This window comes from Ambystoma mexicanum, chromosome 1q (genome assembly GCF_040938575.1).
Source record: "Ambystoma mexicanum isolate Mex_15411 chromosome 1q, UKY_AmexF1_1, whole genome shotgun sequence".
Lineage (NCBI taxonomy): Eukaryota > Metazoa > Chordata > Amphibia > Caudata > Ambystomatidae > Ambystoma > Ambystoma mexicanum.
This window is the reverse complement of record NC_090922.1, coordinates 550,630,964-550,919,321: the sequence shown is the minus strand read 5'-3', so window position 1 is coordinate 550,919,321 and position 288,358 is coordinate 550,630,964. Positions and strand designations below refer to the sequence as shown.

At 44.6% G+C, this 288,358-nt stretch overlaps 1 protein-coding gene across 1 annotated transcript; it reads left to right on the top strand.

The window, feature by feature from the left end:
- Window positions 1–85,081: 85,081 nt before the first annotated feature.
- LOC138521666 (carcinoembryonic antigen-related cell adhesion molecule 8-like) lies at window positions 85,082–264,952 on the top strand. The gene is made up of 7 exons (XM_069634663.1): window positions 85,082–85,423; window positions 135,086–135,343; window positions 135,436–135,524; window positions 196,326–196,358; window positions 211,770–211,802; window positions 221,307–221,350; window positions 263,878–264,952. The coding sequence occupies exons 1-7, from the start codon at window positions 85,102–85,104 to the stop codon at window positions 263,882–263,884; spliced, it is 786 nt and encodes a 261-aa protein (XP_069490764.1). The 5' UTR covers window positions 85,082–85,101; the 3' UTR covers window positions 263,885–264,952.
- The last annotated feature ends 23,406 nt before the right edge of the window (window positions 264,953–288,358 follow it).

Sequence of the window (288,358 nt, the reverse complement as noted above, 5' to 3'; positions counted from 1 at the left end):
TAATGTGCCCATTGTTACCTCCCTCCCCATTCCCATTGAGCCTTATGGGGGCTCAAATTGGAATGGGGAATGGTTCCTGCAAGGAGGACTTACCGGGTCCTCCTATGTCAGAATTACCCGGTAAGTCCCCATTGCAGGAACACGTAATGGAGCCCGGTATGGAGGCAGCCATGGAGCTAACCGCTCCATGGCTTTCTCCATACTCGTAATGAGGCCCTATGTTTTGTTTGTGAAGGGATTTCACAAGTTACATATTTTTGGATGAACTGCAAAACAGTGGCCTCACTGTCCTGACCAAATTTGGGAGCATCTTTAATCCATAATAGCATGTGGATGTGTGGTGCTCCTCTGGCTTGGTATTCTTTTCTCCAGAAGAAGAGTTGAACTTCTCCAAGGGAGGAACTGTCCTATTACAAATAAAGTGTAGCACAGCAATGAAGCAATGATGGAAATATCTTGATACATTTACAGGATCTAGAGATCAGAGTTGTCCTGGTGTTTTTATGTCTATGTTTGTTTTATTGTTTTTTTGCTGTACGTAGGAAATCATGTAAATCTTCTCATGCATTTTCTGCACAACTTAATGTAACAAACCCAGTGGGTAGGCCAAGGTTTCTTATCATACAGCGTACATCCCTGTGATGTCGGAACCAGTATACGTTTGCACCACGCATGTTCGCTAAAAGATTTGTAATTGTTGACTGTAAAACCTCATCTTTTTCTTGCACTTTTTGTAATAATTGCATAGCTCACATATTTTGAAAATGGGTCCCTGATTTTAATGTGTGTGCAACTCCGTAGCATAGAGTTGCTAGTTAACTTTCAAAGAGAAGGTGGAATATGTATTCCATGTTTTGTCTGACTTGGGGTTGTCAGAATACATTCATAGAGAGTGATATTCTGATGCTGTCATCTGTGTGGGTCTATCATTGTACCTTCCTCCTTTTCCTGTAGAAAAGAGCAGAGGAATGGCCGTGCCTCTATACTTTTTTCCCATATGCTGATTGACGATCCTTTGGCTTGTCACATTTGGTACGTTTACAATGCATCTATAATGTCTTTAGAGTTTAAAGGATGAATTGTATAATGGTCTAAAATATTGGATTCTGTAGCAATATTTAGAAGTTGAAATTGACCAGTTTCTGGTGACTCTTGAATTATTTCAATGGTATCTCTCAGGTTTTCTTCAATATTAATTTCTTTTTAGTATTCATTGTTGTTTTTTAGATATTGCAGGGATTGTTTAACTTTATGTAAGTCGAGGAGTTGTTGCTGAATTTTGTTGTCTTTTGTAGGTGCGCCATTTACTAAGACAATTAAAGATTGATCTACTGGCCGTTGCACTCCTAGAGTGTGTACATTTTCTTTGAGATCTAATTGTATATGAACTACTTTGCCACAAATGCCTTTCACTAATTCAGAGGGAGGTAATTTTGCTGTTTTTGGTTGGAGGTGTATTATTGCTTAAAATGGGTGCACTGTTTGAATTATGATGCTCTCATATAAATTTAGTTATTGCAGGTGTTTTGGTAGTGGGAATAATTCCAAGTTATTTGTGATAGCATGTGAAGGTGTTTGGTTATTGTCAAGTTTTGCAGTGCAGTAATTGCAAGTATTAAGGGGTCAGTAATGTCATATTTGCTTTCTGCTATAAGGTAGAGAGCTAATTAGAATCATTTGGAATCTTCATTGTCTTCTATTTTGTACGTTATGTCTACAGTTTTTGTGGTCATTTTATAAGAAGTCCTGCGGCAACACACACATACATGGCTTGATCCTTCAGCAGAGGTACTTTTAAACTTTAGTATTTCTTTTTTGTATGTGTTTAATAGAAGGTTGCTATTTGTACAGTAGTTGCTAGTTTGTTGTACATCTATTACATTTTGTAAGTGGCTTTCAATTCCAAAATATTTTCTCTGGATATGCTCTATTTCTTTGAGTAGTTGTTTGGCTGTACCATGTAGAAGATTGTTATTTAAACTGGCTAGTGCTAAAGCAGGACTTTTAGCATAGTAGAGATTTGGACCAGATTTCTCATAGTTGAATGCTGTGTTGATATCATTTTGATATGATGGAAGGTGCTTTTGCAAATAGGTCCTGAAATGCAGGCTAATGAATGTCCTTGTAGTCCTGTGTATTTGCGCATTTCGACAGGCATCCATTTTTTGTAGTAGTTTCATTTTGAATTTGTCTTTGCTTTTTACATACTGATTGAGGAACTGGCGTAAAGATTTGAAAGATTTTTGGGCAATGTTACACATTGATGTGCATGGCTATTTTTGTGAGCAGAGTTTCTTGTTCCATAATGGTGTTATTAAGTTTTTCATACCATCGTCCACTGCTATGTATGGTAATTGTGCTTGTTTGCTTTTGTTTATATGCTTCTTCATTAAAATATGGTTCTGTGGTCGTGGTGGGACTCCACTCACCTCCACATATGTTTAAGAAGGTATTTTTGTTGATATTCCATTTATTGAGAAGTCTTTTTTGTAGTTTAGTAGTTAGCTTTGTTAGTGGTTTCATCCTGTTTAAAACTAAAATAAATAACTTCCTTTTGAGAAGGATTGCACTGTCTATGAGAGCTTCTAGGATACATTTTCTGCGGTAGGTTTTAAGGGTTGTGCTTGATTTCTCCCCTGTTTTTAAAAGGTTCTGAAGGACTCTGTGGCAGAATTTCTTTGTAAAATATTTATTTTGGTATGCTTACTTGCCACTACATCAAGATTTATAGGTGCAGCGTTAGCAGTAGTGGAAGTCTTGTTAATCGCTTTCTATTTCGTTTTACATGTTGATAAAGGAGGGAAAGTTTCTGTACTGGAAGCTTGTTCTGATTCGCTTAATGACTATTCGCTGTTTTGATTGAACTTTTTGTACAAAATCTGCTAGAGGTGGATGCTTATTTTGGACACTTTTATTTTGATTTGCTCTACTTCTGTGTTGCTTTCCACAGAGTTGCTTTTTGGTAGGCATTCTGTGGGGTCTGTTGGAGAAAAAAAAGAAAGTGTGGGTTGGGCTGTTGTGCAGTGTATGCATGCTTTGTGCATGAGTGTCTGAGTATGATGGTAAGTATGATTGTGGAGGTGTGCAATGGGCAGCTACATCAAGTTGGGAAGGCTATTCTTGTATTTGTGTGTTACTATACTGGGCTTCAGATGACAATATAAAGTATGCAACTGGTAAGGGGAAGCACTAACACTACATCTAATGGTAAAGGGTTAATATACTTGTTTCTTCTACAATACTAACATGCTAGTGTGTTTGAGTAACAGAAGATTATGTTAGTTTTCTACTTACTTTTTTGTATGGAAGGAGTAGGTTTCTTCTTAGTCCTTGTTCATACTTAAGACGCTGCAGCTTTTCAGGAGAGTGGTCTTCACTGCAATTGTAAATCAAAGAAGTTAGTGAATATGTGTGTTTATAGCACTTTTGTTAATGTAGACAGTGTTTTTTTTTATTTTGGTTTTGTAGTAGTAGTGTTTTTTTACAAGTGAGCATAGTATGCACATTCACTTTCCTTTGTCTATGTGCATCCTGTATATTTTATTTAGAATCTGTTAGTTGAATATGTTTTTACAAATGAGTATAATAGTAAACGTATAGAGCACACTTGTTTTTTTAATGTTATGTTAATGCATGTTAAGAGATAGACGAAATAATCATGCATTGTTTCTATTGTTACATGGTAATTGGCAGAGATTGTACAGAAAAGCAGGCAATGTATGCCTTTGTGAAGGTGTGGGAAATAAAGCAGAAGGATTTCATATAGAGGCAGTGGTGTTTTTTGATCTGGGAGCCCTTCTAATGATATTGTCTGTGTGTGTGCTTGAATGAAGATGCATGTAGTCATCCTTGCTGCGTGTGATTTTATAACACAATGGACAGTCTATTTCATAATTATACTGTTATTTCTCCCATCTTATAATAAGAAACAATATTTTTTTAGATAGGTGTGTGTGTAAACAAACCTTTGGAGAGCTGAAAGGTTTGCAATTGACACTTCATCATAGCAGATGGAAGAAATTACAGTAAGTTCATTTTACAGTTTATACAGGGTATGTGGCAGTTGCTCTGTTCATATTTCTAGTTATTTAATTTCACATTTTGAAAGAGCTTACACAGCCCGCGGGCATCGAGGTGGTGTTACAGGAATTGTTTGTTTTTTAGTTGCGTAATTATTTTGTCTTAGTTGTGTATTTATAACGCGCTTAAACAACCAGAGGTTTCTAAGGCGGACCCGGGGATCCAACCTGTGTTTCTTCGTGTCGTTTTATTTCCAAGACGCGCACGTTACCGCTGAGCTATGCTCCCGGGATGTATTGTATTCCTAGAATAGGTGTACATGTACTGTGTAGAAAATATTCCTACCTGTAGTGTGTGTTTTCATGCATGTGGATTTGCATGAATCTGCAAGTAGAAATCTTGGGGAGTTTTATAGTAGTTGTTGCAGTAGGTCCTTTGCAGTCACCGCCAAATTGTAGTGAGAGTGATCAATAGTACATCTAAAGTGTTGATCTGTAATGACAGAGTTAGATGTAGAGTTCTTGGATGTGATTGGTGGATGATTGTGTGACTGCTTAACAGTAGCCAATGAGGAAATGGTGCAGAGAGTGCAGTGGAAAGGGTAGAAGGGCTACCCCAGTGTTACTTACGCACTCCGCGGACAGCGCTGTGGTTGCAGGCAGGACATGCCACATCCGGGGTTTCCGAGCATGAAGTGGGAGTGTATTTTGAGGATTAACCAATGAAGTGTTGAGGTTCTTCTTCATATTGAGAGAGGCTGTGTGTAGTGAAGATGGCGGAGGTGCAGAAAGTCAGGGTGTTGGTGGTTGGAGATATGTTTGTGAATGGTTTGGAGCGGTATGGTAAATCTAGGAATGTTGCTAACCATTTTGACACAAAAAGGAGTGGATGTGGTGCGGAGCAATGTGCCTGATTTGAATTTGCAGGCAATTCTAGTAGTTTGTCAGGATATGGCTAGGTTTCATAGTCCACATGTAGTTGTCCTACACTGTGTTGCTGTGCATTTGGGCTATGTCAGTGCCCCTACTTTATTGCAAGATCTGCAAAACTTGGTTCAGGCAATCATGAAAGTCCTTCAAAATGCCAAGGTTATTTTTGTCTGCTTTGTTACCTAGAGCAGTATGGGACAATAGTTCTGTGTTTTGTCCTCAGCAAAATATTGCTAGGTGTGCAATCAACAGAGGTATGTTTGTAATAATTGGAACATTGATTCTGGTAATGGTGTTTATTTTAAAGAAGATGGCATTTCTTTAACTTTTATGGGAAATTCCATGCTGTTTTGGAACATAAGGATTTCTTTGGAGAAGCTAATGTGAAGATTTCTGGAGAAAAAAAAGGACAAAATAAAAGGTATTTTTGTGAGCAGAGTTTCAAGTGAAGCATCTGCAAAAAAAACTAAAAAAGGCTCTTTTCAGAGCCAACCTCAAATGGGAAATGGGGCACACTATTTAAATTTTAATTCCCCACGCTCAGTTGTTCGCGGGCAGCACGTATTACATGCAGGAATTTTGGGGCTGAGAGTCATGCAAATGAGACTGAGCAGAGCAAGGGATTGGTAAAAAAGGTTTACTGGGTGTGTTGTGTAAGGAGAGAGTTTGTCAGTAGGTCTTTTTCCTGAGAGAAGAGCAGATAGCTATGGCTGTGTTTTTCAGAAAGCAGATTGTTTGGATTTTGGGAGATTCGTGGATAAATTGGTTGGAGGTGCATGCAGATCGCTGTGGAGTGGCTGCACATCTTGAATTCTCTCATGTGGAAGTGCAATGGCATGGAGTGCATGGAATGAAGTGGTTGGATTTGGTACCTCTCTGTGCTTCTTTGGTGACACAGCGTCATCCAGACATTATTATTATTCATTGTGGAGGGAACAGTTATGTGTCTGCAATCTCTTTGCAATTTGCAATGAAAGAAGGACGTGGGAAAGTTATGACCATGTGTCCAAACTCTAGAGTAATTTTTTCCCGTATTGCGCAGAGACAAATGTCGTTGCTTTCTTTTTCATTTGGTCCACAAATGGAGAAAGCAAGGCGCAATGTTAGCAAGGCTGTTTGTGCCTTTTTGAGAGATGTTGGAATGTCCTCTTTTCAGAATGAAAACATTATGTTTTGTAGCATACACATTTTTCGCAGAGATGGAGTACATCTTACTTATGCCGGCAAACAGATTTTTCCTGGAAATATACAAAATGCATTGCAACCTTTTTTGGAATTACAGCAATCCATTTTGCAGTAGGTGTTGACCATTTCAAGTTTTAGAAACACAAACAAACACCACAAAAAGGCTCTTTTCAGAGCCACCACTTCCTCCTATAGAAAAGTGTATTGGTTCTGATGGGGCAGCGCCCCAATATTTTAGATGTCCGCAGACTGTCCGCAGACTTCTAAAAAATACACAGGGCCCTGCACTATTTATTTGTCACTTCTATTTTTAAAGTGTGAAAAGCAGCTCTGAAAAGAACCTTTGTTATTTTTTGGTTTTTGTTATTTTATATATTTTTGTTTTTTAAACACTGCACTGTCCCACAGGAGTGTCTTTTGTAGTGACAGGAGCAGAAACTGAGGATGTTGCAGAGGAACTCAACCTACTAGGTTTATTGCAAGGTACAACCTTAAGAATAGCCCCACCGTGGAATGACTTTAGGTGTCGCTTAATTGATCTAGTACCAAAGCTATATGAACCAGGCTTTCCATGACTCAGCACCATGCGGCAATGAGTGCAGATCACCTTGTTCGCAAGAGCCTTTGACTTTCCATCATCAGTGGTAAATAACCGCCACACCCAAGACTCCCGATGAGTGCTAGTAGTAGGGACTCCCACTACCTCATCCGCTTCATCCTCTTCATCCGTCTCCTCTGCATTCTCACGCCTGTTCCCCTCTGCAGGTCCTTTGGGACATGGTGGTTTTGAAGGGGGTGGGGGTGCTGATGTGGAGGCAGTAGCTGCAGAAGCTATTTGGAATGCCATCTGGAAGGTTAATAACCAGGAACTAGGAACGAGGAACCAAGAACAGCAACCTGCTCAATTGTCCTGTTCTAACTCTTGGAAATCCAAAAGCATAATGAGGATCAGCTTAGGGGTGTGGCCTTTTATAGGGGTGCTGGGGCCCACTTTGCGGACACCCGTGCCGTCCCCGAACACTTCAAACACCAAGAAAGGACACAAAAATGTCCAAAAAGTATGTAGTTCGGCAGGGACATTGTCTGGGACATGTGCAATGGTGAACTTCTACTGTAAAATAGCTTGGATTGTTCAAAAAAGCACTTTTTAAATGTTCGGGGGCCCGGATACTGACCGCAAAAAGGACACATGCCCAGCGTGGGTGCAGTCATATGATGACGTTGCGGACTCATTCGCAAAAGAGACTGCTGTCTGCAGGACACCAAATGCACAAGGACGGTTGTGTGCATGCGCGCAGCTGTTCTATGGACAGTGTTTGGGTACTCGAACTAATTAAAAGTGTGACTCACGTGCGGCGGACAGTTGCGGAGAGACACGATGTTCGCAGGGCCCAAGTGTGTGATGCACATATGCGCGGGTGTTCTCCGAACAGTGTTGAAGTCCCAGAATAAAATAAATGTGAGTCAAACTTTGCAAATAGGCGGACGGGATATGTGTTCTACGGATATATTCATTCTGTTTGCGGAAAATACGAACAGCGGGGGTGTTCTTAGGAGGTGATTGGGGACAGGCGGACATCTTGTGTGTTATAAGGACACCTCCATTTTAATTAAGAAGAGTACGAACAGGTATATTGTCCTTAGGACACCCCCATTTGGGTTAATTGCGGACAAGCGGACATCTTGTGTGTTCTGAGGACATCGCCATTTCAATTATGGACAGTACAAAGAGGTATATTGTCCTTAGGACACCCCCATTTTGGTTACTTACGGACAGGCGGATATCTTGTGTGTTCTACAGACACCTCCATTTTAATTATGGACAGTACGGGCAGGTCAGGTGTCCTTAGGACACCCCCATTTTGGTTAACTGAGGACATCCCGGACAGTCGCGCTGTCCGCGGACACCCTAACTGCCTTTTTAAAAAAAAATAAGACACAGGCATGTACTAAGAACAAACTTAAAATGTTATTATTGTTTAACAGTATAAAAATTAGGAAAGAGAGAGGAAAGCAGAAACTGAAACAAATACAGGGGAATTAGGGGTTTGGACATGATGTAAGGGAGGGGAGGAAGGGATAGCAGTCTCATCATAACATTTTTCTTGCTGGGGAGGGTTTGGGGCTATTTGGCTGGGACATGGAGAGGGGGAACAGGTACATGTGGGACAGTGGTATTTAATGTTGTCTTTAATGTGGTCCACAACACAGACTTTTAGTTGATTGAAGTGTTGCATTAACACATCCATTTTTAGTTCCATTTGTTTCAGAGGATCTTCTATTATCCTTTTTGGTATATTATATTTATTGGCTGTCTGTTCTGTTAACAAAAAAATGTGTTAAGTACATATAAAGTAATGCTTATTAATTGGCTTATATAGGGAAATGTTGTGTCTACCATTATTATCACTGTCTTCACTCATTTCATCTTGTGGGAAATTTTCTTCCAGCCATTCCAAAGTACTGGACATGTCCGTGTTAAAAAAAAAAATTATATATATATATATATATTCATTTTAGTGTACCTAATACAGAAAACGTATAAGTATATGAAATAAATGTAGTGTACTTGCTATTTGTTTAGAAACTTTTGTTGTTACTGCTGTGTAAGTATGCTCTTGCTTCTGGCTCTGCAGTTTCTGTGAGGTAATTCAGTTGGAGACATATTTATTTTGTTTTGGTATATTCCATTATATTGCAAATGCTACTTCAATGGATGGTTGGTGTCTTACATATACAGTTTCCACTTCTTATTTATTATTAAATGTAATATATTTATGTAGTGCTTTTTGAACATGTTTGGTGTTTTTATTGTATGATACAATAATGTAAGATACTGTCATGTTGCCTACCCCCGGGCATCCGGACCAAGCCCATCAGCCCCAGGAGCAGGCATCCAGGTGCTTATTAAAAGCCAAGCAGCCCCGGCTTGGGGCTACCTGGGTACAGTCCTGGCGCCATAGGCACCAGGCTCATAGAAGAAATCAGTCCTGGCGCCTTAGGCGCCAGGCTCATATACATTACTTACCTCATGCAGACCATGCACCACTAGTTTACTTCAGGGACTATTTTTTACTTGGGTGTGGTTCTGGGGAACTTCTTACCTGGGACTACTTTGAAGGCTATTTAAATACACCTGAACAGCAGCACACGCTTTGCGTTATTCTGCATCCAGCAGCATAACGCTCACTGTGCCTGCAAGTCAGCATCCAGTCTTCTGTCACGCCCGCCTCGAATCCAGAGCTCCTAGAAAAAGAGGAAAGAAGAAGGAAAGGTTAGAACATGAACATTATTTTAATTCCTCACCTATTTCCGGATCCATCACGTCTTCGAACTTGGAAAGGACATTATTTCTATATGCGTCGCATCGCCAGATGCAGCGCCGCGCCATACTCACCAGTCCTCACAGCATCTTTTGTTTCGGCGCTGCCTCCATCATTTTCTTTGCCAAACTCCACATCTAGGGGACAAAAGAAATAACAAGGTGAGCTGAGAGAGCCAACAAATACAATCTCTTTTACCACCATAGACTTACCTGATTTACCACCAGAGGCATTATTCTTTAACACGCCACATCTTCTTACGCCGCACCTGTAAGGAGAGAGAAAACAACAAGTTAAAGACATGCATCTTTTACCGGACAGTGTTGGGTAATACAGATTCTTACCTGAACGCCATCAGCTGCCACAAGACAATCTTCTCTTGGACCCAGCTGCAACACAAGAAGGGAATGGGACAAGAGTGAACATCGGATATATTGAACTCTTTGAACTTTATACTTACGGGTCCTTGCCAAGAACCTCAGAGTCAATATTCCTCCAGACCTCTTCCAATGCCTTCAAACCAGTGAAGTAACTAGTATCTATGCGCTCCTGCATTCTACGCAGGATGGAGAGCTCATCATTCAAAAACATAAGGTGAGATTACTGAAAGGGAATATCGGAGGTGATTAGTGGGGAGAACAGTGGAGTGCCATCACTAGAATCCACGGGTGGCTAAATCCCTTTCTCCACTTGCAGGAGAATACTTCTACGGGTCAAGCAGACGAGATTAGGTGGGCCAGTCCAGTCTGTCATCTCTGCACTACGCGTCACGTTGGTGAAGACCGCAGCTGTCCGTGGCCGATCGACGCCCATGTGGGAGCCAGGTGAGAGTAACAGATACCCCCCTGAGTTTTTGGATAGTGCTGATGGTGACCACGTCTGCCCACGGACATGCGCACTGTCCGTGGACATGAAATCACTAGCAGGACAGGGGGTTTAGTATTTTCTATGTTATATAAATGTAAGGTAATGGAGTCTTAGTAAACATTTGTCACATTTCCATTTCAGTGAAAAAAAATCTTTGTTAAAGGGACTTTATGGTTAAGTTGTGCTACTAAAAACCTTGAAATTCAGTGAAAAAAATGTTGTTATCTGCTCCGCGGACACACTTCCCTGTTCGGTCTGCGGACAGGAATCAGATTGGCTTAGAGGGCAACGTGGTGTATGTGGACATCGGATGTGCCCACTGATTGGATGTTGAAAAGCGTGAAGTGCATCAGATTTTTGGAAACGGCCGCCATCTTGGATTTGTGGACAGCGGTTGGTGTCCGCGGACATCACGGTAAAATCATATTAAAAAACACAATATTGCACTTGTCAAACTTATCAAATAATCTCTGGGGAGGTGAGGGTTGATGAGGATGGGTTGGGATATGGCTGCAAGAAGCAAAAAAACGGGTGGCATAAAAATTTGGCACTACTCAATGAAACTGCATGACATTTTGAAATTGTATTCCCGACCTGATTCTGAATGTGTTTGCAATGTTTGGAGGGATTCTGTCAAGAGGGGGCAAAATTAGAGGGGGAGTCCCAAAATATTGTAAAGGCTTAGAAACGTGGTGCCATTTGACAAATCTACACAAAGTTTTGCAAAAAGATTATAGATCTAGATATAAATGTTTTCGTAAAGTCTGAATGGATTTTGTCAAGTGGGGGCTAGGTTATATGACGATTGTATGTGCATACATTTGAAACTTTAAAAAAAATAATACATGGGTGGATTTCCAGCAAACTTGTGTAAGGAGCATTGGCAAGGACCTGAAAACATAATTTTGCAAATGCGCCCATGTTTTATTTATTGACAAGTGTCATAATGTAGGTACAAAGAATTGTGATATATCTTTGGTGACTGAGGTGTAGCCTGTGACCATGGGCAGTGGCCAGATTGTCCGGGTCATGGAATAAGGTCATGATCCGGACAATCTGGCTACTGGCGAGGGACAACACATGGGGTTAAAGTGGCCATGTCCAACTGGGACTGGCTTTGTGGTAAAGTTATTTGAAATTGGGATAGATCTGAAAGGGAAAAAAAACAATTCTTGTGGTAATAAGGTAATAGGCTTCTCTTTTCGCCTTCTACAGGCTTCCATGGAAAGCAAAGAGGGGCCCTGTATGGAACCCTGCCTTCTATTTCCATGGTGGCCATCTTGGAAAAGGATTTTCCTTCATACACCGGGATGCCACAGGCCACAGGCGTCCCGGTGATGGAAAAAAATTCCTTAATTTAGCACCCTGGGTTCCCGCTTTGGGAACCTAGGGTGCTAATGGCCTTCATCCCCCATTAAAGGGGCTTCAATGGGGGAATAATGGTCCAGAGACCTCGGTATCCACCCTCGCTTCGCTTGGGCTGATAACTTGGGCTGCCGGGCCGGTATCCACCCTTCCAGTATGGAGGATAAACGCCACAATATTTCCATTAGCATAACACAAAATGCAAATGGAAATGTTGGAACATCTTGGAAATGGAAAGGATTTTTTTAGTTCTATTTTTTAACTGTGAAAGGTGGTTCCTAAAAGAACATTTCTTTTGTTGTTTTTGGATGTTTTTTTTTTCTTGGCAGGAGAGCTAAGAACGAAAGTTAGGGAGGAAATGAGGGAAGAGGCACCAAACACTAATATGGGTGGACAAGGGAAAATGTTGCGCCTGTGTTATTTCTAATGTAGGAGGCAGTGTTCCTCATGCTCCTTGATTACTGCAGTGGTGATGTCTCTTGAGGAGGAGGGATGGCATTAGCTGATGCCATTTTAAGATAAATAGCAGTTTTGCTAAAAGTATCTACTGTGTACTAGATTGTTAATGGATAATGAGTGGGAATAGGTGTTGGAGCTGTGCAAGGGAAATTTTGAAGTTGAAAGTTCCTAGATCAGTAGAAAATGCAGTACCGAACTGTCTGCGAAGCACGGATCTTATCGTGAAGTGCGGACGGGTTCTCGGACACGTCATCATGCCACGTGCCAGCGTATGGTCATGTGGCACTGTCTGGAAGGTCCACAATGAAGTCAGATGTTCATAGACGTCTACGGATGCAAAACTAGTTGAAATAGTTGTAAAAAGTATATAGAAGTGTTAAAAATGATTCTAGAATGTGGGAAATGGCAGGGTTTTAAGGTGACACTCTGTAAATTGGATACAAATATTGCTATATTGGGTAAGTATGATATTAGTAAGTTGTAGGAAAATAGCACACACTGTTAAAACCCATTAAATTCACTGTAAAAACTTTGTTAAAGGGACGTTATGGTTAAGTTGGATTAATAAAAACCTATGAAATTCAATGAAAAAACTTTGTTAAAGGACGTTATGGTTAAGATGCACTAATAAAAACCTATGAAATTCAATGAAAAAACTTTGTTAAGGGGACATTATGGTTAAGTTGCACTAATAAAGACCTATGAAATTCAATGAAACAACGTTGTTAAAGGGACGTTATGGTTACAAGTAAAACTGAAAAACCCCTAAAATTCACCAGTTATGGTAAGCTAAGCAACCATAACTTACGCCACCACTGTTCACTGCTAAGACTAACACCCAGGACATCAAAGATGACATCACAAATGTCATTAAATCACTGATGATGTCACACAATCAAACAATTTGAAAGGTTTTTACCAGGATACTCTTAGTTTGTATAGATGTACCTTACAGCATACCGAATGAATTACAGCATACCGATGGGCACAGTAACTCGCGGACTGTCCATCTGCTCACGAATATCGGGTAGCATTCAAACTGCTGAAGAAGTCAGAGGTTCTCTTACATGGTGGCACCATTCATCAAAGACAAGGAACATATACCAATAGCACCATGTATGTGCATTGGAAGGAAAAATGAAGTAGGGCTTCAAACTCTGTGCTTCTGAAAAAAACTGAGCAAAGGCATAGGGTATGCACCATGATGGACGGCACCAACAAGCGAAATAACATGTGCGTCCAACAATATTACTGCTCTGCTGCTTTACATAGGAACGAAGAAGGAAGTGGCAGTGTAAGGACTTCTAAGTATTCAGAGCACAATGTCTATGCAACGCTTTAAGTACACTAAAGTTTCTCCTATAATTGCACAGCTTGTGCAGTGTACAAGTGTACAATAGTAGAGAACCATGATGTTTTTTTTTTTTGTACGCAGCAATAGCAAGCACCGTAGAATGGCTGGAAGAAAATTTCCGTCATGACGAAATGACTAACGATAGTAACCCGATTGGTACACAGCACAGTCGGAAAAGTAAGACGAGTAATCTGTATTGCTTCATATACACCTAACAAAATTGTGTATCTTTAACAGGACATACTGGAAATAAAAGGAATGCACCACAAGCGGCACCTCTTCCACAACAGGATACGGCTACAGGAAATGAAGTGAACTGTAAATAACAAAGTAGACAGCCTGGAGGCCAAAATGGAACAATTGCTAAATAATGTTGCCTTCCTAAAAAATATTTTTTACTGTGTGTACAAGGACATATTATGGAAAAAATACTATAGCAGTACCCCACTTGCACGTGTACCCCTTCTCCATTTCCCAGTCCACCATCACCAAAAATTCCCTGTGATCAGAGACAGTACGATGTGACCTCAATCGTTGGCTCCCCTCATGACAAAATTGTAGAAATCCCCAATTCCCCTGTGTATTTTCCATTTCTGCTACCCCTTCCCTTTCCTAATAGTATGTATGTATTTTTGAAATGAAAGGTGTAGATGTAAAGTGTTGCTGAGTGTGTGAGTGGCTTTTCCTTTTATTTTAAAATTCCAGTATGAATCTGTGCACAGTACTGTCTGCGATGGCTGTAGTTAAGGAAAACGGAGGTTTCCTACGGACACCACACCTGCCCTGCATATGCGCAATCACAATGCAGTTATCCGTAGGACGCCAGCACTGACCACATCTCCGCATCTTGTGATGCACCTTTAATTAGTTGTAGGAGGGCACCTTCGTCCACTCCACAGCATGCATATGTCATCCTGTGTCCTGTTAACAGCGGCTCTATCCAGCATGGTAGGAAAAAGTTGTGACATCTTTTCAGTCCTTCCAGGCATCCACCCACGTCCTACGGACAGCTGTGCACATGATACACTTGTTGTAGCCGACAAACAACCAGCGTGTGCTTAAATAGTCACCGGATATGTGCCGAACATTTAATGAGTCCGGGGAGGCCAACCCTGTTTGTAAGACACGTATGCACATGGCCACAAAGTATTCCACCCAATACAGGTCCTGCGAACAGCCGTCCCACTGGAGAACATATGCAACGTCACAATGTGACTGCATCCACACTGCGCATGGACCCTTATTTGCCGGACACGATCGGGGCCCCTATAGATGAAAAAGGTACTGTTTGCTACAATATAAGGAATGTTATTGTGAAAGTACACCCTTACAAACATCTCCCACCATGCATTGTGCATGTAACTATTTATTTAAATGATTTAGGCCCGCATTCCGGTTCCAATTGCTCCAAGGCAGCCCTACAAAAAGGCACACGTGGCTGTGCAGAGCAGGGTAGGGGACCACATTGCTTTGTGCTGGAATTCCTTTCTCTTCAATTCTACTGTGCTATATTACCTTTGCAACTAATGGCAACCATGACTGCTGCTACTGCCTGAAAGTCAGCAGCGTCCAACCCTGACCTTCACCACCACCTCTTCCTTCCGAAATGCCTGGACAAGGGAACAGGTGTGGCAATGTACATGTAGATCAAGAGGAGAACAAGTATTAAGTAGAGCAAATCCCCAACACCTTCCGACAACGTGAGTGCTGGGTGTGGAAACTGTTTACCAGCGTAGGAGATGTGCCCAAAGGTTGTGCCACCCAGGTAAGATTCACTCACTCAGTCTCAGAAGACCTGCAGCACCTCAATGCGACAACATCTGAAAGCAAACCAGAAGGCAGCAGTGTGGACGGTAGTGTCCTTTGAACAAGGCAGTAGGTTACTTTCTTCTACATCATCCTGCGCATCTGCTCCTGCCACCACCAGGGACACTCCTTTGGGCAATGGATCCATAAATCAGCCTTACAGGCCATATCAACCGGAGCAGACGTTACCTTTCAAAGGTCATTGTATTTTGCATATAGTGTGACGCGCCACTCTGCAGGGGCAAACAACCTTGAAGTGCTTTTGAGGGGTTGGTTGGTGAGCATGAGAATGAGTGTCCCTTACCTAAGTGAGGGCCACCCAACATATTCCTCTCTCTGCACATGCCCTATCTTATCTCTGTGGTTGGTGCCCCGTCCCAACCTTCCGTTCCCTTCCTTTCCTTCTGTGTCATGTGTTACAAGACCATAAAATACACAAAACAATCCGGAAAAAAAAAAGAAAGGCTCTTTTCAGAGACACCTTTCAAACGTCAAAACTAGAATTGTCAATGAAAGGATGCAGGCTGATGCACAGCCGATATGCTCTGCAGATTGGGCGATGAATAATGGGAGTAGTAGCTCTGTGAAAAACAGTGCAGTCGTTTCCCGGGGCGTAACAACACTGACTGGCCCTGTGAGGGGTCGTCGTCCCCTGCAGACATTTGGGATACAACAACACCCAAAGTTGATGCACTCACCTGCGACAACACAGAGGAATCCATATCCGGTTCACCACCAGTGCCGCAGGTTTCATCAGAGGCGGACTCCTACTGAGTCAGGGCCTGGTTGCCTGGATGGACTGTAGCACCAGTGGATCATCATGGGCTGCCACAACACGTCCTCCACTGATGCTCGGTGATGGCTCAGTATCCTGTTACTCCTCCACCTCCTCCTCTGCATCCAGTGCCTCATCACTTGCAGATGGACAGAAAAATACATGAAGACCCATGTAAATAGCATAGCCCACACACATGGTATCACAATGTTGTCATGCAACACATTAATCTGCCATGTCAATCATGGCACAAACTCCCACATGTACACAGTGTCAATGGAAGGGAAGGGTAGCATGAAAGCAGCCATGGATGTGTGTGGAAGGGCTCGATACCACATGCAGTACATGGTGCATAGCACCTGCTTCACACACGAGCACCTGACTGGCATAGATGAGTCACCAACATCACTCTGATGCAAATACACAGATACCACCATGCCTGTACTGTCAAACAGCTTGAGATGGAACTTGATGACTACTGTCCTAGAGCCATGTACAATGGATGTGACATGCAATTCACAAACGCCAAACACACAAGTGTCACAAGGTGCAACGATGCAAGGGTGGTGGAATAGAGTTAAGCCAGACACACCCATACCATAAGGTCAGGTCACATTGACATCACACAAGTGAATAGGCACAGTGAAGGGGAGACCTGGGGTTGGAAGTGGGAGTGGTCAGTGCAGTACATGGGAACAGCACCCAATTAAAATACAACTACATAATCAGTAATGAAAATGTGGCGTGCTGGTGGCATTGGAAGTATAAGTGCAGCCATGAGGTGTCAATTGCTGGTAGCGGATTGTAGGGATACAGTAAACAGCACACCAAGTGCGGAGGATGCCAAGGAGGCAGTGCATGGGTTCAACTGGTGGCTCAGAGGCCCGCATCGGAGATCAGAGTGTGGCCAGGTGACTATTGCATTCTCTCAGTCATCCAGGACTCCAGCAGGGGATAGGATGAGAGAAAGCACAACACATAGGAAAGCATCAGAAGTGCCTCCAGACCCAGAGAAGGTTTGCCTCCAGTTCCATTGAGGCAGGGAGACAGAACCAGAGGGAGGTCCCAGCCGAAAAGATAGACATTAACCACTAACTCATTGCTATGAGAAGATACAGACCCTGAGGCAGTAGGAGAGGGGTGATTAAAGACCATGAGAAGGAAGCAAATTAGGAAGATAGAGTTGAAGGAAGTGCAGCCCCAGGACCCATAAGGCCTTGTGGACAATGAACAGGGTTGGAACTGACAGTCATAGGCACTGGGAGCCAGTTACATCATCACAGTCCTAGGGAGATATAATATCTGGCCCCAAAACAAAAAGAAAATTCCCACAGTCCAGTTCTGCATGTGTTGGAGAGGAAAAAGAGTAGAAGCACAGAGGTCTTAGTAGAGGCTGCTGCAGTAGCCCGAGCTGCTGGGGGAAGGAGAGGAAAGGAAGAATACGTCAGAGATGGTGCAGCTGGTAGGGTGACCTCTCAGAGACATCAGACATGTGAGGAGAAAAGGCAAGTGTGGATTGAAAGATTATCACAGGCTATCCACCATCACAGGTTGAAGCAGGAAGAGGGCCAAGAGTGGCTGGACATGAAAGGAGGGAGCAGGTGTGGTGATGAGGATTGTCACGGTATGCAGAACATCATGTGTATGCAGTCTGCAGGACAACAAGCATGTGTCAGCCCACCATGACATGTCTCACTCATAGCAATCATGTAAATGCAGGCAGAACTGCCAGACAATCATAACACTTCATCCAAGCAACATACACATGTCCTGGACGGACACACATCACCACTCGCCCGACATTTCCTCTTAATTTGGCAGGTCTCCCATGCCTTGGATCCACTCCACATCAATCATATCACTAATGAGTTCTTCATGTGGAGTGAGTTCATCTTCCTCACGTGGTGAACCACCTCCAGTCACCAGAGTAGAGGCGCAGGCATCAGCCAGCCTCTCTTTGGCTCAGCACCGGAGGTTATTTCAATGCTTCACTACCTCAGTAGCGGTGCACCTCTCATTGTCCAAGTTGTTGATTCTATCCGTGACGCGCTGTCAGTGGGCCATATACTGAACAGTGTGTGTGTGCTCCTTGCCTGCATGAGCATGTCACATTCGTGTTCCCTCATGTAGTCCACGAGGACCTTGAGTTCCTCATCATTGAAGCTCCTCTTCCTCGACGTGTGGGTCTCCTGTGCCGTGCCTTGGGTTTGAGCCTGTTCTGCTACTGCACGCCTCGCCTTATTGCAAGGTTGTGAATTCCCTGTGTGGCTGGGACCACTTGGGTCAGTAGGGGCTGGAGCATTGGTGGACTAGGCTATCACCCACTGATGCTGGGATAGTAGGTTGCCGTGTAGGTATCCGTACCTGGGTGCTGGTGCCAGGACCTTTCCACGCACGTCCCTTCCCCTTAAACACAACGGCATGTGCCCCTGTGTCACTGCGGACCAGAGCCTTGACCACTACAGGCCTGGCTGGGGGACCTTGAGCCTGGGTGGTGGGTACTGCACCTGCAATTCCCCTGCAGCTCCCGGACCATGGGGGCTGGGGATGTCAGCATCACCTGCAGCTCCCTGACCCTGTTGGGCGGGGTATATAGCACTCCCTGCACGTCCCCTGACCCTGGACACATCGGACACCTAACCCACCTCACCCAACAAGGCCACGTTAGCCGACCTTCCCTCTTATGCCCTTCCCACTCATGGAACTGATGGAGTTGTACAAAGTGAGGAATAGCAAGCAATTGTCCTGGGCAATTTCAGTGAGAGAGCCGGGTACGTGATGTTAAACGTACAACTATGCACCAGCAAGGCTCAATATCAACCCAGGTGGAAAAATTAATGGGACGCATAATGCACAGGCACCCACAAAATCAAAAATGCGACCCCTAGATAGCTCACAAAAAATGAGTACATGAAGCCCAGGTAAGCTACTCTGATGTTGAGAATGGGGTACGCGATACACAGGGGCACCCAGAGTATGAATAATGCGTACGCGACTCACCGTTAGTCTCTGAAGAAAAAAAGAAATACACATGTGTGTGCCTGGAGGCAACTCCCCTGCCAAAAGTATGCACTGTCACAGTAGTGAGCAATTAACGTGGCACCCCAAAATACTCTGAAGTCCACACATCCATCCGCTACAAATTGAACGTGCGTTGTAATGCTATCCTATGCAGACCTTTATCCCGATTCTGAATGCCAACGCCCGACGGCCAGCGCGTGCCACGTAAGTTACACGATTAGGCCCTTTCCTCTGATTTCACATGTATGTGCAAATTTTGCACACGCAAAGTACCCGTCACTCTGTTTCTGGCTGCCGACGCGAGTATCACGGAAGACCCACACTCCTGCTACCTGCCAATTTACCTGCCTCCAACTGTCCTGAGCTGCCTCATACGAGCCATCGGCTGCTGCCTGCCCACTGTGTGTGCCTTCGTTCCCACGTGCCCTGCAATATTGGTTCCTGCTGTACAGCCATTGCCAATGCTCCTGTCGATGGACCTGTGACCACCTCTGCTGATCCAGAAGACTCCCGACATGCCAGACCACTGCTCCACAGCCCAGCCCCAGGACCACCTTGCCCACCCACACCAGCCCCGGGGGTTTCCATGTCTGGACAAACATCATCTGTGGCAAGTGGCAACACTGTGGCAGCGAGGCAGAGAGCTGTCAGCTTCACTGCCAGAGAAGTTGACATCCTGGTGGAACAAGTCCTGGGGCATTATGATGCCCTCTTCCATGGACTGACGCAAGTTGGCAAGGAAGGACGGAGGCTGATCTGGGCCGAGATTGCGGGTGCCATAAACACGGAGGGGGTGGCACCCCGTGTCTACATCCATGTGCATAGGCGCTGAGAGGACTTCAAAGCCAGGACCCATACCAAGGCCCAGCGCTTCATCAAGGCTTGTGTCAACCTAGTGGGGCGCCAGGGCTGGTTGACAACCACCAACATACGGGTCCTTGTAACGCTCACCTGATTCCCGTAGAGGCGCCGGTCTTGACTGGGCGTATACCGTATCTTCAAAGGTGATGTGTAACACACGGCTGGCTCTTTGGGCTGGACCTCTGTGCACTGTATGTTTGACTCGAAGGGTAAGATGTCTGCAGATAGAAAATATGGGATTAATGAACTGGGTTATTGAATGTCTCTCTCTTCTTCCCTTTCTCTTCTCCTGTAGAACACCGAAGGTTAACGCTCTCACCTTAGGTAAGTGAACGCCATGCTCTCCATCTGCCTCGGGGCAGGGTGCTGTAACCAGTTTCTTCACTGGATAAGGGGAGCAGGCCTCTTGACTTCAGAGGACTGCTGTCCGTCGTTTACTGCACGAACGGTAAGTTTCGAGTAATTCTAATGTCTTTAAAGTCTTTAGTAATGATGTCTCTTGTTTTGCAGGGTTTCCGGCGATGGTGGATGACGGGCTGAAGTGAGTTGAAGATGGAGCCCGTGTGATGAATAGAAGCGCCTGGAAGCACGTAAGTAAGCGCTTGTTGCCTGCTTCACGATGCGCTCTAACTGTCTTTTTATTTTGCAGGTACAAGTTCGGAGCGGCTGCAGGTGCCGGAATACCCACTGGGTTAGATGTGGAAAGGAGTAATGGCACGTGAGTATTAAAGTTCCCCAATGTCTTTAAACGCACCTTGTTTTGTCTTTCAGATGCGGGATGCAGCGCCGAAGGCCTCCGGAGCGTGCGAAGAGTTGGTAAGATTTTGTCTTTCAGATGCCAGAATGCAGTGTGAAGACCTCCGGAGCGCACGAAGAGTAGGTAAGCCTTTGTCTTTCAGAATGCAGAGCGAGGCGTTGGTGACAGCCGATGGCCCAGGTAAGTGAAGAGCTGTCACTGAAGACCGTAATGCTAACCTGTTCTTTCTTGTCTTTATAGGTGTTGCTGAAGACTGGATTCAGGATGGTAAGCCTTTTTCCTTAGGCCCAGGATCAGATGCAGAAGACACGATGAGCGTTCTGCTGCTGAGGATGCAGAATAACGCAAAGCAAGATTCATCCATCGGGTGTGGTTTAAATAGCCTCCTGTAGTGCTTAGAGTTCTCCTTCCACAGCCACGCCTAGGTAAGAAAAGAGTTCCTGCTTTCCAGAAGAGTTCCAGTGTTCTGAACCTAGGGAGTGGCTCCTGCCCCACCCAACAGGAAAAGTAGTTCCAAACAGAAGAGGATCAGAGGCTCAACTGGCAGGCAAGTAAGCAGCATGGTCTGCTGCAGGTAAGTCCACCCAAGCATTATGAGCCCGGCGCTTACAGCGCTGGGACTGGGCATATTTATGAGCCTGGTGCCACTGGCACCAGGACTGGGTCCAAAAGGTCCCAATTGGGACTGGTTGGCACTCGGAACCTGGGTTATGAATCTGCTTCCAAGGGAGTTGGGAAAACCCTGACCTTTTGGAAGCAGAGATCATGACAGTACCCCCCCTCAAGGCCCCTCCCAAACCGGGCTTCTCCGGGGGTTTTGGCTTGTCAGGAAATGTTCGGTGAAATCTTTTGATTAGGCGAGGAGCGTGGACATATTCAGCAGGTTCCCAGGATCTCTCTTGGGGGCCGTAGCCTTTCCAGTCAATTAGGTAAAATAGTTTAGATTTGGAGATCTTGGAGTCCAGAATGCTTTTGACTTCAAACTCGAGTTCCCCATCAACTATGATAGGTTTTGGAGATTTAGTTAGTCGGGTTTGAGGTTGCACGGGTTTTAATAGAGAGACGTGGAAGACCGGATGTATCTTCATGTGCGGGGGCAAGTCCAACTTGACCGCTACTGGGTTTACTATGGTAGTGATGGAATAGGGACCAAGGTATCTTGGGTTGAATGTGCGTGGCCCTTTTAGAGGTAGATATTTGGTGGATAACCAGACTTGATCCCCTACTCGATATTGAGGGGCTTCCTTCCGATGTTGATCTGCTCCTTTCTTGTATTGTTGTTTAGCCCTTTGAAGGTGAGAAACAGCTTCCTTAAAGGCTTGGGTGATTGTAGAATGCAGGTAGTCTACTGCTGGTGTTTCGAGATCTTGGAGGGGATCCAACTCCGAGGTTCGAGGGTGACTGCCGTACAAAAGAAAAAACGGGGTTTTCCCAGTTCCCGAATGGACAGAGTTGTTGTAGGCATATTCGGCTATCCAAAGGATGTCTTTCCAAGTTTTTTCAGTTTGTTGCAGCATGCAGCGTAAATACTGTTCCAGAGTTTGATTGGTCCTCTCGGTTTGTCCGTCGGTCTGAGGGTGGTGACTGGTCGATAGTCTCACATCAATTTGAGCCGACCGACAGCAACTTCGCCAAAAATGAGAAATAAATTGACTACCTCGATCCAAAATTAGAACCGAAGGAAAACCGTGCAGTCGGACGATGTTTTCGAGAAATTCTCGGGCCAGAGTTGCTGCTGTTGGCAAGCCTTTGAGCGGAATGAAATGCGCCATCTTGGAGAATAAGTCCACGATTACTAGAATCGTATTGTATCCGGAGCATGGAGGTAGATCGGTGATGAAGTCCATAGAAAGCGTATGCCAAGGGCGAGGTGGGATGTCAATAGGGCGTAAGAGGCCTGCTGGTCTTTCCTTTTGACTCTTGTTTTGGGCGCATACTCCACAGGACATTATAAAGTCTCTGATATCTTTTTTCCCAGACGGCCACCAGAAGTAGCGCTTGATCTTTTCTGAGGTCTTGGCTATACCGGGATGTCCTTCCATTAAAGAATCGTGATAACAAGAGATTACTTCTTTCTGTAAATCTGTGCTGGGTAGGTATAATCGTTCTTGGAAATACAATAAGTTATCCTTTACTGCAAAGTCCTTTCCTTGCAGATGCCAATTCTGTATGTCTGCTGGAGTTACAAGTTGCCTGGCTTTATCCTTAACTTCCTCTATGGATTGTGTGGCGATTACACCCAGAATTCTTTGTTCGGGAATGATTGGTACAGGTTTAGGGTTGATCAAGTGTTCTTCCACTCCCACCCGAGAAAGGGCATCATCCTTACCGTTTTTTGTACCAGGTCGATAGGTAATTATGAAGTCAAACTCGGCAAAGAATAATGCCCAACGGAGTTGTCTAGAGGATTGGGCTTTTGCGGTTTTCAAATATTGCAGGTTTCGGTGATCCGTAATCACAGTAACGGTGTGTCGGGCCCCCAGCAGATAATGCCACCGAAGCCTTAAAGGCAGACTTGATAGCCAGAAGTTCCTTGTCAGTAATCGTGTAATTGATTTCAGGAGGCGAGAATTTGCGGGACCAAAATGCCACGGGATGCAACTGATTGGTGACCGGGTCCTTTTTTGATAGAACTGCCCCCATGGCAAGGCTTGAAGCATCAGTTTTCACGATGTAGGGGAGTTCGGGGCGAGGGTGTTTTAAGATTGGTGCAGAGATAAATTTAGTCTTCAAATCCTGGAAAGCTTGTTCCGCCTCGGTAGACCATTCAAAACGTTTGTTTTTCTTTAACAAGGCAGTGATGGGCTGGACTTTTCGAGAGAATTCGGGGATAAACCTGCGGTAAAAGTTAGCGAAGCCTAACATGCTTTGCACACCTTTTACGGAGGATGGTGATGGCCATTTGAGAACTGCATCGACCTTCTTTGAATCCATACGCACTCCGCCAGGTGATAATATGAATCCCAAGAATTCAACTTCAGTCACATTGAAAACACATTTTTCCAACTTAGCGAAAAGTTTGTGTTGACGCAATCTTTCGAGGACCATTTTCACGTGTTTCCGATGTTCAGATTCCGATGAAGTATGAACGAGGATGTCGTCAATGTAAACAACAACACACACATCTATGAGCTCTCTGAGGACATCGTTCATAAAATATTGAAAGGCGGCCGGGGCATTGCAAAGTCCGAAGGGCATGACCTGATATTCAAATAGCCCATACTTGGTGCGGAAGGCCGTCTTCCATTCATCGCCCTCTTTTACTCGTACCAAGTGGTAAGCTCCTCTAAGATCCAGCTTTGTATATATGCATGCTTTTCTGACTTGGTCCAGGAGTTCAGGGATCAAAGGTAACGGATATCTATTCTTAACGGTGATCTGGTTCAGGGAGCGATAATCTATACAAGTTCTAAGGTCTCCTTCCTTTTTTGGAACGAAGAACAAAGCTGAAGAAGCAGGGGACTTGGAAGGACGAATAAACCCATTTGCCAGGTATTGATCCAGGTATTGTTGAAGGTGAAGGTTCTTAGGCTCGGTGAGGGCATAAATTCTACTACAAGGAGGAGTAGATCCAGGTATCAAGTCTATCTGGCAGTCATAAGACCTATGAGGAGGTAGAGAGTTAGCCTGATCCTTCCGGAAAACATCTTGGTATTCTGGGTATTCGGGAGGTAACTGGGGAGTCTCTGAAGAAATTGCTGCCAGTGCAACACCAGGTGGAGGGTGACAAGTAGAGACACATTCTGGAAACTGGACCGTTCTTGCTCGCCAATCGATCAGAGGATTGTGTTTCTCTAACCAAGGTATTCCTAGAATAATCTGAAACTGAGGGGCCTTGATCACATCGAACACGATCTTCTCATGGTGTCCATCTTGACTTATTAGCGTCACTTCTTGAGTGGTATGCGTTACTGGCCCGGAGGCTATCTCCGTACCATCCACCGTAGTAATGACGTCCTTTACAGCCTTGGGACAAAGAGTTAGATTCATCCTCAAAACCATTTCATGATCCACATAATTGCCGATGGCACCACTGTCGACGTAAGCTTCAATTGCATGTAATCGATCCGGATTATCAGGGCTAATGAGGACCATAGGTATCACGAAATGCGAGGTCACGGAACTGGTTTTCACGCTCGGCAAGAGGACCTCTATTCTTGTCGGGCGAGGTCGTTTCCCTGCTCAGAGTTTGTAACTTTGGTAACTGCAGCTCCTACTGCCTTCTTAGCAGGTTTCACCGGACAGTCTCGAAGAAAGTGCCCTGAGTTTCCGCAATAGAGGCATAATTGCAACTGTTTTCTCCTTTCCCGCTCCTTTTGTGTTAGAGGACCTTTCAGACCCCCTATTTGCATGGGTTCCCCGGAGTCTACTCCTTTGGAAGGAGTTGGCGGTTTGGAAAATACTCGAGCATCAAACTTGGAACGATCGGCCTTCCTGTTCTGCAGTCTGTGATCTATTTGAACGACTAAGTCTATATAGTCCGAACAATCTTGTGGGGGATTCACTACTTGGGCTAACACATCTTTGAGCTCTCCACGTAGACCTCTATAAAACAGCGTAATCCTTTTGTCCTCAGGCCATTGAGTTTCCACTATCAGTCTGTTGAAAGACGCAATATAAGCCAAAAGGTCTTGATTACCTTGTCGCAACGAAAGAAGCTCATTGTCCAAGGCCTGCCCCTGTGAATGTCTTGCGAACAGTTTTTCCATACTGAGCTGAAAAGCTTGAAAATCATGGAGGACCGGATCATCTTGATTTACTAAAGGGATCGACCAGTCTTCCGCATTTCCACTAAGGTACGAAAGCACGAAAGCTACTTTAGCTTGATCAGTTGGAAAGGCTGCTGGCCGGCATAAGAAATGCAACCAGCACTGATTGATAAATACTGCAAACCTCTTTGGGTCACCAGAAAATCGTTCGGGCGGAGCCAGAGGTACATTCCCAGGTAGGTTGATCTGCACTGGATTCATAGAGGATGTAGAAGGAAGATTTCACCCAGATGCGGGTAACGGGGTCTGTCCGGCTTGTGACTGTAGCAATTGTCTAGCGAGATCATCTGTTCGCTCCTTGGAAATAATCAGTTCCCTTCTTAGAGCATTCGTTTCCTGACGGGCTGCATGCACTTCTGCCCTTAGTTCCCCAAGTAACTGGGCTAGTTGGTCGGTATCCGAGGTTTCCATAGCGCCTGGACGGGAGTTTTGTGGTAGGCTTTGCGTTCTGTAACGCTCACCTGATTCCCATAGAGGCGCCGGTCTTGACTGGGCGTATACCGTATCTTCAAAGGTGATGTGTAACACACGGCTGGCTCTTTGGGCTGGACCTCTGTGCACTGTATGTTTGACTCGAAGGGTAAGATGTCTGCAGATAGAAAATATGGTATTAATGAACTAGGTTATTGAATGTCTCTCTCTTCTTCCCTTTCTCTTCTCCTGTAGAACCCCGAAGGTTAACGCTCTCACCTTAGGTAAGTGAACGCCGTGCTCTCCATCTGCCTCGGGGCAGGGTGCTGTAACCAGTTTCTTCACTGGATAAGGGGAGCAGGCCTCTTGACTTCAGAGGACTGCTGTCCGTCGTTTACTGCACGAACGGTAAGTTTCGAGTAATTCTAATGTCTTTAAAGTCTTTAGTAATGATGTCTCTTGTTTTGCAGGGTTCCGGCGATGGTGGATGACGGGCTGCAGTGAGTTGAAGATGGAGCCCGTGTGATGAATAGAAGCGCCTGGAAGCACGTAAGTAAGCGCTTGTTGCCTGCTTCACGATGCGCTCTAACTGTCTTTTTATTTTGCAGGTACAAGTTCGGAGCGGCTGCAGGTGCCGGAATACCCACTGGGTTAGATGTGGAAAGGAGTAATGGCACGTGAGTATTAAAGTTCCCCAATGTCTTTAAACGCACCTTGTTTTGTCTTTCAGATGCGGGATGCAGCGCCGAAGGCCTCCGGAGCGTGCGAAGAGTTGGTAAGCTTTTGTCTTTCAGATGCCGGAATGCAGTGTGAAGACCTCCAGAGCGCACGAAGAGTAGGTAAGCCTTTGTCTTTCAGAATGCAGCGCGAGGCGTTGGTGACAGCCGATGGCCCAGGTAAGTGAAGAGCTGTCACTGAAGACCGTAATGCTAACCTGTTCTTTCTTGTCTTTATAGGTGTTGCTGAAGACTGGATTCAGGATTGTAAGCCTTTTTCCTTAGGCCCAGGATCAGATGCAGAAGACACGATGAGCATTCTGCTGCAGAGAATGCAGAATAACGCAAAGCAAGATTCATCCATCGGGTGTGGTTTAAATAGCCTCCTGTAGTGCTTAGGTGTCTCCTTCCACAGCCACGCCTAGGTAAGAAAAGAGTTCCTGCTTTCCAGAAGAGTTCCAGTGTTCTGAACCTAGGGAGTGGCTCCTGCCCCACCCAACAGGAAAAGTAGTTCCAAACAGAAGAGGATCAGAGGCTCAACTGGCAGGCAAGTAAGCAGCATGGTCTGCTGCAGGTAAGTCCACCCAAGCATCATGAGCCCGGCGCTTCCAGCGCTGGGACTGGGCATATTTATGAGCCTGGTGCCACTGGCGCCAGGACTGGGTCCAAAAGGTCCCAATTGGGACTGGTTGGCACTCGGAACCTGGGTTATGAATCTGCTTCCAAGGGAGTTGGGAAAACCCTGACCTTTTGGAAGCAGAGATCATGACAGTCCTGGAGCGGTTTTCCCAGCGCTGCATGCCCAGGTCATGGATTTGCAGCTCCGTCTGGAGTCGATTGGTAAGTGTCCATGTGTTGGTGCCATCAACAGTGCGTGTGCATGTTGATGTGTGGTTGGAGTGTGCACCTTTACCTTATGGCAGGTATGCCTCTTGTACAGATGTCTGTGTGCATGTCCCAGACAGTACTGCATGTGTGTTCATTCAAGCATGTGTAATATCAACGGTGTTACTGTTGCAATATGTGATGTGCTGCAGCATGTAACGATTTGCACGTGGTTGCTTAAATGTGTCTGAGATGTGGCCCTGTGAGAGATGTGACACATGGGTGCTGTCATCAACATCATGGACATGCATGGTGTACATGTGCATGTCTCTGAGATGTGAGAGTGTGACTGGCCAACAATCCTGCATTGATGTAAGTGGAGCATTTGAATGTGTGCTCTACTCCTGCTGCCCCATTGACATTGAGGGGACTCTGCTCCGTGCACTGCTTCAGGACTGTCAGGTGATGTGTGTGAATGACATGTGTATATCCCATGATGCATGTTAGGAGCATGAAAAATGTGTAGGTGCTGACAGTGCCTTGTGCAAGGATGTGATTGTTGTGTAGGATAGACATGTATGTGCATGTGTGTACATTGCACATACCTGTGTGTTGTGGAGAGATGATGATGGTTGTGACCTTTGCCAGTGTACTTCATGTGCATATGTTTTGTGCCAAACACACATAGTTTCAGTACCCTGATGTTTGTGTTCTATGTCTCCTTATCCACAGCAATGTTGAAAGAAGAGGGCAGAGAAGGTGCTGTGGACAAAGGCAGCAGAGATGCCTCCACCAGGCAAAGACGCAAGGACCAGTCATGCCCCCAGGTAATTTCATCTTCGGGGAGTGAGGAGATTGGTGCAGCGTCAGAGACAACGGCTGCAGCTGCTGAGGGGAGGTCCAAGAGGCCAAAGGTGGTTTTGGACTCCTCGGCAGCAGGAGGGACAGGTGAGCTCGCGCAAGGGCAATCCACTGCGGAAGAGAGTGGGGAAGCATCCAGGTTGGTGGAGGAGGAGGAGGAGGCCACATCAGCCCAGTACATGGGGCCCGGTGGGGGTGATGAGTTGAGTGTGACTGGTGCAGTCCAGACTCAGGGGCAGGAGGCAGTGCAGGTCGCCATGGAGGTGCCTGTGGCTAATCCTGCCCATGGGCCTGCGACTGCACCAGTATGCACCTGCGGGCATGCCCCAGGCCGGACCCATCCGCAGGTGGCAGATGTTTCCACACAAACGGATACACCAATACCTGCGGATGTCGCCATTCGAGACAGGGTGGAACTGTTGCTAGGCGGTATCGCGAGGCATACAGACACCATTCATGATGATGTGCAGGTTTCCAATCGGGCCTTGCACATCATCACAATGAGATGTGGCATCTCCTGAACTGGCTAGCTCATTTCCTGGTCTTGAGTTGGGTGCATGGGCTGACCACTTATGCACCGCTCTCGTTGTCTTCCTCCTCTTTGCGCCAGTCGTCCTCCCTGCCGCCTTCCGGCCCAGGTGACACCAGTGCCCCCTGTGCACCTGTCCCACCCCCAGCGGCCTGCCTGGTGGAGATCTCATCCCTGCTAGAGTCGGGAGTCGACATTGGATCATCCAAGGTGGTCACCACGCTGATCCAGCCGACAACAGGAGCTGTGGCAATGGAGGGAGAGCAAGCACCAAGGAGCAGGGCACGTGCACGACAGCCCCGAGTGATGTCATCATCACAGAGGCTGTCCTTAAGGAGCAGGCACCGGGCAATTTGGCAGCAGCAGGCTCGGAGTAGGAGCCTATGGGACTCGGGGCATGCCATCTCAGGGAAGCAGGTATTGGGCATCAGGCAGGATGCAAAAGTGGACCTTCGCCAAAGGATGTCTTCCGTGTTGGAGAGTTTGGGGTGGCAAATCGGGGCAGAGCAGCAGAGGGCACGTGAGGCAAGACTCACCATGGCCAGGGCAGAGATATCGCTGCGTCAGGCGGAGAGGCGGGCTGAGGTCCATGAGGAGACTTGCAAGGAGTGGGAGGGAGATGGAGAGGACCATGTTGAAATCCCTGCAAGCCCTCAAGGTGAGAGCGGAGGCCCGCCTAGGGGAAGTGGACGCAAGGTTCTATGATGCCCTGGCTGAGACATTGAGGGAGCATGGTGAGGAGAAGGACTAGCCCGCTGCCTTTGTAAACAGTACTTTAGTCATAAGTTTCCTTTTTATTTATTTTTTATTTGGGGTCGTCGGACTTTACTTAATTTGTTGTACATAGTTGTTGTAGTTTGAATTAAGTTCAATTTGTATTCTTGATTTGGAGTGCATTTGGGACTTTATTCCATGTTTATTTTTACATAGTTTACTTTTTTTTTTTAAGTTTGTGCTCACCATGCGGGAATGGATTCTTTTTTTTCTCATTTTCATTATCTTTGAAGAAGACTTTTATGGACATGGACTTTTTTTCTTTCTTTTTAATTTTCCATGTACATATTGTCAAGTTTATTTTGGACATTTTAACTTCAATTCTATTTCTGTCTTGTGTTGAGAGTCGTGAAGATATAGGAAACCTCCGTCCCCAAGTGCCGCACAGGGAGAACCACTAGCTCACTCCCTGTGCAACCCTTGAGGCCACAGGTGGAGATAATCCGAAGCCGGAACCGAAGTACTAGGAACCCCAAGGCAGCTGTGAAAAAAGGCAATGGTTAGATACCAAGCAGACAGGATACTACATACAATAATCAGAAGACAATCAGAGTCTTACCGGGGATTTGATGAAAGGGATGGTGAACCTGAACGGGGGGATGGTTCGGGGACTCACGTAGGCAAAGGACCCACCCTGCGGGATAGATCAAGATGTTCTTCGCCAGTCTCCACCTGGAGAGTGTATTTGTAGATGGGCCCCAGGTAATCAGATGGCAGCCACCAACTGGAGAGTGAGATTACCCGTGCAGAGGTGCAATCAGGGAGGCCCAGGAGAGGTCCGTTACAGAAAAAGGTCTGAAGCCAGGAAGAGCCGTCCGAACCAAAGGGAAAAACAAGAACGTGATCCAGAGGAAGTCCGTAGTTCAGTCCTGGGTCAGGAGTCGTGATGAGCAGAAGAGCCGATGCAACCAAATCCAAGCGTGATCCACAAGAAGTCCAGAAAACGAAAGCCAGGTCCAAGGAAGCCAGGTAAGCAACAAAGGTAAGGAAGCCAAACAGAGTTTTCCAAGTAAACCAGCTGTGAAGCGTAGTATACCGGCACTGCACTGCTTAAATATCGTCTACTTCCTGGTCACATGATGCTAAACGGAGTCACGTGACCGTGAAACCGGGGCACGTGACCGTTTCCTCGGGTCACGTGATCGGGCCACAACAGTACGAGCGAGTGTGTTACTGATCGTGCGGTGGCCTAATCTCCATGGCAACTGCCAATGGAGAAACGGCCGCAATCGTGACTGTAGGGTGTATGGCGTTTGTTTGGCTAGCGCGCGAGCCAAACTGGGTTGCCTGCGTGAGCCCCGGGAGACAGGTGAATGGGAGGGACAGGTCACTAGACTGGGTGTCGGGACATGGCCGGAGGAATTACCCGAAGACATGACAGAGCCCCCCCCCAAAGGCCCACGACCCCGTGGGCAGGAAGGATGCTCCCGATGAAACCGAGAAACCAATCGAGGGGCATGGACATCCGAGGGGGAGACCCAGGTGCGCTCCTCCGGACCAAAACCCAACCAATCGACCAGATACTGCAGGCGACCCCGAAGGAAACGGGACCCCAGTATGCCTGAGACCTCGAAAACATCAGGCGCGTCCAGGGACACGGGGGCAGGAGAAGGGCGAAGACGTGTCGAGGATGGGCAGGGCTTGAGGAGGGAGGTGTGAAACACAGGATGCACCCGCCAAGAGGAGGGGAGAACCAGGCGATAGGCCGCCGGGTTGATGACACGGGAAACAACATAAGGACCCACAAAACGGGGCATAAGTTTGCGGCAGCCCTTCAAGTGGAGATGACGGGAGGACAGCCAAACCCGGGACCCAACGGGATACAACGGGGCCATGGTACGCCTAGCGTCTGCGGAGGCCTTCATGGATGCTTGTGCCTCCTGCAGATGAACGAGGACCTGGGTATGGAGGGCTGACATATTCCGAACGCAGGCTGCTGTGGCAGGGTTCTCGGTGGGGGAAATGTCGGGGATAGGGAGGACCCTGGGATGTTGGCCATACATGGCGTAAAAAGGAGAAAGACCCGTGGAGGAGTGAGTAGCGTTGTTGTAGGCGAACTCAGCGTAATGTATGTTCTGTAACCAGGTCGATTGTTGTTGTAGCATCAAACAACGCAGATACTGTTCCATGGACTGATTTGTTCTTTCGGTCTGGCCATCGGTTTCCGGGTGATAAGCGGAGGAGAACCGTGCATCGATACCTAGCAGAGCGGTCAATGCATGCCAGAAACGGGATGTGAACTGAGAGCCTCGATCGGACACCAGGACAGAGGGAAGGCCGTAGAGACAGAAAACGGTGTCAAAGAAAATCTTGGCCAAGGCAGGGGCAGACGGGATACCATGACAAGGGATGAAATGAGCCATCTTGGTGAAGACATCGACCACTACCCATACGGTGTCGTAACCCTGGATCTTGGGTAAATCGGTTACGAAATCCATGCTCAGGGTGTGCCAGGGTTTTGGTGGCACAGGTAAGGGTCGCAGTAGCCCCAATGGACGACCCCTACGATGTTTGCCCTGAGCACAGACTGAGCATGAGTTTACGTAACAGCCCACGTCGTGTCTCATGGACGGCCACCAACACCAGCGTTTCAAGAGGTCCAAGGTGCGGGCCTGGCCCGGGTGACCATTGATCGGGGCATCACGGGACCACTCCAGGGCTAGGTTTCTGGTGTCAGTAGAAGGGAGTACTAGGCGATCCTGTACATATGGCAGACCGTTGTGATAAGTGGGATCCCATTCTGACAGCTGATCGGGGTGCTTTTGAACCCAAGAACGTATCTCTTCTAGTAGTGCTAGAGGGGGTGTACATGTGCAGACAACATGTCCCCGGGGTAAGAGCGTGTCAGGAAACACTGGTAACGAAACCCCCCGAGGGGAGCGAGACAAAGCGTCAGCCTTGCTATGCCCTGTACCAGAGCGATGTTTAATCTGGAAGTCGAAAGCGGCGAAGAATAGATGCCACCTGACCTGTCTACTGTTTACGCATTTCAGGGCTGCCAGGTCTTGCAGGTTCCTGTGATCTGTGTATACCTTAACCTTATGTTTGGCCCCCAACAGGTGATGACGCCAAGTTCGGAAGGCGTCCATCACCGCCAGTAGCTCTTTTTCGGTTACGGTATAGTGGGATACCGCGGGGCTGAACTTACGTGAATGGAAGGCCACAGGATGCAACCGCCCTGTAGCGGGACAGACCTGTGACAGGATCGCCCCCAACACGAAAGAAGAGGCATCGGCCTCAATGATATATGGTTGGTCGGGGTCGGGGTGTTGGAGCACAGGGGCAGTGGTAAAGGCGTTCTTCAACGCCTCGAAGGCCTGCTGGTGTATCTCCTGCCATTCAAAAGGAACAAGAGGACTGGTAAGGGACGTGAGAGGCGACACGAGAGAAGAGAACCCAGAGATAAAGCGCTGATAGAAATTAGCGAAACCCAAGAAAGATTGCAAGGTCTTTAGGGTCTTTGGTGTTGGCCATTCGAGGATCGCTCGAACTTTGGCATGATTCATGGCCAGACCACCAGGTGTGATGTTAAACCCTAGGAACTCCACGTTAGACACATGGAACAAACATTTTTCGGGTTTGATAAACAACGAGTGTTCTTGCAGTCGGGACAATACTTCTCGTACGTGTTGTATGTGTTCTTCCAGAGTGTGAGAGAAGACGAGTATATCATCGAGATATACCACCACAAACGTGTCTAATATGTCCGAGAAGATGTCGTTCATGAAATGCTGAAAGGTGGCAGGGGCGTTGCACAGGCCGAAGGGCATGACCGTATACTCAAAAAGGCCATACCGCGTACAGAAGGCGGTCTTCCATTCGTCACCCTTTCGGATGCGGACGAGGTTATAGGCCCCCTGCAAATCCAACTTGGTATAAATGGAGGCGTGGGTTAATCGGTCCAAGAGGGGAAAGATGAGTGGAATCGGATAGCGGTTCTTCACCGTGACGGCATTAAGCCAACGATAATCCACACAGGGATGGAGGTCGCCCTCTTTTTTGGGCACGAAGAATATGGGACTGGCTGCAGCCGACTTAGATGGACGAATGTGACCCAGACGCAGCGCCTTATCGATGTACTCCTTAAGAGTCAGGTCTTCCGATAGGGACAAAGAATATATGCGGCCTGAAGGTACCAAGGCCCCGGGCACAAGGTCAATCGGACAGTCATAGGAGCGGTGAGGAGGGAGCACTTCAGAGGAGCACTGATCGAATAGCAATGTATAATCCTGATAGGCCACAGGGATGTGAGCGGTGACTAAACCCACTATATGTGAGGCAGGGGGAATGTTGTTGCCCAGTATCGTGAGTTGGGCAACAGCACCAAGTGCTAATGCTGGGGTGTCTGTTTCTCTGTCCACGGGGAGGCAGTAGTTCTGACAGAGCTCAGATTCGAAATGGACGTGGCCCGTTCCCCAATCTATATGCGGGTTGTGTTCTCGTAACCAAGGTATTCCTACTATGACGCCGAACTGAGGCGTGGATATCAGATCAAAGTGGAGGGTTTCCCTATGGACTGATAGGATAGTTAGGACGAGGGGGGTGGTCTGTTGCTTAATGGGACCAGAAGCGAGTTCCGTCCCATCGACTGCTTGAACCGGTTCGGGTCGGGGTTTATTGATCAGGGGTAGATTCAGTGTCTGAGCTAGAGCGATATCAATATAGTTCCCGGAGGCCCCGGAATCGATGATGATCCGCACGGGGTGGATAATCCCAGGGGCAGGCTGTATGGTGGCTTCTACCTGGATGGGCCTGATCTGACCAAACGATGGAATGATTTTCGGGGAAGGGCATGGAGAACTCGATCCTACCCCCGTATCTAGGATCGAGCTGGATGAAAAACCTGTTTCTTGGGTCGGGGTCTCCGAGGACACTCCTTCACAAAATGCCCCCCTAAGCCGCAATAAAAGCAGGCGTTCTCAGCCCTTCTGCGCTTCCTCTCTCGAGAGGTGATGGGACTCCTAAAACCCCCTATTTGCATAGGCTCACCGGTGGATTCAGAGGAAGACGACGGGATAGCAGAGCTGGCCGTTTGGGAAAACCCGGCCTCAGCCCTGCGTTCAGAGCGTCGTGCGTCCACTTGGAGAGCCAGGTCCACCAGGGCCGGGAACTGGACTGGTAGAGACGGTACCATAGCCAAGGCGTCTTTCATAGGGCTGCTTAGCCCTCTATAGAATACAACCGATCTCTTACTTTCAGGCCAGGAGGTCTCTGCTGCCAGTTGGTTAAATCTTGTAATGTACTCAATAAGAGAGCCCTTCCCCTGGGACAGGTCCAGCAGTTCTAGATCATGGGATTGTGCTTTATACCTGGTGTCGAACACTCGGGACATTTCTAATACTAGCTGATCGAAATCATAGAGGGCAGGATGGTCGGTTTCTAACAGCGGGTTTGCCCAAGCAGCAGCCGTGCCAGCTAGGTGAGAGAGAGTGAATGCCGCCTTGGTGGTAGGATCCAGAAAAACAAGAGGTCGACACAAGAAGTGCAACTTACACTGGTTAAGGAAAGTCCTAAACCTTCTCGGGTCCCCATGGAACTTTTCTGGGGCAGCCAAAGGAAAGGGAGAAGGCAGAACCATCGGAACGGGAGCCGAGGGAATCAGGATTGGGTGTGCAAGGGATATCGGTGCTGGAGGGGCGTCTCCGAGCTCCGGATCCATGGGTAAGGGATGTTGGGCGCTCTGTAACAGGTCAAGACGCTGATGGACCGTGGTATTAGCAGCCACCATGTCGGCCCGTAGTACCGTGATTGCTTGGATGACAGCGGCCAGGGGGTCTTCAGCGGCACCCTCCATATCTTGCACGACTAGGCTTCACAGTCTGTCTTGTGTTGAGAGTCGTGAAGATATAGGAGACCTCCGTCCCCAAGTGCCGCACAGGGAGAACCACTAGCTCACTCCCTGTGCAACCCTTGAGGCCACAGGTGGAGATAATCCGAAGCCGGAACCGAAGTACTAGGAACCCCAAGGCAGCTGTGAAAAAAGGCAATGGTTAGATACCAAGCAGACAGGATACTACATACAATAATCAGAAGACAATCAGAGTCTTACCGGGGATTTGATGAAAGGAATGGTGAACCTGAACGGGGGGATGGTTCCGGGACTCACGTAGGCAAAGGACCCACCCTGCGGGATAGATCAAGATGTTCTTCGCCAGTCTCCACCTGGAGAGTGTATTTGTAGATGGGCCCCAGGTAATCAGATGGCAGCCACCAACTGGAGAGTGAGATTACCCGTGCAGAGGTGCAATCAGGGAGGCCCAGGAGAGGTCTGTTACAGAAAAAGGTCTGAAGCCAGGAAGAGCCGTCCGAACCAAAGGGAAAAACAAGAACGTGATCCAGAGGAAGTCCGTAGTTCAGTCCTGGGTCAGGAGTCGTGATGAGCAGAAGAGCCAATGCAACCAAATCCAAGCGTGATCCACAAGAAGTCCAGAAAACGAAAGCCAGGTCCAAGGAAGCCAGGTAAGCAACAACGGTAAGGAAGCCAAACAGAGTTTTCCAAGTAAACCAGCTGTGAAGCGTAGTATACCGGCACTGCACTGCTTAAATATCGTCTACTTCCTGGTCACATGATGCTAAACGGAGTCACGTGACCGTGAAACCGGGGCACGTGACCGTTTCCTCGGGTCACGTGATCGGGCCACAACAGTACGAGCGAGTGTGTTACTGATCGTGCGGTGGCCTAATCTCCATGGCAACTGCCAATGGAGAAACGGCCGCAATCGTGACTGTAGGGTGTATGGCGTTTGTTTGGCTAGCGCGCGAGCCAAACTGGGGTGCCTGTGTGAGCCCCGGGAGACAGGTGAATGGGAGGGACAGGTCACTAGACTGGGTGTCGGGACATGGCCGGAGGAATTACCCGAAGACATGACAATTTCTTATTGCACATATTTTGCTTTCGTATTTACCATGTGTATGTACATAACACAACTGAAGAATATATTTTATTTTGTCTACTCACAGTAATTGTTTCTCTGACTTTTAATTCATACAGTTAGCAGCTTTGTTACTCGGTTTGGTGTCCATTGTAATGACCATTGTTGTTCTTGTATGTGCTTACTTGCATGCATGTGTCATGTTTGCTAGTCATTTGCGTGGGGAATATGCACATGTGGTTGACCAGTGGATGTGTATGAACAGTGACTTTGGCTGTGCATGGTCAGGTGTCATTGGCTTTCACATGTGCAGCATCACTGTGTATTTGTCCTCACTGTGTTTGCGAGGGTGGTGGGTGGGGTGACAGATGAGAGTTTAAAATGGTCACATTTTTTCTGCAGGATTTGCTTGATGCAGTGTAACGCACATGTTGTGCATTTGCCATTCACCAGCATGGGTTTGTGCTGTTTTCATTGTCTCTGATGTTGTTGGGCATCTTGCACTGGCAGTCTATTTTGATATTTATCTGTTTGTACACATTGGCAGACCAATGCAGCAGTCTTGGTGGCTAGCGAATGCCTTGTCTGTACTCTCTCTCTCTCCTAGCCACTCTCTTACTGTTGCTACCCTTTACCGACCCCCTGGTCAAATCACCACTTTCACTCTGAGTAGGCAGACCTCTCCTCCACCCTCCTGGCCTCTACCACTCAACTCCTCCTCCTTGGTACCTCAACATTCATCTTGATTCTGCCTGTTCCTCATCTGTGAAATTTCGTTACCTCTGCGATTCATTCTCCTTTTCTATCCTCCCCTCTGGCCCGACTCACTCTGCTGGTCACACACTTGATGTTTTGATCTCCTCTGGCCTCCCCCTTTCTACTCTCCTCACCACTCCTCTCTCCGCCTCTCCTCTCATTTTTCAATCTCCTCCCCTCAAGCCAAGCCTACCCCAAGATTGCCACCCACCTTCTCGGACATCCGGCCCATGAAGCGTGTGTCAGTCGAGGCTTTCACTGCCACCTTCTCAACCCCGCCTTCATCACAGGCTGACTCACACCCTGACACAGCCCTGTCTTTGCTCTACTCCTCTATTTCTGCTACTCTTGATGCTCTTGCCCCTGTCATGAGGATCCGTTTGAAGTCCAAAGTCTAGTGCAATTCTTGGTATGACTCTGACCGAGCTACAATTAAACGTAAGTGCAGAGCGGCTGAGAGGAAATGGAGGGCTTCTTGCTCATCCTCTGACAAACTAGCCTGCCGCCTGCTCCAACGGCAGTACTGACTGTCTGTACGCACCAAGAAGCGAGTCCACATTCAAGCACGTGTCTCTGCGGCATCTAACAACTCAGCCGAACTCTGTAAAATCTGCAAGGAGCTGGACAACCTTGCTGCAGTATCCACCCCTCCTCTCGCCTCCAAGGCTCTTTGCAATGCCCTTCCCTCACACTTTATCTCTAAAACTCAGGACATCTTGTCCACACTCTCCTCCACTCCTGCTCCTCTCTCCTTCTCTGCCTGCTGACCCACCTTCAGCTACCCCGTCTCCCTCTTTCTCTTCCGTTCCCCTTTTCTCCCCTGATGAGGTCGCTGGACAAGTCGATCTATGAATGCCTCATCAAAACAGGTCCATCCCTGTTCCTCTAAAACCATTAAGGACCACATCGAAACCCTCGCCCCGGCCCTTGCCAATTTCTGCAACCTCTCCTTTGCCTCTGGATCTTTCCCCTCCCCTCTGAAGCACTCCCTTGTGCACCCTCTAGAAACCCACAGCTGATCCTTCTTGTCCGGCTAACTGTCACCCAAATTCCATTGCTCTCTTTTTGGGTAAGCTCCTGGAAAAGGTTTCCATCTCTCAGCTTAACCTTCATTCTGACTATGCTGGCTCTCTCCATGACCACCAATCTGGCTTCAGGGCTGCCAGAAGCATGGAAACTGCTCTCCTGAACATCCGTGAAGACCTGCTCTCCAACCTTGACTCTAACATTCCCTCTGTCCTCATCCTACTTGATCTTTCCTCTGCTTTTGACACGGTCATACATACCACCCTGCTCAATCGTCTCTGTGAAAACCTGGGTATCACCGATGAGGCTCTGGCCTGGCTGACCTCTTTCCCTCTGATCGACCCTGTTAGGTGTCGAACGGAAAATCATATTGTGCCTATACTGTATGAAAATATGTATATTGGCCTACGCCAAGCTACTAATAAGTTGCTCTATGGGGAAAAACCGTGTTACAAAGTTCTGGCTTAGAATTGACTTCCAAGCGCCATCTTTGAAAGTACCCTCCAACTTGTTTTCAGCTGATGCTCACTCTCCAGTAATGATTAAACCTTGTTTTCAGCTGCAAAGTAGAAACTACCTTTGAGCCTCTGTCAATACCAGGGCTGGCAGAGCAGACTGTTTGTCCTGTGTAAACAAGACCTTGCAAGCAGAGCAGCTCCCATTCAAAAGTGTAATCTGTGTCTACTGACTTCGTCTTCCCACAACAGTGTAATACATTGAAGGCAAACTAAGGCTGGGGTTTCTGAAGGGATTCTGTGTATATTTGTAAGCCAATCACACACACACAGCTGGTTTGTCAGTATGAGCAAAGAGACCTTGTCCCATGCCTGACTTGTGGTCTTGGGATTAACTGCACCAATAAGTATGATCCACGAACATGCATTAAAACAATGTTACTCAAATGTCGAACAAGGACACTGGCTGAACTGCATTGTGGAGGGAATGTGCAAAGGCTTACTGTTAAGTCCAAGAACACACTGTTGCCATTGAAACTTGTTTGTATGCAAACCAGAGATAATCCATGTGCATATTTTAGTAAAAGCCATAAGTGAACTGGGTACAAACCCAAATCTGTAACTTATTAGTATGAAGATGGGCTGAGCTATGACGTGGATTGTGTAGAAATACTGACTGTTTTGTGATGTTCAGCACTCACTCTCCGCGCAGTGTTTTGGTGCACACAGTGAGGCATCGTGATCCAGATAGCTATCTGATCTTGGTATTTGACTCTGCGCAGAATAAACCTTTGAAACCTTTGTGACTGGCGGATGCAATTTTTGGTGGTACCAAGCCATGATTTTACATAGGAAGAATTCTCCAAAATGGCTATTTTCCCTTACCTACTGAGTCCCTCAGCAGCTTTGCTGGATTTCTAATATTTTATTTTTTTCACCTGGTAAGAATGTGAGCCTTTTGTCCCACTTTTACATGTGTTTTGCTGTGTATGTTTAACATTGTTTGTGTTAATTGACTGTGGAGCCTCACCTACTCCATAGGCCTCATCTTTTTACTGTGTGTTACCCAGCACCTTCAGTGCAGTGACACAGGGTTGTCTTTTTCAGACTTCGCAACTCCGACTCCATTTTCTGGGACTGAATACTGTCTCCCAGAAACATGTAAAGTTGTCATTGACTTTATTAGTCTTTTTTGCATCGAACATATACTAGGTAAACAGTGAATACAGCAACAAAGGAACAGCAGAATTCCTAAAATGATCAGCAAGACCGAAAGCACCTTTCAACCCCAAGATTGCAAGAAGTCCCAGAACCAAGCGCCAGGATCCCAGTTTCCCTCAGGAACATGAACTTCTGAACTGAGATAGGGTATGCAGATGCTCAAAGGGAGTAGAAACAGTGGGTACATTTTCAGATGGTAGCAAGGTTTCCAATGGATGTACTTCCTCGAGATGCCAAAAAACCTAAGACAATGACTATTAAAAACCCAACTAACATTATAAAGAGGCAGCAATATGTTTTCGGGGCACAGACAATTTCTCCATTTTCCTCGCTGGTCACTCGATCATTTAACAGTCCTGTACGAGCGGTAGTGGTTGCAGGTATTGCAGTCTTCAAATGGAAATCCCCAGTGTTTTTTTGGTGGCGGCCTCCCGGCCGAGCGACTTCTTAGTCCTTCCACAACCCTAGCCAACAGAATCCCCTTTTTCAAACAATTATTTGGGCAAAAAGCAAGCCCCTGATGATTCTTCTTTTCTTCTTCGAATGCAAAGCCGAACAGTGCCGTAAGTCTATTTCCTTGGACGCAAATTGTACCTTGCAATCCCAGGTACTGAATGAATGTACGTGTTATCACTTTCCACTGGAAGTGGCGAATGATCAAAAGCAAGATCAGAGATAGAACCCCGGACAATTTCTGGAAACAAAACTGTTGGAGAGTGTGGAGACGAAATAGCTGTTTCCCCAGGCTTCACGGGCACAGGTAGAATCTCCAATGCACTCTGGATGCAAATTGCTGCTTCGTGATTGTTGGTTGCAGCATCAGTGAGGGGTTCTGTATCTTCTGTATCGTGTGGCACTGGGTGTGGAATCCTGGCAGGACAGCCACCCTGCTGTGTTATTGACAGCCAGGCTGTGTGAATGGGAGAAAACTGCATAAAAAGCAGATCTCTGGGGCTGGAAAGGCAGAGTCAGCACTGGATCAAGAGAACCAATGAGAAGCTGACAGAAGAGGACTTCTACCACAACTGAAACTCCCGATGAAGCCCTGCTGCGGATCCGAATCTTCAAACTTCAATGACAGGGAAGATCTGCAAGGAATCTTCTCCCCTTGAGCTGGTGGGAACAACCAGTTCACCAAACTGCAAGCCAGGCCTCCTTCCTGTGGTCGAATTTGCTGTACAGAGGTACAGTGAACCGGATAGCCAGGAAGAACGGACCCTGCTTGGGTTTTAAGGAGCGCACCTTTTATTTGTCGCTTTGCTCCGCTGCTGGTTACTTCCCTGGGCAGTGCAGGACCCTCCAGTCTTCCTCCTTCTTGTCAGTCCAACAGTTGCTTCAGGAACAGTGATCCTGCAGGATCTGCCAGGAACATCTGCCTCAGCTACAGCATTCTTCTGCTCTAAAGGTACTGTGCTAACCGGTTGTTCGTTTCGTCTGACCGCGGTGAAAGTGCAGTGCCATTTTGCTCACACTTCATTTTGAGCTTAACTTGTCCCGAATCTATTGGGTGTGGTGTAATGTATTAGAATCGTGATTTTTCAACTGCTTGATAATAGTGAAATGTTTAATAACTGATGTGTAAAGAAATGTATATTTTTTACTCAGAAACGTTGAGTCAGAGTTTGTTTGAATCATAGTAATTGCTGTCCTTTGTGTAACTATTGATACTGCTCACTTTACTCTTGAGATAAGTCTGGCTGCTCAGACATCGCTACCACTTTACTGTGTAGTACAGGCTTGTACCAAAGGTGAATTTGTACTGTCACTTGTAGTCCTAATTGTGTGTGGTGTTCCCACCGGGTACTGCATATAATTCTGCCTAACACTGGTGTACAGCAGTGAGAATCAAGTATAGTGATTATACTTAGAGTGCTGCTATTACCTTGGATCAACCAACTACAAGGCTAAACATCACTAAAAAGCAATATTAATCATGTCTGATATGGAAAGCTACAGACATGAGACCATCCTTAGTTACACTGTGGATTATCTGAAAAATCTGTGTAGCGAAGGAAATCTCTCTGTTAAAGGCAAAACGTCTGAATTGATTGAAAGGTTGTTAGAGAAACAAAGTCCGGAGGGTGGGTCTGAAATACCTAACCCCTCAGCAAATGTGGAAAATGAAGAGGATGATAATGTGTCTATTATTGATGAGTCAGATGAAACAGATGTCTCCAACAATGTAGGCCTCACTGCTCCTTTACCTGCTCAGCAACCTCAACTTTTGTCCACTGGGACCCCTACAGGTCCTACACTCAGTCCCGAATGCATTGATCTAGAAAAGATGAGGCTTGAATTGGAATTTAAATGTTTACATGCTCAAACTGAACAAAAGCATCAAGAACTTAAGCTCAGAGAAATGGAGATGAACCATGCCTTAGAAATGAAAAAGTTGCCTATTGAAAATGATTCTATCCCAGAGTCTTCTAGGTCTTCCAGTCCTAAGAGACCCTGTATGACTAAAGCCATTGTGGGTATGTATGAGGCTAAGCTTGATATTTTGGATTGGTTGGCAATGTTTGAATATAACCATGGGATTCAAGACATTACAGGCAATCGGTTGCTTCCGTGGCTCTTCTCTAGGCTACCCACTGTTGCATCTGACGTTGTGATGGAGTTGGGGGAGGTGGATAGGATGGATTATGAGTGTGTAAAGCTAGCTTAATTGCTAGATTTGGGAAGACCCCTTCCCAGTACCTTAGGAGGTTTAGGACCCTCAAAATGCATGATGGTAGCCCTTGGGTTACCTGGGTTTGTGAATGCTTCAAGAACATAGACGGTTGGATTAAAGGTTACAGAATGAACACTTATGAAGGAATGATAAATCTTGTTATATTCGAGTCGATTTATGATGCCTGCTCTCCTGAGCTCAGACAGCACTTGTCTGATTCTAAGGAGATAGATCCAAAGAAGTTAGCTAAGGCTGCTGACTTGTGGGTTACCAATAGGGCTACTCACAAGGATTCTGGTGCAACTCAGAAGAAGGATGAGGGAAAGCAGCCAAGGAGAGATAACAAGGAGAATTCTAATACCTCCAATCCAAAAGAGGGCCACAAACAGCAACATAAGGGTAAACCACAAGGGAAACCGAATCAGGCTAGTGTACCATCTGGACCCAAACCAGATGGCGGTCAGAACAAGCCCCATTCATCAAAACATTTAGGAAATGTTATATTTGTGGGTCAACTGACCATCTGAAAGGGGATTCCAGATGTAAGGGTAAACATTCAGGGGTCCACACTGTCTCCTTAGCCTTCTCCACAGAGGAAGAAGTACCTATGGCAAATGGAAGCTTTCACCTACTGGCTGATGAACCCATGAGAGTCTCAGCTAGTGTTTCTTTAGTGTCCCTGGGTTTGTGGGAACAACAGAATTTAGATGTCTATAATTCCATCTGAGATAATACTAAAGAGTATTATAAAGATAGTGTTCTTGGGAATGGCCAGGAGACCCCTGCCATGGAGCCAGCATAACTGTGGTAGATTAATCATTTTCCAAGGTGGAGGATGTTGCTAAAACACCCAAACGCCTCACCATGTTAGTTGGAGGCCCTGTGCAAATGCTTCTCCAGTTACCGCTCTCATCCAGTGTAATGATATGACTGTCAAAATACCTGTTAGTGTGCAGAGTGAAGTGCCTGGGAGAGTCCGGTTGGGTAATAACCTGAAAAGTCTTGGAGTTGGGTCTAGTACCCCCAGGCCTCAAAGTAAAAGGAAACAGGAGCTCACTAGGCCTGCAAGGGAGAGGAACATGAGAGGCTCTCCAGAGGAGTTGATAGAGGACACTATCACCCCTACTCCACAGGAGTTGCTCACTGCTATTTCTGGAAAGAAAGAGGCAAAGGGGAAACCGAAGACCTCCAATAAAAAGACAGATGGCACCTCTGTGCTACCAACACGGACATCCCAAAGATTGTCCAAGGTCACACCTGTGACTCCTCCAACCGGGTCTATCCCTGGGGACTGCAAAGGAATTGTAGTGTCCCTAGCAAACAGACTCCAGTTCCTACAGTTGGCCCATGAGATACCTTTGGCTGGTCATTTGAGTTTCAAAAATACCAAGGAAAGGCTCTCCTTATACTTCTACTGGCCTAAGATGGGTTCAGAAGTTGACAAATTCTGTAGGAGCTGTCACACTTGCCAAACTTCTGGCAAGAGTGGAGCCAAGATTGTGGCACCCCTGATGCCTCTCCCAGTGGTGGGTGTTCCTTTTGAGGGGGTGTGCATCAACATTGTTGGTCCCCTTGACCCTCCCACATCTTCAGGAAACAGGTTTATCCTGGTTGTACTATACCTAGCTACTAGGTATACTGAAGCAATACCTATGAGGACTGTTTTGGCCCAGGCTGTGGTTAAGGCTCTACTTGGTATTTTTACCAGAGTAGGGTTTCCTAAGGAAGTGATATCCGACAGGGGATCCAATTTTATGTCCCACTACATGCAAGCCATATGGAAAAACTGTGGTGTCACTTACAAATTCTCTATAGCCTACCATCCACAGACAAATGGACTGGTAGAGAGTTTTAATCGTACTATGAAGAGTATGATAGGTGCTTTAAAGGAACCCCTTAAAAGAAAGTGGGACCTTCTACTGCCATGCCTTCTCTTTGCTTATAGAGAAGTCCCTCAGGAGGGAGTTGGTTACAGTCCCTTTGAACTTCTCTGTGCTCATCCAGTCAGAGGCACCTTGGCCCTGATTAAGGAGGGGTTGGAGAGTGGTCCTTCCCACAAGCCAGTCAGAGTGACTGACTATGTGATAGGTCTCCTGAGGAGAATGTCACACATGATGGCAGACACTAGTGATAACATAAATGCAGGTCAGGCTCTGGTCAAACATTGGCATGACCAGAAGACCAGCATGGTTGAGTTTACTCAAGACCAGCTTGTATTAGTTATGGTGCCAACAAGGCAGAGGGCCTTGCAGGACAAATTAATAGGACCCATCAATGTTGTGGGCACACTTGGAGAGGTGACCTATTTGGTGGACTTAGGCAGGCCTAAGGAGGCTCCTGGAGTCTTTCACACCAACCGTTTGAAGGCATATGTCTCAAGACCAGAAGTGGGAGCTTTGCTTCTAGCTTCAGCTCAAGAGGAGGAGGAGAGCGAACCTCTACCTGACCTGCTCAGAGGCCAACCTTTAGATGCAAACATAGAATGAGTCAATCTCTCTTCTCAACTGACATCTGAACAACAGGAGGAGTGCAAAATTCTGTTAAATCAGTTTGCCTCCCTGTTTTCACTTTCACCAGGTCTGACCCCTTGGGGCTAGCATGATATTCTCAGAGGTGACTGTTTACCTGTGAAAGGCAGAGGTTACAGAATGTCACAATGTGTGAGATTCCACATCAAAGGAGAGGTCAACAAGATGCTTGATCTCAGGCTCATAGTGCCATCTACAAGTCTATGGCCTAGTCCAGTTGTTCTAGTAGCAAAGGCAGGATCCATGGAGTTGAGATTCTGTGTGGTCTATAGAGCTCTAAATGCAGTCACTAAGACTGATGCCTATCCTTTGCCAAGGACAGATGAACTGGTGGATCGACTTGGTGCAGCCAATTACCTCAGTACATTTGATCTGACTTCAGACTATTGGCAAATAGCCCTGACAGACCATGCCAAGGAGAAAACTACATTCTCAACCCCAGCAGGCCTCTACCAGTTTAAGGTTATGCCATTTGGATTAAAGACTGCACCTGCTACATTCCAAAGAATGGTCAATCAAGTTCTGAATGGGATGGAGGACTTCTGCATGGCATACTTGGATGGCATTGCAATGTTCAGCACTACTTGGAAAGAACATGTTTATCACTTAGGATATGTTTTGCAGGCTCTTGAGCAGGCCCATCTTACCATAAAGGCAAGTAAATGTCTAATTGGTCAGAGCAAAGTGGTCTACCTTGGTCATGAGGTAAAAGGAGGTGAAATAAGGCCATTGCCTAGCAAAGTACAAGCTGTACAAAACTGGGCCACCCCTACTACTCAAACCCAAGTGAGAGCCTTCCTCGGACTCACCGGGTGCTACAGGAATTTCATAGAGACCCGTGGGAACAAAGCTTCTCCTTTGAATGTGATCTCCTCTCCAAAATTCCCTAAAAAGGTTAGATGCAATGAGGAGTGCACTCAAGCCTTTGAAAACCTGAAGAAAGCCCTTTGACAAGCTCCAGTCGTAAGAGCTCCTGATCATCACCAACCCTTCATTGTGCAGACAGATGTATCCAATACAAGTGTTTATTCAGTCCTTAGTCAACTGGATGAGAAAGGTAGGGGGCACCCCATTTGCTTCATCAGTAGGAAACTGAAGGAACCAGAAACAAGGTGGACAACCATAGAGCGTAAATGTTTTGCCATTGTGTGGTCTTTGAAGAAGTTTAGAGCATTTTTGTATGGATCTACTTTTGTGATTCAAACTGAGCACCAACCCTTGAGATGGTTAATGCAAATGAAAGGGGAGAACCCAAAACTTCTAAGATGGTCAATCTCCCTGCAAGAGTTTGATTTCACCATTGAGCACAGAGCAGGATGCCACCACCAAAAAGCTGATGGTCTCTCTAGGATGTTTTTAACCGACTAGAGTGAAGAGATCCATCCAGGAATGGATTAAATCTTCCTGTTCCTTAGTCTGGTGGGGGCGAGCGTTAGAGAGAATTCTCCAAAATTGCTGATTTCCCTTACCTACTGAGTCCCTCAGCAGCTTTGCTGGATTTCTAGGATTTTTTTTTCTCCACCTTGTAAGAGTGTGAGCCTTTGTCCCACTTTACATGTGTTTTGCTGTGTGTGTTTAACATTTTTTGTGTTCATTGACTGTGGAGCCTCACCTACTCCATAGGCATCATCTTTTTACTGTGTATTACCCAGCACCTTCAGTGCAGTGACACAGGGTTGTCTTTTTCAGACTTCCCAACTCTGACTCCATTTTCTGGGATTGACTACTGTCTCCCAGAAACATGTAAAGTTGCCATTGACTTTATTAGTCTTTTTAAATCACAGACCCTGTACAAACTATCTTACATAGAGTTCTGGAAAGGGTTAATAGCTATCCCTTTTTGTCTGTTTCTCATGGACCATTGTTTCGTTCCCTTTTCATTGAGATTTGGCTGGTGGCAGTGGTAACTACGCTATTTTTCCTACCGTGGTTATTCTAAATAGCCTTGGTATTATTTTAGGCTATCTTGGTAGCCTCGAACTTAATCCTGCTGGACCATATACATTTTTATACGGTTACTGCTGGGTTTATTCGCCATTTCTTTTTGTAAAAGTCTTTCTCGTGTTTTTCTCTGCGCGCCAAACCAGGTTTGATTCCTTTGTTCGCCGACATTTGGCTGCCTTCTGCACAGAAGCCCTCCTTAGGCGCCTGAATGTCTGAGGGGGACAGGATGTGGGGGAGTGGTTTGAGACTCCCTGCACAGGGTCTCCTTGGAGACCCATGTCACACTCTGGTATGATTGGCTGTGGTGACTGCCCTGGCTGGACAGCCACCCTGCTGTGTGATTGACAGCCAGGCTGTGTGAATGGGGGAAAACTGCATAAAAAGCAGGTCTCTGAGGCTGGAAAGGCAGAGCCGCCACTGGATCGAGAAAACCGACAAGAAGACAACAGAAGAGGACCTCTACCACGACTGAACCTCCCGGTGAAGCCCTGCTGCAGATCCAATTCGTCAAACTTCAACGACAGGGAAGATATGCAAGGAATCTTCTCCCCTTGAGCTGGTGGGAACAACCAGTTCACCAAACTGCAAGCCAGGCCTCGCTCCTCTGGTCGAATTTGCTGTACAGAGCTACGGTGAACCCGATAGCTAGGAGGAACGGACCCTGATTGGGTTTTAAGCAGCACACCTTTTATTCATCGCTTTCCTCCGCTGCTAGTTTTTTCCCTGGGCAGTGCAGGACCCTCCAGTCTTCCTCCTTCTTGTCAGTCCGACAGCGGCTTCAGGAACCGTGAGCCTGCAGGATCTGCCAGGAACGTCTGCCTCAGCTACAGCATTCTTCTGCTCTGAAGGTACTGTGCCAACCTGGTTGTTCGTTTCGTCCGACCGCGGTGAAAGTGTGTGAAATCTTTCGCCAATCCGAGGGCTAGTCCTTCTCTATTCCTTAAAGTAACTTTTCGTTCGACCAACTTCATTCTGAACTCTTGGCAAAGACCTAACCGCAAACTACTCTGAACTGTGTGATCCTCTGCAAAGACTTTGGTCCATTGACTTTGGCTAAGGCCTCTTGATTTGATTTCCTCAATGTGGTTCCTTTTTCTAGATTGCCCTGCTTACTTACTTGTTGGTGCTGCTCAACCTTTGTCTAACTTTGTCTTTCCATCCCTTTTTAAATTACTGGAGTGCCATTTTGCTCACACTTCATTTTGAGCTTAAATTGTCCAGAAACTATTAGGTGTACTGTAGTGTATTCAAGTCATGATTTTTTCAACTGCTTGATAATAGTGAAATGTTTAATACCTGATGTGTAAATAAAGGTATATTCTTTTACTTAGAAACCTTGAGTCAGTGTTTGTTTGAATCATAGTAATTTATGTTCTTTGTGTAACTATTGATACTGCTCACTTTACTCTTGAGATAAGTCTGGCTGCTCAGCCATCTCTATCACTTTACTGTGTAGTATAGGCTTGTACCAAAGGTGAACTTGTACTGTCACTTTTAGTCCTAATTGTGTGTGGTGTTCCCAAAGGGACCTTCATATAATTCTGCCTAACAGACCCTCCCAGGTACAGCTTGGGTCCTTCCTATCTTCTATCTCCTTCTCTACCTGTGGTGTTCCCCAGGGGTCTAACCTCTTGCCCTGGCTTTTCAACCAATACCTGGCAACTCTTGCCCACTGCATTTCCATTTTCTGCTCACATTTCCAGTGCTATGCTGATGACACCCAACTCATTTTCAGGCTTCCTTCAGCCACCTCCTCTCCTTCCATCATCTCTGACTGCCTAATCGCCATTCAAAATTGGTGTGCTGCCAATGATCTTTGTTTAAATGCCAACAAGACTGAGATCCTCCTCATTGGTACACCTTCCCCATCCTTTCCCCTCACTCTCTGGTCGGCCTCCCTTGGCCCTCCTCCTGCCCCCACCTGCGAGGCTAAGAACCTCGGGGTCATATTCGACTCCACCCTTTCCTTCTCCGCACACATCTCTGAGGTCTCCAAAAAGTCAAACTTCTTACTGCACCTCCTTAGAGGTACTCTTCCCTTCCTTTACTTCCCTCAGAAGCTTACTGTCTCCCAAGCTCTGATTCTCTTTAGGTTGGACTACTGTCAAGACCTTCCTCTTCGCCTCTGCCTTTGCCCCTCTTCTCCCCTGCTGATCTGCTTTCTCTCTTGGCACCTGGCCACCCTCTGTCCTTCGGGCCCAGGTACCTGCTCACCCTGCCACCCTGCTGCACTGCCTCCTGGCCACCCCTTGCACTGGGGCCTGTATCTGTACCCATACAGTCCCCCACCCACTCCTCTTCTGCACTTATCAGATACACCCTATCTGACTAACCTAGCACTTTGCCACTTACCGGCTGCACTACCACTGTTTAACACCTTTATTTATTTATTTGACTTATTATTTATTCTGCTCCCTCCTATGCTCCGCACTTTCCAATGTCTCCCCTCTTCCATGCACTTTCCCCCCTTTTCCCTTCCCATGCACTTGCACGTTCTCAATGTCACTGGGCCTAGTAAGATTGTCGTTTTTGTTTCTCCCTTGTTCCCCTCCCTAGCCTGCTCACTCTCTGAAATACCTGTGTACGAGCGCAATATAAATAAAATATCATATCATATCATATTATAGCTTAATGTCTGATTTCCATGTATTAATTCAGGACTTGAGACTTTCCTCTTTGCTTGTGCTTTTGGTACTACTATGCCCTGATGAAGTGTCTGAATCTGCATTGGTCACCTGACTAACCTCTGGACTTGGGCAACGGTCCCCTTGCATGCCACTTGCACACTCGCACTGCCTCCCTGGCATCCCCCAAAATTGGACTGTTTTTATGTATGCCAACAGCCACCTACCTGCACTTCACACCTGCTGTCTGCCCTTAGGCTTGGACTTGACACCAGCTGGGAACAGTTGTATTTTATTTTCATGAATTTTCATTTTGTTTTATGATGTCCTTCACATGTACTGCACTGCACCCTCCTCAAACTTCCTTTTCTGCCTGCCCACCTCCCATGCACTGGCCCCATCTCTATGTCACCTGCCCTAGCAAGTTCAGTATTTCTGGCGTCACTGTCTTCGACCTCCCCGGACTCTTAGTGGCTTCTTACACTTGTGTATATGCGCATTATGGGTGAAATGAAATCTGATAGGATGTCATGTCATGTCATGTCCTTCACACATGAGAGGAACAGTGATGTGTTTAATGGGTTCTCTGCTCTGATAATGTCAGCTTATTGAGTCTCACGCCGTGACACGCCTGGGCAGTGTCTGTTCATGTGGCACACATTGAGGGTGCTTTGGGATCTATCACTGTGTGACTATTTCTACATGGAAATTATTGGCATGACTTTGTCAAAGGGACTGCAGGGCCTCACTTTACCATTCACTTGTGTGATGTGTATGTTGGGAGATGGTTGCATACACCTATTGTGTTTGAGCAGCTACCACACTCAAGGATGTGTGCCAGGTGTATGAATTTGTTTCTGTTTGCAGGATATTTTTTTGACAGGAGGTTCTGGATGGTGTCACTACATGGCAGTCAAGGAGCTCGACACGCCATCGATGGAGTGTGCATGTGTCATGATGTCAGCATCCAGCACGCAGTTGATGTTCAGTTTGGAGGGGGCTGCCTGCAGGGTGGTGTCACAGGTGATGGGCGCTGGGGGACCCATGTGGTGTGGGCTGCTTGCAGGGTGGCATCACAGGTGATGGGGCAGGGGGGTCCCATGTGGTATGGGCTGCCTGCAGGATGGCGTCACAGGCGGTGGGGGTTCAGGGGGGCCCATGTGGTGTGGGCTGCCTGCTGGGTGGCATCACAGGTGATGGGGCTGAGGGGTCCCATATGGTGTGGGCTGCCTGCAGGGTGGCGTCACAGGTGATGGTGGCTGGGGGTCCCATGTGTTGTGGGCTGCCTGCAGGGTGGCATCACAGGTGATAGGGGCGGAGGGTCCCATGTGGTGTTGGCTGCCGCAGGGTGGCGTCACAGGTGATGGGGGCTGGGGGGTCCCATGTGGTGTGAGCTGCCTGCAGGGTGGTATCACAGGTGATGGGGGCTGGGGTGGTCCCATGTGGTGTCACAGGTGATGGGGCTGGGGGGTCCCATGTGGTGTGGGCTGCCTGAAGTGTGGCGCCACAGGTGTTGGAGGCTGGGGGGTCCCATGTGGTGCGGGCTGCCTGCAGACTGGGGTGATGGGGGCTAGAGTGTCCCATGTGGTGTGGGCTGCCTGCAGGGTGGCATCACAGGTGATGGGGGTGGGGGGGTCCCATGTGTTGTGGGCTGCCTGCAGGGTGTTGTCACAGGTGATGGGGGCTGGGGGTCCCATGTCGTGTGGGCTGCCTGCAGGGTGGTGTCACAGGTGATGGGGTCATGGGGGTCCCATGTGGTGTGGGATGCCTGCAGGGTGGCATCACAGGTGATGGGGGCTGGGGGTCCCATGTCGTGTGGGCTGCCTGCAGGGTGTTGTCACAGGTGATGGGGGCTGGGGGTCCCATGTGGTTTGGGCTGCCTGCCTGGTGGCATCACAGGTGATGGGGGCTGAGGGTCCCTTGTAGAGGGGCATGCATGCAGGCTAGGGTCATGGGGGCTGGGGTGTGGGTGTCTCATCAGGAGGGGTCTGATTCCAGTGGAATAGTGCGGGTATTGTGGTTTGTTTTGGAGCGATTAGGGTGTGACAGGGGTACACGCTGAGTTTTCACGCAAATTGGCCGGGGTGCGGCTGTAGTACGCACAGGGTTTTCACGTGATTTGGCTGGGGTATGGATGGGGTCCGCACAGGGTTTTCACATGATTTGGCTGTGGTGCGACAGGGGTATGCCTGGAGTTTTCCCGCGATTTGGCAGGGGTGCGGCCGGGGTACGTGCTGAATTTTCACACAATTGGGCTGGGGTGCGGCCGGGGTATGCACAGGGTTTTCACGTGATTTGGCTGGGGTGCGTATGGGGTACGAAGGAGTGAGTTTTCACATAATTTGGCTGGGGTGCGGACGGGGTACACGCTGAGTTTTCACACGATTTTGCTGGGGTGTGGCTGGGGTACGTGTGGGGTTTTCACATGATTTGGCTGGTGTGCGGACAAATTGGCCAGTGGCGCTGCTGCAGGAAAAAAATAATATATTTTCCTCATCTACTGCCTCTCCCGCATCATACTTCATTCTCCTTTGGTCTTCCACCACTTGGACCGCAGCCACTCTGGGGGTCTTTCTCCCCTTCGACTCACTCCCCACCGATGTCCCAGCCATGCTGACTGGTGTTGGGGCGAGGCACACCGGTGCAAAGTGATCAACCTTCCCGCACCTCCCACAGATGTGTCCTTTCGCAGGGCAGTCCCGCGGGTGTGGAAGATCCCACCCGCACTGATGGCATATTGTGCCACTGGGGTCTCTCTTTGGCCAGTCTCCCCTCCTCAACGGATTTCCTCCTTGCCACTTGCCGACAGCTGACACCTCTTCCAGCTTGACCCGCTGAGGTGTTGTCTGGATGAATCCATGACTGAGACCTGCTCCTCTGCCAGTTCCTGGGCACAGCCAAGGTCTAGAATCCGGTCGAGGGTCAGCGCTGGGTCCATCAGGACTTGCTTACGCAGCTTGGAAGAACCGCAGCCGTAGATGATCTGCGCCCTGATCCCATGCTCGTCGCCAAGCAGTGGGTGGAGGGCAGGGATCACCCTGTCCTGTCCGAATCACCGGACTCAGCGATCCCAGATGGGGGCACGCAGCACGGACCATCCTTGGCGGGGGGCACCCAGGCCAAGGCACACAACATAGGGCACGATCACATGGCAAGGCCCACCATAAATAATGGGACAGAGACACAAGTTGCCGCTTCGTGGGGCTCTGCTGCACTGCCTTGTGCATACCGGCAGAGCCCCTTTTATTAGAGAGGCATCATGACGATGTATTGACACTCTCTCGCATTCAAACAACTAGACACAAACATAACACTTAACTTCTCTCTTCGTTACTCCCTTGAAAATTGGCATCAGATCCTTTCTGCACTTAGGTTTGAAATTCACAGTAATAATATAATTTCAAAATAGCTCACCCACCTCCTAGGTGCACCCACCCCGAACCCAGTACTCTCCTACTTTAAAGCCTTTAAATAAATAGCTTTAAAGACCAGAAGCCAAGCTGTACAGGCCACAAATGGTGAGGGGCATGCTGTCACTGCACCTCCCACATAACACGGGAAACCACGAGAACAATTGACGTGCACCATAGATGTCCAGAACACCGTTCCTGCAAAGGCAAAGGGTCAGTGCACCCCAGGACAAAAAGGAATTGAAAGCAGCACGTGGATAAAGAGGAGAGGAAGCAAACACCCAGGAGTCGGGGCAAACACAGACCTGTCCATGGGGAAGAAAGAAAAGCGTACAGGAGAATGGTAAGCGGCATAGTTGCACAGTGTTGCGGCGTGAAACAAAACAATCCATCCCCCATGTAGTGCTGTCTCCTGTGCAGTCATTGTCCGAAGTGGGCAAAATGACCCTGGCCCCTCGGCTGAAAGGCCCAGGAACATAACTGGGAGGTGGCCATGTTGTTAGGAATTGCCTCCTTACCCCAAGACAAAGGGGGGAGAGGAGGAGCCGCAGGAAGCTAAAAAAGGCCCATCTCTCCTTCACACCAGTGTGTGCAGGTAGAGGGCCTGGCTCATGACAATGGAGTCACCAGACTCACTGGTGCCCTGGCCTGGTACTGAGCAGGTGCCAAATACCTGTAGCGTTTTTTGAATAGGGGCCAGTGTGGGGTCCATGGTGCGCTAAGAAAATGCAAGGAGGTGAAAATTTGCCCTCGGGCTGGGTTTTGGCCCATAAGAAGGAACAGTGAGCTCCCTTGCATCTCCTCCTCTGCAGCACAGTGGCACAGCCACACACCTTGAGCGCAAACGAAAATATTTCTTCTGATCTTTCTCTCAGCTGAGAGAGATAACATGTGGCGGGAGAAGAAAATGCCAAAAAACGCCAAAGGAGCTGCAAACACAACCTGTGTTATCTACAGCGTGTGCAGTGAAGTGGCCTGGGGTCCTTTTGTTGTGGCGGACAAACTGCGAGCGGTCGCAAAGAGTCATGCGTGCCCGGCAAGAACTGCTCAAGTCCTGGGCAATGCTGTAGGGCCACCCAAAGCGAAGAAGGGTAACTGCTGTTACCATCAGCAGGCCTGGAGAGGGGCAACACAGCCTCCCCCTCTTGTCTGCCCCTCTCCTTCCCCAGAGCTGCGGAGACACGCAGTCTGTGCAACACAATACTGAGGAAGGGTGAGGTGTGAGCAATCACCTTACCCTTCCTTCATGCACCAAGGTGCTAAGCACCTACGGAAACCAACAGGCAGGCAGGGATCAGGTTCAAAGACCTGCCCCCCCTCGGGGGGCCAGATAGTCGGCATCTGGCCGGGGGCTGAAACATTACAGCCCCCACTACTATACATATCAAAGACCCAGAGTTCGCCTGGGTCTTAGAAATACAGAACGGCATGCTCTGAGAAAACACACACAGTTTATGGACCCTGAACGGAGACCCAAACACACAGGAGGTACACTGTTTACTCAGTGCCTTCCAAACCTTTGCTTTCTTAGCCCAAACTCTCAAAGTTTGTTGCATTTCGCGGCATCTTTTGTTCCCCTTTGAACATTGCACTGTTCAACTCGACACGGTGAGCGAGCGGCGAACACTGAATAAACAAACAAAGTCTCCCAGAAAGAATCACGAAGGAAGCAAGAATCCAGATTGCCTGAGCGAGCGGAGGACAGCCTGTAGGGCGGCCGGCGTAGGCGGTGGCTTCAGGAGGAGGCTTTCTATTTCAAGGTAAGCCGCCACGCCGGGCACCGAACAGCGCAATAGAAATTTTGTTTTCCTACGCGAGTAGGCGAAAATAAACATCCGCGGTCAGCCGCTCCACCGGCATTCACGGGAAACGCGCTGCCCGACTATTTGCATAGAATTCTTGCAAAAAGCAAACACAATAACCGCGGGGGAAACACATCCTGTGAAATCATTATGTTTAAGGCTAAAGAACTGTAGTACAAGGTTTTGCTGGCAGATACATACATTACTTTCAACCGGCACAAAGAGACAATAAGCTACACACAGAAATACACTACATGCATTTCTGCGAAACTAAATCGAATTAATTTTCGACAACATTACACATTTTACCAGCACGGGAAACCCCAACTTTACGCATTAATAATATAAATGTACATAATATCGCACGGGGATATAGCTCAGAGGTAGAGCATTGGACTACAGATCAAGAACTCCCCGGTTCAGATCCGGATGTCCCATCCTTTTTGGTATAATCAAGCAGTAACAGGGAGCCCACATTTTGACATCTGCGCAGAATCTGCTGTCACATTGTTAAGAACTTACTGGGGCTGAAACGCACCTCCCCTCTATTTGAATATATCTCCTTTCTAATCGAAACAGGTTGAAAGAAAGCATGGGTCCCAAATGAAAATCACGGGATTCCAGCACACCAGCACAAAAACCCAAATCTCCCCACCCACTGGCAGCTATAGAGGCAGCTGAACACTACGGTTGGGCGTGGGTGAGGGAGAATATGTACGGCCTGCCAAAGGAAGGCCTAACCATGCCACCCATCCAAGATGACGTTGCTACACCATCAAAGAGACAGAAAGTGACAGATGGCCTCAGAAAAGGTCATAAAAAACTGGCAAAATTGTGCGAGAACATGTCAGAAATACAGCATTTATTACGGGAAATGAGGGAGAAACAATTACCCCAAACAGAAGAACAGTGGCCCAGGAACCACAACATCCCCTTAGAGCCTACCATAGTGGTGACCTCCCCCACACCAGCAACAACCCAAACAACTGCGGCACCAGACACAACACTACCACTCGTGCCAGCAACACCAACAGCTGCCCCCACAGTTGCGTCAACCGCAGCCACGGCAGGCCCAACAGGTGCTTTAAAAGCATGGGCAACCCCCAATACAGTTACAATAGAACAACCAGGGCAGAGCAGCAGCAACCCAACAGACATAGCAATGATTTGCTATGCTCAATCAGATTTAAAAATGAAATCCTTCCAGACTGAGATACTGAATAGATATAAAAGATGCTTAATATGGAATATTGACACCACAATCAAAGAGGCCATATGGGCCAATGAGTTCATAGAAATCTTTTCATTAATAGAAGCCCAATGCAAAGGGAAAGATGCTTTTAGGGATCCCAAAAAGATAGAAGAGAAAGCCATAGTCAGAAACGCCCAGGTAGAATAGAACTGGGACAACTGGCTTCAAGCTTTCGCCATCTTGGCAACAATCTACGAGGAGAAATTTCCCCATGACGGCACACAAATATGGGCCTACATAGATAAAATAAGAAAAGTGAAAGTGGCTCAGAAAGGGAAGGCCTGGCTAGCATACGACATCAGATTTAGGAGAAGCATGTCAGAGAGGCCAGCCATAGAATGGGATGAGGTCCAAAATGGTTTGTACATGTTAAATGCTGAGCCCCTAGCAGAGGAAGAGGCCTCACAGAACTCCTCCAAACATAAAAAAAATACACAAGGTCCCAGAAAAAACAATAATGGTAAGCACAAAAAGGGCGAACAGCCGTTTCGGAAGAACCAGCCATGGCGGCTAATTCTAATGCCCACAGGCAGAACAAAAACCATTCCGCAAAAGCCAACATTCCATGCAGGAATTTTTGAAAAAAACAGTGCACCTGGGTAAGGAATGCTGGTACAAACACGTTTGCACAGACTGCAACGGCGATCACGCAGCAAGAAACTGCACCAAACTGCCAGCCAAAAATTCAAAAGATTAGCATCACCCACTCGCCTCCAACCCCAGACCTGGCACCAGGCAGAACTCCCATCAACCCAAGCAAATTTAGAGAAGCACTCATGAACGACCCAGACAGGGAAACCAGCGAGGCAAACTGGCAGGGCCTTACCAAGGGCTTTATCATCCCTTTTAAGGGCACAGGGTCACAGAACATCCCATTGAACCAAAGTTGGTGAGGGACAACCCCCAAATAGTGGAGACCAAAATCAAGAAACAACTGCTTTTAGGAAGGATTGTAGGACCCTGGGACCATATGCCTCTCAAGGATTATATAATATCACCACTAGGTCTGGTCCCCAAAAAAGAACCAGGGAAAATGAGGCTAATCCATCATCTATCCTACCACAAAGGCCAATCACTGAACAACAGCATTCCACACACGGAATCCACAGTATCCTACACACAATTCCAAGAGGCAGTAAGACTCATACAGGAATGTGGCAGGAACACCCTGATGGCCAAACTAGACATTGAATCCGCTTTCAGACTTTTTACCAGTTCACCCAGATTCCCAGCAATGGTTAGGTTTTACTTTTAACAACACATTCTATGTAGACAGATGCCTCCCAATGGGATGCGCAGTATCCTGCACCCTATTTGAGCAATTTAGCTCCTTTTTTCAATGGGCTTTCCAAAAACAGAGACCAGGGATCGAAGTAATACACTACCTAGATGATTTTATGGTAATGGGCCCTGCAAACTCAGAAGAATGCAACGGGGCCCTGGCGAAATTAGAAGGAATGGCAGCACACTGGGGCATACCTCTAGCAAAAGAAAAAACGACCAAAGAAGCCACTAATATAATTTTCCTGGTCATTGAAATTGACTCGGCACAAGGACTATGCAGGATCTCGAAAAGAAAAATTGCAGAACTCTTGGAGAAAATACAAACCCTGACAACAAAAGACAAGGGCACAGTCTCAACTTCACTGCTAGAATAATCCCTCAAGTGAGGGTATTTTCCAGAAGTCTGGAACTAAAAATCAAACCATTTACCAAACCCCACCTACACATCCGACTAGGCGCAGAGGTGAAACAAGATCTGGAAATTTGGGGGAATTTCCTCAAATATTTCAACGGGACCTCACTTTGGCGAACGCCTTTGAACTTATGGACAAAAAGGGTCCTTTTTACCGATGCAGCTGGGAGCTGGGGTTTGGAGCTATACTAGACTCAGAGTGGGTGGCAGGACACTGACACAACTCATGGAAACAGGCAGTGTGGACAAAAAACATCACCCTCCTAGAAATATTCCCCATCTGGCTAACATTAGACATCCCAGGCAGGCAGCTTGCTAACACAGAACTCTTGGTCTGGTCCGACAACATGGCAGTAGTAGGCTCCATAAACAGAAGGTCTACCAAATGCCCATTAGCGCTAAAAATCCTACGAGCCATCACAGCAGTCACATTACAAGAAAACATTGTGGTCAAAGCAAAGCACATCGCTGGGGCAGATAATAGCATTGCAGATGCTTTATCGCGCTTTCAGTGGCCAAGATTCCGGGAGCTAGAGCTGCACGCCCAGGAACAGATGACGCCAATACCGGCAGAATGCTGGGAAATAATGGGAAACCAAAAAATAACTGCATCAACACCAACGCCAATGAGCAATGGCTGGGGTGTTCAAAAAGAAACATGCACCTCAATAACGGGTGCCAACAAAATAACGGCATCATCACCAGCGCCAGAGAGTCCAGGCCGGGATGCCCAGCAAGAAACAGGCACCTCAATATCGGGCACCAACAAAATAATGGCATCAACGCCAGTGCCAGAGAGCCAAGGCCAGGATGTCCAACCAGAACCAGGCACCTAAAAGACGGGTGCCAACAACTCCCTAGGCTTCCTCACAGAGATGGCAGGGAAAGCACTGGCAAGCACCACTGCAGCGCAGTACAGTAAGTGCTTACAAACAGTATTTAAAGCCACAGGCATAAACCATGTAGAGGTAATAACGATTAAAAACATAGAAATATGTTTTTAAATGGGCACATGACCAGCGTCTTAAGAGAGATTGGGCAAAAAGACACCTAATTGCCACCTCATATTTCTCAAGAATCCAGGGTGATTCAGACCCCACCCAAAGCACCCTCATTTCTTATGCATTAAAAGGTTGGGGTAGAATAGAGGGGCCCCAGGTGGACACCCGCCGCACCCTGGATTTCAACAAACTGGTACAAATCGCAAACCAGCTGGAAGCCATATGCTGGCATCCATAGGAGATCTTGTTGTTCAAAACAGCTTTTTCCTGGCGTACTTCGGGGCTTTCCGGGTAGGAGAGCTCATTGCTTCCAGCACCAAGGCTACCAAGGGTCTGGGCGTCATGGAGGTCAGGGTCAGACAGGAGAGCGTCAGCATAGAAATACAAAACTTGGGCAATAAAGAACTATCAACATTTGTTGCATTGATGAGGCAGTAAGCAGCCCGGTATGTATCGCCAACCTCTATTTCACGAAAAGACCCAAGGTTGGGGGGAGGTTTTTGAATCCACAAGGACGCCTCGGCACTAAGCCGCTACCAATTCAAAGGGGTGCTGATGAAAGCAATCAGCTATGCAGGGTGGGACCGCAAAGATTTTGGCACTCACTCCTTCAGAATAGGTGCCGCCACTTCAGCATGGCAAGGAGGTTTAGCTCCTCAACAGCTACAAAACATAGGGGGTTGGAAGTCAGATTGTTACAAAAGATACATCAGACGACAGCTAATATAGCCAAGCGCCCTCAATTTTCTTCCTCCCCCGTTCATACAGAAACACCACGGAAGGGAGGATCTCTCTCCAAATCAGCATAGATAGTCGGCCACTCTTTTATCTTCAGGACGGGCCGATGGGCAGAGGAGACCAAAGAAAGGCCACCTTTCAGAAACACCATTTCCTCATGGTGGGGATACAGAGGCCTACGATGGGCAGAAATCCACTAAACACTAGCAGAGCTGGTCGCATACAGAGACCCGCCAGAATTTCTGGTCATACACCTAGGGGGCAATGACCTAATGTCCATTGGAAGGAGGAGAAATTTATATGAGGACATGTGTTCCTCCCTTGCAGGCATTTCACACAATTGGAAAGGAACGGAAATATATTTCTCGGCCACCCTACCCAGAAAGAAATGGCAAGGGGCCAACTGCTACAAAACTATAGATATTTCTAGAAGAAAACTCAACAGGGGGCTAGAGAAATTCTGTATAGCAAGAGGACTGGGCTTCATAAAGCACCCAGCCATTACACTGGGTGACCCGGACCTTTTTCACAAAGATGGCACCCATCTATCAAAACAGGGCATGGAACATTTCTTTCGAGAGATTACAGAAACTCTAGTCTCCAGGGGTTGCCAGTAGGAGATACTTTTGGGGGGAACGCGGTCAGCCGTCAACCTGCCCATGTGTGGCGGCACGGGCCAAACGGGGTAACCTCAAGACCCAGTGCCCAAAAGTATGTTACTAACATGATATGTGATTATTGTTATCTCCATAACCATATCTGTACAATAAAAACCTACAGCCTTTTATTGCCAACACTTGACAAACAATGTGTCAGCCAAATTATTCTGGTTGAGGGTATTTGGCCGGCAAATATGTATGCATGCATATGGGTCCAGCAGTTACTGGGCTGTGGCTGACAGCAGTGAATATTTCGGCTGACAAATTATATAAAATGTGCACAAAGACAGCCCAAGTCGCCAGGTGGCAAGCATACAGCTGAAAACACGTTGGCAAACAAGTTGGGCAATAGCCGTGAGGACTGCCCACGTGCACGGGCTGTTGGATGCAGCAGAAAGCATTTCGCCAGCGGAGAGCAGTGGGCAACAAATTACATAGCCAGGAACACTTCGGCAGACAAAGCGAAAACCAGCCGCAAGTACCACCCATGCCCACAAACTGTAATGGGCAGCACCGGAGAGCGGAGAAGGGGTTAATTCCAAGACTTTCCCGTGCACATTTTTGTATTTGTATTTTATTTGTATGGCGCACCAAACCCAAAAGTAACTGGGCGCAAGCAGTACAAGTAGGCTTTAGGCTTAGGTTGCAGAGTTAACTGTCACAATATTGCGGTACAATGGATAATTACAATTCACAGTATTATATGTACATTGTAAAAGATATATACAGTTACAGAATTTACAGTGGGTGAGCAAACATTAGCAGTCACAATGTTTACAGGGTACAGTGTTAGGTACACTGTTCAAGGTATTTACAGTTCCAACATTTACAGTATAAGTAGGTAACGGGTGATGTGAGTGGAGTAACAGTAAGATAACTACATATATTCATCAGTGTAAGTAGACGTTTAGGATAGGTACTATGGAATGTACTTGGATTAGTACTTTATTTAGTATTGAGTCCTAGGGTGAGCGTCATTAGTTCTGATCCATTTCTGAATGTTGCGCCTGAAGCTAGGGTAAGTTTGATCAGCACGGAATGCAGGGGGGGTGAGTTCCATGTTTGGGCTGCCATAACTGGGAAGCTTCTTCCGCCAGATTTGGATAAGTTGAATTGTGGAAAACTGAGGCAGCATGAATTGGCAGTCCTGGTTGGGCGAGTGGCTGTTTTCCTGACTATCCGGTAAGAAAGGTAACGTGGGCCAGCATTGTTCAGGCATTTATGGGTCAAGGAGATTGTTTTAAGCAGGGTTATGTCCTTAATTGTCAGCCAGTGGTTTTGTCTTCTAGCCTCAGATATGTGATCTTTGTTTGAGATGTTTAATGCCGTTCTTAAGGCATTATTCTGTAGTGTTTCAATCTTATTTAGGATGTACTTATCAGCTCATAGGTAAAGGGCATTACAGTAGTCCAATCTTGAGAGTATAAGGGCGTTTGATAGGGTGATGCAACTGGATGAAGATAGGCATGGCCTACAGTCCCTGATTATTTTGCACTTATATGCTGATGTGGACGTTAAGGAGTTGACTTGTTTGTTCATGGTTAGTGTGGAATCAAGGTAAAATCCTAGTGTCTTTACTTCCTTTACAACCTTGATGGTGTTGCCATCAATGTTGAAGGAGGAGGGGGTAATCATTATTTAGTTTTCTGAGGTTGGCCGCGGTTCCTAGTATTAGAAGTTCATGAGTGGCCATCCATGCCTGAATGAGGAGGCAGATTCTGTTCACGAGAGCCGTGTCTCTGAGGTAATTGCCTGAAAGGGGTAGGAGGATCTGGGTGTCATCTGCATAGTTATACATACCTTTCGAGGCCCAGGTGACAGGAGGGCTGCCCACCACCCGGCATAGCCAGGCACTTTGGAGGTCACAGTCATGACCACAACAGAATACACGGCAGTTGGGGGAGTCAAACAACATGTCTTATTTATTCGACGCACACACCGAAACTGCCCCTGTACTCTCCACCCACTGCCCTCGCCCGCACGTCACTGTCCCCTGGGATGCGGCCCCAACACGGGTCCTCCCACATAATGTGGTGGGTCTGGAGTGTGACTTCCACAACATGACCCCCCCTTTTAATACGATAGGTCATACCCATCTATTATTCCATCTCCTCTATCAACCTCGGTGGTTTCATGCAACATCGCTTAGGTCTTGGAGTCCTTGAATCGCCGGCGGGGTGGGTCTTCTCCATCTCCGTTGGCATCCTCTTCTCATGACTCCCCATCCCCGAGATTGGACTCATTGGAATGTCTTTCCTCAATACTGTCATATGCCTCTTCATTTCCGAGCGCCAGGGAGGTCCCAACTTTCTTGAAGTAAGACGAGATTCTTGTCACAGCTGTTGGTCCGTCTTCACCGGCTGTGATCATGGAACCTTTCTTCTGCGTCACCACCAGGTGGTCAGAGGTGAAAGTGGCGTCCTCCTTTCGACCCTTCATTTGATGCACAAGTACCTGGTCTCCCAGTTCAATCGTGCAGTCCTGAGGCCGCCTTTGAGTATCTGCTCTGTCCCGCATCTTGCTTTTCTCTACCTGATCTCTTTCTCTCGCTTGCTGTTCAAGTGATGTCAGCGAGGTCTGGGTGGGTCCTTCGGGTAGTCTCGTTTTGATGGGACACCAAAACATTAAGTCCGCCAGGCAAACTTCTGTCGTACTGTGAGGTGTGTGATGATATTCCCTTAGCAGCTGATAGAGGGCTTGTTCAAAAGGTTAATTTGCAGAGTCCTCTTGATGCTTGCCATGAACCTCTGAACAGTGCCATTGGCTTGCAACAATCGCGGGTCATTTTCCTATGCTGAAACCCCTTATACTTCGCAAAGGTTTGAAAGTCTTGCTAGTGAATGGCAGGCCACTGCCTGACTTGATAACTTGTGGGATTCCTTAAGATGATAGCATGCGATCCAACGCAGGGATCACACACGTGGCTGACATGCTCTCAACCAGCTGGACCTCTGGGAAGTGAGAGTGTTCATCTATTAACACGAGAACATAGGTGCTGTTTCGAAGAGGGCTAAAGAAATCCACTGCTAGCTCGTCCCAGACATTTTCAGGGAGTGGAGTCATTTGTAGCATATTCAGGAGTGGTGACAGTGCTACTTCTGTGCAGGTGGGACATCCCCCGACTATTTCCTCCACCATGGTGTCCATCTTTGGGAATCAAACTTTTTGCTGAAGGAGGCGTTTCTTTTACATCACCCTCAGTGACCTTCATGTGCCAGCTGTAATGCTGGAAATGCATCGGAGGGACAGGGCCTCCGAATCCTTGTCCTTTATTGCTTTTTATCATGTGTTCTGACTTGTTTTCCATGCAGGAGTTCATGTGGGACTCCTAGCGGTGCGGCTCTTCCTGTATTTGGTTTGGTGAACAGACCCTTGGGATACCTTTATGGCACCCATGGGTGGGAGTACGACCCTGTACTCCTAGTGTATGTTTTTGGGCACCTGCGTGTGGCCCGCAGAGCAGGGCACGGGCTGGTGGTAGCTCCGTGCTGAATTGACAGGTGTCCTGTGCATCATGCCCAGGCCCTGTCATTGGAATCAGTGGTTTCCTGATGGGAAACAAGATGGCCCCTGTGGCCTCTTGCTTTCTATCGCCTGTTACCTTACTTTTCCCGAAGTCCCGGGAAGCCCTGACTCTGTCCCTTCCCCCTGACTGGCTGTTGGGTGGAAGTTCCATATATGGTATTGTGGGGAAGTCCCGGCCAGACTGGCTGGAGCATTGCTAATGACTGTATATTGTGGGTACGCCTGTGGGGTGGGACCTGGGTGAATGGAGTGTGAGACGAATATGCATTCTGTGTTATGGGTGTCTAGCATCTGGTGTTTGACACAATGACTGAGACAGCCCTGCCCAAAACTGGTATGAATGCAGTGTGTAGTGCTGAATGGCAGAGTGCTTGTCTGAATCCACATTCTGTGTTGTGAGTGTCTGGATGGAGAAGAATGGCCTGAATGCACTGTGCGCCTGATTGGCTGCCTGACTGCCTGAATGCCCTTCTGTGTGATTGGTTGCCTGAGTGTGACCCAGCAGAGTGAATGTGAGATCAACAGTATATCGGGGGGGCCTCTCACTACTAGAAATTGTTCAGAAGCTGAAGTAGAAACTGACATCGAAACTGATGCCATTCAGAAGCTGAAGTTGAAACTGATGCATAACTTTGAAGCCCACTGGAAGAAGAAGAACTGTTGCTGCTGTCCTTTGCTAGTCTGAAAGCTGCTATGCCTTCAAGGAACTGATCCAAGAGAGGATCTGGCTAGGAGACCTCTTTCCGAGCTATGAGGGATGATCATGCACCAGCTGATCTTTTCCAAAGCTCCCTGGTAGACAGACCTACGAAAGGCTGCCGACTGGAGAAGGGGAGCGCCGAGGAGAATGAAGACAAGCACCGGATAGCAGTCCACTGTTGCTGACCGCCGTCGCTGACCGGAGCTGCAGTGCTCTCTTTGCCTAAGACACTTGGTCCAAGGACTCCCTTGCTCATCCTCGTCGACCGTTTTTGGCCCTGCCAGAGAAAGTCAAGGGTGCCGATGACCGAGGAGAATCCACCAATGGTTTTCCCATTACCTGGAGACCTCAGAGATGCCGACAAAGCTACTGAAGCCAGCCGTGGTCCTATCCCGTTTGCCGACTCCGACGACCCGACACCCTTGCTATGCCAAAGTTCTTCATTGACTCTTTGCGGCAGCGAATACTCATCGTTGAGGTGCACTGCACACCTCAGCTTGCAGGAAATTTTCGACTGATCATCAATGAGCACCTCAAGAGCCGAAACATCTGCCGCAACAACAGTTTTCATCCTTTTTCCTAGTGGGATCTCGATGATCCGTGGCTCCTGTCTTAAATGGAGCCGCTCAAGAAGGATCCGTCAGCGACCCAACGTCAAACTCTGCTATGCCAGGTACATTGGGGTTGTAGAACTATTTAGAAGGAAATAAGACTTCTGTGAACAGTATATGGACTGGGCTTGTATGACATATCTTTATTTACAGGTTCCCAGGTGGGGGGATCCTCGTACAGAACTGTGCCTGGTGGTAGGAGCTAAGCAGTCTGCCTAGTGTTCCAACCAACTGCTTTCCTCCTAGGTCTATTGTTGGTTCTCCTTATTACTTCATTTGTGTGAAATTTAAACTAAGTACAGTTGATGCACGTTAATGAAATCGCATAGTGATTGTGGTACCACGTAGAACTGTGTATATATTTGCCATTGTAGATTAACTGAGCACAAAGTGAGTTATTGTGATTGTGTATATAACCTTGAACCTTAATTATATAAAGACTGTGTTTTCACTAATACAGTGTGTGGACATTCCTTTGTGGGTACTTGGGGACTACACTGTACTTAAGAACCAGCCCGCATCACCTCCTGAGAGCTAAGCCTTGATTGTTCACCATGATGCCAATAATAGAGAATCTTGGCTGGGGTCCTCTGTGCCTCTCCTCTGTCATATAGAGAGCAGGAGTACAGACACCCACCTGCAGTCTTCACACCAGCCCAATTATCTTTACCCGTAGTGCCTCTGGGGCAACCACCTTGCATCTTTTAAGGATGATGTGATCATCCACAATGGACAACTCATCCTTCACCAGGTCCAGAGACTGGATGTCATCTCTCACGGCCTCAGTCTCGTTTCTGTCTTGATGTTTGAGGAAAGTGGGCTTTTCCGATTTAATGCATAGTGTGACGATACTGAGAGCCCTGTCCTGTCGAGGTGCGGCTACTAAGTCGGGCCAGTCAACAGGGAGTAGTTGCAGGTGGTGCACCACATAATTGATGTAGGCGACCATGAATGCTTTCCCATAGAGGAAGCGTTGGAAGTATTTACAGGTCCACACCAACACCAAGCTCTCCTTCTCCGCCTGAGAGTATGCCTGTTCTGTGGATGTGTGGCTCCTGCTGGCGTAGGCGACGATGAATATGTTGGACGGGTTATCGGGGTCTTTCCGCCTCAAGATGGCCATGAGCCCCACCGGGCTGGCATCTATGATTACTTCAGTCTTCCTCTGGGCATCAAATTATGCCATGTCTTCAGCCCGGGCAATGTTGTTGCAAATTGTATTGAATGCACTGTGACAGTCACTGGGCCACTCGAATGGCTGGTCTTTGCGGGTGAGTATTCAAAGCAGATTGCTTACTGTTGCATAGTCTTTGAGATAACTGGAGCAATAGCTTGTCAGACGTAGAAATGAACGTAGCTGCTCAAACGTGTTGTGAAGGGGCTGTGCATTGTTTAGAGCCGCCACTTTGTCCGAATCAGGTCGCATGCCCTTTTCTGAAAAGATATGCACGAAGAACCATAGCGATCCTTTGCCAAATTCACACTTGGACTTGTTGAGGGTGAGGCCAGCGGCCTCAAGCGCTGCACACACTCTGTGGAGGGCTACGCTGTGTTCTTCTTTAGATTTTCCGAACACCAGCACGTCATCTGAACAGTTGAGGCAGTTGGGTATGTGTTTTATGAACTTGTGGCTCTCCTCCTGAAATATTTCCGCGGCCGAGGAAATTCCGAAACTGAGTCTTTTATATTGGAACAGCCCCAGGTGTGTTACAAAAGTAGTGATGTACCGAGATTCTGGTGCAATCTCTAACTGGTGATACCCTTTCGTGAGGTCCAGCTTCAAAATACCTTTGCTCTGTGGAGCAGGTGGATCATATTAGTGATACTTGGTGCTTGATGGCGTTCGCACTCGATCGCTTCGTTGGCTGTATGCATGTCCACGCACAATCATATAGATCTGTCTGGTGACTTCTTGGGTACCAGGACTATGGGTGACACCCACAGGGTAGGACCGGTGACTGGCTCGATTACTTGTTGTAGGAGTTTATCCAGCTCCTCTTCCACTTGCCTCTGAATGTTCATGGGTATGCCCTGGTAGTGTTGGGCCACTGGCTGGACGTCTGGATTAATATGCAGTTGTTTCTTCCAGTGTTTCAGTTTTCCCAGTCCTTTGAACAACTTGGGGAATGCCCCCTCCACATTGTCTGAGATGGCAAAGTACTAATGCGCCATCAGCTGGTGTAAGATGTGCACCAGCCTCATGTCGACCGCCGCCCTGAGGCTGAGTATGCAGCCACTCTTGGCCTCCGTCTTTACAACGTGCAATGATATTTTCACAGCGTACATCTTGCGAGTCGACAAGGCAGTTATCACGCCCTTGCAGGGTAGTGGCTTGGTCGACCCATATGGGTAAATGTCAATCATTGCCCGTTTGAGTTTTGGGGGCTGGGCTAGGGCATTATATGCCTCTTCACTTATGATATTGACCGTTGCCCCTGTGTAGATGAGGATCTCCAACGGGGTGGTGTTGATGTGCAACATCAGTATGGGGCTGTGTTGTGTGGCGGTACTGTCATTTAGAGCCCACACATAGCTTTTCTTATGCTGGTTGTCTCCCAATGACGGGGAGTCACTGCTTGATGGGGATCTCATTTCTATATATCGGACAAATCTTCTTCTGCCAGTCCATCTACTGCCCTCGGCAGCTCGGTGGTCTTCTCGGTGTATGTATTCCGACGTTCACATTCTTCTCTCCTCTGGCTCATCAGCTCCCCTTCCGGCCGACTGCCTGGGGGCTCGCCCTGGAGCTTCTCCTTCGTTCCTGGAGTCTCTGTCTGCTGGGCGTGTAGGACGGGAATTTTTACAAACTGCCCAGAAGTGGTCATCTCCCCTGCATGCAGCGCACTGCTGCCCCAGGGCAGGGCACTCGCCCATATGAGGATACTTGTAGCTGCAGCGCAAGCATGTGGCCTCCGACCGTCTGCCTATTTGATTCGGCATTGTGGACAGTTTGTTAACAGCATCTGCATCCGTCGGTTTGTGATGTATGGTGATCTTCCCTAAGCTGTCCAGCTGGGAATCTACAGCCGCTTGCATCTGGGCCAACGCTAGGATATCTTCCAGGGAGTGCTGCTTCTGCAGTAGCTTCTTTCTGAATGCTTGCGACTCGCAGACAGCGATTACTTGTGACCACAGAGCCTCCTCATTTGAATAGCGGTGGAACTCGCAGTACTTGAACTTGATGCGAAGCCTCATGACGTAGTTGTCGAGGGACTCCCCTTTCTCCTGATGCATCGTATGAAAGATGTGCCTCTCATAGTCTATGTTGGTGTGGGGGGCGAAGTTTTTCAACAATTTGCCATGCAGGTCAAGGTATGACGCTGAGTCCAGTTCGAGTAGTTCCCCGGCAATGTCCCGCACCGCAGGTCCCACTGCCATGGATAGTGTGTTCTTCAGTCATGTGCTGTCCGTGAGGCCAATTGTTACCATGTAGAATTTGAAGTCTCTCAGCCATATTGCCCATCGATGCCCCAAGTTGCTGGTATCCCGCAGATCAAAAGCAAGGGGTAGATGTACCAGTTGTGCAGCACCCCCAGATGTGTTTGCCTGTCCCGCAGTGCCACCCGACGCGCCATCGGCCAATGCGGAGGAAACCTGATCTGACATGGTGGGTGGTGCCGATGACCCCTCTCTGGCCTATGGTGCGTGGTCTTTTTGTCCTTCGTATGCGTTTACTCACTGTGTGGGTTCTGACATCCTTCTGGCTGCCCCACACTTTGTCCTTGTACCAGAACTCTGTGCCTTTGTGTATCGCTTGTATTCAGTCTGAGGGTGTAGTTCCCAGGCCTTGCGTGGCCCTCTACCTCGAGGTGTGCGTCACCTCTCCTGGATGATGAGGCTGCTCCTAAATGCTGCACCTCCTCTGGCACGCCGCACCATACACTGCTCATGTGGCAGTATTATAGGCCCCACGTGCTGCTCTCCACATGTGGCGGGGGAGAAAGGTTGCTCCGCTCCCCTTATAGTGAGGCTGGCATGCCTCCCACAGCCTTGGCGGGCCTGGTGTGGCCTCCGGTATTGCTGGAGGAGGAAGGGTGCTGCCCTTACCTCCTAGCCGGCTCTGAGGACCTAGATACCATCCGCGCCACTCAGGAAGCTGTCTCAGAAGGGAAAACAGGCTCACGATGGGGATGTGCGCCGACACGCATTCGTGCCCGACGGCATCCTCCCGTGGCCAGTAATAAAATTCCTTGGGTTGCACTGCGCGAGAATTCAGGACTCCTCGTAGCCAATGTCAAGGCCCAAGTGGGTGGGGGGCTGCCCACCACCCGTCACAACCAGGCACACTGGAGGTCACGGTTGTGACCATGACAGAAGACAAGGCAGTTGGGGAAGTCAAAAAACACGTCTTCTTTATTTGACGTACACACAGGAACCAACATGGGCCTTCCCACATAACGATGTGGTGGGGCTGGAGTGTCACATCCACGACAATACCATGCATGGGACGGGCGCTTCAGTGCTGATGAGGCACCAAGGAAACCAAAAACTCTTTCAGTGGAAATCACAGCGCCGGTCTCGCTGGTTGCCAGTGCCTTCGAATGGGTATGTGGTATGTGTGCGCCCAGAGAAACAGGGCATCAAGCTATAGCCCCAGTGTGCAACATACATTACATTTCTGTGACTAATGACAAAAGGAGAGGGGCGTGCCTTCGTCGGGCAACGGATCAGTGGTGGCATGTGAGACGCCAGGTGCTTCATATAGTTCTTTTCCCTAACCAAGGACAAAAACAGAGGTGTTCATGCCCCTGTGGAGTTATGGATCAGCTGAGGCACGTTATACCCGGGTGCATCAGCCAATGCAAACATAACGGCAAAGGGATAGATGTCCGGGCCCCTGTCTGGTAATGGATCAGCTGCAGCAGCTAGTGAGTGGGCCAATACAGGCCAGACGGCAGAAGTGGCTTTTAAGAGTGCTGAGGGCTGAGTCACCTAAAACAAGGACCTGTAATTCCGAAAAAGATAAACAAGTCTGGGAATCAGACGGGCACAGCAGGGTCAGGTCGTGCTGACAGACACAGAAAAAGGCTAGGCACTACTGGGCAAAGCTGCATCCTGTTATTTTCAGCTGGCACATTACGGTCCAGAGGTATGGCAGAAAAACAGTCCGCAAAAACAGCTTGGCATCCTACACACCTGAAGCTGCAGCCTGTTCGTTTGGCTGGAAAAGCATGTGACAGGTGGCTTTGCCACCAGCTGTCCCCCGAACTGCTACAGGTCAACGGTGGGGGCAGTGGATGTGCGCCAAGCAGGGACGTCGAGTACGCGGGTGCTTCGGGGCCCGGGCACCCGCCTGCAAAATGAAGTCAGGGTTGAGCCCCCCCCCCCGGGCCGTAGAGAAGAGACGCAATATGGATTGCCCTTTGTTCCATCCATACTATGTCTCTGTCTGTTCTGGGTAATAGCCTGGTAAAAAACGATTTTTAGAAATTGAGGGATAGATGCAAAGCAAGAGGCTCTTGTTTGCATCTGTCCCTCCATTTGGAAAAATCGTTTTGGGTTGGGTATACTTCTACTTCTGTGCACCGCAGAAAGGTGCACAGATGTAGAGGTACACTCAACCCAAAACTATTTTTTGAAATGGAGGCACAGATGCAAAGCAAGAGGGTCTTGTTTTGCATCTGTCCCTCAATTTCTAAAAATCGTAGTGAAACAAAAATGTCTTAACCAAGTGTGCCTTCAATTGGTATGTCCTTTCATCTGCTTCTTGCACTGAATTCCTGTTAAAAGCAAACATGCCGCCCACTCCTTGTGTTGCGGAGGGGACCCTCCCTACACTGCTCCAGGACCTCCATCATGAAGTGGGTGGTGGGCCCCAACTCCTTGAGGTGCCCTCACAAATGCTCCAGGGTCCTAACAGGGGACTTCAGTACAGGCCATACCATCTTTTGGAGACACCTTAAGAAGTTGCTGTTTCCCGAGTGAACAACCCTCTTAATACCTTTATGAGACTCTACAGATGCCCACACTGCCCTTAGAAGTAGTCCTTTTAGAGTAGGGTACAGTGTTTTAAATCTCCATCAGTGTTACTGTAGTGGACAGCACTAGGTGACCTCTTCGGCGTATCCGAGCACTGTATAAACATTTGATCAACCAAGAATCACCCTTTAAATATGAGTTTATTTGGGCCTCAAATTTCAAACTTTCCACTAGCTATTATCTAATGGTAATTTGCTAGTGCTGAGTAAGAAATGGTGTGTGGGTATGTGTGGGGGCGAGTGGCTTTTTATGCATGGCTAGTAACTTGCAATTTGAAGTTCTTTCACCTGGTTTATTAATGCAATATTCCTTGTTGAGCTGGAATAACAGAGGTTTTACTCACCCCCTCAACAATGATCCAAATCAGATTGGAGCGTTTGATGTAATTCTATTGCAAGAGACCTGGCTCATAGATCCTCCTGTCTGTCACGGTTTTGATATTCATTTTAATCCTGCATATAGGCCATCCTCTGGCAGACCATCCTCTGGTTTATTAACTGCTATAAAAAATCCAAAAGGGAATGCCATCTGAACTATGGGCCTGTCCAAATAATCACATGCTTTTGGTAAAGGTAATGGCTGAGGGAACTGGGTATGCTGTGCTTAACATATATTGGAACTGAGCTGCTATAGTAGGTAATGTGTTTTTTGAGGATTTAACAACATTACTTGATTTGGTTGCCCTAGACAATAAAGTCTCTAATTTAATACTAGCCGGAGATCTGAATATTAATGCCCTGAGCAAAAATAACTTACCGATTGGGGGAAGAGCCTATAGATGGAATATGTTTATTAAATCTCGCAACTTACATATATTAAACGGTATGTTTAAAGAAGATATTCCCCCAAGGGCAACCTGGCATAATGGTCAAATGAATTCAATCATTATATTTATGCTAGTAACACCTTGCTGTCTGTGGTCAAGAGTTTTGTGATCCTTGACGCTAATCAGAGTGATCATAACATCTTAGCAATGAAATGGTGGCATAGAGACCTAAAAAAAGTGGATGATAATGTACATCGAGAACGGTGTTTACTTGTGAATCAAGGGCTAAACAGACTCTGATGGTCGAAGGATGCCTTACAACAGTTTAATCAATATCTGGCAGACTCTATTAACCAAAACTTTAGTGATGTGAGCAATATGGGTATTCAGTACAGTAATACAATGCAACTGTTTCAGAACCCAAGATCAAATATGCAAACTAAATCCAAATATCGGCATAGTTTTGATCAGGTGATGAAATTAAGGAAAGCTTTGCATCATGCTGAATTGAGGCAAGCTTATAGGCATCCTCCTGATATCAGGGTCTTACTTGTAAGAAAAATCAAAACGAAGTGTGCAAACTGGGTAAAAAGTCATTATGCACAGCTGTATCAAAATGATGGTGCTGTTATGTTGAGTACCTTGTGTTAGGAAAGATTTCATGATGGTATGTGATTTTTCCTCCATGTCAACCCCGAAACATTTTGCTGCTGTTTTATCACCCTTGACTGAGTTTGCCAGAGAAGCACAGCCCACAGCTGAACTCCTCTGGGCTTTCGCTCACTTTTTATGGGGAAACTGACATGCCCTTAAGACAGTCAGTACTGGGAGACTTTGTTTCCCTTAGTCCTTTCCTCATGTTGCAACTTTTGTGCAACATGTAACAAGTGTGCAATGTAACTTACCTTACAGCACACTTGGGTCTGTAGTCATTTCCAAAAGCCTTAGAAACTCTGGCTGGACCTTTTATGAAATGTGCATATGTGTCATGGACAGGACTGGGGACAGCTATCGTTTTCATATATTTTTAACCCTTTCTTGCCATGGTAACTGCGTTTACCGCATTTGGCACAAATCGGTGGCCTGGCTCCAAAATGGCCATGCAACAAGGTTCTTTGTCCTGTCCTTTGGCCATCTTGCCCCTTCACCTTCCTCAGGTTGAGTCAACCTGGGTCAGTCCTTATTTGGTCATGCACTTTCCCGCGAAACCCAATGCTTTTGCGGGCTTCTGCATGCCTTGTGTGTGTGCCTCCAGCATGTGGGCTGGGATGCCTGTTCCCAATGCACATCCTGGGTGCCAGAGAGACTGGAGCGTCCTGAATGCCTGGGACCACTGTGGTCCATGATTGGTCCACGTATGGAGTGAGTGTCTGTGAGCAGATCTCCCATTGGGTCCTCTCCGTTTTGGCACAAAGGGAACTTTGTATAAGAGGAGGCTGAAAACACCACTACCGTGTCCATCTCCTGAGTTCACACTGAACAAATGATAAGGAGCCAAGTATCTTGCAACAAGAAGCCGAGTCAAGGAACCACTGGTAACCCGCTGGAAGGTTTGGCACCCTACCCCCGCTGTTGTCCCGTGGGACCCTCCGCATCTGATCATCCTAGAAGGTCTGCGAAGATACTTCGACCCATTGGAATAGTGGGATCAGCTATTCTCGGCACCTTCACCAAACCCTGCAAGTAAGCCTGTTCGGAAGTGTCCCTGGGCCAACCAGTGGGCTGACCAGCTTATGCGGGACCTTTGTACTGTTACCGCCTTTGTTTCGAGGAGGCCCTCGAAACTTGGTATACTGCTAGCTCTGTGTCCACGGCACCCTCACACTGAATTTCGTACACTTGGCGTTCCCAGGTCTGAAGTGAGACGAGTGCGCCCGGACCGGAGTAAATACAGTTACCATGTTGCCCTGCTGAGGCAACGACCTGTGCAAGTTCACTGCATTTGTGACCCCCTTGCCCCTGAAGCCTGCTGCAGTGGAACTGGGCTGATTCCTCCACCCAGAGCAGAGAAATTGCCACTGTCCCATTTGGGAATCCTCGCTGCATCTTGGATACTACACGGTGTCGAGACATCCTGATTGTTGCATTCGAACCTGCCAGCGAAGTTCACTGTACTGGCGAAGTTTGGGTCTGCCTGAATCGGGGACCGGTGAGTAGTCCTTACCCCAACCGGTGGCCCCTAGCCCAGGAGCCCATTTTTACGCACAAGTGGCCCCTGAGGGCCCCTTTCCTTTCCACAGCTATTACGAAATAGAGACTCCATCCTGCACTCTCAAACCGTCTTTACCCTCAAGTGGAGGTCATACTTGAATAGTGGGAACTTGTTCTTCATCGCCTTATCCACATTCCTGAGATGCTGGAGACCCTTGAAGAGACCCTATTTTGTCCATTGGCACAAGCGCGTGCATGTAATATTGAGCATAAGGCTCCTCTCTTCGTAGGGCTGGGACTGCCTCTCAGGTAGGTGTCTTCTGATGTAGAACTGGGTCTAAAGGTTATTTGCACTGCTTGTTTTCCTCCTCATCTAGGGGTCTACATATTTCGTGCATTTAACCACTTAAACCCCATTGGTCTTGTATATATATTGTGTTGATTGTGATGTTTTGGTTTATTCTATTGTTAAAGTGATTCTTTGCTATGGTCTATGTTACAAAGGCCTTGTAATAAATGTGTCTATATTTTTAATATAACACCTGTCTGGAGTAATTTGTAAGTGTCCTTGCTTTGTGTGCTCATTGAGGTCTTTCAGTCACCCTCACCCCTCCTGAGACTTAGTCTTGGCGGCCTGCCATAGCTACCCTGATTGGTCTGGCTTGTCCAGAGGTTACCCTGTTCCAAGAACTAGGTTGGCCTTCTGAACCTCTGCCCCTCCAGGTCAGAGTTGAGAAATCCTTCTTAACACCATGGCAACAAAGAACACTGCCAAAATGTGGAATATTATCAACTACGCTACTGGGTCCTCGCAAATCGCGTTACAATCTAATGCGGTTACTGAACAATCTTGGAAACAGTACTTTTCTGACTTATACTCAGTTCCCCAGGGTTCTAAAAGTTTCGACATTTCTGAATTGGATGGCCATTTTCATCTTGATTTTGATTATAAAGACATATTATCATTAATCAAAACATCATCCAATTCCAAAGCATCTGGACCAGATGGTCTTTCAAATTATAGCTTAAAATTGCATCCTGAATTGTGGGCATCTATATTATACAAAATATTCTTAGCAATCAATGCAGCACAAGCTTTGCCAAAAACATGGACACACTCCATTACGGTACCAATATTCAAGAAGGGTTATCAGCAAGCTCCTAGTAGCTACTGACTGATCTCCCTTCCTGATGTACCAGGGAAAATATTTGGTAGATTGCTTTAAAAAAAATCAATTTATGGACTATGCAAGAACAACTAAGAGATAGTCATCAATCCGGCTTTGTATCTGGGTTAGGGACAATACCAAATATATTATGTTTAAATCTGATTAAAATGCAACATGCTGCCCGAGGACAGCCGCTTTATTTAGCGTTCATTGATTTTCGGGCAGCGTTCCATTCTATTGATCGTGCATTACTCTAGAAGAAACTTACAAGTCATAATTGTCCAAAGTCTCTATTAACTCTATTGATGCTACTGCATTCGGAGACAACAATGCAGGAGCGCCTGACCTTTCAGGGCATCCTCTCTGCATCTGTTGCCACCAAGAGAGGATTTAAACAGGGGTGCCCATTGGCTTCAAGCTTATTTAACTTCTTTATATTGGATATGGGAGAGATTTTAACTAACATCTGCTGTGATCCCTCAAGGTTGGGAAATAATACAATCAGATATCTACTTTATGCAGATGATTTGGTTCTGCTGTTCCAAACGCCATATGGTCTACAACAAATGTTATATTAGCTGGAGCAGTATACAGCAGTTAATAATTTGAAAATAAATCTAACTAAATCACAAATTCTAGTGTGCAACAACACTCTCAAGCGCAGAAAAAAGAGTTATGATTGGACACTCCAGGGCAAGGCACTTGGAGTGGTGGAACAATACAAATATCTAGGTTTCATCTTCACAAATTCCACCACCCTAAAAGTAGAGAACTGGGTACTGCAATGTAAACTACAAGCTCTCACTTCTCAGACCAAGATTCGTGCCTCTAGATTTGGCAAATTTTCATTTAAGCACATATTATCTTTTTATCAAATGATGGTAGTGCCAATACTCCTATACGGAGTTGAGACCAGAAGTCCACGAAATCGAGTATACTCGGACAAAATAGAGTCGAAATTTTGGAGGCAAGTGTTACAACCACCTAATTGTACCCGGCATCCCAGGATACGTTCTGAGTTGGGCTCATTGTCCCTGCACTCGCAGGCTTTGTGGAAAATGTCTGCTCTGTTGCGGAAGTGTCTGTTGGGCCTTAATGCACCTAATGTACTAAGTACAGTAGCACAGTATTTACTTTCAACGTCAACTGGATTCCCCAGCAAGTGGTGTTCACTATTATTTAGTGCTATGGCCGATGCTGCTGTAAGCATTGAGATGTTGGTGTCCAATCCAGAACTAGCAAAAAAAAAGATCTTTGAATGTGATTGGATAAGGAATTTAGCAGCTTGTCAAATATATAGGGATTTTGATGCCTCTGTATTTGGGACAAAAAGACACAGAGCGATGGCTGAATCCTTAATTAAATGTCCCTTGCCGCATATACGACAGCAATATATGAGGTTTCAATTTCATTTATGGCACACCCGAGAAGTTCTACAAAGGAGAAATGTAATTATGCCAAACCAAAACTTTTGTCGATATTGCTTAAACAAACAACAAAAACAATCTCTCCAACATCTGATAATTGTATGCTCTGCTTTAAGTTCACTTTGTATGAAACTATTTCAAAATTGCTTCATATTGTACTCTGATTTGGATGAGAGCGTAATTTGGGGATTCATTTTCACAAGCCCAAAATTTGCCATAAAGGTTGCGACTGTACATTTTCTGGAAACAACTGTTCCAGACTTTGATTCCACATAATATTACAAAAGGTAACAAAATCAAATGGCAAAGGGGATCATTTGTGATCAGGGAATTGAGAGTGTGGAATATAGTGAGAGAGATCTCTATTTTGACTGTAATGAAGAGATTGAGTCACCGGATTGAAATGTATTTTTTATACAACACTGCACGTATTTGAATTATTTTAATGATTAATTAGTAATGTTTAATATATATGATTTATTTCACGGTTTAGCTTTGTTGTTTAGCTGTGTTAACCTTTGCCTATGTGATGATTTGTTGAGATAATGCATATTGTATATGAATATTTTAATTGTGTATACGTAATTCTTGTTTTATTGTTTTGTTTTATGTTGAAATGTTAAAGATTTGAAAAATTTGAAAAAAAAAATACAATAATCTTCATCCGGTGAGGTAAAGCCATTTTTTTACCCTATGCAAAAATGCAGATGGTAAATATACATTCGTTTTCAGGTCCACTCCTTCACATAGAAAAACCTTTATGCACACAACTATCTGTAGGTGGTGCATTGTTCTGTTTAGCTATCTTGCTTATTTTTCTCTGGGACCAATATCCTTACCTCACTTCATTAGAGAGCTTTTAGATGATATTGTATTGTATTGTATTTTGCTTTATAAAGCCTGAAACCAAGGCTCGAAGATCTCGGGGCACTGAGGAGCAGGACTGCCGAAGATCCCCTAACCGAGAGATTTAAACATTGAGGAATGTCTTTAAGGCCTTAAGAAAATGGAGATGGTCAGACAGCTCTCGAAGTTGAGGTGGGAGAGCATACCACATCTTCACAGTAAAAACAGGATGGCATGGTTGGTCGTATCGAAAGCTGTGCAGACGTCAAGTTAAATGAGAACTCTGACCTCACCGGGGTACTGGAGCATTGCCATGACATCAAGAACAGAAATCATCACAGATTCCATTCATCTAAGAAGTCTAAAGCCTGCCTAGAAAGTTTAACTCAAGGTAACATGAACGTTGTGGGGCAACAATGGATTCCATAAGCTTAAACAAGTATTAAACAAGCACTCAGTTAAAAATAGGGTACTGTTTCAAAGAAATCGGCAATTTTTTGGAGTCCCAAAAGCATTGCACTTACATGCAGGGTACCCCAACTGGCAATGCCAGAGCAGCCTGTCGAGGGATGTTGAAACTTCTTTACTCGTTTTCCCTTGAATTGGGAACTTCCTTTTGGTGTTGGTGGTGGTACTCCACCTTGCAGCTGTACCTTCTGTTTAGCAAACATCTTGTTCTCCCATCCTAGTTGTGTTACTCTGCCTTTTGAGGGCTACTACAACCTGGATGATTATAGCAGGGTGGAGTAGGGGCAGTGATGGCTTACTGGAATGCAACTAGAAGGCTTAAACCTCCTTCTTACTTGACTTTAGTATATGCAGTACGAACCACCCCGCCTTGCGCCAAGTTGGCTACTACGTGCAAATGCGGTCATAACTGCCAGTGATGTCACTTCCTATATTTGGGCACCCCCCGGGAAATTCATAAATTGGCTCCCCTGGCACCAAGCACAGGAGAATTTTCCAAAAATGGAAAGGTACGGTCCTGAATGCTATACCAACGAAAGTAGAGCCAGCTATTAAGATAGTACAGCAGGTTGAGCTCCTGTGGCTTTGAGCAGTTCACTAGTTCAACAGAACAAAAAGAGACACAGCAAAATGGGGCATACTGCGGCACACAGAAACAGCTCACATGCTGCAAGATGGCCATTTGTCTCAGTTAAAGAAGAGACTACAGCTGGAAGGGTCCAGACACACTGAGTTGACACACGACATAGACGCAGTTCGGATCCCTCAGAATTTTTGAAATCAACTACGAGGGACCTGCAGTTCCTCCCCACAACCATGAAAGGAATTAAGGTAAGGATAGCTCAGTGAGTAGACACACCAGTATAAATAGCGGCGCTATCACAGTTGAGCGAGCCCAGGTCACATTGGTCCCATGTTTAGCGTGTTGGGGAAAGCAGACGGAACACTTATACTAAGTTTTGTTTTTTACTGTTGTATTGGGGAAGTCCATAACCGGTGAACGTTTGCTAGTGCTGTTCAAATCCAAGTCACTCTTAAAATGATTGTTCAAAACATACAAGTCTGGTTTCACTTAGCCACAGTGCCAGAAGGGAGCGAGTAAACACTTTGGTGAAGCATTTTCCTGTCATTCCCTGGTGAGCGGAGTCGTTTATGCATGGGCAAACTGTACCTCATCGCACAGTAGGTAAATTAAAAAACATATTCTCCTACTAATTCAGGAACGGCGATTAACTATGGCACCATTATCTTTGAAGGGTCGGCTTTCCTCTAGTGGGCACAGACAGCCTGGGGCATGCACAGACACGCCAGGGCATAAAACAGGGAGAAGGCTGATGTTTAAATATGACTGGGTCGCCTATTAATTGAAATAAGTGGTTTAAAGGTGGTGGTCTAAAATGGTGATCGAGTGTGGTCTACAAATTGGTGAAACAGTCTTGGCTATGCACGATGTTTTAACTGTGCATAATATTGGTGGACTGCACTAGCAAAGGAGAGGTAGCACAATGCCATTGGGCAACACATGTATTTGCCCTCGACATGCACACGCAACCCTCTGACTGGACCTAATACAGATGTCTATAATAACATACTCTATCATAACCGCTTTTAAAGTGAGGTGATTAATGAAATGTATTTGACAGTGTATTACCGATCCATCTGCTGTTTATACATATGTAATATTTTCTTTATTGTCGAAAATGGAAATAAAGTTAATTTTAAAAAAAGTGAGGTGATTGTGCAGCTTATTAGAAGTCATGATATGATATGATGTGGCATTTATAACACGCCGGTACACAAGTGTTTCTGGGCGCAACAGTTGAGTCAGCCAGGGCCGCAACACCCACTCCCAATTCCATCTCTTTTTAACTGTGTAGGCCTGGAAATAAACCGACCAGGCAGGAATCACACACAGCATGCAGACGGGGGCACAATAAAAAGTGGCAAGGGGCAAGTTTTTCCTTTTGTGACAGACGGTTAGAGTAGTACACAAGGGCGAGGGTTTGTATAAAATGGGATTCAAGTGTGCATTTTGAAGAATAATTATTCATTGCACGGGTTATGACTATTAGCCAAAGGGGGAATTAACTTATCAAACCCGCCTAAAGGGGCCACAAAAGCAGCCCACTTTGACCAAAACTGGCTGCATGTTTCGGAATAAGGAATAAAACAGCAGGGGCCAACATAAACATTTATAGAAAGGGAGAGAACTAAGGAGAAGGAAGAGAAGAGGTCGTGACCTGCGCAGACTCTGAACAGTGCAACTCCAACTGGGAAAGACCAACAACTACACGTAAAGACAAGACCAAGGGAAATTTCCAAGGAAAGGAGAAAAGCCACTGGGAGACTGGCCCCTCCGCCACGAACTTGACAACGACCGGCGCCGGCCCGAAGCGGCAAAGGACCATGAACATACTGCGGCTGCCTTTGGGGAGAGGGAGGGGGGGAGGGAGGGGGAAAAGACAATGGGAGGGGGACTTTTGTTTTTGGTTCTGTTTGTTCTCTCCCATCCCTTTTATGTTGTAAAACCAATAAAAAGAAGTTAAAAAAAAAAAAAAAAAAAAAACATTTATAGAAAGGGGTTAAAGAATCGCAGGACAATTTCAGCTTTTGGGGAGTGCAAGTAGCATAGCTGGCAATTTTTTCCAATGGCAACTTCAAATCGGCAGCTAAAGTAGTTGGAAACGCTGATACAAATACACAATACCCAAAGAGGACTAAATAGCAATTTCGCCAGCATGGAAGACACTGAATACTTTTAATGTCGACGTGTGTCCAAATGTTATGGATAGGTAAAGACACCCAAAAGTTATTACGTAGCACGTAGAACGTAGCACAAGACTTGAGGCCCGAGAGCTGGGCTTTATTGGCAGCACCAGGTAAAGGTTGGTCCAATAACTAAAACACCACTACTGATTTGTTGTACAACCCCCTCCCTAAGGGGTAGTTTTGGTTTAAGGAAGGAGTTAGGACACACAGGACTAATAGACTTAAGGTTAGAGGTCAGTTTGACAGAAACGGTTAAAGGAGCTGAAGAGGTAGGAGATTAAATCTTGCACATGACCGTACCCAAGGCATGGGTGCTGCAGGCCTCAGAACACCCCAGTCTAATGGAACAGATGAGCATACAGGGATTTTGGGGTAATTGGCAAGAATTGCATTGGCTCAGAAATCTGCAAAACTCTACAGCACATGCCTCATGGATTTTCAGGCAATAGTCCAGATCGATAATATAAGAGAGATTCAAGAGAAGCATGTTAACGAATTTCTGGAATGGGCTTTCAGAGAAATCTAGACAAAAGCAGGGGCTACATCCCACTTACCGACGGTCTCTTACTATTGCAGTCTAGCGGGGGGGATTGTCCCTACACACAGTGCGCTGACTCAAAATGCTTTAAAAGGGTGGGCTAAACTTGAAGGAATCAAGAGGGTCAATAGGCACCCATTGAACTTTAATAAAATAAAATGTTTGAGAGACATTTTAGAGGGAATGCACCAACAATTACGAGACAATATCATTCAAAGCAGTTTTTACTTTGAACTACTTTGGGGCTTCTAGGGTCAGCGAGATATCAAGCTAGGTAAGGAATACATGGCCATCTAACTGAGTCCAAAACAGATCAGCTGGGCGGGAGCGGAAATCCAATACTTCCAAATGTTCCATCAGAAGATATTTAATCTAACAACCCTGCCCCTTTCCTCTTGTGTGTTGCTCCCAGACCCCTCATCCTTCAAAGCAGCTTGGATCGTGGAGCATTCTTTCGTAACAAGAGCAAGCCAATGGCCGGAGACATGCATGCATGACGGCCTCCACTTTCAAGAAACTATCACTTCTTGGTGGGGCACCCCAGGTATGAAGTGGAGGGACACGACAAATTGGCGGACCTTTTAGGTGTCAGGGCCACCCCACCAGAATTACTGACCATACACTTAGGGGGCAATGACTTAACGCAACTTGGGCAGAAGTCACACTTAAGGGAGATGTACATCTCAATTAATCGAGTTGCAGGGTGCTGGAGACAACGAGAGGTCATGGTCTCAGCGATAATTACTAGGCAACACTGGCAAGGGTAGGACTCTAATAAGGCAGTGGTAATATCTAGGAGAAAATTAAATATGGCACTAGGTAACTTCTGCTGGTACACCGGCATCAGGTTCATCAGACACAGGGTCATTATGTTAAGCAATAGCAAACTGTTCCACCAAAATGGGGTCCATCACTCAATAGCAGGATGGAAATCTTCACAAGAAACATTTTCTGGACTTTGGCTGAAAGGGATTGCACATATTGGACAATTTTGGGTGGACCTGAGTGGCCGTATGGCGCCTCAGGGTAGCAGAAGGTATCAGTCTCGGTTATAGGTGAAAAGATTGAATACAAAGGGTAGAAATGCAATACATTTGAGTCAAAAGGACCGGAAAAAAAAGACCGAATGCCTTTTATTAAAACCCCCGTTTTTTGGCCAAAAACCATTAATTTTACCTATATCAAAATAGAAAGGCATTCAGTCTTTTTTTTCTTCGGTCCTTTTGACTCGAATGTATTGCATTCGATCTTTTTGTTTTCAAATTAATGGCTGGACACCATCAGTCTCGTATTGGCCCTGCAGTGGAGCAAGGCCCCCGCTCAACTGATCCCTGGTCCCCCAAAAATGTCTTTCTGTTTTTTGTTATGTATCATCGTTCATGGCTTGTGTAATAAAGCATACTGCCTAATCTTTTCTACCTTACCTGGTTTGCCGTGGCGATTATTCCAATGCATGTTAGGGTAGGAGTGGTATTGATGGGCCTCCAGCTACACGTACCTGCTAATTATGTTGTTTCCCTGCACTATGCCGCTTCCACACTTATTACCCTGGGACCCGGAGGTGAAAGGCCCAGGAACATAAGCAGGGAGGTGGTCATGTAGTTAGGAATTGCCTACTTCCCTCCAAGACTAAGGGGGAAAGGAGGATCCGCAGGAAGCCAAAAGGCCCATCTTCCCCTTCACACCAGTGTGTGCAGGTAGAGGGCCTGACTCACAACAATGGAGTGACCAGTTTCATTGGGTAGTACATGGCAGAGGAGTTTGGTAAATACATTTTAGTGAGATGGCATTTCATTCCATGGTATTACTTGTTGCTATGCCAATCATTTATCGCACTTCAGAACCCCATGTCCTTCTTTCTCTCTTTTGTAGAAATAGTTTTTGAAAATGTGTGGCTTGCTCCACAAAAATTTACCAAAACCAAAAAGACAAACTACAGAAACAAACTGGTGGATTTAAATGTAAGCAACATATTTCACTTTGAAAATGTCTTTTTGCTGATTCATGTTAAAATGTAAGCAGCACATATAACAAACTGTGGCCAGCATCAGTGAATCCGGAATCGTACCAAAATGTCGCCCTCACAATGATGACGGCCGAAAATGACGACTTTATTTTTTTTTTACCCCCTCTTACACCACCTATATATGTGGGGGGTATAGAATATAATATTAATTTAACACGCATAGCCCCACCCCAGTGATATTCATGGCCCAACTGTTCCTGTGGTGTCTGCTTCAGGACATATGAAAAGACAGACTAAGGAAACAAAGAGACAAAAATCTTGATAGCCGGCTGGTCAGAGGAGCAACTTAAAGTATGCTGACAAGTGTCTGCATAGGGATTGGGCCGCACTGGCAATTGCCCTCTCTTGCCCCCTCCTACACACTCCCCTCCAGGCCAGGGACGAATATGTCGGTCAATGAGCAGATCTCCGAGGAGAATGAGAGTGATACACAGACCAGGGTGAGGCCCTGGAAGGTGTAAGAAAGGCAGTCAGCAGTGGATGTGAAGATGCTGGATCAGCGGGATGCCATGTTAGGGGTAAGAGGCACTGACAAGTGAAAGGCCCTTTAGTGGCATTCACTTACTACTTTGAGGCCTCTTGAAAGACAAGGTTCAATGGCCTGAGAGAGGCCACCTGAGGTGAGAGTGTCACTGTGCAATCAGATCCTCTCTGGGGAAGAGAGATGATTAATGAATGAACGGGAATACCACTTTTGAAACAAGTGTCCATTCTCCACGCTTGATGTATTTATGTATTTACTTATTTGAGTTGTTGTGTCTTGGGTGATGATGTAAATATGAACGTGTGAATAATGTTTTCTAAGGTTTATAGTGAATATGTCGAATGCAAAAATGTCTAAAAAAAGAATGCATAAAAAAATGTGAATGTGTTTTTTTTTTTTTTTTTTTTAGGGGGATTTCCCCCTACCCCTGTTTATTTTTACTAGCTAAACCAAAAAAAACATACAAATAAGAAAAAAACATTTGAATGTTTTTTTCGGCATTATTTTTTTCGACATTTTTTCATTCGACAAATTTTTTTCGACATTATAACTGGATACCGTTTTCTAACATGTTTCATGTGCTTTATTGATCACAACTCCTTCAGCTATCCCTCTGCAAATACCTCCCCTCTGGAGCTCTTTGCTCCTCTACCTCTAACTCCCTCAGTGTCAGTCGTTTCTCAAAGAAAGGAGCGGGGGTAGATCTCTGTCTTCGGCCGGGGCATCCCTCTGGAACAGCCTCCCTGCCACTCTAAAACTTGAGGAGAACCATCTCCGGTTCCGGAAGCACCTCAAGACCTTCCTCTTTGCATCTGCCTTTGCTCCCCCTCTCCCTTGCTGATCTGCTCTCTCTTGGCACAGTGCACCTGGCCACCCTCTGTCCCCTTGGCCCAGGTACCTGCTCACCCTGCCACCCTTCTACACTGCCTCCCGGCCACCCCTTGCACTGGGGAATGTATCTGTACCCGTACAGTTCCCCAGACCCCCATTTTCTTCTTTTTATGCACTTATCAGATTTACCCATTTCTGCTGCCGTAAACACAGCACTTGCCACTTGCTGGCTGCACTACCCTTGTTTATTGCTCCATTATCTATTTTATTTGTATGTATTAATTATTATGTATCTGTTTATCCTCTGCTCTGCACTTTCCACTCTCTCCCTTCCATGCACTTTTCCCCTTTCCCTTTCCCATGCACTTCAACCTTCTCAATGTCACTGGGCCTAGTAAGATCGTTGTTTTGCTCTCCCCTGTTCCCCTCCCTTGCCTTGTCGCACTCTGAAACACTTGTGTACGAGCGCGATACAAATATAATATCATATCACATCTCCATCTTTCTCGTCTCTTTTGTGTAGTCTGGATCAGTCTCTGCTTCCAGCGGATGTCGGGTCAGAGATCCAGTCCTGAAGTGACCGCACGTGCAGGAGAGACGGTCACTCTGCCTTCCCCAGTCACTGCAACCGTAAAGTTCCTTAACTGGTACCGGGGGACAATAGCGACTTACTCAGGGAAGATCCTTGTTTACCATCCGTCAACGCCCAGACAGACCAACGGCCCCCAGTACACTGGCCGGGAGAAAGCACTTCCAGACGGATCCTTACAGATCAAAGACGTCCGGACGAGTGACACCGGGGAATACATGGGGTTTGTGAATGACGAAAATGGCATAGAACATCGGAGAACCACCCAGCTCAGAGTTTATGGTAAGTGGCGGAATTCCAATCTATTTCTAAGTGTCCAGATTAGAAACAAGGCGGGGCATAGAAACACTCATGTGTCCATAACTCTTGAGACCAAATGTGTGTCATTTTCGGGAGACAATTTGCCATTTCGCACCAGATGGAGTGTAGCGAACATGATTCCATCAGACGTCAGAACGAGTGGGAATTTGGTACAGTGCTGTGGCCCCTTGCTGGAAAAACACAAAAGATGGAAATGGTGGTTAGAATAGCACATCGTTCTACATGAACATATATTGACCACAAATGTGCACATGGTGGCATATTTTCCCATGAAGGTAGATAGTAAGGATTTAGTACTAAAGCAGACCGTAATACCAAAAGCCAAGTGAATCTTAAGTTTTGCTATTAGGTGGCGCTGAAAGCACTACCTTTAAGCCGAAACTATTATCATTGAAATAAGAGCTTCAGACTGGAGATGAGAATGAGGGCTTGTGATGCTTTCCAATGGAATTTTTGAAACAGTTGGAGGCGTCCTGCCACATACAATTGGGTATTTTCAAACATTTTGTTGTAAATAATACTTATTTTGTTACGCTTTTTGTTTTTACAGGCATTGCTCTGTACCAACTATTCATAAATTGAAAAAGTAGAGGAGCAACAAAACTAATCTCACATAGATTTTAATATTTAGCTTGTGAAACAGTGCAATATTCATTCAAAGCATGTATATTTTTTGTCTTTTTTTCTAAATATATACTGTATTTTTCTTATACTCTTGTTTTATATACAAAACATCTTCAGTGCGTAACAGTGTGCAAAACTAGTGAAAGAACAAAAACATACAAAAAACACATATAGAGAAGTGTAACCACTTTCAATAAACATTATATGCTTGTATACAGAGTTGCATATACATTCTTATGTTCAAAATGACAAGAATTATTACAATGACAAGCAAGTGTTTTGGAAGCTTCTATTGATATGTCTTTTTCTCTTTGTGCCACTAAATGGTCAGTGAAGCCAGGCTAAGGGGTGACCTAGTCAATGGTCAACGTCTCGATGTGAATCAACTAGAGGTAGTTCTAACTGGGGACTGCTCAAACACCAAAGGTTGTCCGTCCTGTGACGTTTTGGCAAGATGGTCTGTAAGCCTTCATCTTGGGCCAAGACCGGGTCTCCCTAGAGCAGGGAACATACAAGATGGATTCAATTAGTGTGCAGCTCTTCTAAAAATACTGCTAATTATACATTAAAATACGTGAATATATACAAGTAAAAACTGTAATCTGGAGAGTAGGAGGTTCCTATTGACCAGAGGCTGCCCAGCCATGAACTGACGTGATCAAATTTGCTCTTAAGTACGTCTTCCTGGAAAAAGGGAAGCGGGGGGGTCTTGAATCTGGTGTACTCGGGTGCACCGGGCAGGAGTTCCTGTCCTAGGGTGCTGTGGTGGGGTGAAAGAACAAACAAGCGGATAGAAGTCCTGTGACTCTGAGAGGTATGTTTGCCAAAAGCATGTGTATTGCTAAGCTAGATTTAAGGTATACATAGTTAGGAGGTACCTGCACTGTCACTATAGTGGGCTACTTGATAGGTGCAGGAGCAGGGGCTGTTCTGATCATCAGTTGTTGAGACATGGTGGAGGCCTATGGAGAGGTGAGATGGAGAGATATATGCATTCAAGTATGAAACACGCCTATTGGCACAATATTGCCCACTCGGGATATGCAGAGTCACATAGAAATAAGAGAGGGGTACCTTGTGTGGCTGGAAAGTTTCAACGTCAGAAGGGTCAGTAAAGCTGTGAGCATGGATAAATCAGCCTCTTGTGTGCCCTGGTGCCTGCAAAAATACAGTGGAGCCACAAGTGACGGTCCAGGAGGGGTCTGTGCCGCTATTAGGAGCAGCTAGAATTGGCCCCCTCCCCGGGATGAGTGTGGGGGAAAGGGGGAGGGTGTGTTGTCACCTACCTAGTACAGCAGGCTGGGCATTATCGCTGCAAGATTGCAGTTTATCCTTCAGGCATAGGGATGAATCGGTACCTTGCATGAACGGGCACAGGCAGAATGGTGTGCTGTAATTTGGGACACTGCTGCGCATGCGCGAGGGAACCGTGTCCCTTGGTGGCGCGCATGCGTACAGTACACTGTAGACGGTTGCCGTTGGCAACAGACGCATCTGAAAGGGTGCATACGTGCTGGAACAGAGTGTTGTGCTCCACATGGGGAGTGGGCACCAGAAGGTTCGTGCAGATGGGGGGCATGGGTGCCCAATCCCATATAGTCATTTAGGCAGAAGGAAAGTGCCTGGATCGTAGCTCTACCTATAGAGCGCGTGACTAGTGCTGCCACTGCCTATGTTTGTGGAGCCTAAGGGTGTCAGAAATTGGAGCTGGAGGGGAAGGGACACATGTGGGGGCACTCCTAAAGGGGTCTCTAAAGAGGTTGGCATGTATAGCCCAGAGATAGATGTTAGTAGGGCCTATCGATATTAGTCTACATTCCAATGAAGTGCATTCCCATGGGGGCTAGCACCACGTCCTCTAGCTATCCTGTTGAAGCAAGGAGGTATTAGACGTGGTAGTTGGAGGACTGTTATAAATGGCAATCTATGTCCCCTTCGTGGAACGGGCAATAACGGCTGGAGTCGGCTATATTCCTATTGATGTGTACACGTCTAGTACATACATAAAAAGGGAAATGCTGGTAACATAAATCATCATGCATAGCCGAAATGATTAGAGCCGTACTGAGTAACAGTGCAACATGATAACACAAGTATATAACACACAATATGTCAACTTGTATAAACGGCTTTCTAATACATAGAGCCTAGTTGTCTTGTGGTTCGAGTGCACTGTAGACCCCAATCTTCCCAGAAGTTGGAAAGGAGAGCGCTACACGATATGTAGATGCCCATATTACTAGGAACTGGTGGACCTGGCCATTTATATGGGGCTCCTATCTAAAGGATCTGATGGGTGTATGGACTCCTAGGGCCTACTAGGTAGCAGGTGGTTAGAGGTATGCCTGTTAGTAGGGGGTGGGGAGTGCTTTGTTGACTCCTCTGGTCTTGGATTTTAATTTGAAAATCCACCATCATTCTTTGTAATTCAATGGAGACATATGAGGATGAACCAATCAAAAAGGTAGGACAGCCCCTAATGCCTCGTTCCCAGGGCTAAATTACATAGTACTAAACCAAAAATTAGAATGAGGATTTGTTTGTCACACAGCAATACTTTATTTATTTAATCATTGTGTAATTTTATAAAGCCTGCATCGCTGGCTAATACATTTGTTGGACATACATATTACAAAATAACAGATAGACAATTTCATCATTTAAAATGCATCATGATATACATATATATACAATATCATAAAGTGCAATCTGAAATGTGCAAAATGCAATGTGCCCCACTGCATCCAATCCTGCAGATGTGTAATGGAGTACACTCAGTGCAACACTAATATACATAGAACCTCAACAAATGTAGATTCTAAGGATGAAACCCTGAATGTGGGTATCCTCAACGATGTGAACCAAACTGTTACGCTCACCTGGTCTCTGCGGAGGCTTTGGGCATGGTTGCAGCATTCCCTGAACTTGAATCACCTCCTTCAGGCCTCTCCCTCAGTAGAAAAGCTGTGAGCGGTGGTACATGGTGATACGGCTCCTGTGAATTATGGAAGATAAGCTCTCTGTGCTGCTACTTCTGGCAGGGGCGCGTCAAATGGGATCTAGTTCCTTCACTGATCCCTGATAAGGATTAGTCCAGTACTGCTGCAAATGTGTTTCTCCTTGTGATTGGTAAGTCTTTCTTGAGCTCTTGTGATGCTGTTTGTTCTGTTTAATGTCTTTATATGTTGCTCCTATTTATGCCCGCAATAATGTCTCTCTTCAGTTTTCTTCCCTTAGATGGAAATGCGGCCTCATTGCAGCTGTGAGACGCGAGATGCGGCCGGATGGAAGATGGATGCTAATGCAATGTTCGACAGCAGGTAAGTGATGGTTTAAGGAAAAGCGAAAAGTATGGTGAAGCGCAACCTTAAACTGACTGTTTTTTCAATGTCTAACCTTGTCTTCTCTTTTTCCTTTCAGGCGCTGCTGTCGACGATGGAGCGTGTTGTGCTGTGGTGACAAGATGAAGATTTTGGCTTTCCCGGAAAGTGTAAAGATGAATACTTGGTTCGCTGAAGAGATGTACAAGTAAGAACAGCTTTCCCAAGTTGATAAGTATGCTGGCAGGAAGCAGGATGTTCGGGAAGCAGGATCTTCAAAGGTAAGTCTGACCACAGGTGACGGTGAGCGTTACGCTGCTTGCAAGTGCAGAATAACGCGAAGGGTCTGTCTTGAGGATCGGGACAGATTATATAGCGGAGATCGTGCGAACGCCCATTGGGGCCGGTTTACCAGCCACACCCTGCCACTCCTAGAGAGTGAGCACGTGCGAAGGCAATCCATTAGCAGCCACACTCAAGAATGCACCTGGGGCTGCTTAATGGATGGAATGTTCAAGGTTAATGCATCCTGCTTAATGGATGGAATTTCAAGGTTAATGAATCTGAAGTGCTATGTCCATAATAAAAGCTTTGTGGTGTTAAATGGATGTTCTTGTTTACTTTTGTTCCTGAGCCTGGTGCCAGAGGCACCAGTACAGTGTCCACCCAGGTCTCCTGTGCATGCGACCCCTGCTTGCCTGTGCCCCTGACTTCATGACTGTCAGGGAGAATTCTCATTCTATGGCTAATTTCCCTTACCTATAGAGTCCCCCAGAAGCTTTGCTGGATTTGAAGGGTTTGTTTCTTTTTACCTGCTAAGAGTGAGACACTTTTTCCCACTCTTAGGCATTTTTGCTATGTATGTTGTAGGCTATTTTTGTGTTTAATGCTTATGGGATATTCTCAACCCCATAGGAACCATCTTTATTCACATGTGTTACACAGCACCCTCCGTGCAGTGATACAGGGGTGTGGTAGCGACCCCCAAACATAGACTCCACTCCCTGGGACAGACTACTGTCTCCCAGGGCATGTAAAGTCCCCATTGACTTTACTAGTCAAATCCTATGAACTAAACCAGTACAACTCATCTTACTATGGAGGTACTGGAAGGGGTTAATAGTTTTTCCCCTATGTTCATTTTCGAGAGTGTACCCTACAGTACCTCTCTCAAAAGTTTCTGGCTGGTGGCAGTGGTTACTACCATAAATATTTGACCACGAATATTTCCCTATGGGATTTTCCCATTGTTAGAGGCTACCACTCTTTCTGACAGCCTCTAACATAACGCCGGTATATTTTTTAATATTAACTTTGCTCCGGTAGGTTTAATTTGCCAGAACTTTAATATAACTTCTTTCTCGTGTTTTTCTCTACGATCCTAACCCAGGTTGGGGATCCTCTGTTCGTCCGTTTGGCGGGCTTCTGCCCAGGCGCCCTCCTTCCGGCGAGCCACTGAGTCTGGGGTGGGTCCATTGTGTGGGAGGGGGAGTAGGACCCCTGGACAGGGTTGCCTCAGCAACCCAGGTTGCACTCTATCCTGATAGGCTGGAGGGTCTCCCACCAAGATGACCACTCCACTGTGTGAGTGACAGCTAGGCTGTATGAATGGGGATCTTTTTGCATAAAAGCAGGTACTGTGGACTGGAAGAGCAAGACGTCGCCACTGGAACTAAGAAGCCGAAGAGGAGAGAAGCCAAAGACATCTGCAACGACTGAACCACCGGTGAAGCCCTGCTGCAGCGTCTCACCACTTTTCGCCACACGACGAGAGGAGATCTTCATCTGAAAGAGCCTTTTTTCCTTGAGCTGGTGGGGCCAACCAGTTTGCAATCGCATTCCTGAACCTGCCGTGGTCGAATCGCCAGTGCCCTGCACTAGGAGACCAGATAGCCAGGCAGCTATCGACCCGGACCGCGATTAAAAGCAGCGTACCTTTTAAACTTCGTTTGGCAGCACCGCGGCTGGTTTCATCCCTGGGTAGTGCAGTACCTCGAACCTTCCTCCATGAGGAGAGCCTCTCTTCCTCTGCTGGATCACCCGATCTGCAGAAACTGCCAGGAACAACCGCCACTGCAAAAGCCACTTCTTCATTTCTAAGGTACACTGTTCCGCCAGGCCGCCCTTTCTTCGCGGTAGTGCTAAAGGTGTTTTAAATCCTTTACCTACCTGTTGGGTTGGCCGCCCTCTCTCTTAATGTTGTCTTTCGCTTTCTGCATCCACCTTTTCAACATCGTTAACCAAAGACTTGACTGCAGCGACGAGAACATTTGTGCTCCTGGGCCCTCGCCCTGTACCACTAACTCTGGCACAGGCTTACTGACTCTGCTTCCATTTGTTAGACCTGCCTTCTCCACATTGATTCTCCATTCGAACTGTGTGGTGCACCCCTTTCTTATAACCACGCTTTCTTCCCACTGCTTATCACTGTGAAATGCCATTTTGCTCAGTTTTCATTTTAAGTATTGCCAATACTGATGCACTGTCTTGCTGAATTGGTTCACAATGGATGGGAAGTGTTGCCTGGGGTTATAAGAATCTATTTCTGAATAACTTGTGTTTTCCATCCCTTGTGAGGAATTGTTAGAGGATCCCTTGTGTGTAGATTTCACTGTGCTGTTTTGCTCAGTTTTTACTCTGGTTCACTTGGTCTACAATTCATAAAGGGAGTGCGTATATTTTTCCTTGACTTAATTTAACTTGCTTGATACTTGTGATACATGTACTTTCTTAGAAGTGTATAAAATAAATATATATGTACTTTTTAACTACAAAGCTTTGGTCAGTGTTTCCTTGTTCCATAGTACTGTAGGCCTAATGTGTAAACCCTCAATACTGCTCATCTCCCTCTTGAGATAAGTCTGACTGCTCAGCCACAGCTACCATCTAAATCTTTGTGGTACAGACTGATACCAAAGGGGATTTATTGCTCTCACCTGTAAACCTAATCTGGTGTAGTGCTCCCTAAGGGAACTGCACTGGATTCTGCCTAACAATAACCATGACAGCACTCCCCCTAAAGGCCCCTCTCAAGGGTATTTCTCCTCCCGGTCCTGGTTTGGTGGGATTATTGCGATGGAACTGTCTGATTAAATGCAGAGCATGGACATGTTCACTGGGTTCCTAAGTTTGGTCTTGAGGTCCGTAACCTTTCCAGTCAATTAGATAATACAATTTTGATCGAACCACCTTGGAGTCCAGGATGGATTTGAATTCATATTCTGGTTTTCCATCTATTACTTCTTGCTCTGGTGGAGAACTAAGCCATGTATTGGACTTCATTGGTTTGAGGAGAAAGACATGAAATACGGGGTGAATTTTCATGTGAGATGGTAACTCCAATTTCATGGCGACCGGAATGATTATGGACTTTTTAGTATAGGGGCCCAGGTATCTTGGGCGGAAAGCTCTTGGCCCCTTCAGGGGAATATATTTGGATGCTAACCACACCTTTTCTCCAATCTGGTAGACGGGAGCTTCCTTCCGATGTCGATCAGAAAACAGTTTTTTTCTTTCCTTAGCCTAGGTCAGATACTCTGTCGTCTCCTTAAGAACCTGAGTGATGCTTTTATGCAAGTTTTTTTATGGCTGGCATTTCCAGGGTATCGGATGGATCAAATACTGATGTCCCGGATGTCCTCCGTGCACAATGTAGAATGGAGTTGTGTGCATACTCAGCTATCCAGAGTATATTTTTTCCAAGAATCCTCGGACTGTTGCAACATACACCTGAGATATTGCTCTAAAATGTGGTTGGTTCGTTCAGTTTGCCCATCAGTTTGAGGGTGATGGCTTGTGGACATCCGGACATTGATTTTGGCAATCGTACAACAATTTCTCCAAAAGGCAGAAAAAAATTGCGTTCCACGATCAGATACTAATATTGATGGAAATCCATGCAATTGTACAATTTGCTTTAGGAACACAGAAGCAAGAGTTGATGCAGTTGCGAGTCCCTTCAGAGGGATGAAATTGGCCATTTTGAAGAATAAATCCACAACAACTAATATGGTGTTGTATCCATTGCAGAGTGGAAGATCCAAGATGAAGTCCATCGACAGGGTATGCCAAGGTGCTGGCGGTACTGTTAGGGGATGTAGTAAGCCAGTGGGGTTCTGTTTCTGAGACTTGTGTTGTGCACAGACTTCGCAGGTTTCAATAAATTGGACAATGTCTTTTCGCCAGGTTGGCCACTAGTAGTTTTGTTTTACCTTACCCTGAGTTTTGGCTATTCCTGGGTGTCCTTCCACTAATGAATTGTGGTAATCTGTGATGATTTGCTTTTGCAGTTCTTGGTCTTGGACATATAATCGTCCTTGGAAATACGGTAGATTGTCTTCGATGGTGTACTGGTTACCTTTTAACAGCCTTTGCCTCAATCAACACCTGTTGTGTTGATTGATCCATCGGGGATTGCAAACTGGTTCTTTGGTCATCCACACACGTGGTGGCAGCTATTCTGGTTTGAATCCTTTCCTCAGGAATTATGGCAACCTGGTTGGATGCTGTAAAAGCCTCTTTCTCTTCACTCATGCGTGATAGAGTGTCTGCTTCCCATTGCGTACTCCAGGTCTATAAGTGATAATAAAATCGTATTCAGCGGAAAAGAGAGCCCAACGAAGTTGACGCAAGGATTGTGCTTTGGCAGTTTTTAAGTATTGCAAGTAATGGTGGTCCGTGATGACAGTGACCGTATGTCTCGCCCCAAGAAAGTAATGTCTCCAGGCCTTGAATGCTGCTTTAATCGCCAGTATTTCCTTATCTGTGATTGCGTAGTTCAACTCGGGGGCTGAACATTTGCAGGACCAGAATGCGACAGGGTGTAGTTGTCCTGTTTCAGTGTCTCGTTGTGACAATACTGTTCCCATGGCTATTTCTGAAGCATCTGTGTCAATTATGTAAGGTAGGTCTCGTCGTGGGTGTCGAAAGACTGGTGCTGTAGTGAATGCTAGTTTTAATTTCTGGAAGGCTTCTTCAGCTTCTGTCGACCAATGGAACTTTTGATTTTTCTTTAACAAGGAGGTAATTGGATGTACAATTTGTGAAAACCCAGGTATAAACTGGTAAAAGTTGGTGAATCCGAGCACGCATTGCACTCCTTTCGTGGGTGTTGGTGTGGGCCATTGGAGGATTGCAGCCACTTTTCGTGTATCCATATGTACACCTTGTGGTGTTAGCATGAAACCGAGAAACTCGACCTTGGTTACATGGAAAAAAAACATTTTTCCAACTTGGCATACAATTGGTCTGCCCGGACATGGCCTACATGTTCTGTCATGGAATTTGAGTAGATAAGAATGTCGTCAATGTAAGCAAGAGCACAAACGTCCAGTAGTTCACAAAGTACATCATTCATAAATAATTGGAATGCCACAGGTGCATTGCATAGCCCGAAGGGCATGACCTGGTATTCAAAGAGGCCGTACTTTGTGTGGAAGGCCGTTTTCCACTCGCCTCCCTCTTTGACTCTTACAAGATGGTACGCTCCTCTTAAATTCAGTTTTGTGTAGATTTGAGCATGTTTTCATTGGTCCAGGAGCTGTGGTATAAGTGGTAAAGGATATCGATTTTTACTGTGATCTGAGTGATGGCTCAATAGTCGATGCAAGTTCTTAAGTCCCCCTCCTTGTTAGGCTTGAAGAATAAAGCCGAAGAGGCAGGTGACTTGGACGGGCAAATGAAACCGTTTGCCAGGTACTGATCCAGGTAACTTCTAAGATACTGATTTTCCTGTTCTGTCAGAGCGTAAATTTGGCTGCAAGGGATCTGTGGTCCGGTACAAGATCTATTTGACAATCGTAGGGTCTGTGCGGGGGCAGAACATTGGCTTGCTCTTTTTTGATAATCTTGGTATTCAAGCGGTAAGGAGCTGATGAGGCCCAACACGATTCCTTTCTTCGGTTTCAAATTGGTGTCAACTATTTTGTAACATGTATCGGCACAATCATGAGGAAATGTCAGAACTCGTTTTCGCCAGTCGATCCTAGGATTGGGGGTCTCCAGCCAGGGCATTCCCAATATCATCTGGAACTGAGGAGCACCAATGAGATCGAAAGTAATGTCCTCTGAGGCCCGTCCTGACACAGAACCTTGACTTTCTCGGTGTATTGTGTCACTGGGCCAGATGATAGCTGAGAACCATCCACAGAAGTGACGTTTTCCGATTTCTGCTTCTGTCAGAGAGGAAGGCCTATTCAGAGAGACAGATCTTGGTCAATGTAGTTACCCACAGCTCTGCAATCAATATATGCCTCCAAGGCATGTATTTTTGATGGTTGATTGTGATTCACCAAAAGCACTGGAAGGACTAGATGTGAGGTCTGAACGGATTCTTATTTCATGCTCGACAAGCAGCCCCCTACACTTGCCGGGCATTGGCGTTTCCTGAGTCCTCTTCTTCTTCATCAGTTTTGTCTCTTGCCCCAACCGTTTTCTCAGGTGGCTTACCGGGCAGTCCCGGAGGAAGTGACCTGCTTGTCCACAATATAAGCAAAGCTGCTGTTGTCTTCTTTTTTCGCTTTCTGCTTTGGTGAGGGGACTTCGTAATACACCAATTTGCATTGTCTCTTACTGTTCATGTGGTTTACTCTGATTTGCACGAGGTCGTACGTAAACTGACTGTCCCTCTGATCTAGCTCAATCCATTTTCCGATTCTGCAACCTATGATACAGTTGCACCATCAGGTCTATGTAGTCTGGACACCCCTCAAGGGGATTCACCACTTGCGCCAACACATCCTTAAGTTCTCCACCTAAACCTCAGTAAAAGACTGTAGTACTCTTCTCTTCTGGCCAGTTGGTCTGGGCTATAAAACACTTGAAGGTTGCAATATAGGTTAATAGATCTTGACTCCCTTGTCTGAGTGACAACTCATTGTCCAGAGCATGTCCTTGAGTATGGCGGGCAAACAATTTCTCCACCTCGTGTTGGAAATTCCCCAAGTCCGGCTCCTTCCACTCCCCCTCTTCACTCCTCCCGTTCCAATACTCCTCCTCCTTCTCTTCCCTCCCTCTTCCTCCCAGTACTACTCCACTTCACTCCCCTCGCCCTCTCTCTTTTGCTCTAAATGCTGTTTTGTTGGTCTGATTCAAAAATGTCATAATTGTTATCTGCTTCTACTGTAATTGTTAATTTGTTTTGTTAAATGTACCCTGCTGTTATAATGTGAAGCGCTTTGGTGTAAAAGCGCTATATAAACCAAAATAAATACAAATACAAATAGTATAGACCAGTCCGCCGCACTACCACCTAAATACGAGAGTACAAACGCCACTTTAGCTTGGTCATTAGGAAAGGCTCCTGGTCTGCACAAGAAATGAAGGCGACATGGGTTCATAAATACAGCAAACATGTTTGGGTCGCCGGTGAAGCGTTCGGGAGGGGCTAGAGGCACTGCTCCTGGAACCGGTGTTGATTGTTGTAGTGTGGAAGAATGAGAAGAATGGGTCACTCCAGGCAGTGGAACCTGTCCTGCTTGTGCTTGTAGCATTTGTCTTGACAATTTTTCAGTTCTTTCTCGAGTTGCAATAAGATCCCTACGTAATGCATTGGTTTCCTGTCCCCTACTAAGAGGGCTAACTGATCTGTTCCTGAAGTTTCCATAATGCCCAGGCATACAGTATTAGAGGCTTTGCGTTCTGTTATGCTGACCTGGTCTCTGCGGAGGCTTTGGGGCACGGTTGCAGCCCTCCCTGAACTAGAATCACCCCCTTCAGGCCTCTCCCTCAGTAGAAAAGCTGCGAGCAGTCGTACGTGGTGATACTGCTCCTGTGAATTATGGAAGATAAGCTCTCTGTCCTGCTACTTCTGGCAGGGGCGCGTCAAATGGGATCTAGTTCCTTCATTGATCCCTGATAAGGGTTAGTCCAGTCCAGCTGCGACTATGCTTCTCCTTATGATTGGTAAGTCTTTCTTGAGCCTTGTGATGCTGTTTGTTCTGTTTAATGTTTTTATATGTTGCTCCTATTTATGCCCGCAATAATGTCTCTCTTCTGTTTTCTTCCCTTAGATGGAAATGCGGCCTCATTGCAGCTGTGAGACGCCAGACGCGGCCTGATGAAAGATGGATGCTACAGCAATGTTTGACAGCAGGTAAGTGATGGTTTAAGGAAAAGCGCAAAGTATGGCAACGTGCAACCTTAAACTGACTGTTTTTTCGATGTCAAACCTTGTCTTCTGTTTTTCATTGCAGGCGCTGCTGTCGATGATGGAGCATGTCGTGCTGGGTTGCCAAGATGAAGATTTCAGCTTTCTGGAAAGTGTAAAGATGAATACGTGGTTGGCTGAAGAGTTGTACAGGTAAGAACAGCTTCCCCAAGTTGGTAAGTATGCTGGCAGGAAGCGGGAAGTCCAGGAAGAAGGATCTTCAAAAGTAAGTCTGACCTCAGGCGACGGTGATCGTTACGCTACTTGCAAGTGCAGAATAACGTGAAGGGTCTGTCTTGAGGATCGGGGCAGCTTATATAGCTGAGATCGTGGGCACACCCATTATGGCTGGATTAGCAGCCACACCCTGCCACTCCTAGAGAGTGAGCATGTGCAAAGGCAATCCATTAGCAGCCACACCCAAGAATGCACTTGGGGCTGCTTAATGGATGGAATGTTCAAGGTTAATGCATCCTGCTTAATGGATGGAATGTACAAGTTTAATGCATCTGAAGTGTTATGTCCATAATAAAAGCTTTTTGGTGTTAAATGGATGTTCTTGTTTACTTTTGTTCATGAGCCTGGTGCCAAAGGTGCCAGGAAGTGTCCACGCAGGTCTGCCGTGCATGCGACCCCTGCATGCCTGTGCCCCTGACTTCATGACCATGACACAAACATCATCAAAAACAATGGAAACAACCATAGTCTACTAGGTGAGACCGCTACACCACTGTCTTCTAAAATTGAAATGAGCTCTTCCAGAGTATTCACTTAATTTCCCTCCTCCTAGTTTCAACAACTGTTTTCATCAGGACAGCTGTGTCAATTTTTAAACAAAAATATAATTCAATCATAATCTGTTCTCTCATAAAACATATCAGCCAACATAATAGAGTCAATGATTCACTGTACTTACAAAATTGCAGTAACAAAATTGATCATAGCAGTGCCTGGGTCAAATCAGTTCTTGTGCAATCATCTACCCGACCCTGAAAACACACAGACAGGACACAACCCATTAATGGTGTTATCTAAACTGTCCAGTTTAAACATCTACTGCAGCATTTAAAAGACCAAAGAGATTTACAGTATCTCTGATACATCATGGAATCGTGTTCAAGTTCTGAATATTTCAAACAAGTGCTGTTAACTCACCATGCCAACAAATGATTGTAATCTCCAGGCCATTGACAAATGATGGTCATCTATCGCTAGAGGAAAAGGAAAGAGAAAGATGAAAAAGGAACAGCTATCAATAATCAGTGGAGTGTGTGCATGGAGCAACATTTAATGTTTGAATGTGGCCCTGTATGTTTCTGTTACTAACTAGCCATGACGCTCCTGCAGCCAATAGCCTAACCTAATACATTGTGAGTAAAGACCCGAGAAATGCCAGTGGTACTGCAGATAACCTAGTATGAAAATTCCCGCATCTAGAAACACAAACAGATGTGGTAAATACATTGAATGCAACCAAAAAGTCGATTTACCTCTATTGCATCCTAAATAAGCGAGGGCCAATGTCAATTCCATACATGGCACTTGTAGATGCCAAGTCCATAGAGAACACCGGAAACAATCTTTGCTGCTCCGAGTGGAATGAGGGAGCAGAGATATTATATTCGGTTCCATGTGGCACCATATCCGCCCAGCTGTTGGTTGCCATAGGTAACCCCCTGGTTTGTATATCCCCCAGAGCCCAGGTTGCCATGGGAGATCCTACAGATATGTTACTTATCTCCAACGCATGAGCTAACCGCCGCACATGTAATCAACAGACCCAAATCAACACGTTACTGATTTCTAGCACATGAACTTACTGCTGCACACATGATCAACCAAACAAGATGTCAATGCGCCCTAAAATCACAAGCTGTCTGTGCCATGTGCTATATGTTAGGAAAGATTTCTCTTTTCTGTACCTTTCCTTCCATCTTTATGAAACCCACCAAACCTTTTGCTTTTATTTTTTAATCTGACCTGTACTTTTTGCAGTGCAGTGAAGCCTTAAGCTTCACTACACTGGCTTTTGCTCATACATCATGGGGAAACTGACATGTTGTTCAGGCTGTTTTTTCCTGGGAAACATTGTTTCCCTTAGTCATGTTACTACTTTTGGTTACTTTTGTATCACTAGTGTTAACTTTATATCATTGTACAATGCACACTGCAGTACAACGAGGTTCATTTTTGTTTTGCCCTAGATCAGAGGTCTTCAAACTGTGGGGTGCGCCCCCCAGGGGGGCGCAGCCACATACCGGGGGGGAGGCGAGATCCCAGCATGAAATGTAAAAAAATGTATATATTTTTTTTGTTTTCTTTTTCAGATTGGAGGAAATGAGCAGGTGCAGCTAACATGGTCAGACTGGAAAGCTGTGAGCGGTGGTACGTGGTGATACGGCTCCTGTGAATTATGGAAGATAAGCTCTCTGTCCTGCTACCTCTGGCAGGGGCGCGTCGAATGGGATCTAGTTCCTTCACTGATCCCTGATAAGGATTAGTACAGTCCAGCTGAGACTATGCTTCTCCTTATGATTGGTAAGTCTTTCTTGAGCCTTGTGATGCTGTTCGTTCTGTTTAATGTTTTTATAAGTTGCTCCTATTTATGCCCGCAATAATGTCTCTCTTCTGTTTTCTTCCCTGAGATGGAAATGCGGCCTCATTGCAGCTGTGAGACGCAAGACGCGGCAGGATGGAAGATGGATGCTACCGCAATGTTTGACAGCAGGTAAGTGATGGTTTAAGGAAAAGCGCAAAGTAGGGCAAAGCGCAACCTTAAACTGACTGTTTTTTCAATGTCTAACCTTGTCTTCTGTTTTTCCTTGCAGGCGCTGCTGTCGACGATGGAGCGTGTCGTGCTGTGATGCCAAGATGAATATTTCGGCTTTCCAGAAAGTGTAAAGATGAATACTTGGTTCGCTGAAGAGATGTACAGGTAAGAACAGCTTCCCCAATTCGGTAAGTATGCTGGCAGGAAGCAGGATGTCCAGGAAGCAGGATCTTCAAAGGTAAGTCTGACCTCAGGCGACAGTGATCGTTACGCTGCTGGCAAGTGCAGAATAATGCAAAGGGTCTGTCTTGAGGATCGGGGCAGCTTATATAGCTGAGATTGTAGGCAAGTCCATTAGGGCTGGCTTACCAGCCACACCCTGCCACTCCTAGAGAGTGAGCACGTGCAAAGGCAATCCATTAGCAGCCACACCCAAGAATGCACTTGGGACTGCTTAATGGATGGAATGTTCAAGGTTAATGCATCCTGTTTAATGGATGGAATGTACAAGTTTAATGCATCTGAAGTGTTATGTCCATAATAAAAGCTTTTTGGTGTTAAATGGATGTTCTTGTTTACTTTTGTTCATGAGCCTGGTGCCAAAGGTGCCAGGAAGTGTCCACGCAGGTCTGCCATGCATTCGACCCCTGCATGCCTGTGCCCCTGACTTCATGACCATGACACAAACATCATCACAAACAATGGAAACAACCAAAGTCTACTAGGTGAGACAGCTACACCACTGTCTTTCAAAATTGAAATGCACTCTTCCAGAGGATTCACTTAATTTCCCTCCTCCTAGTTTGAACAACTGTTTTCATCTGAACAACTTTGTCAATTTTTAAACAAAAATATAATTCAATCATAATCTGTTCTCTCATAAAACATATCAGCTAACATAATAGAGTCAACGATTCACTGCACTTACAAAATTGCAGTAACAAAATTGATCATAGCAGTGCATGGGTCAAATCAGTTCTTTTGCAATCATGTACCTGACCCTGAAAACACACAGACAGGACACAACCCATTAATGGTATTATCTAAACTGACCAGTTTAAACATCTACTGCAGCATTTAAAAGACCAAAGAGATACTTACAGTATCTCTGATACATCATGAAATCGTGTTCAAGTTCTGAATATTTCAAATGAGTGCCGTTAACTCACCACGCCAACACATAATTGTAACCTCCAGGCCATTGACCAATGATGGCCATCTATTGCCAGAGGAAAAGGAAAGAGAAAGATGAAAAAGGAACAGCTATCAATAATCAGTGGAGTGTGTTCATGGTGCAACATTTAATGTTTAAAGTAGGCCTGTATGTTTCTGTTACCAACTAGCAATGACGCTCCTGCAGCCAATAGCCTAATCTAATACATTGTGAGTAAAGACCCGAGAAATGCCAGTGTTACTTCAGATAACCTAGTATGAAAATTCCTGCATCTAGAAACACAAACACATGTGGTAAATACAGTGAATGCAACCAAAGAGTCGATTTACCTCTAGTGCATCCTAAATAAGCGAGGGCCAATGTAATTCCATACATGGCACTTGTAGATGGCAAGTCCATAGAAAACACCGGAAACAATCTTTGCTGCTCTGAGTGGATTGAGGGAGCAGAGATATTATATCCAGTTCCATGTGGCACTATATCCGCCCAGCTGTTGGTTGCCATAGGTAACCCCCTGGTTTGTATAACCCCCAGAGCCCAGGTTGCCATGGGAGATCCTACAGATACGTTACTTATCTCCAACGCATGAGCTTACCGCCGCACATATAATCAACAGACCAACATCAACACGTTACTGATTTCTAGCACATGGGTTTACCGCTGCACACATGATCCACCAAACAAAATGTCAATGCGCCCTAAAATCACAAGCCGTCTGTGCCATGTGCTGTCTGTTAGGAAATATTTCTCTTTACTGCACCTTTCCTTCCATCTTTATAAAACCCCCAAAACTGTTGCTTTTATTTTTTAATCTGACCTGTACTTTTTGCAGTGCAGTGAATCCTTAAGCTTCACTACACTGGCTTTTGCTCATACGTCATGGGAAAACTGACATGTCGTGCAGGCTGTCATTCCTGGGAACATTGTTTCCCTTAGTCGTGTTACTACTTTTGGTTACTTTTGTATCACTTGTGTTAACTTTATATCATTGTACAATGCACACTGCAGTACAATGAGGTACATTGTTGTTTTGCCCTAGACGAGAGGTCTTCAAACCCATAGGGGGGCGAGGCCACATCCCGGGGGGGGGGGGGGTGATCCCAGCATGAAATGTAAAAAAATATATATTTTTTTTGTTTTCTTTTTTAGATTGGCAGAAATGGGCAGGTGCAGCTAACATGGTCAGACTGGAAAGCTGTGAGCGGTGGTACGTGGTGATACTGCTCCTGTGAATTATGGAAGATAAGCTCTCTGTCCTGCTACTTCTGGCAGGGGTGCATCGAATGGGATCTAGTTCCTTTACTGATCCCTGATAAGGATTAGTCCAGTCCACCTGCGACTATGCTTCTCCTTATGATTGGTAAGTCTTTCTTGAGGCTTGTGATGCTGTTCGTTCTGTTTAATGTTTTTATATGTTGCTCCTATTTATGCCCGCAATAATGTCTCTCTTCTGTTTTCTTCCTTAGATGGAAATGCGGCCTCATTGCAGCTGTGAGACGCGAGACGCGGCCGTATGGAAGATGGATGCTACCGCAATATTCGACAGCAGGTAAGTGATGGTTTAAGGAAAGCGCAAAGTATGGCACATCACAACCTTAAACTGACTGTTTTTTTGATGTGTAACCTTGTCTTCTGTTTTTCCTTTCAGGTGCTACTGTCGACGATGGAGAGTGTCGTGCTGCGGTGCCAAGATGAAGATTTCGGCTTTCCGGAAAGTGTACAGATGAATACTTGGTTCGCTGAAGAGATGTACAGGTAAGAACAGCTTCCCCGAGTTGGTAAGTATGCTGGCAGGAAGCAGGATGTCCAGGAAGTAGGATCTTCAAAGGTAAATCTAACCTCAGGCGATGGTGATTGTTACGCTGCTTGCAAGTGCAGAATAACGCAAAGGGTCTTTCTTGAGGATCTGAGCAGCTTATATAGCTGAGATCGTGGGCACGCCCATTAGGGCCGGCTTACCAGCCACACCCTGCCACTCCTAGAGAGTGAGCATGTGCGAAGGCAATCCATTAGCAGCCACACCCAAAAATGCACTTGGGGCTGCTTAATGGATGGAATGTTCAAGGTTAATGCATCCTGCTTAATGGATGGAATGTACAAGTTTAATGCATCTGAAGTGTTATGTCCATAATAAAAGCTTTTTGGTGTTAAATGGATGTTCTTGTTTACTTTTGTTCATGAGCCTGGTGCCAAAGGTGCCAGGAAGTGTCCACGCAGGTCAGCCATGCATTCGACCCCTGCATGCCTGTGCCCCTGACTTCATGACCATGACACAAACATCATCACAAACAATGGAAACAACCAAAGTCTACTAGGTGAGACAGCTACACCCCTGTCTTTCAAAATTGAAATGCACTCTTCCAGAGGATTCACTTAATTTCCCTCCTCCTAGTTGGAACAACTGTTTTCATCAGGACAACTGTGTCAATTTTTAAACAAAAATATAATTCAATCATAATCTGTTCTCTCATAAAGCATATCAGCCAACATAATAGAGTCACGATTCACTGCACTTACAAAATTGCAGTAACAAAATTGATCATAGCAGTGCATAGGTCAAATCAGTTCTTTTGCAATCATGTACCTGACCCTGAAAACACACAGACAGGACACAACCCATTAATGGTGTTATCTAAACTGACCAGTTTAAACATCTACTGCAGCATTTAAAAGACCAAAGAGATACTTACAGTATCTCTGATACATCATGAAATCGTGTTCTAGTTCTGAATATTTCAAATGAGTGCCGTTAACTCACCACGCCAACACATGATTGTAACCTCCAGGCCATGGACCAATGATGGACATCTATCGCCAGAGGAAAATGAAAGAGAAAGATGAAAAAGGAACAGCTATCAATAATCAGTGGAGTGTGTGCATGGTGCAGCATTTAATGTTTAATGTGGCCCTGTATGTTTCAGTTACTAACTAGCAATGACGCTCCTGCAGCCAATAGCCTAATCTAATACATTGTGAGTAAAGACCCGAGAAATGCCAGTGTTACTTCAGATAACCTAGTATGAAAATTCCCGCATCTAGAAACACAAACACATGTGGTAAATACAGTGAATGCAACCAAAGAGTCGATTTACCTCTAGTGCATCCTAAATAAGCGAGGGCCAATGTAATTCCATACATGGCACTTGTAGATGCCAAGTCCATAGAGAACACCGGAAACAATCTTTGCTGCTCTGAGTGGAATGAGGGAGCAGAGATATTATATCCGGTTGATTGTGTCACTATATCCGCTCAGCTGTTGGTTGCCATAGGTAACCCCCTTGTTTGTATAACCCCCAGAGCCCAGGTTGCCATGGGAGATCCTACAGATATGTTACTTATCTCCAACGCATGAGCTTACCGCCGCACATATAATCAACAGACCAAAATCAACACGTTACTGATTTCTAGCACATGGGTTTACCGCTGCACACATGATCCACCAAACAAAATGTCAATGCGCCCTAAAATTACAAGCCGTCTGTGCCATGTGATGTCTGTTAGGAAAGATTTCTCTTTACTGCATGTTTCCTTCCATCTTTATGAAACCCCCAAACCTTTTGCTTTTATTTTTTAATCTGACCTGTACTTTTTGCAGTGCAGTGAAGCCTTAAGCTTCACTACACTGGCTTTTGCTCATACGTCATGGGGAAACTGACATGTCGTTCAGGCTGTCAGTCCTGGGAAACTTTGTTTCCCTTAGTCGTGTTACTACTTTTGGTTACTTTAGTATCACTTGTGTTAACTTTATATCATTGTACAATGCACACTGCAGTACAACGAGGTACATTGTTGTTTTGCCCTAGACGAGAGGTCTTCAAACTGTGGGGCGCGCCCCCAGAGGGGGGCGCGGCCACATCCCAGGGGGGGGCAATATCCCAGCATGAAATGTAAAAAAATATATATTTTTTTTGTTTTCTTTTTTAGGTTGGAGGAAATGGGCAGGTGCAGCTTACATGGTCAGACTGGAAAGCTGTGAGCGGTGGTACGTGGTGATACTGCTCCTGTGAATTATGGAAGATACGCTCTCTGTCCTGCTACTTCTGGCAGGGGTGCGTCAAATGGGATCTAGTTCCTTCACTGATCCCTGATAAGGATTAGTCCAGTCCAGCTGCGACTATGCTTCTCCTTATGATTGGTAAGTCTTTCTTGAGGCTTGTGATGCTGTTCGTTCTGTTTAATGTTTTTATATGTTGCTCCTATTTATGCCCGCAATAATGTCTCTCTTCTGTTTTTTTTCTTAGATGGAAATGCAGCCTCATTGTGAGACGCGAGACGCGGACGTATTGAAGATGGATGCTACCACAATGTTCGACAGCAGGTAAGTGATGGTTTAAGGAAAAGCGCAAAGTATGGCAAATCGCAACCTTAAACTGACTGTTTTTTCTATGTGTAACCTTGTCTTCTGTTTTTCCTTGCAGGTGCTGCTGTCGACGATGGAGCGTGTCGTGCTGCGGTGCCAAGATGAAGATTTTGGCTTTCCGGAAAGTGTAAAGATGAATACTTGATTCGCTGAAGAGATGTACAGGTAAGAACAGCTTCCCCAAGTTGGTAAGTATGCTGGCAGGAAGCAGGATGTCCAGGAAGTAGGATCTTCAAAGGTAAATCTAACCTCAGGGGATGGTGATCGTTACGCTGCTTGCAAGTGCAGAATAACACGAAGGGTCTGTCTTGAGAATCTGGGCAGCTTATATAGCTGAGATCGTGGGCACGCCCATTAGGGCAGGCTTACCAGCCACACCCTGCCACTCCTAGAGAGTGAGCACGTGCAAAGGCAATCCATTAGCAGCCACACCCAAGAATGCTCTTGGGGCTCCTTAATGGATGGAATGTTCAAGGTTAATGCATCCTGTTTAATGGATGGAATGTACAAGTTTAATGCATCTGAAGTGTTATGTCCATAATAAAAGCTTTTTGGTGTTAAATGGATGTTCTTGTTTACTTTTGTTCATGAGCCTGGTGCCAAAGACGCCAGGAAGTGTCCACGCAGGTCTGCCATGCATGCAACCCCTGCATGCCTGTGCCCCTGACTTCATGACCATGACACAAACATCATCACAAACAATGGAAACAACCAAAGTCTACTAGGTGAGAACGCTACACCACTGTCTTTCAAAATTGAAATGCACTCTTCCAGAGGATTCACTTATTTTCCCTCCTCCTAGTTTGAACAACTGTTTTCATCAGGACAGCTGTGTCAATTTTTAAACAAAAATATAATTCAATAATAATCTGTTCTCTCATAAAACATATCAGCCAACATAATAGAGTCAATGATTCACTGCAGTTACAAAATTGCAGTAACAAAATTGATCATAGCAGTGCATGGGTCAAATCAGTTCTTGTGCAATCATCTACCCGACCCTGAAAACACACAGATAGGACACAACCCATTAATGGTGTTATCTAAACTGTCCAGTTTAAACATCTAATGCAGTAGTTAAAAGACCAAATAGATACTTACAGTATCTCTGATACATCATGGAATCGTGTTCAAGTTCTGAATATTTCAAACGAGTGCCGTTAACTCACCACTCCAACAAATGATTGTAATCTCCAGGCCATTGACCAATGATGGCCATCTATCGCTAGAGGAAAAGGAAAGAGAAAGATGAAAAAGGAACAGCTATCAATAATCAGTGGAGTGTGTGCAAGGTGCAACATTTAATGTTTAATGTGGCCCTGTATGTTTCTCTTACTAACTAGCCATGATGCTCCTGCAGCCAATAGCCTAACCAAATACAATGTGAGTAAAGACCCGAGAAATGCCAGTGTTACTGCAGATAACCTAGTATGAAAATTCCCGCATCTAGAAACACAAACACATGTGGTAAATACATTGAATGCAACCAAAGAGTCGATTTACCGCTAGTGCATCCTAAATAAGTGAGGGCCAATGCCAATTTCATACATGGCACTTGTAGATGCCAAGTCCATAGAGAACACCGGAAACAATCTTTGCTGCTCTGAGTGGAATGAGGGAGCAGAGATATCATATCCGGTTCAATGTGGCACCATATCCGCCCAGCTGTTGGTTGCCATAGGTAGCCCCATGATTTGTATAACCCCCAGAGCCCAGGTTGCCATGGGAGATCCCACAGATACGTTACTTATCTCCAACGCATGAGCTTACCGCCGCACATATAATCAACAGACCAAAATCAACACGTTACTGATTTCTAGCACATGAGCTTACCGCTGCACACTTGATCCACCAAACAAGATGTCAATGCACCCTAAAATCACAAGCCGTCTGTGCCATGTGCTATCTGTTAGGAAAGATTTCTCTTTACTGCACCTTTCCTTCCATCTTTATGAAACCCCCAAACCTTTTGCTTTTATTTTTTAATCTGACCTGTACTTTTTGCAGTGCAGTGAAGTGTTAAGCTTCACTACACTGGCTTTTGCTCATACGTCATGGGGAAACTGACATATCGTTCAGGCTATCAGTCCTGGGAAATATTGTTTCCCTTAGTCGTGTTACTACTTTTGGTTACTTTTGTATCACTTGTGTTAACTTTATATCATTGTACAATGCACACTGCAGTACAACGAGGTACATTTTTGTTTTGCCCTAGACCAGAGGTCTCCAAACTGTGGGGCGCGCCCCCCCCCCCAGGGTGGCTCGGCCGCATCCCAGGCGGGGGGGCGAGATCCCAGCATGAAATGTAAAAAAATAATTCTTTTTTTTGTTTTCTTTTTTAGATTGGAGGAGATGGACCATAAAACGGCCTAAGGCACCAATGAAAATTGGCCAGCAGTTGCAAATGGATATTCAGTCCTTTAGTCACAGTCTGTTTGAATAGTGTCCAAGGCGGTGTATGTGTTCCAATGTAAACAGATTGTTATATTTAAAGAATGTTTATTCAGCGACAATGGTCAAAACTACTAGCTGCATAGTGAAGTATCTCCTCAAATTGGCCCACATTGACCAAAAAAGTAGCACATTTTGACTGGCCTACACTTGCACTTTGCATTTTTGTTATGGTCATCGCCCTATTGCCCTGGCGGCTCATCTGTTGATCAATTACATGACAGTTACCATTCAGCTGTACATAATTAGTACTCATTATTTATTTGATAGGGCGGTTAGCCTGAGTTCAGAGGACCTTGTTTACACAGTCGATCAGAGGTGATAACCTCTGCAGGAGGTCTTTCCCCAGTACACAAGGTGTGACCTCTGGAGTCACAACTATCACTGGATGTTTCAGCCAGTGCCATCCAATTATTATGTCCAGATCCACGGACCCTTCAACAGAAATAACATTCCCATTACAATGTTGGAGTTGTCCGGGAAGTGGTGTGAGTGGAATTTAGTGGCCCTCCCCATCCCAAGATTAGTTGGTCAAAGGCTCTTTTTGACAGGATGGTGGCTTGGGATCCAGTATCCACCAGAGCTGATAATTCACACTGACCCTGCACCTTGACCGGTGCATACAATTGGCCTTCTTTCTCCTACCAGGTGCAAATAAAGTGTGAGTTATTTGACAGTCCTGTGGTCATTTTCTTAATATTGAACTCCAACACTGTGTGATCTTGGGTAGTTTTCTGTGTCAGCGTTCTGGAAACTGTAAAAATAAATTGCAACTCACAATGGGAGATGTTGGGGAATCCTCCTTTTCCCCCTCTCCTTGGCTGTCCCCGTTACCTGGCAACAGTTCTCAGAACCTGTTTGGAGAAAGGAGACCCCCTCTGTCTGTCTCACATGTTGGGAGTTGAATAGTTTCTAGTTCTGAGTCAGTCTCCATACTTACCCTCTCCCACTCAGGGTCTTTTGGGACACATTTTTCTTTGGGAGCGATCCCCCTATTTTTGAAAGAGAAGGTCTGCCTACCTGAATCCCCCAGGGATTCTTCTCTTGAAAGGCGATAATCCGGAGTTCCTCCACAAAGTGGGTTCTTCTTTGGGCTTTGCTCTTTGGGTTCTAACATTTCAGGGGTAGAAGAGACTCTTTCAGGCTGAGAGGTTTTTAGGGGTTCTGTTTCGGTGAGAAAGTGAGCTTCCTCTAGGGCTTGGCATCTCCCCTGCACCCGTGCCCCCATCTCAGGAACCTGTGGTTTGTCAGCGGTTTCCTGCTATCATTCCCCCCTGAGGCATCATACCTGGGTGTTGAGGAATTCTGAGAAGCACAGTTAGGTTGAGAGTTGGACTGAGTCCTTAGCATGCACCCCAGATCATTGGTCAGTTGCTGGACCCTTACTGACTCTTTTCTGCCTCAATTTCCAACTGGTTTATCCTCTGTAATAGGATGCTGTTATCCTGATTCAAGAGATATTTTTCCTGAGCCTGCTGCATCCTCTGTTGTTTCAGAGTACGTACCTGCTGATGTATCTGATCAAATTCATTTTGGGACTCAACCCCACTGATAGTTAATTGACTATTGTTTTATTTCTGATTGGAATGCGGTAATATCCTGCAGAAAAGACTCTATTATGATCAGCCTTGTCATTTAGCTTGTGTTGCAGTACGCTCAGATTTTCTACACACTCCTTATGTGCATCGTTCAGTGCAGAAAACTGTTTTTCACACTCTGCACTCTCTTGTTGCAGTCTTTTAAACTTAGCTTTGAGTTGTTGAACAAGATCCTGGGCCTGTGGCAAGTCTAGAGCCTGATTCATCCTACTAGCCTCACTAGTTTGTCAACGCTCTTCTACTAACAGCAAATAAAAATATAACTGAGCAGTTAGCTGAGCCATTTGAATCTGTTCATCACAAGCAGTTGTGGTCATATAAAATGCCTCAATTGCTTTCTGCAATATTCCACCTTCAAACCAAATATCATTTATTACTGAGGTAACTTCGCGCACAATTCTGCTAGCTTCCAGCATTGTCCTCAACCCATTTTCCTTTAAATAAAATGTAGCTAGGTCATGCTTCCTGGCTTCACCAATTTGTACAGTAGTAATGTTCACAATTGGCACATATCACGCCCCTTGGATCACTCCACACTGAGCTAACAATCAGCCAAGAACCAGGCTGGTATACAGAAAATATAAGGGTATTTATTTAAATAAATGTAATAGAAATTAGCACAAAAATGTCAAACACCACTTTATCCGTGGCACAACACAATCAACTTCTCACAAGATAAATAAATCACAAAAGTGAGCTAAAAAGAACTCAATCACAATTCTTAATGTTCTCCATATTTCACTTCTAGAAATAATTACACTGATTAATACTGAAAGCAATTATCATGTAGTATTATGCTATTTTGATTTTCCTGCAGGCTTACAAGGCTAGCAGTAGGATTTCAAGATTGGTACAAATACATAGGGCAATTATGATTTCTCCCACATTTCTGGTTTAAAATAAACACAGGGGGATTTAGCAGTTTGTTTTACAGACCCCCCTACTTTGGTCTGTGTTGGGGAAGTCGGACAGAAAAATTTGATTGGTTTGGGGGATTTGGATTTCAGACCCCCCCGCACCTCCACTGAAAGGCCTGTGTTGGGGAAGTCCGACAAAAAGATTGTACTGATTTAAAAACAAAGACACCCCTCTTCTTTAAAGAAGTCAAGGTCAGCAGGACAAAAAGGATTACCCAATTAAATTATAGATTATAGTTTTCAGCACACACTGGGAAGTAAGCTTTGTTACTTTTGAATTTTGACAAAATTCACTCTGTAGTTCTCTGACGAATGGGGAATGAATTAAAGTAATGTTTTTAGTTAAATAGGCTAACGATATACACAGTTGTGCCCCCCAGCCCACTATAAAGGGAAAGGATTCAAGGCAAGAAGACTCACCCACCTTTTGGTTTCCCAGGGCTAAATTCTACTTACTTCTTTTTTAATTATTTGTTTAAGGCTCAAAATAGTTTACAAAATCAAAAAGCTTTAGCCGTTACTACATACAAACATAAAACCATTCCTTTATTTCTTTCAATTAAAACAAAACAATTCACCTCCTTCCAAATCCAATGTTACCAAATGAGGTGTTGACTATCATCCTCGATTGTTTGACCCAACCGGTGCTACTTCATACTAGGCCAGCTGACTCGTCTTCCAACTTTTCAATCTGATTTTCATCGATTTTCTTGAAAATAGCTTTTAACAATTTTACTAGTGCCAAAAAAATATTGATTTTTTTTCCCATTCAATCAGGATTTGCCACCATACATTGGGTTCCCTGGTATGGGAATTTTGCAAGATCTCACGCAAACAATGATCTTTTTCTTTTCTCAGGCACTCGGCAGATGTTTCAAAGATTCTCCAGTCCAGGTTTTGACATAATCTACATTTGACGGTTCCACACGACTTCACCCGCCTGTGTATTACTTCCCTTGTGGGTAAAATGTTCAGGCGGAATCACATGTATTTTGAGCAAAAAAAACAATTTGGGAAGAGTCTAAAATATCTTGGTAATGTGTTTAATTTTCTCAGACCTGAGCAGAACTCATCCTAGTTTTTATACTTCCATATCATTTCCTGTGTCTGTATCCAGTGTCTTGTGTATCATTTTTTTTAAATGTTTTGGCAGGCAGGGTTATTTAATAAGTCCTCTTTTGTCTCATTTACATCCTCCAGAATCGCTTCACACATTTTTTGTCATCCCTGTAAAGATTGATCAGTTCGATATCTCATCGCCTTTTTGATGACCTTGAAGACTCCCATGGGAGTCTCCTCGAAACATTTCTGATAAAACTAAATAGTTTTCCAGTCAGTGATCGCTTTTAGGGAAGTTAATGCCAATTCTCTTCTTATTATCGGGACCGGTAACGACTTGGGAAGATGTAGCACTGAACGCCAGAACAATCCCTCTAAAATGGGCCACATTTTTGCTGGTAAGAAAAATGCTGTTTCTGCACCGTAGGACAGAATCGGGACCACTTTCATCCTGTAGAAAGTTATAAACGGAATCAGGTTGAATCTGCAGTATCTTTGTAGTAAAATCTTTCCCTGCGCTGGCAGATTAATTGCTTTTCTGCTCATCAAGTCTACACTCAGCACTTCACATTTGCTGTTATTAATGCAAACTCCCGAGTAATTAATGGAGTTAACCTCCAGTTTTTATTTCACTTTTTAGGAACCACCCAAACTTGTTTTTTTTGTTCTGGTTGAAATTAGGTGTGCTCGGGCTTAAAATACGTTATTTGTCCGGGTTAATTGTTAAATCATTAGAGTCTACGTAGTCCTGAAGGGCTTCTAGCTGACGCTGTAGTCCTATTGGGGTCTGGCCCATCAGGACTATGTCGTACATGTACAGCAGCCTCCCTATTGATATTCCTGCCACTTTTGGGGGAAATGAGTGTGTTTGCTGGAACGCCTCATCTATGTCTGAGACAAAGAGGTTATATAATTCTGGTGCCAGGGGGCAGCCTTGTTTCAGGTCCATCTTGAGAGGTATTTGATCTGGCAGTACGCCAGTTTTATCCAACCTTACCCTGATGACTGTGTCTGTATATAAATCTTTAATGTTTTCTGAGATCACCAGAGAGCAGTTCTATTTAGCTAACTTGTTTCATAGTTTTCCTCTCCTGACGGAGTCAAACGCCTTCGACAAATCGACAAAGGCAACAAATATTTTCTGATCCTTAACTCTGACAGTTCTTGCTTTTAATAGATTGATCAGAAAAATGTTTAGGGAGGTCCCCCTCCCCTTCACAAATCCTGACTGCCAGGGGTCTCTTCTGCCCGCAGAGGTGCTCCCTCCGTGTAGTCAAGGCTTTCAGTAAGATTACCGCAAATACTTTACAACAGGGCTATAGGACGATAGTTGTTTTGATATGTGCTAAGCCCTTTTTTAAAAATGTGCACGATTGCAGCTGCCTTTCAGGAGGTTGGAACTTTTCCTATTAAAAATGTATTTAATCAGATGATGGAGAAATATTGCCCATTCTGAGGGTTACTCTTCATCATAGCTTTCGTCAGCCCATCTGGGCCAGGTGCTCTTGAATTTTTTTATTTCTTTATAATGGCTTCAATTGTCTCTATTTCTATATCTAATTTTGCTTCCTCTTTTGTGCAGCGTATCGTTTGCACCATCCTTGTGCTGATCTTTTCTTGCATCTGTGCATAGAGTGAACTCCACTCCGTTGCTGTTTTAGGATTTGCCATTAGTGCGTCTTGTGGGGCATCCATTTCATTAATGGTTGCCCAAATTTCTGTGGTATTTCTGGTTCTTGTTTTTTGCAACATGTGATCTGTGTCCTGATTTAGCATTTTAGCTGCACAATGCATTTCTTTAATGTTTTCTTCTTCTCCACTATTAATGTGTCGTAAGCATGACGATACAACATTTTTGGTTTGTTATATCCCCATTTAAATTCTGTCCTATAGTCCTTTAGTATGGGAACATAATCTTTACTGTGTTTCCTCTCTTGGGTTTTCATGTGGATTATCAGCTCTTTTAAGTTTGCATTCAGCGCAGGAATTCTGTCCGGTTGTATTCTTAGTTTATTTCTTCCCGGATGAATTGACTCCATTTTCCCATAAATAGCTCTTACATTATGACTGATACATTTGCACATAGGTTTCAATGCATTGTGGTCACTGGCGGATGTAGTTATCACTTCCTAGATCTGAATAATCTCTGACATAATGGTCGAGGTGCATAAGTAGTCCAATATTTCTGCTGAGTGAGCACCTTTCCAGATTGGTCTACCCGGTACATCCCTTTGCGTTATTCCTTTTAATATTACACGGTCTCTTGCTTGGAATAATTTCCTCCACAGAATGCCTTCGTTTTTGTTTTTTCATAACAGCCTCAAAATCGTGTTCAATGGCCTGGTTGGCAGAGTCTAGGCATGTACAGTTTGATCACCAAGAATTATAAGGAGCGGATGATGCCATTTCTCCTTCTGTGTATCCAACAATGCTACTATCTCGTCTGGTAGATAATTATTCGTTATGATAGCAGGATTCCAATAAATATTTAGTAAGGTCAGAACTATCTGTTTTCCGACTGTGCCTTTTTCCAACTTTAAAGCCACCCGCTGTATATATGGAGTTGAATTAAAGCAATATAGCAAAGAACAATTCAAGTAATTTTTGATGGCAACCAATAGTCCCGACATGGCCTTCCTTTTGGGCCTTTGAGGGCGGGGTTTAGCAAGACCCAGCGTCCTACTAGGATCGGGAGTTCTGTCAGCCATGTTTCTTGCAGGCAAAGAATCTGAAATCCCTTTTTTTGTAATTCGCCTTTATTTTAGCTGGTGGCTGAATCCTCTGGTATTCCAACAGTCCAGGGATCTCCTGCATCTTCCTTTAGGCATTATTGATCTTGCGTTTTTTTCTGCAAAAAGGTTGGCTAGCCATTTCCACTTTGCGTCATCACTGTCTTTCTCTTTAGTTGGTTTTCTTGAATTGAGTGAGGTTCTGTCTCTCCTTGTATTTCCCCATGAAACAGGAGCACTATTGTTGTGTTTTGGTTCCTAATATATAAGGGCACTGATTTGCGGTCTCGTGTGTGTTTGATCTTGCTCTTTTGGTATTGCATAACTTTTTTTACATAAATCCAAGCCCATAGGCCGTAAATGGTGAGGTTCGTCCAGTAGTAGTTGTTTAACAAGCCTTGACACTGTGTGTAAAAAATTGTTATCTGTGTGGTCCTCGTCGGGGAATTCAACTATGGCAAGATCTTTTGAAGTTATTAGTCTCAACACCGGAATATGATGTAGCAGTCTTACTACATTTGATCTATTGAAAATCAAGCCATCGTTGAAATGAAGCATCCTTTCCAGGGCAAGTCCTTGTTGCTAGACAGGTGAGGTACTGTTGTCCTTTATAGACCGTCTGCTCTTATTTCCATTTTCGGACAACCGGGGGCTGACCTCTGCTCTCAATGGAGACACAGATAAGCTTCTCTTCCTTTGTGGTTTCGGGCTCTCTTGGAACCGTTTGGCTAGAAATCTCTCTGGTGTCTTTTTTCTCCACTCAGGGATTCCTCTATTTGAGATCTCAACACTTTGCTTATAACTGGGCTGCCTCCCCCTCTGCTTCTCTCTGTTTATATTGAGGCAGTTTGAAACTTGTTAATTTTGGAGCATGATCCCGAGCTTTGTTCTGTTGTAATTGACGGCCCATGGCCTTATCACTTTCAGCAGACCACTCCTTCACTTCCGAGTTTTCTCTGCTTGTTTCACTTTCATCAAGTTTTGGATCTTCCTCTTGATCTGTGTCTATTTCATTTTCGGGTGAATCCTCGTCCTTCGCCCTCTCCTCTTCTTCTGAAAATGAGTAGGTCGATAAGTCCATTAAATCTGGGTCGGAGCCCTCCTCATCAGAAAGCTCAACTATGTGCCTCATTACGAGTACGGCGGTAAGGGGTTAATGGCACCGGTAAGGATGACGGTGCCATTAACCCCCTACCGCTGTATTCCGAGGTCCCTTAGCGGGTCCCACTAAGGCCGGCTGGATCTACCAGCTGCCCATAGCGGGAGCCGCTAAGGGACCAGGGAGCTAATAACGGGCCTGATATTTGCGGGCCCATTATTAGCTCCTTCCACATTCCCATTGAGCCCTATGGGGGCTCGAATGGGAATGGGGAATGCATTTCAGAATGGGGACTTACCGGGTCCTCCAATGTTGGAATGACCCGGTAAGTCCCGACTCTGACAACCCGGATGCGGACACGAGTTTGGAGGCAGCCATGGCGCTAATAGTGCCATGGCTGCCCCCAAACTCATAATGAGGCCCTATCTCTGATATTGGGCCTCATTATGAGTACGGCGGTAGGGGGTTAACGGCACCGGTAAGGATTCCAAGGTTGGAATGACCCGGTAAGTCCCCATTCCGACTACCCAGACCCGGACACGATGTTGTGCATTTTTGGAGCTATTGTGTTCTTTTGAAAGAGTCAGATTTTTAAAAATAAAGGACCGACTCTTATTAGATTTTTGGTTGGGAGGTAGAGTTTGATTCTTTCATTTCTTGGGAATTATGTTCTTAGTTATTCTTTGTTTGAGTCATTTTCTTCCAGTGTATTCAGTCTGTTTTTTTGCTCCTTTGTTCCCATTTTTCGTGAAAATTTCACGGATGTTTACCTCTCGGTTGTTTTTGATGATTTCATTATCTTCTTTTTGAATTTCTGTTTCTGTATCAGCTGAATCAGACCTGCCTAGAAGGGCTGCTGTTTGCTTAGCTGATTGTCTCTTTTTAATTTCCTCTCTAGATCTGAGGACTGGCATGTTGATCAATCCGGACTTTGGGGCCACAGGGACTCTGTTTGGGACAGTCAGCTGATTTTGTTCCTGAGACTGTGTCCTTTCTTCTAGTACTTGCTTGTTTTGTTGACTTTGTTTTTGTCCGTCCTCTGATAATATACACTGTGATTGATCAGCCATCCCTTTATCATTGTTATTTGGAATGGTTGTAATCTCTCCTGGAGTGGGCAGGGAACAGACTGGGGGTTGGGACCCTTGTCCTTTATTCTTGTCACCAATCAGAGAGTTTCCTTGGTTTAATGTATCATGCAGCGGATTTATGCCAGTTATGGACGAGATGACCGAATTGCTGCTTAAGGGCCCACTGTGAGTTCCCCCATTGCTACTTTTCTTCTTTCTCTTTTCTCCGTCATGATTGGCTCTAGTATGTAGTGGAGAAAGTGTGACACCTTTGCTGTACCATTGTCCATGTTGTTCTGTAGTACAGATATAAAACCTTCCACAAATATCATCTTTGAGTGAACCATTGCAAGTAAAGTAGTGTGGTCTTGGAGAGTCCCCGCTAGATCTTCATATAGTTTCATAAACGGCGCTAGGATCGGCGTCATTGTTGATACTACCAGAAAGTGATTGTCTTTATGGCCGGATGATCCTGGCCCTTCTTCTATACTCCATTTGTCATTATCACCTTGTTTTGTTGTTGTTGTTGTTGTGATGACATTCACGAACCCTAACTTTCTCTGTTTCTCTAGATCTTCTTCGCTTGAGTTAGCGGTTTGAGTGGCTTGTTCTCTTAGTGGCACCGTTATCTTGTTTTTTAAATTTTCTTTTGGGTTATGGGGTTCCAGCCGTGATCCTGCACTGGGCTCAGACCCACGTTGGAATTTTCCATATTTCTAGAGGTTTTGAGAAGAACCTCGTCTGCTATTTCTAGGTCCATGCCCCCAGGCATTTATTGCACATCCTGTGTTATCCTACCCTTAGACTGGTCAGCCGTTCCCACCATTTGTATTCCATTAAAGATACATCTGGGCACTCTCACGGAATGTGTTAGGGTCTGTGGTTTTCATATATTTCTTCCCTGCAAACGGCTACCGTAGGTGCTTCCTTTCTGTTGTACTAGAGGTCTCCTATTAACTCTCTTATTTGGTAGCCACATTCTCGATTCCTGACTTATTTTACTTAGGTCAGAGCTTTGTTTTTTGCTTCGTTTAACATTGAGTTGATTAGGAGGGCTTGCCATTTTTTCTCTCAAATCTTTTGCTTGCAGGTCATGAACCAATGCAGTCTCTGGTGACCTGATATCCACGTCGTCCTCAGTTTCCTGGGCACTTTTCCTTTTCATTGCTGGTCCAACTTTGAGACGAGTTAGATTTATTATGAGGTCTTTAGGTCCTTCATTACTTGTTCTCCCCCCAGGGTTACTCCTTCTTCCGTTGTCTTAGATGTGTGGCTAACATCCACCCCAGAGTTTGAATAGTTGCTGTTTTCTTTCACTGACTTTTATTGTATGTTCCTGTCCTCTCCATTGATTTCTGCCTCGTTCTCTTTGCGTACTGGGGTGTGCATCACCAAGTCCTCCTCTGTTATTATAGAGTTCTCTTGACTTTTTGTTTCTCCATTTTTTATTTGGGCCAAACTTTCAATAGATTAGGCCGTACTCGCCCCAATGTTTACTTTAATGTTAAACGGGTAATCCGTCAGTCCTTTGTTGGTTGTTTGCTCGACCAAGTAGTTTAGCGGAGTAAGAGCTCCGGCAGCCCACGTTGACATCAAACCATGTTTTCCCTGCCCTTCCTCTAGGTGCGGTTCATCCAGGTCCTCCATTCTTATTTCAGGAAACTTAGATTGAGGCAATAATCTTACCGGACTAATTAGCCGTGTAAGGGGAAGCACCTTTGAAGACCCGGAATCAGACATTGCTGTTGGATACAAGGTTACACTCCTCCCACTTCCTTCTTACCTTCGTTTCCAGCGGGTAAAGTCGTCTGTGCTTCTGCACTCTGTCCACTGTCAGCTGACACCGAACACTCTGAAACAGTCCGCTACGTTTCGCTCAAAGCCCAGTTCTTGTGTGAGGGTGAGCGTATGTGGAGGCAAAGCATTCCGATTCCAGTAGTGGCAAGTGGAGAGAGACTGGGTCTCTCATTGTCCTCACAAGTTGCTGGCTTTTCTAGGAATTCAGCAAATGTTCAAAGCAAACTCCACTGCAAAAAACGTCCAGGGTCCACGGCACACCGGACACTCTGAAACACTCTGCTACGCTTCGCTCAAAGCTCAGTTCTTGTGTGAGGGTGAGCATATGCGGAGCCAGAGCGTTTCGATTCCGGTAGTGGCAAGTGCAGAGAGACTGGGTCTCTCATTGTCCTCACAATTTTCTCGCTTTTCCAGGAATTCAGCAAATGTTCAAAGCAAACTCCACTGCAAAATACATCCAGGGTCCACGGCACACTGGAAACTCTGAAATGCTCCCTAAGTTCTTCTTACATAGAAAACCTCTGTTTAAAGTTCAGCTGCATCTCAGGACACTCTGGAAAGCTAGGGCAGGGGTCTGATCACTCCACTCTCAGAGATGGCCTCCAGCTCTCCACCATAGTACCCAGTCATCTTTGAGGCCTTCCTAGAAATAGACAGCTCCACCCAGATGCACTCTCAGCAGTCTCCCCTGGTGTTTTCTTACAGCTGTCAGATGGTAAGTTTCAGCAGCCCTCTCTGTCTGTCTGTCAGTCTGTCTTTTCATGTCTCTCTTTGTGTCTCTCTGTGTGTACTAGTGCAGTCCCAATTATATAACATTGATGACTCCACCAATTTGATAATCTTGGGGAAGTATCCTGTGTTATGCAGAATTATATGCAGTACCCTTTGGGAACACCACACACAATTAAGACTATAAGTGAAAGTACAAATTCACCTTTGGTACGAGCCTGTACTACACAGTAAAGTGGTAGCGAAGGCTGTGCAGCCAGACCTATCTCAAGAGCAAATGAGCAGTATCAATAGTTAAACAAAGGACAGCAATTACTATGATTCAAACAAACACTGACTCAAGGTTTCTGAGTAAAAGAATAGACATTTATTTACACATCTTGTATAACATCTCACTAAAGTAAGCAGTTGAAAAATCACACTCTTAATACACCACACCACTCCCAATAGATTCTGGACAAGTTAAGCTCAAAAATGAAGTGTGAGCAAAATGGCACTCCAACAATTTAAAAGGGAGGGAAAGACAAAGTTAGATTCAAATTGAGCAGCACCAACAGGTAAGTAAGCCGGGCAATCTAGAAAGAGGAACTACAGTGATGGAATCAAATCAAAAAGGCTTAGGGCCAAAGTCAATAGGACAAAAGTCTTTTGCTCAAGATCACAGAGTTGAGGTTAGTTTGTGGTTAAGTCTTTGCCAAGAGTTCCAGACGAAGTTGGTCAGCAGAAAAGTTAGTGTAAAGAGTAGAGAAGGACAAGCCCTCGGATTGGCGAAAGGTTTCACACACCTTTACCGCGGCTGGACGAAACGAACAACCGGATTTGCACAGTACCATTCAATGGAGAAGAAGCTGTAGCTGAGGCGGACCTTCCTGGCAGGTGCTGCAGGCTCACGGTTCCTCAAGCGACTGTCGGACTGACAAGAAGTAGAAAGACTGGAAAGTCCTGCACTGCCCAGGGAAGAAACCAGCAGCAGAGCAAAGCAAAAAATAAAAGGTGTGCTCCTTAAAACCCAAGCAGGGTCCGACCTTCCTGGCTATCAGGTTCACTGTAGCTCTGTACAGCAAATTCGACCAGACGAGGGAGTCCTGGCTTGCAGTTTGGGTGAACTGGTTGGTCCCACCATCTCTGGGGAAGAAGATTCCTGGTAGATCTTCTCTGTCGTTGGAGTCTGAAGATTCGGACCTGCAGCAGGGCTTCACCGGATGGTTCAGTCATTGTAGGGTTCCTCTTCTGTCAGTTCCTCATCGGATATTTCGTTCCAGTGGTGACACTGCCTTTACAGACCCAGAGACCTGCTTTTTATGCAGTTTTCCCCCATTCACACAGCCTGGCTGTCAATCACACAGCAGGGTGGCTGTCCTGGCGGGACATTCGCCTAGCCAATCAAACAGGAGTGTGATTTGGGTTACCAAGGGAACCCATGGCAGAGGTCCTAAAACCCCTCCCTCACATCCTGCCTACCCAGACTTTCAGGCACCTAAGAAGGGCTTCTGTGGAGAAGCCCGTGAAAAGACGGTGAACAAAGGAACCAAACCTGGTTTGACGCGCAGAGTAAAACACGAGAAATACATTTTCAACAGGAAATGGCAAATAAACCCAGCCGGAACTGTATAAAAATGTATATGGTCCAGCGGGTTTAATTTCGAGGCTATCAAGATAGCCAAAAACAGTACCAAGGTTATCTAAGATAACCACGGTAGGATAAATAGCGTTGTTACCACTGCCAAAAGCCAAGTCTTGATGAAGAGGGCGCTAAACAGTGCTCCAAGAGAAACAGACAAAAAGGGATAAGTATTAACCCTTTCCAGTACCCTATGTAAGATAGTTTGTACTGGGTCTGTGGATTTTTAAAGAGACTAATAAAGTCAATGGCAACTTTACATGTTCTGGGAGACAGTAGTCAGTCCCAGAAAATGGAGTCTGAGTTGGGAAGTCTAAAAGACAACCCTGTGTCACTGCACTGAAGGTGCTGTGTAACACATAGTAAAAAGATGATGCCTATGGAGTAGGCAAGGCTCCACAGTCTATGACCACAATAATGTTAAACACACTCAGCAAAACACATGTAAGAGTGGGAAAAAAGACTCACACTCTTACCAGGTGAAAAAATGCATCCTAGAAATCCAGCAAAGCTGCTGAAGGACTCAGTAGGTAAGGGAAATTAGCCATTCTGGAGAATTCTCCCTAACACCCTGCAATAATTCCCATGACTAGGATTGGACAGTTACCCTTCTCTCTCCTCCCAAACCCAGCCTCCAAGTCAGGATTGGTTTAGGGGTCTGGAGCAACATATGGCAATTCCCATTTGTAATCACCATTTCTTCTCCATTCAAATGTTTGACAAAAACTAGGTATGTATCACAACTTTATAATTTTACTAGCAACTACAATAATATACATATTTTCTGATTCAGCTAATCTTGGGGAATTAGATAAGCCAACCACCAGGTCCGTACCATGTAGCACTGCCATGTGGAACCTTTCTGCTTTGTCCATAAAAAGCATAACAGTTACGAATATGTAAGTTATTACCATGTCCCTAATTTTATTCTCCACCCGCTCACCAACTCTCACATTTGGAACATGTTCAGATTAGGCAGAAACACATCTTAGATAGCCATTACAGTTCCATGAGTTGTAGGTGGATGAATTTTGCATCTCCAAAATTGCCTGGAAATGACCTAAATAATAGTAAATAGATTAAGAAAATGTGCTGTTTGGTTGCTGAGAAAAAGGAGTAAATGATAATAGTCCTTTTAAAGTAATTGTGAATCTTCATGTGGGACAAAAGCCCTGCCTTCCAGCCATTTATTTTCACTGGGTCTGCCTTCATCCAGCATTTGTTTCAATCAGTCTCATCATGTTGGAAGCTTTCTCTTTGAAGTTGTTTTCCCCATTTTCACACATATTGGTCATGCTTCAGCCAAGGGGAACTTCTCCTGCAGTCAATGCCTTCAGACCCAGCAGGTCTGAAGAACACTGAATTTCGACACCTTTAGCAGGACACTTTATTGCAGTTGGTAATTAGATGGAATGTGAACATCCAGACTAGGAGTGGGAGATGTCCTTGTGAAGTTTCCCACAGCCAGCAAAAGGGTATGGGCCTCATTACACGGATGGCGGTAGTAATCCCCTACCGCCATACTACGAGGTCCCTCAGCAGGTCCCATCCTTAACGTGTGGTCAGACCACACATTAAGGAAGGGACCCGCTGAGGGACTTCAGAGCAAATAACGGTACCGCTAATAGCGGTACCGTTATTTGCTCTTTCCCCATTACCATTGAGCCCTATGAGGGCTGAAATGGGAATGGGGAAGTGCCATGGTGAATGTGGAATTTCCGCCCCCGCAAACCTTGGAATGTGGCAGTAATTCCACCATTCACCATGTCGGAGTCAGTAAATTTTTGACGGCACCCATGGAGCTAATAGCTCCATGGCTACCGCCATCCGTGTAATGAGACCCTTTGTCTTGTGCTAACATTTTCCATGAAAACAAAGTGGCTTTTCAAATGTTACTGGTGTTTTGTATGTGAGACATAACATACCTTGCTTTTTGTCAACCCACACATCATGTCTTTTAACCCTGAAACTTTTCTGTTTGCAGTGATACATTTTCAAATTTAAACTGCTTTTATTTGCAAACACATGTGCAAGCTGCTTCTGTATCACTGTTTAAAAATCATGTTTTCCATGTGAAAGGCATCTTTGATTCCTCCTTCTTTTATAAATTAAAATGCTGCTTTTCCACATGGCTCTTCAATTTTACTTGAACAGAAAACAAAGGGCCAAGCTGTTTTTTTCAGTGTTTAAAATCCTGCCGTTCATGTGAAAGGGAGTTCTGTTTGGGGCCTTTGAATGCACCCCACATGGTGAAACATAAGGATGTAGAGATTTAGGCTGAACTTTTGACGAAACCCACCAGTTCTAATATGCCTCTACACTGTACACGTAGTCATCCAAAATGTCTGAGATGGAGTTTCCCATATGGGGAGTTCATCAGATTTAAGTGTTTGACAATTAGAGTAAAATCACAGCAATGAACTCAGACACCAAGCATATCTAAAGAGAGCCATTGAACGAGCATACATTAAAGCCTGTTCACGTAACCATGATCAGCTGTTAACTATCCTGACAACAGACAGGCCAAGGTGAATGTGACGTGATTAGATTAATTCTGACCTTTGGTTCACAATCTCAGGCAAATCACCACATTTTGCAACATCACAGGCATGTGCTTCAATCAGATAAACACCTTTTGCCCACTTTAAAAACCACCCAAGCATCACTTGTCAGTGTGACTAAAAGATACACTTGTTTCCACCTTCTTGCAAGGAGAATAGGGTGATGTTAAAACTATCTGCTTAAGAGACTCGGGAGAGGTTTCTTTAAATGCACTAAGTTCAAGGCTTGTCAGTTTTCCACTAATTGTGCCACATACATCTGATTATGGGACACTTAGTGCATGTTAGTTCCAAGATTACATGTGACTCTGTGTATGTTGTGCTTGTTTTATTGTGCTTATGCAGCAAATGGTATGTGGGAAGTTCCATTTGTAAAATGAAGCTCCTTATTTTGCATCTTATAGAGCGATCGAAAATGCTGACTACACTTACACCATGGCCAAAAATGTCCATGAAGGAAATATGCCAGGCTTCAGGTTTTTTGGCATACATAAAATTGATAAATCACCCCGGGGTGGAGACCAAGAACCTAGACTGCACCGATTGGAGACAAAATGTATTTTGGACTTTGGGATGTCCAAAATACATTGGCCCTCATTACGAGGTTGGTGGAATGGGTTTACCGGCACCGGTAATGGTGCCGGTGCCGGTAAACCCATTCCGCCCTATTACGAGGTCTCCTCGCGGGACCCGCAATAGGTGCCTGGTAAAACCAGGTGTCCTTAACGGGAGGAGCCGTTATAAACGGGCCCGTTCTTAGCTGCTTCCCCATTCCCATTGAGCCCTATTGGGGCTCGAATGGGAATGGGGATGGACTGGGTCCGGGTTCCTCGGACGAGGAATTACCGGGTCCGCCAAGGTTGGCATGGCCCGGTAAGTCCTCATTTGAGGAACCTGGGCCCGGTATGCGGTAAGGAGGCAACCATGCCTCTAAATGTGGCATGGTTACCTCCAACCTCGTAATGAGGGCCATTGTGTCTCCAATCGGTGTAGATGTGGAGGTACATATGTTCCTGAGAACCTAATTGGCTGACCATGGTTCGCCTCAGTTCTGATGTTTTGTCTTCCCTTCTTTTTTTACATTTGCATTCATTACATTAGATATTTGTTTTCTCTTCTGTTTTCAACACATGCCATCAAATATTGACTCACTGCTGTTTGAGAATGTGCCTAGACTCATCCTTTTGATGAGCCTTTTTAATGTATATATGTGTTAACCCAGTGACATATTGATATTGTGTACTGTGTCCCTTTCTTAGTTGTAATAGCCTTTTGTACTGATAAGTGACGGCTTTGGCTCTCCATATTGAGTGTAGTATTTTCAAACCAGGATTATGTCCTGTTATTCAGTCTGTTGCACTAAGAATAATGTTTGCATGCAGATGTGCACATGCGCTTTTGCACACATAATGCATCAGCATTTTAAATCATAATCTAGAGCCCTGTCTCTGACAGCTAGTCGTGTGGGTTGGTGGCCTTTCAGACATATAAGACAATGTGCTAGTCTGTTATACTGATTTTACATTCGCATTTTAATACTGCCTGTATTGACAATGCAGCAGCACTGTACATCTTCACAAAGGGTGTTCTTTTCATGTAGCTGAACATGTTCATATGTGCAATTATAAACCATTTGGTATTATCATACCTCCGGTTTTTAACAGGTGTTTGCTCCTTTTAATCTGCTATTTAAGTTGCTACATATAGGATATTGTCCATTTGTGGATGTGCATCTCCTTTCCGCTCTTTAATTGCATCAGATCTTTAAAATGCTGTGTAGGGTATCATCACTCCTAGATGGATTTCCATATAGTGGCATCTGCCGTTTACATTGCACTTGCACGTTATAAACATCATGAAGGATATTTTCCTTTTTGATGGATATCCTTATGGTGCTATTGTGCATATGCGTTTATCTATGTGAATAATGTCATGGCATTTTGTGTAAAATATATCCAACACTAGGAACCAGGCAGCACTAGGGTGCCTCTGTGTTTGAGGTCCTCTGGTGCGTGCAAGCAGCCACCGAAAGCAGCAATTTCCCATGCTCAAACCTCGCAGATGTGATATTTAAATGTCCTTTTGGTGTGGTACTTTCTTCCGCTTGGTGCTGGCACTATGCCTTTAAGTCATGTCTAACAGCAGTAAATTGAGCACTGTGATATGCGTGTAAACACTATGCGAATACTTTAAATCACAGGTTGCACATCTAGTCTTGTGTAACAATGAAGAATGTGCCCAGGCGGCCACACTATACACCTAGTAAACAGGCATCATTGACCTATTATAGGCACTGAAAGGGGGCAAAACGTGTTGACTCCAACAGAGTCTGATACAAAGACGCTTGGTGTACAAACTTGTTTTATGTGAACACGCACACAGAGTGTGCTAAATGCGTCATCCAAATGCTACTTTCTGCCTTTTATGCAGCCATTACAATGAAGATTTACTTACCATTTCAGCTATCAGCTTGATGACTTGTGGAGCATCCGGAGTGAGGTTTTCTGGTATGACTGTACCAAGCTTCCAGTTTCAAGAAAGAGAAGCATCAAAAACAGAACCCTGTAATAGCATTCTCACCCCAATATGTATTTCTAAAATATGTCAGCATAAATGCTAACATTACTCAGAGAACCCATGCAATTATATCACAACATACTAATATAACTACATCCAATTAGTTAAACAAATTAGTTAAACAAATATTACACAAATTACTCATAAATTATGATATACAATGTAATCGTAATGTTTCTTAATTTATAATGAATTAGGTTCCTTGTAAATGAACCGACAGCTCTTCATCTGATTTATGGTCATGCGTTTTCATAGTATTCATCTCAATGATGAGTGTATTGGACTTCAACTATCTTAATCTTGGTTCTCTGTTGTCTTTTCTTCTATGTTGAGTGATTGTGAAACAATGTAATATAGAAGGCAAAGGGCTGTGGTTTCTACTGTTTGCTGTGGCGTGGAGGAAGAAGGAAGGAGGAGGAAGATAAGGAAGAGAGAGAGGTGCGTGTGCCTGTGCCTTTAACCACCTGGCTGGCTGAGTCACCTGACCCAGTCCACTCGGCACTTAAGGCCGCCTCTCCCGCCCTTGTGGCGCTAAGCCCTGTGTGCAAAGGGCTGTGGTTTCTACTGTTTGCTGTTTGGCGTGCGGCGACAGGTGAACAGGGACTCAACGCTACAAGTAATGGATCCGTCAAACCTCACAGCGAGACTCACAATCTCGAGAACAAGAGCCCAATCAAAAAGGGCCGCATCCACGGATGAAATACAAGAGTTGAATGCCAAACGATCGAGGAAAAAACAACAAAGTCAATACTTTTCTTGTAGCTCTGTAACCGATCTAGTAGAGTCTACTGAACAAGATGCACCAGCTTATGTGGACCTAACAACAGAAGCCTCCGATGGCGTGTTTAATAATACTCGCCAAGAGGCAGAGTCGCAGCACCCGAACAATGGAGAGTCCAACTCTGCAGTTCCTAATATAAACTCAGAAGTATCTCGTGCTACTGGTTGTGGCAAGATCTCCGAGTTCGCTCTTTCATTGGAGACGGAGACCAACGCATTGGTAGTGCGTGACAAAATACTAAATGAGGAAGAACTACCCGAACACACATATACAGATGTGACGGAGTCTCTCTTACCGAGTGTAGTAAGACATGGCTGTTTGGGAGAGTCTGCGGCGTTGGAGCCTGCGCGGAGAGATTCCGCGACGTTGCTGACTGAGGGGGAGGCACGCCCGACACTCGCTGATGACGCGGCCGTCTGGAGGCGGTGCCGAGAGACAGACACTTCACACAGTTCGAGCTGTGTCGAAATCTACACCCTGATGAGGCTGGAAGAGGGCGGGAGTGCTAAAGCAGGCGCTCTCCCAAAAGACGATCACGCCGCTGATACCATGCCTGCAGAGTCGCCCGGGGAGCGCTCGATGCTGATGAAAGAAGTAAGTGATTATACAATGATGCTTGACTTACCTAATGCCAATTCTATAGAAAACATCAACAACTCATTTACTTGCCCGGAGCTACCTACCAGTCCTGATCACAATAAGGTCAGTGTAGATGGCCTATACAAAGACGAAACATCGATAGATCTGCAAATGTATGGCAGTGCTCAGAAGGAGCCCAGTGAAAGTAGCACGACTGGGTTAAACGATAATTCCCCATGTGAGAAAAGAAACTCGTTAGAAGTGGTTTCTACCGTGCTGCAAAATTTAATAAACTTAAATAAAACTAGGAATTGTGATAAACAGCCATCTTTGACACCAAGAAATGTTTCCACAACTGTTGTGTCAACCACAAAGCTAAATATGTATGACACAGCTATTAATCAAGGCATTTGGGGAGCAGATAGACCGAATAACTATAAAGCACAAGAGGCACTATCCCCTGTGAGGTGTATACAGACGCAGGAGAGACATGTGCCCATCTCACAGAATAGGGCCTCTAAACAGGATTATGAAGAACAGAGAAAACGGGAAATAACACATGAGTTTAGTAGGTCTAACTCGCCTCTAGATGCTTCATCAGAAGAGGAGGAAACTTCAGACTCTTCGATTGGTGAACGCCCCTTTCCTAAAATAAGAAGAGAGGGGAGACGCTATAGTACCAACATAGCAAAACCACTTGAGAGAAACGAAATCATGAATCGAGTGACATGTGGCCATGTCCCTCTAAACGATTTATTAACGACATTAACCGCGGCCATGGCAATCTCTCTTACACCGTTCACAAAACTATATGAATCACTAAATGACAATGTAAAGGATATGTCAACCCTGTTAGCATTGATGCACTCAAAACTGGTTCAATTAGAGGCAACGCAGGGCTTGGGTAGCCTTAAACAAAATGAGATGAACCAGCAGTTGCTGTCAGGCATACAAGACATGAACGTATCTAAACAAAATGACAGGATTGACAAGAAGTTATTTGCTGAGGTAGCAAGGGAAGCTTTGTCTTTATTTTGTAAATCTCACGTTGTGCACAAAGGGGAGACGTTGGAAGCTGTCTGTCAAGAGAAAGACGCTGGCTTGATCCCAAAAGTAGTGAGCCCCTGCGATGAAGCAAATATTCCAAATCCGGCATCGAATACCCCCCTCTACCCGCAACTGGAGTCTCTACACAAATCCTCTCTACACCTCAAGACGACGAACATCACAATGAACGAAGGGGACAGGACGGAGGTTGTTCAGACAATGTCGGAAGAGGATTTGCGAAATATGACTAATAAGACGAGCAGGAACGTGGAGAGCGATACAAATCCACTCAACCTCTCGTTCAATTCTGCGTTTAGACAGACACAAAATGCGATGAACCCAGCATTGGGGGACGTCCAAATTGCCTCCTGTTCCGCTTTGAGCCAGAATGTAATAGATTTGGTTGTTGACCCGCAAAGTGATCAGTCTGTGATATTAAAGCAATCGGGCCTGTTCCCTATTTTTGGAAATTCGAAGACAGAAGCGAGCCCAGGTCATGTAGGAGGTAAAACGAAAAAGACGCCAAATATAAAAAAACAAAAGAACATGCCGGCTCGGAAAAAAACGCAACAAAAAGGTGCACGAAAGTTTTTGCGAAACATAAATATGTTCCACTTAGTTGACAAAGCGATTACCTCACGACTAAAACTAGCCGATTCAATGAAAGAAGGCAAGTCGGTGTATCCTGACCTAGAGGCGACAAAGGCAAAGGACCAAGAGAGTGAGTATCATGTTGAAGATGAAGCAATGGCAAAAAAGAAAGTGAGTATACAAAACGATGAGGATGAGACACTACAGGCTGAATTACTGGAACTATGGGTCTATGAGGATAATGCTACGGATGAAGTGAGTTCTGGTAGTATCCCCGAGGAACCTTTAGCTAGCCCAAGAGTAGTGGTTAGCACAGAGAAGCCTAATTCAGATAATGATATACAGAAAGTGAGCGTAGAACCAAAACCCCAGGTTCTCCTAGATAAGACACTTAGCGAATCTAAGGACCGAACGTGCGTGATATTACCTCCCATCGTTGAGATTAAAAATGACAAGAAAGAACCAAGGAGCCCGGAGTTTGTCACACTTCAAGAAAAAAGAGCTAGACAAAGGAGGAGGAACCACGCAAAACCAACGAGCCCCAATGAGCTAAGTCTGACCTTTGCAAACATGACTCCAATGGAAGAAAGAAAGGATGTTACATTGGCACCGATTCCTACTTTTAAACCGTCGAAGCACCGGAAGGTGGACCCCCAGCTATTAGAACCAATGGGACAAAATTCGAACATGAGACAGCAGAGGTCTAGTACGCGAACAACTGACTCTATGGCCCAGATTAAATTAATGTTGGAACGTCTACATGGATATGAGAATCTAATTTTGAATCGCTCTAATGTGCTAAGGCTCTTACATCATGTCCCACAACTTCGGTCGCTTGATTCAAAAGACATAAAAATAATCGAATTTCCAGATGACCTGCGAACAGACAGAGTAATTTTACATTTAAACTCATCCTTAATCGCAAATGTAATACTAGAGGCAAACGAAGAACTGCATTCATTAGGCTTCGACGCCTATATAATGGCGGACTGCGAGAGAAGAAGAAATAAGGATGAAAATAAAGACCACAAAGGAGAAGTCGCTCAGGGTGACAATAACGGCTATAGACCAGAGTGGGACAAGAGAAAGAGTGTATATTCGCCGACAAAACAAAATTTAGAACTGGCAAAGATCGAAATGGATTATAAAAACACCCAATCCAGATCCCAGTCGCAAGAATTTAGAGCTGGAACACAGGATTCATCCATTCCAATGGAAAGAATTAAAATTACAATAAATAATGAGAAGCTAATTGAGACCCCAGGTTTGGCACGTTCAAACAATCCACGGCGTCCTATCTTAAATGAAGATTGGACTGGATGGCGAGCGCACTGAATAGGAAGGCAAACAGGTAATGTTCAAAGTGTGAATCACAACAAGATCTCACGTTTATTTCTTGGAACACACGCGGATTTGGTCATTTGATGCTCAATAACTGGGCTAGTAAACTACATTTGATTTGTCTTCAAGAGACCTGGATGTATGAATCACCTACAATAGCAAACTTTGAATGCGCGTTGAATCCTGCCATTAAGCCTGATAAAGGTCGTCCGATAGCCGGCCTTTTTTCACCGGCTGTTAAGATCTGTCAATCATACGCCGTACATCCAGGCCTCTGAGATAAGTAAGTCTGCGGCCGCCGACAAGAAGAACGACGTGATACATATCATTAACCTCTATTGGAACCATCAGCGCACTGGATCCTATGAGTTTATTGACCAAGTCACGAAAATTCTTGACAATGTATTAGAATCCGGCTGCGGCGCTGACATAATAGTTTGCGGGGACCTGAATATTGACTTCTTCAAACCCCAGACCTCTCTAAAATCTAAGTTAGCAAAAACATGGAATGATGAAATGGAAGTAAGAGGCCTCACAATGTTAAATGGCTGTACGCAAGGTGATATTCCTCCGAAACCTACGTGGCAGCGCGATGGCCAAAGTTCCACCATTGACTATATTTTCGTGTCCAACAATATGCATGCGAAAATAAAGTCAATGAAAATATGTCCAATGACCCACAGTGACCATGAAATGCTCGAAATTATATTTCAAGATTGGAGAGATAAACCGAGGGAAAAATGGCGATCAAAGGTCTTAGTAGAACCAAACAGACTTCGGTTAAAATTAGTTGACAAGGAGGTCCTCGCGATTTATAAACAATTTACATCAACAGAGAAGGTCATTGACTACGTTCCAATTCTGTGGCAATTTAAAACAAAATATATTGGTATGAAAAATGGGTCATTCCAGAACAAGCATAGTTTTGACTTACTTATAAAACAACGAAAACGTGCAATGCGAGCCGAAATTCGTAAAAATAATCAAGGCCCAGTTGGAGAAATTGTGGCGAAAAACAAATCTGCAAGGCAATCCTACAAAAACTGGATTAAAAGTCATCGAGCAATATTAATTCAAAACGATGCAGAATCAATGATGAAGACTCTTGTAAACAAAAATAGTAGAGACTTCTGGCGCATACTTAATGACCTTGAAGCACCGCAAGCTGCTCTGCAGATATGCCCAGTGCCTGAAAAAGAATGGGTAAATCATTTTACAGCTTTGTATCATAACAATTTGCCACCCTCTAAGTCAATGTCTAATACAACATCATGGGACCTACAATTTGCAGATGAGGAAATTCGCGAGATAATAATGAGAGCAAAAAACTCTCGGGCGCCTGGACCAGATGGTCTGTCAAACGCGATGATTAAACAGTGTCCTGACTTATGGACAGCGATATGCGTTGAGCTATTCAGACGAATCAACGATCAAAAACAAATCCCTGCATCGTGGAAAACAGGGATAATAATACCCATCTTCAAGAAAGGCAACCGATTAGCTCCTGCAAATTACCGTCCGGTGGCCTTACTTGATGTACTGGGAAAAATCTTCGCATCGCTGCTCCAAAAAAAATTGTTTACATGGGCAAAGACTGCAAATAGAGTTGATGTAAGACAGGCTGGTTTTGTAAAATCCGTTGGATGTTCTTTGAACTTATTGATTCTAAATCTTTTGAAAATGGAGGCCCTTAGAACGAATACAAGAGTGTTTCTAGCTTTTGTAGACTTCTCCATGGCTTTCGACAGGATCGACCGTGACCTACTGTGGCAGAAGCTAGAATTGTGGGAATGTCCTGAGGGATTATTGGCGGCAATAAAAGAACTACACAATGACACGTCAATTTTTGTCCAGTTAGATCAATCGGGGTCGCTTTCAACACAAATAAAAACATACAAGGGTGTGAAGCAGGGGTGTCCTCTGGCAGCAGCAATCTTTAGTCTCTTTATTTCTGACATTGGGGACACCATTCAGTCTGTCAGATCCTTTCCTCCGAAACTCAACGCATCGAAGATAAGTTGGTTACTATATGCTGATGATTTGGTTATTTTAGATCTAACGCCAATTGGACTCCAGCGTAAATTAGAAGCCGTCCAAAAATATGTGGATCAGAACAACCTAAAGATTAACACCAAAAAGTAGGAAATACTTATCTTTGAGAATCTAAAAACTAACCGGTTACAAAAATGCCCAAAACAGGTGTGGTCGCTGAACCAAGAAAAACTGAAAATCTCAAAAAGCGTTAAATACCTTGGAATTCTTCTAAATTCAAGCATATGTGATGAACAGTGGGTGGCAGATTCAAAACGGAAATGTGCCCAGTTGGCATGTCAAGGCCTGATGCTACATAGGAAATATGGGAACTTTTCTACACAACCTTTACGGAACTTCTACGAACAAAAAGCGGTTCCGATTCTGTCCCACGGTGCAGAAAACGCCTTTGGATGCTCGTCAACCCACTGGGCCTCGCTTGAACATATGTTTTGGACAAAGTCCTTAAGCCTGCCTCCGGGCATTTCAACGGCATGTCTAAGATACGAAATAGCCCTAATTTCATTACATGCAAGGATAAGTTGGAACCAACTCAGCTTGTATCGGAAAACAAGAGCAGAAGTGGGAATACTCCAATTTGAGATCTTATACAACGCTTCATCCAAAGGTTCAGCCCTGCTCGCGCAATGGACAAAACTATGCGAAGACCTGCTAAAGGTCTATAATATCAACTTGGAAACCCTCCTCACAAATCCATCAGCTGCCAAGGTATCAATATGGCGCCTTGACTGGATAAACACATGCTATGAGCGCAACGAAGCCCATGCGATGAAACACTCTCCGGGGGAAGCAAGAGGCTACGGAATCCTTTAACCATACTTGAGTCGCTTTCCGTCCACGAAAGCAAGAAGATCATTCATGCTATTCCGCCTTAACGCAATGAAAACAAAAGATAGAACCAGTCATTGGGCGGGAAATGTGGATTTATCTACGACGTGCCGGTTATGTGGAAAGGAGCCAGAATCTATAAAGCATCTGGTGCTTTTCTGCACAATATTGAAGGACATACGATCAATCCACTTGGGCGGCTGGTATAGTGCACACCAGTCGGTATGTGCTGATGAATGGTGGAGGCATATGTGGAATGGCTCAGATATGAAATTAATTCTACCTTTGACCTCCTTCCTTGCCGTCATTGAGGAGAGATTAAATGCAAAAAATGAACTAGCCTGAGACGACTGGCCTAAGGATGCACATGCGTTTAAAGACATAAAAAAGGATAATGGTCATGTACCTGTGTGGCAATGAGGGAGGGAGATGTTGAAGGATGTAGTTGACCATGTTACTGGGCAATGTATGGTTTTGTGTCACTTTAAGTAAATATTTTAAAGGTTTAATTTAAACCAATAAAATTAAAAAAAAACAAAAAAAATATAGAAGGAATACTCTCATGATAGTCCTCAAAATGGGGTGCCAGTGGACAATTCTGGCCTTTGTTTTTAATTGCCCAATAGTATTGTAACTTTCTAACATTTAGTAGTGAAATAGTAGATCCTATATACATCAGCTGGCCAGTACATACTATTGCATAAATGACAAATTGAGTCAAACAGTGAATCACATGTTTAATATACCACATCTTTGCATGGGTGCCATAAACAAATATATCTTCAGGATCTGGTAACTCATACATTTTTCATTCATTGCATTTAGAAAAACCTTTCTTTTCATATTACTCAACAACCAATGTATCTGGATTTCTTGTTTTTTTGGCGTAGTTGGCAAAAGTAAATCATTAATCGGTGGTGCTTTAGAAAACGTTATCTTTGGAAAATGTTCTCTCAATTTGTATTTTCGGAGAAAATCTATCACCTCCTTCAATTCTGTATCTGTTTGTAAAGCAGCCCAATGTTCCGCTAAAATGTGCCTAATTGTACTAGCGTGACTCTAGAGCTATTTTGAGTTATGAATCTAATAGGCTCATCTTTCCTTCAGGCTATGCAGTTTTCTTACCAATCTTACAGGATCACAACCTCTTTGATCTAAGAGCGTGGACATGCACCTATGCCTGGAATGTTTTATTACTGAGAAGAAGATATAATGGCTTTCACCCTGTTGGGGGCGGACATGGGCAGTAATGGCCAGACACCTGCGGGCTGTTATTGTCGCTGTCCGCCGCCCACAGTGTTGTTGAAAGCCATTCACACCTCGGGAGGTTTTCCCAGGTGCAAATGTTTTATTATTTTGTCCTTGGGAGATTGGCTGTGCAAGCGGCACCAATCACCTGAAGAAAAAAAAAAGATGGGCACCGCCATAGCGAAAGTGAGGAAGTCCCCTTTCCATTTCTATGGTGGTTTCATCCCCTTTCCATTTCTATGGCGGTTGCGAGCGGGAGGAGCACCGGGACCTGAGCACAAAACTCTGGTTCAGCAGGTAAGTGGGGGGGGAGTGGGGAAGAGGTATGGTTTGTTTTGGATGGATGGGGATGCAAGAGGGAGAGGCTTCCTGTTGCCTCCCCACATAAAAATAAACTAAAAGATGCCGTCACCTGGGGAAGGGTCTCGGGCAGCTGGAAACAGAGAAGGTTTATTCTCCCCCGTTGTTCCAAGCCACCTGATTAAATGTGTATTCTTAGTGTACATCATAGAGGAGGTGTCAAGCAAACCCTCACTAGCTCCTTTCTTCTGCAGGAACAGAGCATTCTCCAGACACACCAGCCACACCAGCCACTTCTTCTGCAGGAACAGAGCCTGCTCTAGCCACACCAGCCACACCAGCCACTTCTTCTGCAGGACCAGATCATTCACCAGCCACACCAGACACAACCTGTTCTTGCTGGCAGAGTTCTCTGGGATTGGCCTTGGGAGTTCTCCTTAGTGCAGCATTTATTATTGCTGTGGTTATTCTTCATTACAAGAGGCTTTTGGGCCAAAACTGTGCACAAAATGGTAACTTTCCTTTCTCTGACTGTCAGCATTTATTATTTATTACTGAGGAGCAGGACAACAACCATTGATGTTTTGTCTCTCTTCTCTCCCAGATGAAATAAACTGCAAGTACACCAACACTATCCAGAATTCTGAAACACACCTTGAAAATACGAGAAAAAGAAACATTCGGCAGCCTGCAGTAAGTAGCATGCTGCCCCAGTGCTACGAAGGATGAATATGCAATTTATACTCCTAAGAAATCTTTATATCGTTTTCATTCTTTTTCTAATCTCAGTTGATGGCACAGAGTCCTCAAGCTTCCCGCTTTTTTCATGACGCCCATGGTTTTAGATGTTGGCTTTCAGCTATTTTGCATCCTGGGCAGGATCCTCTACCTGGAATCAGGAGGATTGAAATAACCCCCTGATGTGTGCCACTCTGCTGATAAGATAATTCCTGGTTAGCTCAAGAGTCTCAGGATCCCCATTTGCGGTGTGGCACCCTTGCAGCTCATCATTGCATCAGGGAAGTGAGATACCCTTATCTTAATCATTCCTCTGTAGCAGGGTGTAGCGTAGTGCAATAACTGCGAGTATTTCTATGGTCCTGAGTAGCTCTTGAATCCAGCAGTTGTAGGGTGCCAGGGTGCATTGGGCCTTTAGCTGGGTAAGGAGTTCCCTCCTTCTGCCTTTGTCAGTGCAACTGACCATATGTCTGTCCTGTCCTCCTGTAGCAGATGCCATTAACCGCAAGCCAGCTGTTTTCTTAATACTATGTTCACCTGCCCTTCTGACCAGTCACAAGTGTATTTTTGTTTCTGCCAAATTTAGGTGGTGCTTCTGGCACCATAATTCCGAAACCATTGTTACAGTAAAGTGAGAATATCTGGTTGTCGTAGCATCTGGCAACCTCACGCCATAGATGAAATTGCCTCACTACTGAAGTTTATTTTTCCTCCTGCCTCTTCCGTATTAGCCAATGACAACTGCTTTAATAATATTTCCTCCAATCCGGAGCTTTGTGAGAAGCACGCTAGATGCCAGGCTTGTCAGTTCCCAGCTGAGCAGTGATTTAGCTTGTTACCAAAGGGCGGGGCTTCCTTCCAGTCATATCTCCGTACTAAAGGTTCAAGAGAACGCTAGCATGGAAACCTTTCTTGAAACTAGCAGCGTTAACATTTTCCCCTGTTTCAAGCCCAAAATGTAAGTGCTCAAACACAGCAAACGTGAAAGCTGCTAGTTTCAAGAGAGACCTCCAGTGCCACTCTGCCTAAGAAAAATCGAATGCACACGTCAGCCCCCCTACCCAGAGATGCAAACAAACACATAAGAGGTTGTCAAAGTAAAATTGCCAGGGCTGCAGTAATGTTTTCTTTCGCATCTGGGTGGGAGGGGTCTGATGTGCGCACTTGCTTTGTCTTTGCTGTAGCCACTCTTAACATGTTTTGTTATGTGAAACCCAGTCACTGGCGAACAGATTTGCAACTGTATTGTGACCTGAATGAGTCATGCCCTAATGTATGCCATCCGTGCATTACTTTTTTGTAAGACAGGCAAATGTCCCTTTCCCGCTACAATCCCACCCACCCTACCCCTCATTCTCCCCCACCCACCATATCCCATTTCTATACCCCACCCAGCTATCCTAAACCCTCTCTATCTTCCCCACCAACCCACACTGTGCTCTCTCTCTCTCTCAGGGGCGTAGGAGACACATACAATCTGGGGGGGATAGGGGACACCTTGGGGACTTTGCTACAGACACAAACCACAGAGTAAAATGATCTGTTAATTTATTTTTAGTGAGTGATGATCACGCATATTTGTTAAAAAAAGCACATTTAATTAAATTCTGTTGCTATTGTTTGTATGTCAACCATCCATTATATCTTTGTGTGTATTGCCACACAAACATGATTGAGTCCAATGTGTAATGTGAATATTGGCGAGGTGGCTCAAGACAGACACCCAGCTCATCTGTGCAATTCTGGATGCAAGCGATACAAAAGACAGGCAAATGAGTTTTAACATGATAATACCACAGCAGAAACACAGGTGTTTCGAGTGCCAAAGGTTAATCACGTTTGCAACAGAAGTGTGTTTTTAATCAGAGCACATGCAAATTGCACATGGGATAAAGTATATTGCAGTCACCGACCGAGGAGAGCCTTGACCACATACAGGAAAGAAGCTGAAGCTCGAATCAAACTCAAGAAACATACACTATACTATACTTTCGTGTGTCATAGCAGAGTAACAACCTCTTAAAATGCATGGTCACCCCACTATTTGCTTTAATATTTGCAAGCAAATTTGAATGGTGGCAGAGAAAGCCAGAGCACATTGGGGGTGGGAGGGTCAGATCTGTCCTGCCTTATTCAGGCCAGTCTGCATGAACAACCAAATCTGTGAGAGGTAATATAGGAAGATAAAGGGAGGGCCTCAACAGGAAGGCAGGGTAATCCACAGAGAGTGAATGTTACACAAGCATGAGAACCTACCCATGTAGCCCCCAGAGGCGACTTCCCCACATCAAGGCACTCAGGTGAAAACTGTGCTTGTGAAAGAGGCTACAATGAGAGCACCCAAAGCTGCTTCATGTCATTACAGGAAATAGGAGCATGTAATTAATGAACTATTGCTTTCAAGCAAACACATATTCTTTCAGCCGAGGTGACAAACCCAGCACATGCTGAACCCCAAAAGCAGAGGAATCCCAGTGTTCTAAGGATTGGCTCAGTCTGGGCTGGATGTGGGTAGCATTGTGAGGGCACTCCTAGAATCTTCCATTCAGGCAAGGAATGGTTTAGTGCCACTGTCAGGGATTATTCCACAGAGCAATTCCTTACTACTGTCGAGAAAGTGTAGCATAGCCTGGGAAAGCTTACATGCTACAGTGAAACATTGTCCTGTGTAGCACAGTATGGTTTGGATTAAGGGTGGCAGTTCTGCTAGGTTGCAGAACACATGTGCCTCTGTTTACTTTCCCCATTTAAGACAATTAAAAAGAGTTTCTAGTCCTAAAAAGTATTCTTTTCAACATCCTTCCAGCTAGAAGATCCCTTCCCTTAATGTGGCACGATTACAAAGGTAGGTAGCCTCCAATTTTCTCCCAAATTTCCACCATTGGCGATTCCCATTGTTGACCATTAATTGTTAGAACAAGAGACATGGGCGGTTCTGAGCCTTTGAAGCCTGGACATTTTCTAGGCCCCCTTTATGCAGGCACATCAGTTAGGGGCTGACAGAAGCCTTTTGACGGGTGGTGCACGTGCACACCAAAGAATGTAAGGGGTGCAAACCAGTGGGATGCTGTGAGATTACCGGCTGGCCTCTTTGCCTTGGTAGTTTCACGGGTGTTGAAAATACACAGAGAGCACCTCTTAAACCAGTGGCCAGTGCTAAACTTTTCAGTAATCATCCGAATACCACACCTCCCCTAATGCCCGCACTGTGCTGCAGTTACCCTATTGCGGTTCAGGGAAGCTGCAGGGTGACCGGGTCACCGTGACCCTGTCCCTGATGTGGCATGGGGCCAGGGTGGGTTACGGTATTAGTACGACTGTTCTCCTTTCAGGCAGCCGACCCGTCACCCAACCCATAAGCAGAGGGGCATGAGAACTAGAGGCCGTATAGATGAAAACTGGGACAGAGAAGGCCGGGAGACACATAGGCAAATGTGGAAGAAATAAAAAGCAGTGTCTATATTTTTAAAGGTGGATCCAAATTAAACACTTGTCCACCTATCCAATGAACCACCATTGACCTCTACCCATACCTGAATCCCTGCTATAGGCATACCCCTGCCCACACCAGAACCCCTGCTGCAGGACTACCTCCGCCCACACCAGGCAGCCCAGCAAGCAGCAAGTGAGACTGCAACCAATTGAATTTTGCTGGTCGCTGCTGCAAAAGCAAAGAGGATGTGACCATCCCTGCCCAGCCTGAGACTCAGCACGTGGCATCGCTGCCTCCTCAGTCAGCCTGCTCGCTTATGCTCCCTGCTCGCTTCGATGACAGTAGTCAGCAACACTGTGACTGGACTCCGGAGGCTGCGCAACAGTGCACTGTGCAGGGGCATGCACAGTTTATTTCTCGTGTGGGCAGTGCTTGGAGTCATATGCGCAGGTGCGTGGCTCGGGCTGTGGCATGGAATGAGCAGAACGTTTGTCTTTGCATGCAAGTGAAGTTGCAAGCAACTGCCCGGCCAGGGCTGTCACAAGGTGTGGTGAGGCCCGGGGCAAAATATTGGGTGAGGTCCCCTTACCATTTTTTGCACTGGGTCAGCGACCGCACCGCCACAAACAGGAGACGGAGGAAATCTTGCCTTGAGTTTATGTGGAGGAACCCAAATATGGGTAATTATTACAACTGCAAATCAACTACAGGAATGTTAGATTTCTGTACTGAAGAAAGGTTTATGCCATACTAACTTTTTTATCATATGCATAAAGATATATAGGATGGCATGACGGCATACAGTGCGTCATGCCAGCATTAAGGAGCATCCTGCCCCTGTGTGCACATTAAAACACACATCATAAACAGTGCCAGATAGATGATGTAAAGTGGCAGTTGGTGCATTTCTGAACTGAAGTGGCTTAAATGTTTGCATCAGTTATGCAGGATCGACAAAGCACAGCGAGGGAGACCAAACCAAACAAGGGGAGTTTGAGGGGTGTCTCTCTCCCAAGAAAATGTTTGCAACATTGGGTTAAAATGATTCATTTTACGGCACTTCCTTTGCCAAACTGGGTAGAAATCCATACAGTTTGCAATTGGTTTTGTATGGAAGCACATACAAAAAAAAACAATAGTTGCAAGTCACCAACCATGCACAGGAAAATTTTCCAATACATGTCATGCCGTTTTTGCACACAGTATATGCTAATATAAATAATATATGCTAATATAAAAATATATTGGTGCTGGTTGTTCCCATGTATGTCCATTCAGGCTGCACCAATATATGCCATTATTATCATATAAGGACTCCCAGCCAGTAAAAGAAAGTATGTCCAGGCTGACTATGCACCATAAATGTTATTACTGACTAGACCAGCCTATATTCAAAGTGGTTCAGTTTAGCCAAGTAGTATATTTGCTTTACTCTTGATTCATGGTCCTGTAAATCAAGGGCAAAGCAAAACAAGCATTGGCAATGCTAACAGTTTGGGCGTTTTTTGTAGGCATGGGAAAGGCACTGCTGTGTTGGTATTAACTGGCCATTTATGGTAGCAGGTGCAAAATGGTGTGAGTACCTGAGCATCTAATAGCTTTGCCTGGGAAATGCCTAATACTTGTGCAAAAGCCAAAACTGTTGGCTTTGCTGTTGCTTGTTTTTAACAGGACTTCATTGAAAGACATGTGGTGCTTTAAAATCAAGTGGCTGAAGGCAGACCTGGTCAAGACATTTTTATTACAACAGTGGTGTGTTTACAACTTCAATTTGTCATTAACTCTCAGAAGACTCGTTTGAGAAACCACTTGCAGACAATTTGAGGGCAAAGTTTGATGGTAATGCTTGATTGAAGTTAGCTCAAAGGGCCTCATTACGAATCAGGTGTTAAGGGGTTAACAGCGCCGTAAACAGCGCTGACCCTTAACGCCTGATTACAAGGTCCGTTAGCACCATGGTGATATTAACACCTGCTTTTTGCAGGCATTAAAATCCATGGCGCTAAGGGACCATGGTGCTAATTACGCCACCGTAAATTACGGTGGCGTAATTAGCGCCTTCCCCACTCCCATCATGCCCTATGGGGCAAAAATGGGAATGGGGAAGGGTAAAATGGGAAATGGGGATTTACCGCCCCACTCACCTTGGAATGGGGCAGTAAATCCGCCATCCACCATGGTGTAAACATAGTTTACACCATGGTGGTAAGGGTACGACCCAGGCGGTAACTTACCGCCTGGGTCGTAATGAGGCCCAAAGAGTTCCAATCAGAAGGTGTTTTGGGTGGGGGTAGGCAGGGACTGGGTGGGAATTGCCATAGGGATTAGCATGGCCATGGGAAGTTTCCTGCACTGTGGAGCCCAGTGTGGGGGCAAGCTGGCTCCCCCACCGCTGGATACATTAGGGCATTTCTCAAAGGGTCCGTGCCACTGAGAGGTCAGCAGGGTTGGGATAGACTCTGCCATTATCACATCAGGCTCTGGTTAATCACTGACAGACCCTGCAACAGCCCTATACGTCTTTCAGAGGTATTGGGCTGTCAATATATGTATTCTTAGTCCAGTGCATGTTTGATTGTTCTCAGAGTGGATCACAGGGTGAGATGCCTGGGAAGTTTGAAGTAGGCACCTTTTACATTTTCAGATTTGCTGCAAATGTGGAAGGCTATAGCCAATTTCAATATCAGTGTTCTTAATGCAATATGTGGATTCTTCCCTCTGTTTAAGAGTGGTTGGAGGCACCCCTTATTCGTTTCGGTTATTAGTTGGTGCAAAAGCGGCACCTATGAGCCAAATCTATTACACTGGATTACATATAGGAGAGATATAGGATATTAGGAGAGGCACACAGCTTGTGAGTGTTGTTTGGTTATTGACTCACCCATTCACTACTGCATGCTAATAATTGCTATCGCCATAACAATCCACTACCTGCATCTTCCCAACCAAAACATATCCTCATGATAACTCTTTGAGCAATCTCTATCAAACAGTAACACCAAACTTTGTGCAGTAGACAGCCTTACAGTTTTATTTCTAAGCAGTCTTCTGAGAGTTATTGGCTCAACTCCCCACCTATCCTGAGACTGGGGGATCTGCTCCCTCCTTTTTCCTCCACGGTTTGCTTGCATATCCATTGCTGCCAAACTGCCTAACCTCCCCAGCCCCATTCTTTGCTCCCCGATACATTGAATCTCTGCTTTCGTCAGTGTGTACTTTCTCCTAAGAATTGTAATGCGCTTTGTTGCTTGCCAAAGCACGGTCAGTGCTCAGTAAATACCCTAATAATAATAATAGAAATACAAATAATAATTGCAGCTGTAATTGTGCTACTGGTGTAATAGAATGCGTCTTAACCAAGTGTGCCTTCAGCCACTTGATTTATAAGTAGTGTGTGTGTCCTTGCATCTCTTCCTTGCACTGAAGTCAAATGAAAAACAAGCATTCTGAAAGACAACAGATTTGGATTGTGTATAGGTATCATAGATGTTTGCCAAGCACTGGTATCATTTGCCCAGGTGTTCACACCATTTTGCATCCGTTGTCTTATCATGGTCAAGTATCACCATTCAGGCAGTGCATGCCAAATGCCAATCCCATGGCTACACAAAAGCCAAATCTGTTGGCTTTATCAATGCTCGTTTGTAGTGGTTTCATCCAGTTCATATCACTCTTCTGTGTTATTGTGTGTTCATGCAGAACATATCATTTTTCCATGTTATAGTGCATTCGAAGATGGAAAGTTTATATTTTTACCCATTTCAAGTGTGCTTTATAAGAGGAGAAATGCGCCTTAAACCTGAGTGCGGTTTGGAAGGTTGGCAACAGTACATCCCACCCTGTTAGAGTTCTGGAAGGTCGGCAACACTCATTCTACGCGTGGTGTGGAAGGCCAGCAGCACATACGTTTTTTTCTGGTTCTTTAGCTTAAAAGGAGTCACTGCTCCTTCTGAAAATGATGTTCCGTAATTGATTACTAAAATCCATGTCATCCTCACGGTCTAACTCCCACAGCGTGCGCATGTGTATGTGTGTGTGTTTTTGTGTGTGTTTTGTGTCACCTCAGTCACAGTATACAAGCTCTCGGAGTCTTTGACCTGCTACCACCCCAGTTATCAGGGATATAAAGCTGTCAAGCCAAAAGGTGGGCCACTGTCCAATAGCGGCTAAGCTCGCTCAGCATTGACAGAGCTCCATGAGACAGCATTCCCTTGGCCTCTATAGGCATGGAATGACAGTCAGTTGTTGAATGTGCCACGAGCTCCCCCCACAAAGTGCAAGTCCTGGGGCAGTTTGCCCCTCCTGCACCCCCCTCGTGATGGCCCTGTGCCCGGCACTGGCAGCCATTCTTGGCTATGCCAGGAATTATGTGCAGCAGCAGACAGTGGCAGTGCACTGTCTGTGCACAAGAAGAGATTCTGGGGGGGACATATGCCATTATATCCCCCCACTTAAAATTGTGGGGGGGATTTGTCCCCCTATCCCACCCATGTCCTACGCCCATGCTCTCTCTTTACCCTAAATTCCTACCCACTCTCTCTACCACCTACCCATCCTACACCTTTCGTACTCTAGTCCTTTCAACCCCTCTCCCTCTACCCCACCCACCCTAAGACCCACTGACCACCATCATCCACCTTACTCCCTACTTTCTCTACCTCACCCACCCTACCCTCCTCTCTTTCTAGCCCACCCACACTACCCCCCCGTAATGTCATGTGTCTGCAAACAATGACTTGCTGAGATGTTCTGAATTTCGGGGTAAATAGAGCCCAAATATGTACTGCATTCTTACTTATAAATGTAAAATGCAATAAACAAATGCAAACGCCAAAATTATTGGTTTTGCCAATGCATCTTATTTAAGTGCTTTACATGGGCACACGAGTTACATGAAAATAGCAAAAAACAAAACCTCATAGCTTTTTAGAATTTAACACTTCTGTGCTAAAACAGGATTATAAAGGATCATTCTAAAACAATAATCAACGCAGCAACGCTAGAAAACAGCTAAGAAAATAAGCATGCACACCATTTTTCAGAGACCCCTGAGAAGAGAGATAGTTCTCACTTCTCAGTGGGCGGGTAACACATGTTGCTCTTAAGATAGGACTTGTCTGGCAGCTCAGACACTCTTATATAGAAGACCAAAGCACCCCACCCCACCACCCTCTCTCTAACCCACCCACTCAATCAACTCTTTCTCTAGCTAGTGCCCACATGACCCCTGCTCACTACTGCACCCACCCACCCTACCCTACCCCTTCTCTGTACACCATCCACCCACCTACCCGTTCTCACTCTAAAAAACACCTATCCCTACCCCCTCTCACTATAACTCACCCCCCCTATTTACTCCCTCTCTACCCCATCGGCCACACTAAGCCCTCTTTCTCTACCCACCCACCCAACCTCATCTCTCTGTACCACTCCCACGCACACTACCTCTTCTCATTCTACACCACCCATTTTACCTCCTCTCTCTCTCTCTACCTCACACACCCCACCCACCCTAACACCTCCCTCTCTAAAGCCTGCTCTATCTCTCCCACCCAACCTCCGTACCACCTCTCACTGCACTCTACCCACCCTACCGGCTCTCCTTCTACCACAACCATCCTATTCCCTTTTTATTTACCCCACCCATCCTACTTCTTCACCCTACTCCCATCTCTTCCCACCCCACCGACCCTACCCCTCTCTCTCTCTCTACCCCACCCACTCTACCTCATCTCCCTCTACCCCATCAACCCTAACCTACTCCAACTGTCTCTACCCCACCCACACACCTTACCCACTCTCTCTCTACCCCACCCACCAACAGCCACCTCTCTATTAAACCCACCCTAACCCCTCCCTCGCTATCCCACCCACCCTATTCATCTCTCTCTAGTGCTCCCACATGCCATACTCTCAATCTGCCCCACCCACCCAACCCCTTCTCTCTATACCACACCCACCAACTGTACCCGCTCTCTCTATAGCCATCCACCTACCCTAACCCCTCTCTATATTCCATCCCTCACCCTAACCCCCTCTCTCTATACCCCACCCACCAACTCTGCCCCGTTCTCTCTATAACCACAGCCTACTCCCTTCTCTCTATGCCCGCAGTATGCACGGTTTAATGAAATAAATTATCCTGACAAGCCGCTTTGACCGAACGGCAGCCTGCCAGGGATAAATGCATGCACTTATTGTGCAGATGTTGAAGGCGCATGAAATATCGGCAGGTGAGTTATGGAGAAGGATTGGGGATTAAGGGTCGAGGGGTGTGTGTGTGTGTACATATGTGTGTATGTATATGTGTGGTGTTCGTGTAAATATGTTTCATGTGTGGGGAACCAGGGATGGGTCAGGAGTCCTGGGTGGTGGGGGTGTCCCCTGTGAGATACAAGACATGACTTGAGGGGATGAGGGGAGAGAAAATGAGTTGTGGGGGTGCCCTCCCCCCCGAATTGGGGAGGCTAGGGAAGGGAGTGCTTGATGGAAATGATGTTTTCCCTCAGCACCAAAACTGGGCTTATGGAACTAGTGTTTGGTGAAATCGGCCTGTGTAGAATCATCATAGATCTTATACACACCGCACCCACCCTTAACCCCTCTCTATTCCCCACTCACCCACTATACCCCCTCTTTCTATACCCCACCTCCCCTATCTATACTCCACCCACCATTCCCCCTCTCTCTATACCCAACACACCTACCTCTCTATCTTTATAGTGCACCCACCTGCCATACCCCTTCCTCTCTCTATATCCCACTCACCCTACCCATTCTTACCCCAGTGGCTCCACGCCCTCTGTCTACACCATCCACCCCACCCCATCTCTCTACCCCACCCACCATAACCTCTCTTTCTCTGTACCCGAAAACCACTTTCTCGACTTCTCTATCCCTATGTTTCCACCACTCAAACTCTCCCATCAACCCACAGACCTACTAGGGACCCCTTTCTCTGTCACTGCCCCCACCCTGGTCACCTTTCAATCCCCATCCCACCCAACTTCACTGCTTTCTATCCAAAGCTTATCTGTCTCTACCATCTCCCCACCCAGTTAACCCCAACCTCAGTCCTCCCTATCACCAATCCGACTTCTGCCCTCACTGTACCTCATCGCTCTGTACCAATGTCTCACCCCTCTGTCCCAAGACCTCATCCTTCACTGTTCCTTCATCCACCTGACTTCACCCCTCCCTATACCTCACCCCTCTGCACCAATATCTCACCCCTCAATGTCCCTTCCTCCACCAACTTCACCCCTCACTGTCGCCTCTCACCGAACCAACCTCACCCCTTCCTCCCCGCACCTACCTGACCTCAGCACTCACCAGACCTCATACCTCACTTTGTTCTACTCACCCCATCCGTCCTAACTCCATCCCTACCAACCACGCTACCTCACACTTGTCAGCCATGCCCCCCTCCGCCTACTTATCCCTCCCTACCTCACCACTTCTCAAACCCACCATAGCTTACTCATACCCCTCAACCCCCAATCTCTCCCACCATAGCTCACACCTTCCCTCCAATCCTAGCTCATCCCTACATTTATCATGCTAACTTTCAGAATTCTGTGCATGTCTGCAAACTACTGTTCGCTGGCACATTACCTTTCAGTTTTAGTCAGGGGTTCAGCAGGGGAGAGGAGGAGAGAAAGCAGAAGCAAAGAGGAAGGTTTTGAGGTGCTTCAGGAACCAGAGATGGTTCTCCTCAAGTTTCAGAGAGGTAGGGAGGCCGTTCCAAATGTAGGCCCCAGCAGAAGAAAGAGATCTACCACCAACTTGTTGCTTGGAGAAGCGACTGGCCCTCAGGGAGTTGGAGGGCGGATGAGCGAAGAGCACGAGAAGGAAGATATTTAGAAAGAGAGAGTTGAAGTTATTGAGGTCCCAGGCCCCAGAAGGCCTTATGGACAATGCAGAGGGTTTTGAACTTAATCCTCGCTGCCACTGGGAGCCAGTGCAGAGATGTCAGTCCTGGAGAGATATGATACTGGGCTTGAGGCCAAGGACAAGTCTTGCAGTCCTGTTTTGGATGAGTTGCAGATGGCTGAGAGTAGAGGCAGGAAGATTTAGAAAGAGGCTGTTGCAGTAGTCCAGCCTAGAGAGAACCAGAGCTCTGGAGACTGTAAGCTTCTGGGGGAAGGAGAGGAGAAGAACAATACCTCTGAGAAGGGGCAGCTGGTAGTGTGACTTCTTAGAGATGTCAGAGATATGAGGAGAGAAGGAGAGTGTGGAGTCAAAGATGACCCCGAGGTTTTTAACCTCACAGGTGGGAGCAGGAAGAGGGCCAAGAGAGGCCGGTCAGAGAGTTACAGGAAATGAGGGAGCAGGTGTGCCGATGAGGAGAATTTCGGTCTTACTGGCATTAAGGCAGAGATCATTGGTGGCACATCAATCCTGGATAGCAGACAGACAGTCAAAGATAAGAGAAGGAGAAGAGATGGCGGAAGGGAGCCTGTCAATGAGTTGAGGGTCATTTGCATAGCACTGAAAGTTGGGGCAGAGAGCGGCAATGCGGTGGACAAGAAGTGACAGGTATTGGTTGAACAGCTAGGGAGAGAGGTTAGACCCCTGGGGAACACCACAGGTAGAGATAGAGATAGAGGAGAGGAAGGACCCAAGTTGGACCTGGGAGGGTCCGTCAGAGAGGAAAGAAGACAGCCAAGCCAGAGCCTGATCAGTGATACCCAGGCTGTCACGGAGGCGGTTGAGCAGGATGGCATGGTTGACTGTGTCAAAGGCAGAAGATAGATCAAGTAAGATGAGGAAACAGGGGGTGTTGGAATCAAGGTTGGAGAGCAGGTCTTCACGGATGTTCAGAAGAGCAGTTTCCATGCTTCTGGCAGCTCTAAAGCCAGACTGATGGTCATGGAGACAACCAACAGATGCAGTGTGAAGATTAAGCTGTGAGATGGACAGCTTTTCCAGGAGTTTGAGCAGAAAAGGAGTGATGGAGATTGGGTGATTGTTAGCTGGGCAGGAAGGGTCAGCAGAGTGTTTCTTAAGAAGAGGGTGCACAAGGGAGTTCTTCAGAGGGGAAGGGAAGACTCCAGTGGTGAAGGAGTGGTTGCAGAAGTCAGCCAGAGCAGGAGCCAGGGTGTCAATGTGGTCCTTGATGGTTTTGGAGGAACAGGGGTGAACCTGTTTTGATGACACTTTCATAGATCGGACTTGTCTGGAAACCTCATCTGGGGAGAACAGGGGTAAGGCAGAGAAGAAGGGAAGAGGGTTGGCCGAAGAAGGGCCAGAGGAAGAGCAGGGAGTATAAGGAGGAGGGGGAGAGGAAGAGAGAGAGTACAGGATGTCCTGAGTTTTAGAGATACAATGAGAAGCCAGGGCCATGCAGAGGGCCTGGGAGGGGACAGGAGAGGTAGATACAGCAGCAGGATTGGCCAGCTTCTTGCAGATTTTAAAAAGTTCAGCTGAGTTTTTAGATGCTGCAGGGACACAGGCTTGGATGTGGGCTCTCTTCTTGGTGCGGACCAAGAGACAGTATTGCTTTTCAGCAGGCAGCAGGCCAGTTTGTCAGAGGAAGTCCACCATTTCCTCTCAGCCACCCTGCACTTGCGTTTAAGAGTGATGAGGTCAGAGTCATACCAAGAGTTGCACTTGGCTTTGGGCTTCAAGCGGAACCTCCTGACAGTGGAAAGAACATCGAGAGTATCAGATGTAGCAGAGTGGAGCATGGAGAGGGCTGTGTCACTGTGTGAGTCAGCCAATGAGGGAAAGAGGGGGAGAAAGCGTCAGCAAAAGCCTCAACTGACAAACACTTCATGGGTCAGATAACTGAGATGGTAGGTGGCAGTGCTGGAGTTGGCTTGGCCTGAGGGCTGGAGAGGGTGAGCTGGGAGGAAAGGAGAAAGTGATCACTCGAGGAGAGAGGAGTGGAGGGAGGGATGGAAAGGGGAAGGTCTGAAGAGATTAGAACATCCAGGGTGTGCCCTGCAGAGTGAGTCGGCCCAGAGGGGAGAATAGAGAGTGAGAGAGCACCGTAGAGGTTGCAAAAGAGTCCAGAGGAAGGACAGGAAGCATCCAGGTGGATGTTAAAGTCTCCAATAAGGAGGAGTTGAGTGGTTGAGGCCAGGAGCGAAGAGGAGAGGTCCTCCCACTCAGAGAGGAAGGAGGAGATCTAAGCAGGTGGCTGATAGATGGTAGCCACAGTAAGGGGATGTCATCAGAAATAGAAAATAAATGTAAATGCTATATATACATTTGTGTATCTTCTTTTTTTTTACTTGTGTAAGGTTGCTTTGCAACTAAAATCACAATAAATAAATGTCATGTACTTTTGCAGCCTCTAATCAATGTATCTGAACTAGACATGGTTTTAGTGAAGCTTGGTAACACTGCAAAGACTGTATCAGAGAGAAACCCAAACAAAGAAGTACATTCTCACTACCTCCTGCACACTGACCATGCTTTCCACATTCTGTCAACCTGCCTTCACCTCTGATTCACATTCTTTAGTGTGTCCCTGTCCAGCTCGTCTACCAAAACTCCTGTGACTGCTTCCCTTCCGGCCCCTACATCACCTCTGCCTGCTTTGCTCTTTCCTCTCGCCCGATTTTCTTTCTTTCTTGTCTGCAACTTGATCTCGTCTTCCTCTAATGAAGGTGAAGCCCACACCTCTACCTGATCAGTTATTCCTCACTGGGCAATGATGTTTCGGTTCACACTGACACAGACCTTATCTCACCAGCTTCACACTCCTCCCTCTCCATTGTGCTTCTTCAGCAGAATGCTCGCCCAGCCCCTGCTGTACCAGATTAACCTGGACCTGTGTCACTTAGTAAATGCCTGCACATACTCCCCCTGACACCCTTAAAACTCTGACATAAGTGCCAGCCCCCCTCACCGATCTTATCATGTATCTTACTCATAAGCTTACAATAAAAGCAAAACTCAGTAGCTTTTTGGATTTTTTTCAAAAGTCTGCCAAATAGTATATTTTAGTACCTGGCAAAATGCCAAATAACTTTATTTTGATCTAATTAAACACATGAAAACACAAAGGTAGAATTGTACGTCTAAATAGAAGTGAGTGGCCTTGGAAAGTAGAGTGGTCAGTGTACATTATTTTTCATTAGTCTAATAATCACTTTTATGTAGTGTTTGCTGACATAATTATGTGGCTTCCAAGCATTGAAAATAAGAGGCATCATTGTCACCAAGTTCAGTGGTACTCACTTTGACTATGGAAGGATGAAGGATTGAGATGGTTGAACCATGATTAAAAGCTGTACCCTCTGAGATCCCATTAATCTACTGGGATCTTTTTGCTGAAGAAATTGGTAACCCTGCCTACAACATAAACAAGAATTTGCAATACTAACAGTTTGGGCTTTTGAGTAGGCATGGCAAAGGAACTTACCAGGCACAGAGTTAGTGGTATTAACTCCCCATTGATGGTAGCAGGTGCAACATAATGTGAATACCTGGGCATCTAATAATAGTGCATGGCTAATGTCTAATACTTGTACTGAAGCCAAAACTGTGGGTTTTGCCAATGCTTGCTTTAAATAGGACTTCAGTGAAGGACATGCAGAGTACTTATAAACGTAAGAAGACTGGAAAAAAGCATTTTCTGTGTTTCCATCAGGTTTTTTGGTTTTGAAAATGTGGTCACCCTATGTGGCATATGCTGCTTGTGATAGCAGCAGAGGAGAAATGTTTTGAAAGGATTGCAACTATTTTGAACACACGAGGATCCCATGCCATTTCAATACATTAATATTCTAGTACTGGAAAACATCTAAGAACTCAACCTCGTCCCAGGCAGCATCTTCAAAAACTGCTTCAATTTACAGCCCAGCTTCTCTTGCCTTGGGAGGCTGTTTCCCCACGTGTGATTCTTTTTGCTCGTCATGAAAGAAGAAAAAACACAATAACTCTCTACATCTCAGAAACGTTATCTTGAACTGATCAAGCAACCCAAAGCTGCAGCTGCATTGTTCCATAAGACGTGCCTCCTGCCCCCTGCAACCCGAACAAAATAAAATACACGCAGCCTGCACCTTATTTCAGCACATGAGCACGCTGCGTGAAAGTCGTCATTAAAGCGCAGGAATGGGTGGGAATGGCCAAAGGGATGTCTCCCTCCTCGAATGCCATTCCTCTGTGTCCCTCGTCATATGCCATTCCTCCCTCTCTGTACTTGAATCAGCAATAGTTTGGGCTTTATAGTGTCACAAGCGACACCTAGTAGCCCAAACATAAAATTTGCATTTAGACACATTTTGCCAAAATTGTAAACACAAAGGTAGTCTTTTGGTCATCTGGATGAGTGGGAAATATAACTAACAGGTGTAGTCCAAATCTCTGCATGAGGCAATAACACAATGGGCTATTGTTGCTCCAGATATACTCTTCCGAGGCCAGTATAGCTCAGCCGCAACGCGCTTGTCTTGGAAGCAAGACAAAGCAACACAGGTTCGAATCCCGGGACTGTGTTTAGAAACCTCTTCGGTATTAAGCGTGTTATAAAAAGTCAATTATAATAATAATGCATTGATGAAAATACAGGTACTTATATAACCACACATTCTGTTATTGTGGCAATTTGTGATTTAGCCAAGGATAATGTTTTTTTACACAAGAATCTTGAATTATTTACAAGGAATATCCTCTGTCCCGCATTCTGACTTTCTGGTATGTAACCTGGAACAACATCTTTTGTGGCCAGTATAGCATGCCTCATATTCAATTAACAATTGATAAATTACATTACAGTTTGATACACATGACACCAACTTGATATCTTGCTTGTGTCTATGTATGTGTCTAAACAATGTGGGTTACATTTCTATATGGCAGGCCAAATAATATGCTATTCAGTTTCAATACAAACTTTAGAAATCACAACTGAGAGCCTCCCAACACACCCACATACACACACGCACGACTCCTAGTCCTGCAAAAGTCCACACAGTGCTCCCAGCAATGCAAAGACACACCACTTCAGCACAGCACCAACCACAAACACACACACACATGAATAATGACATGTGTGTTGTATCTATAATGCTATAGTGTGTCTGTGTAAGCAAGCAAGGTCCTTTGAAATGTTTGGTGGAGTGTGGAGTGTTTGGGACCTGGAGATTCCAGAGAGTGACGGTTGGGACTTGGAGTATGGCAGGGAACCAGGACAGATGCTTGTGACCTTCTCTCCTACCTTTCATGACTACATATATGTAACCAAGAACAACAAAGCATCTATTTCTGTTTGTACTTACCTGGGTCAACCTGGTTCCTACTCCATGTCATCTCTGATCCAGGCACATCTTGCAGGAGGCTAGATACTACAATATGTCCTTACCATGTTGACGACTTGACATATTAGAAATTGTTATTGCTGTCATAATGAGGCATAAACAAAATCTGCACTTATATGCTAACTGGGCTTATGTGTTCTTCCACTCCTTGGCTAACTGGTTTGCTAACTGGGTAGAGGAGACATGTATGGCAGGGGTACTGATGACAATATTGATAGTATCCTGGTTGCTGAGTGGATGGGGAATGCTGGTGTGTGAATACAAATGTATTAAAATGCTAGGTACATGGATTTGATTACATGAACCTGAAACAAACCATTAACAGCAAAATGCCTACTATACCTCTTATAGCATTGGAATGAAGTCAACAGAAGTTAATACATCTGGGTAGATATTTCATACTGAGATCAGAAACACTGTCAGTGTTCCCTTCCCGGAAGACCTTCCAGTTCTATAGTTACAATCCCCTCACTCTCCGCAGAGTCAAAGCGCACAAATGAAATGTACCTTCCTCTGAAGGCCACCTGTAATATTAGTGGCTACCTAGAAGGTCTGAAGAGCCACGGTATTGATGCCTCGGGTGATCAACCCATGTTGCACAGTTCAAAGATACTGCAACAGCAAGGGAAGAAAGTCCAGACGTGGAAAGGATCAGAACCTTCACGACCTTACAGTCGCCTGATGAAAGTAATCTACCATATTCAGTACAGCCGTATTGGAAGGTTGTAGACCAAATTACTGTACAGAGGAAGTTCATCATGAGCAAGACAGATTCATTACACCCAGGGGATTGAGAACATGTTATCAGCAAAGCTCATGAAGGTCATCTGGATGTAGGCTGACCAAGAAGTGAGTCAGAGAAAGCTACTTGTGGTCTGCAATGAACAGTCAAATTGACTTTGTGATTGACAGTTTCCACGCCTGTGCAAACATCGACAAGCGTCTGCACACCAGGCAGTCATCTTTCAGATGCATCTACATCAGCCCCAGGGTACCACTCCGGTGGTGATAGTGCGCGGTATAAATATCCTTAAACATTAACATCTAGATTCCAGACCTGGCTTGGTAGAAATTGTGGTTGGACTCCATAAGCCCGCTCGAGACAATAGAAGACGAAAACAGGTACAGCATTGTACCCGTGGACTACCTGCACAAGTGGATTGAACTGAAATTCCTGCCCAATATCACTGCTAAGCAAGGGGTCAAATCTTCTCTCTGACCCACCTCTTTTGTTGCCCCGTCCACCCTCTCTTCCTCATCAATACTCACCATAACTCAGAACCCACCCCCAAATTCAAACCCCAAACCTGGGTCATCATTTCCTCCACTCCTCCCCACAAAGCTCTGTTTTAAATAGTTCTAACAAGACTGAAGAACCACAGTAATAAAAACATTCAAATGACCACCATATTGGGTAATTGCCCCTACATCAGGCACTTTATGCAGCCTCGCCTTCCAATCACCCACCATGGCACCTCTTAATGGACATGCCCGTGACTACTGCTGCACACAGAGCCTGCCCATTACCTGCAAACAACACTGTGCCTAGAGCAAGTCCAACACAGATTGCTGCAAGCTGGGCTTTGTGGCTGTTTGGGAATGAGTTTTATGTCCAAAGCAGTCTAGTCAAATAAACAAACTAGATCTAGCACCTGCGAGATAGCGCAGTGAGTTGTGACTTTCTGCACTGGCAGGGCTCAGTTTAGAATCCCCAGCAGAGGAGAAGTAAAAAAACAAAGTTAAAAAATTACAGGAAGAGTTGTTCAGGAGAGAGAGATGTCCCTCTGAATGAGGGCACCTGGATGATACTCACTTCACCCGACATTTCTCAAAATAAATAACGGCAGGCAATGCAGAGCACCCTACGACACTCAATCCAATGACCAAGTGAAGAGGGCAAATCGATTTATCACGGAGTTCCTGCAATCATTGGCTGCCTCTGGAATGGATGGAAAGAAGACAGGTACTCCCACCACCTTCACAGGAGTATCTCCCTTCGAGATAATGAGCAGCACAAGAATGAATAACAGATTAGTGTCAACATGGTTCTAGGCTATCAAAGGTAACCACATGGACTTATCAGTAGATCTGTTACAGAGCCAGCAATAGCAGGGAACGCGAAAGTAAAGGTGCGACACCCGCAATGCCACAGTTGCACTGACCACACAGCCTAGAAATGTGGAGGAAATCAAGTTAAATAACTAAAACAATCAGACACTCTCCAAATGCTGCAGGTCTGTGCACGTGGCAAGGGTTGGCAATAACTATGCAGTCACAGAACATGGAAACCTTTGGAATGCCAGAAAAGTAGCAGTGGTCAGTAGAAGAGATGATATGGAAACAAGCAGGCAAGGGAATAGTCAACAGAATGAAGAACTAGAACATCCATCTCAAGAAAGCGCAGAACCGGTACCCTCCAACGACGTCCCAGAGCATCATCCACCTATGAAGGAATTCGAGACTCACAAGAAGAGGGACAGCGAAACTCCCACTATAAGAAATGAAGAACCACACCTTAGAACAACCGAGGTAACTGAAGATCACAGACCATCTCAAAGGAACATAAAGGCCCAAGTGAAGCTAAGAAGGAATTAACTTTTTTGAGTACTTTATTGTACCGAAGGTGGCGTGTTGATTGCAGTCTCTCTTGCTCTGCCATCCCTGTCACTGGATCTGGCATGCACGACACAGATAGCGATGCTAGTGAAGTGTGTGAAAAAGAGCGCAAGCAGGAGAGACAGACACAGGAGAATGGGAGAGAAGAGGACATGTTGATGAGCTCTCATCAGTTCTCGCCAAGAACTTTGATAGTGCTTGCTCTCTTAAGTAAATATCACTTAATGAAAGAAATAAATAGCATTCAGAGGCAAATTAAGTCATTGTGAAAGAGTTTCATTTAGGGTTTGTATGTGATTCAATGTTGCTGTGTTCCACAATACCCCAAGGAGGCTATTGTCGGAGGTGCTAAAAGCAATTCTGTGAGTAATTGCAGAGTCGTTTTCACCAAACTCTCACTTCTGTGTAGAGCATTTTGAAGCAGTCCTGGTATCAGCGACCATTCTGAACAACTACCAAGAAATAAATATGGAAAAAACACTAATATCTAGATATCCTGTGCAGACTTGCCTCTCTGTTCACCATACATCTGAACCCAGAGGTCGGGGGCCCTCTGCCTTGGGTTTCCACATTTCTGGATTATTAAAAAATGAAAATGAATAAAAGCTCCCTCAATTGGCATGAAAACCAAAATATTTCTCATGCTGTGCCCAGACATACCAAGACCTGCTCCAGTGGCTAATCATCGCCTTTGCAGTGTGGAACTCAAATCCAGTGACATTTCCTAAATGCTTTTAAAAAAGGACCTTGGCATGGCTGTTTCTTGCAGTAGATATTTTACTTTGTTTTAATTCCTCTGGATTTTGCATTCGTATTAAATTGCCAAGGGGTCTCTTCGAGTTGGGTATGTGGTACAACACAACAAAGGAATTAAAATGCAAAGTGAGTGCATTTCATTAACCATTGGTCAGTCAATTAATATTTGCCTTACAGGCATATTTTGATTAAACTTGCCTTTTTATCAATTTCTTTTACACGACTCATAAGTGGCAAGCCGCTGTACATTTCTTAATTTTCTGTCCACAAAAATGCTCCACATCAGAGTGTTGTGTGATCTCTTCAGACGTGCGTCACCACAGCAGTTTTATCTTTTATGACATTTTTGCATACTTTCGCGGTCTTCCTGTTCATCTAGTTGGTACCACAGATCCACTCTTGAACGTGTTGTTCCCTTTTTATTGGTTCCATCTTTTACAACTCTGGCTTCTTTCCTTCTTTCCCACACCTCACAATCTGTGCCCATTGCTTCTGCTGCTGATCTCCTCAACCTTCCCGCCATGTCCCAAACCTACTTAAGTCTCATTTCTCAATCTTCTTCCTTTGCTCTTTACCATATTTCCTTGAAAAAACCTAAATCATCCCTTTCTTGCTTAATATCAAATGCTTAAAAAAAGGGATGATTCAATTTTAATGCAAAATGACCTTGGCCCTGGGACTGATCCTGACTTCCCTGTGTATTGTTGCACGCTGTTTGACCTCAACGTTCTTCATCCTTTCCCTATGTATATATCTGGTGGGAACATTTCCGTATCGCCTCTATTCTTACACCACATTCATCCACTTCCAAATGACTTCAGATAAACATCAAACTCAGCCATACACCTGTCAGCATCTTTCTGCTACTTCTGAATGTCTTCTTAAGGCTTTTCCTAATCACCCCAGTCCCCCTGGGCATTTTCTTTGATGGCCAGTTTCATCTCATCACCCTTTTCTTCACATGCCTTCCTCATCAATTCCCCATTTTTATTCCAGCTTCATGCGTGCTTCCTTTGCAGGTACGCTTTATCCTTCTACACCCCATTGCCCTCTGCCCGTCAGTCACATCATCCATATCAAGTATTTCTTCCTGTTACTCATCCTCCTCTGACTCCATCTCCGTCCGAGTTTTCATTTGTTTCTCTCTCATTGCTTCCCATTTCAGAAGCCCATGCTGACATATTTCGCTTCTCCTTTTTCCTATTGCATCCATACCCTCTCTTTCCCTTTCTTGGGCAGCCATATTCCCCACACAGTATTACCCTTCCTTTCATCCTTATCCCAATTGAACCATGTGAAGAATGTGTACCTTATGCTGGTTTTGTGACAGGACTGACCTGTGCACAAAACCCCTGTGTGCTTTCCAACTTCTTTGGTGATGGATGTGGTGTGTGGGTGTGTGGGTATGTGTATTAGAGAGGCTTCAACTGTGACTTGGGGCAGCCATCTCTGGTCTCCTATGGACTGTGACTTGCAAGCACTCTGAAGTTGGGGAACACTGTCTGGTGTGGTGAGTTGTCACCCATAGTAGCCAGGTGATGAAAGCATTGGTGTTGTGTTTAAGGAGCTGCAAGGGATGCAGGGTGGAAAGAGGCAGGTACAATGCAGGCCTGGTCACAGAACTGCATGCTATATGGTAGGGACAATCTGGGCCTTGTGGTCTATTGATATTTGTCCCCATGGGGCTATAGGCAGAGTATATATATATATATATATATATATATATATATATATATATATATATATATATTTTTTTTTTTTTTTTTTATTTGGCAATTAGTTTATTTCAAACTTTTGCCATCCTATTACAATCAATCACTTAACATCAGATAAAAAAAGAAGTCAGATAAGAAATGAGGGGTAAAATAAAAAATAAAGAATACAAAGCAGTCATTTAAAAAAATCATAACAATCATTGAAAAAAGAAGAACACAGGAAAATACCTGATCATCTCGGATCTCTCATTAACTGTGAGTTAATGGCTACTTCATTTCGGAGATTGCAACTCTTTGGATTTAAAAAAAAAATAATTTCTACAAATGTTACAAGTGCACAAATTAGTCTAACATAGGCAGAGAATATGCTTCAGTCATGATCTTTATAATAATGGTGCTTCTGTGACTCGATTTTCGAGGTCCACTCAATGTTGGCTTAGCAGGGCATTTTACACATGTTAGCATGTGTTGAAGATTGGTTATGCAAAGTCACAGCCCTAGAATGTTAGGGCTACCTGTGCATAGTCCCAGGTGGTCTTTCATGTATTGGAAAGTGTGGATAAATCAGACTCAGTCTGCCCAATTGAGCCTAGCCACTAGTGGTATTACCATTGGAAATTTGACATTGCAGCATATCTGCTCTGAGAAGCCATGATTCCAGGCCTGTTCCCTTGAGTTCTAGTACACCTTCTGTGTGAAATAGTACAAGGCACCATCGCAGGCCTTGTCTGCCAAATATGGCCTGTATGAGAACAGGTTATTTGGACCTGCTTCCTGGTGAATAGTGACTCATGATGAGGCCTGTGTGCCTCCGTTGTAGGTTGTTTTTTGTTAGCCATCACCCTTTCCAATAGATTTATTTGAGCATGAAGCACCTGGGGGCAGTTGTCTTTTTCCCTCCTTTTAGCTGCTCCTGGTGTGATCTCTGAGATCAGCGAGGTCAGCAGAAATGGCTTTCTCCAAGTGTAAGTCAGGCCTGTATTCCTGTCTTGATTCACTAACATGATCCTTTGACCGTAGGTAATATTCCAAGCCTGTCTAGCAATAAAGAGGTGAGTGTAGGGCCCTTGCAACGTGCATCTGTTACTTTATGGGATTACACAAGAATAATTTGGAGTCCAAATAACCGGACAAACTCAAGAAGATGCCAAGTTGCTGGTTTATTAGCAATTATCTAAAAATAGGGACTTTACAACGAACATCAACGGACGTACGCTCATTCTCTCAGCGATTTCTGCATGAAATAAAATGATATACTCTCTTTGTTCGTGTGAATGACATTATGCTACATGGCAATAGTGAAAAACCTATCAAGGGTTGAGATTCGTTAAGGGACACATCTAGATATACAATCATATAGGAGCTAGGTTTGTTATTGGTCGCCCTATATCAGGTGGACAACTCATGACTACCTCTTCAAATGTGTCATATTAAAGCAAATCAGTTACACAGTGTTTCATTGGTTTCTCAAGCTATAAGGTCCTTCGTTATATGGACTCATATAATTGTTTGGCATGCTTGTGTCATGTCTGGAATATTTAGTTCAATTAGCAGCACGTAAGCCAAGACCCAGGTGCAAGTAGAAAGGACATGAGCCTGCCCTACCACCCAATTAGCCCAACATCTCTCATCACCCATGCCTTTTGCCAAGAAATTCTCTTCGTAGTTGGCCTTGCACAGTATTCTTGTCCCCGGAATGCAATGGAAATGAGGGCACTCGCATTTGTATCTGGAACTCCAAGTTTAAGGCCTCTTTCCATCCTCAACTCACGTGACAAGAGACCACGATTCTGTTCATGCTGCAAACTTTAAAATGTTTTAAATTAATTAACACTTGGCATCCTTTGTGTACTTCCTTGCACCTTAACGTGAGATGATTCATCCTCTGCACACATGATCCTCTTCATTGTATATAGCTGATCTCAACTTCTCAGTTCTTGACTTCAGGCCAGACAGCCTCCCAACACAGCTCCAACAACCTGCTATTCTACTGCGACACAACCTTTCATTCTTTCTTCATGATTTATTTGGCTTATTATTTCATGATACCAATGTCCAGTTTCTGTACAATGGCAGCTCTGCCTGCATTCTATTTACTTCTTGTAGCTTGCATACACAGTGACTTGATCTATCTTGCATTTCACTGTCTGTACATTCATTTTACTTCTGCAGCACTTTCTAACATTTAATCTTCTTCTTTTATATTTTAAGGTTCACTAAATTCTTTACTGCATCATTTCCCCTCTAGGATCCATACATCGTTTTCATACAGTATTTCAAGACATCGTGCACACTTTCTTATTATGTCATCAGTTTGTTTTCTTACCTCTTTCTCATATTCCTTCAGGGAGTTACTCCTGCAGGCTGTCATCAACTCGAGGGTACATTCGATATGGTCTTCTGAATGGATACCATCTTCCATATGCTTGCTGCGGTATTGACACAATAGCTGGCATTTTATTTTTACGTTCATCCACACTCCAGTTCATATAATTACATTCTCCACTTGGGGTACAGAAGACCCAATGTCCCACATACTTCTTATGATCTCTTGGGTACAGGAACTTTATTCCTTCAGCAGCCACAATACTTGCTTCTATGCGGTCTCTAATAGTATTTTCAGTCTGTGCATTGTCTTCTGTTTCATTCTTCACATCAATCATGATCTTCATTCCTTCTGCTGCTTTCTTTGCTGTTTCTGTCATTGCACAATTATTATCCTTGTAACACAGAATCCGAACATTATCATCACCAATATTGCTCCAAGAAACTTGAATATGTTTGCCATCCAATTGGGAATCGAGGAAAACAGGTACGAGAACTCTAGCACCAATTGTCATCTCCAATATCCTCTGTCTCCTCCTCCATTTTTGTCTTTAGTTCTGTTAACATAGTTATGGCATCTGTCAGAGTCCTGTTGTCACCGTCATGAGATGGTATGACAGTACAACAGGAAGGCCCAACATTGGTGCAAACACCTCCTTCCATTGCTGTACTCATGTCAAGGAAATACCTGTTCTGGACGGTCATCAACCTTATGGCCCTCAATTCTTCCTTAATGCATTTAATCCTTTTACTGTGACATTGATAGTCTGTAATATCCCCCATCTGGTGATCTTTAGCCATTTGGCATTCACTACTGTTTGGAGTCCAGGCATGAATAGAGATGTCATTATCATAGCAGTCTTCTGAACAGCTTGTGTTTATGTGTTTATCAGGAATGTCTTTGTATGCACTTTATTGATTTTGAAGAGAAATAATTCTCTCTTTTCATCCACCAGAGTGCATGTGACCTTCTTTTTCTCAAGTGCTCATCCACATTTGGTAATCCGTCCAACTCTGATTTTTCCTGGGCTTCGAAAGCACATCGTCACATTAATCAATGGAACTACAGTCAGTGGGCTGCTTCATCATCCACCCATGTCAGCAGTTTAGAGTTCTTGGTCCATGACTTTAGGCACTCATCATTCACCTCCTGCACCTGTTGCACTGGTTCCTTCTTTAGTAGATGAGCTGCACAGGACACCATCCCATCTTCCCATCCTTTGGTCGTAATCACTGGTGCATAGATTAACATCTTTGAACACTCACAGCATCCAGGCATTCCCATCTTTTCAGTTTTGCCAGAGCAATTCATCCTCTTCAGTTCTTCAATTATAACTTTGTCTTGTCCTGCAGAAGGATACACAAGCATCTTCTCTGCCAATCCAGGCTCTTTTTCCATTTGTGTTGTCTTGATGTAATCATCCTGGTATGGGAATATCTGTCTTGATCACCATCACAGGGTTGCGCAGCTCCCTTGGAACTGTCCTCTAGTAGTACATGCTGCTAGATGGCTGAGACACTTTTCATCTTGTGCCGGCATCTCTTTTGAAATGAATGTTCTTACTGTACTCATGCCATAGTGGATGAGAGAGCAGACATAGCAGCTTTCATCAGATGCTCTCTCCCCCACCTTTTTGATATGTTGGTACCACATATTATTCCCCATGTGAGCTGAATTATCAAGATAGATATTTATCCCCTCAATATCTTCTTCTGCATCCTTCTTGTGTCATCTGACATGCCCAAATAGGTCAAAGAAGTTATCATCATTTTTGTTATTTTTTTTTTTTTTAATTTGGCATGCAGTTTATTGCATACATTTACCTTAGGTTTTAAGAAAAAATCACACAAACAGAAAGGAAGGAATGGGAAGAGACAAAGAAATGCCAACAGGCAAAGAAAACAAAGCATGTATACAGATGGTAGGAAGAATATAAAAGAGAAAAAAGGCACTCACGGAGCCGAACTGTGAGCATATCCTTCTAGCATCAGAACCGCTACATTTAATTTCCTTCATGGGTATATATTCTCCCCTTTATATTCATAAATATTCTTACTATCACCTTGTTTCAACCAATTAAAACCATCTAATGAGGCAACATTTCTTTTCAAAAGTTTGACAATGCAAAAATGTGCTTAAAATCATGTCCATGGTAAAACCGTTCCCACCACTCCTCCAAACACAGCAATGGAGAGTTCACAATTAATTCCCCCAAATTCCTCGATCTAATTGTTCTAAGAGACCTGCATTCCAATACTAGGTGTTGTAAACTGGCCCCTTGCAAAGAGCACTTCTTTGATGTGCAATATTTTCAGTCTGAATCTGAGGAATAAGTTTCTTTGTGTAGGGCTTGGGAATTTAACAAGATATTTAGGCACTATATTCAGAAAACTACTGTTGTTTTTGGCCAAAATTCCCAGTTTAGAATTTCCCATTATTCTTTCAGTTCGAATCCAATTGGCATACCACAGTTTTTGTTCCACCTTTCCTGGGTTTAACTTGAGCTGTAGTTCACTTGAGTCAATGTCATCCAATATATGTTTGCCGCTCAAGAACCAGATACTCACTACCTCATCAGGGGTATATTCAGGCTTTTCCTTAAAAATTTCAAATTGAGCTGGGCCTTCTTCCATAATTATCTTTTTGAAGAGGCTAAGCGAATTCTACATAACCCTCCTGCACATGGAAAGGAGGCCCAGTTGCCATCTTATTGCAGCGGTTGGTAGGGAGATAGGTAAACCCAAGGTTTTTTTTCCAGAACTAGCCTTCTAGCACTTCCCATATCTCCCAAGAGGTAGAGAGGGTGCTCTCAGCACCATAGGTCAGTACCAGAATGACCTTCTGTTTATAGAAATGGATAATGGGAAGTAATGAGAATTTTCCATATTTCTTGTGGATCGTTTAGGCCTGCACTCTGAGACTCTTAGTTGTCCTCCTTAGTTCCAGGGCCCAAGGATTGTCATCCCTGTTAGAGTTGATAAATGTTCCTAGATATTTCGTGACCCTTGCTACTCACATCAGCTAGTTCCCCATACACCATCGGAAAAGTTTATTTTTCTTAACTCTCAGGTTCTATAGCACAACGATTTCGGATTTTCCAACATTAATTTCTAGCACATTTTGATATGTATATTTCTGGAGGTTTCCCAGGCTTCGTTGTAGACCTATTGGCATTTGGTCCAGAAGCAATAGGTAATCTGCATATATCATCCACCCCAGGGAGTCACTGTCTATTCTTGGTGGCAGATTATTGGTGAATTTAGAGCATGTTTAAAATCTGAGATGAAGAAGCAAAAGAGAGCCAGAGCCAGGGAGCATCCCTTCTTCAGCCCCTTATATGTTGTAATCTTTCGACAATAGTTGCCCAGTGCTATTTAGCCTCACTTGAATCTTTGTGTCTTCATGTACAACGATGATGGGCGACAGAAGCTTTTCTGGACACTACCAGTTTCTCATTTCTTGCCACAGGCGGCTTTAAACAACACTGTAAAATGACTGCTTTAGATCTATGAAGGCTATATATATATATATATATATATATATATATATATATATATATATATACATATATATATATATATATATATATATATATATATATATATATATATACCCTTTTTCAGAGTATACATTTTTAGGGCATTGAGTAGGAGCAGGTTTCTGGTACATCAGACTCCCTTGACAAATCCGGTCTGCCTCTTGTCAAAAAATGTTTTGCACCCGATTATTCAACCATTTCAATAGCAGCGATGCAAACAATTTCCCCACAACATCAGGTAAAGCGATTGGATGATAGTTAACAGGGTCCAAACGCTCCCCCTTCTTCAAGATTGGGATCAAAGTTTTGCATTTACAAATAGCCGGATTCTTTGCTACCTTCACAATGTGTTTGAATAAGGTATGGCAGAAGTCTGCCCAGTTTTCAGGGTCTGCCTTTAGCATGTAATTCGAAAGGCCATCGGGTCCAGGTGCTTGTGAGCTACTTCCATTTTTAATAAGGACAAGCAGTTCCTCTCTGTCCATTTGTAGATTCCATGTCAGACAACTCACTTTGTCCACCTTTGTCTTGATGGTCCCTGAAGTGGAGAAAAGTTTGGTGTGATGCTTAACCCAAACTTACTCCAGAATAGGGTTGCATTGCCGAGCTTCCTGCGGCAAACTCAAACTATTTACAATTTCCCATAAGTTTCTAGAGTTCTTCCCTAGCACCAATTGCAGCATTAATTCTCCATTGTTCTGGGTGAGGATAGATTTATGAGATTTCAGCCAATTCCGATAGCGTTTTCTTTGTTTCCTTGATGTTTCCTCTTTTATCAGCTTCAGAAGGTTCCTCCTGGCTTTTAGGTCTTTCCTGAGTACTCTTCTTTGTACCACTATGTAAAGGTCAGATTGGGATGAAACTCAAGAACTAAAAAGAAACAACAATTGCTGCTATAACATCATATGGGAATGAACAACATTGAATAATCCACCATCGTACATAAGGGAATTTCCATCGCCACATTATAGAAACCTATTGATGCGCCCTCAAGAGAAGTCCAGTAGTACAGACGACAAATCAAAGCGCATGAATCTAACTGTCGTTTCTGTAAAGATCCAGACTCGCTGGAGACATTCAGACACCTGATGTTAACTTGCCCCTATTTAAGGGCACAAAGAGAAAAGTTTATGGGTGGATATGCGGTCTTGTGCGACACAAATACATAGGAAGAATATTGGGAGAGATTATTGACTGTGGACAAAGTCGGGCACCATCAACGCCCTTAAATTTGTTGAATTCCTGTTAAAGGACAAACAGGTTTGAAGGTAATTACAAGGAACCTGTGAACTGAGGAACGTTAATGAATTAAATGAATCAAAAGACATTGGCCCTCATTACGACCCTGGCGGAAACCGAAAAACGATGGCGGAAATGCAATACCGCCATCGAATAGCGCTCGGTGCGATTATGACCCGTCACCGCAAAGTACGATGCCATTAGCGACACCGTAGTGAACGCCAACGCTAACTGCACCAAGTACGCGCGCGCGCGCCATGCCAAACCGTAAATACCACCATGGCGCAACGGTACGCAAATTCTGACCCTAGCGGACATGCACCTAACGCCATCAAGCACGGCGGAAAGTACCATTCCGCCATGGTGAGAAGTACGGCATCGCGAATCAACCGTAAACGGCCCCACTGAGTGCCTGTACACCGCTCCCTGGCCACATTGTACAACTCCCCGTAGGTGCAATGAAGTCACAATGCAACCAGTGAAATGTACAATTCACCCATGCATGCCAACGAACAAAAGAATCTCAAGAGGGGCCAATGGGAGCTGCAGGGCACAGATGGCACGAATACAGAAGCTATTCCAATGGACATGACCTCAGTCTCCCACCAAGAAACGCACGCAAACACAGGCACCTGTGACCAGCAATATTCAGAAAATCACATCATTCCACCAATCCACCTGGCTGACCGGCATCTGTTACACAAAACCTAATCCCCCGCCCCTGAGCATGACATCATTCAAACAGTCATATTGGCAGCCCTTATCCCTGACCTCACTGGGCTCCGTAGGCAAACGCGCCCAGCACAGTACCACGCAACTATACTCCGAAGCTGGAACCCAATGCAGATCTCCTCACAATACATCGCTCCCCAAATAGGAATATGCCACATCACTTGCAAAGAAGAACGCTACACGGCCCATATCAGAATAGAAATGTAATGCACAACAAATTCACCAAGCCCATACAGCCATTAGGCCATGAACTCCAAAACACATTTCACCATTGTGGGCTGCATCCGCAATAAATGACCAGCTACTTCTTGTGTGACGCCCTGTTCCTTCATGGTACACAGGGCCACATTCTCGTACGAAAAGGCAACATGGAAGCGCCCAGAACCGCAGGGCCGACCCAATGGGGAGGCACTAGTCCAGCTGAAAGGCCGAAATGTTGCTCCGAGCCACTAGTACTGCGTAAGGGCATGTGGCCCATTGGCGATCGTCCCATAAAATCGTAATGCTGCTCCACTGATTAACACGAAGCAGCAGGTGTCGGGAGTAAAATCCATCTGCAGGAGTGGCATACAGATGGCAGTGGCAAAAGGGGAGGAGATACCTGTCAACCAAATGAAAAGAAAAAGAATAGAATGGCCATCAGAACTACATTTGAATTACTCACTTCAATGATCACACCAAATCCACAGCCATATGCATGCTAGCCCACTCCAAAGGATCATCACCACCCAAAAACCACTTGCGACTCATAACTATCTATATCGAGGTGAAAACACCATCACAAACGAGTGTACCTGTGCATGCGTCTGTTAAAACAGAATCCATCAGATGGGATTGGTAACGTGCATGGACACAAGTGTCTGAAGGCGCGTCGAGACAGGGAGGGCTCAACAAGGCCAGATAGACGATGGTCCCACTATGGCAGCCCTGCATCACATAGCGCAGGGGAGGCGGACAGATCCCAAGAAGCCCTGTACATGGCAAACTCTGTATCAAATCATCTGTCCATGCATCCATTCATCATTCCCTCATCCCGTAATGATAACGCCTGTTTCCATGCTCACATAACATGTGAAAATTCCATTGAGTCTGTGCGTTATGCAGCCTGCATAATCCACTGTGCCCCAGCCCGTAATTCCAGTGTTGTGAAGTAACAAGTATTTGGGAACGTCCGGCCTCATCGTCCACTTCGCTATTGCGCATCCCAAACTATTCATATCAATCATTGCATCCTCGCCATGGCCCCTGTCCCAAGGACATTGAACAATAGAACGTTATATTTGCAGTCAGACCTGTGGGCATCTCCTCGCCGCTAGCTGAAAACCGAAAGCGCCGCCCTTCGAATTCCTCATTTGCAACATCACGTCGAAAAGGCATCTGTGGCCGCTTGAAATCACAAATTAATCCATCTAGTGCGGCTGTGTGTGTAAATGGCAACTGCCTTCACTCACAAATGGGACGCCCCGCCCGTCGTTGAAACTCGGTACAGTGATGCATGAGGGTCCACCGTTACTCGAGTACTACGTTCCACTGACCCTTCACAAGTCTGTTCGCGACTGCTAAGATAGTATGTGAAACAATGGGACCATAGCCGAATGAACATATCAACCAATGTTACACTGCCATCGGGTACAAATACATGATTGTAATAGCAAGATGCCATTCCTCGAATTGCAGCGTTGTGTGCGGGACGTGCTCGCCCAAAGGGGAGAGCAGCTTGCACAGGTGGAATGAATCACCACAGGTGGAGGCCATACAGCCTGAAAACACATAAATAGCACACCCAGTCTCCTCCCACAACCACACCCACTCCGAAATGCTACCGGCAGGACTCGCGATGTTGGCCCTGGGGGACCTGATAGCACTGCAAGTACTCCAACTCCAAGAAGAAGACGAACACCAACTACAACCGGCCGCACGGAGGAGACGCAGGAGGAGGAGGAGGGCAAGGCAGGGCCAGCAAGGGCCGCCAGCACAGCCACTACCACCACGCAGGCAGCCCGCAATCCCACGCCTCCGAGCACATCCGTTCAACCTCACTGATGAGCAGATCCACACCCTCTACCGTTTGGACCGGGACACCATAGCCGCCATTGTGGACATGACACAGGCTGACCTTGTCAGCATGATAGATAGCCCAACCGCCATCCCACCCCTACTGAAGGTGGTGTCTGTACTCCACTTCCTGGCCACAGGCACCTACCAGCACACAGTCGGACAGTTGCATGGCATCTCACAGCCACTGTTCTCACGGACACTATTGCAAGTGCTCGATGCCCTCCTGAAGCACGCAGACGACTACATCTCTCTACCACGCTCGGAGCAGGAAATTACCAACACAAAAGTGGGATTCCATGCACTTGCCGCCATACCGGGTTGCATTGGTGCCATCGACTGCACCCATGTGGAATTGGTCGTCCCACATGCCATGGAGGCCCAGTACCGCAACCGAAAACAATTTCATTCACTGAATGTACAAATGGTGTGTGACTCCAACAGGATCATTACACATTGTTGTGCCCGATTCCCTGGATCAACCCATGATTCTATGGTCTTGAGGAACTCAACAATACCACGCTACATGGAGCGACACGCAGGGAACAGATCCTGGCTACTCGGTGAGTCTCATTTCATGCATGCTGATGTGGGGTATGTGATGCGGCAATGACCTGGCAGGAAGGGGGGGGGGTGCGTACGTAGCAATGGCATTCCACATTATTCGTTTATCGTCCACATACAGGTGATGCCGGATATCCACTGAAGAGATGGCTCCTCACACCAGTCCGGAACCCACGGGACCAGCATGAGGAGGACTACAACCATGCCCACTCACGTACCCGTGTAGTCATTGAACAGGCATTCGGCCTACTGAAGACTTGTTTCCGGTGCCTCAGCAGGTCTGGCGGGGCACTCCTGTACCGCCATGTGAAGGTTGCAAAGATGGTGATGGCATGTGTCATGCTACACAACATGTGCGTACGTAGAAATGTGCCCATGCCCCCTGACGCAGAACTGCAAGCACCTGAAGATGGTCATGATGAGGGTGGGGATGTGGCAGCACCTCAAGGAGTCTGCGAGGCACAGGAGGGCCGTGACATCCGTCAGCATCTCATAGATGCATGCTTCTAGCACTCACGCCTGGTGGCTGATACATGGACACGGGACTCGTGGCACTGTGTGTGTCTGGTACATGCACAATATGGACTGTACGCCTATGATGGCCTCGTACACAAAGATCAATGTCCACACATCTCATTGGTTGATCGTGCATTGTTTATGGCATATGTGATATCATGTTGAACACCCTATCGACCCGCCGCCCAAGTGAGCCCAACACCCCCCCTCCACCCTCCTACCTCCCCCCCGAACACCAGTGTCCAAAGATGCTCTTTGTCAGTGGGCAGTCGCTATTGCAAGCCCCCTCTGCGGGTATCAGGGGCACCCCTGCCTGTGGAGCGCAGGTTCCTCCCAGATCTACGTTGGGGGCTGCCCTGGACGGAACTTGCAACGGATGATGTCTCTGCCTGCTCACGTCCATGCATGTCCCTAAGGGTTTGTGAGAGCTCAGTGAGCACACGGCGCACTGCGGCAAGTTCGGCACATACGTCTTTGGACGTCGCATGCAGTTCCCCCCTCAGGCTCTCGGTGCTTCTCTCCATTTGGACTCTCAGGCTCTCGGTGCTACTCTCCATTTGGACTCTCAGGCTCTCGGTGCTACTCTCCATTTGGACTCTCAGGCTCTCGGTGCTACTCTCCATTTGGACTCTCAGGCTCTCGGTGCTACTCTCCATGTGTGCCCTTAGTGTCTCTGTACTTCTCTCCATTTCTGCCCTAAGTGTCTCAGTTGATGTTTCTATGTCTGCCTTAGTGCCCCCACATTCATCGGCATGGTCCTTGAGGAGCGTGGCCAGTTGCTGCTGTTGCACGATTAACTGGTCGAGGGACTGTTGCCTCTGCTGGGCCATGGCCATTTGCGGTGGTGTCACAGAGTGGCTGTTCGCCTCATGTTGCCCTGCCACAGGGCTTGTGGGGGATGGCCAGTCGTTGTCTTGTGGGTGCCCCTGCGTGGTATCCTCATGGTGTACGGGATGGAACAGACAGGGGGATTGGGACAGGTCATGGATGGATCTGACTTCGACATCCCCGTCTTCTGTGTCGGAGCATGCTGCCATTAATGGAGTGTCACCTATGGTGCTGCTGCCACCAGAGGCAGTGCCTTCTGTGGCATCCATTGGGGGGACCTGTGGTAGTGCTGTTGTGGGCATGCTGGCTGCTGGGGTGCCTGTTGGAGTTCCCTCCTCTCTGCTGCCACTTGATTTGTGCTGCTGCCGTGTCTTGATGCGTGCAGCTGAGGTGGAGGGTCTTTGGCCGTTGGTCTTGGCCCTCTTTGCAGGTGTGCTGGTAGGGGTGTCCTGAAGCTCGTCGTTTGGATCGGACCCTGTGGTGGAGTAAAGGAGGGCGAGCGTTATTAATGGGTCTGTGGGAATTGGAATGGCAATGTATCACATGCATTGGGGTGGTACCTGAGGGTGATTTTGGTCGGGGCCTTGGAGGTGCTTTCATTTGTGTGTGGAGTGAGGGTGCAGTTGTTTGGCAGCCTGCAGTTAGGGTGTGCCTGCTGCACGTGTAGAGGGTGTTTTTGGGGTTTTTAATTATTTATGTATTTATTGTGAGTTTTAAAGTGCGCTGTCAGGCCAATGTGTGTGGACGTTCTCCTGGACATGTGTTACTGTTGCGCTATGGTGATTCACATGATTGGACATTGTGGATTTGGCATGGTTTTATTTGGGCCACCTACCGGATTCTTCGGATGTCTGCACTCCTTTCTCCATCCCTCCGACTCCCTCTATGCTCTCCATTCCAATGGTGGAGGCACAGATTTCTTCCCAGGGGGTCAACTTGATGGGTGATTCCGATCCTCCCCCGGTGGCTGTGGCAATGTTGCGGTTGGCAGAAAGTATGCTACGGACGCGTATCCGCAGGTCGTCCCATCGCTTTCTGCATTGCTGTGGGTTGCGGGGTGTGGTCCCCACCGCACTTACCCGCTGTGCCACCAGGGCCCATATGGCCTTCTTGTTCGCAAGTGCCGTCCTGGTCATTTGCGTGGAGAATACGGCGGCAGCATTCTCCTGGAGGGTCTCTGTGAGCACGGTGAGTTCCTCACGGGAGAAGTGGACCTGCCGCTTGCGGTCGCACGCTTTCTTCGCTACTTTTCCCATTTTTCTTGGTTACACTAGGGTGGATGACGGGTTGGGATGTGTCTCAGGGTAGTGTTTTTAGTGGTTGTGTGGATTTTGTGGTTTTATAGGTGTACGGCGTGATGTTTCCCGTTCCGGGACCATGTTTTTACTTCCGTTTCCGTATATTTACGGTCACCGTACTTTCCGGTTGGCGCTCAGTGCGGTGTCCGCTAAGATGGGTGGCGGTATTGCACCTAGGGCGCCGTACGGCGGCGGTGTGAGCCGTTTTGGGGTCATTTCCGCCATCGCGGACTTTGCACTTCCGCCATGGCGTGGTGCTCGTGCCCGATGGGTCGGAATGGGCCGCACTTTGCTCCATCGTGCAATGGCGGAAACGCTATTTACGCTGTGGCGGTCCGGTCAGTCGCTTTCCGCCAGGGTCGTAATGAGGGCCATTGGGTTAACATTTGGAATATGTTAAAGGTTGAAAATGATTAACCAATAAAACATTTTTAAAAAAAACTATTTAATGGTCATATTTATGCAATCGGGCGAATTGGGTTTGTTCTGCTATCATTGTCTTATCCCTGTACACACTGAGAATCGGGGTGTAATCCACCCGCATATGTCAGTTTTGAATAGATTAGACAGATTGATACTCAGTCTTGGTACATTCTTTCGACCAATCTGCAGTCTGTTTCTTTTTATTTATTTATTTTTATTTTTTTATTGGTTTGTTACAAACCTTTAAAAAGATAGAGGAAAAGAAAAGAAAAGAAAAAAAAAAAAAGAGAAATGGAAAAAGAAGAAAAAAAACAGAAGAAACATTAAGAAAATTCTTAATAGATCCACAAAAGGTCCACAAAAGGAGCTCCAATCTTAGAATAGAGCGTAAGTAATCAGTAAGACTAGAGGATTGAGATGAATAAGACATAAATCTACAGATAGAATAGATTAGAGTCTTTGCAACCCAAGCCAATTCTTCGATTGCCGATGATGATTCAAGCTGAAATTAGGACGGCTTTACTGTCATTTTCGTATTTTTCCAGCTTTTCATTCATCTTTTCCAGAAAAAAGGTCAGTTCAAGCGTTAGGCTGCGTTCCGAATCTTGATACATCAAAGCCCACCAATCCTCAATAGACAAAGTTGGTCTTGTCATAATATGTCTTCTCAAGTGAGTAGATCGCTCTTGTCGCAATTGAATGCAGAACAATGTGAGATGCTTTAATGTTTCGATTTCTTTCCCGCATAAGCGACAGGACAACATTTGATCTCCATTAATTTGTCGAATTGCTAACGTTTCCCTTGTTGGAAATTGATTTAGACGAAATTTCATGTACAGAAGTCTACGTGTGGTGTCTGGAAATTTTAGCAAGTAGGATTGAGTAACATTCAGTTTTCTTGCTTCAGCTGGGCAAGTTCTCATAATTCTGTGAGCTCCTCGAATGTCAACTGTATCGATCCAATCTTGTTGCCATAATAATGATTTTACTTTGCCAGGATTCGCATGAAGTAGCTCTCTGTTGGTACTTAGATCGTTTAAGATGTTATCACAGCGTTTTAACCATTGGGGCAAAATGCAGTTTATCGGACCTAAATCTGCGTTAGACAGAATCTGGTATTGAGGCGCAGTTGGAACAATGGTTATTTTCCTGAATTCAGACAAGGTAGACCATGTTACCATTGCGTTGATTGACAACAGGCTTAGCTCGTATCTTATACAGGCTGTTGGAACGCCTGTTGGAAGGCGCAGAACTTTGGTCCAAAAATGGTGTTCGAGCGATGACCATAGGTTGTCTGAGCATCCCAAGGCACAGTTGGCTCCATATGTTATTACCGGAATGAATTTCATTTTAAAGAAATCCATAACAGGTTTTAACGAGTGTTTTCCAAATTTCTTATTTAATAAGCTGGCTTGTGCAGTTAGTTGTTTGCATTTGTCCTTTATTTTCGCTACCCATGGAGAGTCGTTGATACTAGAGCTCATGCACATACCGAGATACATGGTCTGATCAACGCTTGTTAATGACTCATTCCCAATTCTCCATTTAAACTTCTTCAAACCCTCTCTCTTTTTGTGTTTTTGAAGATCTTGCAAAGTTAGTATTACTGATTTTTTGGGGTTCACAGTTAGTCCATATTGCATGACATATTGATCGAGTATAGACAGTTTTCGTTGCAGGCCTATTGGGGTTAAGTCCAGTAGGACTAGGTCGTCCGCATACAGAAGCCAATTTACCTCGTTTCCATTTATTTTTGGAGCGAAGGCATTGTTGTTTTCAAATGCGATCCCTAAATCCGAGATGAACAGGTTAAATATTGTGGCTGCAAGTGGGCAACCCTGTTTAACTCCTCGGTAAGTTTTTATTGGCTCAGAAAGAAGGCCTTGTTGATTCAATCTCACTCTTATCACTGTATCAGTGTGAAGAGCTTTAATCGCCAGGAGTAAACTAAGGGGGCAGTTCCAGGTCGCCATTTTCTTCCACAATAATTCCCGGTCAATACTGTTGAATGCCTGGGATAAGTCCACAAATGCGAGATAGATTTGCTTATTTGCTCTTATAGCGTCCATTTTTAAGATATTAAGCATTAGCAAGTTTAGGCCACAGCCAACGCCTCGGACAAAGCCAGTTTGTCGGGGATCCATGTGTTTTGTGGATTCAATCCATTTATTCAGTTGGTTTTGTAGCTGAGTAGCAAAGATTTTTCCGAGGACATCTAGTAAGGCTATAGGCCTGTAGTTTTTGGGATCTGCTCTATTCCCGTTCTTAAAAATGCAGTCTGTTTCTCGTTCCACCTCAATCCTTCCAATCTTAGACTCGGGTTTTGCTTTTATAGTTTTACTCCAATTTATCTCAACTGCATAATGGTCACTTAGATCTGTCTTCACCACACCAAATGAGATAATTTCATCTAGAAAAATTCAGGTAAACAAAACAATAGTCTAAGGTAGCCGATTGGGTTCCATGTCACCAAGTTGGAGCTCCGAGAATGTCTCCTGGCATGTTCCCATTCAGCATGTGGAGATCTCTTTCTTCCATGGCATGCATCCAGAAAATTGTCCTACCTTTCTTGGAATTACAGAGTTCTTGATGGGAAATAATGTTGTGCTCTCATATTTCAGACACTCAATGTTCAGGTCTCTGTATATTATAACCCTCAAGTTGTAATAAGTAATTTTCTCCCGGTCTATCAGGTTGGTCACTTGATCGACCAGATTTGACGTCACTGTATCTGCCAGGTTCCAATAGATATTTATTAGCAACAACCAGTTGTAGGTTTCAGGTGCACCGTTCCCCAGTGCTATCAGTAAAAGTTAAATATATGGGCTGATGTTGTGATTTTCATGTACCTTCTAGTCAAGCCCATTTCTCATAATAGTTAATAGTCAAGATTTACTGCATCCTTTAGCTATATTCATGGCCACGTTAAGGAATATGAAGAAGCCATCAATCGAAGGATTTTCCCTCAGCCATGTCTCTTGCATATAGCATATGTCAACTTTTACCAGGTCCCAAACTGAGTTGCTGAAGAGATGTTTGAATCCTCTCGAGTTCCATGATGATATTAGGACCTTTCCCTTTGGCTTTCCAACAGGGCGCTACTTCTCATTCCTTGCCGCCAGGATTTTTGCTAGCCTATCCCAGGAATATTCTTTCACTTCATTAGCATGTCCCTTATTTTTGTTTCACAGGAAGTAGCTCTAAACCCCATTAGCTGTATTGAAGCTGATTTTTAAGGGATTTTCGACAGTAATCGGCTCCTTTGCAGCCCCTCATTGCGACCCAAAGTAGTTGATTATACTGTCTTATTAAGGACATTTATGGTTTATGTAGCGTTCTCCCTCATTGCTGGTCTATCCTCTACCCTCATAGTTGTACTGTTTGTCTTTTTTAATTCACACATTCTGCAGCCTAAACATCTTATATCCTGGGAGGCCACTAGCATTTGGTTGCGCATGAGATTGGAGGAAATATGTATGCTGGCGCAATGCAGTTTCTCTTCTGCATGGAAATCAACGATTGTTATTTACCAGGAAGAGATCAATGCCAAGTTTGGCATGTGATGGAAGAGTCTGAGAATGTTATTCCGATTAAGTAATAACCCATCTTCTATAATTAGAATCCGTTCCAGCACCAGAACATTACGACAGTCTACATCTTCACTTTTAAAAAACATTTATTTTTTTATTATTTGCTTGTGTGTTTGCGCTGAAGTTACTGGCTCTTTGGCTGTTGGAGTTCTTCTTCAGAATCATCCCATCAGAGATTTACTTGTTTGTGTTTAGCTCATGTATTTGCTTTTGGTTGTTTTGATATTTTATGAACGCACAAGCTCTCCCCTCTGACAAAGGTATAAATAGAGGGCTCTTTGCAGAGACCTGAGCCTTGTTTGCTGAGTTTATCTTTGAGGGCCTCTACATAGATAGTGGCAGGACAGTAATACCCACAACAACCTCTCCCGGATGGAATTTAAATCACTGTCATCATCTTTGTACACAGATATTTCCATCAGGTCCTGTTCTGGGTTGGTGACTTTAGCAGGGAAGTCCATCTCCTCTATTTCTTCATTGGCCGCCTATGACTGGTAGCTTTTTCCATCTCCGTAGTAGTTGGTTCAATTCTTGTTTGTTTATTTATTGGGGTGCTTTTTCGCTGGTTCTCTTGCCTCAATTCTTAAGTTTCTCATAAAGCTCCTGGAACAGTTGATTTGATTTTGCACATCTTGACAATATTATGTTCTTTTTTTTTTCCTTTGAGGAGATTTTGATTTTGGTAGGCCTTTACGCTTGGGTTAAGCTCCAATAATTGAGAAATGTTGGGCATTCTGGGAGCACACCTACACCTGTGTATGTCTTAAATCTTCTTCAGGTTCTAGGTCTAGAGTCAGTGCCTCAGCCGAAACTGCCTCGATCACCCTCACTTGTGGATCCAATTGATGATTGTCGTCCTTTTTGGACATGGACTCTCTTTGCTTTGATCGTTAATTACTAGGGTTACACAGTCTAGTTGCATTTGACTCTCTATCCACATTACCAGGGCATTGCTCTCTAACTCATCTTCTGGCATTAAATTTACATTGTCCTTGGTGTGGTCAACTGAGATGTGTTCTCCTTGTTTGCATTGCATACTCTTTTTAGGTCACACTGAGTCTTTGCAGAAACAGCAGAGCCTTCTTTTGTTTGTATAGTGGCTTTCAACATGTCTTTAGAGAAGCTCAATAGCAGTTATTATTTCCTTCCTCAGTTCTTTCAGCAGAGCCATGAGGTCATTTCATGTTTGGAATTCAGCCTCAATATTTCTTTCCCAGCTTCCTTTTATGGTATTCATGAAAGCATATATATATATATATATATATATATATATATATATATATATATATATATATGTGTTGAAAAAAGAGGAGAGGGGCGCACTCCAGTTCCCTGCACAGTAAACCTTCTCAGCCACAGGTGTTCTCCTCCGACCGGTTTCTGTGCCAATACACGTCATCAGGGAGGCTGTCTTAACTTGCAGCTCACAGCAAGTGCAGGTGTTAACACTTAGTGATAATTCTGCTGCAAGGACTTCTGGTAGCTGTAGTCATCAGGTTTGCAAGGAACAGACTCACACCCAATCCCATAAATGGGGAAAGGGGGGGAGTAGCCTACAGTGAGGCACTCCAAAGTTGGGCATATATTACCCCGGTGCAGCACCCTATAAAGATTTCTGAAGATTCCACCCTTCAGAAAACTTGCAAATGTGTTGAAAAAAGAGGAGAGGGGCGCACTCCAGTTCCCTGCACAGTAAACCTTCTCAGCCACAGGTGTTCTCCTCCGACCGGTTTCTGTGCCAATACACGTCATCAGGGAGGCTGTCTTAACTTGCAGCTCACAGCAAGTGCAGGTGTTAACACTTAGTGATAATTCTGCTGCAAGGACTTCTGGTAGCTGTAGTCATCAGGTTTGCAAGGAACAGACTCACACCCAATCCCATAAATGGGGAAAGGGGGGGAGTAGCCTACAGTGAGGCACTCCAAAGTTGGGCATATATTACCCCGGTGCAGCACCCTATAAAGATTTCTGAAGATTCCACCCTTCAGAAAACTTGCAAATGTGTTGAAAAAAGAGGAGAGGGGCGCACTCCAGTTCCCTGCACAGTAAACCTTCTCAGCCACAGGTGTTCTCCTCCGACCGGTTTCTGTGCCAATACACGTCATCAGGGAGGCTGTCTTAACTTGCAGCTCACAGCAAGTGCAGGTGTTAACACTTAGTGATAATTCTGCTGCAAGGACTTCTGGTAGCTGTAGTCATCAGGTTTGCAAGGAACAGACTCACACCCAATCCCATAAATGGGGAAAGGGGGGGAGTAGCCTACAGTGAGGCACTCCAAAGTTGGGCATATATTACCCCGGTGCAGCACCCTATAAAGATTTCTGAAGATTCCACCCTTCAGAAAACTTGCAAATGTGTTGAAAAAAGAGGAGAGGGGCGCACTCCAGTTCCCTGCACAGTAAACCTTCTCAGCCACAGGTGTTCTCCTCCGACCGGTTTCTGTGCCAATACACGTCATCAGGGAGGCTGTCTTAACTTGCAGCTCACAGCAAGTGCAGGTGTTAACACTTAGTGATAATTCTGCTGCAAGGACTTCTGGTAGCTGTAGTCATCAGGTTTGCAAGGAACAGACTCACACCCAATCCCATAAATGGGGAAAGGGGGGGAGTAGCCTACAGTGAGGCACTCCAAAGTTGGGCATATATTACCCCGGTGCAGCACCCTATAAAGATTTCTGAAGATTCCACCCTTCAGAAAACTTGCAAATGTGTTGAAAAAAGAGGAGAGGGGCGCACTCCAGTTCCCTGCACAGTAAACCTTCTCAGCCACAGGTGTTCTCCTCCGACCGGTTTCTGTGCCAATACACGTCATCAGGGAGGCTGTCTTAACTTGCAGCTCACAGCAAGTGCAGGTGTTAACACTTAGTGATAATTCTGCTGCAAGGACTTCTGGTAGCTGTAGTCATCAGGTTTGCAAGGAACAGACTCACACCCAATCCCATAAATGGGGAAAGGGGGGGAGTAGCCTACAGTGAGGCACTCCAAAGTTGGGCATATATTACCCCGGTGCAGCACCCTATAAAGATTTCTGAAGATTCCACCCTTCAGAAAACTTGCAAATGTGTTGAAAAAAGAGGAGAGGGGCGCACTCCAGTTCCCTGCACAGTAAACCTTCTCAGCCACAGGTGTTCTCCTCCGACCGGTTTCTGTGCCAATACACGTCATCAGGGAGGCTGTCTTAACTTGCAGCTCACAGCAAGTGCAGGTGTTAACACTTAGTGATAATTCTGCTGCAAGGACTTCTGGTAGCTGTAGTCATCAGGTTTGCAAGGAACAGACTCACACCCAATCCCATAAATGGGGAAAGGGGGGGAGTAGCCTACAGTGAGGCACTCCAAAGTTGGGCATATATTACCCCGGTGCAGCACCCTATAAAGATTTCTGAAGATTCCACCCTTCAGAAAACTTGCAAATGTGTTGAAAAAAGAGGAGAGGGGCGCACTCCAGTTCCCTGCACAGTAAACCTTCTCAGCCACAGGTGTTCTCCTCCGACCGGTTTCTGTGCCAATACACGTCATCAGGGAGGCTGTCTTAACTTGCAGCTCACAGCAAGTGCAGGTGTTAACACTTAGTGATAATTCTGCTGCAAGGACTTCTGGTAGCTGTAGTCATCAGGTTTGCAAGGAACAGACTCACACCCAATCCCATAAATGGGGAAAGGGGGGGAGTAGCCTACAGTGAGGCACTCCAAAGTTGGGCATATATTACCCCGGTGCAGCACCCTATAAAGATTTCTGAAGATTCCACCCTTCAGAAACCTTGCAAATGTGTTGAAAAAAGAGGAGAGGGGCGCACTCCAGTTCCCTGCACAGTAAACCTTCTCAGCCACAGGTGTTCTCCTCCGACCGGTTTCTGTGCCAATACACGTCATCAGGGAGGCTGTCTTAACTTGCAGCTCACAGCAAGTGCAGGTGTTAACACTTAGTGATAATTCTGCTGCAAGGACTTCTGGCAGCTGTAGTCATCAGGTTTGCAAGGAACAGACTCACACCCAATCCCATAAATGGGGAAAGGGGGGGAGTAGCCTACAGTGAGGCACTCCAAAGTTGGGCATATATTATCCCGGTGCAGCACCCTATAAAGATTTCTGAAGATTCCACCCTTCAGAAAACTTGCAAATGTGTTGAAAAAAGAGGAGAGGGGCGCACTCCAGTTCCCTGCACAGTAAACCTTCTCAGCCACAGGTGTTCTCCTCCGACCGGTTTCTGTGCCAATACACGTCATCAGGGAGGCTGTCTTAACTTGCAGCTCACAGCAAGTGCAGGTGTTAACACTTAGTGATAATTCTGCTGCAAGGACTTCTGGTAGCTGTAGTCATCAGGTTTGCAAGGAACAGACTCACACCCAATCCCATAAATGGGGAAAGGGGGGGAGTAGCCTACAGTGAGGCACTCCAAAGTTGGGCATATATTACCCCGGTGCAGCACCCTATAAAGATTTCTGAAGATTCCACCCTTCAGAAAACTTGCAAATGTGTTGAAAAAAGAGGAGAGGGGCGCACTCCAGTTCCCTGCACAGTAAACCTTCTCAGCCACAGGTGTTCTCCTCCGACCGGTTTCTGTGCCAATACACGTCATCAGGGAGGCTGTCTTATGTATATATATATATATATATATATGTATATATATATATGTATATATATATATATATATATATATATATATATATATATATATATATATATATTTAGAATTCATTGCCGACAATGTGGATTGGTCCTTGAAATTGTTGTTTATTGTTTCATAAAGCTTCAGTAATGGGGCTAAGGAGACAGTCATTGTTGACATGAGGATTGCGTGAGAGAAAGATGTATTGTTTTTACTGGGGCCAGCGTCCATTGGGGCGCAATGGTCACCCTACTCCTCTGTTTGGTCTCCAGAACCCCCTTTCTTTTCCCCATCCATTGATCTTCACAAGATTCCATGGATTGAGATGCCCTAGTTTCACCATCAGATGCAGCTTCTCATTTCAAAATTTCACGAACACAGGAATGGTGTCCTTTTTTCATCTACGTACAGTGGGCTCTTGAATTACCCACCAGGGTACTCGTTCTGCAATTGGGGGAGATTCTTGAATCTTCCATGTGGATTTCCAGTTCCCGGGATGGGTCGACAATGTCACTGCTTAAAATAGACGGGTCTGTTCTCTCTGTCAAGGGTGTGAGAGCGGATATGGGCAGAGATGGCTGTGGTTCACAGTGTATCAATGCCTCCACCACTAGCCGCGGATCCGACGCCATGAGATCCACCTGCTGGATGGGCAAAGTGGGGAGAAATGGGGTGGAAGGGAAAGTGAGGGAGAAAGGTAAGCACTGGGGGAGGGAGGCACACCCCACAGTGCTAAGTGGGTCTGAAGTGATTTCTCTTCCTTGCCCATCGACACTCAGCCCAAAGCCCTCTCCACCATTTTCCATTCTATCAGCATAAGCTATAAGCTCACTACTGTCCTTTGAGTCTTTCATAAGTTCTCCTCCTTTAATAGCCCCTCTGATTGATTTGGTGGGTACAAGTGGTCGGTTGAGAGGGACAAACTGCATATCCCGTTCCGTCTCCATATCAGAGCATGCACTGCCAATAAATCAGAGTCCGATAACTCACCGCTTCCATTGATGTTGGTGCCCCCCATTGTCAGCATGATGGTTTTCCTCCAGGGTGAGGCGGCAGGTTGTGGCTCATTTTGCTTAATAGCAAAGAATGTTCTACCAGCCATAGATAGTTTTGGTTGTCGGTGAGTTATTTTACTGAGCTGCCTGTGTAGTTTAAAAATAGAGGCAATCCCTAGAGCCATTTCTGACAGCCCCCTGGCCCCATTTGGGGGCATGGTATCTGGGCGGTCTTTAGGTGGATCCCTTTCCATTCCACTTACTAGCACTGGCACGAAAGCCTGTAGGGCAGTACCTGACCTCCCAACCCCCGCATGGGCATGATAGTGTTATAACCTGGGCCACTTGCTGAGAGGGCTCCTCGGGAGGGCCTTCAGGAGTACCTACTATTATGCAAATACCTTGTACTTTTTCTGGCTCACCATTTAGATCAGTGTTGCCCATTAGGTTGTAAACAGGCCCTAACATGGAAGGTACGGCCAAGTGCAGTTGTCTTGTTTGACTTCTAGTGCCAGTCAATTCCATGCAGGGAGAGCAGGCACATCAAGTCTCTAGGATAGCCAGGTAGCCAAGAAGACAGGAAGTTCCAGGAAACACAGGCAACATACTCGAGACACTCTGTGACGCTCCGCGTAGAGAGTATTTTTAAACTGTAGCTCCTCCATTGATGTTGAACGCAAAGAAATACTACTCAAGCATGCCCAGCAATGGGTCGCACATGCACAGGCAACACACTCGAGACACTCTGTGGCGTTCCGCATATTGGGTGTTTTTAAGCTGTGGCTCCTCCTTTGAAGTCGAGTGCAAAGAAAGACTGCTCAAGCACGTCCAGCAACCAGTCCCAGAGGCACAGGCAACACACTCAAGACACTCCGCTACACGTAGTGAGAGTGTTTTTAAGCTGTAGCTCCTCCTTTTAAGTTGAGTGTAAAGAAAGACTGCTCAAGCACGTCCAGCAACAGGTCCCACAGTCACAGGGAACACACTTGAGACACTTTGCATTTGTACTTATACTGGAAAAAATCACTTATGTCGAGTTTTCATTTGGACCATCTAAATGATAGATACTTCATAATGTAAGATACAGAAATAAAAAGAGAAAGCACATGCATATGTATATCAGGCATAAGAGTAGAGAAAAACATTTTGTGTGCCACACCATTTCTCGTTGAATTGCTAGCCTTCCTGCAACTGCATTTTCTGCATCCTGAATCATTTTCAATATATGTACATACATTGCATTTGTAGTTGCACAATCTGCTCAATTATTGCAATGAAAAGTCTTTTGATCACTGAACGGTTTTTCAGATCATGAAGAAAAGTGAAAATATTAACATCGCTCCTAACAAGGTAGGGTATGACTGGAGTACAAACTCAAAAATTGCAACTACAAGCTTATGTGGGTCACTATCGACTGGGGTCATAGGTATTTCATAAAACAGATATTTTCCCAAAAATGAATCTGGGTATTGAGCTCTCTTCCCATTTCTAATGATGAATTGGTGCTCGGGCATAGTGCCGAAATGGTTTTGCTTATTATTAAATTGTTTTTCAAATAATCTCTAAAAAGTATGTTTAAACTCTGGTATTCTCTGCAAGTCTATGGACTTCCTGCTAAATTTTGAGGCGTGTCCAATGAATTCCATTCCAACAGAAATGTTTTTCAATCGCACACCGTTTTATCGTCCTTCTTCCTGGTCACCGATCGAGTCTGCACACACAGCAATTCTTCTTCTTGTCTTGCTTCCCAGTCAGTGGGTACTAGAGGGAGGGTCTCACATTTGTAAATCTTTATGTCGCCCAAATGTAACCAGGCTCTTCTTCCAGACACTGTAACTGCAGTAGGGGAAACTTCATCTACTAAGAAGGGTGCATGAAATCTTGGCTCGTGCCACCTATGGGTGCACATTTTAATAAGCATGTGATCTCTAACATACAACTTTGGTGGTGGCAATAATTCACTCAGATTGGTTACTGGGCCATTCTCTTCCATATCCTCGAGCCCTCCCTCTGATGCTTGACTTGATCTGAAATGAAAGAAACACAGGTAGTCATACATGTCAAGTAATCTTGCATCTCATCTCCTAGAGTCTGTGCTACACTCTGGGCATTACTTCTGACTCTAGATGGGGCCGTAAGGGGCCTCCTCATGTGGCTCCCTGTTACTAATTCATGGGGCGTAAGATTATGGTCCGAACCTGGATGACTTGAAAGGGCATACAAGGTTAGGGGTAGGCAATCTAGCCATCCCTTTTTCAAAGTTAATGTGATCTTTGCTATTCTTTCCTTTAGGAGGCCGTTGAGCCTCTCACAGGTTCTGTTTGCATGTGGGTGATAAGCAGAAGAAAACGTATGCTTTATGCTCAATAAAAGTTCTATTTTCTCAAACAGCTCATTGACAAAGTATTGCCCATTTTCGGACCTTAATACTTCGCACACACCATCTCGGGAATACTTCACACACTAGGAAATTCACTGCACAAGTGTCATCAGGGTGTATACAAGGACTGACTTTGATCCATCGAGAAAAGGGATACACCACCACTAATAGGTACCTGTATCTGTTAAATGTTTACAGCATATGCAAATGCTGAAAAGGGCCATTTGGACAGGGCATTACTCCTCTGATTGTTCTTAGTGTATGCCCAGCTGTGAAATTCTGACACAATGCAACTCACAATGAACTGTGCAATGTGTTCCAATAGATTTGGAACAAACCAGTCTCCTGAAAAGGTGGCATCAAGACTTTCTCAGGTTATATGTGCAGGGAAATGCAGCTGCTGAATTGTGACCTTCATAACACAACTGTCTTTCCAGTGCTTTCCTGTCTCCTTAGTGTGTCCATTGGGGAGAAAGAACACCCCCTATGTCTCCATAGCTCCTGCACTTCTTGTGGGGGCTCTACCCTGTATCTCTATTAATTGTGTAATTGACAGCATATTAAATCATTCTCATACTAGCATGCTATGATTTAATACTTACTTAACATTTTCAGTGTAGATACTCGAAATATCTGAAGAATATGCAACCCTTTGGACTTCTACATCTGCGGCTTTGTTTCTGTGTGAGAAAAGTCTGTTTGTTTAGAATGCGCTGTGCATTTTATGACCGCTCTGACCACTGGGCATTATAGTGCCTTAATGAGTCTGTCCAATAAAGACGCATGCTGCACTGGACTGCCGTCTGCATGGAGATAACCCTCCTTTTCCAACGTGACAGCCCTGCATGTACTGTTGACCTCACATAGGTGGAATCACTGTACACCGTCACTTCCTGACCTTCGTGTTTCTCGAGCACAACAATAAGCACTACCAATGCTGCTCCCTGTGCTAAAAAATGGGACTGTGGTCTTGCAGTCACCACTACCTCAAATCCACCATTTAATCTGTGTCTGACAACTGCAGATCCTGAATGCCTTTCCCCACTAGTCAGATCAATTTTTGATGAACCATCAAAAAAGAGAATCCCCCATGCCACTAAAGCATTTTCTTTCACACAGGGTATATCTTACAACATAATTAATGCAATTGTGCACATGATCACCTTGTTTTACAGGTTCAGCTACAAACATGGCTGGGTTCACTATTTTACATCTTACAATTTTAATTGCTGTATTAGAAATCATCACTTCATACGCAGATGCTCTTGTGTTGTCAATGTACGTTAGGGCTTCTTTAAAATGGCAGATAAACCATGCTCCACATATAGCGTCATTGCACAGCCTATCGTAATACTTGTAGATTTCTTAATTGCAAATGCAGCAGCTGCCAAAGATTGTTCACATCAAAAAAGTCTTCTCATAACTGGATCTAGTGTCCCACTGTATTACGCCAAACGTTTCTAGCTTTGTGTGAATACTGCTGTGTGAAAATAAATAAGATTCTTCACTATAATTGGGGATTTCTAAAACTGGAGCTGTACAATTTGCTATTTTTAATTCTTCAAATCCTTCCTCCATTTCTTCGGTTCATTCTATCTTTTTCTTACCAACTGGTGCTTTCTTGAGTGCTTGCAAAAGTGGTTTGTGTATGTACTGTAGCTGAACACCCAGGCCCTGCAATAATTGCCTAAGCCCAGAAACTGCTGCATTTGCCTCACTGTATTTGGCTTTGGTGTTTTCATGATAACCTCAGCTCTCTCGGGTGTCACTTTCTTTCCTTCATGTGAAATTAACTGGCCTATGTACAACACCTCTTCCTGGCAATACTATAATTTCTCCTTGTCTACTTTGTATCCCTTGTCTGCCAATATAGCCATTAACTGAACAGAGTCCTGCCTACATTCATCCTCTGTTTCACTACAGATTAATATGTTATCTACGTACTGAATTACTGCACTCTTGATTTCAATGTTACCTAAATCCATCTGTAGGACCCTATTAAAAATTGAGGGGGACTCATAGTACCCTTGAGGCAAATGAGTATGTTTTAGTCTCTTTTGTCTGAACCTAAAGGAAGTAAGGTCTGGTGAGTCTTTGTGCAACAGGATCTAGAAAAAGGCTTTCTTCAAATCGATCACTGTGAAATACCGAGCTTCAACTGGGATACTACAGAATATTGTTGCAGGATTCGGGACTAATGAAAATTCTGCTTCTACAATCTGATTAAGTGGGCACAAGTCCTGGATAAATATCCACAACCCTCCTTTAGATTTTTATTATTGAATACACTGCAGTATTGCATGGGGACTCTGATGGCTTTAGGATTCCTGTTACATCAATGCTGAGATAGTCTCAAATATGCCTTCATCAGCTTATTGAGACATGGGATACTGTTTTGTTGGGGTAGAATTGCTCCTGACTTCAGTTTTATTTTAGCCACCCCTATTCCCTTCAATATCTCAATGTCATATGGGCCTGTAGTCCAAAGGACAGTTGGCACCTTTTCTTCCTGAACGAACGCTGGCCTTTGCCGCATCAGTGCCATTCGTAGTGGGATTTCCCTTTTCTCAATCTTGATCCAATATGTAATGCTTTTGAAAAACACAACCTCATCATCTCTACGTTTATCTCTTAACATATCTGTTATGTCAGTCAATCTGTATCCCTCTTCAAGAGCTATTACTGTTCCCCATGCTCTGCTTTTGTCATCTACTCCTTCGAGCATTGCTATCTCCCCTCGTACTATGGCTGCTTCCAATTCAAAGGGAATAATCTGCTCCTCTTCCTCATCCATAGGTACGTGTGGCCTAAATTTAAAATGCATCAGGTATCCCCATAATTTTTCCTATTAATCCAGGTAGCCATGTTAATAAAATGCTTAACCCATACATGAAAGTTTCTGGAGCTACCGGAATTCCTGGTAGAGCCACTTGTCCTGTAAATGCGAGTATAAACTCTCCTACATTTAAATAGTGTATTTCTGGAGTGGAGCACACTATTTCTTGATCAGTGAATGAAATTGACATGTTATGTTTCGTCATCAAATCTCTACTCAGAATGTTAACTGCCGTTTGTCACAAATATAACAAGAGGACATACATGTCGCATTCCCCTATAGAAACAGGTAATTTGTCAGTAAAATGAATTACATTCTTAGCTCCAGAGACTCCTTGAGCATTCATGGCAATACCTGACATTGGGTATTTTCCCCCCTTTCTACAAGAGCGAGTCGCTCCAGTATCTACAAGAAAAGAACATGCTTTGCTTCCTATCGTCACATCGACCCTTGGTTCCTCTTGGGGATCTGGTGTTACTGATAGTACTGAACACATGAAGTCACCCTGTGAGCTGTCCTATTGAGGGTACAAATTGATCCCTTTGCCCATAAAAGTGTTCACTCCTACCACAGTGACACCCCCATCCTAGGTGTCTGTGCTTGCCCTGTGTTCACATTCCATTGTGTCTGCATAAGTGCTTGTTGTGATTGACATTGAGGTGGGTGCATAGGCACTGGGGCCTGCTGTGCTTGTGGCGCTTGTGTCAGATAGGATGTGTGATCTTGGGCAAATTCCTCTCATGTTTGTGTGCTGTATGGCGGTGGGTGGCCTGTCCCCCTTCTTGAATTGTGTCCATTCTGTTACATGTTTCCTCGACTTCTACATACACGCGCAATATGCACTATTAATCCAAAATTCCAAAACACTGGTGGTGGTCCTCTGGCAAATCCACCTGCATATCCTCCTTGGGTGTTCTGACTTCCACCCTTGGCATTTTGAAATCCACATTTGGTGTTATGAAATCCACCTCCTCTAAATCTTTCACCTCTACCTCGTGGCAGAAACCCATACCCAATTTTATCCACCGGGTATAGATTGCACACGTTATTTCTTGCATTCCTCCTCCTTCTCCACTTGTTAATACTGCCCCTTCTATAGCACATTTTGATCATTTCTTCTGAACTAACTTGACTTCCTCAACCTTTCTGTTCTCATCTCTTTTTTTCTTCTCTTGTAACAATCGGCAATAATGCACACTAGTCAATTGTATCTCAGTCTATGGCTTCACTTCCATTCCTACTTGTTATTTCATTTGTCTCTGTACTTTTTCTGGCAATCCCTGGCACAAAATAGGATAGAATAGTGCCACTGTATTTTCCCATGCTTCACGTGTCTCAAGCTGCCATCTCACTTGAATATCCAGAATATAAGCAATAGGGTCTTCATCTTCTTTCATTTTACGTGTCATTATTGCACCCATATCTCTGATGTGTCAGGATACTGTACCCTGAGAGCGCTCCAAACATCTGACCTACAATTATTTTAAATGGCGTACATCATGCACTGTGTTTTGTGCTGTCACACTTGCATAACCCGCTCGTCTCCAAATTGCATCAGCTCTCTCTCCAAGAATAGGTGCCAATAGACCTTTTATCTGTTCTATGGCCAACAAATGTCCTCGTCATTTTCTCTAATTCATATATCCATTTCCCAGCCCCCTGAGTCAAACCAGGTAACTTGCATTTCAAGTTATCCTTATCCATCTGGGGCCATGGAATCTATTGCAGTCTTGCCCCCCCCCCTTTTCTAGCAAGGGGAACTGTGAGAATCCCATCCCTTAACTGGACCCCTTTATTCATTTACCCAATGCAGGGGTAATCATCCCTATTCGTCTTCATGCTGGTAATGACTTTAACCTACACACATAGGGTGTTGATTCCTCCCTCACACTACACAATTGGCTTCTGGAATGTGTGGGATATGGTATAGGATCTGGTGTTTTTTCTTATGGTGCTCCAGATCTGACCATCTTGCCTCCTTATCAACATGTTGACTTCCCAAGGGGACACATGTACCCTCCCCTTCTCTCACATGACGTGGCTCCCTTTCTTTGACATTGCTCAACCCCAACTGGTGTGACTATCATCCTGCTCTTCTCTATCTAAACCTAATCTACTCAAAGACAATGCTCTGCGTTCATCACTGAACATGTTTTCCACCTCATCCGGTGTTATTGATATTGGGGTTCATCTGGCACTGCCTTCAGTCTCATACTCGTTGTTCTGCCTCATTTGCTGACATATCTTATCAATCCTCTCTCCAATACTTTCTGCTTCATATCTTTCCTCTTCTTGTGCTACTGTAGGTATTTCTTGAGTCATTTCTCTCATTGGGAGAACTTTGCTTATTGTGTCCCATTGTTTCTGTATTTCATCGTTCTGTCTTATTTGTTCTTTAAGAAAGAGACTGGCATAAAGACCTCACTGCCTTCTATTCTATTCCTTTTTCTACTTCCCTTGGCTCTCTCACCTCTCTTCTTCCTGCTTTCGTGCTTCCCTTCTTACTTCTTGTCTTTGTACTTCTTTTCTTCTCTGTAATCTTTTTTCCTTCACTCGTTCCGCCCCTTCTTCCTCTCTCTTTCTTTCTCTTCTATCCCTTTCTTCTATTTCTTTCTTCCGACTGTCATACTTCCTTTGTTCTTCTGCCCGCTTTTCGTCTTTCTCCTGTTCTTCCCTATATATCTTTTCCATTTGTTCCCTGCTTTTCTTTCCTTGCTCATCTTCTCTTAACTGCTTTTCTCCTTCCCTTTCCTTCTTTTCTTGCTCGTCTTTGTCTTCCTTTTGCCTAACCTCAATGCTTTTCTCATCTAACTTGAGTAATATCTGTCCTCCCATCCATTCGTTCTGTACAAGTGTTACCTCATTGGCCCTATCCTTCTCTCCTTGCATCTCTTAATTTCCTTGTCTATATCTGTTGATATATTCAATCTCTTGCCTCATTCCGCTTTGTCTCATATGAATCTACACTTGTCGTCCTTCTATCTGCTTTCTTCTAGACCTTCAGCACTACCATAAGCAGGGGTGCATATTTTGGGTTACTATACCCCGCTGCTGCTTTTAATTCTTTTAAAGAATACAATCCTGTCTCCTCTGCATCTACATTCTTAGTTTCAAGTAGAGTAAGAGGAGCCAAGGGCTCGATGCGCTCCCTTTATGCTGATTAAGCATCCACTCTTCCGGTGATGGGTCCTCTTTCTCCTCTTGATACATTTTCAAAGTTCTAAAACTGCCAGTCTTTTCTCTAGTTTCTTCTCTCTGTATGCAGCATGCACATATGTAGCCATGTGTTGTAGTACTGCCTTTGACAATGATCCCCTTTGCGGCCATGGCATGATCGTTTTATCAGCTGTACCCTTTACCCATTCTGCACTGTACTTTTTGAGCTTGGGTGCATGTTGTTGTAATGGTTTACAAAGGTGCATAAGAGGAGTGTCCTCCATAATGACAAGTCACAATTAACTGTCGATCATACCTCATTTTATTGAATAAATATCTACCTATCTCAAAGCTTATTGCTCCGCACTTTGAATCTTAAAACACTAAATAAGCGCAAGCACATCCTCTTTTGTCTTAACAACCTATTCTGTCTTCTAACTGGCCCTACCTGTCTTCTGACTGGCGCCAATCGTTTACTACACTAAACTTGAAATAACGTCGCTCCCATGTTTCACAATTTATCACTTTTCAGAACTTCAAGCATCAAATAACACTCAAAATAATAACACAGCACACATTAATAACCCTTGTGATCACCTTCCCTTTTCCCTATAGTCATTTATAGAAGGAGATATTCTTTCTTCACCTCCAATTATATTTTCTGTACATAGTTTAAGATGACACCTTCCATTGTCCTGACCGTGTGTATTCTCTCTTTTAATATTCCAACTGGAATTTGAGAGGTCTTCTTCTATCTCCTTTGAAATAGGATTACTTAGGTGTTCTTTTATCCAAACAAAATTCCTGTTACCCAACTTATTTTCATAAACTATCACAATCTCACCATTTTCATATTGCAATTTCCCTTAGCCTACTTACATCCCTTTAATCGACTCAAGGCCTTCCGTATAAACCACTTTGCCTTCTGTCTGCAGAGCGCCCGTGGAAAAAGAGCTGGGTTTTCTTCAAAGCGGACCTGCCCACTTTCTCGATTTCTCTTGCAAGTTTATTTCTATCAGCTGCTCTCCACAGTAAACTCCACGATCTTCCAGCTAATGGCGGAGGATGCTTGATCGTCCGAAACTCTGAAGTCAAACTAGTTTATATCGGAAACCACCCACACCACTACCACATGAGTTTATGGCCCTTGCAACATGCATCTGTTACTGGATGGGATTATACCAGAATAAATCTCAGTCCAAATAACTGGACAATGTCAAATGGATAGCAAGATGTTGTTTTATTAGCAATGATCTAAAACAGGGAGTTTTAAAAGAACATCAACGGACATACGCTCATTCTCTAAGCGATTTCCACATGAAATACAATTATATATTCTATTAGTCTGTTGCTACATGTTAATGTTAATGTTATGTTAATGTTAAAGGACATTTGTACCGTGCACTATCACCACCGGAGTGGTCCCCTGGCGCTCAAATGGTTAAGGGACACATCTAGCTATACAATCATATTGGAGCTAGGTTTGTAATTGGTGCTCTCTATCAGGTGGACAACTCATGACTACCTCTTCAAATGTGACATATTAAGAAAAATAAGTTACACAGTGTTTCAATGGTTTCTCAAAATATATGGTCCTTCGTTATATGGACTAATACAATTAGTTGGCATGCTTGTGCCATGTCTGGAACATTCAGTTCAATTAGCAGCACCTAAGCCAAGACCCGGGTGCAAGTAGATATGACATTAGGGGGTATTGTACTAAAATGTCACCTTCATTTGTGCGCACCTGGAGTCACTGCGACTTTGGAGGTGCACAAAATGAGGGAGACATTTACTGCACCCAAGAAGAGCAGGGGTTGCGGGTGTGTCCCATGCTCTACATGGGCACAGTAACGGGCATCGGGGGTTGTGGAGGTGTACCCCGCTTACCATTTTGGAAAGCGGGGGACATGTACGAAAAAAAAAGAAAAGCACCCTGCAGCGTCAGCTCTAACCCACGTTAGTGGGAAGAGCTGACGCTGCATGGATCACAGAGTGCAGGTGGCACACACAGAAGTGTGCTGCCCTAAATATAAGTGGGGTGGGGGAGTTGGGAGAGGTAATGCTGGCTGGAGGAAGCGGGCACAGGGATCAATATGATCACTGCGCCGTACCGTAACTGGCATCAGCATTTTCGGCTGTCACAGTTACGGGCAGTGCAGTGATCACATAGATCCCATCAGGGTGCCCTACCACCCAATTAGCCCAACATTTCTCATCACCCATGCCTTCTGCCATGAAATTCTCTTTGTAGTTGGCCTTGCAGAGTATTCTTTCCTCGGAATGCAATGGGAGTGAGGGCACTCGCTATCGTATCTGTAACTCCAAGTTAAAGCCCTATTACCATCCTTGACTCACGTGACAAGAGACCACATTGTTTTCACTCTTCAAGCTTTACATTTTTTAAATGAATTACGACTTGGCATCCTTGTGTTCTTCCTTGCACCTTGCTGTGAGAGGATTCTTCATTGTAGATAGCTTACCTCAACTTCTCAGTTCTTGACTTCAGGCCAGACAGCCTCCCAACCCAAAGCCAAAGAATAAACAAACACGAAAAAGATACTGGATGCCACAAACCTAATTCACCAGTATGAAAGCTCAGAAGTCCCAAGTAATATTATATGGACAACAGATCACTAATTCTACCACTGGGGAATGAAATTCACCTTCTTGAATAAATTACTTGTGTCCTGAAGATCGCCCAATAATTTGATCAAGTGACAACCCAGGAGAGGGTGTAGTACATGTTGTAAGGGCCAAAACATATGTCGACCGCAAAGGGAATTTAATATGTCTTTCCCGATCTCTAGTGCATAACTAACTAAAGGTTATGTTTGAAGAAATCAAATTCTGTTACCCCATAAATGTAAAATCAATGTTGTATGCAAGTGGTAAATGATGATTATAGATAATTTGTTTATATGTTTTTTTGTAATGGTTTTATGAAGAATAAATGAAGGATATTGTTTTGCAATCAAAGCTGTGTGATACATAGAAATGCCAAAGTTGATTTAGGTGGTCAATCTACCCAATGACAAAGTAGATTCAGATCATTTAACCTGTTGTGCAGAAGGGACTGTGTAGAGAGGGGTAGTCAATCTGTTTTTGTTTTCTGGTAATAAGTATAAGACATTGAAGTGTCATTCATAGATGGGCAAAGTTATAAGCCGAAAGCTAGAGTACAAGTAGGGCATGAGAAGAAGTTGTGTATGTAATCTTCAAAGAGGTGGTAGAAGAACCCATAGGAAGAGATTGATGAACAAGGGAGGTGGTGTAGAGGGTGAATAATAGGGACACAAGGATGTAGTCTTGAGGGATGCCATCTGGAAGTGAAGTTGAATCACCGTTGGCCATGTTCCATGAGATGGAGAAGTACCAGTGAGAAATAAAAGAGGCCACAGAGCTTTTCCTGGATGCCAAGGTTAGGAAATGTCCAAAGAAGTGAAGAGTTGTCCATCATATCAGAGGTGGCTTAGAGTTCCAAAAGAATGAGGATAGGCGATATTTTGAAATGCTGAGCAGCAAAACTTTTTAACATTTTCCCAGAAGAGGTCTTTGCTTTGATGTTAGAGATGCTACGCGCCTCTTTGAGGAATGGGTGCCTTCCAAGTTCAACAAGGCATGCTTCAATCTCTGTTTTTCTGAAGGAGGGACGAACACCGGTGAAAACTGGCAGCTAAAGGCCGATCAGCTTATTGAACACGGACAACAAGATTTTCGCCAAGCGTTAGCTTTGAGGATTGAGAATGCTCTGATGGATATCATAGATGTAAGTCAATCTGGATTTGTAAAAGGCAGACATGTTTCAGAAAATATGAGACGATTGTTGCTGACACTATATGAAAGCAAAGAACACCATAATGATGTGGTGATGTTATCCTTGGATGCTGAGAAAGCTTTCGACCGTATTGAAAGGACATATCTTTTAAGTACATTGAAAGGCTTTGGTTTTGGAGATACCATGATCGGATGGATAAGACTGCTGTATTCACGGCCAACTGCTTGTGTTTGGACTAATGGCATGAATTCAAGCGTATTTGAATTTAAGAGAGGCACGAGGCAAGGATGTCCACTGTCGCCGATTTTGTTTCTGATTGCCATGGAATTGCTGGCTGCGAGGATAAGAGAAGAGGATAGAATTGAGGGAGTATGCTTTGGTGTCACCTTCCAGAAAGTTTGGTTATATGCGGATGACATGTTGGTGGTGGTTCAGAATGTGGAGAGCTCCATTCCTGCGCTGATGGAGTTGATCGATGAATTCAACAAGGTTTCCGGATACAAGATCAATTGGACAAAGTCAGAAGTGCTGCCGACATCAACCACTTGCACTGTTTTGAAGATGCAGGGCTTTCCCTTTAAGTGGTGTCCGACAAAATGAGATACCTTGGGATTTGGCTAACGAATGATGTCTCGAAAATATTGGATGTCAATATTACCCATGTGATTCAGTCTTTGGAGCTTGACTTGAAGAGATGGAGTGCACTTAAATTGAGTCTCTGGGGAAGAGTGAATGCTATCAAAATGACTTCGACACCACAAATCAACTATGTGCTCAGGTTGCTTCCCCTGGAAGTTAAAAAAGGCCATTGGAGGAAAATTGAGAGTTTAATCCAGTCTTTTCTCAGGGGGAACAAACAGCCACGCCTCAGTTTGTGGAAATTACAGCTGCCCCAAGACTGTGGGGGTTAGGGGGTTCCGGATTTTGAGAATTATCATTTGGCCTTTGGAGCCAGGCATCTGGTTCCATTTATTGAAAATTCGGAGGATGTTTGGACATTGGCAGAATCAAGTAGTTCTTCTCTGTTGCCGCCTAGGGCCATGCTGTCCAAGGTGGATGGATCTGGTTATCGCTCATTTCCACCAACGAAATTCCTGAGAACTTGTTGGAGGGAACTATGGAAGAAGAGTAAACACAAGGTATGTGATAATGATTACATCCCTATCTGGCTGAATCCAGATATTTTGCTAAAAGGGAAGCCATTATTGTGGTTGAACTGGCTTCTGAGTGGTGTACTATGGCTGAGTGATCTGATTGAAGACGGCAAATGGATCAGCTATAGAAGACTTGCACAAATTAAAGATATCGGAGACTGTACAATGGGTGAATACAGAAAATTGAGAGGTTTGCTGCGGAACCAAGGAACTGTTAATGGCGCTGGTTGGCAGTTATGGCTACCTAAATATAAGGCATTAGGTGGTATGGCGTCCAAGGTATATAGAAATCTGGGCCACCAGTACACGCCAGCAGAGGGATTGTTAACTAAGTGGTCCAAGATCCTTGGTTCTGAAATGACTGTGGAGAGGTGGAGGTATCTTTGTAAAAACGTGACTCTGACTTCCATTAACCTTGGGGAACAATGCCGCCAAATCAAAATTCTTAATAGAGTGTTTTGGACTCCCCAAAGACTGTATGTGAGAGGGATGATTGACTCAGAGGCTTGTTGGAGGTGTAAGCATAATGTCGGCTCCTTTGAGCACTTGATCTGGGACTGTTATGAACTGAGGACATTTTGGAGGAAGGTCACTGAGAAGATTAATGAGGTTCTATTGCTGCAAGAGGATTTTGATTACAACACTATCATCTTGGGTGAGGATGATAACGTGGACGAACTCACTTATCCACAGAAATGCTGTTTTTTTAGGGCTGCAAATTCTGCAAAAAAAATTGTTTTGAGAAAATGGAAATGTGAAGAGAGGCCGACCTATTCAGAATCGGTGGAGGACTTGAGGCTGGTTGCCAGGATTGAGAAGGTGATCCTTTGCAGAACCAAAAAAATGAAATTGTTTGATGAAATGTGGGGTGGGTTTTTGGGAGGCATGTGATATTAAGTTGGTCTGTTTTGCATTTTTAATTCTGTGAAGGTTGGGGATGGTTTGGGGGTGTGTGGATTCTTTGCGTTGAATTCTCCAATTACAATGCTGGTAAGTTTGATGTTTGTATGTTTTCTGTAAATTTCAATAAAAATTATTAATAAAAAAAAAAGAAAAGTTTGAGACGTGTTAAGGCTGATTATGTGGATTTACAGCTGTTAAATAGAGATTGGATAGAGTCCCAGTGGTCATTAATGTTCAGATCAGAAAATATCCACTTGAAGATGAGACACTTGAGTATTTTAGAATAGTGGTGAAGGAGAGATACTGGCCACAAGTTGGCAGGATTGGTGGGATCAGCTGAGGGCTTCTTCAGGATTGGTAGGGCAGCTGCTACCTTGACGCAGGCTTTGAAGTTTCCAAAGAAAAAGAGAGAATTTTAAAAGGGGACAAGGGTAGGAGGGAAGGAGAGGTGCAGGTTCTTTGAATGTATGTGGCACAAACGGGTCAACAAGGGTACAGGGAGGATTGGCAGTCTGAAAGATGGAAGCCAATTCAAAGAGAGAGGTCGAGGGAACAAGCATACCAAGGGGTTATAGAGATAAGAGAAGGGGCGGGATACGAGGACAGGGAGCGTTAGGAGTGTTGCAAGGATGTCATATGGACAAAGGGGATGTAAATTCTTTAGTGAAAACAGAAGAACACATAATGTGTGGGTGAGTGTGAGGGGGAGCTAACATGGCTTTCAGGGTGGAGGACAGCGTGCAAGGGTACGGATATAGAGTAATAATTTGAATGTTGAAGTAAGCTGGTTTGGCTGAAACAAGTGCAATGGTCAGGAAGAGAAGAGCATTTTTAGAGGTGAGGAAAATAGGGGAGTTCAGACTATACACCAGGTATTGAGGAGGTGTTGCATTTCTGTTTTAAGTAGAGGGATATGAGCAGTACTTAAATGCTGCATGGGAAGGTAGAATGGGTGAAGTTACGCAAGAGATAGTGGTGGTCAAAGGAGGTGTAAAACTAAATTAAAGTCAGAAGAGCTTTTCAATAGAGGAATCCTGGGTTGGAGCACAGGTGAGAAGGGTGTGGCACAAGGAGGGATAGCTGCTCAGGTGTGAAAGTTGCCTCCACAGACAACATATTCCCCTCCCACTGTTTGGTAAATTCTTGCAGTAGAAGGGTGATAGAAGGTGTTATTTCATTATTTTTAAGAACCGCTAATTACAGACAGACACGCTTTCTCATTTTTGTATTTCTTCTCTGAATATTAAGGCCTACAACTCGCATGTCCAGGTGCGATCAGCATTTTGCTTCTTTGTCTCACATATACAGCCATTCAGTCCAAGGCATGTGACTTGCTCGATGGAAAGTGCTTGTTTCTATTTGCCCGAATGTCCCTCTTTTTTTAACTCTTTATTGTTGGTTGGAACAGCCTTTTACACTTAGAGAGCAGGGCAGTTTGACAAAAAAATGGTAGGTTAATATTTTTTTCACTGACAAAGCAAGGAGATATCTAAGTCCTACAGATATCCAAGTCCTACACTGACAGCTGTTACCATTACTCACCTTGCAGGAAACAACAAGGAAGTGTTGATCAGATATTTTGTCTATGACACATTTTCTATGATTTCATCAGGTCCAAATGTTGTGCTCACTTCAGATACCCCTTTGATATTCCTGAAATGACTCTAGTGCAGACCATGCTCTAAACAATTTTTGTGAGGTTGAGAGAATGGTCCAATCTCAGTCTAATTATTCATTGACCTTTCTGAGTAAGTTGTCATTACATGAATGGATAGTACTATCCGTGATTTAAATGTTATTTAAATTAGCATGGATCCAATAGGGTACAACCAATGATAATCACTGGTCACCAACATTGAGGCGAATGACTGTGAAGTTTGGTACTTTTGATTCAGGCTGAATGAGCCTCCAGAGGTAAATATCTGCTTAATCCAGAGCAATCCTGAAGCCTTAACGTCCCTAAGGAGATGATGTGCTGTTGTGTATCTCTTCATACTCTTCGAAAGCCATCACATTCACTAAATGTTCCTTTTCTCTTCCCATAGAATGAAGCACGACGAGCAGATTTCACATATGTGGTAAGTAGCTGGTACTGGGCAGAGCTTCGCACGCCTCTAAATGCAACCCTGCCATATATATGTTTCATCCCGTTGTTCACTGTAAATAAATGTATCCAAGTGGTGTAGCGAAAAGGGCAAATGGACGATCCATCATATTTGTAGAAGATGTGTCTCCTGCTGATATAGGAGAGTGTCTGAAAGCCATAATTAGGCAAATTAACTGCCCTTGCTCTTGTAGAGAAGTGGAGACACTCGTTTGAGGCTCCAGCCCACCAACAAATCTCATGCACATTCACAAAGTTAACAAATACAATCAATAAAACATTGTGTATATACGTAGTGACATAGATCAAATATGCAGTACAAATAACGTCACAAATACCTACATAATTTTGCAATCAATCAATGAACTTTATTCCGGTAAAATATACTCTTTGAAGTCACACAAAGTAAAACGTACAATTATAAGAATGTGTAAAATAATATAAACTACAACAGTACAACACATCTTCTCTCAAATATTCCATCAGAAGTTCCTGCAACCTGTCCTCTTTTCTTATAGCCCAAAGCCTACACTCAAACATATAGTTGAGTGCTTCCAACCTCTGCCAAACCCAAAACATGCACCCTGCACCCGCAGAAGGCACACCACCCCAGCAGTTCACTGTCCAACCTACATCCTTGATGAAGAGGTTCATACATTCCTTGCATGCCCCTTCCACCCACACATCATCACCATAGCACTGACACTGGTGAAACACACTACAATTCACCTATACTGCACGATTTCTATCGCAGCACCAAAATCAACGCCCCCGGTCCATCCAATCATCAATGAAGTGACGGATGCATGCTGGCAAGACAAAGTCGCTGCCACACTCCATTGCCTAACTGGTCCCCCTAAGCCTATTTGCGACAGAAATAGGAGATGCCGCTCTTGCACTAGCTGCAGACCAACTCACTCTAGCCTGCCTACACCTTCTCTAATAAACTCTGGGCTCAGAGAACGCACCCACTCGCACAGGGTCCCTAGTACTAACCTACAGTCTACAATCTATTGTCACTACGAGACACTGCACTTGAATTCCATCCTCACCACCCCCACTGTCAATCAAGATACCTATTTTAATTGTTGTCACAATTTTCTTAATTTACACAGTACCAGCAGGACTGCACAAGGTACTCCCTTAGAACAAGCCACTCTGCTGACTAGCAAAAGTAATTCTCCACGCACTGGCGTAACAGGGGCCCCAGCTTTGCGGGGGCCCCATGACCCCATGTCCTGGGAGGGGGCCACACTTGAAGTAATATAAAAGTGGAAAAAAAATGTTTTCACATTTCTTTTTTTAAATATTTCTTATTGAATTCACTCTGCATTTATAAAGAAATAATTTCTGTAACAGAAATAATTTCTATATGAAGGCAGAGTAAATACAAAAATAAACTTTCTTTTTGAAGTCCGGGGGCTTCCCCTACCCCATGACATGAAGACCCTAGGCTGGAGGCCTCCATGTCATGGGGTGCGGGGAGCCCTATGACTTCAAAAATAAATAGATTATTTTTGAAGTCAGTCTGCCTTCATAAAGAAATTATTTCAGTTATGGTTCCGTCCTTAATGGAAATAATTTCTTTATGAAGTCAGAGTGACTTCAAAAAGAAACAATTTATTTTTGAAGTATAATGTTTCCCCTCAACCCCATGACGTGTGTGTGTGTGAGTGTATGGTGAAAGAGTGCACACAAATGTATGGGTGTCTGGGTATGTGGGTGTGCGTGTACGATGAAAGGATGCACACTTAACTGTATAGTTGACTGTATTGTCTGTGTGATTGTATGGTGAAAGGGTGTACACAAATGTATGGGTGGCTGGGTGTGCGTGTACGGTGAAAGGATGCACACTTTAATGTATGGGTGGCTGCCTGGGTGTGCCTGTATGGTGAAAGGGTGCACACTTAAATGTATGGGTGAGTGCCTGGGTGTGTGTGCCTGTATGATGAACGGGTGCACACTTAAAAGTACGGGTGGATGCCTGGGTGTGCCTGTTTTGTGAAAGGCTGCACATTTAAATGTATGGGTGGCTGCCTGGGTGTGTCTGTATGATGAAAGAGTGCAGACTTAAATGTATGGATGACTGGGTGTACTAGTGTATATATGGTGAATGGTGTCTGTGCTTGTGTTCAGGGGTGCAACAAAACCTACTTTTCAGCGGGGCTAACCATTCAAATGTTGGGAGAGGCGCTAACTTCACTTGTAGTGGGAGAGGAACAAACTTATTTGTGTGGGGACTTTGAACTTCTTTACACATTTTAACGAGACTATTCTAGTGCAGCTTCAATGTTACAAGCAGTTAACTCTCTCCTTTAAGTCTGAAAGTACCCACTTACGGACTGCTTTTCCCCCTCAACCATTCCAATCACTCCCCTGGCGTACAAGTACTAAACCCACATCACAATTTCAATTGCCTAAAAAATGTGGCATTTGAATGCAGGTACTAACAGTGAAATGCTGTACATTAGTAATTACTGGGCCGGGACCTTGTTAACAGCGAAACCCAGGTGCCGTTTAACATCTGTGTCCTTTTCTGTCTGGCAACTGCTCTGTAGGTCAGCCAGGTCAAGTCAACATAACCCACAATTTCAGGGGTGGGAGTGCTGAAGCCCAGTCAGCTCAATGGTGTTGCACCACTACTTGTATTTAATGCCTTCATTACTTATTGATAATCTTCATTACTCCTAGCCCTATACTTCCTCATCCCAGTACTTGTGTATGAGCAGTACTTGTGTATGAGGCACTATGCCGCATACACAAGTACTGGGATGAGGTAGAGGTATGAGAAGGTAATGCCTGATTTAGCTACCTGTAATCTTCATTGCTCCTAGTCCCACTCTTCCTCATCCCAGTACTTACATACGAATCAAGGAACCTCATACGTAAGCACCAGGACAAGGAAGAGGGACATGGGGGTAATTCTCGGCCAATGAGCTAATTTTGGAGGTTGGGGTAAGGGATATGAGGGGGATTGGATGTGTGGGGGGCAGGAGTGTGCAATAAATCATAATGGCAGTCCATGTCCGTGCTAAGCAGGCATGATATGTGTTATTAGTGGCTAGAGAGGCATTTTGGTGCAGCCAGTCTAGTCATTCCTTAGTTTGGTATGACTTTTTTTTAACTGGGCATTTCTGATAAAGTAGTCCTGCTAAGTGTAATTACCTGGCTAGACTGTCATTTGGGTTCTGCCAGTCTAGCCATTTAGTACTGCGGCATTGTATATTTTTCTGGGCATCTGTGATAAAATGATATGATATGATATGTCATATATAACCCGCTTGTACACAAGTGTTTTTAGGCGCGACAAGACAAAGTAAGGAAAACAGAGGGAGGACAAGACAAATGATCTTACTAGGCCTTGTGTCATTCAGATTGTGCAAGTGCGAGAAAGAGAAGTGCAAGGGGAAATGAAGGGGGGAAGTTCAAAGGGAGGGGAAAACAGGGCAGCAATGCTCTGAGTAAGTGCAGCCAGGGCTGCTCGGCTCTCGGTAGTGCAAGGAGAACAAGGGACTGTAGGGTTACAGTTACAGTCCTTAACTGCATGGTAGGCCCAAGGCAGTGGAAGGGTGACTGATCAAGAGAGATCTACCCCCCCCACTCTCTGCCTGGAGAAGCATCTAACCCTTAGGGCTCGAGAAGGAAGGTATTTTGGAAGAGAGCGTCGGATGTAGTGCGGATCCCAGCCCCAGAAAGCCTTGTGGACAATGCAAAGGGTCTTGAACTTGATCCTTGCAGCCACCGGGAGTCAGTGGAGAGATTTCATGGCTGGAGAGATACGGACCCTGTGCTTAAGGCCAAGGATAAGTTTTGCAGTGCTGTTCTGTATTATTTACAGAGGGCGGAGAGTAGAGGAAGGCAGATTGAGAAAGTGGCTGTTGCTGTAGTCCAGTTTAGAGAGAAACAGGGCTCTGGAGACAGTGAGCGTCTGGGTGAAAGTGAGAAAGGGAAGAGTCCCTTTGAGGAGGTGCAACTGGTAGTGACACTTCTTGGCGATGTCTGAGATGTGAGGAGAGAAAGAGAGAGTGGAGTTGAAGATGACACCAGGTTTGAGCGAGAGAGGAGAGGAGGCTGATGGGAGCCTGAAGGAAAGCTGAGTGTCATCCGCATAACAATGAAAGTTAGAGGAGAAGGCAGAGATCAGGTGGGCCAAAGGGGCAAGTAGAGGTTGAAAAAACAGGTTGAGAGGATAGAGCCCTGGGGAACACCACAGGTAGAGAGAGGTGGCGGAGAGAATGGGATCAAGTTGGACCTGGGAGGGGCGGTCCAAGAAGAAGGAGGTCAGCCACTCCAGGGCCTGATCCATGATGCCCAGGTTCTCATGGAGTCGATTGATCAGGATGGCGTGTTGACCACGTCGAAAGCAGAGGAAAGTTCAAGGAGGACGAGGACAGAAGGAATGCTGGAATCAAGGTTAGAGGATATGCAGTAACAAAACCGCGGCAAAAATGTCCCCTTTACAAAAAATTGCGGCAAAAATGCTGTGGTTTGACCCGGTAAAGGTGAACCCCATTATACCATTTAAGGGGAGCGGGGGTTGCGGGGGTGTCCCCTGCTCCCCTTAAATGGTACAATAGGTCTGAGGTTGCAGGGGTGTCCCCCGCATCCTTTATATGTATGCAGTGGCAAAACCATGGCCTTTTTGCGGCAATTATTTGTGTAAACTGCCATTTTTGTGACAATTTTAACACATGGAACCAGTTAGAGAACAGATCTTCACAGGTGTTTAGGAGAGCAGTTTCCATGCCTCTGGCAGCTCTTAAGCCAGACTGATGATTATGGAGAAAACCAAAAGATTCAGTGTGGAGAGTAATATGGGAGATATCCAGATTTTGCAAGAGTTTGGGAGAGGGGAAAGTTCCAGTGGCAAAATAATTATTACATAAATCGGCCAAGGCTGGAGCAAGGTTGTCAATATGGCCCTTGATGATTCTGGAGGAGCGGGCGAGCACCTGTTTCGACGACACTTCCATAGATGGGAATTCTCTAGAAATCTCGTCAGGTGTAAGAGAGAAAGAGGAGAAAGAAGGAGGAGTGGGAGAGGTAGCCAAAGAGGGGCAGAGAGAGGAAGAGGGAGAGGAAGAGGAGATAGTGTACATGATGTCCTGAGTTTTAGCGGAGAAGCGAGAGGCCAAAGCCATACAGAGGGCCTGTTGAGGGAACAGGAGAGGTAGAGACCACAACAGGATTGGCCAGTTCCTTGCACATTTTAAAAAGTTTGGCCGTGTTGTGAGAGACCGCAGAGGCGCAGGCTTGAATGTGTGCTCTCTTCTTATGAGTCTTATTGCTTCGACTGGCATTTTGGGGCAATTTGTCCAGGCATGTCTAAATGTGGCCTGGTATGCTTTACTGTAATGCTATTACGTGTCTACACTGGTCTACATTGTGCAGCCAGTTGGACATGTTTTCACTGTGGCATAGCATTTTTAATAGCAAAGCATTGATGTTCCTGTGCACTGTTGGTGACTTGCATGTATTGGATTGGTATTACCCTACAAAACAATAGCAAACACTGGCTTTTTAGCAAATTTTTCTCAGAAAGTGTGCTGTATATTGCATTAAAACACATATTTATATCTTTCTACTAGTGCAGTGTGTGGCATACCGCTTCAGCAGCACGTTTGTGTGTATTGAGCTAGCGTGGTAATCTAAGCTGGCTAGAGTGTGGCGGGACCCGTGATTTGTTGCCGAGTTGGTGGGGGCCCTTCAGCATGGCTCACAGGGGGCCCCCAGATCTTGTGTTACGCCACTGGCTCCACGCATGCCAAGGAAGATCAAGCCCACTACCTCACCACTTCAATGTGCGCTGATCAACGCCAGTTCGCTCCTTGCTCATGCCCTAGATATTAATGATCTCATCACTGTACTTAATCTAGATCTCTTAGCCATCAAAGAAACATGGCTTCATGCAGCCTGGGGCTCGGCACTATCGTTAGCCATATCAGCCGGCTACTCGATACTCTGGAGTGACAGACCTGACGCCAGAGGCAGAGGAGTAGCACTGATAGATAAAGAGTCACTGCACATTAAACTGCTTAACACCAGCCTGATAGGAAACTTGGGCCTGCATCGAGGCAAACTGCCCATCTTGCACACAGACACTATCTCTATCTACCTCGTCTGTTGCCCACAAGCAGCTTAAAAGTTTCCAAAGAAAAAGAGAGAGGTTTAATAGGGAACAAGGGAAGGAGCAATTGAGAGGTGCAGGCACTTTGAATGTCTGTGGAGTAAACGGGTTGACAAGGGTGCAGGGATAGTTGGCAGTCTGAAAGATGGAAGCTGGTTCAAAGGGAGAGGTTGCGTGAATGAGCATTTCGAGGGGCGATAGAGGTAAGTGATGGGGAAGGAGAGAAGACGCGGCGCGATAGGAGGTTTGCGAGGCTGTCAATTTTTTTCATTTCAGAGGACAATGGGGGTGTAAATTCATTACTGAAAACAGAAGAACAAATAATGTGATGGTGAGGGGGAATTAACATGGTTTGCTGGCATGAGAAGTGCGTGCAAGATTTAGAATATAGAGTACTAATTCGATTGGTGAAGTAAGCTGGTTTGGTTGAAACAAGTGCAGTGGTCAAGAAAAGAAGAGCATTTTTATAGGTGAGGAGAAGAGGGGGTTTCAGACTATACACCAGGTGAGGAGGTGGTGTTGCATTTCTATTTTAATGAAAGGGATCTGAGCAATGTTTCCTGTGCTGCCTGGAGGGGTAGACCTGGTAAAATTACGCAAACGAAAGTGGTGGTCAAATGAGGAACACAACTAGATTTTAGTCAGAAAAGGCCTGTTCAATAGAGGAAGCCTGGGTTGGAGTAAAAAGGAGAAAGTTTGGCACATGGAGGGATACCTGCTCAGGCGCATGAGTGGCCGCCACAGAAAACACATTCCCCTCCCACTGCTTGGTAAATGCTTGCAGTAGAAGGGTGATAGAAGATGTTACTTCATTATTTTTAAGAACCGCTAGTTACAGACACACACGCATTTTCACGTGTGCATTTTTTCATGGTGCAGCAGTCCTGATTTTCATGTCTATAACTGGCATGTCCAGGTGCCAGGGTAATTTTACTTCTTTGTCTTAAGCTTACATCCAAAAAGTCCAATGGATGTGAATTGCTAGTTCGAAAGTGTGTGTTTCTATATGCCCGAATATCCCTCTTTTTTAACTCTTTATTGTTGGTTGGAACAGCCTTTTGCAGAGCAGGGCAGTTTTACAAAAAATAATGGTACTTTATGGGTTTTTTTAACAGAAAAAACAAGGAGATATCTAAGTCCTACAGATATGTTAATGTTAATTTTAAAGGACATTTGTACCACGGACTATCACCACCGGAGTGGTACCCTGGCGCTCTGGCGGCTCTGAAAGAGGAAGGGAGGGGGGTTAGTGGGAGGGAGCTTGAAAAGTGCAAGAGAGCAGTGATGTGCTGTTGGCAGCCTCAGCCCGGTGGGTCGGTTGGCTGGGCCTGGGGTGTTTGCGGCCAGTAGTCGTTGTGTACTGTTGTGCGAGTCTATGTGTTTTTTTTGTTTTGTTGTTGGCATGTAGTGAAGTTTGTGCGGTTTGTTGTGCTGTAGGTTTGTCGTTGTGTTTGGTTTGGTGTTTGATAGATGTATGCAGATGGGGAAATTTGATAGTGCAATTGGTTAGTTGGCATGTCTATCCTGGCTTGAGGCAGAGGGCTTCTGTAATCTCCCCAGATGGGTTTCGGTAGCACCCCTACGCCTCTGTCCTGATCTGGGTCCGCCCGGCCTTCAAGGTCCCTTTCACATCTGGCCACCTCCTCCCCCAGCCTGCCTCGCAGCCCTATCTATCTTCCCTTCCAACTCATACGGCCCGTGCATCTGCCAATGTCCACAGCTCAACTATTGTGGTGATTGCCAATATCCCGACAATTCCATAATACGGTGGTGTCTGGTAGCAACTAAGGGGCGAGTGGGGTGTTGGGTGGGATTATGGTGTTTTTTTTTAATTCAGACTCCAAGGGTGTCGCCTGTGTTGCACTCTACCCAACGTCACTCGTCCGGGTGCTGTGGGAGCTTCCCAGTCGGTTCTGGGAGTTGTCCTTGTCTATTCTAGTTTGGTCATCCCTTTTCCTTTCTGTTTCAGTTTTCGTTTGTGGTGTTGAAGAGCCAGGTTTTTAGTAATTTCCTACATTTTAGGTGATCTTTGGTGTTTCTTATTTCTTTTGGGATGTTGTTCCAGGTTTTTGCAGCTAAGTGGTAGAAGGAGGTGCCTCCCAGTTTTTTCTTGAGCTATGGTTTTGGTTCCAGGCGGATTTTGTTGCTTGACCTGAGGAGTCTTGTTGGCTTGTAGATTGTTATTTTCTTTTGTAGGAATTCTGCTCCTTTTCCGCTGATTGCCCTGTGCGTTATGCACATTGTTTTGAAGGTGATGCGATGTTTTACTGGGAGCCACTGTAGTGTTTTTAGAGCAGGAGTGATGTGTTCTCTTCTTTTTAGTTTGAGGAGTAGTTTGGCTGCTGTATTTTGGATCTGTTGTAGTTTCTTCAAGAGGTATTCTGGTATTCCAAGGTAGAGGCTGTTTGCATAGTCGATTTTTGACATGATGAGGGCGACGATAGTGAGTGTTTTGTGCCTGGAGGAAAGGAAAGGTAGGATTCTTCTTGCCGTGTGGAGGACAAAACATTTCTTGACTGTGCTTCGAGGTTAGGGTGTTGTCCATCAGGACTCCCAGATTTTTTACTACCTCAGGTGGTGATGGTGCGATTCCCATTTCCATTGGCCATGGGATGGCAGTTTCTTTCTCTTGGTCTTTGGATATGATCATGATTTCTGTCTTACCTGGGTTGATTTTCAAGTTGTTTGCAGTCATCCAGTTGAAGACTTCTTTTAGGCACTCGATTAGGGTTACACCATCCGCTTGGGTGTCTTTGATTTTGTAGATGATTTGCGTATCATCTGCGTAGTTGTAGAATGCAATGTTGTATTTTTTGAAGATTCTGATAACCGGTGTCTGGTAGATGTTAAAGTACAGCGGTGATAGTGAGGATTCTTATGGCACTCCACAGTCGTTAACTCTTGGAGTGGATCTGAAGGGTTTGATGCATACGGTTCCTGTTCTGTCTGTTAGGAATTATTTAGTCCAGAGTAGTGCTGTGTGTGTTATGCCTATGTCTTCTAGTCTTTTGGTTAGGGTGTCATGACTAACTGTGTTGAAGGCTGCAGAGAGGTCGAGTAGGATAAGAACTGAGGTTGTGTTTGAATCTTTGTTAGTTTTAAGGTCATCCCAGATGGATAGTAGTGCTGTTTCTGTTCCTCTTGCAGGTCTGAAACCGACTTGAGCTTGGTCTAGCAGGTGGTGTTTTTCTACGTGTTCTTGGGTTCATTTATCTACGTAGGTTTCCAGGAGTTTTGCCATGTAGGGAATTTTTGAGATCGGCCTGTAGTTGGAGAGGTATTCTACATCGCCACTTGTGTTTTTTAGAAGTTGTTTGATATATGCTGATTTGAAGGTCCTCGGTACAGTTCCTGTTGTTAGTGATCGATTCAAAAGGTTTCTATATTATTTTGCTGGCGTTCCTTGTTGGAGGGTTGATTTGTAGATGTCCGGGGGACAGGGATCAATGGGTGATCCATCTTTCTTTCTGTGTTTTACCAGCATTGCGAATGCCTCTGCTGATATTTCAGGAAAGTTTTTGAGTTTGTGCTGAGGTTCTGTGATAGGATCGCTCGGTAGTATGTTATGGTCGGTTGGTATGTTTTCTATGGTTTGTTGGATGTCATTGATTTTTCTCTTGAAGTTGTCTGCCAGGTCGTTGCATAGTTTCTCTGAGGGGGTTGGGGTGTTGTCACAGCCTGGTGGGTTTCTCATCTCTTTAATTATGTTAAACATGTCTTTTTGTGTTTTGATGGCATTGGTGATTCTGTCATCATAATGCCTTCTCTTTGCCTTTTGAATTTCCTTCTTGTATGGAATAGTGTTTTTTGTCTGGGTTGTATTCTTTCCTCCATTCTAGTTCCATCTTTTTGTTTTCCTTTTTCATGGTGCTTAATAGTGGGGTGAACCATTTACCATTGCTCTTTTTTTGATGGGGTGAAAGGTTTTTCTGGGGCGATCTTGTCGATTGTGTCTGCAATCCATTTGTGTAGTAGCTCTGCTTTCCCTAGGTCAGCTAGCTCTAGTTCTGTAGTTGAGGGTTTAGTTAACTCCAGTTGTTTGAATAGATTGCTTTTTTGACATGTTTCCAGTTTCTTTTTGTGGTGGTTGTGAATTTAGGCAGTTGGATGTAGACTTGAGTGGGCACAGTGATCACAAATGGGATGATGAGATTGTCGCTCCACAGTATTTGTATCGGCGGTGCCGTGGTGATGTGTTTTTCCCTGGTAAAAATTCTGTCGAGGGTGTGTCCTGCCGAGTGTGTTGCCCCTTTGACTAGTTGTCTTAGTTTCATGGTAGTGAGTTGTTCAATCAGTGAGTTTTGGTAGTTGGCATGACTCTCTTCAATCCAGATGTTGAAGTCCCCCAGGATGATTAGGTGTTCGTGGTTGATGGCTATGTTGGTGAGGGCTTCTATGAAGTTGTCGACGAAGGTTGCATCATATGTCAGTGGTCTGTACACCAGGATGAATCTGACGTTGGTTTTTGGGCTTGTTGTTAGGTGTATTACCATGGTTTCACAGTTGAGGATGTTGAGCGGTTCGTCTGTTTTTATTTTCAGGTGTCATTTGAATGCTATTGCGATTCCTCCTCTTTTTTTGTTTTTCCTGTTTATTTGGAGGCATTTAAAGTCGTTTCGAAGGCAGCTCTGGATTGTGGTTTTGTAGCTGTTGTCCAGCCATGTTTCTGTGATGAACAGGATGTCGATGCTGTTGTCATCGAGTAGGTTGAAGATCTCTGTTGAGTGTTTTGACATGGATCTTGCGTTTATAAGATTGCTGTGGAGTTTGGAGGTGTTGTTTGGTTTGGACTTTCTTGTTGAGGTCATCTTCTGATCGGTGTTGGGGTTTCTTTCCTGGTCGATCTCTTGTTGAGGTGTAGGTTTTGGGGTGTCAGCGTCTTCGGAAAGTTCTTCTAGGTTCTGTCTTGGGTTTTTGTTTTCATCGGGTTCATCTTCCATGAGTTGTGGTTGTCTATTGGAGGTTCTTCTTGCTTTGGTGATGTAAGGTGTTATTGCATCGGTCGCGTGTTTGTTGTTTCTTGTGTTGTTCATCCTTCTTCTGTGCGTTTGTGTTGGGTAGTTGGATGTTGCTGCTTCTAGCATTGGGTTGGTTTGCTCTGGCGAGCAGTTGTCCGCGAGGTAAGGGGTTAGGTAGAGGGATTTGTCTCTTTTCTCAGTGTTGGTTCGATTCTTGTTCTTGACTGCGGGGGTGCGTTCTGTAGTTGTGCTTTGTTGCTGTTCTGGAGAGTTTGTTCTTTTTTCTCTTTTCCTTTCCCTTGGAATGGGTCATTTGCGCAGCATTATAAGATAGAGAGTTGTTTCGTCTTTATTTGTTTGCTGTTGTCCGCTTGGTTCTGCTTTGGTCTGGTTGTCTTGTGGTGTAGTAAAGGGTGTGGAGGGCTGTCCGCTAACAGTTAGGGCTCTATCTGTAGGTGGTATTTCTGGCTGATGTAGCCGGCTCATTCAGTCGCTGTCTTGAGAGGGTTAGGGTAGGTGGTTAGGGGTTATATAGTTGGGATTTATCGGTGGGTCTCTTTAGTGTCCATCACCCTATGCGTGGTGCACTGTAGTGAACAAGCAGTGTGGGTTTTATGAAAGATATCTACTAGTTAGGGTGATTTTGAGGGAAGCTAAAGAGGTGTGAGCCCCTAATCAGGGTGTCACTCCACAGTAATCCACTGGTGGGTTCTGTCTCACTCCAGGAGTGAGTTGGTCAGCAGGATTTGGGAGACCTGTCTAGAGGTCCATCTATGAGATCTGAATATCGTATTGGGCAGCCCGTAAATAGAACTTCTGCTAAACTTGAGAGACCTCTATAGTGGGAGAGGGGCCTATCAATGCAATCTAAATATCACGGTGCAATATGGAGGCCGAACCCCTTTTAAATTTGAGAGACTTGTACAGTGGGAGAGAATTCTATCAATGCAATCTGAAAATCACACAATGCAGCCTGGTGGTAGAATCCCTATCAGATTTGAGAGACCTGTATAGTGCGAGAGATGCCTATCGATGCAATCTAAATGTCACACAATGCAGTATGGATCCAGAACCCCTATAAAATTGGAGAGACCTATATAGTGGGAGAGAGGCCTATCAATGCAATCTAAATATTCCACAGTGCAAAATGGACCCAGAACCCCTATGAAATTTAGAGAGACCTGTATAGTGGGAAAGAGGCCTATCAATGCAATATAAATATCACACAATACAATATGGACCCAGAACCCCTATAAAATTGGAGATACCTGTGCAGTGGAAGAGATGCAATCTAAATATCACACAATACAATATGGACCCAGAACCCCTATACAAATTTGAGAGCCCTGTATAGTGGGAGAGAGGCCTATCAATGCAATCCAAATGATCACACAATGCAATATGGAGACAGAACCCCTATTAAATTTGAGAGACCTGTACAGTGGGAGAGAGGCCTATCAATGCAATTTAAGTATCACAATGCAATATGGAGACAGAACCCCTATTAAATTTGAGAGACCTGTACAGTGGGAGAGAGGCCTATCAATGCAATCTGTATATCAGAATGCAATATGGACCCAGGACTCCTATACAAACTTGAGAGACCTGTATATTGGGAGAGAGGCCTATCAATGCAATCTAAATATCACAACATGCAGAACGGATCCAGAACCCCTTATGAAAATTAGAGAGACCTGTATAGTGGGAGAGGGGTCTATGAATGCAGTCTACCTGTCACACAATGCAATATGGAGACAAAACCCCTATAGAATTTGTGAGACCTGTACAGTGGGAGAGAGGCCTATCAATGCAATCTGTATATCACAATGCAATATGGACCCAGAACTCCTATAAAAATTTGAGAGACCTGTATAGTGGGAGAGAGGCCTATCAATGCAATCTAAATACCATACAGTGCAACATGGACCCAGAAACCCTATACATTGGAGAGACCTGTATAGTGGTAGAGGTACCTATCAATGCAATCTGAACATCACACAATGCAGCCCAGAAATAGAACCCCTATCAAACTTGAGAGACCTGTATAGTGGGAGAGAGGCCTATCAATGCAATCTAGATTTCACACAATGCATTATGGACCCAGTACCCCTATAAAATTGGAGATACCTGTGCAGTGGGAGAGAGGCCTATCAATGCAATCTAAATATCACACAATACAATATGGACCCAGAACCCCTATACAATTGGAGATACCTGTGCAGTGGAAGAGAGGCCTATCAATGCAATCTAAATATCACACAATACAATATGGACCCAGAACCCCTATATACATTTGAGAGCCCTGTATAGTGGGAGAGAGGCCTATCAATGCAATCCAAATGATCATACAATGCAATATGGAGACAGAACCCCTATTAAATTTGAGAGACCTGTACAGTGGGAGAGAGGCCTATCAATGCAATTTAAGTATCACAATGCAATATGGAGACAGAACCCCTATTAAATTTGAGAGACCTGTACAGTGGGAGAGAGGCCTATCAATGCAATCTGTATATCACAATGCAATATGGACCCAGAACTCCTATAAAAATTTGAGAGACCTGTATAGTGGGAGAGAGGCCTATCAATGCAATCTAAATATCACAACATGCAGAACGGATCCAGAACCCCTTATGGAAATTAGAGAGACCTGTATAGTGGGAGAGGGGTCTATAAATGCAGTCTAACTGTCACACAATGCAATATGGAGACAGAACCCCTATAGAATTTGTGAGAACTGTACAGTGGGAGAGAGGCCTATCAATGCAATTTAAGTATCACAATGCAATATGGACCCAGAACTCCTATAAAAATTTGAGAGACCTGTATAGTGGGAGAGAGGCCTATCAATGCAATCTAAATATCACAACATGCAGAACGGATCCAGAACCCCTTATGAAAATTAGAGAGACCTGTATAGTGGGAGAGGGGTCTATAAATGCAGTTTAACTGTCACACAATGCAATATGGAGACAGAACCCCTATAGAATTTGTGAGACCTGTATAGTGGGGGAGAGGCCTATCAATGCAATCTAAATATCACATAATGCAGTATGGATCCAGAAGCCCTATACAATTTGAGAGACCTGTATAGTGGGAGAGAGGCCTATCAATGCAATCTAAATATCACAAAATGCAATATGGCCCAGAACCCCTCTAAAAATTAGAGAGATCTGTATGGTGGGAGAGAGGTCTATCAATGCAATCAAAATATCACACAGTGCAGTATGGACACTGACACCTCGAGAGACCTGTATAGAGGGAGAAAGGCCTAATCTCCCTGTGCAACAGTCGTTTGCTAAGTGGCTAGGATTCTGGGGTAGAGTTGTGGCTCTCCCCTAAACCAGGCCACTCCTACCTTAATGGTCCTTGTAGTTGATGGTAGACAGCTGATCACTGGCTTCCCTGGCGGACGTTGGCTGACACTTCCAGGAGCCGCCTCAGTTGGAGCCAAAGAGCTTGGGGCCCTTAGCTGATGGGCCACACGGGCAGTGACCTTCCCTGGGGGGTTTGTTTGAGACAGGGGAGGAGCCAATCACCGGAGGGGGAGAGCTAGGGAGGCGGGGATGAGGAAGCTAGCGTGGGGAAGGGGGAGTGGAGTACACAGGCTGGGGGGGCACACTGAGGGAGAAATAAAGCAAAAGGCCCAGAGGGTCTCCGAGGGGCCTGCTCTCACCTGCTTTGCACGATCTAAAGTATAAGATATTCAAGTCCTACAGTAACAGTTGTTACCATTACTCACCTTGCAGGAAACAACAAGGAAGTGCTGATCAGACATTTTGTCTATGACACGTTTTCTATGATTTCATCAGGTTCAAATGTAGTGTTCACGTCAGATACCCCTTTGATATTCCTGAAATTACTCTAGTTCAGACCATGCTCTAAACAATTTTTATGTGGGTGAGAGACTTGTCCAATCTCAGTCTAATCATTCTTTGACCTTTCTGAATAAGTTGCCATTACATTAAGCACTTTGGCGTGAAGCGCTATATAAATTCAATAAACATAAACATAAACATGAATGGACAGTGCTATCAGTGATTTAAATGTTATTTCCATTAGCATGGATGCAATGGGATACAACCAACGATAGTCACTAGTCACCAACATTGAGACAGAATGACTGTGATCTTTGGGACTCTAGTTCCAGGCTAAATCAGGCTCCAGGGGCAAATATCTGCTTAATCCAGAGCAATCCTGAAGCCTTAAAGTCCCTAAGGATATTATGTGCTGTTGTGTATCTCTTCATACTCTTCTGAACCCATCACATTTACTAAATGTTCCTTTTCTCTCCCCATAGAATGAAACACCGGGAGCAGATTCCACTTACACGGTAAGTACCTGGTAAAGGTCAGAGCTTCAAACACCTCTAAATGCAACCCTGCCCTACATATGCTTCATTCCTTAGACCACTGTAAATAAATGGATCCAAGTGGTGTGGCGAGAAGGGCAAATGGGCGATCCATCATTTTTGTAGAAGATCTGTCTCCTGGTGATATAGGAGAGGGCCTGAAAAGCCATAATTTGGAACATCAACTTCTCTTCATCTTGTAGATAAGTTGAGACACTTGTGTAAGGCTACAGCCTACCAACATATCTCATTCATATTCACACAGTTAACACATACCCGAGTGGTGTAGAGCAGCAGTGTCTCCCCCTAAAAGCAAAAGTCCTGGCTGTGTAGGGAGGGCACCCTGGCAGATTTCCTGCCCCGGCCAGTCTGCCAGGTGTGGCCCAGACAAAGGATTGAGCCAAGCAGGTCTGGGGGTTGTGTAAATCCTGGGATTTGTTTCTGGAGCAGCCCATGTGAAGTTGCTGCTGGGTGGGGCTGGTCGTGAGAAAGAAGCAGGCCCACAGCAGTGAAGTTCTGTGGTGCATCTGCTTCACAGAGACCACCACTCTGAAGCCTAGGTTGTGGCAGTGCTGTGCGCGGCACCCTTCCAACTCTGGCGTGTTGCAATGCAGAGTGACAACTGTGGGCTTAGACGGTGAAGTGAGCAGCACCCAACAAGCTCATGGGGTGCTTCTTAAGCCAAGTCAGGATCAACCAGTGACTCTTTAATGCCTATAGAGAAGGGGCAGATGCCTTCCTAGATGCAGCACTGCAGCAGTATCCTCCCGTGCAGAGTGTTCCACTGAAATGTATCAATGGCGCCACATCCCGGGTGTAAGTAAACAACACCAATCTTTTTGTATTTGGACTGTCACTCTCAATGAACACACTGCGAGGGACAGTTCAGAGAGGTGCAGCCCAGGGAAGTTTGTGCTGTATCACTTTATCATATATACACATGCACTTAATACATTATAACTCCAATTTGTTTGTGGAAGTGGGTTACATATATGCACATTAGCAAATCATTACAGTAAAAGAAAACCCAAGCCTCTTAGTGGGAACATTCTTTAACTGCTGAGTCCTAACAGAAGGGTTCTCATTATTTGCAGGTTCAAGGGCAGTTTGTCATCCTAAACACATGTTATAGTCACTGTCCACAACAAGAATGTCCTGGGTTATATGGCACATGTATAAGATTGACAGTGAGGAACGGCTAAAACAGGAATCAAGTCTAAAGCTAAGAGATGGCTGATTGAACAGGTTAGAAAAGGCTATGTTGGTAAACGTTTTTCAATGGACGGTATAAGCAGTCAATGGGCCTCATTACGATTTTGGCGGTAGCCATGCCGCTATTGGGTCCGGGTTCCCAGAATGGGGAATTACCGGGCCATTCCGAGTTCGGAGGGCCCAGTAATTCCTCCCTCCAGGAACCCGGGCCCGGACCTTCCCCATTCTCATTTCAGCCCCCATAGGGCTGAATGGGAATGGGAGAGGGAGCAAACAACGGGCCGATTACGAGCAGCCCGTTGTTTGCTCCGTCTTCCCCTCGCGGGACCCAGTAAGGACGCCTGGTTTGACCAGGCGTTACTTACCGGGTACCACGAGGGGACCTCGTAATGTGGCGGAACGGGTTTAACAGGTCCGCATCCTTTAGCGGCACCCGTTAACCCGTTCCGCCACTCTTATAATGAGGCCCAATGAGCTTGGTTATTATTTTTCTGAGTGGTTAATGGATGATGAAGCCCCTGAAGTCGGGTTTCTCATAAACTCCCTTTCAGGATCGTCTATCCAATGTAGGATTTGAGCTAAAGCAGCAAAGCCGGGAACAACAATGTCCATTGTCCCTCACTGTCTGTGAACTTAGTTCTCAACTGGAGCAGTCAATTGCTCCATCCGGTTATGGTCAGGTGCAGCAGGTAAGATTTCATCAGGTACCTGGGAGTTCTCATACAGTTGGCCAACTACAGTAGGCCAGTACAGATGAAAGATCCTCTGGGCATGCTGAGGAAGGGGTTTGAGTGATAAGCTGATGTTTGTGATTGTTTCTATCTGAACCAAGGTGTACCTCTGATGTCAGCGAGATGTAGGTAGTCTGCAGTGATGCCAAGAAGGTACGAAAGGTACAGAAAGTGTTATGTTATGTTATCTGAATTTGTACCATGCACTGCTACCAACTTGGGTTGTCTCCTAGTGCTACGCCTGGTCTGGAGGAGGGTTGCTTGATTTGGCTAGTTGGGAGTAGGGAGAAATCGCAAGATTGCTTTGCTTTATGTATTGATGGTGCAGATCAGAAATATACTGAGCTCTGCATGCATGACAGTAGTCAATGTTTTAATTGGTGTCAGTGCTTTGCTGCAATGTGTTGGGGTTCTCATCTCATTAATAGTTTGGTAGAGTTCTTTCTCTGGGAGAGTGGTCTTGCTGACATGTTCAGAGTAGGAATGTGTCTTTGCTTCAAGGATTTCCACTTAGTAGCAGCTAATGTGTCTTTGGTAAACTGCCTGTCTTCATGAGTATAATGTTCCCTCTATGTTCTTCCAATATTTTATGTCTTTTTGTAGGGTTATTAGAGGAATTATTTATTTTATTTCATTGCTTATAGCGCAAACCTAGTTCAAGGGCAGCGGAGCACTTTAGTACAGGAGGGTGCCAGCATTGGGCTTGGCATTTTATACAGTAGCACAGTACTTTTGCTGAATGGAGACAGGGATTTTAATTCATTCGGGAGCTATGGGGACTGGTGGATGGTCGGAGCATTTCGAGTCTCTGCCGGGATTGAGTTTCAGATGGTCAAGCATGGTAGAAGAAGGACTGCTTGCTAGATTTCTCTTTGCGGGCCAGCTTTGACTCCAAAATTTTCACATGGTGTGGGGTGTGAACCATCTTACTGCTGTATTTTATGTGAGATGGTTATGTGCTTTAGTGGAGTTAGGATGTTTTGTGCCTCAGTTATTAAATTCTGTAGTGTCGCTAAGGAATCTTCCTATAACAGATGTGATTCATGGGGAATTTAGCTTAATCTCTTCCATAGGATTTCCAGATTCTTCAAGGTTTAGTGTTTTCCAGCTCATCCTAGTGGTGTTATTAAGGCCTTTGGGTGTGAAGAGTTTACCCATTGGTGTGTTGATAGTAACAGGCTTCATTGGTTGGTCGTTCCATAATACCTGAATGATGGGGAGGTGGTTATCAAGGTAGAAGCTGCCCAAGTGTCCAGACTTGAGGTGCTGAAGCTGGTGGTTCCTCGAACCAAAAGTTGAAATCTCAGAGGATGGTTAGGCATTTGTTCTATCGCAATGTTAGCAATTACATCTTCAAAGTTTTCTGAAAAGGCTAGGTAAATATGTAGGAACAAGACATAGTTTTGATGATTGAGTGTGCAGTGGATCAGGAATCCTTCACAGTCTAGTAAATCAGTGTCCTGTGAAGTCTAGATTTTGAGTTGTTCCTGGTGTGCCTGTAAGGATATTTGGCGTGTTACAGCACAGAGTACAGCACTACTGCACAGGTAGCATTTTTTTTTTGATGCAGCACCACCACATGGGTGTGGTGCATTGCTATATGTGTTGCCAGAGTAACCTGGACATATAAGTAAAGACAGGCTATTCAGTCAAAAACGATTTTTACATATAAGATGCAAATCTATTTTTACAGTTAAAAGCACACATGTGCACATTCAAAATGCACACTATTTTTCACCTGAAATGCCTATGTTGCAAGAGACACATTTGAAAATTAATAACTAACCTTATTAATAACTAACCTGACTAATAAAACTTCATTTAACATAACCCACTAATAAAAATGTGTCTCCACTGCAGAATTAGGCCTACTCTGAAAGTGAACTTTTAAACACACATTCATTTTTTTTTCTCTGCTGCTCTGTCCACATAACTACAGGAAGCAAAGAGCTCGAAGGAACAGGAAATCAGTTTGTTACAATTGCCACTGTAGAAGTGAGCCATTGTGTAGTGAGGGAGGAGATGACATGATTGATTCTGATTGGAGCAGCGTCATAGCAAGTATCATGCTAAAGGCTGTGATTAGAACTTTGCTGGAGAAGCTTGAGGGGAGGGGGAGAACAATCGAGATCTTGCAGAGCTGGGAGAAGGACCTGTTTCCTGGCTGGGGCATTCCTGCTGCAAAAGCTGAGAGTTCCAGGCAATAACCCCGGTTTGAGAACGGCAGATGTTTGTTCTCACTGGGGTTGATTTTCAAGGGAGCCAAATTCAGAAAGAGAATAGCCGAAGAAAACTCATGCTGAACAGATAAGGTAATTATAGAAGCGGGTGGGAGCTATGCGAAAGTGTGCGAAACTGTTCAGTCAGTGTATTAAAGGGAGTCTCAGTCTCTTATCAGCATATTTAATGTTACCAATTGAATATATTCTCGCAGCTCTCTGTTCATTTTATCACAAATAATGTTGTACCATTTCATTTATTTCTGTAAAAAAAGTTAAACTGTGTTTAAAAGAAATTTCTATAATACAAAAACATTTGAAAACAGATAGCTAAGGTGTATTATTTCTCTCTTTCATTTTGCATGGGGAAAGGTTTAAACGTGGGGAGATTTTTAAACAGTGTAATTGTCATTTTAAAGCAGATGTGTGCATGATTCTATTCAGAATGGACAGTTGTGAGTGACTGTTTGTAGCATAGCCTGTTGGAGGTACATGAGTCAACGGGAAGAGAGACTCTCTGGACATAGTTCCCTACCGTATATAAGGTAGTGGAAATTACCACAAAAATACCACAATAGCCCATGGTGGCACACAACACTAACACTGAAAATGTGGTATCCCTAAAATGTAGGCCTGAGGTCTCTCTAGTGATCAAGAACAATCTAGATAAAAAACAAGGGATGTTGTATATTGGGGCCACAAATAAACCAACCACTATACCAACCAACCACGCAAACTACCGCGCATACCATCTAAATAGGTCTGAATTCTGAAATAATGCAATGTATTATTGTCATGTGTGACCCAATATGAATACAGAGAGTGATTATTGCTAAAGGTATTTTGGCTGTAAGAAAATACCGCAAAGCCCCAAATATCCACAAAATACCCAACAGCCCTCTAATCCTTGGCCAGTCCATTTGGCTTAGATGAGTTTAAAGTTGATGGGGTTCGGTTCATGGGCTATTAGCTTGTATTTGTTCGATAAATATGTCCATTACTTTATTGCCTTATTTTATGAATCTCTGTCCTGTGCTTAGAGATGGAGCTGCTGAGTCTCTTGTTAATTTCATTGGCTGCCTTGTATTGTTGCTGTTCAGACTGCAAACATCCTCATTCAATGTGTGTGTGCTTCGTTGGTTGTGGCGATGGGCATCTGAACCAATGCTGTTCCTTCCTTGATAAACAGCTCCAGTATTTTGCTAATTGGGTCATTCATTTCATCTGTTTCCGCATAGATTTTAGTGACTAGTGGTTTTTTGGTGATTAAAGGCATGTTTAGGATGTGTCTTCTTCTTATGCCCATGACATCCTGAACTTCCGTACTTTGATATGTGGGCTACATCTACACAACTGAAGTTCCAAGTCCAGTTATGTGTGTCATTCACATTCAGAGTTGGCTGTGTAGGGTTTGCTGGGTTCTGTCTGTGTCCTCATGCTGTCGCTCCATTTGCTGTCTGGTTTCTCCTGGTAATATTTGTGAAGTGCGTGTGGCATGCACATAATTTGAAAGGCAGTGTGAGACATAATGTGCTTTGTGTGTGGCTTTTAGACTTTCTCCCTCAGAGGCATTTGAGTCACAGTTGCTGAGTGGTGTGAGGGCGAGCTCTTGGTGGATAGTTGGAAGTTATCTTTAGTATGAGCGGGCTTGTTGGTGTTGGTTCATTCCCTTGTGATGTCCTGTCTTTCCTTGTATGTCCTGTTTGCGAGGTAACAGTTTTACTGCTCATGTGTACTGGAGAGATCCAGGTGGATTTCTGTATGTGGTAGGTTTGAATTTAATTTGCTAGCGTGCAGCAAAACTATATCGAAGAGGCTGACTCCTTGAGCACAACCAATCAAGACAGTTGTGCAGCGAGTTGAAAGGTTATTGTTTAATAGGTATTCCATATGGTGGGGGTATTTCTAGGTATAGACTGAGTGAGCAAGCTGATTCTCTGTTCTTAGCTAGAAAGACCAGGTTATGCAGTAATAAGGAAAGCGGACCGATAGGTGCAATTTAGAGTGATTATAATGTAGTCACACAGCTATGCAGTGTACAATAGGATCAGCACTATGTGCTTTGTACTCTGGGACATCAAGAAAAGAATTGCAGTGCAGCTTGCCAGAGAGGCCACACAATGGACTCTCTGGCAGTGAAATAAAAAATCAATTGATATTGGCAATGGATGCTCTTGTAGCATCTGGAAATTATTATGGCTGCACAATGATATCTCTGGGAGCTGAATGAAAAAAAAATTAACTGTAATGGATTGTCTGGCATTGAAGCAAATTAATCTAGCTATGCACTGAAGTATCTGGTAGCAAAACTGGAACATAGCCAAACATGATTACAATGTTGAGATTTTGCCTTACCTTGTTCATAATCTGTCTGCTAGGTGATAGGGGATAAGCAGCAGTGCTTGGGTGCCAGACAAGCAAGCAAACCGGGGACACCATTTGGCTTTGCCCTTGCCGGCTGCCCAAGCAAGCCTACCCTGGGGACCTTGGATTTTAAAATGGTTTTGGGTCTTCTGAACAACAATGAGGACTAATTCATACTGAGGGATTGAAGCACAAAGGCTAGGAACAGGGGGCACAAAGGAGGGAGGCCTGCAAAGTGCAAAGAAAAATGGATTCGACAAACAAAATGAGCAACATTCAAAGGAAACACTCACCAGAGTTATACTTTGCCAAAAAGCAGTCCATCAAGTAAGGCTTGAATTATTGTGTTGCAGTGATGTGTCTGTTCCCTCCTTCTAGATCACCTGACCCACCAGTAGGACCAATCCCCACGCAGAGAAGGAGAAACAAAGGTAGAGGTAGGGGGCACAAAGGAGGCCAGCAAAGTGAAAATGCATGTAGCCCTATCAAGTTGCACCACTGCCTCTACGGGGATCCTGAAATTAGGCTAGTGGATTGAAAAACAGTTGGTTGCCCTCACACCTCATGTTCAATCACAATCACAAAAGCATAGGAGCAATGAAAGGATGTAGGACTTTCCAATGGAATTTCCGTGGAGGTAGCTGGAAGATACCTGGCATGGTAAAGCAGATCTGTACCCCTAGAATTACATGTAAACTGCCGTCAGCCACAGCAAGCTATGCAATGGAACTTGGATAAGGAATAGAAGAGTACATGAAGTACTCTGTCTTTGAGGGGCACAGGTTTCCTCAGATGCACAGCCACTGTTTTTGTCCATGGCAAGCCCTAAGATAATGTATCTTCAGAGGAAAAAAACAAAATATTATTCAACGAAAGATTGACTATGCTCTAGAGAGAAAGTGTAGGACCTTTGTTGCTATAATTATACCTGCTAATGTGGATTCTTGCTGTTGCTGAATCGCAGCCTCTGTTTCGTTCCTGGCTGAGTCTTATTAGATGCTTTGCTTCTGTTTCTTCATGATGGGATGGTCTGATGCAATAAGACAATGGGCCTCATTACGAGGTTGGAGGAATGGGTTTACCGACATCGGTAATGGTGCCGGTAAAACCATTCCTCCCTATTACGAGGTTCCCTCGTGGGACCCGCTCTGAATGTCTGTTTTTCCCAGATGTCCATAGCGGGTTCCGCGAGGGGACCAGGGAGCTAACAACGGGCCAGTTATTGACGGGCCCGTTGTTAGCTCCCTCCCCATTCCCATTGAGCCCTATGGGGGCTCGAATGGGAATGGGGAAGGACCGGGCCCGGGTTCCCTGAAGGAGGAAATACCGGGCCCTCCAAACTCAGAAATCCCGGTATTTCCCCATTCAGGGAACCCGGACCCGGACACGATTTTGGAGGCAGCCATGGTGCTAATAGCATGGCTACCTCCAAAGTCGTATTGAGGCCCAATGTTTCTGTAGATGAAAACACACTTTTTACAGGAGATTATCGGATTGGCAGCTGCACGTTTACCAGATCAACCTTCTACAAAGCCTGCCTCCTGATAAGCCTACAAGTGTTCTCATAGGCCAATGTTTGGTTTGCCTTTGTTTAGTTTTTATTAAAGCTACGATTGTACGTTAGCATTTCAATCTTTGTTTGGTCCTCAGCAAACTGATTTATATCTCAGTCACTGATTTCCCAAATGTAACAATGGTTTGAGGAACTGTAAATAGTTTGAAAATGTGTATAAAACCCACTATATGTAAATGAAATATCCATTTTTTTTTTATAAAAGAGCCTAAAATGCTTGATCCACAGTGATTTTCACTGGAGTGCATCAGGAAGTGTCTGCAAACATGGTAGATTTGCACCTGCTTGTTTATACTTGATTCACAAGGCCTAAAACAGGTGGCAATCGGAGACGCCTTGAGCATCTTTGAGATGTTCATGGACTAATGTGAGTAGCAAAGATTTGCTCAATGTCATATCAGCTGTTCTTCATTGCTTTCATGCTTTGTAAATCCTGCATAAGGTACCAGAGGCATCTGAGATGTTCACAACCGTTTCCTGCTTTGCTCCAGTGCAGATCTCTATGTATTAGGCTCAGAGACTATTGACTTTGCACTGTAATAGGGACTGAAAATGCATTACAAGTTGGTGCATCATTTATCTATCATGCATCATATAAAATTGGGGAATGATAAGCCTGTATTACTTGGGAGCAAATGAGTGATATTCTACAAGAGACGAATGTTAAAATTTTCAGCCAGGGAGCATTTCAGGGGATTCTGTCAGTGTTGAGTCTGGCTTTCCATGTGATTACACACGTTATTAGCTTGTTAATTTAAATTACAATCATAATTACTCCTCACCATGTGGGTAAAATACGCATCCTGTGCAAACCACATCAACAGCATTACAATGATGACCCAGCATAGCACATGTATGTAATTTCTGAACATCGTTCCGATTGGCCGATTGACCTAATTAGAGATATTGAAGCATTCACGTGATTATTCCTCAGTGATTGCTTTTTTATGCTAACCTGCTGTGTGTGCATCGACTCGGGGTTAAGACCCTTCTCAAGAGACTGCGAGGGGTGCTGTATTACTGATTATGTGAAATATGTGTTCCATGAGCCCACCAAGACCGGAAGCTTTTGAATGAATAGGGTGGGTTTGTATTCTCTGCCCCTTTCATTCGATGTTTGTGGCAGAAAACAAACCAGATTCAGAAACACATTAAGTGCTGCAAGAAATATCAGAGCACATTATAAAAAACAGAGTGATGGAAATCAATGCAAAGATAAAGAATCAAAAAACATTAGCAACCCATGTCAGGAAGATTAGTGGCAGCGTGCTTGCAGAGCCTATGCCATATATGTTCAGAGGTAAAGCTAAGGATCTCCTCCATGGCACTTCTAAAACATTTGGCTTACACCTTTTGTGTTTCTAATAATGTATTATTTTATTTCTAGGAGCTGGAATATGGAGACCAAACAATGTACAAGCAATTAAACAGGTACACTCGTGTATTTGCTTTGTGTTATGTCTTTCATCAAAAAAGAAAAACACTGTACAACGTATTCGTATGGTAGGTTACTTTTAAGTGTTCCTGTTACTTAATACTGGGTATCGTATTTACATAGAAACAGGTACAAAACATGAGTTACTTACTCCTTTTGGAACTTACATACACAATTGGTCATTTTCACAAAGAAAATACAATAGCACCCGAAAAAAGTTGGATTAGGTCTCATTGGAAGAGGCATAAGCTATGCACTATTGCTAAAATGTAAAAGAGTGTATTTGAAACTTTTACTTCTGAAATATTTGCTTTTCCTCCTGGCTACACGTCATTTTTTTTACATCCGAAACATGCCGCCAGCAATAGTTTTATCTTTACACACTAATTGCACACTCACACCCAGATCACACACACAGGTATAATTTAGATATGCCTGTAAGTTTGGAAACGATGTGTGTAAATGTTTTTGAATTACAATGTAAGTTACAAATTGTTGAGTTTTAACCAGCATTTGTACTGTGCAATGCCTCCCATTCCAGACATACCGCTTGGAACAACCACTTTTGCTGTTTCAGTAGTAAGTGGGCAGTGCATAAATTACACATCTTTGTAATCACAAATTATAGTATGTCCAAAAACCTATGCACATTCTCAAATTATGCATTATTTTGCAAACTGACTGTAAGACTTAGAGACAATGAACAAAATAATATACAAATGAGTAAGCTAGAAATAAAATTAGTATTGAACAGATTTAAGTTCCTCTTGAGCGCTGTCCTGAGGAAATCAATGGAGGTCAGAGTTTTGAACTGCACGTATCCCACTCAAAGTTATCTGCTCTAAATTGGTGAAAGACATGACATTTGGATGCTGAATGTGCCTTATTGACAGAATGACAAAGATTATTTTTTGAAATATGTATTTTGTATTGGATTAATTATTAAAAAAAAAAAATTAAACAAACAGTGCAGAAAATATTAATCGTAAAGTATGATATTTGCTTTGACATGGAATATGTTATATCCACCAGTATGTGTGTTACTAGACAAAAGAAATACCAGATCTCTGTTTCATGATCAACTTTTACATATCCTCGTTGTGTGTTGGAGCCATATCCCAACTGAAAATCCTCAGATACATGTGCTAAATTCACCTTACTTGAGTGTCATTGTATGAATACACATGAACATTCATATCCTCAACTTAACTCACAGATCGACATTCTCACTATAGAGTCTTCTTAATGACCTCAAATGCATATCTTCTTTAATTTCAATATCCACTATTAAATATCCTCAGATGAGTATGCTGAAAAGACCTTTTATTGAGTGTTTTTGTATAAATCCACTTACAAATAGTATCCTCGACTTAGATTCTTATTAAAATCCTCAACTGGAAATCATTAACACGTGTTTCATTTTTTATTTATTTTATTTATTTAGGTTTATTGAAAAAAGACCATCAACCTATAACATTTTATCAGAATGCATACATATAGCACACAGCAAATTATTATATTCACCAGGAGTTGATGACAAATTAATTACCTTTCATTTTACACGTAAACCTTTACAAAGCATCCAGTAAAACCTATAAACATGTAAAATTTAAATATAATTAAGTATGCATTAAACAATTCATTGTCCAGCTATTAATTCAATAACAATACCTCTAAAACAAGCCTATATAGTAAAATCAGTTTTCCATTTTTAGATAAGTGTTTAGATTTAGCTGCCATATATAGCATGTAGCATTGTTCAATTTATGATATATTTTATTGTATCGCGCTCATACACACGTGTTGCTACGACATATTTAGCCATGCTCCTCTAAGCTCATAAGTTGGAAGTTGATCAAAGCGTAGTCTCATGATAGGCCATCATACTTTGATATGATATGATATGATGTGGCATTTATAATGCGCCTGTACACAAGTTTTTCTAGAAGTGAATGCGTTCCAAACCATACATATATAGTTAAAACGAGTTCTAATGCTGAATCCCTGTGTTACATATGTCTTAGAAGATGGACTTGTTTGAGAGGTATTCAATATTTCTTCTCCTGTCCCATTCTGCAGCCTTACCTTTGATTTCTATAATGCCCAGACTGATATTATAAGGAACATTTGTAGTGAAACCTATGTCTGATGACATTTTTGTATATCTTCTAGCCCTTCCCTGATCACCATAGGATGTTTATTTCATAAGATTAGGTCACAATAAAAGTACAGTGATTCTTCCTTATCGCTCTGCTCAAGCATTTGCATGTAATGCATGCTATGACATAATTTAAAGCTGGTTTGCATTGTAATTATCCCTAATTTAGTACTAATTGCCTCCAGAGGAGTCATAGGTGAAATTCACAGTGTGTTACGTCAAAGTTTACCTTCTATAATCTTTATCCAAAAAGATTCTTTATCAAGAAGTGTCTCGAGGCCATACAAGTCATTCACTACTATGCCAGCACAATATATCCTGATAAGGCCTTCAGGGGAGTATACACCAACATTAGTAATAAATGAGTGTACGTTTAAGCCTTTAAACTTCTTTTTGACCTCTGTTTTTACTGTCTCAGCCAATAGTTTGTGATCAAATAAATCAAATAATGGGTTACCCAAATAGGTATAACTTTTAACTGTGTCAATTTGGGTTACTTACAGTTTCCATTTACAGTTCTATTATTTACTCTTTTTTCCCATTAATATTCATGATTTTCATTTTTCTAAATTAAGCAATATCTCATTCACTTTATTTAATTTAAGGTGCTTAAGCTCTCTTCAAGTCTAATTGGAGTTCGATCAATAATGACAGTATTGTCAGTGTATGATAGCCAACCTATATTGTGTTGACCTATCTTACGGGGATAATTATTTTACTTAACAAAGGCTACCCCGAGATCCGCTATATAAATATTAAATAATACAGGGGCCAAAGTGCAACCCTGTTTTAGCCCATAATTCATATTTATTGGCTCGCTCAATTGGCCAGCCATATGAATTATTACTTATGTGGCAGTTTGAGACTACAGAGCCCTGAAAAAGTGAAATGTTATTTTTTTATCTTGTCACCATGAATGTAGTTTTTTCCACAACTAGATCAATTCACCTTATTAAAAGCCTTGGTGTAGTCCACAAAACATAAATATAAGGATTATGTTTTAAAATATACTGAATACATTAAATAAAGCATGTTCCATAAATTAGCAAGAGTGCTGGTTTATTTACACACATTAGTAAACAATGACAGAAGATTTAAAAAATGACAGAAGATCTTGGCCAAGGAATCAATCATAGCCAACCATCTATAGTTCACAGATTTTGATGTAGGGCCCTTTTTGTGTGTTGGATCTCTTCCAACTATTCGGGACTACACCAGTCAAAATGAATTGTCTAAAACTTGTTTTGATAATGATTGCCTATGCATGTGGGTTATGCTTAAAAACAATATGCACCACTTGATCGGGACCCAGTGCTCTTGATGCCTTTAACTTATTAATAACCTCCTTTATATCTTCAATGCTAATGATAAAGCAATCACTATTGTACTTAAAATCAAGAATAGTATCAATAACTGTCTGTCTTCTGTCACAGAGTATTTTATATATCGTTCCAGCACAGAATTTACCCAACACTTAGCAGAAATAGGGTTAATTTAGTTTTTTTTTCAGTTGTGGAAATTGTGTGTTGCTTAAAAATATACCAAAATAATTAATAATTTATTTTTTCATAAATTTCCACTGGACATTGTCCATTGAATATTTGTGAGATCTAATCCAATTTTAGAGTCTTGTGCAAAGCTTTTCAATGATTCTCTCTTTTTTGTATCTGAGAATTCAGATTTATTTAGTATATGAATATTCATTCGTAGTACTTTTTTCTATGTGCAATTGCCATATCATTAATCATATCTGTGACAGAACTCCTCTTTACTAGCGACCTCAATGATTCAATTACATTTCCCATTCTTTATAGTATATTTGGAAATCAAGGTTTTGCACTTCAATAATATCAGAATAAATCTCCAGTACATCACTATTTATCTTGTTTATATTACATTCAGACCATATTAACCTATTTGTAGCTTAGTTAACCACACATGTTCCAGTCTTTAAATACTTTGTTTTCTTTGCAGAGCAATAAAAAACATATCTTTAATATGACATGGTCACTTGGAGCGTTATTTATGAATTGGAAAACTATGATGTCATAAATGGACAAAAATGGACAATTTATCCAAAATGGACAAAAATGTAGTCGATCCATGGTCTGTGGACCCTATTAGACAAAGTGTATGGGGTATGTGCACCTACTACATTGTCCGGATACAGTTGTTTAAGAGCTATATCATCAATGAAAATGTCCCATGGATTATGCAAATATCTTCACACATTATCTTCAGTCCAAAGATACAATTTCTTGACAATTTCTTTTAAACATGTAATTGTTGTCCTTGCCCTTATTTTTGGGTTTGTCAGAATATATCTGATCATTAAAATCCCCTCCTATGATATAAGGGCAGTGTGGTTTGGCTATTAGCTATTCATTAACAATGAATCTAATTTAAGAGATAATTTGTAAAGTTTCTACTGCATCAATTACCACAATGTGGGATCTTGATCTTGTGTCTGTGGTTATTGCACCTACCAGAGCATTCTGATGAATAATATGAACTCTTTAATTCAGTGAGTATTCTTTACTTCTATGCTGAGGCCTACCAAAGGGCGACCAATCGTATTAACCCGTGCCTTTCTCTGGATGGTGTTAAACACATTGACGCTAAACTCAGCAGCAATTAATATGTCAGAATCAGACAATAAAGACTGACCATACAGATTTTTTGTCAATGAACTATAACGTCTAGTGTTCCATGACAATAAGGATAATTGCACTGATGTACTCTTGCTTGGTCAAACCATCTGTCTGATTTTATTTGTTTGATTAACCCTGGTTTTCTGGGCTAGTGCAGTGATCTCTCCCAAGAATACCACTAATTTAGCAATAATGCTTTCTAATTCTTCAGGGGAAACATTTTGCTGTATTGTTTTTTTTTCTTTAGGCTTAACCACAATTTAATGTAGACGTTTAATTCAGAAATGACAGGTGATATAAATTGAACTCTCGCCCAATTTGTCTCATGAGGTGAGCCCGGGATTTCAACCAGAGCCAAATCCTTAGTGGATATAAGGTACAAGTGTGGTATGATGTGAAAAATATCCAAACTTCGTTGGCAATTTAAAAATATACTATCGGCTGTATCACATTGTTCAATAACTTGAATCTTTTTGTTTATGCTGTATGATTGTGACTCAGCACATGTAGTTTATAGGTGCTGATTTATTGAAGCAAAGTCGTGTATCCCTACAACTTGGTTGTTGTGTTCTGATTTATTCACCACAATTCGATAGTTTTCCTCAACATTAACGTTTCGACTACTAGGATCTTGTTTTGATGACTCCTTTGATTTAATCCAGTAATGTAGTGAACCCGTTGGATTGCTAGTTGGGAACACTTTATGAGAATTTTCTTCTGGTATGGGAACAAATCGATTTGACAGTGAGACTTGATCCACATTATTATTAATCACTTCTGATGTGGTTTCTGTCATCACAACGTTGTTTCCACTTGTAATTTAGATGCTTAGCAATTTGACAGGCTTTATTTCGTCGAGCTTCAGCTCTTTGTTTTTTTCATCTATTTGTCTTGCTCTGTCCCTTTGTCAACTTAGCTTTATGATTTAGACTTTCCTCGATAGAAGTGAAATTGTTTTTCCATTGCAAAATAATGGTTAATTCCTGGATACCATCATTTGTTTTTGCACCTTCCTCACTTACGTACTGATCCTGCACTCCAAATCCTATGTATGTGTCTATCGGCGAAATAGGAAGATCCTGTATGCATTCACCCTCCATGTACAACAGAAAAATCATCTGTGTTACTCAGCAGATTATACTGATTAGGATCAGTTGACAAAACCACGTCGACAAGTTTCAGCAAGCCAGTTTTTAGAAATTGCTGCTCCTTATACATTGTATTGCAAAGGGCAAAAAGAGGTTTTAAAATTGTTAGAGGTTCAGAGTCGAGTGGAGCGTCTTCTTCAGATGAATCGGAAGAGCTATATGATACATCATTATTTGGAGAAGAGGCATATAAGCTTTCCCTAATCCGGACTAAGTCTGGTGACTTGGATACATTTGAAGTATTGCTGGCGGTCATGCCAATTATGTTACTGTAATTCCGCACCTTGCTGATTTTATCTGATTTATTTCTCTCAGATGGACCACCAATAGAGTCAAGTTGCAGGCTGAAAACTAAATTTAACAATGAATGATTGTCTATTGGGTCAGACACTGTTACTTCCATTATAGTGAGGGGGTTAGATTTGTCAACTACTATTGCTGAATGTATTTCTGTTTCTTTAGAGCGCTATTCGTTTCACGAAAGTAGTGATTTTACTTTGTTCAGTTCTAAGAATGGTTCCGCTCTACTTTCTTCTACTGCAGCTACAATTCCGAGTACGGTCGCATTAGCATGTAGATTACTGCAGACTCACTTTTTAAAATTGCGGTTTGTGTCTGCCGTCCAAGTCCTCACCATACCATTTGCACTACTTAGTTGATATGTCTTGCTCGTAGCCAGCATTAAGAATGAAATGCAAGTACAGAAAAATGTATAACTCACCCGGCTGTCCCAAGACACACTGCCAAATTTAACTGCCGAACTCTGAGCACTTTGTGTGCTCCACAAAGATTTATTTTTTAATGAAGTCACTCCTCCAACTTTGCACAGAAACTGTAGACAGACTTTCACAGTAGGAGAAATTCAGGTCGACTCTGGATACAGCATTAGCAGCATCTCCTGCAAAACTGTTAACACTCCCTCAAATGAGTGTGCTGAAAATACCTTTTTTTTGGGTGTTCCTGTATTTATGTATTGATTTTTGCTTATATAAAGTGCACTAAACCCCAGGCATCAATTCCCTGTTACATGACTAGTTACTCGTTCACACACAAGTTACAGAGACAATGATATACATCCATTAGGGGCATGAGTTTATGCGAGCAGACAGGTGTTTAGTGATTTCCGGAAGGTCCAGTGTGATTGCTCGGCTCGCAGGGCCGGTGGGAGTAAGTTCCATTGTTCAACCGCAATAATCGAAAAGCTCTATCCACCTGCCTTAGTGTGTTTGAATTTAGGTTGGACGAGGTGGTGAGCATATGCAGCTCTAGTAGGTCTGGATGAGTTTGCTTTCAGGATTTTCGGAGAGAGGTATGGGGCACCGCCTTGGAGAGGCATCTGTGCATGATTGACAGTGTTTTAAATAGAACCCGTTCACAAATAGGTTGCAAATGGGTCTTTCCTCCAGCTGAGGTGATATGTTCTAGTTTTGGAATGTTAAGGGCAGCTATAAGCGTGCTGTTTTGGAGCACCGCAGCTTCTGTATGTTGTGCTCCGAGTTAACTGCTAAAAATGCGTTACAGTAGTCGAGCCTGGAACCAATGATGGCACAGGCGATTGTAAGGCAGCTGTCTGGGGAAAGGAAGGGTCTTGAAGCATTTATCAATTTGGTAGTATGGGCAGCCAAAGAGGAAATAGCGTTCACCTGCCAGGTAAGCGAAACAGTATTATCCAGGTAAACTCCCAATGTCTTCACTGACGGGTCGACCGAGATCGGGATGTCATCCATTTTTAATGAAGTGTAAGGGGTGTCCAGCTTCTTGATCATAGCAGCAGGGCCTACTATGAGGATATTGGTTTTATCATCAGTAAGACACAGGCGGTCATGTAGACAGAGATTAGTCTGGCGGAGTCTTCCTGGTCGATGCCGGTGAGGGGGAGTAGAAGTTGGGTATCCCTGGCATAGTTTGTGTAGGATATGCCGATGGTGTCAAGTAGTTCAAAAAACGTTTTTGTAAAGATGTTATACAGTGTTAGGAATACGCAGGATCCTTTCAGCACGCCACAAGAGATGGGTGCTAGGTGGACATTGGTGTTCTCTGCAAAAATGCTGATGGATCTGTTTTCCAGGAAGGAGGGGGTCCAGGTCGCCGCCGCTGGTGAAATGTTTGCTGCTGAAGTTAGGTTCTGACAAAGGATTTTGTGGTCGATCAGATCAAATGCAGCTGACAGAGCAAGCAGGAGCTTGCCCTCATCCCTAACCTCATCCAACATATTCTTCAAGTCAATCAGAGCTGATTCTTTACCGTAGACAGGATGAAACCCTGACTGGCGCACACCAAGAATATGGTTTGTTTCAGGTAATGCTGGATTTGCATGTAGGCTCTATCCAAAATGTCTAGAAGGAAAGGAACAATAGTGATAGAGCGGTAATTGGTAGGGATCGTAGGGTCCAGGAAGATTTTTTTTAAAAGTGAGAGTAGGCTTCCTTTAGGCTAGTGGAAACTACTCCATCGGGGAATGAGGCGTTAACAAAGATGACAATGAAGGGTGCCGTAACCTCGAAGCAATCCTGATGAGGGCTTGATGAGGACACTTACATATTGGTTTCCTCAACTTAGATTCTTATTAAAATACTCAGCTGGAAATCATCAACATGTATTTCAATACTTATTTAGCTGATTACGAGAATGTTTGTGTATACCTAGAGTAGTCAAAGCAGCATTCGAGTTTTACGGAAATTAAGTAACCATTGGGTCAACTGCATAATGCAACACTAAATGGATAAGTTATCTAATGAAACTATATCTGACCTGCATTTTCTTAGTTTCTTCTAAATAATTGAAGGATGAATGGCCATTTCCTTGAAATTGTGTTTCTCAATGTCTTTGTATCTAAGAAGAAAGACTATAAGATATATGAATAAGAACTTTTTTAATCTCTTGTTTTTATTAACCTTTTTATGAGGGTTACAGCACTTAGAAGCATCTCCATTCCCCTCTTGTTACAACAACCCCTTGTTGCTCATCACCCCCTCCACTCCCTCTGCCCTTCCCCCAACAACAAATCAACAGGTCATATGATACTCCCCAAGTCCACGTGCAGGTATCCTTGACGAGTCTCAGCCCCCATGGGATTGGTCCCAATTGTTCATTTTCCCTACTCTGTGTGCTTTTATGAACCCGCCGGTTATTTTCAATAACTGGGTAGTAAACCTTATTCTGTAGTGCCAACTCTGCATGTTCCCCCACCATCTCGGGTTCCCCCTTTCACTTAAGTTGTTAACCGAGACTGGCAGACCGGCATCTCATAACCATATTTCAAGATAAACATGCCCCAGTCCTGGTGGAAGTACCCCACTGTATCATGAACCATCGCCGTCAGCTTCTCCATCAGGAATGTGTTCCACAACTTAGCATCCATTCAGGTTTTGAGGGAGGAACCCCACTATTCCACTTCTGGGCCACCGCCAACTTTCGTACCCATATCATTGCCTCCCGTATTGTGGGAAGTCTCCTGATATTCTCATGCTCTTCTGGGATATCTATTAGTAGAAGAAGTGGATCGAGTGTTAGTGGAACCCCACCACCTCTTCAATCCAGCTAAGGAGATCCTTCCAGTATATCTGAATCTTTGGGCAAGACCATCACATGTGATGTAGGGCCCCCTCCTCCCCACATCCCCTGGGACATAGTGGGTACACATCTCTGTATATTTTCGACAATCTGAGGGGATCCAGATGCCACCCATGGAGCATTTTGAAATTGTGCTCTATCGTAGAATTGAAAAGGTTACTATGAAACATAATGTTATATACTTTTTCCCAAGTGCCCTCTGAGATTTCTTTCCCTGTCAGGGTTGAACACAGTTCCTTAAATTTCTCTCTCCCCTCCATGTTGGTTGTCACCGCCACCTTTTTGGAAATTATCCCCTTCACCTGGTTGCTCCGTTGAACACTTTTTCAAATGGCGTCAATGGGTGCACCAATTGCCCATCCCAGCGAGAGTCCATCAGCCTCCCCTTCAAATTGAGGTATTCAACTATAGAGTTGACCTTACTGCCTAGCCTGGCCTGCACCCCCTCAAAGTCCCTGACCATCCCATTCTCTAATAGCTCTAAATATTCTGCATTGCCCTCTCAAGCTCAATGTCCGAACTCTTTTGTGAATGTCTAAAGTTCCTCTTACCCAGGTCTAGAAGCAAACCCCACAGGAAACCCATTAGGGAGGGCCACAAGGAGAGCCTATCATTCGCGCCCCCCTTCTTCCATAAGGACCACAGCACTCCCAATGATGGGTGTGTCTTCACTACTTCCGGGTCCTTATTAGGCAGTGACTTTCATCGGGTGCGTGGACACATCCTCTATGTATGACAAGTAAGGACCCGAATCGTCTCTCGTGTGTTCCAGTAGCACTCACAATTGGGCTGCCTTGTAGTAAAGGTGGAAATCTGAGAAACCAAATCCCCTGTTATCTCTTGGTAAGGTCAAGGTGACCCTCCTACCTTGTGGCTTCTTCCCCTGCCAAATAAACTCGGAGACCATAACATTTAAATCCTTAAAGAAGCCATCCGACAGCTTTGTTGGCACTGCTGTGAACAGATACAATAACCGCGGCAGTGCATTAATTTTCACAGAGGTCATTCTACCATACCAGGAAAGAGTTAGGGGAGCTCATTGGACAAGGTCCGCCTTGATTGCTGCTAACAGTGGGGTAAGGTTTATTTGCACCAGTGATTGGAGGTCCCTAGACACGCGGACACCCAAATGCGTAATCGCTTTCGACTCCGCTCTCATGTCCCTAATCATCCTCCTCTCCCCTCTCCCGACCTGATCAGTGTTCAGGAGCATAGCACTAGATGTAGCCATGTTTACCTTCAGCCCCCAGAAGGAGCCAAACACCTCTTTGTGTTTCAGTAGGGCTAGGAGGTACTGGTGGACATCTACCAGGTATGCAAGGATATCATCCGCATACAGGGACAGTTTAAAAGTCACCTCCCCACATCAGATCCCCCTAATCTCTGGGTTTTCCCTGATAGCTATCACCATTGGTTCCATAGACAGCACATAGAGGAGGGTCGAAAGAGGGAAACCCTGCCTCATGCCCCTGGTCAAATGAAACATGGAAGAGAGCAAACGGTTAACATTCTCATGAGTCCTCTTCTAATGGTGGCTTTGAAGCCGTCCCAAACACTCACTAGCCCCACCTCCCCAATGTCATTAAGTAGGACATATTTCTGTATACTATGCAAGTTTCTCTGTGCCTCCTCCTTGTCTTTTAGGAGGAGCTATTTATACCTCCACCTACCCCCATTCTCCCATCCCTGCCAGTCCCCTATCACTATTCCGACCAGGTCGTGGTCCGACTACTGAATGGGCACAGACCTAGATTCAGTGACCTGTCACTTAAGCCCATTGTCCATACAACTATAGTCGATCCTCGAGTAGAATCATGGACAAGAGAGTAGTATGTGTACGGTGGGACCTCCCCCTTTACCACTACGTAGGAGTCTACCACCCTCAGCTCTTCATTTAGCTGTCTAAAGCTATGGGCTTGCGCTACCCGCTTTTGGGTGGGGGTAGAACCAGGCACATCCATGTGGTCCATTACAGGATCCAAGGCCAGGTTGAAGTCTCCCCAGTACCAGTTATCCCTCCACAAAGAGCCCAAGCTTCTCTTTAACTCAGTCCCAGAACTGGGTTTGGCCCTCATTCAGGCAGTAAATAGATCCCACCATAAAACCCTGACCCCTCACTGTCCACTTCAAAAAGAGGATACACCCTTGGGGTCCTGGACTTCCCTTTTCACCTTCATCCCCAGTTTACATGTGACAATGATCGCTACCACCCGCTTTTTAGATGTGTTTGATGCACTGTAAACCTTGTCTATGAATCTTCTTTTCAATGCCTGCTCCCTCCCTTTAATCCAATGGGTTTCCTGAATAAAAATCAAATGTAACTTAAGGCAATTGAACTCCCGTACTGTAAGGGACCATTTGAATGTGAGTTTAACCCATGCACATTAAGGTATCCCACCCCTAGCAAAATTGATGTCTAAATCATTTGGGTGCTTCCAAAACTTCCAATGTTTCCTCTTCATAGACCAGACCGTCATTCAGGTTCCTGCCTTTACCAAGTGCACCATCGAAACCTGCGCCCCGTGATCTTATGCAGCGAAAAACTACCATGACGTATTGTTGTGTAACCCAAAAAACACACTTGACCCCCTTGCCTTCCAATGTCAATGTCCGGTCTTTCACCAGTGAACATGGCGCCTTACAGCCACACCGCCAGTCTCCCTCCACTGTGTATATGAATTAACACTCAAGTTAACTTCCTGAGCCCCCATTACAAATGAATCACCCCAATGATCAGCAACCTGCCAACCCCCCCATCCCCATGCAGGCCACAAGGACATGACCAGCCCCACTGATAAATGGGAACCTTCTATGTTTACTTATTTATATTTATTTATTTCAGTTTTTGTAGGGTGCTACATGCCCGTAGGCCTCAGAGCGCAGCATGAAAGGTGAAAGATATAGAGGGAGAGGTCGATGATGAAGGGAGTTCTGTTCCGATTTATTAAAAAGGAAGGTTTTCCTGCATTTTTTAAAGGCACATAGTGAATGAGAAGTTTGAATGCTTCCAGGCAAGGCATTCCATTTGCGTGGTGTGTTAAACTCGAAGCTACAATCGCCGACATTTTTCAGAAGGGGTTTCGGCTGTTTGAGCAAATGTGTATCGAAGGATCGCAGAGTTCTACTGAATGATGTTCTCAATAATCTGTTAGCTAGATATTGTGGTGCCTTGCCAGTCTGGCATTTAAAGGGAAGAGATAGAGTATTGTATTTAATTCTCTGCTTTACCGTCAGCCAGTGCAATTTCCTTCTGGCTACTGTGATGTGATCCCGTTTGGGTAGGCCAAAGACGGCCCTAACGGCCCCATTCTGAACGATCTGCAGCTGTTTCAAGTTCCCCTGTGAGATCCCTGTTAACAGGCTATTACAGTAATCAAGGCATGTATTTATCAGTGAAGTGGCAAGGAGGGATCTATTTGAGATGCGAAGATAAGGTCTAATCTCGTGTCAAAGTTTAGTTACATAACCGCACGAAAAGAGGATTTGCGAGACATGATTTTTCATGGAGATGTTAGCATCAAGTGTCACTTCCATGGTTTTCACAGATTTGCTCACAGGAATAGATTTCCCAGCGATAATAAAGGATTCATATTGGTCTGCAAGACTCTTTAGTCTTGAGCTCGAGGCCAGAATGAGTAACTCAGTTTTAGAGTCATTCAGAGCCAATGAGTTAGTTGCCATCCATGCTTGAATTCTTGCATATATGCAGCTCTCGGAATCTACATCCTTCTGGTAGTTGCCCGAGAGTTCAAAGAGGATCTGAATGTCATCCGCATAGTTTGTAAATTGGACACCCAGATCCTCCAGAAGGTCAAGAAAAGGTTGAATATAAATGTTGAAAAGCAACAGGGAAAGGCAAGAACCCTTTGGGACGCTGCACGTGTTTAATATGGGTGTGTCCTGCAAATTCTTCACTGCCACTCTGGAAATTCTTTGACCCAGGAAGGACAAAATTCATTTTGCTGCATTAGTGGAGCAGTTAGCTATGGATAGTAGTCTGTTATGAAGCAGGGTGTGGTCCCATAAAATCCCTCAAGATCCTGCTGGTGGCGTGGTATTCAGTTTATTAAGGTTTTGTGCACCCAGAACACGCTTTCTATCCCGCGTGCTCCTCTTCTTTGTCCCCTCTCCCTCCCTTGTCCCAATGCCCCCCTGGGGACATGCCAGTGGTCTAAGCTCCTCCTCAGACATCAACTCCCCTAAGACCCTACGGATATCATCCTCCGTGATCAACTTATACTTGGCCCCTACCAGTTTGAATGCCAATGAAAAGGGCAACCCCCACCTATATCTCACTCCTTTAGAATTTAGCCATTTTCTTAGGGGGCCACATTGCCATCTCCTAACCAGGTAGAACGAAGATAGTTCTTGGAAAATGGAAATACTGGGTGTGCCCCGCTCCATCGGTTACACTTTCCTCGCCTTACAATTTTCTGCGTAGTAATGGAATCCGGCCAGTATTGAGCGAGGGCTACAGTCTCCACCTCTTGCTCAGTGGGCTTGATCAATGGTGAGCACTGTGGTAATGTCATTGTTGAAGATTTTATTGATCACCTTGTTGATTGCCCTAATAATGTCTCCTTCTGTTTCCACGTCTCTCTCTGGAAAGCAAAAATAACTCAAGTTACTACGTCTCTCTTGATTTCCAAAAATAATCCATTTTCAAATCTCCTCTTCTCTCCTCTTCGGAAATATGCATGTCCATTTGTGTCTCCAGAATGTTCACCAAGGAATGATTGGCCTCCAACGCTTCCAGTGTGCTGTCAATCACTTCCACCTTCTTGTTGAGGCCATCTGGCCACCGGCCAATGTCGGTGCAAATTCCCCTAATTTCCCCCATTGAAGCTGCAATGTCCTTCATTGTGGACATCCCGTCCTACACTTCTGCCATGTCTGAGGCCGTCATGGAGGGCTCTTCACACTGAGGAGGTGGGACGCCTATATTTTTGAAGCTAGGTCTTCCAACTCATACACGCCAGTTGAACACCCCTCAGGGCCCCCTTCCTGACCATGTTCCCCCTTGGTTGGCTGTGGGCCTGCAGGTGTCGATCTACCCCCCGTCGAACACATCCTTCTAGAATTTGCCCCACTCAGAGCTGACCTTGAGCTCCATACCACCCCTGCGTGGGCTGGGCTGAGCATCAGTTTGGCCGAGGCCGGTGAAGCCCCCGGGCTTGGCTGGATCCACTTCAGCAGAGTGGGGTCAGTGTCGAGGCATGACAAGCGTAGATTAAGCAGCCCACCTTCTGGGCACAGTGTCCCCCTGAGCTATGAGCTGTTCCATGTGGGAGGGCTGCTCAGTGGTCGAAGAGTACGAAAAGAAGTAGTGGAACTATGTTCCCTGCGGGCCTGCACCCACTCCCCACAAACCCCATCACCATGCCGCCTCCCACACACAATACAAGCCCCCAAACACTTGCACCTGTTGTTTAAGGGAACATTCAGTGCAGTGCACTGAAAGTGCAAGCTGCAACATCTTCCTACACTTTTATTTTAAAACGAAACCATTCTGGAACGGTTTCTTATTAAAATAAAAGTATAGGAGCTGTAAAACGTAATTTTAAAAAGTAGAGGAGCACCGCTCCCGACCGCTCCTGCTCACTTCGACCACTGGGGCTGCTCCACTCGTTGTCTCTACATCGCTTCGATGGAGGCTCCACCAATCAAGATGCTCCCCCAGTAATGTAAGGCCCAGTGTAGGGAACACTCCAGGAAAGGTAATTGCCTTGTGCGAGAGGACATATATCCCTGGCAAATGTGTATTTATGCCCCTGCCCTGAACTGGATGAGGGCCAGGCACCAGGGATATGCCCCGTGTCTCTCACAGGCCCACTCACAGGTTCTCCTTGCCGCAGAGTCCCCCTTGCAGCCTAGGTCCAGTGCACTGCAAGGGCTCTCTCGTCAAATCTGAAGCGTGTTCTCTGTGCCAGGTGCCCTGTTCTCCTTGCAGCCTATGCCCACACTTCTGTCCATGCTGACCATGCAGCAGGGCTGGGCCTATGCACAGCTTCCCGTTCGGGATCTTTGCTCGTGCTTTCTTTGCAACGGGTTGGAATTTTCTTCTGCATCGCTGCACCCTGTCTCACTCCATGTCCTCCAATCTGCTCCCATCCCTGTGTCGGGGCTTGGGGGCTTTGCGGAGTGCTGTCTTTGCTCTTCCACTCTCCCTCCTGTCGCAGAGCCCAGGTCAGGTCTGTATCAACCCTGCCCCCTGTGCCGAGAGGACCTGCCCCTGTTTTTTCTGAGGCATGCCTCAGGGTCTCCAGAACTGTAAGGGCTTTGCTTCATCCATCACGTCGGTGATCTTGGCGGGGCTCGGGACCCCTAAACTCATGGCTGTATAGGAGCTGCACAGAAGAGCTAGTGCATCTCTGCACCCCCTGGTGGCCAATTCCTGTAAAAGAAAATTTAATTTGTATTTTGTATTTGTTTTATTTGTAACGCGCACCATCAGGCCCGGAGGCATCAGAGCGCAACTTGAGCATAGTTACATAAAGAGCATATATAGATACATAATTTAGGCACACGACAAGTGTACATACATAATAGTCAGAGCATATATCAATCTACATAATTTACAGAGTAGGGTTTAGAGCGGAAATTTTACAGGGACATGGAGCCAAAGGTGTAAGCCGGTGATTGGGTCAAAGCTGGTAGGACAGTGGTGTGCAGAGTATGTTTCAAGGCTGATTGAAGATCCAAGTTTTCGTTTTGGACTTGAATGCGCTAAAGGAATCTTCAGATCTAATGGTGATAGGGAGGGCATTACAAAGCTTGGAAGCGAGGACGGGGAAGCTTGAGCCCCCAGATTTTTGTAGTTTGAACCTAGGGATCGATAAACAGTGGGTCCCAATTAATGATTGGGAGCATCTTGAACACTAACTATTCAGCAGTACGTCTTGTGAAAGTAAAAGCTAAACTTGCTCTAAGACAATTTGTGAATTCATATTACCTATTTGTAGACTACTAATTTTTCCATAACCAAATTAAACGTATTCCACAAAAATGTTTTGAATCATGCCCACAGAGTACCAGGAGGGCTAGAAATATCTGGTCTGTCTAACAAAAGGTTCTGCTTCATGGGTGGCAAAAACTGGTGCTTCTCTCAATGTGAGCCATACACATTCATCAGTATTTGCTGGTGTTGGTGCAGGAAAAGGAATTAAATGTGTTTCAGTTGTGTTTTTATCCAATACAAACACACATTCCAAGGCGTGTTTCTTTTTCCATACAGTGGCGGGGCTTTTCAGAGGTTGCTAGAAATAATTGAATCTTTGTAAATAACATTCTATCCGTCAATATTCTGATAGCATCCACATCACGCTGCACTTAGTTAAAGTTCATTCATCAAGATTCTTTGTGATTTTTGCATTTTATAAATATCCTCAATCGGTCAATCCAAGTATGTATCAGCACTATCAGAAATGTGTCTGTGTACCTCTGAACTCTACTCATGTTATTATATAGTAAATCCTCTTGCACTCAGGCTTTCTTCTTCTGTCCTCTCCTGCAGGGTACTCCATCGAAATTAGCCCATAGAATGTATTATAGACCTCCTTTATTCCAGTCAGCATGCTCTGAATGCACACAATAACATTACTGTCCATATTGTGAACATAGTGATTTCAGAAGAAGACAGGGAGACAGCGTCAATCATGTTTCTGTATCCCAACAAATAGTGGCAAGCTTTCCCACAAGATTTTCTTTCTATAAGACTCTTCCACTTTTCAAGGATCTTTGTTTTAATGCACTTTCAATGTGAGAACAACATCCAACTGAATGCACCAAAGTGAAAGTTAAAACATAGACAAACTCTTTCACGTTGTAAAGGAAAGCTATTCACTTCAACTTCAAACTCAATGCAAGCTCATGCTAAAACTGTTCCAGTTCAACAAATTCCACAATGAACATGCTTACCCACTCAAGTTTAAATAGTACTAAACAAAACCACATTCTATTTACTAACACCTTTCAACCATGTTCATTATTCACTATATAGCTAGTGTTTTTGACTTCATCACCACAACTTGGCACTTTGCTGAAATTACTCCTATGCGCTCATAACCTAATGGACTTCAGTAGGGGTTATCATCGCTTGGGATAATGACCCTGACCCCACTCATGGCCTGAAGCAAAATACCTGGGTTGGAATATTATTCCACAATAATGTCCCCTCCCTCAGTCTGTACAATGCTGCGCTGGAGAGAGTGAACACTTGTACAGCTTACTTAAGTTATTAGTTATTTAACCAATCTTTATAACTGCCAATGCTGCTATCTAGGTAGATTTGATGAGATTGCAGGACGATGTACCCCAATTATATCAAGCTCATAACATAGTAAAACAATATTGCTGAATTAAGGACTGCTTCTTGGTGTGTGTGGACTGAGGCATATTTGCATATATTTTGTGCCATTCTCCAATGATTCAGATGGGTCAATCTATTTAATTGAAATCTGCTCTTAACAATGGTCAGTATTTACGAGAAATTCAAGGTAGTCCATCCATCACCAATGTGTTGTTAACATTTTCAGAGGTTATGTTGGAATCACATTTTTCTTCCACATCTAGGATGGGTTGTTCCACTAAATCGCACTAAGTGGAAAGGCTATGCACACACGGATCCCAACATGGCTGTGATTAGGGTCCTAAAATCCAGTTCTATGCTTCTGCCCAGAAAGGCTATAACATTTCTAGGTTTGCTAATAGTCCTGTGCACGAGGGATTTCATTAGCAATTTGTGCTTCACTGACACTTATGTATTTAAACCAATAGTGATTTTCATGTTTCCCCCCCCCCCACATGTAGTAGGACCAATGCGCTAAAAAATTATGTAATGTAAAGCCAACCCATGGAATTCCTAGATGTCAAGATGGATACAAAGATTTGCCATTTTGGTTGTTTTACCCAATGTAAGCTCAGCAATTTAGTCTGATTTTGTTCAGCACAAATGCACACTATTTTTTGTAACAGGTATTGTATTGTATTTGTCTTTATATAGCACCTTTTTCCATGTGTATGGCCTCAAAGCACTTGTTGGTAGGAGGCCCTCAGTTATGGGAACATTCTCAGAAAATACTTACGGTGTGTGTGGGCATTTGGCCAATATTAGGTGATAGGTGGACTGGCTAGGCTCCGGTAATCAACCCGAGAGGTCTGTCATGTGGGTGCGTGATTAGGGAGGTCACGACAGAGTGCTAGTGCAAGAGACTCAATATCATGAATCCTGATGTAAACCAGGAAATATGAAAGGCAGGTGCAATCACACGGATTTGCATTTCATCTTCCCTCCATCACCCCATTCTATTCTCCCCAATCTATTCTGTTTTAAGGGTTCTGCCTTCTTCACTCCTTCCTTATTTTCCTCTACTCCCTTATCCATATGTTCCAGTTCCTGTCTGCGTTTTTCACTGTTTCCACCGTCCCTGCCTTTACTGCTCTATTATTTAACAATTCCATCATCTCATCTCGCAGTACTCACATACTGCCCATTCTATTTACTCACTGCTCATCTTTCTAAGCATGTGTTGTTCCCTGCTTGGATGATTCTATGTGTAGGGAAAAGGCGAGTCATGAAAATATCATGCACAGAATCCTAAGTGAATGATGCATGGGAGTATTCCATGAACTAAACATCTTTTGGCACAAGTGATGGAGTGCGCTTGCGCATCTCATTACTTGTGCCCTCTTCTCAAAGGACATCTGAATCTGTGAATCACATGTACCTGTGCCTACTTGGAGTAAGCGCAAGGGCATGTGCAGCGCATGACATGGTGTTTGCCAACACTATCATGCTTTATCTTTTAAATGGAACAGCAGCAGTAGAAAGCACAAAAGGCTTGAATCCCAGTTCGAAGGTGCGAGACATTTCTAGCATCCCGCTCCAAATGGTTCATATCTTTTTGAGCCGATTCGTACTCCAATTATTTAGATATACTCAAATCTTTTTTTGAGCAATACCTTTTTGAGCCGATTCGTACTCCAATTATTTAGGTATACTCAAATCTTTTTTTGAGCAAGTTTGCCCATCCTATTTTACTATGGATCCAGTTTTGCATAGAAAGCATATCAAGTCTTCTTCTTGAAAGTATTCAAAATCTATAGTTCTTCTATTAACAGCAGGTTCTTTGAAACATTCCCTATTTGGCATTGGGAGCTTTGGGCCATAGCAGTTGATTAATTCTGTCTTGTAGTAGTGTAGCTTCTGTAGTGAAAGATTCAGCATGCCTGTATCATACAATGGTACAGACTGTAGTTTATCTTTGTTTTGACATTCTTGATAACAAGTCATCACAGTTGCATGAAGGATATCCTTTCAATCAGGTGAGGCCGCAAGGGTGTCAGTGGTTGTCTATAGTCCTCCATTATCTTTCATGTAGCATACAACCTCATTAGCTAAAGCTTTATAGTCGATCAAGAAACCAAGTTATGCATACACTGCACCAAGAATTTGCTTTTAAGTATTGGAGTATGTTATTAGGCCAACAGCAATCTGAAGTGGAAGTTTGCATGTGTGTTTTAAGTTCTCGATAGTTAATGTACCATGTGATGCTGGCCTTTCTGTAAGGCACTTATACACATATGTTTTTGACAAAGCAGCAGCCTTCTAGTCCAAATGTATATTTTTAACCTACAACCTATCCAACACTCTTTTCCCACCTATACACCATTTGAAAAAAGGATTACATGCCTTGTAGTTCTGCATTCGTAACTTTGACCTGCATGATGGAACCTACGACTTGCTACTTCTCTGCCAGGATGGTTTTGGAATTAGCTTCTACATGTGAAAGCAAAGCATCCTTAACCGATTCCAAACAAATATTCTGTGATTGATGCTTGGTCACAGGACTGATGAATACTATGTTCATGGAAAAAAAAACATGTTCAGGGCATTGCCAGGATGGTGCAGAGTAGGACAGGGATTGCTGAGCTCTTGAGACCTACCTGATACATGCATCTGAAAATCCACAATGTGAGCAGATGTGAAGATCAGCAAAGAATGGAAGGCCTGCGCTACAATAATAGTGAGCCTGTGGCCTTCCATGAGGAACTTCAAGATGGTGCCAGGGGAAACTTCAGAGAACCATCAAAGGAGCTTCTGTCTGACCAGCAGGGCTCTGATCTGCCTCTGGGGAGCGGAGTCCATCCTGTGAGCTAGAAGTGGGGCTTGCAGGGCCTGCAGTCACATGGTCTGCCGTCACATGGTCAGAGAGACTCTGGCAAGGTGTGCTGGGCAGGCAGCGCTTCAGTGCGGCCTCTGCTAGTCAAGGACAGAGGTGGAGAGCATAATGAGCATGAGAATGTGCCACCACAGTGCGATGTGAATCCCATCCGCCTGTCCCTCTGGGCTGCTTTCATTCCCGGGTGCGCAATCGACGCCTCCGGTCCCCTAGATGGTCTTGTATGTAAGCCCTGTTTTCATTTAAGAAATGGTTGCTCAATCCTCAGAGTGCAGCAATGTAACAATGTGGAGACCATGCAAGTCATCTAGATATATTTTTGGAAGCGCTAACTTTGCAAGGTAAAAATGTCTTACATATGCCAGCGAGGGCTTGATCACATGAGTGCAGAGTGGGCTCTACTTAAAAAGGATTTTCTGGCCGTTGGGAAATGTCACAGAAGACTTGGCGCATATGTCATCAAGAAAGCAGAGGTGAAAGAGGGGTCAGGATAAGCACTTTGAACCAGTGGAAAAACGCACATGTCATCTAGTTGCTAGGCTTTGTATTTCCTCTATTGCAGAGGCTATTTCCAGCACTGCACATCTAGGACTCCCTAGAACAGCTGGATGTCTCACTCCCAGACCTTAAAAATTGCCATAAAGAATTAAAGAAAAGTGCAATGATGAACCTGAAAGGAGATTTCACAAAGGCAATTCAAGAAAATTTGAAGGAGATTGAATCTCTCCGTTTGAACATTTCAGACAGTGAGGTGGATATTTCTCCTCTATGCACAACATGCGAGCCATTGGAAGAAGGAGTGGAAGACCTCAGAACATGGGTGAAGGACCTGCAAGACGTGTGAGGATCTCATAAACCGAGATGAAACAATAGTGGAATCAGGTCATTGAAGGAGGTCTCAGGAGGATCAGATATTAATGAAATGCCTGTACCATTTGTTTTATATCATCTTGGGTGTCCTGCCAGATTTCAATCTGACACAGAGAGCAAATCTGACATAGAGAGCATATACCGAGTCAGAAGGCTGCGGCCTGACCAGAGAGTGCCATACACAGGGTTGTCCCCATTGGAAACATTTTATTTTTACAGAAGTTTGTAAGTTATTTGCTGGTCACAGCATATGTGAAACATCAGACAGTCAATCATAATTCAGTAATGGACTAATGGATAACTAATATCTCATACTAGTAGTTAATAGTAAATATTACACCTTTTATTTAAAGTGCATTTTTTTCATTATTTTGAAATAGTTTATGAATGCAGTGTGTAATAGAAACATTTCACAAACATAAACAGAAAAAGAATAAAACAGACACGAAACAGTCAGATAACAAAATCGTTTTCACGTGAAACCAAAGAAAACAGGATTTCCCAGTGTTAATGCAATTGGAGAAAGCACAACAATGTGTATATGATTTCATCAAGAGATTGTGACTTCATTCAGTATCTACGTAAACCCTTTTGTCATAGATTGGCAATAACCAAACAGGGAACAAACTGACTGTCCTGGGTGTTAGTCTTAGCAGTGCACGGTGGTGACACGAGTTATGGTCGCTTAGCTAACCATAACTGGCACATTTCTGGGGGTTTTCGGGTTTACTTGTAACCATAACATCCCTGTAACAAAGTGTTTCCACTGAATTGCATAGGTTTTTATTAGTGGAAATTAACCATAGTGTCCCCTTAGCAAAAAAAAAAATATTCAGTGAATTTCAAAGGTTGTTATTAGTGAAACTTAAACATAACGTCCCTTTAACCATTTTTTTTTCTGCGATTGTCATAGTTTTAAAAAAAAATGAAAATGTTTCACGATGTTACACCAATGTATATAAGTTATTGATAATTACTCTTTTAACATGTATCAAAGAACTGTAAACCTCCTTTAAGAAACATTATTTTGCAACTCATACTGATGTGTATTTATCAGCAGCGCATGCAGGGGATGCAATTCATGGTTCAATTGAATAGGACATGATGCTCGACCATGACCCCAGCCCCACCAAACCACCCCTGTTATCCACTGCACCTACCCTGCATCCTAGTTCAGTGTCCACTATACCCTCATAATGTGACCAATGGCCAGTGCTCATGGCTTGCAGCAAGAGCCAGTCTCCACAATCCATGGGGCATGGGCTTCGGCCATGCAACATTCCCCAATAGACAAATCAGAGTAGGCATTCGTCCTTGCCGACGGCCAGGCCCACTGTCCATGCACCAAATTTATATCACTAGATTTTGTACTTACGTTTTGACACTTTGAAAAAATAAAACACAAGAGAGATTTGCAAAAGCATGCATTCTGGTCCTTGCTGATGCTCCTCGCACAGGTTTGTTGTAATCCAGTGCCCCACTCCAGGCTGTAGCCGCAAGCATAATATTTTTTCTCATTCAAACCTAGGGCTTCGGCCATGGCGCATGCCCCAATAAGCAAATCAGAGTACACATTTGTCCTTGTCGAGGGCCAGGCCCACTGTCCATGCACCAAAGTCGTATCGCTAGTTTTAGTACTTACATTTTGACACTTTAGTCCAAATAAAACACAGGACAGATTTGCAAATTATGCTTTGAGCTCCTTGCTGATCCTCCTCACAAATGTTTGCTGCAATTCTGTCCAGCACGTTGGGCTGTAGCCAGGAGCAGAATTATTTTTCCCATTTAAACCTATCTAGATTTCAAAACGCTTTACCACATAGCCGGTCTCTGGTGGCCATGCCCACTTTAACCCCATTGCCGGTCCCTTGTGGTCATGGCCAGTAGCCAGCTTGTCCGGGCCATGGCCTTTGGCCATCACCCGGATAATCTGGCCACTGCCCATGGCCACAAGCTTTACCTCAGTCACCAAAGGAATATAACTATTTTTTGTACCTACATTAGGACACTTTTCAAAAAATAAAACACGGACACATTTGAGAACCATGATTTTGGGTCCCTGCCAATACTCCTTGCACGTGTTTGCTGCAAATCCATCCATGTTTTATTTTTGATAAGTGTCAAAATGTACGTACAAAAACTAGTCCTACAACTTAGCCCCAAAGACAAAATCCATTAAGTTTTTGCACAAACATTAAAAGTTGGGTCTATAATCTTTCTGCAAACATCTGCGCAGACTCGTCAAAAGGCATCTAAAAATGTTGAGACCCCCCTCTAATGTTGCCACCTCTTGGCGAAATTCCACCACACTTTGCAAATCCATTTAGGATTAAGAGTTATTCTTCCTTTCCTCACCTTTCCCCAGAAGCTCACTGTCTCCAAATCTCTGGACCTCTCGAGGCTGGACTACTGCAACAGCTTCTTTCTAAATATGCCTGCCTCTACTCTCCGACCTCTACAACTTATCCAGAACAGGACTGCGAGACTTGTTCTTGGCCTCAAGCCCAGGGATTGTAACTCTCAAGCTCTGAAATCTCTTCACTGGCTCTCTGTGGCAGCAGGGATCAAGTTCAAGACCCTTAGTATCGTCCATAAGGTTTTCTGGGGCCTGGGACTGCACTAGCTCCAACTATCACTTCATAAACATCTCCCTTCTTGAGCTCACCGCTCAATCACTTCCAACTCTCTGAGGGTCATACGCTTTTCCAAGCAGAGAGTTGGGGCAGATCTCTCTCTTCGACTGGGGCCTCCCTCTGGAACAGCCTCCCTGCCTCTCTCAAACTTGAGCAGAACCACCTCCGGTTGCAGAAGCAATGCAAGACCTTCCTTTTTGCTTCCACTTTCTCTCTTCCTCTCCCCTGCTGATGTCCCGACTACTCCACGCACTGGTCACCTGGCTACCTTCTGAACTTGCGCTCAGGCTCCTACATGTCCAGTTGCCCTTGCACTTCCTCCAGGTTCCCCCAGCACTTATGGTCTGTATCTGCAACCCTACAGTCCCTTCTCTCTGCACCTATGAGCCACTTGCTGGCTGCACTTATTAAGGACCTGCACTTCTCCCCCTTGCGCTCGGCCCTTCTTCCCTTCCTCTTCCCTGCACTTGCGCGATCTGAATGTCACAAGGCCTAGTAAGATCGTTGTTTTGTCCTCCCTCTGTTTCCCCCTCCTTGTTTTGTCACACCTAGAAACACTTGTGTAGAGTTGCATCATAAATGCCATGTCATATCATATCATTCAAATCTGGGTCTAAAATCTTTTTGCAAACTTTTATGCAGATTTGTCAAACGGCACCACATTTATAAGCCTTTCAAATATTTTACCCCCCCCTCTTATTCTGCCCCATCTTGGCGAAACAGCACCAAACATTGCATAACCATTCAGGGTCAGGTCTAAAATGCTATTGCAAAATTTCACCCAGTGTCATTGAGTGGCGACAAAAATGTTATGAGCCATCCAAAAACTACGTTTCACCGACCCTGCAATGCAGAAATATGCATGGATGTCCCTGAACATCTGATAAGAAAAAAACACCAGATTTTTGGCTTTTTATGGCGTATCCCATTCCATCCTCATCATTTCTCACCTCCCCAGAAATAGTTTCATTTGTTTGACAAGTGCAATGTTGTCTTTTTGATATGTTTTTACTGCAATATCTGCAGACTACGGGCGCTGTTTGGGAATCCAACATAGCTCTGTTTCAAAGGTTTTGACGCACCTCATGTTTTTAGCTGACCAGTCAGAGGTCCGCGGACCCCCAGATAAGGACCCAGATATCACTTATTGTTTTGTACCTACTATTTGGCCATTTTTAAAAGAAATACTCAACGAATTACACCAAATTTACAAAAGCACGTTTTCGGGACCAAGCCGGTGCTCCTTGTTCAAATTTGGTGAAAATCCATCCAGCGGTTTGGGCTGTAGGTGCAAGCAAATGGTCTAGGAGGATGTCCACACATTTTGGGACCCCCTTATAACTTCCCCCCCCATCCGGAAGAAACCGTACCAAACTTCAGAAACCCATTCTGAGGGGGGACTTCATTTGCACAGTTTGGTGAGGATTCTTCCAGGGGGGACAACGTTATAAGCCGCCCAAACAAAAAGTGCTCTTTCTATCAGCTGAGCAACTTAGCCATAACTACAGGGCCACTACTGCAGGCCCTGTAATATATCAATATATATACCTAAAAAACAGAAGTATACCTAAGAATAGGCAATCCTATTAGAAACAGCAAAGCCAGTGCGGAACATAAATAATGAACAAAGCTTTCCTGCCTCGCTGACAATGGGAAATGAATCCCAAGGGCACGGATGGGCAAGAGGAAACATTGGTGAATCAATTTTCTAACCCAAGTATAGACAACCAAGCTTATTTAATGCAATGTGATATGAAGGGAAGATGGTACGGTGCAGACAAGGCACTGAGGGATAGCGACTTTATAACTCATGTTTACTGTTTTCTCTGTGGAGGAGGGGACAGACCTTCTGAAACGGGAAACACAAGATGCAAGAGGCCAATATGAGAAGGGGAACGCATCCAGCAGCCCTGCATCAGGAATGGTGTCTAGCCATAAGTTGGACTACTTCGAGATCCCCTCACAATCAGTGAGAAGGGGATGACAGTGCTCAGCCTCCTTCGAGAAATAAAATAAGTCTATTCACTGACTTCATTGCAATTTGTTTGAATATACAGCCAGAGCGAAGATGTAGTTTCTTCAATACAGGGCTGATCAATTGACATTGGATTGCTGGCGGGCAACATCAGTCATGCTTCTTATTTATTTATTTTTACTTTGTATAACGTGCCAACTCGCACAAAGGCCTCAGAGCGCACAAGGTGGATAAGTCATTTATTTTGGATACGTGAGGAATGGCATATAGTGGGAATTAGGAGACATGATAGCTGAAATAAGTTTGTTTGTGCTTAGCAATAGGTGGTAGGGAAGTTTGGGATGGTGGGAACTTCCTGTTGTCACTATACAGAGGAGCATTATTTAAGGCTCACCTGCCCGGTGTTGGACTTACTCTTTCAAAGGAAAAATGTTGTTTCTGTGTAATCTCTATAGACTATCTGGGACATCATCGGTTGAGTGCGAAGGGATTTGAGACAAATACTACTCGAAGTTTGTTAGACACTTTGCAGACAAGTGTAAAAACATCACAGAACTGTCGAAGAAGGTGTTTTGTTTAATTGGACCATTGAGTGTCAGAAGGAGTTTGCTGACGTGTTGTTTGCATGGTTTATTCCCAGCATATTCATGGAGAATGCTTATAGTGATGAAAGAAACAGCACTTTGTGGCTTTCAGATGATTTCTCTCAGAGCTCACTGACTGATTCTGCTGATACTCCTGTAACCAAATGGTTAAAATATATACTTTGAATATGAGGGGGTAAACAACCCACTCAATGGTGTCCTACTGTTTCTAGAACTGAGACTTATTACCCTTGAAGTTGTTCATTTACAACAAATGTTCCTCTTGCACGGACACACACACACACAGATTGGCTTCAATGGAGTATTCTCAGAATGGTTTGGCCTGTGTCAAATCATAGAACACAAGAGTGGCACCACTTGTAAGAAGGGATATCACATTTGATATACTCAAGGAAATCAAACATAAGAAGGTTGCTACTTATTTATGAGGGGGAATCCACTGACTATACTGTCTGGGTATGCCCCTGAAAATGAACAGGAAGAGTTTCTCATGGAATTTGAAAGTTATTGAAGTGTATTCACAGGACAACATTATTTTAGCAGGGAATATGCATATGGTTATGCACCCTGAGATTGACAGAGTGTGACAGAGCTAAGAACAAGGGGTGCACCCCTTCCAAGCTCATGAGAGTGAAATTGAAGTGTAAACTTAAATCAATTGGACTGATAGATTGATGGGGGTGTGCACTTCCAAATCCGTTGGACTTCTCTTCCTACTCCTACATACAGCACTCTTACTCATGCACTGATTTTATCTTCGAGACTGACCTACTGTATTAGCGAGGCTTCGATTGGACCTATAACTTGGTCTGGCCACAGCTATGTTATGACTGAATTAGCGCTGTGTAAAAGGAGGGAAGTGAGTGGGGAGTGGCAGCTTGAAAACTATTAACTGAGAAAACCTGCAATTACAAAACAGTGGAATAAACTGTAGGGAACTTTCTCAAAGACAACATCCGTGAAGATACCTCGTTCTCTACCAACCTGGATACTATAATGGCAGCTCTGAGGGATATATTTATGCAGTTATCAGTGGAGACGAAAAGATCTCAGCTGTTGGTTGAGTCTAATCACCAAAATCAGTTGTCCTGTTGGAATGCCCATCATAAAGCCAAACAATCCCTGGCAATTATGAGAAGACTGAAAGCTACAAAGGTCCCACTTAATGCCTTTGTCACCAACAATATGAAAAGTATTTTATTGCAGTCTAAGCAGCATTTTATTTAAAAGAGAGTTATGTTTCGGCTTCTGCTGGCTGGATAGTTGCAGATGAAAAATAACAATAATTCTCTCAGAGACTAAGACACAAGATGAGACAGTGGTGGCAACTGAGAGAAAATAGCCACATTTGCAAACTTTTACTCCACTCTATACACCACTCACAAATTTGACAAATAAGCTCAATGTCAATACCTTGGGGAGATTGAGATCCCAACAATTACAGGCAAGTGCCAGGAAATCTGAGCTTTTGCCCCTGGAATTTGCCTCTGTTACTGGATGGGATTACACCAGAATAATTCCGAGTCCAAAAAAATACAGACAAACTCGATGAAATGGCAAGTTGCTGTTTTATTAGCAATTATCTAAAACAGGGAGGTTACAACGAACATCAATGGACGTACGCTTATTCTCTCAGCGATTTCTGCAAAATCACAATTATATTCTCTTTTCTTGCATAATGATGACGTGATCCTATGTGGCAATAGTAAAAACCTGTCAAGGGTCAGTATTGGTTAAGGGACACATGGATATATATCATCATATAGGAGCTTGGATTGTAATTGGCTGTCTTTTATCAAGTGGACAGCGTATGCCTACCTCTTCAAACATGTCATTTAAGAAAAATCAGTTACACAGTGTTTCATTGGTTTCTCAAGCTATAATGTCCTTCGTTATATGGACTAATCCAATTGGTTTAGTTTTGTTCTTTGTTATGTTATGTTATTTTGCATTTATATAGTGCCTTATGTATCATTGGTATGATCTCAAAGCGCTGGTAGGTTGAACGCCCTCGGGAACCACAGTTCAGTCAGTAGAGAGAGAGAGAGTGTGGTATGGTGCGTGGGTGCACCGAATATGTGTGCAGCTGGTGTGGTTGTTGCATGATAGCTGCTTCTTAGCAGTGAGTGTGGTGCTGTGGAAATCAGTTGGATGTGTTCAGTTTGTAGGGTGGACATCCAGACTGAGTTCTGGCTGCGTTAGCCCTGTGGAGACACTTAAACTAGCCGGAATGTGCTCCGCTAGTTGTGTTTTATTAGGATGATGTGGCGTTTGTGGGGTCAAGTTATTATGAGAACAGCTAGACTGAATGTCATAGTACAGCAGTGTTCTAGTTGAATGATGGTGTATAGAGGAGAGTAAGCGTCGTAGTGTGGTATGGTCGTTATCAGTAAGTGCCTGCGATCAAGCACAAGAGCGTTGCTATCATTCTCAATTCCATCTAAGTGTGGCAATGCTATCATTCACAATTCCATCTAAGTGTGGTTCATACGATCATTCTCAATTACACCTAAGTGTGACATTGCTATCATTCACAATTCGGTCTAAGTGTGGTTCATGCTATCATTCTCAATTGCATCTAAGTGTGGCAATGCCATCATTTACAATTCGGTCTAAGTGTGGATCATGCTATCATTCACCATTCCATCTGAATGTGGCAATTGCTAGTCTTCAATATCCTATCTAGATGTGATGCAGGCTAAAGTTAATCATTCCATCTAAGTGTGGCACATGCTAACATTCACATTTCTATCTAGGTGCAACACAGGTTACAGTTGAGCATTCGATCTAAGTCCATCTGAGTGTGGCACATGCTAACACTCACATTTCTATCTAGGTGCTAAAGATGAGCATTCAGTCTAAGTGCGGCACATGCTAACATTCCCATTTTTATCTAGGTGCGACGCGGGCTAAAGTTGAACATTCAATCTAAGTCTGGCACATGCTAACATTCACATTTCTATCTAGGTGTGATGCAGTCTACAGTTGAGCAATTCCATCTAAGTCCATCTTAGTGTGGCAGATGCTAACATTCACATTTCTATCTAGGTGCGACGCAAGCTACAGCATTCCAGCTAAGTCCATTTAAGTGTGGCACATGCTAACATTCACATTTCTATCTAGGTGTGATGCAGGCAAAAGGTGAGTATTCAATCTAAGTGTGGCACATGCTAGTATTCACTAGAAATATCTAGGTGTGACGCAGTCTACAGTTGAGCTATTCCATCTAAGTCCATCGTCTGTGTGAGTACTGCTAATTACTGATCCATTGGTGTGTGAAAACAAATACAATTCTTCACTATAATTTGGTATTCCCAAAACTGGAGCTGTGCAAATTGTTTTTTTTCTAATTCCTCAAATCCTTCCTCCATTTGTTCAGTCTATTCTATCTTTTCCTTCCCAGCATGTGCTTTATTAAGTGCTTACAAACGTGGTTATGTGAATGTTCTGTAGTCGAAAACCCAGGTCCTACAATAATTGCATAGGCCCAGAAATTGTTGTATTTGCCTCACTGTATTTGGCTTTGGTGTTTTCGTGAGAGCCTCAGCTCTTTCAGGTGTCACTTTCTTTCCTTCATGTGAAATTAACTGGCCTATATACAACACTTCTTCCTGGAAATACTGTAATTTCTACTTATCTACTCTGTATCCTTTGACTGCCTATACAGTCATTAACTGAACAGAGTCTTGTCTACATGCATCCTCTGTTTTGCTACTGATTAATATGTCATTTACATACTGAATTTCCACACTCTTAAGTTCAATGTTACCTAGATCCATCTGTAGGATCCTATTAAAAATTCACGGGGACTCACAGTACTCTTGAGGAAAACATGTATGTATTGATCTTTTTTGTCTGAACATAAAAGGAAGAAAGATCTTGTGAGTTTTTGTGCGACGGGATTGAGAAAAACAAATTTTTCTGTGAAATGCCTCAACTGGGATGCTACACAATATTGTCACAGGATCGGAACTAATGGAAATTCTGCTTCTAAGATCTGATTAAGAGGGCACAAGTCCTGGATAAATCTCCACGATCCTCCTTTAGATTTTTTAATCCAATACAGTGCAGTATTGCACAGGCATTTTGATGGCACTAGGATTCCCTGTTTCATCAACGCTGAGATAGTCTTAAACATGCCTTCATCAGCTTCTCGATACATGGGGTACTGTTTTGCTCGAGGTAAAATTGTTCCTGGTTTAAGTTTTATTTTAACCTCCCCTACTCCCCTCAATAGGTCACCGTCATATGAGCCCGTAGTCCAAAGGACACTTGGCACTTTGTCTACATCTTCCTGAAAGAACACTGGTCTTTTTTGCATCAGTGCCATTCACTGTGCAACTTCCCTTTTCTCACTATACATACAATATGTAATGCTTCTGAAAAACACTAGCTCATCATCTATATGTTCATCTCTGAACATATCTTCATCTGTTATATCAGTCAATCTGTATCCCTCCTCAGGAGCTATCACTGTTCTCCATGATCTGCCTTCGTCATCTACTCCTTCAAGCATTGCTTATAATTCTCTGGGAATAATCTGTCCTCCTTCCTCCTCAATAGGTACTTTTGGTCTAAATAAAAATTCATCAGGTATCCTCACAGGTTTCCGTACTAATCCTGGTAGCCATGTTAATAAAATGCTCACCCCATACATAAAGATTTGTGGATCTACCGGGACTCCTCGCAGGGCCACTTGCCCTGTAAATGCCAGTATACCTTCTCCTACATTTAAATAGTGTATTCCTGGAGTGGAGAAGACTATTTCTTGGTCCGTAAATTAAATTGGCATGTTAACTTTCGTTATAAAGTCTCTACCCAGAATGTTAACTAGCGTTTGTCATGAATAAAACAAGGGGACAGACATGTCACATTCCCCTATAGAAACAGGTAATCTATCAGCAAAAGGAACTACATTTGTAGCTCCAGAGAGCATTCATGGCAATACCACAGATTGGATATTTCCCATCCCTTATACAATAGCGAGTCGCCCCAGTGTCTACAAGAAAAGAAAAGGATTGCCTCTTATTGTCACATCGACCCTTGGTTCCTCTTGGGAGTCTGGCGTTACTGATAGTACTGAACACATCAAGTCACCCTGTGAGCTGTCCTATTGAGGGTACACATTCATCCCTGTCCCCGTAAAAGGATTCCCTCCTACCACAGTGACACCCCCTATCCTAGGTGTTTGCGCTTGTCTTGTGTTCACATTCCATTGCGTCTGCATGGGTGCTTGTTGCAACTGTCCTTGCCGTGGGTACATAGGCACAGACCCCCCCTGTTGTGCCTCATGTGCTTGTGGCGCCTGTGTCTGATCGGATGTGTGATCCTGGGCGTAGCCCTCTCATGTTTGTGTGCTGTATGGTATTGGATGACTGGCTCCCCTCTTGAATTTGTCCATTCTGTTGCATGTTTCTTTGGCTTCTACACACATACGCAATATGCCCTACTATCCCACAATTCCGACACATTGTGGGTGGCCCTCTGGAAAAGCCTCCATTATATCCACCTTGAGTGTTCCTATATCCACCGCCTCTTCCTCTAAAACCTCCACCTCTACCTCGTGGCCAAGACCCATGCCCACTTTCATCCACTGGGTGTACATTATTCACCTGCAGTGCACACATTATTTCTTGCATTCCTCTTCCGCTTATCAATACTGTCCCTTCTATAGCAAATTTTGACAATTTCATCTGAACTAACTTTGCTTCCTCAATATTTCTATTCTCATCTTTCTTTTTATTCTTCTCTTGTAACAATTGGCAATGATGCACAATAGTCAACTGTATCTCAGCCCACGGCTTTGCTTCCATTCCTACTTGTTTTTTCATTTGTCTGTGTATTTTTTCTGGCAATACTTGACACAAAATATGGTAGAATAATGCCACTGTTTTTTCCCAAGACTTATGCATCTCAAACTGCCATCTCTCTTGAATATCTTGAATATAAGCAATAGGGTTTTTGTCTTCGTTCATCTTATGTGTCATAATTGCACCCATGTCTGACGTATCGGGATACTGTACCCTAAGAGCACTCCAAACATCCGCCCTACAATTATTAAATGGTGCTCCATCATGCGCCGTGTTTTTTGCTGTCACACTCGCATATCCTGCTATTTTCCAAATGTCATCAGCTCTCTCTCCAAGAATAGTTGCCAGTAAATCATGTATGTCTCCTATGGCCAACGTATTTCCTCCTGTCATTTTCTCTAATTCATATATCCATTTTCCAGCCCCGGAAGTCAAACTGGGTAACTTACATTTTAAGTTATCCTTATCCATCTGGGGCCATGGAATATATTGTGGTCATGCCCCTCCCTTTTCTAACAATGGACACTGTGTGTACCTCTTCCCATAACTGGGACTGATTTCTTGTTTATCCAATTCAGGGGTGATTGCAACTGTTTGTCTTTGTGCTGGTCCTTTTCTTTCTTCTGTCTTTCATACTTTCTTTGTTCCTCTGCCCGCTTTTCACGTTTCTCTTGTTCTTCGCTATATAGCTTTCCTGTCATTCCCTATTTTTCCTTCCTTGCTGATCCTCCCTAAACCGCAGTTCTTGTTCTCTATCCCTCTTCTCTTGCTCGTCTTTTGTCTAACCTCCTCAATGCTTTTCCCATCTAACTTGAGCAATATATTTCCTCCCATCCATTTGTTCTGCACAAGCGTTACCTCATCGGCCCTATTCTTCTCTCCTTTCCATCTCTTAATATCCTTGTCTATATCTGATGATATATTCGATCTCACACTTCGTTCATCTTTATCTCGTATGGATCTACACTTGACTTCCTTCTTTTTACTCTCTTCTAGATTGTCATCACTACTATAAGCGAGGAGTTCATATATTGGGTTACTATACCCCGCTGCTGCTTTTAATTCTTTTAAGGGATCAAATACTGTCTCCTATGTGTCTACATTTTTAGGTGCAAGCGGAGTGCCCTCATCTTTATGCTGGTTAAGCAACCACTCCTCCTGGGGTGGGTCTTCTTTCTCCTCTTGATACATTTTCCAGCATTGTAAAACTGCCAGTTTTTTCTCTAATTTAATTCCTGTGTAGGCAGCGTGCACATATGTGGTCATGTGTTGTAGTACTGCCTTTGTCAATGATCCCCCTTGTGGTCATGGCATGAACATTTTTATCAGCTGTGCCCTTTACCCATTCCACACTGTACTGTTTAAGCTTGGGCGCATGTCGCTGTAATGTTTTACAGAGGTGCATAAGAGGAGTGTCCTCCATAATGGAAAGCCTCAATCAACTGTCGATACTTACCAAATTGTTACCTTGTTATATGTAATTATCTCTACTAATCTCAAAGCTTATTGCTCACCACTTTTGATCTCAAAGACAATAAATATGAGCAAGTACCATCGATCACAGCTCAATTATCTTTTCTATTAACAACCTATCTGTCTTCTAACTGGCCCTATCTATCTTCTGACTGATGTCAATTGTTTGCTACACTTTACACAAAACAACTTGATTTCCAAATTCCACAATTGTAACACTTTTCAAAACCTCATACATCAAATAACAATCAAAATAACAATACAATACATATTAATAACCCCACCTGATCACCTTCCCTATTCCCTCTAATCAATTTATAGTAAGAGGTATACATCCTTCGACTTCAAATATATTACCCCATAATACATCACCTTCCATGATCCTGACTGTGTATCCTCTCTCTTAATATTCCAACTGGAATTTGAGACGTCTTCTTCTATCTCCCTTAAAATTTGATTACTTCAGCGTTCCTTTATCCACACAAAATTCCTGTTTCCCAAATTATTTTCATAACGTATCGCACTACCGCCCTTTCCCTTAGTCTACTTACACCTGTTTAATCGACTAGATGCCATCGGTATCGACTCCTCCTCCAATCCGACCACTTTGCCTTCTGTCTGAGGAGTGTCCATGGAAACCAAGGAGGGATTGCTTCAAAGAGCGACCTGCCCACTGCCTTGGTTCTTCTTGCAAGTTCATGTCTATCGGCCGTCTCTACACAGGAAACTCAGCGATCTTCCAGCTAATGGCAGAGGATGCCTGATCGTCCAAAACTCTGAAGCTAAACTAGTTGAGATCTGAAACCATCCTCTGCTACCACATGAGCTTTTGCCCTTGGAAACGTGCTTCTGTTACTGGATGGGATTACACCACAATAATTCTGAGTCCAAATAACCGGACAAACTCAAGAAGATGGCAAGCTGATGTTTTATTAGAAATGATCTAAAACGGGAAGATTACAACGAACATCAACGGACGGACGCTCATTCTCTCAGCAATTTATGCAAAAAATACAATTACACACTCTTTTTGTTTTTTGTGTGTCATAATGACATCATCCTACGTGGCAATAGTAAAAGCCCATCAAGGGTCGGGATTGGTTAAGGGACACATCGACATATACAATCATATAGGAGCTAGGATTGTTATTGGCTATCGTTGATAAGGTGGACAGTTTATGCCTACCTCTTCAAACATGTAATTTAAGAAAAAACAGTTACACAGTGTTTCTTTGGTTTCTCAATCTTTAAGGTCCTTCGTTATACAGACTAATACAATTGGTTTGGCATGCTTGTGCCATGTCTGGAACATTTGGTTCATTTAGCAGCATGTAAGCCAAGACCCAGGTGTAGGGAGATAGGACATGAAGCTGCCCTACCGCCCAATTAGCCCAACATCTCTCATCGCTCATGCCTTCTGCCATGAAATTCTCTTCGTGCTTGGCCTTGCAGAGTATTCTTGTCCTCAGAATGCAACGGGAGTGAGGGCACTTGCTATCGTGTCTGGAATGCCAAGTTCAAGCCCTATTTTCAGCCTTGTCTCACATGACAGGAGATCACAATTCTACTCATTTTGCAAGCTTATTAATCTCTTTAATACATTAAGACTTGTCATCCTTTGTGTTCTTTCGAGTTCCTTAACGTGAGAAGATTCATCCTCCGCATACATATTCTTCTTCAGTGTAAATAGCTGATCTTGACTTCTCAGATCTTAACTTCGGGCTAGACAGCCTCAGAACGCAGCTCCACCAATCCGCTATTATACTGAGACACAAATAATAATTTTCTCTCCATGGTCTTAATTATTTTATGATGCCAATGTACAGTTCTGTACAATGGTGGCTTTGCCTGCATTCTGTTTACTACTTGTAACTAGCCTATATGATAACTTGATCTACCTTGTGTTTCAGCGTCTGTATATTCATCATGTTTCTGATTTCGCCAGAACCTCTAACGTGTAATCTTCTTTTACACCTTTTAAGGTTAACTTGATTCTTAACTGCATCATTTCTCCTTGAGGATTCATACATTGTCGTCATTCAGTATTTCAGGACTTCTTGCACACTTCCTTAAGACGTCATCAGTCAATCTTCTTATCTCCATCTTATATTCCTTCAGGGATCTCCTCCTGTAGGCCGTCATCAATTTAAGGATACATTTGATGCAGTTGTCTTAATGGATACCATCTTCCAAATACTTGCTGCATTAGTGGTACAATAGCTGGTGTGAGAGAGGGCACAGTCCCATGTCTCCAATACAGGGGAGGCAGGGGGTAGGATCTCCTGTTGATTTATACGTCTGCTCCTCTACAAATCGCTCTTGCATCTCACACCTTATGGTGTAAGACGCCCCTTGATATCCATGCAAATGCAGGAAGATGGGGAGTGCAGCTCAAATCCAATGTGTGCTGAACAGACTAAACCTCCTGGCTGGCTTTGCAGTGATGTGAACCATGTGAGTCACGTTGAAAGCCACAAAGTGGAAGCTGCCCTGCCCCTTAATGGACTCTTGGCCCGCTGCAATCTTGAACACTGTTTGGAAGTCTTTTCAGGCTTCTGTTTGCCTTTCCCCTTTCACTGAAGTTATCTTTGATTGTGTTTTCCGTCTCTCCTGTCTAGTGATACATTTCTTCTAGTGCCTGCTTCTCATGTGTTTGCTTCCCAACCAGCACCTTGTTGTTACCCTACCTGTTAATTTCATGTTTCCCTTATGACTACGAATTGGACTATAGGCTGTGTTTCTTCAGATCGAGTTGTATTGTAGGCTACTCCATTTTGGAATGAACTGTTGGAACTCTAACCTTCCTTCTGTCCTCATTCTCCTCAATCTGTTTTCTACTTTTGATATGGTCATTTATGCCATCCTGCTCAATCACTTCCATGATAATCTTGGTATCACTGATCAGGCCCTGGCCTGGCTGAGCTCCTTTCTCAATTACCCACCCTCTCAGGTCCAACTGGGGTCTTTCCTCTCTTCTATCTCTCTCTCTACATGTGGTGTTCCCCATGGGTCTAACCTTTCTCCTTGGCTTTTCAACCACTACCTGGCACCTTTTGCCCACTGCATCACTACTTTCTGTGCCAAGTTTCAGTGTTAATGCGATGACACCCATCTCTCTTTCAGGCTCCCCACAGCCACCTATTGCCCTTCTCTTATACCAGTTGTCTGGACGCAATTCAGGAATGTTGTGCCGCTAATTATCTCTGCCTTAATGCCAGTAAGACTTTCCTCTCTCTCTCTAGCCTCCCACTCTGGGCCCTCTTCCTGCTCCAACCTTTGAGGATAAGAACCTTGGTGTCGTCTTCAACTCCACCCTCTCCTTCTCTGCTCACATCTCTGACGTCTCTAAGAGGTCAAACTATCAGCTGCACCCACTCAGAGGTATCCTTCCTTTCCTCACTTTCCCCCAGAAGTTCACTGTCTCCAGAGCTCTGGTCCTCTCTAGGTTGGACTACTGCAACAGCCTCTTTCTAAATCTGCCTGCCTCTACTCTCCAACCTCTACAATTTATCCAGAACAGGACTGCAAGACTTGTCCTTGGCCTCAAGCCCAGTGATTGTATCTCTCCAGCTCTGAAATCTCTCCACTGGCTCCCTGGGGTGGCAAGGAACAAGTACAAGACCCTTTGCATCGTCCACAAGGCTTTCTGGGGACTGGGACCACACTACCTCCAACTCTCTCTTCCTAAACATCTCCCTTCTCAAGCTCTCCGCTCATCCACTTCTAACTCTCTGAGGGCCAGACGCTTTTCCAAGCAAAGAGTTGGGGGCAGATCTCGCTCTTCAGCTGTGGCCTCCATCTGGAACAGGCTCCCTGCCTCTCTTAAACTTGAGCAGAACCACCTCTGGATCCGGAAGCAACTCAAGTCCTTCCTTTTCACTTCCGCTCCCCTGCTGATGTTCCGACTGCTCCATGCACCGGTCACCTGGCTACCCTACGAACTTTTGCCCAGGCTCCTGCATGCCCAGTTACCCTGGGACTGCCTCTGGGCTCTCACAGTACATATGTTCTGTATATGCATCCCTACAGTCCCTTCTTCTGCACTTATGAGCCACCCGCTAGCTGCACTTATTAAGTTACTTGCACCACCCCACCAGCACTTCTCCCCTTCCACTTCCCTGCGCTTGCACAATCTGAATGACACAGAGCCTAGCAAGTTTGTTGTTATTGTCCTCCCTCTGTTTCCCCCTCCTTGTCTTGTCGCGCCTAGTAACACTTGTGTACAGGCTCATTATAAATGCCATGTGATATCATATCCTAACTCTGTGGAACAGATTCTTTGAACAATTTCCTCTTCTGAATTGTTTATGTTGTGGACTAACCTTTGAATAAATACTCATTCTGAAGACCAGATCGGAATTTTTCTAGAAGAGGGTTTGGATGTGTCAGTCTTACTTAGACATAATTCCCCAGGAATGAACAGTACCTAATTTCTGACTACTCCACAAGAAACAGGGCTATTTCTCTGTAGATTCATCATCTCAACCTTAGCCTCTATTTCCTAGAACAACTCCAGTGCCCAAAATAAAATATTCTGATCAACAATACAATGATATCCCTAGACTAATCTTAACCATTTACATGGCCGATAGATGGTGTGTACCCAATGTGGTGAACCAGAAGAAGGAGTTGGACTACAGTGTGACTTGTTCAAGGGTGTTTATTTAAAGAATAATAAAAAACACCTATCTTGCCCTATTTATATCAGTGGAATTCCCTGCCTAGCAAATTAGAAGTAAGGGTTCTCATCAAAAGTACAAAATCAATAGCCCCTAGTCCAAATCCTATTTAGCTAACTGGCTCTACCACTCAGGAAAAATATAACAGAAAGACGGATGCTGGAGCAATAGCATCTGTCCTATACTTGTGCCTGGCCCAATCACATGAATTCCTTTCTTAGGAAATTTTAAACGTTTGTCAATGTCTCACAATACAGTCCTCAACTGCTCTGCAGGTTCTCTATGCCAAATCCTAATTCGATACGATTTGTTCTTTCCAGGAAGAAAAGGTTTTCTTAGTACAATTCCACCATTTTGGATTTGGTGCTTGACAATGTTCTTGGTTTATGCTTATGCACTGGAACCCTCCAGGTTCTTTCTCTCTCCAGTTCTGCTTGTTATGTTTCATATTTCCTGGGCTCCCCAAACTCCTCTGGCCCTCTTACAGGCTTACGTTCGCAGGGCCTTGGTGGGACGTCTGCCCGTTTGGGTTTACTTGGCTCCCACAACCCTTGTGTCCACCCAACCATGGCTATAAATGTCAGGGTGTCCGCCTGCTCAGGTTTATTTGGCATCCATAATTCTAGTGGCTTTCCAAGCCTCAAATATCCCAGTTCACCCCTCTCAATGTCTTTACTTCTTTGGGAGTGTTTGCTCCCCTTCCACTGCCCTCCATTGCGAGCTGGTCTCGCCATCAGTTAACGGGCCCCAGGACCATCGCAGCTTCCATGTGGTTGCACCACCAGTCAAGAAAGTCGCTTGAACGTCTCTGTCTTGATCCCGACCTCTGGCTTCTTTGCCGGCCAGAACGCCAGCCTTCTGGTATCTTGCTATCAACTCACTCACTCTACATGTTACCGCTGGCCCCTTGGTCTAGCATGTCTCCGCCCCTGCAGGAGATCCTCCCGTCAGAGGCTCGCATCTGCGTAGGATTCTTTCATGCTGATTCCACGTTCCTTGTGGTTTTATGTACGTCATCACAAACAAAAGGGGTGTGCCGTTCCATTTTGATGGCGTTCAGACGGGATCCAGAATTACCTGAAGTCAAAGGGCCTCATTCCAAGGTTGGTGCTAGTCATGGTGCTATTAGCGCCATGACTAGCACCAATACTGGTACCGTGTCCGCCCTCGTTCAATGGGGACTTACCGGTCTAGTCTGACCTTTGCGGGACCGGTAAATCCCCATTGAAAAAGCCATTCCCCATTCCCATTTCAGCCCCCACAGGGCTCAATGGGAAGGTGCTAATAATGGTACCGCAAATTGCGGCACCGTTATTAGCTCTGAAGTCCCTTTGCGGGTCCCGTCCATAACGCCTGGTAAAACCAGGCGTTAAGGACGGGGCCGCAAAGGGACCTCGGAATAGGGCGCAAAGTGATTACCGGCACCGGGGTCCTTACCGGTGCCGGTAATCCCGTTGCGCCCACCTCGGAATGAGGCCCAAAGTGTTTGAAGAAATGTCACTGACAAAAGAGAAGTAACAACAGTCTTTCCGATGCCCATGTTGGCAGGCAACGTGTTCTGGACAGAGTTCCTTACCAGAATGGGAGTCCTTGTCCCCAGGAGGGGAGTCACTCCCAGTGGGGTCCCACTTGCCCAGACCCCTAAGGAGGGACTTGCTGAGCGAGCTCACCTCCCTAGCCTCAAAGGGAGTGCCCCACCCCCCCCCACGCAAAAAGGGACAAATAGTCCAGATTCATCACACAAGACTATAGAACAACGCTGATCCTCCCACACAATTGATGTGGTTAACAAACATTTGGGAGATGCTTGTATTGCAGAAAATAGCATTAACTATTTTCGCCATCTAGTTGCCTGTCTTGGAATATGCTGAAATTGCTTTATGGGTTTTAGGAGCCCCAGGAAGTTGAAGGCACAAAATGGCTTTATGTGTGATGTTAACGTGACAATCCTCCTCCTTTTGATGAACTTAATATACCTTAATTTTTAAGCTCTATATAATCAATGTGTTTGGGGAATGGGAGTTGGCTTATTTGTTGGATGTAATTCTGATGAAGAATGGCATGACCTTTGATTATGTTTGATATGCTATTTCGATTTGCTAAAATGTGAACAAACTTTCATTGGAAAAAAATAATTAATTTTATATCATTGTTTTAGGTACTCAATATATCTTCCTTTTCAACATCTTTTGAGTAACAGATTTCCTTGTAGTGTCGATCAGCATCTACCATTCTGACAACCTTACCTTCTAAGTGGACCTCTGATGAATAGCTATTAAGTCTACCTGTATTTCAGATTCGGTTGTGTTTGAGGAGGTTTTTTCTGCAATTCGCAAGGCATTTTGTTCATTTATGGCATACCATTCTTTAAGATGTATTATGTTATATGCATTAGCCTTTTTTCGATTGATGCACCCACTCAACTTCAGTTCCATTGGCCATTTTCACTCATCTGAACATCATCATACATCTTCTGACCTTCAACTTCAGTGCAGTGTATAATGGATGTCTCCTCAGTTCAGGTCATTTGCAAAGAAAGCAGTCATTATTGTGTAATTGTGAAGAGCTCCTTGGAGACTTATGCAGGAAGCTCATTTCTGCTCACTGAGCTCTTACCAGCATCTTCATGTTCAAGTTGCTTTTTGTATATAGTCTGTAGAGTATCAAGTTTACGTTTGTGTGTGTAACTGGACATATCAATCTTTGGTTTATTTCTTCTGCAATTCTATTTTTTAAGTGTTCTGAAAAAATTAAGACCTGAACGTTTAACACTAGAGTTGTAATTACATATCTGTACATAATATCCCCATTGACTTCATAGTAAATGATATTATGACTAATAGTTTTGCCTGAAAGTATCTTTCAAATGGGACCTTAGAAATGTAAACCTGTCCATAAATGACAGTGATATTATGAGGTTTTCTGTACTTTGTTGGTGGCTAGCTTGATGAATTTCTCAATACTAAACGCCATGTACTGTAGAGCAATAGCAGGAAATAATTAATCTATTGTTGGTTTATGGGAATGCAAAGCCAGCCCAGCTTTGTTACTCATTTTCAATGCCACAGAGAATGTTGTTTTCCACATATGTACCTGTCCTACAGAGCAGAAATCATATGTCATTGGATTTGAGCCTGGCTAAATGTTTTGATTGGACTTCTAGATGCATTTAGGCTTAAATATTCATTGAAACTGGTAAATTACAATGCTTTTATGAGGCTATATTAAGTGTGAGATCAAAGTACAATAAAGTGAATAAATTACTCATTTTACCAGTAACGTAAGCAGCAAATGTTTTCAGAATGTCATAGCCAATTCATAACGCCACCTTGCTTGTCTTAAACATTCAAGTGTTGACTTTTGTGGATGTGATGAGCATCTGAGATTTGATTGCATACGTTGTCTTTGTTTGGAGTTGTCTGCACAATAGCAACATGTTACATTAAATGCATGTGCGCTTTATAGACTTTATTTCAAGTAATGTTTGTGTTTTTGTCCCGTCTCTGTGATTGAGAAACTATTTGTGCATGTTAAGCTAAACCTCAGCATTTAACAGTTTGCTACATTTTCCTGAAGTTCATACAGTGGTTTACATGTGTTAGTAATATCTTTTAATTCAAATTGTTGACTATTTTAGATGCATTCCATATAACAAAAATGAACATTTCAAAATGTTTATATCTTTAGCTACATTCATACTAGATTGAGGATCAGATCATTCCATTTGTAAACATATTTTTATCATTTGTTTTAAAAATATCACTGTAGGCGCTGAAACTATGCTTGAGAGGAGTGCGGGTGCATGCCGAGAGAATTCAAAGCCATGAATAATTGGATCATCGGACACTTGGAATGTGGCTGACCACAGAAAGAGCTCATAGCTGTAATGTCTCCTCCTGGGAATGATTCAGATGCAACAAATCATGTTTCCAATAGATCATTCTGATTTTATTTTTAAATACAACCGAATCATGAAGGAATTGGCACACTGTTACTAGGCTGCTCTTCACACTTCTTTTGTACTGTTCATGGCATATTATTGCTAGATAAAGTTTTCCCTGACGCAGCAAATGGACCTTTTCGTTCCAGTTATATATATATATATATATATATATATATATATATATATATATATATATATATATATATATATATAAAGACTTTACATTAATGCTTTCTTAATGAGTAACGTTTTTGTAACGTGCATATTTAAGCCCATTAATATTGATATAATGACACAAAAGTTGATTTTTCAGCTTTTAGATTTGGGAAGTCTCCAAAAGTGTTGCATGAGACTAATAAAATAGTGTACAGTTTACACAAACATCTTTATCATTTGAATAGAACTTCACGAAGTTGGTAACGTTATACAGAAGTGAAGAATGGGGTCTACCCCTGATCTAAACTTCATCCACTCTCTCAATAGGTTACATGTGGTGGCTTAATTAAGTGCATGCCACGGTCATAACATGATTTGACAGTCATTCAGGCAACATATTAAAATTGAAATCTATTTTATAGTCTCTCAATGCACTGGGTATTTTACTATAGAAAAACAGCCTAGTCACAATGAAGTAACTCTCTACCCTTTGAGCAATACCTAGCTAGATATTGTACGAAGTAAGTCACTGTAATTTCTCATAGTGACTTCCCAGAGTAGCTTCTTAGTGAACCATGTTTACGTGAAAGATAAGGCAGAGTTTTTCATAGGAACCAGTTCATGAATCAGCTCATAAATGTTTCTGTATTCTGTTATATGACAGTTTATTTTTGCTTCATATTTCATGCATTTGTAACCATTCACAATGTACATTGTCATAATTAAAACACACAGAACTCTTGAGCTAATTCTATTCGTGTGTTGATATTGCAAAGTGTTCAAATGCTTTCTCAGGTTATTTAATTATTCTTTAATGTGATTTAATTTGAGAAATTCAAACTTTACACATAACACATTAATATACACTTCAAACAAAGGAAACTAAAAAAGAAAAGAACAGATAAAAAGAAAAAAATAAATGAAATAATATACCAAAGTAATACTATACATAAAATCTTTGGCAGTAAGAAAATTGCAATTAATGATAAAATAAACCTAAAAAACATGCAATAGTATCTTTCAAATTTTATTATAACTTAGACTCTTAAAATAATAAGATTCACGAGTCCAATTATATTCTGCATTATATCCAACATAGAGAGAAGCCTGTAATTATTGGGATCTAATCGGTTGCCCTTTTTAAAAATTGGTATGAGAATTGCTGTTTGCCAAGAGTGGGGGATTCTTCCCTGGGTTAGAATCTTTTCAAATAATACAGAAAATAAATTGGTCCAGAATTCTGGGTAGTGCTTAGTTACCATATTAGCCAGCCCATTAGAGGCCGGGACTCTCGAGGATTTAAGGTCTTTTATTGTATTCAGAATTGCCTCAGAGGATACATCAAAAGGTGGATAAATTGGGGCATTACACAGGGATATATTAACAGACTCATCGTCCCCCGAGTTTCATCCTTCTAAGAATTTAACCCACTTCTCCCCACTGATAGGGTTGGCTAATTGACCTTTACCATTATCCCTAGACCCATTCAAGAGTGTCCAAATACTACGCAAATATTTAGAGCAGATAGTCTGCACTAGCCTTTGATAGGCACTATTTCTAACTGCCTTTTTTATATTCTTAATACTGGCTATGTATCTATTTTTGGCTTTTTTTACTCTATCACAGATTTATACTGCTGGCAGGTTCATGGCCTTAATTCTGCCAAGTTCAATTTTCAACCATCTCTTGGCATCTGTAATTTCATTATTAAATGGAGGTTTATTGCCCTCAGTTCTTACCATGTACCACATTTTAACCGCAGCGTGTTTGCCCGAAAATGCCAAAATCCATTCTTCGATAGCATTAATGGACATGGCATTAAAATCTGGGAAGCTAGAAGTAAACATGGGTTTGAGAGCTTCCGTAGCCAATCTTATATTCTTCTCTGACCAGATAATTCTTGACCCTGCACAATTAGTGCATATTCTGCCGATATTCATTGTCGCAGTGCCAGATCTTGGTAGATGGAGAGAACATTGGAGTATCGCATGGTCACTCCAGTTGTTGTGAATCACTTTCATGTCAGTAACTTTCAGCTGCATTTTGGGACACATAAATATGTAATCTAAGGTACTGGAGGCTATCCCATTTGTCCAGGTATGTTTCCCCGGCCTATCACTGGGCGTACGACCGTTCATCATCTCTAATTCCCAGGATTCAAGCAGTTGTATCCAACCTAAACCCTCTTTCTCCCTTTTCTCGTGGGCCATTAGACACTTTAGATTTAGCTTAGGGTTAGATGAAATTACCCCCTTGCCTGTCATGTGGCAGTTAAAGTCCCCCATTGCTAATACTGCTGCATTACCAGGTTTATTGTTCAAGATGACATTAAATCCTGGAATGCTTCTTGTAAGGTTGTAAGGATTCTCTGACTACTGCTCCTGGTGGATTATATAGGTTTATAAGGAGGAGTCTTTGGGGACTACATTCCTCACCATACTCCACTTCCACTGCAATGAGATTGTCCTCTTGCTTACAGTAAATCCTTCTGGAAACCAAAGTGTTTACCACCCCCATGAGTAATACCCCAAATGGACGACCCCTTAAACTCATTTTTGCAAATGTTTGATACAACACAAAACCATCTAATACCAGAGGGTCCATTGCCCAAGTCTCTTGCAAACAAATACAGCTATGTTTGGCCAAAAAATCGACGGAACCCTCAGGTCTCAGTAAATTGCAAAGCCTCTGCAATTCCATGTAAGAAATGAAAAAGCTCAATGGTTGAGTAAGGCCCCCGGGAGAGATTCCATCAACCATTTTAGCACTTGTTGCACTTCAGCGAGTTCTAGTCTAAAGTTATGCGTATGGTGTTTAAATATTGCTAACACACTTTTTGCAGATCTCTCTCAAATTAATATTTGAGTCCACTATATCGTTATAAGCATTGTCATGAATGAATATATCAGAGTTGTCATTTCCTTTGTATGAGGCTAGGATTGGTGTCAGGACGTTGTCCTACTATCAGCAAGAGCTGAGAGCTTTCAATGGCCTTGTTTGATGTGGTTTCTGCTCTTTTGGCATCTCATATGTGTTATTACCTTGGCATTTATATCAAAAAAATTCATAATGAGGTGCAGAATCAATTCCAGTCAACGATCCTCTCCCTTTTTAGCATATTCAGAACATCACATTCTTTTCCATGAAGAGATTGCTTTCTCAGACTGTGGTAAAAACTGTGTCAGGTGTTGGAGCTATGATTATCTGTACCAACATCTCTACATTCATCTGTGTACCTCATCAGAGCTGCCTTTATAATGCTCATTGATCAGCCTTGTTAATACTGTATCACTGTATCTAGTTCCATGCTGTCAGTCTGTTTTGCTTTTATACTTTTGTACTTTGTTGTTTCTGTCAAAGTGCAGCAGTGCAGCCTGGGGCATGTTTCCTTGTGGGCTCCTCCTGATATGTTGTTCATACTGTGCCTGTCAGCTCTGCTGGTGCATGCTGGTATTGTAGCAGCATCATTCTATTATCATTGGGCCTCATTACAAGTCAGGCGTTAAGGGGTTAACGGCGCCGTAAACGGCGCCGACCCTCAACGCCTGATTACAAGGTCCCTTAGCGCCATGGTGATTTTAACGCCTGCTTTTTGCAGGCGTTAAAATCCATGGCGCTAAGGGACCATGGTGCTAATTACGCCACCGTAATTTACGGTGGCGTAATTAGCGCCTTCCCCACTCCCATTATGCCCTATGGGGCAAAAATGGGAATGGGGAAGGGTAAAATGGGAAATGGGGATTTACCGCCCCACTCACCTTGGAATGGGGCGGTAAATCCGCCATCCACCATGGTGTAAATGTAGTTTACACCATGGTGGTAAGGGTACGACCCAGGCGGTAACTTACCGCCTGGGTCGTAATGAGGCCTATTGTCTTTTAAGTCATTTTGTTTTCTTCAGCTACAATGTCTAGTATTAATTAGAATATTTGCTTCAATCATAAATCCAGTGTGTTTTCTTAAATGATTAGATTGATGTATTAGTTCCAACGTGTGAGAACTCTTCCCTCTGTTCTCTCTGCATTCTCTCATGTCTCTTGCCTCACTTTGACCTGCACCCCAAACTCCTGATTCAGTTTCCATTGTTCCAGTCCTTGAGTGAAGGCGCTAGTCCTAGACTCTGTCTCAACTCAGGTTTTGTCCTTTTGCTCTAGAGTGGCATCTTTCAGCTGCTGTGTGAGAATTTTCATCTGTTTTCTCTTGAATGTATGTATGTATGTAGTGAACATATCGCGTGTCAAGCTAGCTAGAAAGCCACTGAGCACTGTACAATTAAAGTGAGTGGAACAACATGGCAGGGGGATTGTCTTGTCAATCTATGATCCTCATTTGTTGGTGAAGTGTTCCTTGAAGAGCAGGATCTCCAGATCGTTTCTGTATCACAAAAGGGATGGAGGCAGTCTGATGTTAGGAGGAAGGTTGTTGCAGAGCAAGGGAGTAGAACAGGAGAATGCTTGTTTTTTTCGTCTGCTTCAGTACATTGCATATTGCAGTATGTGGCTTCTCCTATATCTGTATGCACGTCTTTTCCTATTTATAGATTTCTGTATCTTTTTTTAGTTTCCATAACTTTTTATCTAACGTTAGTTGTTTAAACTTTTCAATTTCTTCTTCCATTTTTTCAAGTTTTAATTTTGCATCCTTAATTTTCGAATTGTCACTGATCTTTTTTTGTAAAGCTTCCAACTCCACACTTTGTAGCTTAATTTCTTCTTCCTCTGTTTTGATAATCAGGATAATCCAGTCACGACTACAATTGCTAGATCACTGAAATTTAATTAAAATTTTGGATTATCAATAAAAACACTGGGGGCCCGATTCTCATGTAGGTGTTAAGTACCGAAAAGGACGTTAAAGGGCTTAACAACCTTTTCGGTACTTAAGACCTATTCTGAAGGTGGTGCATTCTTCCGAAGTCGGAAGGAATGCGCCACTTTCAGAATACATGTGGCGGTTGCTAGGATGGGTTGGAAACCAACCTAGCAACCGCCACATTCGTAAACTGGCTTTTTGGAAGCCTATTCTTGTGGCACTCCTCCTGTTTAATATGTGCGTTAAACCAGCGCACATTTACAGTACCCTTTTGGTGCCGTTAAACTGGAGGAGTGCCACCAATGTAAATGGAAGTGTCCATACACCCGTGTTGTATATGGACACTTTCATGTACACCAAAGCAAGCAGCTTCAACATTGCTGCAACGTTGAAGCTGCTTGCTTTGGTGTACATGAAAGTGTTCATATACAACACACGGGTGTATATGAACACTTTCATTTACACCAAAGCGAGCAGCTTCAACGTTGCAAAATGCAATGTTGAAGCTGCTCGCTTTGAATGAAAGTGTTCACATACACCACACGGGTGTATATGATCACTTTCCTATACACCATAGTAAGCAGCTTCAATATCCTGCAATGTTGAAGCTGCTCACTTTGGTGTATAGGATCGGCAGCATTTTCGTTAAATAACGATTCCCTTGTTATTTAACGAAAATGCTGCAGAGATTCTGCAATCCGCCTGTTTCCATTAGAAACAGGCGGATTAGAGCGAAAGCACTGTCGTGCTTTGCGATGACGCCCAGGCCCACATCAGAATAGCAGTGGTGGCTGGGCGTCACGAAATGGTGCAGTGAATCGTCCTATTTAGCACGTTCACTGCACCATGATGAGAATCGGGCCCTGGGTATATTCTGGACTTGTACGCCCTGTGGAATCACCCCTGCTTTCAGATATTCCAACATTAGTTTTCCTTGAAGTTCTGATCTTACAAACTTTTTCATTTGAGTTGGGCTTACTTGGTGGCACTCCTGGCCTCGTTGGTAATAGTGACGGTGCGTTTAGGAGGTGTTGGAAATGGTCTTCTTTAAATGAAAAATAATTTACATTCTCCATTCTTCTGCGTTATTGATGATAACCTTTTTGTTTAGTTTCACAGCTTTATCAATTTGGGCAGCTAAGGAACCTGACCATACAACTGCGCACGCCAGAACCCACACTGGACACCAGGAACACCTGAACTCTTTTCCCTCCGGCATGTACGACTGGCACTGTCAAACACTTTGCCCTTGCAGTTTGTGCTCATTTGAGTGCTGGAATTAATTTCCTTCCTGCATCCAGTCTCCAGTCTTTTCCAGGCAGGGTCTGTCTTTGCCTTTGCTATCACTGTACGTTCTCTGCTCCTGTAGGGACTGGAAAACACATAGGGCCTCATTACACGGTAGGAGGTAGCCATGGTGCTATTAGCACCATGGATACCCCCTTACCGTATTCCAGGTCTGGGTTCCCGAAATAGGGACTTACCGGGTCATTTCAACCTTGGAGCACCCGGTAAATCCCCATTTCGGGAACCGTTCCCCATTCCCATTCGGGCCCCCATAGGGCTCAATGGGAATGAGGATGGAGCTAATAACGGTACCACAATTTGCGGTACCGTTATTAGCTCTGAAGTCCCATAACGGGTCCCGTCCTTAACACCTGGTCAGACCAGGCGTAAAGGATGGGACCCGCTAAGGGACCTCATAGTAGGGTGGTAAGGGATTACCGGCACCGGTAACCTTACCGGTGCCGGTATTCCCTTACCACCTACCGCGTAATGAGGCCCATAGGGCCTGATTCATAGAAAAAGCACATAGAACCCCCCAAAGTTCTCTGCACGTAACCCTACTTTGCACGTACATGCTCACAAAAGCATGTTATGAGCCTTCCGCGTATTCATGGAATTACACCCGCAAAATAACCCTGTGTGCAAGTAGGGGCCAGAATGCCCACAACACGACCCCACACAAAGCAGATCCAGCCACATCTAGCAACCTCTGCGCAGTCCGCATCCCCGCCATCATGCACCCTGTCAATACTGCAGGCCGTCCCTCGGCAGTCAAGGCAGCACCGTGGTGACATTGCATACGGTCCCTTTTAACTCCTAACGGCACTGCGAAAAAATGTGTTGCATGTGACGCAACTCAAGTTGGCCCCTTGTAAATCTGTGTGCAAACCCCATAAATAATGGCTTCACCACACTAATCTGTATACGTGCACGCCTAACTTCAACCAGCACCTTTACTATGTGTCGTCACTCCTAAATTGCTACCTCTGCACGTTGGATCCTATGCGCATAGTGCTCTGTGCCTCCTATCATGTTGCACTGAGTCCACAAGGTTTGTGTGTAATTTTTCGTGACGCGAGGTTGCATGCTGGGTTCCATGAATTTGGTTTGGTTTGTGCTTGATAGGGCATTCAATTACATTTCGTGGCCCGTCCCTCAACACGCACACGTTCGTCATCATTTTGCGGGGAAAATTGGTAATATGCATGTCCTGCCCCTATTTATTTCTCTGTGTAGGCCCGTCCCACACTGTGTGGAGTGTCACACAAAAAGCTCGACTGCATGCAGAGCTGTGATGGACCTGTGCAGAGTCCCCGCAAATTCCCGAAAGGCACGCAAAGTCAGTTCCATGAATCAACTAAAGGAGTTTTGCGTACTGAACAGTGCACACAGTCTTTTTTCAGCAAGCAAAAAATTCCATGAATCAGGACCTTAACCCTCACACTTCTTGTTCACACTTCACATTAGCGCTGGGCTTAAATGCCTTGCTGTATCCTGTCTACAGACCCCTCCAGGTGAATTATGCCTTTGCCTTTGGCAGTTGTGGCAAGAGCAGAGGATGTACCGTGATGGCAACCACTTAGGCCTCCGATTTTGCACAAGGTCTCGTCTTAATTGTATTCCTGTGTTCAGTCTCTGGCCTGCTCTGTACAGCATCCGCCATCCCCTTTGCCGTCATTGCTCCGCCCTCACTCTTCACCTATAAAGGCTGTGTATTGCCACAACAGACACTTCCCACATTGTAATTGAGTGTGCCATTCTGCTCCATGTAGCATCTCATCGCACACTATCAGCACAGGACGTGGGCCACGGAAGAAATAAGGGCCTCCTTGAAAGGGTGTAAGGTGCATTGCTCCAGTCCCCGGTGCCACACTCCCCTGGGAACCACTCAATCTGGAATACCCATCACCAGTCACCAGTGCACCTCCTTCCTTTCATGCATACAAGATTGCTTACAACTCATGCACTGGTATAGCCGGAGGAATAGTCTGAGCAGTACCGTAGACAGCCACAACCATCGTACTGTAACTTTGCTAGCAAGAGCAGAGTAGAGACACATCAAAGAGGAAAGAGGATGGGGTTGTCTACACCACCATAATACCTGCACCTCCCTTCTAGGCACTAGACCTGGGAGAGCCAGGTAATTTAGGAGTACGGTCGAGCCAGAGCTGAGCCTGGGGGTCTGGTCTGGCTCGTAGTGCCAAACGTGAGCAGAGCCGAGGGGAAAGGCCTCACAAAATGGGGCAAGGGCCTGCAGGGTCAGACTGGCACAAGAAATAGGCCCGGACACCCAAAAGAAAGTGGTCCACCCCTCGTCTCAGAAAAGTGGCCCACCGCTCACCTCAAAAAGTGGCCCACCCCTCACCTCAAAAAAAGTGGCCCTCAAACCATCAAACGTGAATCGCGTCAATTCACTACTTAACAGAAAATGCTACTTATGGAGAGTTCATGTGTCTGTTGCATGTTATCTTTTGTGTAAATGCTTGAGAAAGTGATAACATTCCTTTTTGTTCTTTTTAAAAAATAAAACATCATTACATAGTAAAATACTTATTTTGCAGAACCAGACTCAAAGCATGTCTACTCGTTGACACCATTAATGAAAATAGAGTTGCATTTAATAAGCAGTATAGCCAAATGATGACACAATAACAACACAACTCATAAAATAACATAACTTTGCATACAGTTCTGTGACAGCCAGGTCCACAGCTCCCAGAAATCCTGCTTCCAGCTTCATGAAAATCCTCGAAATCACTCAATCAAGAGTTCCTGCAACAATGCTCTTTTATGTGCAACCAGGTCGATTATGTCCGGATTTTGCAATTGGACAAACACATTACGTTCCACAGACATAAGCATAAAGGCTTCGAGGTTGTCGTGGCAGAGGTGGTTTCTCAGGCGGGTTTTAATATTCTTCAATTTTGAAAAACTTCTTTCACATGCTACCTGTGTGCAGGATAAGGTCAAGATGAACATGTATGCCAAATACAATTGCCGGTAAGCACTACTAAAAAGTTCATACCTTTTTAGAATTGCATAGCAACATATTGCACAGTTACGGCATGTATTGCATTTCTGTACTAAAGGTAGCTCTCCAAAATCGTGTAGTGCTGTATCTTCATTATGTAGTGCTTCAAAGGCATACTCTTCTGGTAGTGTCCTCCTTAGTTTAGTCCACTTGCTTGCAAAGTCTGAGAGTTCTTCCCTTAAGCCCTGTAGCGTTATGGAGTCATCCAATCTTTCAAGCAAGGAGCACATATTTGTAAGAGCATTGTCGGGTAGACTTTCATTGAAATTTTTGGGATCCAGGCATGCTATATCTGCGGCAAGAGATGAGTGGGTTTTAAAACGACTAGTTAGGATTTGAATAATGTTGTCCAAAATGGCATTATGTACAGTAACTCTAAACCGGTCTTTAGCCAAGGTGATTGGCTCATCCCTTGCATTAATTCCAGGCACCCTCTTTTTGTGGGACACCCTCCCCTCTGGAAGTGCAGTTTTCACTCCTTTATCATAGCCTCTGTCTTCCAAGCCCACGTCGGCCCATTCTGCACATTTTTCAGCTGCAGAATACACAGAATCAAAATTTCTTGACTGTGCAGCAAGCGCTTTTGTAGTGTCCGAGACCATTCTTTGTGCCTGTAGGATGTCTATTCCACTTTTCTGGAGGTACTTAGATAATGGGGTTGTCAAATTAAATACTCTGAGATATAACTGGGCTGTGAGCACTGTTTGGAATTTGCACAGAGCCTCAGAAAAGTTTAAAGCTTGGTAACGGACGTTTGCATTGAATTTATCCGTATTTGAGCCAATATTATTGAGTGCAACAACCACATCATTGAACATTGCTTTGAGCCAAAAACTTTCCGTAGTGCTGCATCCCTTGCCCACCACCTTGTTTCTCCTATTATTTGGATTGTGCGGCCTTCCACAGACAGTTCACGCCACACATCCATCCTTTTGTAGGACTCCCTGAAAAAACGGCACAGGAGTTTAATAGGCCAAACAAAGACGTGGATTCATTCAATACTTGTGTCCCTTCTACAAGTACAAGATTTAATACATGTGCATAGCAACAGACATGTATTTGACCAGGGGATTCCTTACTGAGCCAGGATGTGAGACCATTGTACTGCCACTGCATATTGGATGCACCATCGGTTGAATTCCAAATGCACTTGCGTAGGTCCAGACCATTATCTTTAATAACACTCTGCACCAACTCAAACAGCCCCTTTCCAGTAGACAAAGTGCAGTTGGTTACTGCTAGTAGGCGTTCATGTACAGTGTCAGTAACATATCTAATAATTATAGAGCACTGATCAGTAACACTCACATCTTGGGTTGAGTCTATCTGAATGGAAAATATCCCTGCTTCCTTTATTTCTTGACAGATTACCATTTTGATCAGTTTGGAAATGGCTTCAATCACATACCCAACTGTAGTCTTTGACATGAAGGTCACAGAAGCATCCTGTCCTTGCCCAGTTTTCTTATTGGATTTGGTTTGAATGGCCTCAATATGTTCCTTTATAGGTCTGTCATATTTAATTAGGAGCAGAAGGATTTCAAGGAAGTTGCCATGATCCAGCTCTTCATTATCCAGCTCGGACATGGACTCTGATTTCCCACGAAAACTGAGCCCCCTTTTCCCAATGACTTTTACAACGTCAATAACACGCTCCAATACGTCTCTCCTTTTTCTGATTTGCTCACTTCGAGCTAATTTCTGTCGGTGAAAGAGTAAACCGCCTATGTCGACCCCTGAAAAGTTCAACATATCTGAATCTGTGCACCTCCGGTGACCTTGGCCTGCCTCATGTTATGCAATGCGCTGGTAAATACGCCTCCAGTTTTTCATCCCGTTGATGAAATGACCCCTCTCTCCACGTTTAGTAAACGCTAAACAAACTGTGCAAAAAAGGGCCTTTTGTATTTCAGAGTAACTTAACCAATACCGTTTTCCCCCATCTTTCCTCCAAAAGGCTAAGCTTGCTTTAATGTGTCTATGTTTGGGAGGTTGAATTGGATGGTGCTGAAAGAAATAGGAAAGTTGATCTGGTTTTGGACATTGAAACAAATAGTCTGACACCTGTAGATCATCTTTCCGTGCTCTGTGCTTCACACCCCCATTCCCTGAGTCTTCAGTATGTTGTAAAGCAGATAAAGATTCTTCCAAATGACTAGTACCTGCCACTTCCTCTGGGGGGATGATGTTGTCTCCAATTATTTCTGGCAGACTTGTGTCTGACACTTCCTCCTTCGGGGAATGTTCAATTGTTTGTGGCAGACTGGTACCACCACCGGCTGCCTCTTCCTCGAGATGGACAGCCTCAATTATTTCTGGCAGACTTGATTCTGACACTTCTTCCTTGGGGGAATCTTCAATTGTTTGTGGCAGACTGGTACCACCACCAGCTGCCTCTTCCTCGAGATGGACAGCCTCAATTATTTCTGGCAGACTTGATTCTGACACTTCCTCTCGGGGGGCACCTTCAATGATCGATGACATTGTAGTTGCTGCAGCATCTGCCTCTGTTGAGATGTCTTCAATAACTGCAGAGACCCTGGCTTCTAGTCTTCTCACATCTGGAGCTCTTGTTGATGGGTCCAGTGAAGAACCAGGTTTAACACTTGAACCTGAAGAAGATGGCTGGTCACCCTCATCCATTTTTTCTCCCAGCAATACCACCACGTCACATTTTGATGGTCTGACCTGTAAACAGATCTATTATCGGGGACCAAAGTGCAGTGTGAAGCCCATGGCCTGTATTGCTCAGCCCTTGAAACTCTTCTAATTGGGCTCAGAACTGGCACATTGCTGCTGGTACCGTACATGTTTGTTTATTATCACTCACATTGCATAATGCGTGTGCAATGACGCATCTGCTTAATAAGAAACCTTTTTTTTGGACATAAGCTCACAGTTGTGGAACTAATATTTTCCCTGTTGAAGGGCATGGCAATGTGTGAAAAATGTGCTGGCCATGACATTTTATAAGCTTGTGTGTGAAATTTGAAAATGCATAAAAAGCAAAGATAGTCAGCTCTATACCGCATTACAAGCCTCATTTCGGTCCTAATAGCTGTTGGCAAACACTAGTCTGACTAACATCTACACCTCTGCGGAACCGGGCTGACACTGACAAAGGTAAAATGCAAAAGCAGCATGGACCAGTCTTCGTGTTAGAAGAACATGGGGCTGATAAACAGCCTTTTACAATGGCACAATCCAACATGCTTTGTAAACCAGGCCCCGTAGAGAATGATTGCACCAGTGCAAGTGAAATAAGAAGTATGGCTAATAAATAAATAAATAAATGGTCAAAATTGCCCCAGTGCAAGAAACATATCCTTCCAATGCATTTCTGCACTAAGGCAATGTTTGCCATAGTCCCAGCACTGGTGCAGAATTTGCCCTGGTGCAAAGATGCATTGAAAGAATATGTCTTTTGCACATGGGTCATTTTTTGTCCAAGTGAAGTGCAAGCGCTATACCATTGCACAATTCTGTAAAATGGCCCTTTACAGAACGGAACTTGGGTGCCCCATTATACCAGCACAAAGAAAAACATCATACCTTGCACAGGCCCAGGCAACATGAATTATTACACACAAATACATTTAAAAGAGCAAGTTGGAAAATCAAGACTGGCCAGAAGTTGTTGTGCAAGAAAGTCAGTGGCCTCGTGAAAGAAGGTGAGTGAGGCTTTAACATGCTGCACCCAAGCTTACCCGTTTCAGTGCACACAGTCATTCATGCACAGATAGGAAACACTTCTAAGATGCGCGTGCGTCACGTGTAGCGAAGTGATCAAGGATGGCTGCCCGGCCCCTCAACAACACAAACAGAACACACTGCTCTCTAAAGCCCCCCTTTGCCCACCAGCAGCCCAACTAACGTTTCTAAAATACCAAATGATGTTTTTAGTGATATATATTTTGGGTCAACTTAAAGGATAGTTCCGGGACTTTTTTTTTTATTGTTCCTATGGTTCGGCCATGTGTTTTTAAGCATAAATCGGTAGATCGTAGAAAACTTTCCTATGGACCTTACCCGACTTTTCGTCCATTAACGCACTCGAAAACATCCGCCATTTTATGATAATCCTCTCACTTGCCGCATCGCCCTGGCTCACCTGCTTTTGCGGCACTAAATCAAATCCCCCGCCCCTGAGCCTGACATCAGCAGACGCGTACCGCCCATTTCCTGTTTCGTGTCAACAATCGCTGCGCCTCAGCTAATGAAGTGTCGCCATGGAAATGGCAGGACGCCTCGTTCCTCAATAAGTATAAACAGACCGTTTCACAACACACAGCAGCAGATTTTCGAATCCATTCCTCTCTCTGTGTTACTTTGAGTATTCTGTGACTCGTTTCTGTGCTCTGGTCTGCTACCTTCGTTGATTGTAGCCCGTGTGAACAGATACCAGTACCACCGCTATAAATTATTTTACTTTCTTTACCACATAATGGCTACAATAATGCCGTATATGTACGAGCCCGAGTACACCGAGGAAGAACTACTGGAAAGGCAAGCACGCGAAAACGATGGGGATTCGGACGGCAGTTGGGAGGACCAGTCAACGGATGAAGAGCCTGGACCATGTCGCATGGACGGCGTCTCCACCTGGTGCACGTGCAATCGGTGCGAGCTAATGCCAACTGAGGAGGAGAACTGCTGCTGCCGAGAAAACTCGGGATGCCTGGCCTACATTTCGGAAGGCGAGCAAAGTCTGCAGGAAGGCGAGCAAAGTCCGCAATGCATCACCGAGCTGCCAGAGTTCAGGGAAGCCTGCCTCTCACGGACCGTGTTGAGGATGATGATGGTGCTTATGCACGAACTTTGCGGCACTGTTCGTCCGCGTAATCCGAGTAACGAGTAAGTATACTCTGGTTGTGATGTCAGTGATGCCACTACTATGTCATGGTCGTCTCCCACATATAAAATTACATCTACATATCATTCGAATGCATGTAAATTGGTTCCATATTGTGCATTTTCTAGATAGAATTTTTTTCAAAGCAGAATGACATTTTTTACCTGAATCGATAGTGATAAAGTTTTGTCATTTTAATACAGTTTGCATCTTTCATTTTCACAGGTGGTACAGGCTGGTGGCCTATCGTTGCTTCACTTGGTGGCTTCACGGGAGGCTCGGACACCGCGTTCGGAGAGTAATACCTGCCTGTGCGGTACTTGCCATTAGACAACATTTCCCCAGCGACAGTGGACAATACCGCGGATTTTCCCTGGATGTGCTGCAACCGCAAATTTACAATGTGTAATGTTTATTATTTATGTTCAATTGAAATTAAGATCCAAAATAAAACCCAATATATATTTTAACAATGGTTGTTTTGATTTGTCCAAGCGTTGGCAATAAAAGGAAGGCCGTTGTATTTTATTGATACAAAACATGGTTATAGGTAAATATGGTTGATCATAATAAATCATCCTTTTGGTCACCGGGTACAGAGATGACCCCCTCTGGCCCGTGCCGCCTTGCCACCACAGGCCAGCCTGCTGCTGACTAACTGCCTAGGCATCCAGGGTCTCCAGGGTGAACTGCACCCATATATTCTCCTGGGAGGGTGAGGTATTTATAAACTCACCCCCCTGCCTTCCATGTACTAGATCCTGCAGCCAGCCTCTTACATGCAGTTAGATGGCCTCTCCTTGGTGAGGCCCTGCGGCAAACGAGTCTTGTCTGCACGACCACCGCCCCAATCCACGCCCCCCCGCCCTATCAAAGGCAGTTCGCACCAGGGTACTTGTGCTGGCAACTGGAGCAGTCAGGGAGCGATAAAGGCCAAGAGGTGCCAAAGACCATGTACACTTCAAAGTGGTCTATAGAGCATGGGTTGTTGTTCCCATGTCTACCTCCAGACCCCGTGTCTCCTGCCAAGCATCCCCCCTCACGCTGGACGGCCCCCTGCAATCCACATAAGTGTGTCTCCATTCACGAGTCTTCCTGTGTCTTGTCTGCACGACCACCGCCCCAATCCACCCCCCCGCCCTATCAAAGGCAGTTTGCACCGGGGTACTTGTGCTGGCAACTGGAGCAGTCAGGGAGCGATAAAGGCCAAGAGGTGCCAAAGACCATGTACACTTCAAAGTGGTCTATAGAGCATGGGTTGTTGTTCCCATGTGTACCTCCAGACCCCGTGTCTCCTGCCAAGCAACCCCCCTCACGCTGGACGGCCCCCTGCAATCCACATAATGCCACGACATATACACGTCATTCATTCACAAACACACCCCTGTTTCGAATTCTTTATAACCCACTTCATATTTCTAATGAGCACTTCTTTGCGCTTTGCTAGTCAACCCGTGAAGGTGCTGGTTATCTGCTCTTCGTCTCTGTGAACTTCCGTGACCACTTCGAGGAAACTCGTCAGATTGCAACCTGTGAACTGCTCCCTGTTCTACGACAAGAAACTACTCTGATCCCTGCATCTGTTTGTTCGTCAAGGTAAGGCCATGTACCATAATCATTTTGCGTCCAATTTCTTTTCGTTCAAGACAGTACATGCAAGGAACTAGTCACATGTTCTGAGTTTACATTGGTATTCATAGAGAATTGTTGATCTTTTCTTTTCAGAACTTTCCACAATGCCTGCCTGTTCCATTGGCGGTTGTCCTTCGAAGACCCATAATAAATCAGAAGGTACTATAATGCATGTTTTCCCTAAGACAATAGATCAGATAAGAGAATGGGTCCGATATTGCGGATATCCACCGTCTGAGCTTGAAAGTAGAGTCCTAGAGGTCTTTGCGGACAAGAGGGGTGATCGATACCGCATCTGCAGCAGGCACTTTACCTCTGACATGTACTCCACATCATTGCTAATAAAGAAGAACACACCGCGAGCGAGGCGAAAATTGCTCTCAACCGCTATTCCCACTCTATTCGTCCACATCCCTACACTGGTGAGTCAAGTTTACGTATTTATCTCTTGGCCTTGCGGTAGTGTGTAGCATTAGCTAACAATAATTTCCCCATTTATGTATCCACTCAATATGTAGGCGGAAGATTCTCCATCCGTGTCATTATTGCAGTCATCAGCCACTTCAAGCGCCTATCGGGTAATCTTACTTGGCTATTCTGCCACTGACTTGTTTTAGGCATGTAAATCAATAGTTTTAATTTATCGTGTAATTATGTTACCTAATGGTACACCCTTGTACTCGTCCTCTAGTCTTTGTTTTCAGTTATAATTATTGTTATCCAAAATAACGCAAGTACTGTCTTTCAGGGAGATGCTGAGGAGTCCAACGTATTGACGACTACCGTTGATGTCACTCAGATGCTCGAGGTACGTTTCAGGACAGTTCCGTCGCCCTCCTATGTGTCTTCTTTTTTCAATTTTGTGTTCATTACTAATGAAAGTCCTATGTTTCAGGGAGTCGATGGAGCATTAGTCCAAGAAGAAGGGGGAGCATGCAGTTACGGGTCGGCGCAACAGCTTGCAGAAGTGTGCACCGCAGTTACATCGTCCCTTGATGTTCTTATGCATTTCGAGGTATGGATACTGACAGTTCGATCAAGCGAAATCATATGACGTGATTACATCCGCTATACTTCCTTCTTTATTAACGCTAGTACTATGTTTCAGGGAGATGACGGAGCTTCTTCTACAAGAACATCACCCCTAGTAGTTGATGCAGATCTCTGGGTGGTGACACTTCCAACGATCAAGCAAATCGAATCATATTTACATATCCATTATTTATTTTAGACAACTGATCATTTGTGCAGGTCTATTTAGATGAGCCGTTCACGCCTGCACAAAGTTTCTGTTCTTTTTATCAAAATAGAAAACCATACTAATGCAATTACTGTGTTTCAGGGAGTCACTGAAGCATCATCTTCAATAATATCATCAATGGAAGTCTATGAGGAGCCCGAGTTATGGATCTTGACAGTTCCATCTAACTAGATCAACAATGCGTGAATAATTGTCGTTTGAATGTTCTACACAAAGCGTTCATTCGTGTTTTGCTATTGAGATGTACGTGGGTATTGGTCCCCAAGTACATTTTGTGTTTTCAATATTATTATACATACTAATGAAAGTTCTATGTTTCAGGGAGTCGATGGAGCGTCAGTGCGTGATGGATGTGCTTATCATGAAAATGTAGTCGTTGCAGCGCAAGAGGAAGTGGAGACATGCACACACGAGTCGGAGCAACAGCGTCCTGATGTTGAAGTTCGAGGCAAGAAAGTTTCAAAGAAAAGAAAGCAAAAGAAGGTTAGTGTCCTGGTCACTATATTATGTTGTTTTTCACTGTTAATAGTTCAATACTGTAAGTTGTGTTTAAACTGAACATCCCTTTTCCAATCTGTCCTCTAGTTGCGAGTGGGTGTACGAACTAGATCTACACAGACAGTGAAGCGAACGAGAGATGTTGCTTGTCAAACCTTTTGGCAGGGACTTGAGACTGGAGATGCATCGTGCCAATGGGAAGAATATGAAGTGATTGACAACGGAGCTATACCACCACCAGCCATTGATAGTGAATGTCCTCCTGGTAGTTCGGATGCAGTTGGAGATAAATTCACAGAATCCACACCCGCAAAAACTAAGACCGCGAGAAAGTTGAAGAAATTGTCCTATTCACCCATTGCCGGAGAAGGAACAGATGTTGCAATGGAAGAGAATGAAGTGGACTACAATGAAACACCTTCAATATCACTGAACATAGCGGAAGACGATATCAGAGATTCTACCTTTCATGTGAGTGACATGTCCTCAACGTTACAGGCCGAACCAGCGGCGATGCAGAGTGACACTATAAGGAAAGAGGCCAAATTCATTGTATTCGATAGTTGTTTGATTGATATAATTATTCGGTTGAAATGTGGGCATTCGGTAGGTGGGGAAGTATGTGGGGAGCCATTGATTAATGTGACTCGTGCAATTCGAGGCACTAACCTTAAAATACATGCCACCTGTACAAAATATCATCCTTTCTCATGGTCTGCACAACCCATGCTGGGACAACTGCCAGCAGGCAATCTACTTTGTGCAGCGGCTGCACTTTTTAGTGGTTCAAGTTTTAAAAAATTAGAGTCTTTCTTTCAGTTTGTGGGAATCCGTTTCATTGCGAAAACTCAGTTCTACAAATACCAAACCGATTATCTATTTCCAGCCATTAGCGAAGCTTGGAGAATGGAAAAAATGTCTATTGATAGTACATTCGCGGGCAAACGGTTCAGGCTAGCCGGTGATGGACAGTGCGACAGCCCAGGATTTTCAGCCCATACTGCACCTACCACTTTCAGGACATGGAAAGTAAGAAAATTGTGAGTTCGGTGGTTGTGCAGGTGTCACAAAGTACATCCTCAGTGGCCATGGAGAAAGTTGGCTTTGTAGCATCATTGCAAGAACTACAATCGCGGGGAATGGTGATCGACCTGATAGCCACGGACAGACACGTTTCAATTGCCAAGACAATGAGAGAAGAGTACAAAAATATAAATCACCAATTTGACGTTTGGCATCTTGCAAAAACAATCAATAAAAAAATGTCTGCTGCAGGTAAAAAAAAAGAAACGCAAGGTATTTCACAGTGGTCCAAGTCAATCAGCAACCATCTTTGGTGGAGCTCAAAAACATGTGGAGGGTCGTTGGAAATTCTACTGGAAAAATGGCGGTCAGTAATGCCACACTGCACAAACGTTCATCGTTGGAACACAAACCAACATTTCCACAATTGTGAACATGGCCATTTGTCCACAGAGGAGGCACGGAAGAAGAAGTGGTTGATTCCTTCATCACCCACTCACAAAGCCATTGAAAAGATTGTATTTGATAAAACTATAACAAGAGATTTGAGGGGACTCACGGAATTCTGCCACACAGGAGATTTGGAGGTGTTCCACAATATGTGCCTAAAGTACAGGCCAAAACGATTGCATTTTGGCATGGAGCGCATGATAAATCGGACTCTTCTAGCGGTCTTGGCACATAACCATAACGTTGGACGTCAACAAAGTAGGACGACCGGAACTTTAGGGACGCTTCGCTACAATAAGGCCTTCACTAAAAGAAGTAAACAATGGGTGATCAAACCAGTGTTTGAGGATATGCAATATGAGTTTATTGAGAGACTTATTGTTGACGTCCTAGATAGGCACATAAATGGAGTTGTGAACGAACCTGTGCAGGTGACAACTGCATTGCCACCCAACATTGCCTCTGTTCCATGTCCACCTAAAGAAGAGCTCATTGAGAAATACACATCACGGTTTAAATGATTGTAATTTGATTGTCTGTTCTCTCGAGTCTCCTCATGTCGCAGGCCCATTGAATATGTTTATATATCCAACCTTGTTCATTTGCGCATTAAATTAAACCAAACAGTAATATAAATTATTTTTCCAAAAATATAGAATGTCTCCGTATTTATGGTTCTGTGGGGCAGCAAAGCAAGCAGACAAAATGCAAAGATGGAGTGTAAATTTCAAGTCCTGTAAAACGGCCGTACACTGAATTTAGCTAACTAGGAATGTGTGTTCGTTCAAAGTGAAGGTCAGCTGCTTTGATTTTTTCTCGAGTGCCAGAAAGGCCCACGACTCAGTATAAGGTTCTATTGTTATTTGACCTTGACAGGCCGGGACCACGTAAGAAACGATAATGAATATAATTTCAGAAACGAAAGCCATTTCATGTTCGTTCATTAGAAGAAATAAAACGTCGGCATAGAAGGAGTGGTATTTCGGGGCTGCCCTACGCACAGACACAATGGAAAATGCAAATATAATGTAAGTAACTCTTTAGATGAGTTTATACCGCAATTTAATTACTATACAGTAGCTTTTAAAAACGGGTTAAGTTGTACTTGTTCATTCTATGTGGCATATTGTTTTGTACCGCGCACTATCTTGGGGAGAACCGTCTCCTTTTACGGAAGCACCTCCAAACCTTCCTCTTTGCTTCTGCTTTCTCTCTCCCTCTCCCCTGCTACAACTTGTCCACTGTCTGCGACCTCGGTCCTGGGCCCTTCCACTCTCCACCTGCACTCCCTGTCAACCCCTGCACTGGGGGACTGTCTCAGTATCCTACAGCCCCCCTTGACGTATAAAACCCAGTTGCACTGTCCTAGCTATGAAATAATTTCCAGACCTAATATATAAAATGAATAATTTTAATAAAGATCTGATGGTGAGACTAATTTCCTTTTTTTTATGTTTTTCAAATAGATACATCGTCCATTACTGCATGTGTCACGAGTACCAGACACCGGCGGATGGCTTCTATAATCGCCAGTTGCTTCTCCGCGTGAACAACGTTAGCACCCTGACCATTTTGTGGGACGATCGCCAAGTACAAGTATGCCCTTACGCAGTACTAGCGGCTAGATGCAACATACAGACCGTTGTGGTGCCCTAGTGCCTCGTTGTTGGAATAGCCATGCGATTATCAGTGCGACCGAAGAGCTTATTTTATCGTAAACCAACACCCTGTCTACTGCACACGAACATCGCTTGCCTCAAGACGAAATATTTTGGATCGAGAGCAAATAAAAATGCAAATCGCTGAATATTCTCAAAACATTTAAAGTCAAATAAATGTACTTTGCCAAATGTACAATCTTGCCGTTTGCTTTTAAACCACTGTTTCATATTCCCAATTGTGGCGCTGTATTGTGAGATGATCTAAGACCCTGTGTACAGCAAAGGAACATCGTGTGCCTCGAAACGAACTTTTTGGAACGTGAGCAAATAAAAATGCTAATCGCTGAATATTCTCAAAACATTTGATGTCAAATAAATGTACTTTACCAAATTTACAATCTTGCGGTTTAATTTAAAAGCACAGTTTCATATTCCCAATTGTGGCGCGCTGTGTTGTTTGAGCTCATCTGTGTTGATTTCCTGGTTCTGTGTGGAGTCGCGTAGAAGACGCCTGGGCGCGTTTGCCTACGCAGCTCAGTCACGTCACGGATAGAGGCGGGGAATATGAATGTTTTGATCAAGTCTGTTTCAGGGGCGGGGGATTTGATTTAGTGCCGCAAAAGCAGGTGAGCCAGGGCGATGCGGCAAGTGAGAGGATTATCATAAAATGGCGGATGTTTTCGAGTGCGTTAATGGACGAAAAGTCGGGTAAGGTCCATAGGAAAGTTTTCTACGATCTACCGATTTATGCTTAAAAACACATGGCCGAACCATAGGAACAATAAAAAAAAAGTCCCGGAACTATCCTTTAAGTAAAGGCGGGGGGGCCTAAAATAACATGTGACTACGTGGGGATATGGAAAAAACAAAAACAGAACAAGAAAGACAAATAACAAATTACAAAACTTTTCACCCAAAAATGTAAAGTAGCCAACCATAATAAATAAGTGATCAGGATGCAATGGATGGCAGTGACACTTGCAACTCAACAAACAGGAACACGTTTGAATGCAAGACGCGATTTGTCGAGGCTAGCGAGAGTGCATGGCCAGATTATAGAACACACACACAACAGCACACACGGCTTGGCCCAGGCAGTTTAGCAAATCTTTAAACACCCAGAAAACAAATTCCACGCCGTGTTTGTTTCTTTTCGTACAAATGCTGCACATCAATGGCCTTTAAGAACACCAGGTTAAACTAAATTGCTGCTGTTTGAAATAGCCAGAGCCGAGTGCCGCCGGTGTGCAACGTCCATGGAAATCAATGCTTGCGTCAGAGAAAGCAATTAACAGTTGTGTTTGTGTATTACAGAACGTGGATGTCTGTAACATAACATTAACATATCCAGGCAGTGCTACGTTTACATTAGTTTAGGAAGCATGCACGCCAACATCTGAAACGCAATGAAACGTAAAGTCTCAGGGGCTGTTTAATAAGTGTGTTCATAATGAGACAGAAAGAGCAAAAGAGGGGACTAGTCAGAGGTGACGGGTGAGGCAACTTGGCATTGGAAATGAGAGCGGGTGAATTGTTAAGTTTGAGGGAGTGTCGGGAATGAGAGTTTAGGAAGATGGGGGAGAGCAAGAAGATTGGGCAGTCAGAGTAAGTAAAGTGTGTAGGGTTGGGGGAGAGGACTGGAAAGGAGGGAGAAGCCGAACTCGACGAGGATGAGGTGGGGAAGGATGTATAGTGAAGGGAATTAAGGCAGACATATGAGTGAAGGAATAAGGCGTGAAATGAAGGACCACCTTGGAGACGAAATGATGGAGAGTAGAAAAAGAAGGAGGGGCCGAGTGTGGCATGAGGAAGAGGAATAGGCAGGAGAGCAAGTTGGAGGGCAGGAGTCAAGAGAAGGAAATGAGGAAAAAAGGGGCAGAGGCGCATATGAGTGGAGGGTGGGGGGCGTGGGAAGGGCAGCATGAGAGGAGGGGAAGCTGCATTAATATAGCTTTAGAAATAAAATGGACCACTGTACAGACAGAAATGAACACAGGCCAGGAAGAATGGCAAGGAATGAGGGTGTCAGACAGAAACAGGTAGGGATCAGAAACGTGGCGGGGCGGGAGGGTTAGAAACAGTTGGGGAGGGCGGGTTAGAAACATGTGTCGATTAGAAACAGGTGGGGTCAGAAAAAGGGGAGGGCTTTAAAAACGAGGTCCGTGGAAGGAGCAGGTGGGGGGGGGTGGGCCGGCAGACAAGAGGGGGCAAACTGTTGGAAATTGGAAGAGAGAGGGAGAAGGAACTAATCAGGGATGTGGCGGACGCAGGGTGATGGGGAAGAGGGCAGGCACGGATAGAAACGGGCAGATAAGGAACGGAGAGTAACGGGGCTGAGAAGAGGTGGGAGGGGGCAGACCGACATTGTCTGGAGGAGGCAACTCTGGGGAGTAAGGTGTTAGTGGGGCCAAGAGTGGATTGAGATGTGCTGGGGGAGGCGGTGGGAGGGGATGGGATGATGGTAAAGTGTCGAGAGTATGGAGTACTAGCAGGAGGGACTGAGGCGGGAGGGGATGTTATGGCAAATGGGGGAAATCGGGTTGGTGAGAGAGTCAGAGAGAGTTGGGGCACGGTGTGTGTGGCAGGTGGGGCGGTGTGGTATATTCGAGGAGAGGCACGGGCCGGGGCAGGCAGTGGCACAGGTGCTGGTGAGGTGTGTTGGGAACCTAGAGTGGAGCGCGACAGGCAGAAGAGAGTGTGGCAGAGTGGGGGGAAGTTGGGAGTAGTCATAGATGGGATGCGATTGATGTGAGAGAGTAGGGAAGGTGAGGGGTGGGTGTGGGAGAGTGTCAGATCCCTGGGAGCCCAGGCAGGTTGGGGGAGTTGGGAGTACAGGGAGGGATGTCTCGTTGGAGTGAATTGGGACTTCAGGCTGGGTGGGGTCCTGGACGGTCATGGACATGGTCGGGGGAGTGGAGTAGGCGAGGGTTGGTGTACTATGGGGTCCTGGCGGGGCTGGAAATTGGAAGAGAGGTGACAGTGCACATGGGGTGAAGTGATGGGCGAGTGATGAGGAGCTCAGGAGTCAGGACCTGCTGAAAGGTGGGTGCTGTATTATTGATAGTACATTTCCTATGAGGCCTAGTCGTCATTTAGCAGAAAAAGTGCTAATTGTTTGCCTTAAAGCATAGGCCCTGTGTGGATCAATCAATCTTTCTTACCTCACGGACACGCTCGAGAGAGTAGTCGACTCTTCTGTATTTAAGTGTAGCCGCCCGCAGCGTCGGTCAACAACTGCTGCGTGCCTGCCAGTTGGTGTTGCTGCTGCTGGGCTCAGGCTTGCATTCACTTCGGTCGACGGTCCCTGTCTTCTCGGGCCGGGGGGCCTGCCTGCTGGGCTGGTGCTGCGGTGCGCGTGTGTCCTCCGTCGTCAGTGGGCACTGCCAGTCCACTGGCTGCCTCGTCGTGGGGTCGTGTGACGGGTGGCCAAAAAATAATGCCCAGGTTGAGGAGGAGAGGCCCACTTTATTCTCAGACTCAGAGAGAGTCACGTGTCTCTCCACCGACTTAATTGTGGCGACACAGAGTCTGTATCGGCCCCCAGCCCCAGGCACAAGTTGCTTTAAACTTTGCAGGGCAAGCAACACATGACGTAACGCTGTTGTTAGTTCCAGCAAAGTTGAAAGGAACTTGTTGTGTGAAC

Bases quoted from the DNA above. Each gene is read 5' to 3' on its own strand.
- LOC138521666 (XM_069634663.1), top strand. From the start codon at position 85,102: ATGTCGGGTCAGAGATCCAGTCCTGAAGTGACCGCACGTGCAGGAGAG. The intron at 85,424-135,085 runs GTAAGTGGCGGA...TTTCTTCTGCAG, and splicing joins CACCCAGCTCAGAGTTTATG to GAACAGAGCATTCTCCAGAC. The intron at 135,525-196,325 runs GTAAGTAGCATG...CTCTTCCCATAG, and splicing joins GAAACATTCGGCAGCCTGCA to AATGAAGCACGACGAGCAGA.